The sequence below is a fragment of the Chelonus insularis genome, unplaced genomic scaffold (assembly GCF_013357705.1).
Source record: "Chelonus insularis isolate UGA/USDA-ARS -01 unplaced genomic scaffold, ASM1335770v1 contig_117_pilon, whole genome shotgun sequence".
Classification (NCBI taxonomy): Eukaryota; Metazoa; Arthropoda; class Insecta; order Hymenoptera; family Braconidae; genus Chelonus; species Chelonus insularis.
This window is the reverse complement of record NW_023276358.1, coordinates 312,538-600,895: the sequence shown is the minus strand read 5'-3', so window position 1 is coordinate 600,895 and position 288,358 is coordinate 312,538. Positions and strand designations below refer to the sequence as shown.

Below are 288,358 nucleotides of genomic sequence, written 5' to 3'. Positions count from 1 at the left end.
TTTCATGAATTATCGTGAGTTGATGAAAAAACTCATCAAAATTCAAAAAAGTGCTTCATCTCAAGTATTTTTGAAAGAAAAATAATTTTATTTCCAAATATATTTCTCTCAATTTTATTTATCAACAACATTACTCTAATAATTATCATTATAATCATCAAGGATATTTATTTTTCAAGTTTTTCCCCTTTTTATAATTTATTTATTCCAAAGAACCTAAAAGGTGTACCTTCATCACATAGTTATCCAATCAAATTCAATTATTTTTCCACTATCTAGTAATCTACATTGACAATATTTATTATGTGCTTACTATTTATGTGCATATATATACTTGGAGTATTTCAACTTTTATTTTGTTGTAAAGAAAAAGATTTATTTCGATTCATTTCAGTAACTCAAAAACGTTATTCCGAGAAATTGATCCTGTGCACCCTTCCAGAACACAAGGGACGAATAAAGGGAGCAAGAATATTCTTATGTGATCAGTGTATCGAAGTTGTAACGCTCGATCTCGTACCCTTCTCAACGCACGAAATAGCAATTGAAGTGGCTACCCTGTTCGACAAAAAAAAAATCGGAAAAGTCTGACAGATTTATTGTCACTCGCGGGCATGTACAAGTGCCACGTGAAAAGGTAAAAGAACTTTTAGGAAGGAAAAAATAGAGATTGTATACAATCACTTGTTTGACCGAGATAAGAAATGAAAAACTCTCGATACCATTTATTGATTAGTAATAAGAATAAATTTTCAGATCAATTGAAATTATTATTCTTAGAAATTTTATATTTATTATTCATTACATTCTCTCACTTTATACGACTTTTAATTAACCTAATTAAATTTTACTCATTTAAACCAGACTATTCGCTGAATTAATTAATTTATTTCAGACTAGGTTATATGTTTATAAATGATGTTATATTGTAATTTTTATACGAAAAATTGAAAAAATTTGGCTATTAAAAAATTAAAGTCCCCCTATTTATTTTAATTCAAAAATTAACTTGATAGACAAAATCGACATTTTCACAGATCATTATTATCCGTTAACTCATTTAAGGAGGAGTAAATTCAATATGAGAGCTTGGGTTTCGTCACGATTCGTTAGCTACATTAAAGATAAAGGAGGGAATTTAACATCAACGTATTTACATATTTACAAGATGGTTTAAACGTGTAGAATAATAAGTCAATATGTTTAAACTCAAAAAAATAAAAAAAATCCAAAATATTTTTCTCTAGAGGAAATTAAAAATTTTCCTTTCAATAAATGAATAATTAATGAGCATTTCTAGCATTTCTTTGGATTTTTGAAAAACTGTATAGAATTTTTAAAGTGCACTGATGATAAATAATGAGCTTTTCATGGTAAGATATCACTGATTCAGTAGTGCGCTGATGCAATTTCATGTAAGCTGAGCAAAAGAGTACTTGGAATCGCACGTAAATAAAAGAAGCCATTCAGCGAGGCAAAGTCTATGGAAAGCAGTTCAGCGATCCGTAGCGGGAGTGATATATTTGATTTTGGTTTTCAAAGGACTTCAGAGTCGATACCCCAGACAACATAAACGTAGCCACGTGCCCAGTTTAAACAGACACTGAAGCTCTTATAAGAGAGCACAAACGAACGAGTGAACGAGCACTGGATATATGAATGCTAGTCAAAGAAAAGGATAAGAGACGCTTAGATTCTCGAATCCTTGATTCAACTCTGATTTTAAGCTGAGTGCGTTGAACCATAAAGTATTGTCGAGGTAAATGCCACCCCTAAGTCGTGCCCTCTTGTGTTCATTCTTTCTCTGTCTTGCTCTTACACTGTCGTCACCCTCAAGGCTCAGATTATTCCTCGCAGTTTTCGAACAACCCATTAAAAGCCTGCTTGTTGGGGGGTGATAAATGCTGATTTCGTGCAGCACTGGCGAGCAGTTCTCGTTCCCTTCCTTTGCACATGGAAATAGACCCCCAGGGTTCTGGGGTTTGCACCCTCTCAGTTCGCTCTTCCTATCCAGATGAAATATTTTATCAAATACAATAAAACGTAAAGTGGAACTCGGATACTACAGAGTTCTCTCTTTTATCACCATTTATTTTCTTCTCACTCTTTCGATTGTATTTTTATTTCATTTTCTATTTTATCCTCTTTTATGCATTTAGCTTTTCCTCTTACTATTTCTAATAAATTTATGTTTTTATTTCCATGATTCTCCTTTCTCTTGTATTAACATCCAAATTTTTCCATCCCAGAATTAACTCGTTTTGAGGAAACAATTATTTCAAAAACGAGAATTCATGACTGGAGAAACAAATCACAAGCTTGTAACTTTCTAAACAATATTTTGAAATGAATTATTGTGTGATTGTTGTGTTGTTAATTGTTTGAATATGTAAATAATTAAATGTTAAATAATGACTTGTAGTCTATTGAAAAGACTCCAGTGTAGAGTGTATGTTGGTATATATATAATATAATTAAATTATAAATGGAACAGAATCGTAGTAAATTTGTATGAAATTTTGAAAATTGGATTTAGAGTAAAGCAATGTCAGACTAGGGAAATTTGTGCCATCCGAGCGCTTGATTCTGTATGGCTGTACAAATAATATATTATTCTAAAGGTAAGTTTATGCGTAATGAGTTTGCATTTACGGTTGCCGAGTCTGCAAACGCATCAAGGAAGCTCTGAGTACTAGAGAGATCTTTTGCCGACTTTGCGTTCTATGTTTCTTTTTCTTTTTTACTCCCACGATGAACGTAAATGTTTTCATGAGTGACATTATTCGACTTTTGTGGCTTTCCTCAGGGTGTACGAATTTCTCCGAAGAGAGTTCGAGAAGTCGCGAATGGGGATTCATAAATATCAGAGTGGCTCTCTCTAATGTAGTACCCGTTTCCGAAAGCCGTAATGTCCAATCCCTCGGTAGAAATATGAAAGGAAAAATGGGAGAAAGGATGAGCTTACTCTTTTGCTCTCGTAGATAAGCGTCGACTTGTCTCACTGAATATACGTATATATTATGTTACACTGTGGAATGGTCGCTGATATTTTATGACTTTCCAAAAAGAGGAAAAAGAAAAAGGAAAGAAAGAAGAGAAAAAAGACAAAAAATAGACTAAAATGGAATATAAGACGTCGCTCTCGGGTATCTACAGCACCAAGAATAAAGAGATGTTTGATGCATGAGAGCACAGAAAAATATTGAAAATTCATAAAACCCATCGCAAATTGCTCCTACTTTTAGTACTTCTGATAATTTTCATTTTATCAACGTAATATATTTTCATCATTATTTAAAAATCGTACTTTAAAATTCTAAAATTTAAATCAATAAAACAGAAGAATGATCTTAAAATGGTATGTCAGATACACCATTTAATTGACATCGTTTAAAAAAAATTCAAAAATACTGTCTTCTTAATCGTTTATTCTAAAGGAGTAGAATGTCTGATGAATTTCATGTAACTTTAAAACACTATTACAGAGTTTGGAATAGATATAGAGCGAAAAGTTTAATAAAAATGTCATTAGAAGAATAATTGTCACTTAAAATAATGATTGGAAAAAATTTCGTTCACATTTGAAAAATGTTCACATCAATTAAAAGGAGACTATTATAGACGCTTCAATATCAAAAGATATATGTAGTTTTCCTTGCACAATTCTGAAATACTTGCCTATAAGTATTTTAGAACTCTCCAAGCCATTATCCTTCCCCGGTGCTTCCATAAAATACTCCCATTACCAAAAGAGAATTGAGTGTGGATTCGTAGGAAATCGTAAACCACAATGGGTATTTTGCAGAATATATGTGTTTCCTCAAGGTATTATAAATTACATAAAAGTTTTTCAATTGTTCACTGCATATAAATTAAACGATTTTATGCGCTTATTGATTTTATAATATATATATTTCACTTTAATAATACCACTTCATTAATGCAAATTGAATTTAATTGTATTTGTTAATCAATGATTTTAGTAATGGATACTTGAATTTTTATATTTCTATAATACGCCTTATGACGTTATAATTACTTGGATTTCAAGTTAATATCTTGAAAATTGTCATTGTATGCAATTATTGATTTTATCATTTTATTTTAATGTACATTTAATGATTATGAATATTGAGAGAATGATAGCTTTTGAAAAACCTTTGATGAGACTGAGTAGATTTTTGAAATGCACGCAGAGAAATGTACAGTAAAAATTACCCTGAATTTTATAGTAATTTGGTGACACTGCAGGGTGAGGGTAAAAATTACCTACTGCAGATTTTTAGGTAAAATACTAGCTTTAGTAATTTTTAGAATGTGTAGAGTAATTTTTACCCTCACCTAAAAATATTCTTCGATTAATTACGAGTTTAGAATGTGATGAAAAATAATTAAAATTTATCAAGTATCGGAAAATTAGTGAATTTCGATGTAATGTATAAAAAGAACAATGACAGTTAATACCTCAAGACACTAGAGGGGAATGTCTTGAAGGCAAAGGAAACTGAGCAAAGTATTTTTGTACTTTTGGAGCGTATAGGCGTAACTCTCAAGTTTTCACTGGCCTCGGCCAAGGAGCTGTCTTATAGAACTCTCAAAACTTGCCAAACTTGCTTCTGGAACTCTGTAGAAAACAGTTTCTCGTGGTATAGTGACTCTCATACTTTTTCATTTTCTTTTTTCATTAGGGCGAAAAAAGATTTTACGTCTTTTTGTAATTAAGAAAAAGCTGACTTCTATTTTTACACATGTTTAATCTTTTGAGATAAGCTGTTTAAAGAAAAGTAATTCAAAAAACTGGTGATGTTGTGTTGACAAAATAATTATTGAATATATACAGAATTAATTAAGATAAGTGTGATGATAAATTTGAAATGAAAAAAAAACAAACTAGGGAAATAAATAACAATTATAAAAAAGAGAGGGGGGATTGATTGAGTGTTTCAATACAAAATTCGTTGATGTATTCAATCAATGACGAATACTTGAGCTTAATTTCAAAGTGAACCCCTGAGGCTTTGGCTTTACCTTCTATCTTTTTCACTCGACCATCCGTACCGATAGACTCTCATACCCTTGTCCCTCGGGGCGCCAACACGTGCTCGTTCGTCAAGGACCCGGGGATAAAACTGAGTACGATACACGTACAAGTATATCGTGTGCAAGAGTAACTTCCAGTAACAATGTTTTCTCACCCTTTTACTCATAAACTGATGGAGCGAAAGAGACAGCAAGAAGATGGGGTGAAAGAAAGCTGAAGAGGGATGGTCGGGTGAAGAAATGAAGGGAGAAGAGTGAAGAGCATAAGATAGAGTAGTTGGTGAAATGTAAAGAGTGAGAAAGATGGATTACTTGCCTCTGGGATGTGTCCTAAAGTCTATTCGCCTTTACTACCCTCCGCAATCAATTTCGTCAATACCGCTTGTTGCGGAGGGGGTTCTTTGGCCCGCGGCGGTGTCGACAGTAGCATTCGTGGTAAATGTGATGGTAGTGGTGGTGGTGGTGATGAAAGCGATGTCGGTGACCTCCAATGTCGTCTCCCTTTTGATCTGCTTCATCCAATATAACCCCCTGACATTCTACACCGAAAAATGCCAATCGACATTTGTGTTTAGATTCATTTATTTATTTTTATCATTATATTATATTATTTCTTTAATATTCAATCATTTCTATTGAAATTAAATAAACACATCATTAGCAAAGCTGATATAATTAACTCAACAATCAATTATTACTTTATTATAACAGTTGTGAGAGCTAGTACTTCAGCTTTGAAAAATAATTACGTAATACTTTTTCTCTCTATGCGATAGACTGCTTGTGAATTGCAATTTAAGATGCGGCGAAATAAATATCGATTATCCTGGTTATCCAGATAATCCTTACAAATCAGTATTACCATCTGGATTTCTGCGTAAAACTAAAAGAATAAAATTATTTCCAATATCAATAGAAACTACCCACGATAGCTTGCAAATAATTTTATGTGAGATAAATATTCTGACCGATCATTTTTTAATTTGTCTGATGCATCAATCTGATGATGGTATTTTAAATTAATTAATTTTCATTTTAGTTAATTAAGATCTTTATTTATAATATGATAATATGTTTAATAATAATAAAGCGAAGCATATTTAATAATAGATCATTTTCGATAACAAGCATATTGGAATAAGAATGATAATAAAATAGAAATAATAAAAGACTACATTAAATGGAGATTTAACGGGTTATATATTTTGTGCAATATTTTATCTAGTGATGTCAACGTATCATGGATGTATAGATAATAGATTATTGATAGAAACTGTGGTTATTGTCAAGCCGATGCACTTACAATGTGAGAATCCATGCGAGACAAATGAGTATATATGACATCCACAGATGGAAATATATCGTTTCTAGATGAACGACCTTTTCTACTTCATTGAGTCAAAGTTTTATCAGACGAGTTGCGGGAGAACCTGAGCACAGAATAAGTGCCAGCAAAAATCAGTTTATGAGATGGAAAAATTTGATAGAAACGTTAGAATATTTATTGTTTATTCTCTATTTTGATTCCATTGCTTTCCTTCTTATCAACAATTTCATCTTATTGCCTATAATTTATAGACAAAAAAACAATTCCTCCTACCACGAATAATCGTAGATTTATTCTCAACTTGTGGAGATTGCAAAAATTAGAGATAAAATTTTATTTAAAAAAACCTCTCTCTCTCTCTCTTCCATTAGTCCTGGTAGAAATGTCATCAATCCAGCAAGTAGTAATTAGTGAACAATTTGCAAATTTCTAAAGCGCTTTTCAATAGAGGAATTTCAATATAAGAGAAAAGGACTCGTACATTGATAAAGGCAAGCTAATCAAACGTCACTGTACTGTTTAAAGTGAAATGGGAGAAACGGATTTGGCGAAGGAAGACTGAGAAGCTCGTACTCTCCGACGGTGGCAAATGGTGCTTCTGGCAGGACGCTTCTCATTCAGCAAGTGCCACCGGTGCATTTGGCACAGAGTGCTTTTCATCTCTGTAAATGGACCGACGGTAAAGCAATTTTGGTACATTGCCTATATACTTACGTCTGTCTCAATGCGATACAGCTTTTGCATTCCTCGTTTGACAGCTTCAGTTACTAATCTTCTTTTTCCCAAGTCTATTCAAGATGATCATAAATATATTTATACACTTCAAGTAAATTTACTGATCTGCTCAGTAATAATTTATGGAAAATATTGATTCTATATTCATGTTTATTATTTAAGAAAAAAGTTACGAGAAATATGATGTAAATAATTGTATAACGATCCAAGTTCAAATATTCAATAAAGCCATATAACTTTAGTTGATATGTATTGGATCGTTTTTGGGTCTTCCAAGGATGCCATGTATATACAAAGAACTTTCTAACAAGACCGTAACTAACAAAAATCGTTGTCTAATAAGTCGGTCAGAAGTTTCAACATAAAAGCTTCTCGAGTTTTTGGTAGAAAATCAGAAAATATAAAAATTTTATCTGTTAGCTGCTTCCAATAATTTGTAATATTTTATGACCAGCCAAATCCAAGACAGCTATAGTTCAAGTGTCGAGAATTCTAGACTATTTTTTTGGATAAGAATTTTATTTACGATATTTTTCTATTACTAGAAAAGCTTTATGTATTCACATAAAATACTCCAAGGAGTACAATTCATTTTTGTCAAAATATTTAATAAAATGTAGATCTCCCAAATTATCATTTTATATGATTCAATGTATCCTCCGTACTTTAGAAAAGTATATAAATGATATAAAAATGTACATCAATCTGAGATATTGCATTTCAAACAAATCAATAAATACCAAGATGGTTTTTTATTCATTTATATTTGATATTTAGTTCGATAGAGTCGAATGAACTTTGAATGTGAGCCAAAAAAGTAGATGATGTCGTGATATATTTACATGAAGTGTATTTGATTTAATAACTAACGTAAATAAATACATACATCTCAAATATGAACTTATAAATACTTTGTATTCCAATATCGACGAAAATTCTAGCATCTCAAATACATAAACCAGTACATTTATTATTGAAAATCATTTTTGTTTAATGAGTTTGAAATAAAAATAATTAGCAAATGACATTGGAAGGAGAATTTGATGTATGAATATTCAGGATGCATTTCACTGGAAATGCATCACATGTTCCAGGCTTGATACTCTCTTGTAATAAGATGCAACTGAGTTCTTGGATGACTGCTTCACAACACTTTATAAGGAGTTTTATTGTTGAGGCTTTCATCTCTTGCTGAAACCACTTTCCATTAATATGAGTTAGTAGATACTTCCTAATAGTGACAATCTTACTTGATTGTAATTAGTCTTTCACAACCACATTCAACATCATTAGGAAATGGTTTACAGTAAAATGTGTCAAAGAAAATTGAAACTATGCCGTTGGAAATTTCGAAATTATATTAAATACATACTTTGTAAAACATGCAAAGGTAATATCTATTCAGCTGTTGTAATGTGGAATATTAGTGTTGTTAATATCAAAGCTGGAACTCTTAAGTAGAATTATAAAGAAAATAGCAGCATCTGAAACATCTGTTCTATTTGTGTCGTACTTATACTGTCATTAAACAATCATGTCGTTATTATGCTAGAGATTTTTGAGAACTTTATAACTATTCTCAAAACCAACCAACATTGTAACAACTGAAAATATGTTTTTCAGAGGTGATTAAATGCTTAATGATTGAAAAAACCAACGTGGTGAAGTTGGGTTTGCTGTACTTTATTGAAAGGTAGAGTATTAGTTGCAAAAATTCCTGTGGTTTTTGATGTTTATAAAGTAAATAATATTTTATTACTCCAAAGTTGATGAATTGTCTGAATATTTAGGAAGAGGAGGATATTTTTCTACATCATATTCATTTTAAATAGCTACAGTGTAACTGAAAACTGTATGAAAATATTATTTTTTGAACAGTTGATGTTCCACTTTATACTCATAGAAGGGTGATATAGCTTACGGGGATGAATTCAACAAAAAAAATATTGAATCAGTTATTTTTGAATCAAATCCTTTCCAATTAATAGCTTTCGAGCTCTCTAAAAAATTTTGGACTGTAAGGGATTTAAAAATACCCTTTTTCATTAATTATTAAAGTGCGTTGGTTAATTATAGAGGATTTTTAATATTGCAATAGCAAAAAAATTATTTTATGGAAATACTGTGGATATTGATTTATCTGAGCCATCATTTTATTATCCAAATAAAACTTTTTGATAAGCAAATAATATTATCAATTAATCATAATTGACAGTATTATCAGTTGACAATGAAATACACTTCTCTCTAGCTGAAATAGTTGTTGGAAAAAAAAATCTATTTCCTAGTTTGTTGTATCAAAATATCTGGTTAATTGATAAGAAATGGCTTACAAATTTTTGATCATTCAACTCTCCTCGAGGCAGTGGGATAATTAAACTAACAACGATTCGTATATTTCAGTAGTCAACTCAGTAACATGATAGGTATTTGTTTTTTTGTAGATATTGATTCCAGGTTTGAGGATGTCGATGTTGCATGTTTCAAAGTATTGGAAGTGACACGAAGGCATTCACACGAGAAGAAAGTACACTCACTTTTGGTGCAAGGTTTCCAAGTCAGACATCCTGTCGGCCCATTGGCTTTCTAAGAGTGTGATAAAGACACTTTTATATAAATAGAAGAATAAAGTCCAAAGTAACATGAGCGTTAGTATATCTTGCAATGTCCAAGTAGCTGTAAATGTGTGATTGTATAAGTCTATGTACAAGTGTACATGTGAATATCGAAGAAACCCCAGGGTTCTCTATTGGCGTTCTTTTACGTCCTTAAAGCTCCAAGAATCGGTATCACGTTTTCCGAAGGACGGGCGATGCGATATCTCAATTGCACGGTCTTTGCGCGTGGTAGTCGATCTTGGTACCATCGGCACGCGGTTTCTCACCTCGAAACTCACACGCGTAAAATACTTAGCAAGTACGGGAACTGCAACCTCCTCCTCTTCCTCCTCCTTTGCCTTCTTCTCTACCTCCTTCACCTCTTCCTTCCTTGATATTTATGGCCACGATATGCGTTGTGCTTGAACATGTATGTGATTTACCTTTACATGCTAACGCGTTTATCTCGATCGCGAAAAGAGTATAAAAAGAAGACATGCCTGATATAGGATTGATTTCTTTACATATTAATATTTTTTATACGAAATTTGATATTTTTCACCCGATAATTGTATTGACGTTTGAATGTAAAATTTTTTTGGTAATTGATATCACTGCATTTCCGTGAATAAAAACGAAAATTGATAGCCATCTATCTTAAAATAGTCATACATTAGAATAATTCTGAAATCAATCTCTTAAGTATATACCAAGATAGCTGTTTGATCAATTTGTAATGTCAACTGGTAGATTTTTTTTTTTTATTCCGAATAACAAAAATATTTAATAGTCTATCCTACGAGCGATCGAAGTCAAATGGACCCGTTTGAAATAGTATACATTCAGGAGACTTGAATACACGATTTAGCTTTAAGGCACATGCGACTATCTCGTCCAACTCGTTTTAACAGGCACGTGACCGGCCGTTTGCAACGAGCTTACTTATCGTTGAACTTACCCTTGCTCTAGCTTATATGCTCGCTTGTCTACCTAGTAAGCGTGCAGTGCGCTTTACACATGTGGAAAGATTGCAATGTCGGTGCTCGTGATCAACCAAGGAGGTACCGATGTAGGCCACAGATCTTGCCGACTATACGTTCAACAGTTCCGTGCAAGATTTTTGAACGTACCGACAACTTTGTTGTCCCGTTATCTCAGCATTTGCGAATAAGTCTAACGGCATAAGCTTCAATGAAAAGAATTAAGAAAACTCTTCATGATATATCAAGATGAATCATTATATCGGTATGATATAAATGAGTTTCTCTTTCTTTTTCTCATTCTCCTCCAGTTTCTTTATATCGCCACTTCTTCCTTTGCTTTATGAACAATATAATCTCGTATCATTGTGAATGATCATGCTTAAAGTACATTTATTATCTAACTGTTACACAGCTTCAGGCTGGAGAAAAATTTACGACTTGAACCATAATGATTGCGTTGTTCCATAGAGGAAGAAATTAAACGAACGAGTGTCGGAGGACAATGACAAACAAGGATACTAGCCATGATCTAACGTGGGACAAGATGCCTGACGGTAGGTTATGACCAAAGGCGAATACCAGATAGTGCAGTGGCTATACTAGACCTTATACTACAACCACTTGCGAAGATCGTCCGATCCGGTTACGACAGTGCCGGACGATCGACCGATAGTTATTTACTGTACCTTGCAATCACCGACCATAAAAAGGAACATAAACCGACACGTTCACTCAACCCATCTCCAGTACCTATTTCTCTTAATAGCACTGGAGACTCAAACTCTTGTACTTGCTCGATATAATTATCAAATGCCAATTCATGTTTGATTATGCACAAAAAATTATCGATTTTAATTGTAAAAAATTTTTAATACCCTTTTTATCATCATTTTAACTCGTGTGATTATAAAAATATCCTTAGCTTGTTTTTTTGTTCAACTTTTATGGATAATAATAATCAAGATTAGCATCTCCAGTGGCTGAGTTAATTACCTGATTAATATCTCAACCAAATAAAGCACTTTTATTTGATCTATGTGGCGTGATGACTAATTTTTTATTTCTTGTAATTAAAAAAATATATGTTGTATTTTATTTATAATTAGTTTTAAAAATATTACCCTTTGCAATCATTTACAATAATTTTCTTTCATTCTTTAAATTATTGTTATTTCATCATTTTTACTTACTTTATACATTGTAATACACTACTTTGTCGTATTATTTATCAGGAGCATTTTGTGTAAAAGATAAAAGTGAAAAAAAAAAATATACAAAGCGTCAAGTCTTTAATTTTGTGATAATTTTCAAAGTTGTATGATTACTTCAGATCACGAGACATTCGCATGACGGTATTATTGTGAATTTACACGATTTGGAAGCAGCACATTTGTACAGGTTTGGGTGAAAAAAAAAATACTTTATCATCTGTAAATCTTTACAGTTCAATATTGAATATATTTTTAAATATCTTTGATGCAAAAAATCTAGGATTTTGATGTGTCTATGAATTAATTTATAAAATGAAATAATTTATCTTGCACCTGTTCTAAAACCGTTATTCACTAGCATCTACATTCCAGACTTCATTCATCTCAAAAATGAAATAAGATTACAGCAAACAGGTTGTGCTTTTAGTAAATTTAATAAAAAAAAAAGGGGATTCTAATTATCCAACGAAGGTGTGAGCAGGCACGAACATTTAGAAGAAGGTATTGTCGGCTTTTACTTTGCCCTTCAGCTCTCGGTGTTGGCCTTGTCCCATTCTCCTGAGCAATGGCATCGTGACGGTGTCGGCCGGCATTTTGATATTCATGTTTCAAGATTATTTATGGTCTGCCGAATGAGAAGTCGCACGCGTATTGCTGACACACACGACGTGTTTTAGCAACACTGGCAGAAAACAGTAAATAGTACTAGGCTGTGATGCAAATAAAAAAGGAATCTTGGCAAAAGAAGTGTGCGAATAAGCAAAAGAAAAAAGGGAGAGAAATGGGAAGGGTAAAATGGAAAGAGAGAAATTACACTGGTTGGAACATGTGATAGGCAGGAAATAACGACTCTTGAAGTATTCGAGACAGTGGTAGTGTGAGCTTGAAATAAGTCTTGCAATAAATGAACATTAGACTCTCAACACTCACACACGCACTAGTGTTGAAGCAAAAGGGTTGGACCGCGAGCTGTTGTATATAAAGTCGCGACATAATGCTCGGATATACTCAGGCCACTTGAGGGGTGTGGTTCGAGCACGCGTTACGGACATAATTCATCCGGCATCATGTAACGTTTGTGGTGTGACATACACATGTATGAATGTTCATTTTATCGTGGCTGATAGCGATAAGAGTTGCGAATAAAAAATGAAACAAAATTAATAAAGAATCAAGTTTTCTTAACTTTTCTTTTTTCATGAAGTAGTAGGGTGTTGTGTTGGTTTTTACGTTACTGCGTAATGAAGCTAAATTAACTCATTAGGCTTGAAATTGGTGTAATTAAAATTTCTCGTTCAATTAAATAAAATCTTTATTTGAGATAATTTTTTTTTTTTTTCAATAATATTATTTTTTGGAATTAATTTAAATGAAGGTAAGCTCGTTATTGTAGAATGACTTTATTTGAATGTAACCGGATTCTAAGATATTCAAAAAGAAGTTTCTGAAATGGAATATAATATTAGGTAAGTTCATATCTTTTATTTAAGTGAATTGTGTACTTTTGAGAATTATCGTCCAGTCTTGTTGGATTAAACTATTACAAAATTAACATCTTCCCTTTTTCTTCAAGCAATTGCGTATTCAATGAGGTAAGTGCAATGAGATGCATGTTAAAGACAGGAAGTTTCTCAAAAGTTAGCGAGTTTTTGTTACAAACTATAAGACGATAATGTAATGGTGTCTTTGCAAGGGTACAGTTGCTATTCTATCTAACTTGAAGAGTTTAAAAGCATCCGTTCCAGTGTACAAGAGTAAATAAACGGTCGTAGAATTCATTTAGATAACTAAACGACTTTGTTAATGAGATTTTTAGTATGGAGTATAATAGAGAACATTGAACTATGTGACAAAGTTAAAAAAGAGTAAATTATTTTGTACAAGTTTTAGTAAAAGATATACTGGTATAAAAAAGAAAACCGTTCTCTTTTCTTCGAGTTTCATTTTTTTCTTTATTCCATTTTTTTTATTCACTCATTTGCATATTTGTACTCTGGGAATTTTTTTTCTGAGAATTCTGGCAAATTCACCCAGCACCCAGTATAATCGACGATGTATCCGGAGCTGAATGCTCTTTGTTTCGACCTCGGGATTCCAAAGCCGTGGAAATAACCGCGCACAGGTTGCAGTTAAGACCTCAAAGTATCGGGTTTCCCGATTTTATCATCCGACATTTTCGCTAGCTTCTCAAGCAGCAACATAATATATCTGCACACTCTCTTAGAATTTAATCTGAAAAATAACATTTCGAATAAAAATATTCCTAGTATATTTCACCTAAAATCCTTCTCAACATTTACAAGTATTTCTAAAGACTTTAATCTTCTCAAGTACCGAGGAGTACTTTGAGTAAAAATTACAAATAGCATTTTACTTTCTCTTTTCAGCTCATGGCAACTTTCAAAAAAAAATATGAAGATTATTAACTTATTTTACATTTAATAAGCGGTTCGATTCACAATCGAACCATCCCTTCAAAAATTATTAATATGGATATATTATTTATATTGAGTATTGCAATTGAGTAGCGTCGAAGATTTTAACTTATAGCATTTATTTCCATTTATACGTTTGAGATATTTTTTACGACTGCGCCATCTTTTATGAAGAAACTTAACTAATGTCCCTTCAAACGAGTTTGCAATATGCAACAATTAAAAATCACTTGATCGTAAAGCTCATAAAAACATTCATCTTATCACCATTACACATAATTAAACTAATTTTCTATTTAAATTTTTCATTAATTATTACTAATATTTATTATTTATTATTTTAAAAAATCATTTAAAAAATAAATTCCTATGTAATTAAAAGAGAATGAGTTATTTATTAACAATATAATTTCGTTATATTCTAATCCTCTATTAGGGTGTTTATTCAATTGTACGAATTGCGATTAGAAGAGATTATAACTATATGATATACTGGGGTGCATCTTGATGCATCAGTTATCCGGCAATTGCCTCAGTTAATCAACAGTTGGTTATTGCAGGTGCAAGCTAATAGAAAACTCAATATGTATATATATATACACGTATATATCAACATATATCGAGTCATGCCACCTCTCTGTAACCACTAAAGACTTAATGTGATAATACGTTCTCTTTTCTGACTTACTCGATGATGAATATTATCATCTTGATGATCTATTACTCACGGAAATGGGTCAATCGAACCTGCCAAAGCTGTCGACCTTTGCCCACTATATTTTCTCGCAAGCTCGCTCTTCCGCCTCTTCGAAATACCCCACTTGCAGATATTACACTTAGCTATTGGCCTCGTATAGCCAATATAACGACCACTGGCTCGGAAGCTTTTACGGTCTCCGCTAAAATTTCCACTCTGAACTCATGCATTCGTTTTCAATAAAATTACAATGATGTTAAGATGGACGTTTATTGAAAATCCCTATCGAAACGAAGGGTGATTTAACTTTATAAAAGGTTTTACATAAAATAAAAAATTATAAAATATTGTTAATTTGTTTTATAATTAATAATTTTCTAGTGTCTGCTATAAAATGTTCATTAATTATCCATGAAGTCTTGATAGTAGGTTTGTTTGATATTAAAAAAAATAAATAAATAATTATTCCTTTTGATAGTTTCATAAAGACTTCATTCGATTGGCAATCAGTATTTTAATCTGCAGTTTAGGTCAGACACTAATACATTGTATTTAGATTTATTTAAGTATCGTAAGAATGACTCAAAAACACAACTTTAACGCTTCTAAATAATCGAGTTAATATATGTATACCGGTGTTTAACCAAACGGGTATTATTATCTAGCGGAGCAATCACAAGAACGCAGCTATAAACACTAGAATATCGGAAAAATGATTACTGTTACGTGTTACTTAGCCATAGCCGAGGTATTCGTGTTCGACTCATTTTTTGTTACTCAACTGTGCATTTGAAATATTCTTTCAGATATTTTTAACGCTATATCCTGATACCATCAGGTATTATTACTATATTCAACTGCAATGACTGACACTGTAAATAAAAATATGCAAAGAAAGAGGAAAGAAAAAAAAAATCATCTATAATAACTCAGTAAAATTATTTTACTATTTATTCCCAGAGTATTTATTTTTTATAGAAAATAAACATTCATATTTGCAAGAAAGGAATAATAAACAGTTGCATTATTTTTTTTTTTCATGAATTAAATAAATATCATGATAAGAATGCAAACTAATTTTTAAAAAGTTCAATGATAACAAAGTTTTCTCAAACAATTTATGCTTTAGAATTATCTTACATATGAATGTAGTTATTTTAGCAAATGTGGAACATAATAAAGTTTATTTTTATTTATAAATTAAACAATGTAAAAAATAACGTATTTCCATTAACTCGAATATGTTATGTGTATAGTTTACATTGGAAATTTGGCGCTTGGTATCCATAATTTTAAGTTGGCGCGCTTGCAAATGTCTGGAGAATAGACCATAGGTAGGAGAGAATATTTCTCAGAAACTGCACCGACGACAGTTCGTACACGTGGCGTAACAAGGATAGAGACCAGTATACACTGAGTACGATAGGAACATACGAGTTGGCAGAACTAGAATTCAGAATCCCAGATCCTTGGGGTGCACATTTCCCTTGAGACAGGTATTCGTAGTAGTAGCTTACTCAGGGGGATGCATACAAAGCGCGACAAGAACACGCGCGAGTATAAATTTTCACTCACTACCTAGACTATTCAGAATACTTACCAATGTTGCCTCAAAGATCATTATATGCCTTTTTATACTTCTATAGAAAAAAATAATGGGGTAATTCTGAATAAGTTAGCAAGAGTTTTATTTCAGGGATTTTTTTTTTTTTTTAAACTCTATAATAAATGTAGTAGAATAAATGTAAAGTTTTTGAAATAAACATTTTCTAATTCAGAACATTTAGCATGAGGAGTTGAATAAATTTTATGAATTACAAAAGCTCAACTTTGAATCTGATAAAATTAAACACATTTTAGGTTTAAAAAATTTTTAATTAACATTATTAAATACTAAACTACTTTATTATGAATTAAATAATTAGTAATAATAAATGTTTTAATAAGAAAAGTTGAATAGACGGAAAATTGGAAAAAAAAAATTAATACAAAAATATCTGGATTTTGCTTCTATTGAAATTCTCAACAAATCATTAATTTGTGAGATTGCAATTTTCTTTGATTTTCTTTTTTTTTTTTTTAAGCATTGAAATATTCTCAATGGCGTTATTATTTCTGTCGGTGGGGACTAACAGTGCGTGGAAGACGCTAATCAAAGCTATATAGCCTTGAGATGGTAAAGAGACGAAGGTCTCCTCTTCCATTGGAGACAATCGTGGCTGAGCGGCTGTTGTTCCATTGTGCTCTTCTCTTCGTGCCATTATCGAACGAACGCGTCGTTCTACACCCTCGCAATTCTTTCCCTACATTCAGGATTTCTCTTAGGTATGAAAGGAGTCTGGCAGATATCCTCGTTGAGGAATTACAGAGACATTCAATAGTAAATATAACGACGGCATGCGTCATTCATCTTCAATTATCTTTTTGGATGTTCAGAAATAATATGTCTCTGTTTGGCAACGTTTCGGCAGACTAATTATAAGGAAGCTTTTATAACAAAAATAACAAACAAGAGGTAGAGAAATATAATATACAGTCGAAACTGAAATAGTTCCAATGGTTATGAAAGAACAGCTGAAATAAAAGTATCATTGCAAGACATTATTGGAAAGCTAAAACGTCTAATTGTTTACAAATATAAATGAAAGTGAAGCCAAACAGATGACTGGAGGTAAAATGACTTCTTTGTGGAAACAAACTTGAGGTAAAATGAAAGATCAAATAAAACAGTTTGGTTTGATAAGTATACTTTCAAAGGAGCTATATTATCTTAGTCTCTGTAATTATATGAATAAAAAAATAAAAGACCACGGTTAGTATTTCCTTGTATATTGATTATAGATGGAGTAGGTCGCACATACACCTAGAAAATTAATGTCTATGTGATGATGATTAAGAATGAAAGTATTCTTGATCCAGGGATATTATTTTCTCAGGGTAGGAATGATTGTATTGTGTGTAAGAGTATTTATTATAATATTACTATTCAAAAGAGAAACAAACAGATTAGAAAATGCTGACGATAGCAATTGATATTCGGCCAAGTGTAAGAAAACGATGAAAAGTAAAATGGGGAAAAAGCTGAGATTGAGACTGCGAGGGACAAGCTTGTAAAAGCGTGATCAGGCAACTGCTCTCGATATTAAAAAATGGTTTCGACGTGAAACTCTAATATCTTGCAGTGCAAGCTTGAAATTGCGTCAGATACAGAAGGGGAAAATTTAAAACTGTTCCAATAAAAATAGAGACAATCATTTTATATAATGACAATAATAAAGTCAACATTTAAATTAACTTTCTTCCTTCCTTTTTCATGATATATCTCTATTAATATTTTATTTTTATTTCATTCCAAATATTCTCTATATTAAAAATTTTTTAGACATTTTATTCACTAAGATATTAACAAAAAAAACAAAACTTAATTAAAAAAAATTTTTCCCCCATGCTTCGAATTCCGAGCTATTGATGAATATTGACTATATACAGTGATGACACGCTACCTTTTTGTTGGAATGCAGAAACAACGCTGTCGAGAATCTGCTAGTAAATGTTTTTGATGGTAATAACTGGTGCTGCTGCTAGAGATTAAATGATATCTTTGGCACCCAGGCACAACTGGGGGTGATGCGAATGGCATTCAATTTTTATTATCATAGAATGTCTATTCAGCTCTCTGGGCACATCATAATCGCATTTAACGCCTGGACGCAAAAAGAAATTAGCTCATTCATAGGATTTGAAATTTATTGTGAATTGGGCATTTCAGAATTTATAATGAGATTTATTACGATAGGATTTTATAACTCTACATTAACTTAAAAATGTAATTTTAGTCTGTCCTCATACTTTTCTGATGCAGAGAGGGGGAATAATGTATCAACGTTACTTCTGTTATGCAGTAGATATGTCGTAGTCATAGTGGATAGATAAATTCTTTTGAATGGTCGTTAACGACCATTAACAGGAACTGCAGACGAGATGGGTGGAGTCACGTGCGCTGCTTGGCAAACCCGACAGATAGAGAGGATCCCTGGCAAACACAACTGGCAAATATTGAACGCTTTGCCATCATTGACACGAGCTCAAAAATAACAACGCACTTTTTAAAAGCCTCTGACAACTCGCCGACTTTTTGATGAAATGATATCTTAACATTCACATAAGAAGACTAAAACAACTTTAAGTGTCGGCATAAAAAATTTTAAATAAATTTGCAAACTGTCATCTTTATTTTTTTTCCCCTCATTTCCATGGGAAGAAGATTAGCTCATTACCTATTCATGTTAAATTTTCAATATTTAATGATAAAATCTTGACTGAGGAAGTGTAACTTGTAATGAGTATGATAATGAGTAATAATCAACGTAATTAGAATCTAATAATTAATTAGAATTTATATAACTACTGAAATCATTTTTATAATGTCATTGTGAGGGTTTTTTTTTAATGTAAAAAATATTATTAATTGAAAAAAAATGAAATTAATTTATTTCTATTGTTTGCAAATATTTCTGATTATGATAAACAACATTTGCGAGCATGAAATTACGGATGGATGATATCCACATCAATTAAATATCAATGAATCATTAATGAGTAATTAGTCAATAATGAGCTTATTTTTGCATATATAATATAATATGAATAGGATCTAGTTGATTAATTTAACTATGCTTGTTAATAATTTTTCATCATTAATTTTTATTACAAATTCTCTCTTCAATTAAATGCTTATCTATCAATAAATTTATTTCTAGTTCCATTGTTTCTATTATCTTTCATAAATCCGTAAAATAAATATAATTAGCTTCATTTGATATTTTCATTACATTAATTAGTAAATAACAAAAGTTTGATATAATGATCCATCCATAACATATTTATGATATATATAAAAAAAAAATAAGCAATTTGAAGTTTTTTATTTTGAGCGATAAAAAAATTTTTGTAATCAAAACGAAAGTTATATTTGAAAATTTATTATTAGATAAGTTTCTTATAAAAATGATCTTCATATTTTTTAATATTATTCCCTCGGGTAATTTTTTACCGAATAAATTAAACCATTCCATTTACAAAATGATTATTATACTCCGCTATATATAAGAAGTTTAAAATAAATGGGACAAGTTATGACTTTGTGTTTGAAAATTGAAGAAAAATGTTGAATGCTCGATAATAACTTGGTATGATAATTGAGGCATAAAAGATCGAGTAATTTACTGGCTGGATTTGCTGGAGGATGAGCCGCATAAGAGAAAGAAGTATGAAGGATTGGCAAGTAGAGAAGGGCTGGCAGTACGGATGCATGAATCGACGCGCTTCATATCGTGTGTACGCGTGCGAGTCAATTTACCGCGGAAAATAGCCACCAAGAAATTGTTTCGTCCAAGGTAGTGGTTAATTTAGTAGCAGACGATTTCTTCTTTCAGTAGCATCGGTGTATAGGAGACTCGAAGGTCTCCCCAGTGAAGCTATCAGAGACTAGTCAACTTTTATGGCTTGGTATATAAACTTCATATATTCTTCAGCGCCGAATCGGAATGAGATTTTCCACGAATAAAAAGACTTCATGCAATGAGTTGTATATAACGAAAGGGAATCGAGTGTCGCGCGACTGATGCCAACCTCCAACCTTGGTAGTTTGTAGTCCGGGATCTGTCGAGCTTCGCCCAGTCATGTCCCGGAAATTGAATTTCGATGAAAAACTCTTCATTTTTCCTTCCATACATTCCAGCTCTATTACTTCTATATGAACTTTTTGTTGGTTCAACTGGTGGATGAGGAAATTTCAAATTAAAAAGGCAATTTTTTTACATTTCAGACTATACCAGGTTGAAGAGCTAGACAAATAGCAATGACAATAAGCTTCATGTATTAAGGGAAAAAATGTGTTTTAAAGACGACAGTATTCATAAAAGAACTTATGAAAATAATTTTTAATCAATTTCGTCAAAGTATTTCGCTTTTATTGATTCTCACTGACAACAGGTATTGGATGATACCTTTTTTCTCGAATAGCAAAGTAAATTATTATTATTAATAAACCGGCATTTACTTATTTTTTCAATATATTGAAGTTTCTTTTTGGATTTTTTATTGATCCATTCATTTCCTCAGAGGATATATATTTGAATTCGAGGAAGTCTTGTTGAAGTAATAGACGTCTTTATGTCAGAAATATTTTTCCTTTCAAGATATGTCGATGACCCAAGAAATGTCTGAATGTGAGAGAGTATTAAAGGACAACAATCGTTATCGCGCATTTCTTTTGCATCGCGTACTTGCAAGAGAACAAAAATTCTCAGTGCGCTCTTAGCGTTTGGTATTCCGAGATTTCGTGACAGTGTTTGCGACACGCACTGTACCCCCACGTTAACGCGGCGACCAGTCTCATGGCGTGCGATCTACAGAGCCGCTAATTTTTTCGTTGCTTTTTCATTCCTTCTCTCCCTCATCCTTCCATCTCCATCTTCATCTCTTTCTCTTCTCTTTCTTCTTCAAACTTGTATTGCATCCTCACTGTATAACGGTGCAGTGAACCGACTAGCATCCTTCTTCTTTCTCTCTTACTCTGCACCACCAACTCATGAGTTTATACTACTTTTCTTTCAACCTCGTTGCGTTGGTCATTCTTTTGTCGAGAGCCTGTTGCTTTTTGGAGCGGCGACAAAAGTACTCGCGCATGCGGTCCCTTCGAATGTCCAAATTACGGCAAGCGTAAACCTTGTGGCTAATGAAGTCGCAATTCAAGCATTCTACCAAGAAGAAGCCGCGCGTCTACCGATTCTCAGACTGCTTGTAAGCTATATAAAGTTATTTCAAATCACCTTTTTCTCCAAAATCAACACGTTTCCAATGCAAATTACTGAAACGATATTCTCATAAACATTCTTATATCTTTTTATCGATTTCTACTAATTTATATACCAAGTGACAGTTTTCATTTTTGTTTTTTTTTTTTTTCAATCCTCTTTTGACTTATATTCCAACCCAAAGATCCCATGAATTCCAACACTTTTTGAAGTTTAATTGAAATTCAGACTTTTTATGATGCTATTTGTAATATAAAACATACAATTATAATTTATTATACTATAAGTCTTTTACACACCAAGAATATTTATATGATTATGGCTATTAATTTGTTTTCGATTTTTTTATATTCAAATTTATTATTGATTAATTTGAAATAAGCTGATTAAAAAAATTATCATACAATCTTTAAGTGATATTATTTATAACCAAGCTTTTATTAATAATAATTTTTTTTTTTAATAATAAATTTTATAGTAATTTTATTATTAATTTATTTAAACATTAAAATTAATAAGTAAATTTTTATTCTTTTATTCCATTTAGTAATGAATATTGAATAATTTTAATAAATTAACGTGTTAAAAACCACTTAAACTTTAATTCTTTTCTCAAATAAATCACTTAATCTACTTTTACAGCAATGGTCGAGGTTCTATTTAACACTCTTTCTACAAGTTGCATAAAGTTTTGATGCATGAAAGCGTTAAAGAGTTAAAGAGTTCAAGTATATAAACTTTACAGGTAGATATATAAGAGTGTGATCTACTCCACAATTTCATTATAAAATTACAATTGAGTAAAAACTCCCAAACTCAGCATATTAATTTTTCAAAACCTCAAACATTTCATCTTTATATTCGTCCCACATTTCAAGAAATATAATGTCAAACAGTGGCTGATTTATTCAAGATAAATCAACTATTTATAACAAGTATTTTAGTCAATGAAAGAATTGAGGTTAATCAATTTTGATGATGAGATAAATAAAGGAAAGAAGTAATTTAAAAAAATATAAAAGATGATTTTATTCAATTCATTGTTGAAAAATTTTTGAATAAGATGAAGAATAATAAAATGATGATGGTTCGATTTCCAATATTTTATAGTTAAATCCTGGTTATTATCAATGCATATACATTCCATACATTAATGTCGGCTTTTCGATTTTACTCTATACATCATGGAAAGAAAGACAGTATAAAGCTTTAGTCAATTTTTTAATACCTCTTTTCCCTGGGGGATATACGTACATGTTCCATCAACGAACACTACAACGCTGTACATATGTAATGAGAGTGAGAAGCGTGCGTTTATAGTGCTTCTGGGCGTTGTTACCAAGTGCACAAGACAACGGTTTATTGCAATCAGGGGAGTTGTATAACCACCAGGACGTGCACGAATACCAAAGCTTTAGCAAAACCTCCTTTATGGCAGGAGCTATTCTGATTAATTATAGATTGCTTATGGAAATCTAACGAAAAGCCAAGCTTGTTCAATCATTATTTTCAACGCTTTCTCCTTGCTTCTCCAATCCACGTGTTCACTATCTTGTCAGCTTGTTTCACTAACGATGGCTCGTTATGATCTAAAGCTCACTGTGCTTCTCTTACATTTTTTTAATGTAGATGAAAATCAAAATGAGCCTTGTTGTTTCCTATAAAATATTCTGCTCGATCGAGAGTACATGCTCCGTTATCTGTTAACTCCTAAGAATTACTCGTCGTTCTCATGACAACAAAAACATCTAAATATAATATTATTCAACTGAACGGTAGTTGAAATAATGCTAAAAGACAGGATGTTGGAATTATCATGCTTCCAAGTAAGATTATTATTTTTAGATATAAATAACACTAAATGATTAATCACTCTTCATGAAGCGTTTAAGGAACGGATATACTGCTTTAGAATATAAATAGCTTGATGGACATTAGGAAATGTGTATTTTCTTTTCATTCACTTCTAAAATTCTTGTTTTGTTAAAGTTAAATTCATTTTCTAGGTCAGCAAAAAAATTAATCAATGATTCTCTTCAATAGATTATACTACTTTATAATCACAAGCTAAAGTTGACTGAAAAAATCAAATACTTCTGTGGGTGTTGGAATTTTTTTTATCATTTTTCACACTCTATCAATGTTCTCTCATCAGCAGGAAATGATTATCAATATTTGTTATCAACCACAACCATTGAAGCATTGACTAACTCCGCTAACTTGCCAAGTTATCACTAACTTGATCATTGATGATATATCTTGGTGAATAGCACGTGAAAATTGATCATATTGGCTGGAGAAGGAACCACTTAAATTCGATTTACTATTTCAGTGGGAGGGTAGTTCTATGAAGACATAAAACATCAAGCCAAATGTTGCAAATGCCTGAGGCATCAACGAATTATCATGCTTTTGATATGGAGGGGTGAAAAAAAAACATCCGCATTCAACAGAACATATATAGCCAATGCACCAACTTGGGCCACATTTGGTGGAACACCCGGTTTTATCTACGTAGTAATGACAATCGATATAATAAATCAAGGGTGCTGGAGAGTCAGTAAACTAACGAGTGAATGTGTGTATAGTTCTCTTAGTTTAGATGTCGAGGCAACACTGACAAATGTCTCTATTTCGTTGTGCTACTCTATAGAATAGATTGAATAGAGTTACATGTCTGTACCTTTACTAAAAGACCAGAGCCTGTCCCTTTTGGCATTCACTAAAAGCAATAACCCCTCTCGCTTCAATGATCGTAAAAAACCATGTTGAAATAGCTTGACTGTTGCACATGGTCTCCATAACTAATCAGCTATCACAATAATACATTATGATATCCATGAACATATTGAGGTTATTTCATGTCCTTTATTAATATCCATCAACTAATTTCACTTAGCTAATTGAAGACCTCATTCTTTTAATACAAATAATTTTACTCCATCAAAGATATCAACTGTAATGTTTGATCAATAAATATAGTTATTATATTCTGTGTTTTAAATGAAACTTGAACTATAAAAATTGTAGGAAATAAACTTATTTAGCTTATTACATTTATGGTATATTATTGGTTGATCTGATGGGAAAGTACTTAGTAGAATGGCAATGTTTAATAATAAATCGTATACTTTAAGTGAACTTGTCCTCAAAAGTTCTCCAATATGGTAAGAAAAATATTTAAAACAAGGAAAATTATTCAGCAATAAAATTATGATAAGTTAAATAAAGTTTTAAAATAGTGATTTTAATTGGAAATTTTTATTATTGAATTCAATGAACTCTAAAGTCAATAAAATAAATAAATAAAAGTTATTTTTGCTTGTTCAGTGTATGATTAACATTTTATTTAAATTAGTAAAATTATTGCATATTTAATTTACTATCAGAAATAAAAAATTTAGCTCTGCAACGATGTATACATCTGTGTATTAACATAATATTCATAATTTTTCAAAAGCATAAATTTAGTTGTAATGAAAAATTTTTCATAAAAGCTAAAACCGGATTCATCGAAAGTATAGTTCATTAAAATTAAGATAAAAAGTAATATTACACATACAATCAAATGATATGAAGAAAAATTTTGATGAGAAGAGTCACACGCTGATTAACTTTTGAGTTTTTACATTAAAATTAACATACACAAGTGTGGTATTTCTATTGCACATAAAGTTGCTTTTATGCGTTCCATTAATAGTGGAAAAGAAGTTAAATTTACTGATTTTACAGATTGCATGAGATTATTCCTTTATTAAAGTAATAGAGGACGTGAAGAAGTGATAGTGCTGATATACGTAATTTATCGCAATGATTTTAATAATGATGATTATTCTAGCTTTTCTATATTTATCTCTCTTTATTGATGAGATTCATGCAGAAGTCATAAGGTAATTCTTTAGCCATGTTCGTCTTAAGCTAATTTTACAATCGTAATATTAAGTCGCTGAGAGCAAACATGAGTTACTTAATTCCTTGAATTATGTATCCCATTCCTTAGTATATACCGCAAACTTCAACTTTATATTCATCGCAATCAATTTCTTCTAACCGCAACATCCTTTTAAATTTTCTCGGAAAGAAGATTCTTTTAAGAATATTTAATAAGGATCGAATTTTTTTCCTTTGTTTTATTTTGCTTTTGTGTATCGAATTCCTCATTAATATGGGATTTTATAAATATTCTAAGTATTTATAAAGGTTTCTAGTTTTTGAACAGCACAGCATCGATTGACCAACTCTTTTCCTTTTTTTTAGACCAAGAAATTAATTGCGATGTTTCAAACGATAATTATCGTAAATTTGGCAATAAATATTTGCATTTTATTATTATTATTATCATGATTACTTGTTTGTTGGTGAGTTAAATATCTTCATACATCCAGTGAAACGTATGTATATTATTTAGTTGGCTTGAAACAAAAGTCTTTGGACAATAAAAATAGTAGTTTACGAGTGGCACGTGAAATGGCACATGCTGATCGACTGATATCAGGGATTATAATCGTTTGAATGGTGTGTCAGGCGCATATTCAGCATTGCAGAGTGTCGAAAAATAAGAAAATTTTGGGGTATGGGTATTGCAAACAGGCAACACGAGATGCATATAGAAGTGGACACTGGAGGCTTTGCTTCACGAGGGTGGCACGCAGAGTGGAGCGCATACCCGCGATTGTGTCAGATCGTTGGGGAGATAGGGATCTGGGAATCTTGAGAGCCCGTGGCGTACCATGAACGCTACGAGTTTCATGAGAGTAAGGAAGCAAGAGCGAGAAGGAAAACGACGATGGTTGGTACGTAGTGGAACCAAATCGCACCGAGAGTCCGGCTGCCACCAGTGTGCGGTGCAACGCGGCGGTTGGTCCAATGTGGATAGCAAGAGAAACTCTCAAGGGCCGCACACCACAACCGTCTGTTAGCTCTCAGCTCTACGTCGTCAATCCAAAGATCGAATACTCTCGTCCTTTCAAGTGATCTCAGTGACTTGAACTACGTGAGCATTTCCCACAACTATTCCGCTTCCCATCCATATGATTTCGATCGTACGCTCTGCATTCTGACACATTTCTATCTATTCATTTGCTAAATTGCTATCAATTCAATTTGGCTCTGAATCATTCTCGATTATTTCGAGTAAAGTTGTCATTGATAGACACTGATGCACACATTGAATCATTCTCGATGCAATTCAACAAGATACACTCTCCTACTTTTTACTATTGAAATTGCAATTTCTCTACTGCTAAAAAAAAAACAACATTTTAAACTTTAACCTTGTAATAATGATAAATAATTCAGCAAAATACTTGTTACATGAATATCATAATGATCAATAAAATTATTTTATTGAATATTCTTTGCCGTTTAAAATGAAAAATTGGACCTTTATTTTAATGGACAGTTATTAATTGAGCAGTTTACTCGACGTGCTTGAAAATTCAAACTGAAATGTCTGGAAATTTAATTAAATCATTATAATTATTCTCATCGTCGATATCAACTATAACATTATTATAAATGATTTATAAGATAGAATTAAACATAAAAATGAGGGATAAATTCTCAAGCTTTGTTATTGAAATTTGCTATTATTATTTTTTTTTAACATTCTCAGGAGAGAAAAAAGTTGAGATGTAATGTCAGAATGACTGAATGTGACGATGTAAAATCTAAGGGGTATATGCGTGGCCGAGGTGTGAGGTCTGCACGATCAGCTGTCACGCGGTGGCCCCAGAGTTTCTGCTACTACGTAATTAAATTATGTTAATACGCGACGGCCAATTTCTGGAGGCTGGCATCATGTAATTTCCTATCATTACGTCACTCGTCGGGCGAGAAGACTCTGCGCCAGCACGGCCGTCTATCCTCCTCTCTTCCCATGATCAGTCTGTCCGCCTCCGGCCTCTTCTTCGTCCGCGTGTTGTATATAATGAACCAACAAACCCATCAGCCATCGTTCGTGCCTTCTACTCTGCTTCAATGCAACCATTTTGCAGACCCACCTGTGTATGTGTGTAGAATGTCTATATATATTCTTCTTTCAAGCTTTTATTTCGTATCGTACTTTCACTACTTATAACTTACAGCTTTATTAATATCTTGAAAAATTTTTAAATCTTTTTCTTTTATCATTCGGTATCACTGCTGTTGATGATTGAGTCTTCTAGGTTATGAAGATGAAAAAAATAATAACAAAGTGAAATTGAAATAACACACAATCAGTCAGAATGAAAAAATAATTAACAGTGTAAATTAATTATTTGAAGTACAAAATTGAAGCGTAACATTGGTTTTAAAAAAAAAATTTTAAAAGTTTAAATTGCATTTAAAAGCGACAAAGGGATTTAAAGAACTTATGTTAATTTTAGGTTTCAGTAAGAAATGGTTAGGCTAAGTGAAACGAAGTTTTTTCGGTAATTATGCCAATGCCTAAACACTATGCAAAAGAAATAAAAGGAAGTGGTGAGGTAAAGTAGGACGAGAAGAGAATGAAGTAAAATAAGATGATGGTGTAAAGAAGGAAAAAAACAAAAAATCAAGACGAAGAAATGAAAAAAAAAGTATTCATGTATATATAGATATATATATAAAAGAAGTTAGAAAATGCAGCGTGGAAGGAATAAGAGTTTAAGAATTCGTCGGTGAGCACACTGGAGATGAGCTGTTCAGAGAAAAGCTACGAACTCGATATAAGGTGCACCACTGAGAGATTTAATCCCATCAGTTACGCGGTGCAATAATCTCAATTTTCAAAGAATGACTCAACCGGCATTCAAAAGACTTATGGACCAATTTAAAAGAGTTTACAAACATAAAAGTATCAAGAAACTCAACATAAATAAATAAACAAATGAGTGAATAAATAAATAAATAATAAAAATAGTGTAATGGACAAATAAACAGCTTGATAAATGAAAGGAGTAAAAGTATTTTTTGATAAACTGAGAAAGTTTAGTAAGTTGAATAATGAAATAAGGATAAATGAGTATAAATAAGAACCTTCCGCCGACACTCTTTGAGTTAATTGTTAAAAGCCATTATGTATTATTTAACGAAGAAGGGATCTCCTGGCTGCTCATTATAACGGGCTACAGGTGCCAAGAGTGGCTCGTATGTGTGCTTCACTTTGGGTTGGGCTTTACACCTGTATCACACGCTACTGGCGAACGACGAGAGAGAATCAACAAAGTTCTGGCGTCTACCGGTGTTATAATTAACTCTCTTTGGTAGCGAAGGCGTTACCCTTGTATGCTGCATCATATAGCCATCGTCAGTGACATTCTCTAACCACTTTCGTCTTTGCTTTAACTTTGTAATAAACCTATAGCTATTGCCTCATTATATTATAATGCGTTACATGTTGTTATTATATTACATTATATCACTACTGTTTGAATAAGACATGCAGTCTCGTCGATGGTATTATCACAAAGCTAACATTTTACGATTAATTAGATGACAGTTGATTGTCTAAGTAAATAGTGAAGCTTCTAGAAGCTTATTTTACATTGAGTGATGATCAAAAAAAAATTAGAGAAGCTTGATTCATTAGAGTTTAACAATATCATTAATGTCAACATCAATAATGAAAAATGAAATATGAAATTTGGCAGTACATTTAGTATATAAACTGATAATAAAGTATATGTTGGCAATTTTATTTGAAATCAGTTAATTCCCTTCACGCCCGCAGGGTTCTTTACGATTTCATACTGATCCGCCTGCAAGGGCAACCCAACAATTAATCTACTTGCCGAGCGATGAGAGAATTCAAATGGAAATGCGAGGACCAACGTGGTTCACGACAACCACAAACCGCAGACTGCAGAGAAATAGCTTCAACATCAAAGTGAATATATTGCATTGATGAAGCAGACATAATGCAGAATATTTGCTGATAATATTAAAAAAAAAAAAAGAAAAAAGATAGATAAATAAGCATGGATATATTGAGCGCAGAAAGCTACGGTGCTCAGTATAATTTGATGAGATGAGTTCCAGTATGACGTTTAATGATTCGATAGACGAGACAATTAAATTTAGCAATTAATTGAATTGCGAACCACTCAATAGAACGTTGACCAGGAGAAGATTGACCAAACCCACAGCACAAATCCCTGCATAAAACACGTGCCAGTACACGGGTATTATATCAATAGCGTGAAAGAGCCCACGAGTTTGAGTAGTTTTTTTAAACTCTTTTTATTTTTAGCTTTGTACATATTCCGTCTTTCTTCCCTTTACATCGACCCCTGGCTGATGCTCATCCTCTGTTAGTGGCAATATGTATCGTATACGCTTGTCTACCAAATGTTTTTTACTCCTCTTTTGCCGCAAGATCGGAGCAACAACCAGTCCTTGGGATGCGTCCAGCTGAATTTACGACGTGGGCCTTCTCGGCCGTGCATCGTGCGAGCTTTATTTCAATGCGCTCCAAACTCCAGAGGTAGAGTGAGAGTACCGCATCCCGCTGGGCCAAAAATCTTAAATATTCATAATTAAATATGCTAATGGACTGGTGTCTTCAACAGCAAAATAATTATCAAAACGGACAATAGTTACGAGCCATTCAAATATGTCTAAACATGATATTGTCGTGCTGATATATGTTTGAGTTAAATAATTATCATTTTCGCCAAACAAAAATTGCTTTGTCATGCATAAATAATATTTTTTGCAAGAATTTTTAATAAAATTATAAGAGGATCAGAATAAAATCTCTCTGAAAATGATGTAACAGATACTTTTTAACAATTTATTTACAATAAACTTGGTATTATAAATGAAAACTCATTTTAAACATCTTTAATGAACATACAGATAAACTGAATAAAAAAGAAAATGATGAAGTATTTATCCAGCTTTTCTTCAAGTATGCATGTAATCCAAGTGTAATGGAAGACATTAGTTTCCACAAAACTGAACAAAAATTGAATTACATTTTCCCAACATGAAGTCTATTTTTCTTTTCTATTTTTTCCCCCATTTAATCATTTCATAAAAAGTATATTTAACCTCAGAAGACTCATTTTGTCTCTATTTTCTTAACTTCAGATTCCTGAATAAAATTGTTTCAATTCACAGATTGATTTCTACCCAAAAGATGACTAAACAAAATTAAAAATGAAAAAGTAAAAAAGAAAAAAAAACAAATGAATTGAATAAAACAATAATATCAAAAGAAAGTAAATCTAAAGAGCTACTGTGAACAAAACGAGCCTATGAGCAATATTAAGAATAAATCATACTAGTGTGGATAGAAAATTTATTAAATCATGCTGCTGAGCCAAGTCTTTCTCCGTGACGCTATGAATAATCGAAGAACACAAGAGAAAGAGGAGAATGTTAAAGCTCGAGATGAAAAGAGTTGAAAGAGAAAGCAGGATGGAATAGCAAGTACAGGTATAGAGAGAGAGAAGAAGACAACGAGAGAAAGAACATATATAGCAAGGCCACTGGGTTGGGTGTACATTGAGTCGCGTGAGATAGTCGCATCATTCCTCTCTAGACAATTAATTACTCGTGTTATGTTTTAGAATGGCTATATGTCGCTTTCAATCCTAGGATTTGTAACTTGATGTACATGGGAATCCCGCTGGTAAAAGGATGCGATAAATCACTTATTTCCACTCAATCAATTCAATTAGTTGGTTCTGTAAAAATTTTATAAATCTGATCTATTTATAAATCAGATTAATTTTATGGTAAAAATAAAATGTTTAAATAACAACACTGGTCAACATGATTTTTATCTGATAAAAACAACATGCAATTAGCATATCTCCAACAACTATTAGACCGATTAAGTTTATTTTCGGTACACCTACTTTGTATTATTTTTTAATTTCTTCTGGCTTATCTTTTTCCTAAACATCTGATGTGTTTAGAAAAAAATCGGCAACTTTCTATCTTGACTCCTTTAATTGTTATTAACAATCAAAGTTGGATGTTTAAAACACTTGCCCAAAAATCATCATTTTTTTCTCTTTTAACTCCTATAACTTGTGGAATAAATTGTTTAGCACTACGAAATTTGGATAAGATGTGTAGAATTGTATTCCCCACAAGTCAAAATTTTTTTTTTTACACTATCTTTTGGTTTGTCCTACCTACACCCTTTCAAAGTCAGAGGATTATACTTTTGAACTCGATAGTAGAGTCCATATTTAAACAGATTGTGGTGGATTTTTTATTTTTGTTTGATACGAAAAATTTAAGTAATTTTCTAAAGATATGTACAATGAAACTGAATGCATGAACTTAGTACTTATCGATTATTCCTCCCTCTCACAAAGCTTCTCTTTGTCTTTCATCGCATGCAGCCTCTTGAATAAGCACGTAGGTACATGCAACTACATTTAACATTGACGCCCGCCTTGCTAATGCTTCTGGAATAACGTACATTAACATCCCTCTTCGTTACACATTTTAAGGGAGTAGAAAGCAATACACAGGTGCTTACCACAGTGGCAAAGTAACCAGACTGAAATTTGTTAACCAATCGCATTTGACACGACGCATCGCGTCAACCTATCGCCAGACAAGCGAATACGAGAATATTCTATGTTCATTGTACACGCAATCAGTGATACTCACTGCTTGCTATACACCGACACCAAATTGTCACGACTAATTCTTTGCTAATTTACATTTAAGCTGAAGTTGTCTAGTTTCAAGACGAATGAGAACCTCTGGCGATCCGTCGACCACAGAGGGTGTATATAAATTAGGCAAGTAACGCCGCAGCATCGAACCAACTGATAAATTTTCGTTCCAACGCGACCACGTTGCAACTTCCTGCGTATACATGCAGAGATTCTGGGTGCAGAAGAGTAAGAAAAATAAAATAAAAAATATCAGAGGTGTCTGATGTACACTACGTTGCATTCACGTTATCGTGGATCGCGTTGAAAACACGTCGCTTTGTCCCTCATGTGGATTCAACGATAATTTCGACTATCGTTGCGAAAAAACGGGATTCTTATTGAATTTGCTTCTTTCTTCGTTGTACATTTTTATTTTACTCTTTTTTTATCTTATGTTATTTATTATTTTTTTTTTTTTTGTTGAGTTTTGAATAAGAAATAAAATAAAAATGAATAAGAAAATAAATTCTTTCAACTCGCGAGTCTGGTTGCATTGTCCCGTTCGCACCGGTAAGTTTCCGTCGGTGGCGTGCCAAAGAAGCATTAACGTGCCGACACAATCCACCGGCAAATGAGAGACCCGGCCTCGGTCTACGTGCCGAATGAGCGAGCTCAGAAAGTGCTCATACGTCTGATGGACTTTACACACGCCTTCAAAATTTCCGATTCCTCGAACTTTTCAACTGCACTGCAGAATGATCTATTGATGACTATTAAAAAAATTTGCAAATTCAAAACAAAACGACAGGGGAAAAAAAAATTACTTCAAAAATCACAACAAGTTAATAGCCCTTCAGTAGTCATAGCGAGAGTCATAAATGAATTTTCAGTGAATTTTTCGATTTGCGTTTTCATGGAGTTTCAATGTTAGTAAATTGTACGATTGATGGAAAAAAGGAAAATCAAATTTTTTTTTCATCAAAGACTTTTTTCAAATAGATGAATACATCATTGGAGATTACATTGCTTTAAAATATCCATTCCAATGGCTACCATCTATCATTGAGGAATTTTTAATTTTTTCTCTTACAAGAAGTAACTATTTTCAAGTTACCATTCTTGATTTCTAAGATATAATGATATAGAATTTTCAAACACTTTACATGTGTTTATTCAAATCTAACAAATGGAATGCTGTTAAAGATCTTGTAACAAATATGTAGGTAGCTACTGGAGAGCTGTAAAAAAATCTCAAGTGTGTAGTTAATATTTTAAAATACTAAATAGACAATTTTGCTGAAAAAAAAACTCTTAGTATTTATCCAATGAATGCAGTGACTTAATAATTTTAACTGAGAACTAGAAAACAGAGTAGCAATATTTCTCCACACCTCGAGTAATTACATCTGAATGGTCAATACATGTGGGCTCACATCAAAAAGATATTGACAGCTCAATCGAATCAATTTATCGATCGAATGTGTCTGTTGTAACCTGTGAAACCATGAAATTGAATTAACACGCACTTAACTCCCCTGTCTTTCCACATTACGAAGACGTACTATTCGATTCCAAGTCCAAGGAGGAGAGAATCCTTGCGAGCAACTTGGCTGCATCAGCCTTAAATCATTGTATTAACATGTGGCCCGACCGTGGCGAATACATGAAAATGTTAAACGCGCATGAAGACCGTCATGAGTCCGCATATAACATAAGAGCTTACGACTTATGCCGCACAGGCTTACAACAAAACGAAAGACGATAAAAATCGGATGATTTAACAGTCGCTTGGTGAACATTGTGACGCCATGGAACGAGATATATGTCTCACGATATTGCTTGTACGATAAATTTATTCCACTGTCTAGGTTCCCATCAATTTTTGTACTCATTATTAATTTTATTAATAAACAATTCTCTTTTTTCTTTCAACTCATTATTACTGATTATTATCTATCTTTCAAATTGTCTGATTGATTTTTTTTTATCACAATTGACGAACGAATGTCCTTAATACAGAACGATTTTATCCATTTTTACATTCATGTAATCCTGAATGGGAAGATTTGAATGGTGCGTTACGTACAAAGCCGATCTAGTGGTTGATCGGGTAAACGAGACTTTTGTATTCGTTATATAGTAGAGTTAGATCACATTCGACCATTGAACGGTACTCACATAAACCCCGAAGCTTTTTCCATTTAAGTGCAAAAGGCTTCAAAAAAATTGCAGTTCAACTGAAAATGACTGCAATGCATAGAATTGAGAATTAAAATGTTATCTTTTAAATGCTCTCCAGTTCTTATGATTGTTTTACTATTTTTTTCAGCTTCACTTTATTCGTGTAAACGATTCCCAGAATACGGTTTAAAAGATAATGATGAAAAAAAATCCTTTTTTTCATCAATATTCCTTTTTTTTTATTTTTAATAATCCGCGTATCGAATACAAACTACAGCAATATTTCGGAGCATGATATTTTATTGGAATATAATATTTTTCACTATAAAAGCTGGATTAAAATTTTTCTAAATAACCAGTCTTTCATTAGGCCTTAAATACTTTTAAAAGGGTGTTTAAGCAACAGGATGTTCATATAGCAAGAGAGAGAGAGAGAGTAAAAGGTGTATAAAAAACTTGAAAGAGTAGCTAATATAGGAGATATAATATACATTAAAAGCATCGTTAATATTAAAGCTTTGCATCAAATACTTGAGTAATTCGAATAGTAAGAGGAAAGTGTTCATCAAAATACTATTGCTGGCAATAACACAAACGTGTATACGGTTGTATCATGCTAATTTAATGTTATCTATAGAGCTCCGGCAGTCGTTACAATACGAAGAACAAGCACGCATTTGGTTCTTACAACGAATTAACTGAAGCTAAAACACTTGTCTCATTCGTTCATGCGGTCTTAATAGACCACATGTGTATATATATACAGTTATGTACATAAATGCACTCGGACGAAAATATTCTGATGGTATATCAGATCATTCTAGAAGTGACATCATTCAGTAAATAACCAAAAAAAATATTCGTTCAACATTTCATCAGTAAACCTGAATAATTATTATTACACCATTAGTGATTATCAAAATAATTAAAAATATATTTGTAGAGTTACTATTTTGCCTTGGTCTTTACCATATATGTTTATCAGGTTGATAGCTTTGCCACGCAGTCAACGGTTTTACAACGCGTTAAGGTGAGCGATATCTCTATTCGTCGAGACACGCGAACTTTACATGCCTCATCAGAGATAGGCCAATGAGAAACGTGTATTGAGTTCAATGAGAATTCAAGTTAAATTGCAATTTCAAATTGCCGATACAAATACCAACTTCATGTTCACATATATAGATATATTCCTTGATGGTATTTAAATCCTGAAAGATAGTTTAACGACAAAGATTCCAAATGAATGAGTAGGATTTTGATAGGGTTGATAAAAATATAAGACGGCGCGATAGATGTAATAAAGGATAATTGAGTTTTCAAATCATTCGTTTTGATTACATCTGCACACGAGTTGGTGGATGAAACATAGGCCAGGTAATTACGGACCGCCCAGTTCCAAAAGAGCAGGTGCCTGTCGGATCTTCGAAATCGAAGTGTGAGGTTCAAATACTTGGACCGCCCTAAATAGCCTCGGGGTTACAGGTCTCTTCTAAACTAGAAGGGACTCTTGCCGCGAGGTTTCACCAGCCAACTAAATAAAAAATAAACAAAATATCTCGGGACACACTGTAGGCTGCATATTCATTCCGTATTCCTACCACGTACTCTTAGGATTCATTTCAAAATCGCACATCCATACGTTATTGCAAAAAAGTAAATATAGGATTAATGTTCATCAAGGTCTTATTTTTTTTCTTCTTCCCCTGTAAAGCCATTTATTTGAATGATTTTTATTTTCTTTAGTTCACTCATTCATTAACTTTATTACTTTTCATGTAATATTTAATTTTTTTCCTTTACCAGCACAATACAAAGTAATAATTTACATTAAATAAAAATATTTATTTTCACATAATTATTTTAAAAACGAAATTTTATTGATATAGAGATAATCTTTAGAGGTAATTATTTGATAATTAAATGATTTTCTCATTATTGTTCGTAATAATAGTGCAAGTACCACAGATCCTACTTAATTGATACACCGGTGAATGTTGGCTGCTATTTCGCGACGAGAACTTGGTAATCCTGAGCTTATGTGGTTTATAGTAGGCCGTGTCAACCGGATGCTCAAACCCGACGACTTTGACTACAGGATATATATGTACACGTATGACCCAGCTCACAGAAACACGCATATAGGTTGCTGCTACTACTACACCTTAATACTACGGCTGAATGGACAACGACCATGGGATAGAGATTGCGTATATGAACCAACTGCTATGGAAATCGCCATTGCCAACTACGACCGACAGTACAAGTGCGCTCGTTGTACTTCATCGCTTTTGTCTACTACGTGACACACCCCCTTGTCGTAAACCGCTGGTCTCTTTGGTATACTATTAAAGTGCCAAAATTAACTCTTTGCATTTTAAAACACACACATAAATACTCCAATTCAACAATTCTCGCTTTTATATATTTTATTGCTACTTAAAATAAATGCTGAAATTATTTTCATTTATTTAAAGATGGAAAATAAAAAGGGAATGTTGATTGTAAATAAAAACTTATCAATGACTGCTATGCAGCTATCATACATCCGGCAATTAATTGAACTTTGTAATTAAGTAGTAATTTGAAAACCATTTACTCGTAATCTCAGTGATGTTAATGTGTTCAAGTTAACTGTGGCAAATTCTCTTGAGCCATCACCCTAATAAAAATAATGCACAGCAATAAAGTGAGATAATTATTTATTTTAAGACCCTTTCATATAATTTATAGTTACTTAATCTCAACAGAAATATATTTATTTTCGACGCTTAGGATATGAATAAATAGAACAAATGAAAATTAGTGACTCTGATAAAAGCAATGCAAATAATAAATATCCAGCAATAAAGTAAGACGATTATTTATTTTAAAAGCTTCTTTCGATAATTTATCATCATATCGCAAGGATTTTTATCATTAACGACATGAAGACTATACATAAAGACACGCCAAAGGCTAATAACTGGAAAGTAAAGTCTTGTCGAAAATGAAAACGATTTGTTATCGCAATATCTTCGTAGGAGGTCGACAATATAACCCTTTCATGGAGTACAAGTGAGGGCATAAAAAGCACTGTGAACTCATGTGTATTTCTATTATTTTTTGTTTTTTACTTATGCGCCTATAAGATGGCAAACTGCTCTTTCGTTGAAGGTAATCAATAATGACTTAATGTCCTCCAATAACGGACACCATGGGTGGCTTAACTCGTTCGCTAAGATTCTCGTGGCCTCTTCAAGACGCATCGACATTTATACTGACTGTATGGAACAAGTCCCGTTTATTTCCAGGGTCATTATTTTTCTTTTGACCAAACCCTATAGACTTTCTGAACGTATAATAACCCCCCCCCCTCCCCCATACACTTGATAATCCTTCTTTAGGTTAATAATTTTACACCAAACTCTATTTAGCCATGCTCATAATTGAACTTCGAGGCGTTAAGTTCAAAGTTTAGAAATAAATTCTTCCTAGTGTTTACATAATTGAACGGATAAAGTAAAATTAGAAGATAAATAATGTAGAGGATTTGAGAGGCTCTTATCGAGAGATAACCCCAAGTTTATTGATAGTTTCCACAACCATTAGTGTTGGTGGAGTTTTTCTAAGTAATCTAGATAATGAAAGGGATATAGGTGTAACACGTATGGTTGTAAGGCTTAATATCAATTCTCCACAAGAAACAGATGGATTCATTCCCATGGAGCTGAAATAAAATTTTACAAATACGAGAAAGCAAGGATATAATTCGAGATATTCTAGTAAAAAATTTATTCACACATGTTGAAATTTTATCTATAGCAAATATGTACAAAACAAATTCTATTTTATTCAGATAAAAAAAATTCAATGTCCAACTTTGCTTATGTAAAAAAAAAAAAACATTTCTTTCCAATATTTTATTGAATATATTCTTCCTCAGCTCAAGGAATACCTTCAAGGCAAAATTTAATCTAAGAAATAACAATTTCTTTTTGTTTTTACTCAATCAACATAATATCAACATTATCGTAATTTACTTGGTAGAAAATAATTAATATAACAGTAGCTAAATAAATGATTAAACAACAGGAAAAAAAAAGATAAGTGTAAAAAACTAATTGGGGTTTTTTAAAATCTTTTTTAAAGACGATATTACCGGAATAAAAATAATATATAGATTTTATTTTCATTGAACATGGAAGTAGATTCAATCGATTCTGTAATAATAATTATCTCGATGACTTACCGGTTTGGTTGCCGGCGTAATATTGTACTAGACGAGAGAGCTGCCCGAAGCCCCGATGCGATTATACATTACCAGCGATGCGTTAGTCAGGAAGGGTAGATTACCGTAATGAACCCAAGTGACCCCTCGGTGCGGTCCAACGACTCGAAATATGGATAACCATAACCACCACTGCTCGCCACGAATCGTCCACTACATTCGCGAACCTCTCTCCAACACTTTCCATCTCTTTTACTTTTTTTTTCTCTTCCTATTACTCTCTTTTTACCCCTACATATATAATACTATCTTACTTTTTTACTCGCTTTCAGTTCGCCTTCCCTGCAGTCTTCCAACCATCTGAATCAATCTCTCTACCGTTTATCTTCTGTGAGGGTGGAATTATATCTTGGAAATCGGTAAAACGTTTTTTCTTTAATGCTGTTTACTGGATCTGCAAAGAAAGTAAGAAAAAAAAAAATGAAAATGTATACTTCTAATAGACGGTGTTTTATTCTCATTTATTTCACTAGTTTTATTTATTTTTAAAAATATCAGTCAAAGTGATACACTATTTTATCAATAAATAAATAAGAAATTGTTTTTGAGTAAAATTTATTGTCAAGTTTGATAACAATTACAACTTGGAGAAAAAAATAGTAATAAAAGATAAATACATTGTTCACTTTTATTATGAGTAGATATATATATATATATTGTTGAATTGTGTTTTTCTTGTCATACTTGATGTTTTCTAACTTTAAAGGAAAGTTGAGAGACAAAAATATGTCGACTTGCTGAACAGCTGAGATCTTGTCTCGTATAAGTTGACTTTCTTTTATATTCAAAGACTCCTAAACCTACATTCTTTTTATTGAAGGTCTTGCTGAAGTTGCAAAGAGCTAAAACAGTAGCTATCTGGAACGTTTTCTCGAATAATATTTGAGTAGAATATCTATATAAAATGTACAATAATACTGTATAGTGGGTATAGTGGTTCATATGACCATTCTACCAATATTCGGGGTATTGTTAAAGCAACGAAAAGCCCATCGTAGTTTCGCACGCGACCCCTTGGTACAAACCCAAATTCATTCGAACTGCGACCCCTCAGTGACTAGATCAGCGTGCCAGGAATATTCATGATGCTTTAGTGAATATTGAGATTTAGGAGAAGGCGGTTTCTACCCCTAACAATCATCTTGAGTAAACGACCGATTGCAGCCTGCTCAGGCTTTGTCCAACTCATTGCTACACTAATGAATCTATTGATTATTATCTCTTTTGTATTATCTTATTCATGCTTTTATTTTCTAAAGCTTTTGATAATAAAAAAAAACTAGACAATTTAAATCGATTGTGTCACTGATATTACTCTATTATTCAAAGCTCCACTATCACTAGATGATCAATCTTTTTAACCTAATTCAAAGCCTAGTAAGTTTCTCACATATTTTTTCATTGAGTTGAAAGTTAGAATATATTACAACGTAAAAATACGCTGAAGAATACCACTTTTCTTGTGTCGTCTTCTTAAAGAACATTGTAGCAAAGTAACGATGTTTTAAATCTCTCCTAAGGCGCGACTGCAGAGGAAGCTATATACGACTATACTTATCGGATCTACCGTAGGGTGGTTCAGAAAAGGGATAAGAGTATATGCGATCAATCTGCTCTTTGTCGATTAAATCACTGAACCTATCGTGCTTAGTGAGCTTTTACGACACGGCATCTTTACGTAGATGTACGCAAGTAAAGACTGTATACGCACGTTGCATTTTCATCCTCAAGGCGAAGACATGAGGTAGTATAGTGCAAAATCAACAACAAAGGGCTTGTGCAAGTGTTATGTAGAGATATGTATAGATACGCGACAAGAAAATGCTCTTATGTACTCTTCACACAATCTCAAACTTTCATGTCTATGAATGCATAGACACGACACTAGTCTCTCAGAATGTTTCCACCAATTGGGCAGGTATTCGACGATGGTAAAATGCGATTATTGACGAGTGTGCAGTTAGCTTGAAACGAGTGTAACTAATTCGTTTGCCAGCTTTTGAAGTTGCTCTTATATAAACGCTGAATAAATTATTCTAAGCAATCTTCAAGCGGATTATTAAAAAAACCATCTACTTGATAACATTGATCTACTTTTATTCAACTTTTTTTCATCTCGACTTGCTTTTTATCACAAAAAATTAAAGCGCAGAAAAAGGAAAAATGCTTTGACTAGAAACTGTTAATAAACTTGTAAGAAAAAATACTTGACATAATTCCACTAGTATTATTCATAGCAGGGATCGACAGGAATAATGAATAGAGAAATTAAAAAATTTTCATGCTAAAACTTTAGCTTGAATGATGCAAACAGATAAATAATTTTTTCTACAACGTTTTCAACATCAAGCGATGTTTTGTAATATGGTTATTCTCGTTGTTCTGTTGCTCAACCCTTTGGTATCCCCCCACAGCATACAGGTAGATGTAGGTATGTACATATGTACACATCGACACAGCAACTATCTCAACTTCGAGACAGAGACGTGCCATTTGAATACGAAATTCGAATGCGTTGACGAACCGCGCATACATCAGTCTATGTCTGTTTGAACTGGTCCCTGTATGGTAATGCCCATGAGCACTAGGATACAACTCATGACTACACGCACGTCAAGCAGATAGCAAGGGGTGGAATCCAATGAGAGTATATAGTAGTGTACTACGTATACGCATATTACTCTCTAAAATGATATAGCCAATGCTTTTGACACGTGTGCTCAGATAAATTGACCGGATATTCGACATCCCTTTATTGCTATTTCGAGTTAAACTTATCTCATTTATCTCTCGCTGTAATCTTCGGAATCAAATTTTTATCCAATATTTATCAAAATAAACCTTATAAGTAAATTGAAAATTTTTCATCAGCATTCAATTCATTTTTCTTCCTTATTGAAATGAAATGAAAATCATAATAAATGTATACCATTTCAATAGAGCTTGAAATAAATTTTTAAAAATTAAAATAAACATGTCAAGTTTTTTATTCACTTATTCGTTGATAATTTTGAAACAAATGTCATCTTTATAACTACAATAATTCTTTATATTCATGAGAATAACTTGAAGAACAACTTGACGGATTAGAGCAAAAATTTAATCAGCCACAGTCCACTTGAGACAACTCATACTTTTTTTTTGTACTTGATGGTAAATATCTTTATTATTTAGTAGTTAAAATGCCACGAATTTTTTATTCATCTTTCACAAATTAATGGTGAATTTATTTAAATAAAAAATCTCTTCACCATTGAGTATAAGATGAGGTAAAGAAAAATCATGAATTAATTTATAAGCAGGAATGGTAGATAGCCAATAATGCTGGCAAAATTTGAAAAGACAGAAATTTTTATTGAACTTGGCATGATTCGTTATAAAATCTGAAATTGAGAGGTGGAAAAAATAGATTGAATATCAAGATAACTGTGTGTCGAGAAGCCAGAGGGCAAGTCGTGAATGGAAAAAAAAGTCGAGGAGGTTGAAGAAAATGAGGAAGGTGACACGGGTGCTAGCACAAAGTTTAAATGACTTTCACTGTTTTAAAAAGCTAAGTTAGCAAAGAGACTCCAACCCCTCTCTTTATCTCTCTCTCTCTCTCGTCGTCTAAACTCATCCTCCAATTGTACACCAACTTTCTCTCACTCAGTGGCAATTTTCCAGCACCGTTTTACCTTGTTCGTCTTTTGCATTACTTTCCTCTGGCCCTCCTTTTTCTTCACGCTTCGTAGGTGCGGTGTTTACAAACGTTAGGTGGGTCATAATAGGACTTTTTACGTATTGTCCTTGTGAAACTAACTTGTAAACTTTCCAGTTAGTTTTTCTGCTGATTCAGCCTCCCTCTTTTATTCAAGATACACCACACAAAATGAGACTCTTATAGGATTACAGCGAATAATGTGACTTATAAATAAAAAAAAAAAATATCTCAAAGTACTCTAAAGAAGCATTCTTGTTTGAAGTTTTTAAATGAATAAAAAAAAACCTGTTACTCTTATTATCGTGGTTATTGCAATGAAATTAATCAAATATTCTCCAACTGAAATTAATCGTTAAATGAATACTAGTGTATTCAATATTGAAGGAATGTAGTTTGATTTAAACACAATTGCATTTATTCCTATAAATACATTTTGGTCTCGTAAAATCTTTTTCAATGCTGTTACACGATCGAATGTATTTAAATAAGTAACAGGACAGAACTACAAAACTGTCGGCCCGCACTGTAGAAAAGAACCAAGAGAAAATGGAAAGTGGGAGTTGGGTAGACGCAGAGAAGCACTCGTAAAATTAGCGTATTCCGTCGACGGTAAGGTCGGGGGTTGTGCGGAAGCAATCGCTATTCCATGAATACGAAAAATGTTGGAGCCTCAGACACATTGGCGCACGTTTTTACCTCCGATCCGCTTCACTTCTTCAAGCTGCCATCCTTCTATTCTTCAGTTTATACTTTGGAACTAAGAATACTTTACTAAATATATTTTGTATTGACTGAACAAAATGTTATTTTTTTCTGTTCTCAATACTTTTATAAATTTTTCCAACAAGTTACTCCAATTTTTATCCTCCATCTACTTTGATTTGTTTTCTAAGTTCTCATCATCTTGATTACTTATAGAAAAAACAACCAACTATTTAGTTGAATCGATAGGCAAATGTGAATATAATTATTGAATTCTTCAATTCCATGAAGTAATTATCAGTTAAGTTTAGGAAAGGTTTCACTGTTTGCTAACTATTTTGTAATGCTTCACAAGGGATGGAAAGGTTTCTCAAGATTCACAATGGTTCAGTGGCACGTAGGAAACGAGGAAGCTCGAATGATCATGAGTTTCATGAAATTTGATGCTACATCCCTGTACTCAATTTACGCAATGGACGTTATGTACATCTCAGTTTTCATTTCCTCTCAATATACGACGGTCAATTTTGCATTAGCTTTCTTCCTACTGATGTAGTTATAGTCAGATGTACATATCCTAGTGTGTTTACGTATTAAATCATTTCCGTTTTTCAATCTTGAAATTCACTCATGGCAAATATACAGTAATAGTTGGAAAATATATGTTTATATGACATTAAACAATTCAGTAGCTTCATTTAACTCAATTTCAATTCTATTTTGATTGATTTATTTTTATAAATTTCATTTAATTTATATCAATAAATATATTTATGATTTTTATTCTATCACTTTAGTATTTTATGATCTTTAAAAAAGACTATTAAAACAGTTTTTATGTACTAAAAAAATTTGTTTTATTCCAACGAATAAATAAATCAATGTCATAATTACTGACAGATCATCAACAATGTTGAGCCAACATACACAGTAGTGAATTCGATAAAAAAAACAGGATGTGAATTTATTTTTTATGAGAATATTGTAATTTTTAGTTTTAGATTATTCACAATTCCCAAAATATTGCGGTCACATAACCAATGATTTTTTTTTATTGAATCGCTGATCGTTTCCGACAAAGACACACAGACGAGGGATTCCGAAGAACGTGGGCCGGAACCTGAACCGGTTGCTTGAATGCCGCTGCGATGCTGCAATCATCGAATACCCGTTCTTTCCTGAGCTAAAGTATGTGCTCTTCTCTTCCAGCACCATGTGACATAGATGTCGGATGAGGATAGTAGAGAATCATGGAAGGACCTTAATAAATTCTAGATGGTATCAGTTGTAATAGCCATGTAAACTAATTTTGGTTACTTCTTTAAATGGTAGAACTCAAATGACTCTTCAAAAACACATCAGTTAGATTGAATATAAACTCCACAGTCTCATGTAGATAGACATATCATGTGAGCAATATAAACATTTCTCGATACTAACAAACTAGGAAGTCACAGATTTCCATTCAACTGTTCGATGACATCGTTATGTGTCGTGTATAGCAAGGGTTCAGAATCTCTGCATTGCGACATCGTTTGGCCCTGCCGCGATCCTCACAATCGCCGTTCTCGTTTCTCTTGGATAGTAACAGACGGGCCAATTATCCGGTTCGGTGATACGCTTTCGATCTTCGCTTTTTTCTTTGTATCAAAAACGTCCCAAGTCACAGCGGTCAATCAGGAACGGACCTAAAGTGAAACATGCGAGCTCTCGCGCTTTGAAATTGAACGAGGGTTGATAAAAAATTGCTAAAAAAGAAAATAAAAAACACGATATCTAGTTGAATTAGATGGATATTAATGTATATTGAAGCAAAAGATTTTTTTTACAAACAAATAAAAAGACATGGAGAGAAAGATTGGATTTTTTAGTTTGTTACTTTAAATGAATTTAATAAAAATAAAAAAGGAAAATTTTCTCATGAAATTTCGTTAAAGCCTGGTTATCCACGAATGGTGTTTAATAATAATAATTTAAAACGCTTTTATTATGTATCGAAAACATGATAATCTGAAGCAAATAATTCTTTAAATGGCTTTTATTAAAGTGGATAAGACAAAAAATAATCATCACTTAAAATGTTTTAGGTCTACTGATAATAATAGAAATGGAGAGTTAAAAGTATAAAGAATAATTAAATAAATAACAAATAAATGGAATCAGGATTTATAAAAAGGAAAGTATCGCACGATAAACGTTAATGACATTGAGAATGACCGAATGTATTTTATCTGAACGAAAGGAGACACAGGTAAAAGCCCGCGTGAGCCTTGCCAAGATAGCGGCTGAAAGCTTGCCCCATTAAAGGTATCTAGATACCTCAGGACATTCTTCTCCAAGAATATCTGAATAATTATCCAACGCGTTACCGCGATTAACATTTTGTTGCACGGGCCAACATCCCAAGGGGACATTCACCTTTTCTGCCGCTAAGTTTTTACGACTGCTCACCCCGTTTCTCCATTTCTTGGGAATACCAGCGATAGGAATAATCTGTCGTCCACTTGTCCTAACTTGAAATTCAAACTTGTCCCTCGTATAATATCCTCTAAATAAAAACTCTAAAGGTATTAACTGCTTTATTTCTAGCAACCTTCTATGGTAGGAACACTAGTAGATTTTACGTTTCCGCTCATACTTATTCATTTATCTTATGTTTTTATGCTTAATTATTTGCTGCAAAAAAAAATAATATATCATTATGTATGTCTTTATCTAATATTAATTCGATTGCAATTTACACTCACGTTTCAATTGGTTGTTTTTTTATGCTTTACTTTTCTTCCTTTTTCAATTTAGAATATTACCAAGCCTGCAACTTAATTGAATAACATTCACGCGATTTATAGTAAATGTTCTTTAGATACAGAAGTAGTCATTCGAGAACCAGTTTGTCGATGGCCGTTATATCCAAGAGTCTGGAAGGAATTCATCGTCTTCTTATATACATATATATATATATTTACCTACATGAGTATTTGCAAAGACCTACACCAAAAATAAATGCGTTTTAAATAACACTCAAAACATGGGAAAAATTTCTTCAGATATACCAGTGAATTATTTGATGATTTATTTAGTTATTTTATTTATCAAATTGAATATTAATATTTTTAAAATTAGATAAAATAAAATTTAATTAGAATAATGAATTTTTAAACAAATGGTTTATTAATATGTATAGTAAAAATAAAAACTGTGTGAAAAGATGAAATAAAAAATGAGAGACTTTTAAAATGAAAATTTAATACTTCCTCTTTAGCACATAAAAATCATGTTTAAAAATAAAATTGCGATCAATTTTTTTTGATGATTTGAGTTTAGGTAAATAAAAAGTGTAGGAATGTGTTTCAGATAGTAAAACACAGCGTGACAGACAGTAAAACAAGGACCACTTAAATAAAAAGCATTTAAATAAAAAATAACCAGTCCTCTCATTTATAATATAGCTATTTCTTATATTCATGCATTAGTTCGTCCAAATTCCTTCAAAATGTTTCCAAGAAGTTGCAGCAATAATTTTATGTGTCTTGTTCGTGTCTTGTATCTTTCACCCGACGTGCAAATTCAACACTTTTCTTTCTCGTCTCTTACTGGCCACATGGGGACTTTTTGAATTTAAAAGTAATTTTACCAAATTGCATGCGTTGAATAATGCAAATGAATAACTTTAAATTTTCGAGATATCAAAAAGCTTTCGAACGTTATCATAAACGAAAGTGCGTCGTTTGTTTTTGTTGTATGGCCACTGCTGAAGGAAGGACAAACGAGAGAAGTTCAGTCATCTCGTTTTGATGAAATGGTCGGTCGAGTAATTGAAATCCCATGTTCTTCTCAGCAGTTGATACGACGTCGTTGCTGCCTCGTAATCGCGCGAGTCTCAAGATATCCTGGAACTCGTTCGCGTCACGTTCTCCAGAATATAGCGAGCCAGTCTTTTGCAGCATAACGCCCGCGCGTCTTTACCTGCACACCCAACTTCTCTTCTTATTCGCTTCTCTGACTCTTAAGCCGATTATTTTCTCAAATATTGAGACGTGCTCGTTCGACAAAACCACGGACCTGCCTGACACCTTTAGAACGCCATCAAATTCAACTTCAAATTTCTACTCTCCTTTAAATCACCGTCTTTTCCTTCTCTTTATTTTCCACAACTTATTATTATATTTTCCCAACGCCATTCAAACTCACTTCCACCTTAATAAATATCGAAATTATTTATTATATAAATTTAAAAAACCATTGACAGGTCAAATATTGACAGTCATTTTTTATTTTAAAAACTTTTAATAATTTCACATAATAAAAGCCAATTCACAGCCAAGCCAAAAAACAATGTTGTTCAATAAATTGACAGCAACTTTCATTAGCAGAAATTGAAGTGAACTTTGAATTTACTTTTTGTCAGTTGGTAAATTGCTAATTATACTAGCCAGTTTGATTTTTTTTCATAGTTCATTCGAACGTAATTATTTAATATTTCTTGTACAAAATTAAATAAGTATACCAAATAAAGTATTGGTACAGGCAGATTGCTGTCAAAGCAATATTGAATAACAATGAATGCTATCTACATCATCATAGAGTGACTCGTGACGTCACTGGTTTACAACCTTATCTCTGATCATAAAATTATAATATTAATGTCATCCAATAAAAATACTATTCATTATTATAAAAAATACTTGCTACCAAAATTGTATAATTTTATAAGACTTATTTTTAAACAATACTAAAAAGACAAGATTCAATTAACATTTTAGTCTATTTTAAACATGTTAAAGTGCATTGAGGAGCTATCGAAGATGGCAAATTAGCCAAAATGTCAAACACACTATTGCGATACATAATGAATTTATATTTAAATCACTGCAAACCCAAGTGTTTAGAAACGAACTACAGCAATTTTGTAGTCGACTTTTAAACGCTTTTTGCCGTAATTTGGCGTCTTAAAAGTGATTACAATGTTAAATAAGTGAGTAACGTAATTTTAAAATGCTTTAAGTGCATTGAAATGAAACACTTTGAAACTTGAAGTTCTTATTGGTACAGATATTTAATAAGAAAATTAATTTAAGGGATACAATACAGTTCCTACATCTGTAAATTTGTTTTTGTTGTATAAATAAATGAACTAGAAGTAATGATAAATATTTAAAGATTAAAACTATTTCCACACGAAATTCCGAGGTAACGGTGAAAAATGTGCGATATTTTCGCGAGCCAAGGTACAGTCGGAGAAATATAATATATCCAGTGCAATCCCCGAAGGCGATTTGACAAACTCAATTATTATAACACGAGATCAGGTTGGAAGCATCACTCTACGTATGAGAATACGCACGTCCAATGAAATTTCATGACAAGCTAAATTGACAATACGATAGTAGTGTGTAATTACGTGGAAAAGGCACACCGTATAAAACCACGATAGACATCCCTTGGGTCTGGAGTGCGGTTAATAAACTCGGTACATCGAACGTTGCCGCAACATACACGTAGTATGCAGCATTTTATTGTAAACTGCAAAAGCATGCAACTGTGGTAATATAATGAATACATGATCTTTGGTACGATGTAACAAATGTTACAAAATTCCTACCAAATTCCCCCACTAATCATTACGCTATTTCTAGCTTAATAAATCAACCCGGGCATAATTATACACTGACTAGGTATAGTTATCTGATTGTACATATCAACTAAATCGATGCAAACGAGTAATTTGAACACAATGTGCATTGATAAACAGATTCCTCTAATGGTATTATTGAAAATTTACATTTCACCATACACAATGAAAGAATTTGATTTGAATTTTCATACAATATTCTTTCCAAAGCAATTAATCAATATTTTCAAACTTCATTCACCAGCGAAAGCCACTCTTTTAGCGAGAAATTATTCAACATTATTTGCTATTCTACTTTTCTATTAATTACCAACAAGTTGTGTGTGTGTGTGTTTTTTTGTTTATTTGAGGATCCAAATGAATACAGCTGTAGAATAATGTTTAATTGTAATCAAGTGGAGTATAAATAGCAGCCAAAATTTTAATTGTCTCACAAGACAAAAAAAAAAGTGAAAAAGAAAAGAAAACGAAAGGAAGAAGTAAGAACGTGACTTGCAGAGTAGTTGGGTTGCAAAATGCCATGGTCAGTTCGATTCTGAAGCATCTAATGAGGGTGGACCGCCCTGTAAGTTAAACGTCAGAACAACGACGCGAGTGGCCTCCCGACGTAATCCAAAACGAATGGATGTATTCTCGTATGCAAGAATTCGTATCGTGTCCGGTGGTTGTAAATAGTTATCTGGAATGACAGTTGAATTTCTGTTACTTTGTTTATTGTTTCTTCTTATTTATTTTATTTTTCATAGGGATATTTTTTTTGTAAATTTTATTTTATTCAACCTGTCGTGATTCGCGAGGTTGATGGAGACCTGGCAAACATGCAAAAAAGGACAAAAATAGTCGGTGGTAATAATCGCTCAAGCGAGCAACTTCAGCCAAGAGAATGCTGGAAGAAAAGACATGAAATATATATAAATGTTCAGGTTTGCGAATTGTACGTTAACTGAAGACGGGCCAAGTTCATCGTTTGTCTTGTCTTGCCATTTCGATTGAAAATCCGACCCGAAGAGTCTTCTTCTTCTTGTTGCTTCTTTCCGGCGGGCATTGTGCTGCGGACAAAGCAAAACGCCAAGTATATCGCAAGCTACCAGTCTTATCCAAGCAAAAGATTTGACAATATCTCGATGAGTATTTGAGTGGTAGGAGAGATTATAGGAAAAGTCGTATGATCCTCAGAATTTGAGTTGAGAGGTAGAGGAAAAGGAGGGGTTGAGGATTTCAATTTTAATCTCAGGAATGTCCCTCTCCCTCCCTCCATTCGAAAGCTGGCTTTCTCTCTTCCGATATCTTTTTTAATAATAAAGCCCTGCTCATAAAACTCGTCCCGCGATATCTACTTGGCTGTTCAAATTCTCATAAATTACTTTGTACAAGTCGCATAAAAAAGCAGTGAAGCATTAAATATTGATATCAGGAATAATTTCGGTGAGGCAAAAAATTTGTCGCGGTTCTTCGAGTTACATAAAGGCTCTGAGAATATGGCGTGAGATTTATCCTATCATATCCGCATGTACACATGAGTGGATGTGCCTTTCTCGGTTGGTCGAATATTCTTGCAAAGTGTGCGCGAGTGTGGCCGACACACCCCGACCTAAGGCGTCCCGCATCGTCACGCGATATACGAGAAGCAGAAGAAGTAGACGAAGGAACAGCCAAAGAAGACGAAGAAGAAGGGCCTGCTTCTTGTGTTTGAAACACGCGATCAAGCAAGGGGCGCCGTATGCCCCTTACTGCAAATCCAAAAGGGAAGCTACCGAGGCTTCTATACAATCTTTCACGTTGAGGCGGCAAAGGAATGCCTTTTTTTTTCCTTTACTTCTTTCTTCTGTTCCTCTTCTCTTTCTTCCTCTCTCTCTCTTTTCGGCTCTCTCCGCTCTTTCTCACGTATATGGCGACTCATCGTGTGAGCATACACTCTTTTATCTCCTTCTTTTTCACGGGTTTATTTCGAACGCCACCGCGCATCAGCTTCTCGGCTTACCTGAACGAAGCCGGCGGCTCGTATCGATTCGACAATCATAATATACGCACGAGTGTTCAGCCTACTGGAAATCAAGTGTTGTCGACAACGCAGTAGGATGTTTCCAACACACACAATAATATATACAACCTATTGTATAATTTATTTTTACATTCGAAACATTTTCATTCAATTAATTTTTCTGACAAAGATATCCGATGATTCCTCAGCTTGATGCTGTGTTGGATGTTGTTGAATCGCGAGCACCAGTGCGAAAAGACTCGCGCCGATGGCTAGAGCGATGTCATAAATTCGAAGCACGCTCCGCGCGTGCTGCGGCTCGACGGCTACCGGAAACGATTTGCCGAACGCGTCCCGTTTTGCTATGTGTGAGCCACGTGGCATTGACTTGCACTACATCTACGCCGATATATAGTTACAAGAATACTCTGGAAACTCAACCAAGAGCATACCCTCCAAACTTTTCTACACCAACATTTGCCCATTCTCGCACATAAATTACGTCACTGAAAAGAGAGTAGACTGTTGAAGCGTTGGGGTGTGCATCCACAGTTATAGAGGGTCCTTATCTCCCTTCTGCTCTCTCTATTGTCATCTATTTTAGTATTCGTTTATCGTTTACGAATTATTGTATTACATCGATATATCAAAAAAATTGCTCAATTAAGGTACAGAGATTTGTAGTTGACTTGTCAAGAATATCAAATATTTTTCCCATCGAATAAAAAATACTCGCTGACAGTTTGGAATAACGAATATTTTAATGATATTTAACTCATTTAAATGCATTCGGTTGTCTGAAAATGATTTATCGGCACAAAAAAGGAAATGATCAAAAGAATAGTCATTAGTGCGAAATTTTTGTCAAATTAATTGCAATCTCTTAATCACTTGAGTTTCACCTCGGCAAATAGCAGTACACTCATTGTAATTTCCGGTTAAGTTCTCCCCTGCATTAGGACTTGATTTCGCAGTAAATTGAAAATGAAGGAGCTGCGCGGAAATACCACGGGCGTAACCAGACGCGAGAAAGGTAAGAGCACTGAATAAGAAACGGAGCGATCAATCTCGGATAACCTATGCCTCGACATTGAATCCACTTCGCTTGGCTCTTTATTCTTCTTCGACACAACCACCAACCCTATATACCTTACAGCTTAAGCTCTCCCTTCCTCATTCACTCACTCACTTACTCACTCACTTCCTTCCTTTCTTTTTTCTCCTTAAAGCTTCTCCTTGTACTTTAACCTACGATCTAAGAATTTACGCCAACGTATAAGCGCACTCACTTGAAATTCATGTGAGAGAATAAATTTTACAGAATAGTACCATCTAAAATACAGTATAAAGTGTCGAGAAAAATGTGATCAAAATGATACGACAAATTCATTATTTGTATATTATCCTTGCTCATACTTGTAATATACACTCCCGTATAATATATTCTTTATTTAAATTTTTTTCGCCAAAAAGAAATGGATAATTTGTTATGTCAGCATTAAAAAATAAAATAGTACCTTTGAATATATATATATATTAACTGTTAAAAATTTTTTAAATTCTTCGATTTAAGAAAAAATTCAGTCTCTTTCTTTGAGAAATATCTGCTACGGTAAAATATTCTGATACACATCAGACAGAAAAGTTTGAGAGTTTTATTTTTCATGTTCGATAACCAAAAATAAACGATATTCATGATGAATTAATTATCGTTAAATTGGCATTTTAAAATAAGTGCTAAAAATTAATAATTATTCCAATAATTTTAATTTAATCACCACTGTCTATATTCAATTTGTCCCGATTAAAAACCTGCTTTGGAGAACAAAAATAATTCAAGTAAAAATAATGAAAATGAATAATTCTAATAGAAATACCAGAAAGTGAGATTAAAAAATTGTATGAGAAAGAATGCAAGCAATCAGCACAAGTAAAGAGAGTGAATAAGAACTTAAAGTCGCGTGTAAGCAGTCAAAGATGTCTATAAGTATGTAGAGGTAGTCGTATAAAATTCTTGGTCGGAAGTTGAGTGCGATCATGATCTAGCTCGTCCAATGTTACACGCAATGCACCCGTGCTGGAGTCGCTTATTCGCTCGCGTACGCGATTTTCTCTTACTCCCTAATGCTTTCTTTCTCTCTTACAATCTATCTTTTTCTTCGTTGATCGCTTAGTGTAATCCAGTCGGTAAAACGTAAGTGGTTCACCTTGATAGCTCTCTCCCTACACCACCACACCATCACAACCACGAGTCAACCATTTGAACGCTTCTTGGACTCCTCACCTGCGCGTTCTTCTTCAACCCATCTTTCTCTTCACTTGCTCTTCTCCTCTTCCATTCTCAGCTTTTCATCCTTCTTCCTCTTTCGTTCTTCAAAACACACCAGAACCACTCTCTTGGTCTCCCTCATGACCCGAAGGCATCGCGTACCCGGCCCGCCCATTTGTAGCACCAATGTCTGTGACCAGCCGCCCGCGGAGCGCATTCAGAGGCGCTTCGTCGAACATCAACAACGACAGCAATACCATCGTGAATATAAGACTTTAGGCAAGGCTTTACAGTTCACCGTATAAACTTCAATATTTTTTTTATGCTCCATACCCTCATAAAACTTGAGGATTTCTTCAATCCCAGTAGCCAAGACCAACTGGGAATCCTTTGTAAAATCCAAAGATATTTCTTTGATACTCTCTCTAACTTGTTCATTTAGGGTTTTCATTGAAAATACTGATATTTTTCCCGGCTAAAAAATTGACTTTATCATTTTATCAGGGAAAAAAAAACAGCAAGACTCAAACCCTATTTTCTCTTCCCATAATTAGTCAGGGACTGATGAATTCTCACTTGAAAAATGATAATTATAAAATAATGTATATGATGACTTCTTACATTATTTTTAGTGGTGTACACCAAGGTGGGTGAGTTCTCAGCAGGAAAAGTGATACAGCTATGCAGTTAGAAAAAGACAACTCAAAATTCAAGTAACCCAAGCGAGGCTCCATGAGCACTGGCCCTATGGGCTAATTAATTCGAGAAAACAGTTATCTTGGATCCGATCACAGTGGATAGCAACGGTCAGAGTCGCGCTAATTATACGTTCGAGTTCGAAACGAATTTGAGTCTCGATCGATTTTTATCATCGTATGAGTTTCAAATGGAATAGTCTAATATACTATGTGCTCAGCATATGTTGCATATAAATGCAGATTCGAATACCTGTTATATTAGGAAACCTTTATAATAGAGAATTAATTACTTTTTAAATTCTCGTTAATTTGTATTATAATTGAAACTACATCAAATTAATTGTCAATTAATTATATTTGTTTAACATAAGTTAAATATTCAAAGAGGAAACGATATATTTTTTTTTCCTCCAAAAAGTTATCAAGCATATTGAAATAATCCGACTTATTTATTCACCATGAAAATTAATAAAAAGTTCCTTTATCAAAAAATGTAGTAGAGAGAATGAGGAGATTCAAAGAATAAAATATAAAATTTAGTTAATAAAAGAATCAAGATTGAAATCAAACCCAGCAACATGTCTATTATTTTTTGTTAATAAACTCGGAATAATGATATTGTTAATAAAAAGAATAAAATGATTTTCTATTTCAATATTTGAAATGATATTAAATTTGACTTCTTTATGAATTCGTCAAAATGATGTTGAATATCACAGACTGAAAAAATACAAAGAGAACGTCAGTGGATATCACAAGGGAGCCAGAGAGAAACAAGAGAAGATGAAGAGAAAATGGAGAAAGAGACGGTGAAATCAAAGAGTAATCTCAAGCTTCGTCTCTCGACTTTGCCGAGAATAACGATTGACTCGACCTTGCCAAACAGGAATACGAACGCTGGCGTTTTCTCCAGCTTATTCCGAGAGGGATTCTCGGTCGCTTCGTCGACGGGTCGTCCGATAGGTTGTCACCGCAGTAGCCGAAAGTAAATGCGTTCCTCTTATTATTCGGACAGAAGATTTAAGCGCGGTTCGCTGCGCGCATGAGTTATGCTCAAAAATTGAAGTTACCCAGCCACAACAGACCCTCTTGAGTCAGTGTAGTGATGCTCTGGCGTCTTGGCTGCCGCCACTGTATAGTCGTAGTAGTAGCGGGCCCATCTCTTGTCCAGCTTCAATATCTTCTGTCTCTTATCCAAGCCCATAAGAGATCGCCCAACCATGGATCCATTCCGATTGTCTTTGTCTCTTTCTTTCTACTTGTTGCCATTTTACTTTTATTTTGGCGATATATTTTCTCTGCGCGCATCGACCGATCGTCCCGTGGCTCCTTCGCGGAGAAAGGCAATACACGCGGCTCTGCCGAGGTCCTCTTGTTTCTCCCTCTGTCGCGACCCCCTACTTTGGATTCCTTTCGCCGGGAATTCGAGGACTATAATACATGCGTATGCAGTAGCAGACGAAACATCTCTTCCGACGAGTCTCTTCCCCCCCCCTCCCCCCATCCTCACCCTCTCCTGTTACACGGAAAAAATCATATATTTTAAATACTCAAGGAACATGAAAGAAATTTTTTTCCACTTCACAAAAAAATTCAGATCAATGACCCAATTACATTTCCACAGCTGTCTCATTGTCAGTCCAGATCAATGACACTTTTATTTCATCATTTTGCATTTTTATCCTTGACTTCAATATTATAAAAACATTAGAGAATTTTTTTATGTAAAACCCTTCGTGCAATCAAATGGCTCTTGAATAATAATAACAACAAATGTCTTGCAAATAATTGGGATTATTTAATGTATTGTATAATAGGAAAAAAATAATCAACACCAAAATACCCCTTCATTTCTGATTTTTTTCCCTTAATTTACAACAGTGATATTCCTCGAGTTTGTCTCATGTGTAAACCTCTTTTCTCCCCCGAGACAAAAATATATAAAACGCTACAACGCAACGGATATTTCATTTTAATTTTCCCGCAAAATAGAATCCTTTGCGCCGGATGGGAACGCCCATCCCTTGTTCCATGCAGTGATAAAGCAAATAAAGCCACGTCGTGCCACAATAAACTGCCAGTCGAAATCACGTGATTTAAATAAATTTACATCCGTTTGTACCCGCGGAATAAATTTCACTTTGCTCTTGGACCGGTGTCTCTATCTCTTTCTCTTTAACCAGCTCTTTCTCTCGTCACTCGCTCAGTATATACTCCACTCAAATAGTCCCTGTGAACCCTTCTTCATCCTCGACTCGCCTTAACTACATCGTTGAATAATCAAAAATGAGAATTCTTTTTCAATTCAATTGGCCTCGTGCAATTAACATTTCAAGCTGTTTCATTTCGACTTTAATCAAATACTAAAAATGTCTTTATATCATTAACTTCTTTCATTTCTCCAACTATACATAATTACATATTTACATTATCGTCAATATATCTATGCATATCATTTACAAAGTCAAAAGAAATTATCTTACTTCTAAATTAAAATAAAACTTTTATTGAAATTATTTAATCATTCTCTTACTAGTGACATTAAAAACCTCATGATTACTCCAAAATTTCCAACAGTAGTTCCTTTATATGAGCTATAACTCCTCGATGCTTTTTTGATGCTAAACTGATGTCCAAACAACACAATGGAGACTTCCTGGAGATGAGCTAATTTCTTTGTCAATTCGGAGGATCTGTAAGCCATGATATACCATACATAATACCATTATCATTCAGTTATATAGTTCGAGAGGAGTCAATACAACGTAAAGTCAATGTGGAGTCAATGAGGCCAAAATGATATACGAGGCGCAGACGCGAAATGGCATAGCTCTTTCTGTTAACCCTATCGTACGGTTGCATTGCGCATCCGGTAGTGTAATAAAGTCGATAATAACACCGAGCTTCGGATATTTAGTGTATGCCGTAAATCTTGAAGCAAATCGACGCCGCTGTTTCGTCGTACCTGTTGGAATACATTATACCACCTTGGTTGTAGTCCTTACATTACATATGTACTCTCATATCTACGATTGCATTACTCTTCACCTCGTACAGACTAGACATAAAAATTGTCAGTTATATAATGCTTGGCATACAGATAATAGCCACCACACCAATGCAGCCCATATTTTATTAACATTAAACAGAAAATGCATCTAAATAAAATAAGATATAGACTTGATGATATGACGCGTTATTTCAGCCAGTAAATTCTACAATCTGACATGTCAGCTCTATTTTCGTGGGTGGATGACAGATAAATTGATTTGTGGTCTAGTGATACGATAGATAAGAGACTTGACTCTCAGCTAGACCCTTACACTGTGATCCTCTTTTTTTTTTCCTCTTTTCGACAGAAAGATATATGAGTGCAAGTGAAATAATAGCAACATCGCAGTGTCATTCGTCATATCAAATACGTAGAAAGCTTGGCATTTTATTTCTCACTCACTGTCTATTCTTATTTACATTAATAATATAATTGGTTTATTTCACTTTAAGCAATATTACTGGGAATTTTCATCATTATATTAATATTTAAAAATATAAGATTGAAAAAAAAAAACAGAATTTATCTTTATGAATGATGAAAAAGAAGATAAATAAAAAAATTTCTATTCAAAAATGTTTGATTGAAGATGAGAGATCCTTTTCACAAGGAAGAAAGTCATTTATAAAATATAATTCTTGAATATTGAAAATTTGTAGATGATTAAAAATACAGAGGAAATAAATTAATATTTTATAAAATAGAATAAAATAAAAGCAAATGATGATTTTAAAATGATTCCTATTTTTTGAATGTTTCTTCTTTTTTTTTTTTTTTTTGACGGTTTATAAAGGAATTATATGTCCTTATTTATTACTGTTGTCAACTAACTGACTTTTTCAACGGTTCACTTTGATACATTGCGTTGATCGATTACGCGCAAAACCTGATTTATATTCCCAGGATGCTTTTCGCTCTTAAGAGTCCATGAAAGCGTCGTTCGAATTCTTGACATTGCAACAATCGTGAAACGTCGATCGGATCGGTTGTGAACTTGTATTCCATAGAAAACAGCAGATGATTTAATCACCAACGATACAATTTACTGAATCAAGAAATGATATATTTACTTACATTTAGCTATCAACTATTTATTTACCAATGAATCCACACATGTACAATGTAAGAATCGATTCAACTCCATGAAGTTGCCACCACCACCATGAATTCGCGTCTTTATTCTCGGCGGCTTCGGTCATGACTTTATATATAAAGTAAAGGGTTCACCAGCTGATCCGATCTATTCCAACTCTTTTCTGATGGTTATGGCTCCATTCTAACTACACATGCATGACTCGTTTTAGTCTTTACATTAACTTGAAATATTTATATGGTGGTTTTCTTCAGATCATAGTAACTCAAACTCAATTTGATTTATTTTTTTACGACACCAAAATGAAAACATTGTAAAAAAAGTAACGATCTTTAGGAGGTGCGTGTTTTATATATCACAAAAATCACGTTGTATTACACGTGAATCAATCTAAAGACGGGTTTATGGTTGGTTTATAAGGCAAGTGAATATTGGATAGTGGGCAGGGCTTAATGGCCGTACCGTTTGCGTGTTAAACACCAGTTATCTTACCGATCGGTAAGTTTTACGTTTGCCCTCGGTCCAACTGGTCGCGTGCTTCTCGTGTTTAGATCTTCATTGATTGAAGTTGGTCTCTGCCATTCAGGGAAAACCTCTCTCAGAAGGATCCTTTCATACTCTCCAAGTAGTTGAGAGAATTTCAATAAAATTATTCATTAGATCGATTTACATTTTTTCAATTTGTTAAGATTCATTCCACTTGCAAAGCCATTTTTAAATTCTCTACTTGCAATCTAACGTACTTTATTGTCCATGTTTCATGCTAACAATTATTTTATTGTCATAAATTTGAAATAATTAAAAACAAAAAAGACTTTTCTCGACAGAGTAAAAGTTGTATTAAATATTCTAAAGTATAAATATTCAACATACTTGAATTACTTTTAATTAAGTATAATAGACGCCTTTCTTATTTATATTTAATACTAAAGTAGTCTGTCTACAACGAAATATCGAATGATGTAATTAATTTAAAAATTCTTTTGACCTTTTCAGATTTTTATTGAGAAAAGTGAATACCTCTAGAATTTTATTAATCAACTAAAATACTTGTTAAGAAGTAAAATCAATCCGACAGTGCTATCGATAGTTCATTGAGGCGACAAGTTGTAACAAACAAAAAATCTATTTCCGTGAAACGGATGCACTCAGTTAATTACGAGACTTGGCTGGTCAAAAGCTACCTCAACTCTTGGGGTATAGAAGTGAACTCTGTTCAGTAACCTCTTTGACGAGCAATGGTAGAGGAATGAAGAGCCTTGGTAGGTACTTGAAACTAGAGAAAGCAAAGTGAAGGAGGGTGCAAATGGAATTGTTCGGCTTCATGCAATTGTATGTGTCGGTGTCTTAACAAAGGAAGTAATGAATTTTCTATGTAAGCTCAAGAACGAAAAGAACGAATTTAAAGTTTTTTTCTAAGTAATTTGAATTCTTAGCATTTAAATCGCATTTTTACCACTTATAAGTCTCTTATAATATACCTTTAAATTGTTATTATTAAGTACCAAGTCACTACATTATAAACTTGGAAAAAGTTGGTCTTACTCGGTTACTGATTTGCTAAACTTGATTTAATGTCATTTTATTTTTCAACTTCTCATGAAAAATCTTGTAATCGGATTTCGTAAAATTATTATACATTTTTCTTCTTCTTCACATAAAGCTACAGATAGTCAGAAAGAGATTCATTATTATTATTATTATTATTATCAATTATACAGATAATTTTAGAAATAAAATACTAGAGAGTCTATTTTGTCCAATGTCTTCGTAGTTTTATACGTAATAATAAAAGTACACTGCCTCTGGCTTCTATGTGCCTTTGTTCTCATTATAATGAATTCAGCAAGTTTTATCGAGGGTAGTAGTTTCCTGATGGCACCCTCAAAATTGGCGTCTAACGTGAAGGGTCGTCGCGGAACCACCGCCACCACCAGTGGTTGTTAGAAGAGCAAGTCCGACTATTGCAAGAGCTAATGGTACAGAGTAAGTAAGTGAACGCTTAAAAGTACAGAGGGGGAGGTTTTGTACAATTTATGGACTAACGCTTCCTTTATGACGAGGTGGCCTTCTCCTTTTCTCTCTCTTTCTCCCTTTCGCAACTGAGTTTTAACCCGTGAGTCACCCTGGAATATTACTATCCCAGAATGAAAATTAGCTTTAATATTATCCACATACACCCTCATTTATTATATCCCTTAACTAGAATTTCTTTTTCAATTATCACTTTTTAAAAAAACTTCTTTATTAACTTCCTAGCGAAGAAATTCATCTCTACAATTGTCCTGAAGGTTAGAGTTTTTTTTTGATAAGATTTACAGTTAAATTTTCCACTATTTAAATATTTTTTTATATTAATATTTATACTTAAGATTAAATGACTGAAGACAATTAAGAATTATCTCATCAATTTAAATGAATTAATTATTAAATAAATTATAATTCCGTTATTATATTGTGAATCTAACAGCATTGCATTACTTGTGAACTTGGAAACAAACTATTCTGAATGAAGTAAATGCTTTCAAGATGTACAGTTATAATTATTATAAAGGGACTGTATATAGATAGTGTTAACTTTCAAGTTTCCTTTCGATCGTTATTATATGATTAGTGTGAGAAATTTATATTTACTGGAACAGCAATACATGACTCAGCTTATCCTCTTTTTATTATTACTGTACTTATAAGTAAGGAATACATTATAAAAAAAAACTTTCTTAGAATTTACACAAGAATACCAACGTGTGTTAGGTCATTGGCTAAATTACTTGAGTTATTGGCACGAACAGCTCTTGGTTATTGATGAAAATGATTGCCGGTGATCTAACAATGCACATTATTGACGAGAGATGAGAGACACGTGATACAAGTGTATCTAGCCTTGTCCGTTATGTTTATCATATATTTGTCCGTAAGCTGACTCACTACTGACAGTAGTACATACGAGTCATAACTACATTAGAAATCTGTAGATAACATCATTCGATTTTTTATCAGTTGATTAGAAAGTTTACTCATTCATTATTATTTTATCTTTTATATTGGTAATTTCAGTATTATTTTTCTTTGAACGTAAAGATAAGCTACTTTAGAAAAATTGTGATAAAATAATCTTTATTTTCTTTCATTTATCATCGTTGAAATTTTAATTATCAGTCACGATGATGGAAGTTTCAACTTTGTGTAAAGTTTCAATTTTAATAACTTCTTACATAAAGAGTTAATTAAATATTATTTTTTCTTATCTCAAATGGAATGAAAAATATCAATAAAAAAAATGAAATAATATTCTAAAGTAATGTATCATTGTGTCAGATAATTTTAGTAATTAATGAATTAAACAACTGAGATAAAAAAAAGAGTTTTAACTTTGAAAATAATTAAATCAAAGATTGCAACAATTAACCGTTATACTAGACAATTTAATTTATCCTGATAAATAAGAATAATTGAAAATGATTTTGTTCTTCTTCTGAAAAGAAGTTGATTAGTTAATATCTTTGAATAAGCCAAACATTTAATTATGACAATAATATTTCCAAGTGATAATAGTATAAAAGATTTAACAGGTGAACGCTCTGGAACCCTAGGAAGGAAAGTGTGAATGGCCGGAGATGTTACAGTATAAAAAGAATGAGAAGAATAACTTGAAAATAAAGTGAAGAAAAGAAGACTATTCTTAAGAAGAAGAGAAGAAAAGTATAAATAAGTATAAAGTTCGATCAAGACTTATTGGTATCGGATCATAAGACGCGAGCTATCGAATGACAAAAGCGGAATGAATTAGTCTGTTGAAGCTTAAACGAGAGAAGCGAAAGGGCGTGAAAGGTCGAAAAGATATAAGCCGTTCGTTTCTTTCAATGCTCTTAAGATTATACATCCTTTTATGACAATACATTTTTCATTATCACGATATTATGATGTCAGTCACATCGATGCATTAATATATCACTTCAATTTGATAAAAGAAATAAATGTGTCACGGAAAAATGTTTTAGTCATCCATGAATCTATCATCATTAAAAGACGTTTAAATCATGACCAACTATTAACTTCATTTCATCTACTTACAGTAAATTTAAAAATATTATTAATTAATTTTAAAACCAATCCCTTCCTAAAAAAAAGTTACTGGAAATTTTTATTTCTAAAGGGTTCTTAGAGAGTTTTGAAGTCTTAATTAATTAGTTTTCAAGTAAAAAATATTGAAAATTATAAATGGAATCAATCCCTTTATTTGTACTTTAATGTAATAATAATGATAATAATTTATAATGGAAAATAGTGATAACTAATAACTGATTACGAAGAGAAACAAGATTAAAGAGAGAGTTCTCTAGTATGCGGTTATACAGCAATGGATTCGCCACCTACATCGATGCCAAGCTATACATGAGGTCAACCGCAGTCCGCAACAGTAGAGAACTATAGGAAAGTCCGACATCCCTCGCGTTATCTCTCCAACAAGCACACCCGCGAGCGTAAACAACTATTAACCTAATTGATTCGCGGCGCGATAAGTTGGCCAATAATTCGAAGCAACTCTCTGGTATTTGCTTGTGACACGTACTTCCATACCGAATTCAATTGGCATTTAACAAACAACTAAGTTGAATTAAACTTTTATCCAAATTTAACTGATACTAAATTACATCGAGAGATCGCTTATTCTTCTAAATTAATCATCCTATAATATTTATCCATTACCTAAATTTATTTTTATTTACATACTTGGATAAATATATTTTAACGATTCCCTTAACCATCAATCATCTTTTTTTTTAAAATATTTTTCGTGCGGTTTATTTGTTTCATTCACTTTACTGTAAATACTCGATATCGGTGTCACCTTTTATTTGACAAACTTTTAATTAATTTTAAACATTTATTACATCTATGAATAAAATCAAACCGATAAATTAGATATTACAAAAATATTTATTTATCAAAAATAAATAAGTTAAGATGAGATTTGATGAATTATTTGTTGAATCAATTTATAAAATGATTTTAATTGAAATAAATAATGAGATAGTTGGATGTTGAATATACTGAAGCGATAGCTAATAGAAAAATCAGTTAATAAAAGTGTTGGCATTGAAAAACCTCGTAAATTGACCACGTCTACATTAGCACGTAGGTAATATATAGGAAAAAATCTATAAAGGTCCATATTGAATTGGTGGGTCGCAAAAAGAGGGTGAGAATCGATGTCGTGGATTCGCGAACGGAAGTCGATGCAGAGAGGTTGACGGTAGCCGTAATTGCAACGATAATTCTCGCCTGTGAACATGTGGCGCCATGTCACTCGGCTCTTAATCCTCTCGTTACCCGACTCAACGACCTTCCTCGCTTCTCTAGCTCTCTGCCTGATTTGAACGAACGGACGCTGATACCAAAAGAGTTATCGCAGCTCACCGCGTTATACTCGCCATACCGATTTCTCTATAAAAGCTTCATATAGAACTTGGGCTTTAGCCTGTGAATTGACCAACCAATTAATTAATCCTTGACTTTCATTCTCTATGTCTATTGCTTTTATTAGTATTTACCTTTCAACTTTTCTTCGATGTTCAACATTAAACTTTTATCTGCGAAGGATTAAATAATAATTGCTTCATTCTTTCATTAATTAATTGTTCATTTTGTACGTTTAAAAATATTATTAATCGATAAAATAAAAGATAGATATATTTTTTAAATCTTCTTCATCTTCTAATAAAATGTATTAAAAAAAAAAAATATATTTTATTGATCGATTGTGTATAATAGCACTGCAGTTGAAAAGAGTTTGATGGATTTTATTCAAATATTTTATACTCTATATCTCGAAACAGAATCTCAATATTAATTCAAACTTTAGAGTCAATAAATATTACATAACAAAATAACAATAATTTATGATTGAAAAATTACAAATTTCATCAAGTTAAATTATTGAGTCAATTGTGACATCAAAAATGAAATGAAAAAAGTTTAAAAATATCAGACAGTTGAAGAGGAACTATTGAATATTCAAAATAAATACTATTCAAAGAGTAAACTAAATAACAACAGTGAAATATTTTAATTATTTATTTAGAGAAATTGAATGAAAAACAGATGAAATAATTAAATTCACTGGAAGGTTGATTAGTTTTGTAATATAAGAGTGATAATATTGAGAAAATTAATTGGTCTCCACAATGTCTTGAATATAAAATAAGTTTACATAATGAAATATCTCTAGAGATGCAGAAAGGCAGCATTGGAGCAACGCGTGTGGTGCATACTGTAAATTATACGCAAGTAGCATACATACACAATGATGGAAAAATTGATAGTAATGCATACAATGTAGTGACACTTGTCTTGAGGGGAAATAAAGCACGTCTAGGAGATAATTACTGCCATTACACATGTAATACAGCTACAGTGAATGAGTCATTTGGTATGGTAGTACGTCAATAAAGATCAAAGTGATCAAACCTTTGTCTTTGATATCATACTGAACAGAGTACTGGTGTGACGAAATGACATAAAATTGTCATTCATTTCAAGTGTCATATGAGTTGTCGTGTGGATTCTAAAGGCGTCTTTACACTCTGAGTCATGTAATTTCGTCAGATTGACAAGAGCTTTTGGACGCTTCTTGTACTTTATGAACGAAGGCTTGCTAGTGACGTCTTAAACTCAAGCATTCATAAAAGCTAAAAAGCCTGGCAGGTTGCTCGTTTGATCAGAACCTCCCACTAAGTCCCTAGAGCTCGTTTCGTGATGGCAATCGATTTTCTTCACTTCTCTCTTAGTATATACAGAATCTACTCTCGTCTCTTTTTATCTTTATTTCTCTTCCTACATTTTCACATTCACATTTCAAACGTTCTCGCCAATTCCATTCTGAAATGCAAACTCTTTTAGCAATTTAATAAAGAACACTTTTGACATATTCAAATACTAGACCACTTACAATACTTTGCATAAGCGGAATTAAATTTCCTCTTACGTTTTTACTAGTTTCAACACAACATAAGAGTATTTTTCATTAGTAACGAAAAAAAGAATATTTATTATTTTAGTCTATGTTGATCCTTGTATGGTAATGCTTATGGATCGAATATACTCAGTGTAAATTATTCCAAGTCACCTAAATTTGCAGTGTAGGCACGTTTACCCGAGTAGCAATTAAAATCAGGTCCTATTCTTGAGTCCTGAACATGACCTACTTCATTCTTGAGACGCCTCGTCTGAAACGACACTAAGAAAGGAGTAAATTCTGTTCTAAAAGAGACAATAAGACCAGGGTTATTGAGTAATTATTTAGATAATAGGTAATCTCGTGCTAGTAATGAGGTAGTAATAATATTTGTAAGAAAATTAATTCAGGGTTGTAATACTCGAGTAGTCCTCAAAAATTTTTCAAACCCCATAACTCGTGAAAAAATTATCAGACAATGATTTTTAAGAGGTGTTTAGAAACTTTAAAATCTAAGCTAAAGATTCATATCCATGAAAAACGTTTAAAAAATTTATTTCACCCTTAAAATTGCCAAAATACTTGGCAAACTGCCAAAAAAATGTGATTTTTTTTATATTTTAGCGATTTTGAGGGTGAAATAAATTCTTTAAACATTTTTTATGGATATGCATGTTTAGCTTAGATTCTGAAGTTTCTAAAACGTCCCTAAAAACGGTAATTGGACCGTCCGTTCATGAATTATAGGAGTTCAAAGTCAAGGGGATGATGATTTTTAATATGTATCCAGTTTTCCCCCTTTTTTAGGGTGTTAAAGTGAATTTTTCCAGGCGATGCCCCGATTATGTATTTCTACGCATCAAGACGAAGAGAATGAGTGGTCAAACTTGAAAATCGGAGTACTTTTATTTTTTGGCCTAAAAAAATGGAAAGGGGTACCACTTGCCATTTTTTGGGGTCGAAAAATCAAAGTTGTCCGATTTTCAAGTTTGACCACTCATTCTCTTCTTCTCAATGCCTAGAAATACGGAATCAGGTCAAACATATAAAAAATCAATTATTTCACTCCTAAAATGGGGTAAAACGGGAACTTGCTTCAATTTTAGCATAAATTATGCTCCAATTACGATTTTACCTAGTGCAATAAAAAGATCTGAGAGGAAAAATTTTTCAAAAAAAAAAACTTGTTCCTTAAGCGTTCCCCATAGTTCCACGAGGGGAACGTCGGGGAACTCACCCACTGGGGAATTTTTGGGGAACGAAATTTTTTTTTACGGTAGAGTAAAATGTGATGGAGTAAAAACAAAAAGTGATCCATAATCTTACTTTCACCTCTATCCATTCCAGAAACCTTTTCTCCACTTCTTAATAGAAAATACGAAGGTGTAGCAAAACAAGGGATGGCATGTCTCCAACAATAATTTTCCTAAATAGAATAGAATTTTACAACTCTTTATTATTTTTCACACGTGATATTTTGATACGCGAGCTTTTCCAGTATAACCACAATGAAACCGTGCATCAGTTATTCATATTTGAGTCAATTCAGCAAGCAAAAAAAAAGAAGAAATGATTGCGTATGCATGCGCGTGAACTGGTGAAGCGAAGCGATTGCTTTGTAATTTTGCGTACACCGTTATTTGCAAACCCGATCGTGACTATCCAGCTTGCATTGATCGTTCACCGAGCGTATAACGGCTTTGCCTGTGCATTTTCGTATATGCCTATACACTCTTCCAATGTATATATGAGAGTATATGTCGAAACGAAATGACGCGTAAAGTTGATTTCAGCACAAGGAGAAAACTTTTACAGACATTTGATTAACCGTAAGGTAATTTTGTGCTCGCGGTCAACAATGGAGGTGAACTTTACTCTGACAATGAATAGAAGAGTGAAACTGCGGTCGCATGGCTCTAAAAAGTTGACGTACCTTTTAACCCAGCCATATATACCAAGAAACAACACTCAATGCAACGAATTATGAGCCTTACTTCTAAAACGAACATCAAAAGATTGTTGGCAGGTTTTCGCTTGATGTCATTCGTTTTGCTCTATGGCGAGCTTTACGATCATTGTGTATTAAAAGCCTGGGAATACCAATTGCACGAAAGAGAAAGAAATCCTATGAATAATTTGCCAAGTTCTACCTGAGCTTACTTGTTATTTCCGATTAGAATTGAGTACATAAATACATTAGTAAGAAATAGAATCGTAAAGTTGCTTGTTGAAAGTCTAGCATTTAAAGTTAACAAAAATATATTCCACTTTATTATGCCTTTTTTTTTATCCATTTCTGTGAAGCTTTAGAATGCAAATGTTGCAAATAATCATCATAAATGACTCGAAAAGCCACTCTTAATGTGTGATAAATAAAAAAAATGATTAAAATATGGGGATAAGTTTTGTTAAAATAATGCTAATATGTTGAATACATTTTATATAGAAAAAAAAAAACAATTCTCGTTGATTTTCATGGACAAAAAATTTCAGAGGATTAAAAGTTAAAGCTACTCTCTAATGGGTGATTAAAATTTTAAGATAAAAATGTTTTCACAACAAAAATTCCATAAAAATAAAATTGATGCAAAGACTTTGGCCATACTTAATTTTCATAAAGCCCTCTTATTACTCTATTTAGTACTATTAAAAATTCCATTTTTTATACTCAAAGATAATTATTTTTAGAACACCCAAATTACGATAAATAATTAATAAAAAAAAAAAAAAAAACGTCTAAACTATTTTGTATAACATTAATAAATGACTGAACATCAATAATTAATCAAATGTGATGTTTTGAATGATTGAATACTTACTGAGCATAATAAAAAATTAAATTAATTGCATCATTAATGCATAAACGTATCTTTACAAAAAAAGAACATTATCGATCCATTCCATTAACTAATGTGGGTGTTCAGATGGTCACAATTTTCGAGTTAATTTTAAGACAGATTCCTACCAGCAACGATGTACAAGTTTAATTTATAAAAACCATTAAAAAAAACCGCAATAAAATTAAATATCCATTCAAGCTGGTAATATTAATAAGTTAAAAAACGCGCAGGAGGAACCGGTTTAACCTTGGCGGCAAACGAAAATTTCCCCAGCAATATATACGTACGCATGGATCCACCACACCTATATATAGAGGATGATGCACATTTGTGCATTTGTATATATGTGAATGAACTATGAGTATGCATTCAAGTGTATGCAAAAAAATGAACGAAAAAAAGAAATCATAAAACTGATGTCTAAGTATCTTAAAATACTTGTGAAACACTATACGCGTAATCTGTTTCACACCTCAGTGTACACTATTGTATTATAAGTTAGTAATAATGTGCAGTCATGGGAATGCAATGCGTGGAACTTTTCAAATTATTCCTCGAGGACCACAAAATCTCATAAACATTGACAGTGTTCAACCGCAGGTAGTTATTGGGAGTGAAATTTGTCGGGCGATTTCATCTCCAGACTCCTGAGGGCTGTTCGTGCTCTAACGTCTTCGGCTCATTTCCTTTTATTTCCCCATGGCGGTCTCATTCAATTTTTATAACTGCGGTAAAACTTATAACAAAAAATATACACTGTAAATTATTTTTTTATTCACATCGTGTATTTAGTAATAACCTGATGACAACCGTGACTATTATATCAACGTGATTGTTGATTAAAACAATCCAAAGGTAGTATTCACTAATCATAATTAAAAATGATGGCACCTTATTACTGATGATCCATTTTATTACGGAGGAAAAAAAAACAATTGGAACTAGAAGGTATGAAATAAATATGTATTTGGATAAAAAGTGAATTCTTTTAGCACAAAATCAACTTTAGTAAATCATAATTAAAGACCCCCATCGTGAAATACACTGAGACGTGTATTTCTCGACGAATAACCATAATGTATGCCCACTGTTTTGCCAGTGTTGCCCAGTCTACTTTACAACATACTCTCAGCCACCAAGTAAACCACCCGGTTGCCCCATGTGTCTTCTCCGTCCCCGTACTGTCCACATTTTTCGTTCATTTACTTATTTTTCTTTTTTTTCTTTTTCACGATAAATCACTTCCGCAACTTCCGCATTATTTATACATGGTCCAGGTTAAAAGATTCATGTTTGCCTGCTCGTTCCTTAGAGCAACAAATTTTCCAGAAAATAAAAATATTTAACAGACTTTGAAGCCAACAGTGAACACGAATATTTTGATAAATTAAAATTAAATACCTTGACATTATTATTTTCTATTCATTTAGAATTTAAATAATTGTTTAAATTTAAATTTTTAACGTAAGTCTACAAATATTTTATTTATTAAAAATTATATTTATACTTCTCAGTTGATTCAATAGCAATTTTATTGAGATTGAAGTTAAGTCAGGAAATATTGTAATTGGAATAAACATTAATAATATCGTTGGTTGATTATTATCAAGCATTGTTTTACAACTTGATAGATCTACATCAATCGATTATTTATGTAATTAATATAACATGTTTACTGATAATGTCATATAAATGAATTTATTTGAAAATGACTTCTCTTTATATGTCCATTCAATATATTATAGTAAATAAATCCGAGCTGCTTAATGAAGTAGAATAGAAATGTAACCACTTCAATAGACATTTCAAATACAATTCCGTAGTTGTATAATGTATTCGAAAATTTTTCCATATAAAAATAAAACTCTGTGAAAAATTTATTACTCTAAAAGAGTCGAGGAAACGTCGTTACGCTTCAGAACTTTGTAGACGGATGAAGTGAAATTGAGTTATTACTGGAAAGAAGATGGATATCTCTCAAAGTGACAAAGGTTGGGCGATGAACTGAAAATATAACATTCTTTCTCTCTTCAATTCAACTTGATGTACAAAAAGAAATGAAATAAAGTGATAGAATACAATTAATTTTTCAGATGAAAATTAAATAATTAATAATCAATACAATGTAGTTTTCAATTGAAGAATAGCAGGAAAACTCATTAAAATTAATAGAAAAAAAAGAGTTGAATAAAATTAAAAACTTGAATGTCTGGAAAAAAATATTAAATAGAAAATAATGTTCAACTTAATTCCGGGCATTTGAACTAAAGCATTACTTTGCACAACTTTTATTCATCTCTGTGTTCAATTTATATTCAATTTTGTTTACGTACTTTTATATACGTTTCTACATGTCGTCACATGAATAAGAGAAAAAAGATAAATTTACCGTAAGTAGAAATAAATAGTTTGAGAGTTTTCATATATAGTACCGATAACAAAGTGGGGCGTTTGATTTATCAAGAAGTCGCAGTCTAACGTGAAAACATTTCGAATGTGTATGTTTGTGAAAGTTTTTCCAAGGGGGAAATAGCTGAGATTCGCGGAATGTGTCGCAAGAGCTAGCACTCACTGGGAAAACTCTTCGACGCGAGCGAACTTGCGCGGAACGGAAAAATGGGATCTGTATAGTGTCGTCGTGATTCAAGGAACGGTGGACTCTACCATGAATTTCCAATGGCGGGGAAAACGTTGGAGCGTGGAGCATGATGCATGGCACTCTAAATCGAGTTTTCGTTCGTTTATAAACTTCGTTTTCTTTCCCTTGCTTGCAGGAAATCTTCAGGATTAAAAAGAGCTCCTGGATTTATCGAAAAAAATATCTAGTTTTTCTTTGTATTGTATGTGATTTATTCCTGAGTTCTCAGACATTTTTTTTTACTATTCAACAGTAAAAAAAATATTTTGCTACCTTCAATCATAGTTGTATACACACCATAACGATTCAAAAGTCTAGATTGATAAGAAGGAAACGTGTGATAATTGTAAATCATGATTATCCAAGTGATAGAGATGAAAAATATAACAACATTGATGTATAGCACCATTATCTAACTGAAAATTACTCCATATTGGTTCACGCATAATACATCGTATTCTGATGATGCCTATGGAACATCATATTGAGTGATAATTAATGCACCTTTGAAATTATCCAGAGCCGACTAGAACATGAAACTCCAATGAGAAATTATCTATGTTCAGGCGAATACATTCTGGTAAATTGACAATCGTCACGCGGCTTGAACAGCACCAATGAATGTAGCCAAAATGTTGAAGTTGGTGCTTCATAATAATTATATTACTATACACAGCGTGAGTTTTACATGGGCTTTTATGATTTAACCGCTTCAGCAATATTTTTCATTTGGATAAAGAGGCTTTAAAGAAGCAGCAAAAGAAGCTGAGGGCCAAGCGTCTATCAAAATGAGACTGCGGGGGCCATGACGAAGCAATGCTCGATCTGAGTGAAAATGGAAGGAAAAAAAGCTGAAAGGAAATTGTGAGAGAGAGGAAGGGATGTCGCTGTCGCGTGTTCGAAGCCGGTTGCTATATAGTGTCTACATAAATGATAAAAACCGACGGCAAAAAGACGACCGGTCTACCATCATGTAGCTAAACCTCAATATAAGCGTAAAGACTGCATGCAAATACCAACCAATTATGAAGCGTCGTTGGGCCCCCATGATATATTATCAATTTTCAAAGCGCAATTCTCCTCGACCAAATATTATCGAGACTTCAAGAGGCACGATAGTAAAAAAGACATTTTTTAATATAAAAAAAAAAAGGTAAAAATATGTTAATAAAAAATTCACGGTCGTTAATTACTGTCAACTACATATCTTGAAAACTTGCTCTTGAGGATACGTTACGAAGTAAAAATCGTTGATGCTTCTTCATGTTTGGTTGATTCACTTGAATATCAAATGGACATTTCTGTCAACCAGTGAGGCCTTTAGTCTACACATACCTTTCGAGCTTACTACAAGAGTTGAAGATTATGTTATCTACTTCTTTCGTTTGAAAAATAATCCTTCGTTTTATCATAAATCATACAATACTTGATAGAAAAAAATGACTCAATAATCTTTTAATTTTTTCATCAACTATCCTTGAAAAATGTATATTTTATAATCGGTATTTTTCATCAAAAAATTATTTCATTTTTTATTAATTCATTTCTGTCAATTTAATTTCAATGTTTAGATGAATATTGTGCTGGATAGATTATAAAGTCATTACGACGTGATTGCGAATAAATTTAAGCTAAAACATTCGTCATTTATAGCAGAATTCTAGTGCAGTCATTAATGAAATTGGCACAGACGATTTCTGTGATCCCCTCACAGGTCGTTTTAATAGTATGCTATCGTTTCAAAGTAATTACTAAGCTGATGGGATGCGGCTGTCGGATGGAATGAAAACTGCTGCGATTCGAGGCCAACAATTAGCACCAACGAAACGTGAGAGTGATCGTGAGAAATTAGGAAGTGTAAAACTCATCCAAAAAGACAGGGGTAAGGTTTTATATACATGATTGAGATTGTATCGTATATACATGTGTATACATATAGTTGTAGTGTAGCTTGCAAAGACTAAAATAAAGTTTTGTGAAAGAGAAATTGTATTGCACTGCTCAGTTCAGACGAAAGAAACTTCTAGACCGTAATCGTCGATAATCTTGGGTGTCCAAGTTACTATTCGGTTGGTGTAGAGCATATACAAGCCAACTCTACTCTTATTGTACCACTATGCTGTATAACTAAAACCACCTTCTGTTTTATCCTAACTACGTTTTTCCTCGTTTTCACTTTACCTCTAGCCTATATGTACTCTTTCTCCCCCAAAGTTACGCTTCGTAACGAGTTCAGCCCAAGAGCTTAAACGAAAAGTACTTTGTGCACAACGGAAAAGCTTGAATACAATTTATAGATATACCAATGTTACTGTGGCAGTACAAAATACTATGCTGTTAAAGAAGAGAATACTTATTTTCTTGTTTTGACCAAACATTTTAAAAAGCTACTGATTCTTCTTGCTTACACTGTCTTTATTTCACTCTGTAAAAAAAAACGTAAATTATCTCACACAATAGATGTTTAATTAGTTAAAAAATAATTTAACTACAAATTGTGGTTGGATTTTCTTTTTGTTTAAATAATTTAAATGCTATTGAATAATTAAATGAATTATTCAAAAGCTAACAAAACAATTTAATAAAATATATTTTATTTTATTCTAGAATATTTTTTGCTTGGAATTTTATAAATACAATAGATATTGAAAAAAAAAAAATACCCCTTTCCTACTTAAAATCTAGGTATTTTAATACAATTTTCCTTCTCACATTTATGTAGGTTTAAAATACCTGTGGTATGTTAACAATAACTTGAGAAACTCGAAATTTTCGTAGTAGGTATAATAATTTTCGAACAATACACATAACGAATCAGTACGTGAACATGCATACATGGCAAGGATGAGAAATGTGAACAGAATTTCATGTGACTGGAATTAAAGTGTAAAACTTACTACACCATCTATATTATATCTGTAATAATATTTATACATTCATATAACTGTAAATGAAATTTGCAATTATCCTGCAATACCTTTAAATCGAATTTCTAACTATGGCTTTATGATCATTAATTATCATTTACTAGGACCATTTAATAGAGTTGGAGCAGTGATCAGGTGAATTAAATACGCTAAAGAGATCTTTGTATGTACCACTAATTCTATGTATATTTCTCCAATTCAATATATCCATGTAGTGAGGATTAGTGAAAAGGGATTCCATTGCTGACTTTGATCAGACATTCCCAACAACTAGAAAATCATATTAACTTTCTAATGGCTTGACCTTAATCTTCACTTACATTAACCTTTTTTCCGACACATTATTATTATCAAGATGATAAGAATTTAATATTTAACAATTTCCCATGATTTAACAAAAAAAAAATTTCATTAGGAAAGATAAGTATTTATTGGAATAAGTAGAAAAGCATGTGGTAGAGTTGTAGAATTTTAAAATTCACCAGCAAGATAATTTTATTTCTGACTGTATTTTATTGAATAAAAAAAAGTTAGCAGAATAGTTTAGTGATATCGGATACCTCGAATCAAATTTCCAACAGTGACTTTCCGATTATTAATTACCCTTGCTTGGGTCATATAATGTAGCTTAGCAATGATCAGGTGAATTAACTGCGAGATTGAAACCTACATGTGCTTGGTGTATTCATCGTCCATATAACACATGTACATACAAATGTATGTGCGTATAATCTTGCATTGTACACCTACAAAGGTATACGCGCATTCGATTGGCGTCGAGTGGTGTCCGGAGAGGGGCGCGACGCCTGCAGCCAAGAACGAAGCTTCGCTTTATACTAAACCTGACTTGGTAGGACAGTTCAACGAGCGTGTCTTTCGAGACTGGACCGGTACATGCAATTGTAAGAGAGACCCATGAGCTTATCAAACTCATCACCGTCTAAAAGTACGACCGATTTATTTGTAACAATTGTCTGACAATATTTTTTAGGAACGTTTAATCAATTTTTAGATCTAAAAGTGATGCTGATCTGCTGGCGAATATTTCGCGAAATTCCTCTTTCCCCTGATCAGAAATTCAATCTGACGGTGTGGGGATAAAAAATATCATCAAATGGAGAAAAAGATAAAGGAAAGTAAGGGATAAATGTAGTCTTGAGTTTCAAGTGGATGAGCTGTAATGCTCTCAACCGATCAACTCGCGCAATGTGAATGATTGAGTGGAACGTATCGCATCGATGAATGACACCATGTGTTCTTGGCATGGTTGAAATGCGATCGAACGCCGATTAAATTGTGTGATAATATATATGTATATATTGATATACATATATCTACATAGTGTGATAAATAGTAGAGTGTGTAGTATAACCTCCCAAGTATCTGGTGGAATGTCACGTGGAAGCCTTGTCCGAGATGCTTCACTGAGATTTGTATTTATCAGTAATTCATTATTTCCATCCGCATTTTTACTTACTCTGGATTACTTACATATCTGCATTAATTAAAGAATTGTTATTTATTTGTTGTTTTGTTGGTATTGAAAAATTTCACGGTCACTTTAAAAAATAGTTCAAGTCCCCTTTTTTATATTATTGACACAAGTGTAGTGACAGTTTTATGATGTCGTGTAGCAAATATAGTGAATACTGTCCAGTGTGTTTTTTAAATCTGGAATTTTAATCATTTTGTGATCAGATTTAAATAATTCATATCGGATACGCAGTGTCACGTTTCTTTCAAGTTAAAGACTTGATCGATAACTCAACCTTAAAATCAATTGTCTGACTCACTTATTATCTGCTTCTTTTCTTCAAGGTAAGTCACGTGCTGATATTATTCGCAATATATGGGACAAAATTAACAATCAAATTAAAATATTTGTGAGTTAAAAAAAAAATATATATATATGCAACCTTCAGAATCATAACTTGAACATAAAGAATATTAAAACAAATTTTTATTTGTATTATTAATGGATTTATCGTACAGAAAGAATTTACTTAAAATCATTCAATTTATGTGCAATTTACTTTTAATTATATCCCCAATAAATAATTTACAAATATTTTAATTGATTTTATTTTCATAAAAATGTTCAATTTACAACATGACATATGTTGTTACAAAAGTAATTGCTTTCATTTCCTACAAAACTCTAATTGATTTCAATAATAATGAATATTACTATTCATTGATGCAAATGATAAAAAGAGACAAACCAATAAAATATTCATTTTATTTTAATGGCATGATATTTCTTCACTATCAGATGAATTAATATTAACTCGAACAAAAACAAACCATTTAAATTTTTAGGCTAAATAATAACATTCAGAAAGATTGATTGAACAATCGATTGATGTTTCTTTTTTTATCACGATGTAGGGAAAAACCTGAGTCGAAAAATTCCGATGGATTGTACATTAGTTACATTGCTTTTTAGAAATACAACCAATGTAAAGATAATTTAAATTAAATTTTATTTTCAATTTTTAAGATTACATTGCTTCAACATTGTATTCTTTGCATAATTCCCTTTTCTGTAGTAGCAATGTCAATTCAATGTTATCAAGGAAAAGAAAGAAGCATTGTAAAAATAATATAAGCAATGTAGTCATATTACATTGAGAAAAATAAAAATAAATTTAGAACTACATTATTGGTATTGACATTGGCTACATGCTTTTTTTTATTTTTTGTGTTCCCTTCCGGTCATCCATCCATCTATTTACCGGCCTAAATGTTGCTTGACTTGAGGATCGTGCGTACCGTTCGATTCCCACTGTGCTACATTGATTAATAATTTGTTTTTTTATTATTTATTAATGAACAGTTGAATTCTATGTGAAACAGTTAAAATATTGTTAATAATAAATTACCATTGTTACGAAATATTTAATAAAATAAAAATGAAAACAATGATCATCTGTTAACGATGTTCTTTTTTGATATTGGTTATATTACTAGAAACTATTATCAATGTAACCAATGTAAACTCAAGATCTACATATAAAACCTTAATAATCTTACTCTTACATTGCTAATATTGCCATATATTAATTTAACATTGCTTACACCATTTTCAATGTAAGAATGATTTTAGCGATGTAAAATAAAATTTTTTAGCAATGTATCCAATATAAAAGTAATGTTATAACAATGTAATCAATGTAAGACCCATCGAAATTTTTCGACTCGGGAATAGAATTTATGTCATAAGCTTGTAATGTTTGTTGTAAACTTGAGAATGTATTTGACACAGTAGAACAAAGCACATTAGAAACGTACAAAGCGAGCTAAGAAGCAAAGAAGAAAGAGGAGAAGAAGTTAAACAAGAAGCAATTTAAAAATGAGTGTATAATTGGTTGTGTTTTATCCAAGTTTCCTATTTAATGAGGAGGCGCAAATTGGAGTATATAGTAATAATGAGTAGCGACTGAAAAACATTAAGTGTGGTGGTTAGTAACATTTATAGAGTGGTTGTCCTCGACGCCTCAACTTATGATCAACGATGAGACAGAAAAACAAATGAAAATAAAAGGTGTGTGTGGTTGAACGGTTGGATGATTCTAAAAAATAACGCGTGTGTTCGCTCGGGTGGCAACAAACGAACAAACTGGTTCCTGGTTTGATGTCGTTTCAAAGCACATTGCTTGGTCTCAAGCTTGAACAAAGTTGATCAAACACGCCTCGCAGTGTCTGCTCTGTTTCATTTTGTTTTTTTTTTTGCTGTAGCTATAACTCACAGGTCCAACTATATCGCAGCGAAAAATCTGTGTCAAGCGACATGTTGACACGTGTAGAGAGTTTGTACGCGGATCTGCCGTGAAACTGGGCCTAGTATATGTATTATAGTGTCGGATTTCGTTGTGTCTAAGAGCTTCAGAAGAGCAGCAAAACGCGAGCAAACGACCTGAACATCTTGTCGGCATAATATTCGTGGGTGTGCGCCCGCGCGAAACGAATGACGCTGACACTGTGTACAACACTCTGGCTACAATGTCGTACGTGAATCAAAACTATTCAAGAAAAGCAACACATATGTTAGCCGATGCTGTTATACACAAACAACGTTTAGGCACCAAGCAGTAGCTATCGCGTTCCCTGATTCGAGATATGGAATTTAATTTTATTATGACGTGAGCCGTCCAACGTTATCCTTGAATCGCCCAAGCTCCCCGTGGCGTTTGGTTCGCGAAATGAGACTCAAGCTACAGTCATTTGGCCCGTAGGCAGACTCGACACTGTGCCAAATGAAACACCACACGAACATGTGTTATACGTGCGTGCCTTGAACATTGAAATTTTTACAGACCCATGCTTTATCAGTGTTTACTGTCAAATGTACAGTCACGATTTTTGCAATAAATACTCATGTCTTGTATTTTAGTACACCCAAAATCAATCTGTGTTTAATATTTAAAAATTTGCATTTATTAAATTAATAAAATTCCATCTATGCTTTTTTTTTTATTGGAGTAAATTAGCAATCTAATATTTAAAATACACACTATAAAATTCATGAAAACTGCTCGATTGATGATAATTTTTTGATATTTCTCGTCAGTTTTTTCCATAAAAAATCCATTAATGAATCATACGACCTCGATGTATATGCCTTTAGAATATTCCTATGATGATTTAAGATTGAAGAGGATAATTTTTTAAAAGTCGTCATTTGATAGAAAATATTTTATCGTAATAAGTAAAATATTTAATAGAGGTAATATACTTCACATATTTCAACATAATAATGTTGTTGAAGACCATTCAGTAAATAAATGTCACTTGATTATCTTTTATTTTTAGTATTACACGTATATAGTTGGTTATAAATGATGATTAAGTTGATTAAGGAAAATAGTATGTAGGTATATTTCTGATCATACGACAATAAAGTTGTATAAACAAGTGACAGCGTATGTAAATGAATGCTTACGAATCTATTATTTAACATGGATGAGTCGGCAGGGAAAGTAAAGGAGATTAGTCATCGTCGAAATTCACAAGTGAGTACTCGAAAATGCACCCTGGAGCCCATTAGCGACAGATGTTGTTCGTTCCAATGCGGCTACTTGAAATAACTTAGGTAAAGAGAGGGAATTTATGAAGAGAATGAAAAATTCTTAACAAGAGTATGTATGATGCCTTCAAGTCGCTCTAACTGCTAGGCAATCCGGCATGTTGCCAATGCAGACGCGCTTGTCATATAAGCTATAAATACTTATATACAGAAGACGTTTTATGAACTTTAATGTCCAGCTTTTTACGAGCCGTGAAGGAAATAATGTTTTCGTAGTTGCATATATGCTGCAAGAAGGAGAAGACGAAAAAGAAGTCACCGATGTTCCCATCGTTTCGAAGCCACATCAAGCGACTGTATAATCGTGTCTTCATCGGGAATCCAGTCGGGTCATGATCTCGATGGTATTAATACTACCGCAATAATTCCGATGTAGCGTAACTCAATTTAGAACATGGAGCGCGACTAATCATTCAATAACGGCGGTCGTGTATTGCGTACATTTATACATGAGGCTAAAGATGAAGCCTCTACTAGCCATCATCATATATCCCCCTATATATTGTACATAACGTTTCGCATCGATAAGTAAGTCAACTAATATTCAAACTGCGACTACATTTTCATATACCTCATTATCTTAACGCATCACTTCTTTTACTGTAGCCCATCTACGTCCATCATCATCATCATCATCATGTTCAAGTCTTGCTCCAAAAGACAAAGCTCTATTTTTATTCTTCTCAAAGAATCCCAATTGACATTATTTGGATGGATTTAGAAAATTGATATTCAAACCAGAAACAAAATAATTTTTAATGAGATCTATTAATGTTTTATTTGAAGGTAGCAGTAAGATAATGAAATTTAAATGAAATCAATTCCTTAATGATGGTTGAAATATTTCTACTGGAGGGCATAATAATAAATAATGTTAAAAGATGCAGACGTCGATTTCCATTTGTGTTCTTGCAAACGATTAAAAGTAGTCCAATCCTCGCCTACAATACCGGAAATGCATAATTGAGTTTGTAGAAGAACAAACAAGAGAGCTGGAAAGTATATATACACGAGTGGAACAATCATTCTATTATGTCTCTAAATCCTGTACCATCTTCTTCGTATGAATTCACTTGACAAAGCCACTGAACGTCGCCATGTAATAACAACGTCGTATATGTACACGCCTGGGCAAATCCAGTCTTCGTTAATAATGTATTCATTCTGCGATCGAATAAGTCTCAGGGAGGCCATTATCGTTACCTTTCTCCCCCAGTCGGTTTGCAACCGCACTAAATGAACATACGCCCACACTCTACCATCAATATCTCGTTATAAGTCCCCATACGCGTGTGAATTCTTTACCCTACTACAAAAATCGTCAGACAACGCTGCCTCATTCAACCTTATTATCGTTTTATCCTGCTGATTGTTCAGAATTGCCTAAAAAAGAATCACCGATAATAAAATCTAAGCTCTGCTATTTTCATTAAGAGCTTTATACGTAATCCAAATTAAGAAATTATGTCTTATAATTAATTCACGTGAATTTCATCTACTCGTGGTAGTTCATTAAAGAACAGTCATTTTATTCATATAGATTGATAGATAATAGTATTACCATAAATTTCATGTAATAATTATTATTAGAATTATCTGGAAATATAATTAATTATAATTTCCATAACCTTTTGGCATTATTAATATTTTTCATGCATTTAGTAATTATTAGAGTAATGATTAATTACTTAAATTCATCATTTTGCAGCAAACTGCTTTCTCGATAATTTTAATCGAAAAACGTATGATTTAATTGATTTATTGGTGCATAAGAAATGTATTTAGGAAAAAGTGCTTACGAGTAATAGAGTGAAGGAAAAAAATTGGCATTTTTAAATTTCAATTTCAATCAAGTTAAAATTTAATATACGTTTTATAAAAACATAATCTCATAACACCTGATCAGATTTTCCTATTACCTAAGCTCTCGATAGCCATGATAATAATTTATTACATGCATGATTAGTTTTCCAATCAAGTTACATCATCAGGACGTGACCAATATTTCAGCTTAATCAACTTATTAGATGATCCAAAGAAAAATTGTTGGTTGATATTGCGGTTTAAGAGATGTATGGATTGAAGATTATCCAAATTTATCGAGTGATTACGAGTTTTTCCTCTTCAAGATGATAATTTTAAAATGCAAAATAAATAGATATCGGTACGATATAACTATAATTATGATGATAGTTGACTGCAATACATCAACTACTTTCTCTGCTTTTAAACGTATACCTCCGAGCTGACATTTTGACACATTCTCTCACCTTACGAAAGTGGCATTTTACGCTACGTAACAAGGTCGCACGCGGTGTCACCTTTACCTTGCGCCTCTGCAAGTCTACAAAAGTAGCATTCCCGTAATGTTGCGACAAGGTGTCGTGAACAGCTCCCGCAGAGACTCTGCACCGGCGCCATAACCCGACAAGTATTACAACCACCGCCAATCTCTGTCGTGCTTCGTTGGCTTCTTCTTCTTCTTCTTCCTCTACTTTCTTCTTTCCATCGTCACTTTTTTCTCCACCTGATTACGTTTTTATTTCAATCACGTTAAATCATTCTTTTTTTGTTACACAATGAGAAATGAGAAGTTAAACTGATTGAGCGTAAAGATTTTAATTCACTAGATCATTAATCGGTAAACGCTCGATTGATTCATAAATAAGAACAATATGATTAAATTTGTTTTATTAAACGGTAAATTCAACGGTATATAAGTGCATAAATAATATGTAGAATAGTGAATCAACAGTTATGGATATTTTTTCATTTCTTGAATAATTTTTCGCCAACCCAAAGGGCTAGATTGTGTGCTAATAATTGCAGATTTCATTTATTCTATCAATAAACAATAGAGTAGCATTTTTGTTTTTTAGCTGCTACATCCATGTGTATATTTGATATCAAAAGGGAAAGAAAACTCTTTACTCTGCGTATATATAATATTCCCCAGCTACTGTAGTACCTTATTTAAATCCTATCTCCCAGGGGCCATTTTCGATCACAACATGGTATTGACAAAACCGCTTTTCTCATACAAAATGCATGAATATTTTTTTTTACTCCACGATGTAAAGCAGCGAACTGTAATCCCTACAAAGAAAACATCATCTTCGTGGTGTATAGTATTTAAAGAATACTCACTCCCTCTCTCTCTCTATTTAGCCATTACTTAATAACTTGTTTATTTATTTAGTCAATACAACTTTGATTTTCCGCATTTACGCTATGAGAATTTTATTATCAGCTCAAGCGCAAAATACAAAATTTATATTCTGAATTTATATTTTATAATCATTCTAAAATGGGAAGGAATTTTTAACTGATTTTTAATTTTATAAATAAAGATTTTTTATTATTTTCTTTATCGGTCTTGGCGACGTCTTTCCCACGCAGATAAATTGTACCACCTAATCTTGAACGAATAATGGTACTCGTAATTAAAAGTTGAATGGGGTTGAGGACGATGTCGAGAGAAAACTTTAAGGGAGAGAAAGGCCGAAGAAGAAGAAGCTCAGTCCTCTCGCCAAGAGACAATGCAGTCCCCGACGGAAGAGCTGTCATCCTATGTACCTATATTTCTACCCAAAAACTCTTACGTAAATGCAAAGTGTAAGTTCTTGAACATCAATCAACAATCTCTCGTCATTATCCTTAACTTTTCTCATAGAACTATTCTACCAGCAATGCCCTTATAATTTTATTATTAAATATCATTGTCTTAGAGATTAAAATAATTTATGATTCAATATTAAATATTAATGCTATTTATAAACCTTTTTTTTTTTCAATCATTACAACACATAATTATATATATATATATATATATATAAAATTTTTTCTCATAAAGATTATGACTATTAGGCGAGTTAATTGCTTCGCTTTTAATCATGTAATACTTTCATATTTCCTAAATCCGTTAATTCATTATTATTACTATTGTTATTATAAACATACAAAAAAAACCTGTCTGAGCCACTTTTTTTATAACATTTACACGTATAAATTTTATCAAAAAAATTATTTCGTTTCACTAAAAGTCTCTTAATGCCAGCTATAAGATTAATAAATTGCGAAAGATGCTTTTAATCATGAGATCCTGAAATATCGTGAGTCACCACTTAAATTCGCATATTGCAGACAAGTTGTACTGTTAATTGACACAATTCTTCTTTATTTTATTCATACATTTGATTCCTCAGTATGTAAGAACTGAGAGAAGTCTAATCATCACATCATCCGACAGCGTCAATCCATCTAAAGATCTTTACAAAGGCATTAAAAACGAAAAGTTTGTGAGAATGATTTTTAGAGGCTGTTAAAACCTACGCAATATGCTTTCACCTAGTGCCAAGCTTAAACGATGTTGTTGGATAAATGAGCCATTCATCGAGAGCCACTGTATATATCTGAAGTATTGAGCTAAAACGTAATGTTTATAGCTCTGAAGAATCTTTGATCACTCACTTCTCTTTCGATACAATCCTTTCATTTGCGACAGCTTATTGATTGTTTAAAATTTATCATCCAGACATATTCATTGATGCTTCTTTGGTATGCCTCCTATCTCACATAGTCTTTGATGATCGTTACTCATCGGTTGAATAATAAAACCACCATAATTTATTCGCATTTACCAATAGCATTTTATTGCATTCAATATATTTTTTTTTTGCCCATTCATTATATGTATTCATTTTATAAAATAATCTTGATTATACTTAAAAATCAATTATAAAAGAATCATTTGGCTGTGGTTAATTTATAAAGTTACTGGAAATAAATGATAAATTTATATTTACGTTTATAAGTTTCATGTGCTTTCAGTAAAATGATAGTTTGTATATATATATATGAACATATACTAGTTGACTCCTTAGAGTAAATCAAATTATATTGAAAAACCGAGTTTATATGTGTAAAATCCTACTCTGCAACTTTATCATCTCTCATTTTATGACAAGTCGTTAAAGACGTCGTATTTCTTTAAAAATTTTTCATCTTGTCGTTTTCTGAACTTTGTGTGACCTCACTACCATAGTCATGTTCGTTTCTCCTGTAGAATTGAAACGACCTACCATCAACTCTCTTTTCTACTGGCACTTCCATCCATCCACCTTCTTTTCCTTTTCCTCTACCATTTTTTTCTCTTTTCTATGCTCTTTTTTTTCACAACTCAAGATCTGTCGTGTTGCGTCCATTTCCGCCTATCTTTTCACACATTTTTTTTGCAAGAACAATTTTTTTCTTCGCACTTTTACGAATTTCGAGATAGTAGAGGAAAAGAAAAAAGAGCAGACACAGGTGTACTGAGTTTCATCTTTCCATTCTGCAAATTGCTTGCCTCGGAAGGAAAACATTTTTTTTATTTCTTTCTTTTTTTTTTTTTTGACTGCTCACTTTTCAAGTAGACGATGAAAAGCGATTTTTATCTACTCGGAAGTGTAATTTCTTATCGCAAGTAAGCACTAAGAGATGGAATGTCAATGCAACCGATTGATGACACAGGAATGGCAATGGAATAGTCACGATTAATCGCGATACAAATCGGGATAGAATATAATAGAAAAAGAGCAGCTGAGTCAGCTCGCGACGCGACCACCCAACCTTGGAGTCTCTTGGCTACTACAGATGAAGTAAACGGCTTTCTTCAGCTTCAAGTTCTTCGATTAATCGTCTATCGAACATTGAAGTTCTTTTTCTAGTGAGATATATGTCTCAGCAATATATTTACGTTCCATGTCCATACACTCACATACGTACACCGATCTTTGGATATATTTTTATCAAAGAAAAAAAATAAGTTATTGATAGCTAGAAAAACAAAACTTTACAACAGTAAAATAGATCACGTGAAAATAAATAAATAGAACGACAGTCGATGTCTTGTTTGTTTGCAATATTGAGACTTGAATATGAAACCACTCACTCTCATTTTCTACCATTTTAAACACAACTTTATAAACTACACCACGATCTTTTATTTCTTTTAATAAATGAACAATTTGGTGATGACTCTTTCAATTCATTGCAATTTTTTATTTTCTAGATGAAAGGTACTTGATTATAACCATTAATTTATAACACGATTATATAATTTTCTCAATTACTGTAATTATTTTTTTCGTTTCTACACATGCTGGATGTGGTGTCCAAAATCATGACGTTTGCTTTTTCGATGTTTTTCTTTGTTTGTCGTTCTCTCGAGGGACATTCACATACACTAGAGTCAAAGAATCTAAAAGAAAATCTGCAGATTCTCAATAAGCTGACGGCAAACTCTAGTGGGATGCTGAGCGCGTACACGCCAACGCCAAATTGCCTCCAGGGGTGAAATGACACAATAACATGGACAGCACAGATGAGCCCCAATTGCTAGGACAGGAAATACGTAATTCTGTTCAACAAATCGTATATAAACATAACTCTCTGTTATTTTTCATTTTAATGCTTTTTAATAAATTACTACACTTGTTTCTCTTTTTTTATCAACATTATTTAATATTTGTGTTATCACACGTTGGAGAATTTAATAATGAGACTTATCTGCATTTTATGATTGTCTTGCCGTGGGTGAAAATAAAATCTATTTAACTGATAAAATGTATACTGTTGGTACAGCCAAAAAATTACATTGAGTTTAGAAAACCACTGATTACACCAGGGATCTAAAGAATGCGGCTACCAACTATCGATCGATGTTTGTTACCCGAGAGTATAAAGATATTGTTTTTAAGCTGTGGTTTTGCACTACTCCCTCTTGGGAAATTGAACCCGCGAGTTCCGTTGCCAGTAAACTCACCGCTCATTTATTACCGCCGTTTTGGCTCTGGGTGGCCAAATTTACTGGGCCCACCCTGACCACAGCAGCTCGTTCTCTGACGCTTGACCGAGTCATTGCCACTTTTACGGTTTTACAAAAAATTTTAAACTCATCCTGTCGCACAATTTCATCCTTGTTACCACCAACGGTTCATACTCAATTGCTATATGAATCTTTGAAAGTGTCTAGTTTAGCAATATCAGCATACCATCCGCTCAGACTTTAAAACAGTTATCTTTCATATTTTTATTTTTCTTTGTCCACATGTACATCTGCTTCACTTGCATAAGCATTTTTTTATCCTCACACTGAGGTTGCATTTATATTTCTATTTGCACAATACTTGGAATTATGTTATTGTTATTATTATTATTAAATACTAGACAAAATAACTTTTTAAACAAGTCCTTTATTCAATATCATATTTCATGATAATAAAATTAAATTAAAAAATTATTATTAAGGCGTAATTTCTTATAAAACTTTCATTTTTTCAAGAAGATAAAAAAAAAAGAAAGAATGACATCAACGAAAATGGGTGATATAAGAAAATGAATGCAAAGTTGAAAAAAATAAATAATATTTTAAAGATGAAATGAAAGATGAAATAATAAAAGAAGTGATTAAAGTTAATTCCAAGTTTCATGAGTATATTTTACAAAAGTTTTCGCAATATGAGTACAACATTGTAAGTGGCCATTTCATTTTTACGAGCCGGTCCATCTTCTTGGATTTTACTTTGTGATGCCTTGCGGCGATGAGAGACGACTTTACATGTTAAATATCCTTGGAATGTGGTACCAGACGAACGGATTAACTCTTTAAAAAATGATGGTCATATCTAGCAATACCGGAGTGTCAATTAAGCCGAGTCTGAGCGTGCAATCGATTAATTTTACCTTGTATTCGCCCACCGAGTGCGAGAATAATTTGGTCATTTCAATGAACTGTTTTTTAAATATATTTAATTATCATACCATCAACGGTAGATGAAGATTATGATAAATGGGAATATCGTAAAAGATATTCCCAAGTAAATATTAAAATTTTTATTTTATAAATTTCCTAAGTCACACCCACATAGTTCATTGAAACCGGATAAAAATCACATCAGTGTCGTGTCATTACATCGCATAGGGTTAACAATCGCCTTCCGCATTTCAAAATGAACTCCACCTGGTACTCTTAAAGGCTCGTTCAAGATTCTAGCGTGACTCTATTTATGCACGTCGGTGTAATACGAAGCGATTCTCAGCTATATAGTCACGTTGAAATGATTAAGCACTTCTATTCGTACAATATATGCATATCTAATTGTCCGGCCACACGAAAGTCTTTTTATGCAGATAAAATCCCTTGACGTTCATATCATAGTTAAAGAATGTTCTGATGCAAGCTAAATTTGTTGATTATTTTTTCGATTAACTCTAATTAAAATGTTTAACAATTAAAATTCCGCTTAATGTCAGATATAAAATTTTTTTTTTTTAGATTAAATTTGTGACAATGGAAAAATATTCATGACAACAATTCTTTTTTTAAAACAAAACTTTATTTAATGCTTTTCAAAAGATTAATTAAAAAAAAGAAGGATGTAAATAATGTGTTTAGGAAAAATAATAATGAAACAAGCAAAAACAAATGAGAAGATGTATTGAGAAAATGAGTTGTATTCGTAATTCTCTTTGTTATACTTAATTTTGTGATGCACAGAGCAGTGTTTCATTTTGCACATATAGAGTATTGCAAAGTGACTGTTGGTAGCCGGTGGAGTAAGGGGATAAACTTAATTGTTCAAATACACGCATTTCACCGCAGTCCGCAATACGCGAGACGAGGTTCACCCTCGAGCAGCAAGCAACAATGCACGTGCGAACACGTGTATATTCTCGTACATTTGTAGCCACCGCGTACTAGCGATGTATGTATTGATACACGAAGAACCGCGCAAATACCAGTACCCCCACACATATCCGCACACTCGTTATTCCGTACACGGAATTTCGATCGAACGAGCCACCCGAAGCAGGATTATTTTAATGAAACCATTTGGTGATGCTCTTGCACCCTCGTCTGGCCATTCCTCTTTCCTCTCTCGACAAATACATGCTCTCTTGCCGACGGTCTTCATACCAACATCCACCACCTTCATACCACCTCCATCTAGTTGACGACGCATTCGTTCTGGTACACTGATGTAAGCCCAAAGAATTTCGAACCCGATGGAACGGATAATTGCGTTCTCGACCATGAGTATAATAGGATTGGTGGTAATCGCCCCCGTTTTTTTTAAACTGTAACGAGTCTATTTTCTTTCAATCTTTTCATTCACACGTCATTTACATATTAGAAAAATATTTATTTTTTGATTTTATTACCAATATTTGAATAATTTATTCTCTTCCAATCAATCCCACTGAAATAATTAAAATATTTTACTCTTTTTCTATTCATTTACATACAGATTATCCATTTTTTCATCTTTTCATCGTACCGTATGTCAACTTTTTAATTATTCATCAATTGTGAAATCAGTTAAATTTCAATTATAAAAATTAACTTGCATTTTTCTATTTTTCCCATCTAAAGTTCTCCATTTAATATTATTTTCCCTCCCTTTTCAATCATAATTCCAAGATGATTATTTTTTTTTCACTCATATTTAATCATTTAAAAGCTCACATGAAAATTTATATTCAAGTTGATAAACAAATAAAATACATTATGATGATTTTTGATACTTTAATCACACGTGTTAGCTCTAATTATTCATCAATTGTAGAACAAGTTTGATATATAAATGAGATAGATATTTAATTTATATATGTAGCAGTTTGTTGACGCGGATGATTGCACGCACTGACACTACACGTAAAAACAAATACCTACCTTGTATAGCCTATACATATGCACGAGATATATATATATACGCATATATATATAATGCACGATGTGATGTCGGCTTTGCTGAAAATCGAGTACCAGGATTATGTTGTGATGCACTACACACTAGCCAGTAAATCATTTCGGATGACCAAGCCAATGTGTCGAAACGAAGCTACTGAATTTTCAAAAAATAAAAAAAATAAAACATCACACACAATACAATACAAATTTTGTACAACAGACCAAGAGGATAACAAAAATCAATGAATCAATGAATTGAAAATTTATAGAGCTTATTTATATATGTGGGTATTTGATCAAAAATTATTTCATAAAAAATGTATAGGATGTATACACAATAAATGTGTTTTATTTGCTTCAAAAATACATTTATCATAGTGGCTTATCTTCTAAATTATTCTACGATTTATGAAAAGATATTTATAGATATTGTATATAGATTTGTTAAATATATATGTATAAAATAAAATTGGAAAAAAAATTTTTCTATCAACGAAGAAAGAAAATTTAATCAAAAAAAAAAAAGGGGGTTAAACTAATTTTTTTTTTCATATTTGTTATCAAAGAAGACATCAAAATAAATTAATTTTTTGTGGATTTTTTTTTTTAATTTTTATATTTATTTGTTAAATAAAAAAAAAGTATGATTTTGAGAAAGTAGTCTTTGAAAATCTGATTGAAAGAGTCATATCTATCGCTTATGAGATATGCCTAGAGCAATACATTTGAGTTGATCCTTCGGGAAATTTTCGATTGCGCGATATCTGCATTTCATATATATACCTACATATATTTTTGCGTCATTCAAGTCTAGTAGCAGTATAGATATCCAATTTTTTTCTTCCCTCGCGTATTCAACGAGTCACAATTTCACAGTACAAAGCCCAAGACTTCCCTTTGGGATTATGTTTTTGCATCTGAGAAATTTTCCAACTTGCAATTCTTATTGGAGTTCTATTTTTTTTTCTGTTTTATTTCTTCTATAAATGTACGATTTGCCGATGACATTTTCTCAGTTGCACCAACTGACATAGCACAATGTCGAAGGATCACGACAAGTATATGTAAAGGGAACGAGCAAAATTCTATACGACGTTCATGTAAGGCGTGAGAGGGTTCAGAAAAGCAAAAGCCACCAACACGGCTAAAAGACGATAGTATAGCAACGAGAGAGCCAAGCGAAACATGAATATGCATGCCTTGGTGGAAGCCGAGCGCTAAGATACGAGCACTACCACGGTTATTCATGCGCCTTTCATATTTAATACGACGGTTTACCCGCCCCTTCGCACGCGTATAATTTTTCTGATACGCGGTATAACCCGTTGCAACGGCCATCCTAAAATCTAGTGGTAAAACTCGAATAATTCATGCAACACCAAGTAAGATGGTAATACTGAGACTTTTCTTCATCTAACCGACTTCTCATCCTCGAAAATAAAATATTCTACAAAATACTAGACATATCGTACATAACTTTACTTCAAAAATTAAATGAAATTCTTTTATTTTGTAGAAAAAAAAGAAAAAAAAAACAACTTGAAGAACATTAATGGAGTAAAAAAAAACTCATATTCACATGCTCTCTCTAAAACTAAAAACTCATTAAATTTTACAAAAACTAAACGACAATGAAATGTGTTTATAATTACATACACCTTAAAGTCCCATTTTCTGCACGTTAACTATACTCAAGATCATAGATCTCATCTAGAGATCAAACATCTAGATAAAATTCTTTCAACACAAAAATTATTTTCTATACTTAATTTAATAGCTTAGACACTTAATTTCATATAAGTCTTTTTTTTTTAAGTGTTCGTTTCTTTTTTTTTTATCTTTGTTCAGGGAAGAATCTGTTTGTTATTTACTGGACTATTCAGAATTATTATTCATATTAGTTGAGTCCAGTCTACCATTAACCTACATATCTAGTGAATCTATTGTAGTTCGTTGAACTGGCAGAAAATTAAAATGAAATGTATGACTCTGCTGTTTTGGAATGTCACTGATGATAAGAATTACGTAGTGAAAGCATGCAAAGCAAAATTGTTTGAACAGCGTGTTTTTGAAGCGCGCCAAAAACGAACAAACTATGAGTTAGCTGTTCACAGGCACGTGTATTAAAGCAAGTTGTTGGTGGGGTGGTAAATTTACCCCTTCATCGTATAGAGACCAACGTTCAAATCTCGACTGTGAACTGTAGGTCGTATTTTTTCCACCTGGTATCGCTATCGCACACTTTTCAACGAGTTTTACATTCGCTTTATGACACTTTTCCAACCACACGAAACCAACTATGACATTTGACCCAACATTCACGTGTACCCCCATGTTTATTTCACTCACGTCAACCTTTTACTATAACGATATCAATTAAACTTACGAGAATAATGATGACGATTAATCTAGATATGTTCAAAGCATCGCTTTTCAAATCTCCAACAACTTCCATGAAATTTTTCTTACGTTTTTTATGCTATCTTGTGTTTCATTTACATTTTCAAGGATAACGTGTTAACAGATTACATACGTACTGAAAGAATTAAAAGAAATAATCATTTTTTATTTACATTAAATACTCTTTCAGCATATTTATCTTTCTCAGGATATTCATGTCTATATGTAAAGACCCCAACATAAACTTTACATTAATATGTACTTAACTTTACCCCCAAGCAGCTATACTTATGATGGACAGAATAATGTCTGGTGCAAAATGACAAATTTTCATGTATGGCAGATGTGGAACATGTATTACACCTACATGACGGTTTGTCTTACCATATAAAATTACTTGTCAAAGTAGGGGAAAAAATAAATAATAAAAAAGTTGGATGTTAGCGATTTTTGTTATGCATAAAATATTGCGTTATATACTGGCATTAGAAAATTATACGTCATGTTTATTATACGGACTTTACTTCCTTGTCTACAAAACTAGTAATTGGAAAACATTTGGCGAAAATTACGTTTGTGGATGATGAACTAGCGCTTGATCTATGGCAAAAAGCTCAGAGTCTAGCTCACTGGATACAACTGCTCGTTCTCCTTCATTACAGAGCATTTTCTTGACGGCCAGTACAAAATATAGACGCTTTATATTTCTTGAAAAAGTAATGTGAAAAAAATTGAAGCAATTTAGTCAATAAAGTTTCTTTCTTTTTGCTATTTATTTCTTAATAAAAATTAGCAGTAAAAAATTTTATCATCAAAGGAAACTTTTATCGTTCTTAATGATTCAGTTTGTCTTGAAAGTCTCCAGAATGCTGTCCATCAATCCCAGACAAATGTATCTAATCGGAATGATAAATATATAATGAATTTAGTGATTAAATTTCGGGCGTAATTTTTGAAATAAATTGAAATTTTATCCAAGATGATGGAAGGGATAAAAAAGAGAGAGAAAAAAGAGTAATGGTGGCCGACGGCTGTGGAAGATGATTAAAGTGGTTCTCGCGCGGACAAGAAGGCAAGAGAGGCTTCGGTTTACGGGGAAATAAGTGCGATAATGACTGGTACCAAGCAAACCGGCTGCGAAGCCCTCCGGACCTTTCTACTAGGGATGCTTCAAGTCTTTCTTATGACGCTAGAGCGTGCGGGAATTCAAATTACTCAGACCTATGCAACACCTGTGAATATATAAAGGAGTGCACGATAGTTCCTGTCTCAAATTGTACAAAATAATCAGCGAATTTCCGGTAACACGAGATCCAGGTGACGACATAATTACTTCTTTATTTTAAAAACATAATTAAAATGATTATTTTTGATAGTCATCACTGATGTGTATTTCAAAGCCACCGAATATGTTAATTCACTCCTCGTCTTTCATAAATAATTTTTTTATGGAAATAATTCTACAATTTTTTTCTCAATGTTTCTCATGTGTCAAGAGTATACAAAAATTTTCTGTCATCAAAAAAAAAATGGTTACGCGTATTATTAGGATTTTTTTTTTAAAGACGACAAATTGTCATGTTGTGTAATCGATTCTTTAACAGAGCCGTGAGTATGTGGTATCAAATTTCAACCAGAAAAATATTTGTTAACAAATCCGAGTAGCCAATTGAATAGAAAACTAAATGGAATAGTAGGGAGTTGTCGTGGTATACAAAGTGTCGGATGTTCACGCAGCGACAGGGAAAGCCATGCACCTGGTGTGTCTGGTAGGTATACACATATACAGTTGAAATGGTGTTGACGTTTTTTTTGTCGATCCTCAGCTCCCCAAAAGCCCAATAATTTCGCTACGAAATTATTATAATTTCACATGAATTTGACCTAGCTTTTGTGAAGCTGTGAAGAATATTATTTAGTTTGTTTGCTACGGTTTTTGGCGTGTCCAATGCAGTCCTCGAAAATAAAATCACTGGAACGTAATAAAAAAAATATTAATTTCAAACATAATGACATCATAATAATTTTTCATACAAAACTTTATCCTCAGCTTTGCTATAAAATAATTTAATTTCCAAATACCCTACACTTAAAACATTTAAAATATCTAATTAAATGTTTAACCGCGTAATTTCGATAAGCCATTTTGAGTATTTTATAATAATATTTGATTACATGAAAAACAGAATGTTTGATTTTTAAAATGATTATTATCCACATCCTATATAATTATTATGTAGCTGAATTCATTATTATCTGAATTTTTTTTTCGTAAGCAAAGACTACACACCTGCATGCATTTGAGTGCTCGATATACGTTTTAAAAGCTAACAGAGCTGCGTGAGTGTAAACCGGAAACCGAAATCTGAAGCGACTACCCAAGGTGAGACACCACGCCCTATTTTCTCGCTGCCCTCCTCCCTTCTGAAATTCTCCGATCCTTAAGTACACACACATTCACATTCTCATATCAATGAACACTTTCTTTATAATACATCTGAGTGGTATACTACACACAGAAGTGCCCCTATCATTTGAAATTGGTGATATAATAGCTTGAGTTTGTAATTCTTATTGTCCCTACAAATTTTTCAACCTCTTCAGTGAATTAAAGATTTGATATAACTTTGTATTAATGCACTTGAGATAAAATGGAGCAATACCACCTACGTGGACTCATATTTTACTCCGTAAAGACTGGATAACTGTCAACGTCTCTAATCAGTTGGATACTAAAAGATGAAATGAAGCAGAGAACTTTCTCCTCACATTTGTTTAGAAAAATATTTTTAAAAATCCTGAAGGAGGATTTTTTTTCCTCATTTCCTTATAATCTTAACGTTTTTGGAGCCGGCGGATATGTTTTATCTGAAAGCGTGAGTTTCTGGCTCGAAGATAATCGTTGACCAGAGACCCACGTCAATATTGACCTGAGAAGACGAATCGGCATGACTGACGCGTTGGGTATATTTGTGTCGTCTATCTACATACACAGAGTGGTTGGATCCGATAAAGTCTTATCATCTGACGTCTGATTCAGTACACTAGTATGGGAAACTTTCGACGCTTGACTTTGGATAAATTTTTATATCAATATTTTCAGAACATAATGATGACAATGGAGAATAAAAAGATTTATCAACAATGATAAATTAAAAGTTTAAAAATATTTTCTGTCATAAAACACATTTGAATAAAAATAGGTTGTAAATGTTTTGCATTGAGTAACAGATTCCATGTACCGGATAAATTACATGCAAGGTTCCGTACATAAACATTTAACTGTATTAAATAAATATGATATATAATATAAAGTATAGATACAGATATAAACATATATGGCGGTTATTTACATACATACAACATATTTTGGAGAGGATACTTCCTTCCATCTACTATCCGCAATAATATCTTGTGTACCTTCACTAAAATAGCTATTGCGTTTGCTAAACCAGATATTGGATTGTGAGATCGAGTGAAGTCGGTCATGCATCGTGGATGCTGATCGAAAACGTTTATACTCGGTTGAACGTAAAACGGATGAGCTAGTGAAAACAGGAAGTGCATTCATATACGCGAGAATATTATGATTCGTAGTGTCCTTTCTGCCTGAAGGGATGAATAACCATTTCTCTACGTGACATTTTCATCCCATGAAAACATGGCTGATCATTTATCGGTGTACAAGTGACATGCTATTGATGTCCTTTAATTAATCAAAGAATAATAATCAAATTGATTCGATCCAATTGATGGAGTAAAGATTTACTAAAAAAATTAAAAGTTTAAAAAATATCTAGACTGTTGTTTCAGTTGTCATCGTTACTACTCACTTCATTTTTTTGATAAAAAATTAGCTTGCAAGTATGTATAATATATAAAGTAAGCACGAGTGAATTTATAATGAAACCACACGATTAAATTTCCCTTTGAGATATTAAAAGTTTTAATTATGTAATCGATATGATTCTGCGTAAAATATTCACTGAATAACAGAGTCGCTTGTAATAAAGGATTGAACAAGGTAATCCACGTGATGTATACTTTCGTTAGTAAATCATTTGCGTACTCTGTGAGCGGTAGATAGCAAATAACAATACCTGGGGACGTAGGGCCTTAATTAAGGGTATATTAATCAAAGTTGGCTGGCTGTCGTCCGACGAACGAAGCTCTTGGCTTTAATACTTCCTCTTCATTATTATGTTGTCTACATATACCAATTTCATTTGATAATATACCACAATAGAATGTCTCTTGTCTTCATCACCAGGACATTAATTAACATTCATTAGAATCATTAAAAACTTTCTTCTTTTTTTTTAATTAAACATTCATAAAGTATCTTTCAATTTATAATCCTTCCCATCTAACAAATATAATACACTCTTCTATTGATTATGCAAGTTCTTATTCAATAAAAAAAAAAGTTAATTGCCTGTTGCATTGTCTATTTGATTGGCATTTGAATTTAACACTTATAATTCTAGTATGAACTTATGAAATTTTTGTTGAGTTTGAAAATGCACGTTCAAAAGGCTTAATATCACCAGAGAGCTGGTGGAGATATGCAAGTTGCGTAAATATTCTGCTTGCAGTATATTCTATGATTCTCAATGAAAATGAGAGGTTGCTTGAATATCGACATTTCGATTACAGGATCAATATGTGTTGAGCTCATGTCGAATTATTTATATACATATACTTTAATACATATTTATTCAGTATAAAATATCATTATCATCATCATCATCATCACTCAACAAACAATTTACTTGAAGTAATTCATTATATAGCTGCTAATTGAATCCATAAATGACTGTAAAAAAAGGAAACACTTCAAAACAATTATTCGAGGTAATTACGTTCATATTTGTATTGTTTTTTAGCCTTTGTCTTATATGATTACCATCATCATTATTATTATCATCACCATTATATATAGATAGTCTGTTGTTAATAATTTTGTATCGACGTATGTCAAAGTATGGCTTTAGTATTAAATTTATTGTTGGTGGCAAGGAAAGGCGTCGACTGGCAGCTGCTCCGAAGAGCAGTCGAGTAGAAACTATGTGGAAGAGAGGCCTTCACTGGCTTGTGTTCAGCTTTCAAACCACTGCCATCCAGCAGCTTTGGCCTTTCTCTCTTGCTCTTTCTCCTTTCCTTACTTCTCCTCATCTCTTTGAAAATTCTGTGCCTTTTAGGCGTGTTAGAGACTTGGTGCATGGGTAGGTGACCTATAGGTATTCGAACCCAATCGTGTATATTTATTCTTGAACTATCGTTATGGTATTAGATAAAATCGTACACCAATAAAATTATATCATTGTTAGCTTCTTAAATACTTATTGCATTTGGAGTCATTTGTACTAATGCTATACATTGAAAACACATTTCTTTAGATAGCAGAAATTATTTTATAAGTAGATAATTATGTCGGTAATGATTATTTTACTATTAGGAAAATCTAGATCAAGATGAAGCATTTGAGTGAAGTAGGATATGTAAAGATTCATTAAAAATTAACAGAATAAATGATGATGATGTAATTTTAATGAAAGAAAAAATATGTTAATGATCATTAGCACAAATTGAACACTTTAATTTTCACATACATGATGTCTTATTCGTACTCTTTGAAGTTTATTGGCAGAACGACAACGGGGAATCATTTTATGATCCCGAGAGACTATTTAGACTGTCTGGACCAAAACGAAAAGCTTCCCCTCAGGCATTCCCAAAGAAGAATCGAAGAACGAATGACCGTAGTGCCAAGTTAATGAGAGACAACCCAGTTTTAAACGTCTGTTTTGTTTTTCGATGTAACTCACACTGAAAAAATACTTGAAGTATATGTAGTCCAACTGCTGTATTAAAAGAAAACCAACGATGTATGAGAAGCAAATGAAAAATTACTGTATATACTAGTTTTTATTTTGTGCTTTTCTATTTTTTCATTGACTTGACTACATTTCAACTGTCGTTGATAGTTTGTCTCCGGCTCATTACGTTTAAGATTGCAGCGATTATCTCGTGTAATTACACGTAATTTAACGAGTCTATTTTTTTCTGTATGTCTGTATATTTTTTTTTTCATACACAATCAACGAGTCTATAGATAAAATGTTTCTCGTCATAATCGGTAATATATACACATGAGGATAAATTTGAATACTAAAGCATTTCCATTCATCTTCTAGACATTTCCTATTTTGGTAGAAAAATTTTCCAATTTTTTAAAAATAAATATTACTAGCTATACATCAAATACATTTCACAATTTTTTTTAGCAAAAAGTTCTAAGATATAATTACTTTATGGCTTGTTATTAAAAGTTACATGATAAGACTTGTTACAACTGTGTTATAATTCCCTGAGAAATTATCAACTTTCCACAACTGTTCAAAATCAATTTATAATTGAAAAAAAATTAAAAGAACAGTTGCTTTTTCTCTTCGTGGTTTTTTTAAGAATATTTATCACATTTGAATTTATATAAACGAAAACAACAGTATTTTTTGACGTATTTTAGTATAACTATAACAAATAGTATGAATATGAAATGTGAAGTAATTGATTCAAAACACGGTTTTGCATATGCCAACTTTCATTGTCGATTATTTTATACACTGATATTTGTGTTAAAAAAAGAGTCTCAATAATAGAATTATTGGTATTAGAAGGGATTATGGAAATCCCTCTAATGCAAATCTGCAACTAATGTGTGTGTGTATATATATATACGAGTGTATGTAATCTCTTTTTTGCGTGCTAGATACGTATCAAGATTATTAAAGCATCTATTTTTATTATTGCAGATAGTAGAACAACTACTCAGAAGATTCCACAACATTATTCGGATAAGGATCACGTAAGTAGATTTCAAGCATCAATAATTTTTTTATTGCTCATGTGAGGTTAAATTGATGAATTTAATGAACGATTTCATGAAATATCTAATTGCTATTACCAGAAAGAATTTCTTTTCTAAGTATTAATATTCTTTAAATTAATAAAATAAAAAAAAGGAGGAACCTAATTAAACAATTTTTTATTTGCAATTAAATTTTTAGGGAAAATTTTGTTTGGATTAATATTCATATTTCGAGTCAAGTGTAAAATTTGCGAGAACGAAATGAAGAAAAATCTTTAGCAACTCAAATTGAATGGTATGTGTATTCAGAGAGAAAAAGAGTAAGAGAGAAAGGTAACTTTTATAAATCTACCAAGCACTCGGTTACGATCGTACATTTTCACGAGTTATAAGATCGCGATCCAGCTTGTTTATGCGATTACCGAGATAGGAGGTGGCCTCTTTTGTCCGGGGGTGGTTTTCAACAGCGGTGTATAGCCTAGGTAGATACGAAGAAATAAATTTAGTTGCGCGATACCTTGGTATGGTGTACACAGAGACGTGTCTAGGTGAAGCGGGAACATTTTGCATCAGCAAGCGACGCAAATTCGTGCTACTTTATCGTGTCATATATTACATTGTGCGAATGCAAAAATTAACTCCATTTACATACGTTACGAACAAAAAAAAAAATAAAATAAAACATGGTTTTGAAAACCTTGGAAGAAAAATTTAGTTGTAATTTATCACTTATATTTCACATATATATACATAGGTACATATCTATACATTATTCCCTTACGAATTGTGAATTTCCCTGCGATAACTGACAGCGACAGGAAGACCTTGCGTTATCTCTAAAGAAGGAGAGCACCCTTAGTTGGTCGGCACTGAGTCCTAACGGTTGCCTCTTGGCTTGGAGAGGAACCAAGAGATACCGAACACGTTCACCGGTCGCCAAGGCTGAAAAAGAGATGACATTAGTGTACCTGAAGAGCAAGAGAAAGGTGGAATGAAAGGAGCAAGGCATGTAGGTAGGTAGGATGATGCGCAAGAGAGGGCGCAGGAGTTGGATCGGCATTGAGAGTGAGGGTGGGAGAAAGAAATAGTGGGAGAGTAGAGGAAAGCATTCACAATCGAGTTCTGTGAGCAGAAGAGACAGAGATCGAGTGAAGGGAGTTTGTGTACTGGCAACGTAGACAGAGTGAGACAACAGACGGACCGGGTCGAGCGGTAACGCCGGGTTACCTTTCAGCCATGGAGGGGAAGATTCTTGTCAGCATGGAGGGGGAGAGCGACGCTCTCTTGCTCCGCTAGCAGTTAGTTTCGCCGCTGACGTAGTCAAGAGCGGATCGAGCTCATCTCGTACTCGAGTTGATTTAAAATTACACTTGGCACATACGCGTTATAGTCCTCAATCTCGTGAGACCCTTCGTCTGTGGGACTCTCTTTATGAGGATACCCTTTCAATTTTTTATCACAAACTACAGTTCAGTGACTACTTTTATATTCATTTTGATATTTTTCAATTACTTCTCTTTCATTTATCGGATATTTGTGAGTGTGCAAGTGTCGAGATTCAGTGTCAAGTGTCGAACACTGTGATTTTTATTTTCTTTCTCGAAGGCCAAAGTGACCCTACATACATCAGAGGATATTACTCCAATTACATCAGTGAATAGTTTCCTTGTTACTTTCTGGCGTGTGATCACATCTGGTGCATGTTCAGAAGCTAAAACGTTGAGAAAAACAGAAGTGTGGGGACGCAGTTAGCGGCTAAGCACAAAGAAACTGCAGGATATCTTTTCCTCTAAACAGCGCCGCGTTCTTCATTGCATCCACGTTGCCCCTACACCAGAAATCTAAACAGCTACCAAAAACCAATCTCCCCCGGTGTATCTTCAATTGATCTGCTTTTGGATTATTTGTAGGCTGCTACTTTTGTTAAGCCCAAACGTGCGTGAATTCAATTAATTATATACGTGTGACAGTGATATTTGCTCTGTTGTACAGTATGTGCGCCAATTTTGTCATCGGATTCATTCAACCTGTGAGTAGACTATTTTGTTCAATCATCCCTCAGATCATCGTCTTAATTCATTATTCATTTTATTCAGTGCTATTAAGTTTTATTACGATTAAATTGTGTTGATGTGATAAATTATTCCTTTTTGTTCTCAAATAATCTTTCAAAATCAGAAATTTGTGCGTTTATTTACAGTGTATGTACATGTTAGATCAAATTGTTTCTTTCGTACTAGCATTTCAAATCGTATGGATAGGGTTTTTGACCTTGTACTTTCTTACATTGTTTCTCCTGGAATTCATCTACAGTGTGATAGTTTTAATGTCAGATGGTGATTTATAATGTCACTTTCTTGGAAATTTAGTCGTCTACTTTTCTTCGAATTCTTTTCCTTGAAATTATAAAACAATTGAAAAATACCAACACCTTGCTATCTCAATAATGTTTTGGAGTCTTTTAAGTTAAAATACTCCAAACAATATTATCAATAGTTGAAATAAGTGTCTTTTTTTTTTTTTTGAGTGATAAAGTAAAAATGTTGGGTGAAAGGTTAATAAATGTCATTCATTGGAGTTGCAACTTTGTTGAAGTTTAAAAAATATCTGTAGATCAAGTTAGTGTTTACTTGGTTACTTTTCTAAGGACTAGTAACGGCTATTGGTATGTAAATGACTATGCGGTGCCAATATAATAGACTTAAAATTTTATCCAATAGACATTTGGGTTGACGCCAAATTGACAATACGTTTGAGTTCAAGATAATCTAATAATCATAATAAAGACCGAATGAAATATGAAACTAAAAAATTTCTGATTAACATACTTCTGGTTTTCTGATAGCTTCAACTAATCTTCATCATTATATTTATTGTACGTCGATGTTTTATTTCCATTTTGTATATTTCTGATTTACTGATAAAAACTTTCAATAGATCCAATAGAGATCAAATCGCAATAACTTGTCCCATACTTTTCCAATGGTTCTTGAACTCTTCGATTCTTTTCAATTCAGCTCTTTTCTCTTGCTTTACCTTCGCACACCTTTCCCCTTTTAGATCTTTTACTCTTGAAAGAAAGAGAATCTACACCAGCTGTCTATCGTCATCATGTTTAAACTTGAAGTTCAAATCTTTTAGTTTTGTTCGTCAGCATTTTACCTTTGATCTTCTTTACGCAATATGAGTATTGAAGAAAATGTTTGACTACCAATTGTTATTCTTTAAACATTTATGACTACTTTGCTCACTAAATATTGGGCCATTGTAATAATAATTTTATTGTATCATCAAGAGAGTCAATCATGAAAATACTTCCTGTCCAATATAGTTAATTTCTACTCAATCTTTTTTTTGGTCAAGGGTCAGACAACTTTTTTACTTTCAAACATCACTCTTCTTCGTGACATTTATGGTTGTGCAAAACTCTGTATTATGAAACCAAGTTGCAGTTAAAATTAACTTGAAAATTGAACATTAAAATGTCTTCTAGAAAATAAATTCATGATTTTATGATTAAGTTTTTATCCTCATAATGAAAACATTCTTCTAATATTTCCAATACGTTACATCGTATTACTTGTTTTCAAAAACTTTACATTTTTCTCCAATTATTCATGTCAATCAATAATCCTCTTTTTTTTTTTTACAAATATTCTTTATCTATTTATTGAGAGAAATATTGGCGTATAAATTGAAATGTCAGTCAGTAAAAGTGATTGTAATAATCAGATAAAAATTTACAATTGAATTAATAAATATCGAATAATGTAGTTATTGAAATAGCAATTTTAAATTTAAGAAAAACATTATTTTCCATGATTAAAGCATCATTGAGAGTTGATGTAAAGACTATTTACATCAATTTTCCTCTTGCAATATTTGTACAAATGAATATGTATACACATTGAAAAAGGGAAAATGAAAATTTATCATCGAAACAATTGATATTCAACATAATATAATTGAATTTTAATATGACAAGGCAATGCTTTTTCGTTTTATCGGTTGTTTATCTGTGAAATTATATCCATCATGCCAATAATACATAGCGACGGTATAGAGGAACGATGAAGTGCAGCTAGTTTCTGCGTGGCAATGGCAATCGATCGAACAACAGACACTTGATACAAGAGCCATGTCTGTCGCACGAGTTAAGCCGTGCTCCTGAATTTCGATTATTTCTTTCGATCTACCCTGAGTACTAATAAGCACGTGTCAGAGATGTATGTCACATATATGACATCACATATCTCTCTAGCATCTACAATAGGTATCTTTATGTGTAAAAAAAAATCAATGGCTAATTACAGATTGTGTATAGTAGCTAAATTATAGTCATGATATTTCTGATGTGCCCCGTTATAATAACCTTTTCTTTCATATAATCATAACTTCATTGCGATGACATTGAAATTTATATATTATTCTCATTGAATCACTGCTAAAATTATCTCTAAGAGTGTATAACATTTGACTATAAATAACTCTTCTATTACAACACATAGAGTCCGTTTGAATCATAAGCAACAGGAAAATAATGGAAGTCATTCATACTTACATATTTCCTCGATTTTTTAGGTTAAGACGTTTACGACTAACGGAGAGAATTTGTGCACTAACTGTAAGTAAAAAGTGACAAGTCCATGTTTCGTAATAAAAATATTTCTGTTCAACCGTGAATTTTGGGTTGTTGTAAGTAATTTTAAAATTATCCTAAGTAATTATTTTACTAAGACACCTCTTAAGTATCAAATAAACTTACAAGAACTTGAAATTTACGATCGAATAGAAATATTTTTACTTCTAAACTTCGGAACGTGGACTTGTCACTTTTTGCACTTACATTTAGTGGAAAAATTCTCCCCGTGTTTAATTTATAAAAATTTATAGCACATTTGTTCTAGACAATTTAAGAAATGTGTAATTTAGCGAGGATAATAGCTAAAAGCTTATCTTGTGTAAGAATAAAACCGCACTATTATCAGTGACCAATACTCTCCATTATTGTTCTTAGTGTCACGTTAATGTAACAATTCGTAGTGATACATAACGCTTTAGAAGCACAAACGTGTCGAAACCGACACCCCGATAAACCATGCGTACGTAATGGTTGAAAAATTACTGCGATTAAGGCAGAAAGCATCCACCTCGTCCGCCATTTTCTCACAACACCTGCGAATTACCGCGTAATTGCCGCGCCTTCCATCTTCTGGCTATCCGTCCATGGGAACTCGAGCCATTTCATTGTCTAACGCCGTGTTCTCTCCTCTCTTTTCATGCAAGCATCAGACTCCTCAGACCAAGAGAGCAAGCAATAATAATACCCGCGTCGAATCAAAAATTTGAGCATACACTTCTCTCGTGTAATACACTTGTATCTTTCTTGTTATTTTTTCCGTAATTCTTTCGTTACACTGCAAAAGTAAAAGCATCCTACCTCATGTCAGCATCATCTTTTTCCTTTACACTTATATTTAACATTCTTTTTTTTATCTCCATTATTTTTTATCAAAATAATTTTATTTTTATTTATTAACACGAAAAAAACATAAATCAAAGAATGTAACTCAGAACATTGCACTTAAGGCCAGTCTCGTGAATAATTCAAGGCTACCGAGCACATTCATGATGCTAATCCATTGATTAAATCCGTGCGATTTGCGGAGACTAACCTTGTAATTATGATCGTGTGAAAAAATAAACCGTGGCAAATGGCAAAGCGAAAGCCTTAGTATAAATGCTTTAGTATAGTGTACACTACATCGTGTGTGCACGCATAAACCAGTCGTTGGATCCCTGCTGTCCACGAGCATACTCTTACCACACCAGACATATACCTGTAACTCGTAAGTATATGCCTACATACCATCATGATACTTATGCGTAGTCTTCGCACCAGCTATAAAGCAAATAACTACACGTGTCCAATTAGAATCGTAGGCTATGCCACCGGCGAAATAATGTGAATTGTGATCCCGATGGAACAACTATTTTACCAAAATGTCATCAAACCCCTACGGAAAAAATGGAGTATTCAAATGTCGATATAATTTAACCGAAATATCCTTGCTATGAAGGGAAAAAATAATTGGAAAAATAAAATATTAACGAAATGTTTTTTTTATTTCATTATTATTATGCTGATAAGTAGATATTTGAAAAAACGTTTCTCATTCATAAAAGTTTTAATGATAGTGAAAAAACAAACACAGCAAAACAAATAATAACATTCACTAGCTTTTTCCACAGCATTCAAATTAATAAAGAGTCAATAAAAATTCATAATCAAACCACTATTTTTCCTAAAAGCAGACACGTTACATGAATAATGAAATGCTTTTCACAAGAATTTGTTTCTTCATTAATTAAATTGCGATTGTGGAAATAAAATGGTGAAATAGAAAAAAAAATAGTAAACCAACTCGTTCATATTTTTCTATAAAAGTAATTGCATTATTTGCAAAAAATGGTTGAAATGATGTTCTTCTATCCACTTGAATGCGATATCATTTTTCCGGACATTGAAACATTTTAAATATCAAACTGTTATTATATTAACAAACAAAAAAAAAGTAAATATTTCATGTTTCTACAGTCGTGCTTGAGATTTTTCTGTGGAATAAAATGACAAGCCGGCTTGAATGAATGATCAAAGGAATAAGTATTAAGTGAGAAAACATAAAGAAGAAAAGTTGATAAAACCTCGTGATTATAGCATGACAGGGTTGAGAAACGGAAGCTCAAAAATGATTCTCATGGCGACGCCGTTACAGAAATTACCATGACAGAAATCAACGTGTTATAATGACTCTTATAGACGAATTTGACTCGCCTAGTGTAATTTTCTCGTAATTATCACGGCCAGTATAATATTTCTGAGCGTAATGAACCATTTATATGATTAATAGAGGCCGGCTTGATTCTTCGTGGACTTGAGAGTTGGTTGAGGTATATAGTAGTGCACAGTTTCACGCGGTGCGGTGGAATAGAGAGAAAAAGGAGAAAGGAGCCGGTCAGCTCGATACGGCGGCTCTCGTGCTCCAGGTATGCTATTATCATAATTGCTGCCAATAACGACCCATGATTGGTGCACTTGACGCTTTTTGGATCTTCTCTCCCTCGGAAGTCCCGTAAAATTTCTCTTCTTTGTAACAAAAAGTTCATTAACATCTCGCCAACACTTTTATTATCTAATGTTGAATTTTTGACATTTATTATTCTATTGATAATTCATTATGAAATATCATCTAATCACTCTTCAAATGTTATTCTCGCCATTATCGATAATTTAACTTTTTGTGTGATATTGATTTATAATTAATGAATTCTCTAAAAATATCTCTCTCTCAAAGAGAATTTTAGATTTGGTCTGTAGAAGAAATCCCGGAGATTCGATTCTTTTTTACGTGTTAGCTTTTAGTAGGTCGGTACTTTAATTATGTTGGTCATGATTGAAAAAAAAAGAGACAGTAACTGCAGAAGACAAGTAAGGAGCAAAAAAAGACTGAAGCAAAACCAAATGCTCGAGGGAGATGAAGCCAAAAGAACGGTCACTTGAGACTTGGCCTAGTGTTGGAGAAAGCATCTACAGGAAAACAGGACTTTTCGATGTTTCTCCTTTATTTATCTCACAGAGGACTGTGGGGCAAAGTAGACCGACGAGTCCTTTGCACAAGTTTCTCGTAGCCAAAAGCAGGAGGACAAGAGGGTGAAGTACAGTGAGAAAGACAAGTGGGTAAGCGAGGAAACAGGAAACAAGGGAGAACGAAACACAACCTACTGGCAAGACGTAGTGAATGCTCGAGAGAGAGAATGAGGGAAAATACGTCGACTTGAAAACTCTCTAGAGTTCTCTTAATTGTCTTGTTGTCGGTTTTTTTTTTTTTAACTCGGTAGCGAGCAAAATATATCGTTTTCGAACGTGCACTACTATTTATCTCTTCTTTTCTTTAGTAAAACCACGAATCGATCGAGCTGTCAAAGAACCATGTCACGTTCGCACGTGCGATGCTTATCTAAAAGTACTTAACTTAATATCACTTAAAATAACCTTTCCCCTAGATTCCAGATTACTTTATCATTAAATCAATCAACCAGAGAAAAAACGGAAATTTTTTCTAAATAGTTCCATTAAATTAACAGTCCTTGGCTGCTTACTCTTCAACAAAAACAATCGTGGAAAAATAAAGAACTCAATTATTTTTTTTTTTTTTTTTATTTATTGAATTCCCATACGAAAAAAATTTTCTAGCAATTTTTACTAGTCAATTTTGAGTAAATTTTACTAGATAAAGAAATTAACAATTTTTCAATAAATAAAGTATTGTACTCATCTTCGGATAAGAACATGGTCAAAGATTACATATTCTTCAAATGCAGTAAAATCAAAAAAGATTAAGTTATAAAATTAGGCAAACAGACGTGTTCCAGCATAGTAAAGTAAAAACATCTGAGAGTATAAAATAATCCTTTGATGTATGTATAATTATATTTAATTGATATATTGAATAGAAAGTAAATTTCTGAATTTTTTTCTAGAAATTATTACCGGCCAAACTAGTACTTTTTCCTAAGTTCTTTAGCTATCTTTACTAAAAAAATTGTTAATTTTTTTGGCTAGTAACATTCACTCTAAATTGACTAGTAAAAATTCTTAGAAAATTTTTTCCTTCCATGCACTTGATGGTTGATAGGAATTCATTATAAATATAAGTATGTTAAAACTCCAAAATATAATGTGGCTTATGTTGAAGCTGAAAATAAATTCGAGTATTAAATGAGAGACAACTGGAAATTATTAAATTTGAATCAATGTAGGACTTTTTTATATACCTTTTTTTTTTGACCTTTTTTACTCTAAGCTCTTATTGAACGAGAATTTCGTCGCAGATTACCTTGACGGACGGGCAAATAAGGGATAAAATTAGCAAGCGCTGTGGCATGCCTACGGGCATGAAGAAAAACGCAACCTGGCTGGTTCATTAAGTTCCCCTGCTGTCCTGACTTGGCGTTACAGCGACTGAGAGCAATGAAATGATTCGATTGCACCGTCCTCCACCTCCTTCTCCTTCTTCAACGACCGTGATCCTAGCTCCACGGTTAATTAACGCTACTGCCGCAAGCTTTAAAAATCCCATGCTCAATCTAAAGATATTCAAAGCACCAACGAAGGTCATTGCTTTCATTTTACTATTGGATCCTCCACTTTATAAAGTGTTATTTCCTAAATTATTTAAAATTTCAATAGCTGATGGCTATTTAATAAATTCTCTATAAAGTCTATTTCAATTGAAATCAAAAATGTTTACCTTATAAACAAGTGTTTATTTTTTTCATATCGATCCTGCTAGTTTTAGTTTCTCTATATCTCATGGATTCTTCCATAAATAACAATTAAGCAGTTTTGTTGGTAAAGCTTTTTTTAGCATGGAAACATTGTGTTAAGTATAGTCAGTAATATAAAGACATATGTATTTGATCGACGTTTCATAAATCATCAAATGCCATGTCTATTTCTATTGATTGTACCTGATTTATACAAACCATAAAATACTTAGTGTAGAACTAACGGCTTGATATAAACATTGACAAGTATACAGACACAGACTAAACATGCTCATAGTCCAATATTTATGGTAAGCATCAGAAGTACCAGTGGTAGTATGAACAGTCGAACTGGTACTACTAGTACTAAAGCATACAGAATCAATAAAAATATAGTAGGAAGTAGGAACAGAGGTTGAACCCTTTATAGGAAACCGGACTTCTGTATGCAAATGATTGGGAAAAACCACGTCAGCGTTCACGCGCACTATAGGCATAGTCTTGATGCAGTTTGAGAGTCCAGATGCTTGCTCCCATACTCATCCCTTTATTTCCTTTGCTTCTTATCTATCGAGCGGAAAATATTATGTCTTAACAATACTATACCATTATACATATATCGACTTAGCAGGCAATAATACATGTGGTGGTTGCTGATCATTTTGTCGATAGATTAGACAACATGTTAACACATATAGAGTAATGCGCGCGCAAATCACCGACCAGGTATATATGCATAGGTGTTTAAGGTTCAAAGGGGTAATATGTATAAGCGAGGCAAGGGGTGATACCACATTACAAGGGTGACACGCACGGCTAGAGCGATTATATCGATAATAGCTCCCTTGAGAATTGATCCTGTCTCCAATTTCTCGTCCCCTCATCATGAATCATTCCTTCTTTTCTTTCCTTAACAACCTACTCTTTTCTTCACTTCAATCTTACGATGAGAAATGACGATTTTCACGCTCTCTTGTTCCCATTGCAGTCAACATTTTTACAATCATAATCTTCGCTCCTATTTTATTCTACATACCTTCATTATCTATCTTTACTTCTTTATTTTTCCTCACGCTTACGATCATAATAGGTCATTTATTTTTTCTGGAATTCACCATGTATAAATAAATCAATTTTTCAAGCTTGATGGAATTTTTAAGTATTTAGTATAGAGGTCAATGAACAGTCGGCCATTTTATAAAATTTTTGTACCAGTTAAAAATAACTAAATTTTATTATTCCAATAACTTGTTTAGTACATGACGATCGTTAAAAGTTTGATAATTTTTAATTGAATTAGCTATCTATTGATTTTTTTTTATTCATAAGCATTCAGTTTGCTGGAGAAAATGATTAAAAAAACCTAGATATCATGGTGAAATGAATTTGATAGAGCATGGGAACAAGAGAATTATGAAGATCACGAGTGTATTAGAGTAACAATTGATAGTAAGTAGTATTCTGTTGACACGACGTCGATTTCTGTATTGCATTGATACTATTCTGCTCTGACAAAATTGATATTTCGGTACGTGTCATGAATAGTTTCGAGCAAAATGGAAAGTGAATACGATGGAGACTGAGACGAATGAAGCAAAGAAACTCGATTCACGCGTATCGACAAAACATACTTTCTTTCAAAGAATTGAATTCCCACCCAAGCGCTTGAGTATGATGGGTTGTAGCTATATACCTGAAAAAAAAACTTTACCTGAGGATTCTCCTATCTTCAGAGTCTCGATTCTAGAATATAAAATCCTTAGAAAATCCATATAGCTAGCCTGTTCAGCCAACCGTCAGGATAAGCGGATTTCAACTCTCAGCTTCTTTGGTAGAATAGGATCCAACAGCTCTGCCTACCTTTTACTACCACAAAAGTCGTCCTTAACTACCGCTTCATTTATTTCTAAAAATTACTGTTACATATTTTTTTTTCTTATATCCTTTAATTCTATTCTTACTAAAACTTTGTTTTCACGTATATTATTGTGGGTTGTGAGCACTTTATTTAGCATTATTGAAATTAGACACGCTTTTTAAATAACACAGAAAATCTCTGAAAATTTACTTCCCTCTTACACTTATTGAACTTCGAAAATCAGTGAAACGAACACATGGGAACTAAACGAGAAGGGAATGTGTAGTGGCATTCACTTTTTTCTGCATTGTATTCATCACTGATGTTGTAGTAACAACACACTTATGCTGCTCAGCAGTTTTTATTCTTATGCTTGCTAAGTTGACTATTGTTTCCAGTTTTTTCTTTGTGTTTGATTAATAATTATTATACAAGGGAAATAACAGTGTTTTATCGTCATAAATAATCTATTAATGTCACCTAACTCTTACATATTATTAATAAAGCATGCCTTTATTTTTCACGTGACTTAAAGAATCAATTTGAAAAATATTTTTCAATAATAATATGAAATGATTTTAGTCAAACACATTTTCTAACATTTTGTTCGTGTAATTCATGTTTGATAAGAAAATAATTACACATTACAAATGTTGGTGTATGTTGAGTGCAATGGGAAACATGAGTAGAACTTGGCGTGAAGAAAAAGCATTTGATGCAAGCACGTTATACTGACGAGTTATGATGATTACACTAGCTCAAGAATTCGTAGAATTAGTAAAATTTCCTGTTCTTTATTTATATTGTTTTATTTTTTGCTGAACAATAAATAACTACATATTCAACGAAACATACAATAAATACAAATTATATAGTTGAAAAAAAAAAATCAAGAAAGCTGTTGAAAAATCTCCTTGAAAAAATATTTAGCCTTTGAGTGAAGACATAATATTTTCACGCTAATAAATAAGCTTAACCCTACAAGTACCAACTAGTACAAAGCAGGTAGAAGGTAAAGGTATATAATCACTCCTAACTTCTAAACTTTTGTGTTGTTACATGCAATAAAAATTGTCTGTCAAAGTTTAGTTATTGTTAGATCATTCCTGAATTATTAACAATTGTAAATAGAACGATAAACCTATTATAAGGGTGTTGAACGTGATCATTTTGTCGTGAAGTTTATGAAGTAGTTTATATTTTATGCTTAATATTTGAAATTTTTTTTAGTTTAAGAAATAAATAAAAATTTATTGCAATAAATGTACACTTCAAAACTGTCATAAATAACTTCTCCAGTTATTGCATCAATAAGACTCTTCGAAGAAATAAGTAGAGCCATTGATACAATAAATACTAATGAAGAGTTTTATAATAAAACTGAAATATTTAAATATAAATTCAATTCCAGTAACTAAATATAAAATGGATATTTAAATAATTCATGAAAGGAGGGTACAAAAATAACGATAAAGTAATGAGGAATTTATATAAGATGTTCAACGTTATATTCATGATGGATTGAAAATATAAAAGCATGACAAACCTAATAAGGAATGTATTAAAATCACTCTCCTATGAGCGATAGGGGTTTAAAAGAAAGATTGGACATTTACTGTGTCATTTTAACATACTGTAATTTTCTATGTGGTTGATAGGATTATAATCCTGATGGACGTAGTTAGTTCGATATGACAGACTCTTGCATATCAGTATGCCTGAAGTAAATATACATATAGTATCGTCTGCCTAGCTTCAGGCATAAGACACAGTACCTACATAGCGTATATTATATAGTATACATTATGTAAAATTATTCATGTCCTAGCTTCGAGTAGTACCCATTTCTGGACCCATACATATTCCCTCTCAGCCATAGAGGAGTGCTAGTGTGCCAACTCGTCTCTTGGTATGTAAACTCCCTCAGTACATTTGATGTACTATAGTAATAAACAGTATTATCATTGCTTGCTCATTTTATGTTTCCAAATTTTGTCAATACTCTAAGTACATCAGTGGAGACATTGAGTTATTTCAAGCCAACTGAATATTTTTATTATTATTCTCCCAGCATCGTTGAATTAATTTAACTTTGAATATTAAGATAAAAATATTATTTTTCAGCACTTGAAAATTTTGCTGATTAGAACATTACTAGTATGTCGATAATTTAGCGAATTAAATTCATAGATATGCAGAATAAACATTTACATTTGTCGCATATCACTTGGACAGATGTGTTTAAGAGTTTGTTGTCAAAATGTTGCTCATTCCATACTGTATACTTTGTTGATATTGTAAACATTTACTAATCTTCTATATTGTATTAATAATATTAATATTTCCCTCGTTGTCATAATATTCATCACCTACATATACACATGGCGTATATGCAACTATGCCGTTGGTATGCCTCCCCAATATTCTCTATTGATTATCCCATCCTTCATATCAAGTGAATTTAATCAATAAAAGTCCCCCTCTAGGTTTAAAAGTCAATGCAAAAAATATTTAATCAAATAAAAATGGAAAACAAGGAACAATATAAACAATTTTTTTAATTCATTATCTATGCTGTTGAATGTCATCAAACAAAATTAGTTGATTTTAATTGAGTGTTTTAAATGCAAGGAAAATTTAAATTATTAATCAAATATGCCTCGTATCTCATTTATAAATATAATAAAGCATATTTTTCATTTAAATGAATTAATTATTATCATAATCTTGAGTATAAAGTCATTAGACACTATTATTCATTCCAATTAATTATTATCTATTAAAGATTGGTGGTTCAAAGTTTATTATATTGAATTAAATGTCCGCAAATGCTAAACTTGCATGACTGATTAGAGAAAAGTTTCAATTGGGGTTAGACTCAAAGGCGTAGATAGAAAATTGTTGACGACTTTTAACTGCCTCAAAGCTCCTTAACGTCTGTCGTTCCCAATGAATAACTCTCTCCCTTGGTCTTATTCATTCTTATTGCCAGTGGGACACATTTACACTTACAATCATAATATCATACTTATATGTATAAGCTGATAAACTTGTGTATGAGGGTTTACGTTCGATCCGATTGCATGCCGCAACGATATTAATCATCACTGCTCTGACGTGCCCTCGCCCCTTCGTTTCGCGTTATTTACCCCCTTCCTCTCCACCTTCTCTCTATACAGTAACTCAAACGACGACTCTCTCACTCTCTCTCTCTCTCTGCTCCTATCCTCAGTGCCTATCAAGTGACCCCCGTTGTGCTCTAGCGGGGGTTGTTCTGCCTATTTTTATACAGAAGCTGTGTGAAAATAAACCTCTGACATACTACTCCTATAATTAAAGTACCCATAACAATAACGATAACGTATTCTATTTATTGTTTAACAATTAAACCTAACCTTTTTTTTTTATTCTAAAAAATCCGTTGTTATTTGTCATGGACTTTTAGTAAAATTTATTTAGAGAGAGGAAAAAAAATAAAATCAAATATTTTTATGGATCTGAATCACATACATGTATTAATTCATCTCCAAAATATGATCTGGGCTTGTTTATTACCAGACAAGACATATGTTTTTGATAACCGATCTCAATAATTGCTTTTTAAAGATGAATATGCAGCTGCACTGGTGTAAAATACATTTTGTCAGATAATAAATTTTTCCATCTGAAGTTATTATTTGAAATAGAATGACTTTCATCATGATTGCAAGTAAAATTGTGAGAAGTTTATGATGAATGGTCAAGAATAAACATTTTATTATTTTATACTTTATGATCGAATAATATTATTCTCTCATAATCCCACATATTCAATCTTTAAACTCGATTAAGTAATCTATAATTAATTGATAACTAACATTCATTTCATATTCTATCAATTATTATTCCAAGTCTATTAATTAATCATAATTATGCTCATTAATCATTTTATTTATGCAAATTAAATATTCTATTCTATTTGAAAAATGTTAATGAATTCAGGGAAATGGGAAAAAAAAACAAACAAACAAAAGAAAATAATGATTTTTTAAAAACTCTTGAAAATATTTGATGAGAAAAATCGAGTATAGTACAAAAAATGCCAGACATTTATCTATTACTCCAGAAAACTCAATCGATCTCTCATTAAGATTTCTCTCTCTATCTCTCCTCCTTTTACTTCATCCTTTCCTTTCTCATCTTACCACGTACTTCTTAGTGTTCTTGTCTGATGGTCGAACCATTCAATTGGATTACGAATCTTCTCGGATGTACGAGGGTTCAGTAACGATGCTCGGGAAATTCAGCAGCGATTAACTTTCATCACTCAGAAACGATGAAATTTTTTTTCTTTGCTTCAATCTCTATCGATTTTAGATTTTTTTTTTCTATCTTAAGCTTGTCAGCTATTGCCATGGTAACATTTGTCAGTAAAAACGATGAAACCGAGGCAAAATAAACTATTGAAGCATAGACGAACTATTAGCAGGTAACTGTAAACTAAAAAAAAAGTATCTATATTTACTAAGCTCATCTTTATCCATGATACTGAAATATATAACTTGTTATAAATAAATCAATGACCTCAAAGCTTGACCGTATTTCTCGAACGAATACATTTTCTCCAATTTGTTCTATTAGAATTGGATAAATCCCAATCGGAGACAAATTTGTATGAACCTTTATAGATACAACACATTTGTGTATGTCTTGTTTCACTTGGTAAATAAGTTAAACTGCACAACGTATAGTAGTACGGTACATGTCCATGCATATATCCCTAAGAGGCTCGTAACCTTTTTTCATGAAAGGCAAACGAAACTAATTTGTCGAGAGAATTTCTCAAGCTGTAGTTCTCCAATTGCATTCTGCACGTCAACTGTAGGCATTCGCAACTGTTTTTAACGTAGTCGTAGCCTTACACTTTATAACGAGTTCGATTCCCACGAGTAAATATAAGTTTCTGACTGATGATGAATTCACGTGAATTATTATCAACTTTATCCCTAAGTGTTTCTTCTTCCAATTAATTCTTCAGTTAAAATAATTATTTTGAAGTTATTATCATCATCACTATTTTGGAATTAATACATTTTCTCTCAACATTTTGATTTTAATTATAAAAATATATATTCAAATCCAACATAAATGATATACTCAGTGCATATTTGATGATTTAATAATTTGAATATACTGTACAAATGTAATTGACATACTTGAATAATATAACGGTACATTCTGATCTACTTAATTTATCCAACAAATGTTTGCGACATGGATGATGTATAATATACAGTGGTGCAAATAAAGTTAGCACACATATGTGTGTATACAAAAACATATATTTACACATACATTGACGATGCGCGGATGTCGAAATGTACGAAACATTCGCGTGCTTATGCGTGAGTCTTTCAACCCTTCTCATGATCGCTTTAAGAAGCGCAAGAACGAGTAAGCGCGAAAGAGAACAAGTGAAGGGAGTGAGACACGGGTAGACAGCTACCGTGCTCGGCTTCTAGATGCAATGATTAAGAGTGATTCACGGTCCGTCCGGGACAGATGGCGGTTGCTTTCCTAATGAGTCGTAATTAATGGTTTAGGTATGCGTGTAAGCAATGCCCAGTCACACTTTCTCAGAAACCTTAACTCGTATAGGTATCGCCTTTCAAATAATTCAAGTTGGCTAATATATAGGATTAATGTCAGAAAAGACGGGCTACATTTTTTTACATTCATTATTATCACTGTATGCAATATTTGTTCGCAAAAAAAAATATCACCAAACTCGTCTATGGCATAATATTTCATGCAAAGTTCCTCTGCGTTCTCGATATTTTTTCCTTGTTTTTCTAACTCTGATACTCGAGGGTGCGCAAACAGATGCAAGAACGAAAATTATATTTACATAACGTCATTTATTTAAATATAAAAAACATTTTATGTCTACTATATATCAGAAAATATGATATCAATAAACTAGGAAGGAAAATATTTATGAGCGCAAGTTTGATGTGTGAATCTTGGATGTAACCTAATTTTTATTCAAGTGTCATCTACTGAGGTATTTTTTCCTTTTTTCTCAATTATCATCTTATAAGGTAAATCCAAGATAATTGGTATTCTGAGGACAGTCAAAGATACTCATTTTAATTAATTTTATACTAAAAATGTCGATGATAGTGAAAAAAAAGGGGTCAACGACTTTAAACTTCATCTGATGAATGAAAGATGACAAAATATTTGAGTGAAATTTATGAAAAATTATGGAATTTTGAAATGAATTTTTTTAAATTAATTTTTTTCCTTCTAATTAAAAACGTTTGTCTTCAGACTAATGAAAATGAGTTCACATGATTCTAAATTTATTCTTGCTCCAATTTTTTTGATTTATTCACCCTCTAGACTACATTTATCCACTGACTTGCTCTCATAAAAATTAAAAATGAATTTTTTCAAATATCTCACTGGTATTTAATTACTCTTCATTGATTTTCTTTTTTTTTTTTTTTCAACTCATCATAACAAAATATTTATATAAAACCTTCTGTTGCTGACTGCTCATTAAAAGTATGCTGAACACAATTGATTGTCATTTAGAGTCAACTAAAAGTTGTCTATAGTATAAAAAGTTGACTTATAAATAGATTGAATTGAATATTAGTTTTGTGATTTTTATTTAGAATTTCCAATTCCATTTCCTTAATGTAAAATGAAATAATAATAACTCATGTATATTTTTTTTTTTTTTTACCAAGAACTCATTCAGTAAGTCGTAAAGATTTTCAATTTTAACAAATGGGTTTGTCGATAATCCAAAACTAAATATCCGTAAGTTGTTAAAGTCTTCGATCGCGTGTGTAAGTGAAGGAGGATCGGTGCACCCTCGTCGTTGTTGACGAGGAATGAGGATATAAAGGGGATTCAAGGAGAAAGGGTTGAAGGAGGGCTTCGACGAGTTCTATCTAACTTGCTAGAGCAAATAACACCTGCCGTTCGTGTCGTGTAAACTTTAGCCCAACCTCCTCGAAAGTTAGCATCGATGCCGAGTTGGATGTATAGGAGATGTATGAGGGTGAGAAGTTGCTTTCATGAAGAAGAGTACTTTTCTTGGCTGAATGGAGATGGTGTGCTCTTGTTTCTCTAATTTTCATCATACATATTATCCTAAAGTTTTGTTAATTAATAATAGTCTAGTAATTAATAATCATAGTCTAAAAGTTTTCATAATAAAATAAATTTTTATAAAGTTTCATAGATTAGCATGTCGACCAAAACATCTTAAAGTCAATCGATAACAAGCTAAAGTTGAATGAGATAAAAAGTTTCTAGAACAACACAATAAAAGCACTTTTAACTTTTTAGATTTTTCAATAAACCATGAAAGACTAGAATGAGTATAAATAAAGTATATTTATCGAATTATTTATACTCCAATTTGTAAAATAAATTTTGTCTTGCTATCACTAAAATTATTCGATATATTTTTCAATGTCTAGTAATAATATGGTAATTGTGTAGAATCCCTCCCCCCATCCCATCTACACAGTTTTGTATAGGCACGTTTTTCGGAAAAAAGTAATGCAACCAGGACTCGAACCTGGATCCCCCAAGTTTCCGCGTTAGATGCTTTACCACTTGAGCTATCGCAATATTTTTAATTATTATTTTCCTAGACGTACCCATACTCATCGTAGTCCAACAAGAACTCCGCCGTCCCTCATACGGCCTTAAATTTAAGTAAATTTAATAAATCGCTAAATTCGCAAATAGGGCTGAGGGATATTTTCGAGACATGTACCTAAAGTATATTTATTGACTTATTTATACTCCAATTTGTAAAATAAATTTTGTCTTGCTATCACTAAAATTATTAGATATATTTTTAAATGCCTAGTAATAATTCATATAAATTACTATCGAAATTAAAATAATTTCATAAAATTATTCAAGTTTTTAGTTAGGAAGCAAGTGTGTGTAAAAAACTAGAATAAAAAGATGTCTAATTAAATATTTCTTTGAAAAGATGTGAGTGTCCTTGAATGATGTATTTTTTCATAACTAATTCAAGAGGTGTGATAGCACGATGTGATTTTGATGAATAGCCTTGAATTTATTCAGATTTGGACATGAATATCTGATGCACGACGTGAGACACTCGCGTGACCTCAAAGCAACTGAGTGTAGAAGCCGCGGAAGCCTGTGTCACATAACGGAATGCATACAGTGTACACCGCGTTTCCGATGTCACCAATTTCTGTCACGCAAAACTTTATTTTTATAAAAGCAACAATGTTAAAGAGGAGTCACCAGTAGACAGCCTAATGAAGTTGTTCATTTTTTAAAATTATATATGTTATAACGAGAACAGGATATGGGTTAAGAAGTCGTCTTTTATAAAAAAGTTCAAATGATAATTATACAGAAGCTTTTTTTTTTTTCATTTTAATCCATTCGTATGTATGTTGCAATTAAATTCAGTAAAATATGGGTAATATGTCGAGTTCAGCAGTTAAATCCGTTGACATATTTATCGTGAGATAATTTAAAGTTTAATGTTACGCAAACCTTCAGCTTTATTACTCTATCTACTATATAGAGAGTTGTATAAATAACACACTTGACGAGAAAAATTTATAATACAAAGAGAAATTTTTGCTTACTTTTAATCGCCACTACTCGTAATATAGTCGTTAGTGAAGAACTTTTAGAAAAACCAGTTTGTTGTTCATGTTTGGAGAAAAACTTTTCAATAAAACAAACAAAAAAAAAATTTTGATATGTAACATTTTCTGATGGCTTTTATAACAATAAAAACAAGCTTTTGAAATATTTTTTTTTTTATTTAATAAATGAATTAAAAATACTTGGAAACAATTTTTTTTTTAAAATAAATGTAGATTAGCGTGGTATAAAATTAGATAAATTTATCGTGAGATAATGTGGCATTCATATAATTTACGAATATCACTAATTGTGAAGAAGAATAAGAAGAAGAGTAGAGACAGTATGTAAATGATGTAGAACTATAGAAAACAAGAACACACACATCTCTAACATATAAGCGTTAATTCTCGTAGTCTTTTGTTCGACAAATGAAGTTCCGACGCAGCGTTATAATAGCACCATTACCCGTTTCAAATTGGTTCTATCCACGAGACTAGTTTCATCAAGAACACACACTCATACCATTTCTCCCTCTCTTATTTTTCCTTTTTTTTTTCTTTATAGCTTTATACCATGATAATTGGCTGCATTCTTGAGCTCTAATGTGTTCAACATAATCACTAATTGTAATTGAATTTGTCAATCATTATTATTCTCCCTAATTACATTGAAGAAAATTGAAGGCTGATGAGAATGACTTAAACCCCAAAAAAAGATACTGAAATTCCGAGATTATCAATAATCGTATCAAGCAATTAGATGAGTCTAAAAAAAGAAGGATAAAGTCTTGAGATTAGGATGATTAATACTCTCTGTGGTCATTGGTTATTTAATTTCTTCACTGATTTTATCTGTCTGATAACAAAAGCCATTATTAACTTGGCATGTTGGTATACAATAATTTACCTCAAAGTGAAAAGCGACAATGTTATAGCCACGAGATATATTTCTGAATATAATGACATGCCTATTTCATATACACAGAGAGATGCAGTGACTCATTACGAGCACGTATATCCATGCTTATTCTTCGTATATCTTATAATGGGTGCTATGCCTAGCAAGTAAAGAGTCGAGTTCTCGAGAATCTCAACAAGCAGCACATTGAGTCGGAACGTTTGTCTTTTTCACGTGTGTATGTGTCTAATACGAGTGTGTATATACATAGACTTGCGTGAGCATGATATGGATCGAGCGCGTATAAGTATACATATCGATGCGCCCTCGCGCAACTTGAGACCATGCAAGGCTTCACCATCACCTCATCCTCTTTCTTTCTAGCTCTTTCTCCTCAGAAGGAAGCGAAAGAAGCTTTGATGATAGAAGAATGTGCCTCGGGGCTGCATCCATTCGCACGATTTTTCATTTCTCATCCGTGCGAGCGTCGCTGAAAAGTGAGACAGCATCAGGAAAAGAAAGGAAAGAATGTATATAAACATGTCCATGTGTGAGTAAGAGAGTAAGGACTAAATAGTCAACGTATCCTATCGACGATCCTGCGGTTTCTGATACTATCGTTGGATTAATTATGCGTAATGCGTTGAGCTTTAGCGAGTGCAGCACATAGTTATACTACACAGAAACAGCTACCTCAGCTGTACGTACACGCCATTTCCTCACAATCTATTCCTACTACAACTTAACATTCAATTATCATTGTCTTTCTCGCTGGAATTGCTACCTGTTTCCGCGATAATTATAATTACATTAACTAAGTTTAACACTAGGATTAAATACATTTTTATTTCAATATCAATAATGAATTACTTTTTTTTTCTGATTTTTAGGCGTAGTCGAAGCTAGAGGCCTCACCATGGAGTGCGGCAAGGGTCGGCGGAGAGGCCTTCTTGGCGGATTTATCCTTGCCTGGCTCTTCATCAGCGATTGTATCCTCGCCGCGAGAGATGGAGGTATGTCAACTCGTTTTATTTTCCATCGCCCGAGAAAATCTTATGTCTTGGATTATTTCACAAAAAAACAGTTACATTACTTCCCATTTACATTTAAACAAAATCACACTTTTATCGATAAAAACTCCTTTCGATAAAATGTATCATTTTATTTTCTTTTTCTACTCAAAAATGATTTTTGAAGTAATATTTAAAATATGTCGGATTTTTTTCACGTCAATGACTTACGATACTAGAGAAAAATAAATTTCATCCTTTTTATAAATTCATCTTTAAAGGAATGCACTCGAAGACATAAATTTAAAAAAAAAAAAAAGAGTAAAAAATCAAGAACATTAACGAGCAAGCTGCTCAAGTGAATCCATGGGGATCGAATTGCGATCGAAGATGAAAATATACGAAGAGAGTGTAAAGTAGAATAAGATGGATAGTCATCCAAAGCAAATCAAAAGGTGTGGTGGTGTGTAGAGATAGAAAGTGGAAGAGAGAAAGGTATCGAAATAAAGGCTTTTATTTCTTCATTATATATATATACATATATATATATATATAGCTGTGTATATATTTATATTGTATATATATATATATATATATTTCCTCGCAATAATTATATACGTCGCTGCGTCAAATCTGTGACATGACTGGTGTTTGCTCTCGCTTTGAATCTTATTCCCTCTTCAACACCACCCTTCTAGATCTTTATGACATTTTCCTTGCTTTATCAGGTTCAAGTTCTCTGAGATTTGTGTTAGGTACAATATTAAGTCTCATTACAGCAATCAGATATTACTTCCTCTCATATTGTTTCTATTTATTTCAACGTAAATTTAACAGCGCTTTTAACAGCTAATTATCAAAAGATAACAAATTAAATTGATCAATAAATATTATTAGTGAATTATTTATCAGTTTAGAAGAAATAAGTTTAAAGGCAAGAAAAAAAACATTCTTTTGAGTCGGTATTTTATCAAAGAGAAATTAATCGACAGAGAGTACGTGTTCTGTTTGAATAATATTTTTTTCTGTTTTTTAAAATACATTTTTATCTTTACTTCTTTGTTTATAACAAGTAAAACGTTACTAATTTGATTCTCGCGTGTCAGTAGCCAACTTTTCTCTGAAGTTGTCGAGATCATCAGAATTTACGCCGTTGGGTGTATAGATACGCGTTGCAGAAACACTTTTATTTTTCTTTCTCATCATTTTTCTTTAATAAATGTATGTCAATACAATTTTCTATGTATACACAGTTTGAGTTTTAAATTATAAAATTAAATTACTTTGTAGAATAAACATACAAAGAAAACAAAGTAAATAATCACTAAAGATTCAACTTTGTACCGAATAATGTAATAATGATATTTAATTTAAAATAAATGTTGAGAATTATATTTTACATTTGCAAAGCATTTATCGACGATTCAGTGTTATTGAAGTGTGATCTGATCGTTAGCACATTTAAAGTGATTTACAAGATAAAAAAGAAAATAAGGGGAAAAAAATGAAAAAAAAAATCCTTCGCGATAAAAGAAAATCCAAAAGCTGGAGAATATCTCAAGCGATCTTGAGCATAAACGACAGACGAATCGATCTTTTTATCGCGCCAGCGGATTCTTCTTTCTGAAGTTCAGTTTTCTATCTTACTCACTCTTATAACCATCCACAAGCCACGTTATCTTGTGCCAGTTCGACAGTGGGCGTAATCGATTTCCGATTTTTGGAGTGGCAGCAATTTTTCAACGCCAAGTGAAAAATAACTCAGGAATAAGCTAGAATAAGAGTTGGTATCCTGACAAGTCCAACTCTTTCCTTTTATTTTTCCATCATTCTTAAAACTCTTTCTTCTAGATATATATTTTTGTTATCTTTTTATAACCCTTCTATACTTCCCTAAATCAACCTGCTCACAATAAAAAATATTGTTGTTGTCTTGATCTTTCTTTCTTTTAATTTTCAAGGAATCATCATTCTTTTCAAGATAAAATTTGTTACTTTTACGATTTAATGACAATTTTAATGATTCATCATTTAATACTTCGTAGAACTTATACGATAAGATAGTGCAAAGAAAATGAATTCTTTCAACATGATTTTCTGTAACATACTTTTTTTAACTTCTTCACGTACATGCACGTGCAGTATATATATATATATATATACTTCAAACACACGTATCTGACTTCAACTATTATTTATCCCCATTTTTCGGTCATTGAAATAGTCGTTTTATAGTTTCTTTTCAACGGTTATTCCTTCTTTAACACTCTTGGCTCATTCCTTTTGCACTCACTCACCCTTTCTCCCAAAGGAATACTGAAGACTGAGTAAGTTCGTGCTCAAGCGAATCCGCGGAAAAGATATATAGAGGTTTTCTTCTTGAGCGTTAGAAGCATGGCGTTATCTATTTAATAGATTACGTTCGACTTTACTTTTTGGAGCGTGTTAACTGCTTCTAACTGAACGCGAGAAAGGTCTTACCGATAAAAAGGTGTATAATGGCCGATTCAAGAAAAGCTTCAAGAAATAGTTGAGAGTTCGGGAATCGTTGTGGAGAGAAATCGCATTCAACCTTTTTATCAGGAATTTAAACTTATCGTTTTCAACTTTGCAATAATTGCTTTGAAAAAAAAAAATGATATTCTAATTTAATCAGAAAAAAATTTTTTTTTTTTTAAAAACCCTTTTCAATCAACACTATTTTTTTTTTTATCAACGAATTGTTATTGTTACGTTGAAAGATTCATCGATGGTATTTTCAGTTTTCTGATAAACAAACAGAAAAAAAAAAATCTAGAACGAACGTTAAAATTCCAAAAACAAAATTGTGTCACTTCAGATGAGAATTGTGTCAGTGCGAGAGACCAGTCGAGGACAAAAAAGAAAAAAACGAAAAACCATTGGAAAAAGTAGTACAGAAACTTGGTACTTTTTCAACTATTTTTTGTTCAATTTTATTTCTTGAATTTCTCGTGCATATATATATCTATATAACTCTATCAAGGATACTTGCTGATCCTCGAACCAAACTAGGCTTCCCTTAGCCACCCATTATCCCAGTGAACTTGATAGTTACACAGACGATTTATTCACGCTTGAGAGTCCTTAAGCACCTTGGATTTACGCCACTTACGATAATTGCCTCGTGTTCGTACAAGCTGGCTATTCGGCTTTAATCGAACTTGTTACTAAATTTATTTTACTTATATACGATAAATTTTCGCTTAAAAATATAATTTATCTCAATAAACTGTATATACCATTTATATTGATAGAATCTCTGGAAGAGAATACATTCAAACTCGAAACCATTGTCATCATTATCATCCACTTTTGCAGTTGGATCAGATCCTATACACAAAATGTGCATGTCAAAGCTCACGTAGTCAGCAAAAGTTCCGACCTTTTCGTGTTTTCAGATTAAGCTCAATTGTTTGGGAAAAAACATTCTTTCGTCATTGGTGTGTAGCAATTTACGTGAATCTTTCAGAATTACTGTTCGTGATTCAGTGAAATAGAAACAATACCGATAAACGAACAAAACAGCGTGAAAGATAAATAGCAAACAATGCAATTAACTGAATCTCAAAAGAGAATAAATCGTATCGCCAGTGGTGGAGTAATCAGTTTCTTTCTAAAGATGTCTTTCAATTAATGAAGGGTATCCATTTATAGCGAGTGACGTAGTCGATAGTCGCGTCGGACAAAGACGACACAGTCGGAGGAGAGTCCGGTTAGAGACAGAAATGGGAGGCGATAATCGCTCTGAGTGCTTGACAAGGGATGGGCTGACCGATTGTTCTGAGAGACGTAGACGAGAGGAAGAAAATGAGGTGCTTCTATCTGCTACCAATGTGTTATCTCCCATTGCGTTGATGGATATTAAGGTGGACATCATCACTGGACCATGTTTTGTTCGCTTGACTTCCGTCATCTACTTGTCTATAGCTTTCACTGACACCTATCAAACTGTTTGGAACATGATCCACACCATCCCTCTTCATTTATCCTTCTCTCTATTACCTTTTATCTCTTCTCTCCAGTTTTTCACCTCACTCTACCCCACCTCGCCCCTCTTGATGAACCTATTGTTATTTTTATTTTTCATCTAGACTAGATACATCATTTGTATCATAAGTAATTATTATTGGAATTTGACTTTATCTAGGCAGTAAAACAAAATTCACATTAATCATTTAAAGAGGTCATACAATATTGACAATAGTTTGATTACCTTAATTTTATTATCAAAATTGTATTTTTAGAAATATTATTATGAAAGCCTCTATTATTAAAACTTTTAGTGTAAAAGCCATTTATTTTATTTTCATTGAATGATATAACTGTAAAAATAGTCCATTTTGCTTTTTATATAATAAACTATTTATTAATAGTGAAGAAAATAATTTTGACAGACGAGTCATTATATTATTTCATTGGAATTTATATGATGTCTATATTTTTTTTTTTATTCCAACTGCTCTTTTCATCATAAATGAAATAGATTATCACTTTTATTTTTGCTCAGTGCCTTTTTTTTTTTCATACAAATATAAACACTTTAATAGTTTTTCGGTCATGTTTTTAGTCACGGAAATTTGCTTAACTTCAAAGACCCACGCGAAGTATAAGGTAATTGACAGCGATAAGCTGAAAGTCAATTTTGTTAGACAAGGATCTAAACTTTTGACGTTGCCATCGTTGAAAGTATATACATCACCCGGATGTACACTAGACCGGTCGACAGATTGGAACGAGCAGCACGGAAGTTTATTACCGGGTTACGGAAGCTAGAGGTTTGCTGAGTCAGGAAAAGGTGCAGATAGATTTGAGTTGGGACCACTTAGCAAGCGCACCATGTCTTCTTCCATGGTCTTTTTCAACTCAAGCACTTTTTTTCATTTTATTTCATTCCCATCCTCATAAATTCTTCTCTGTGATTCCTTCACTTTTCTTCCTCTTTTACTCTTTTAGTTTTTCATCTAAAAAAATTTATTCTCTAAGTATATTTGTACATATTTATACATAAATCGTTTCAAAAATTTAATTATAACATCAAACTTTTTGTATCTCTCTCTTTTTTACTCCGAAACAAAAATGTTTTATTTATCTTGTTTAATTTATTCCAAGGTAAATAGTATTTAAACGAAGAGTTTTCTTGTGATAAATAAAAAATTTATAAAGGAAAGAAAAAAGAAGATGCTTGAGATTTTTCTTATATTTTTTCTTTAGCACTGCTTGCGTCCATCTTATATCTACGTACGATCATTGTATATCCCTTCATAATGTAAGTTGACAGAAAGGGTGATCTTTCGATCCACTTTCCGTTCCCTAGGGATTTTAAGAACGCTTTTCCGCCTCGCCGATCGCAACCGCTGCCAAGGGTATGAATAAATATTAGAATTTTGTGGGATAAGCTCCGTTTTACGACGAGATACTTGTTTCCCGTCTGGCGAATCGATCGGCGCGTGTCAAGGCAGTCACCCTCATCGTAGAGTCCCTTGCAAAAGCCTCAGCCGAGCACTCTCATCGGGGTGGATCTCCCTCTTTCTGTACCTTCACCAACTCTCTATACCTCATTCCTCTTATAGGGAATACATGTATATAGCCACATGTGTGTTATCTTTATATACCTATTCTACATACACTTTTTTCAATCCAACCGAACCCTCTTTGTACATCTCGAGATAGAAAACTCCGACCCAACCCCTTCAGATCGCAAGTACCCTTCGTTCAAGATAAATCCTATATATGAAACTCACACTCTGCATATTCCACGAATTGATTTTTCAATAACTTAAATTCCGGAAACTTTAATTTCCCTTCACTTGCATGTGGCCAGAAAATATTTTCAACTACCAACAAAAGTAATTTTCATAAAAAAAATAATCTTAGAAAATGACAAATTATCATAAATATAATTACAATGATATACAACGTAAGTTATACTGTTTAGTGTAAAAAAAGCAAGAGTAGACAATGAATTTCGCAGCGGTAGTCGAATAAGGGTGACCGTTGTAAAAGCTTGCAACTCTCTGGGGAGACCACAGTGACTGCATCCCCAACACCCTGACAACCAAGTTCCAGATGTGAGCAACGAGAATACATAATTACAATGTCTCGACTCTCACTGGAGGTTCTTGGAGGTTGGTCGACTCTAGACAACTTCTGGTATAATCTAGACAATGCGACTCCTGGGACCCGAGACGAAAAGGGACAAGTAAAAGTGGGTGGTCGTGTAAAGGGACACCCCTCATGCAGGCGGAGATTGCGTCTAGCGATATGTATTTCGTCGTCCCTAGTACGTAATGTTATTGATATCCTTGTCCCTACAACTCTCTTGTTCGCTTACATTATTGTTCATGTATGTACTATAATCTAAGTAGCCGTCACTCATTTCTACCCCTTTAATTTAATCCTTCATTCATAACAGCACGTAAAGAAAGTAATATTCCAGGTTGTTACATTTTTGAATTTTTACAGTAAATAAATTCAATGGAGACATCAAAAATAAGTGAATAATATTATTATTATTTTATTGATGATCTCTGGGAAAAGAGTGAAAATCCAATTACTTGTATTGTATTTGCTGTAACAGTTGTTATTGTGTCAATTGTAGATAATTTTATCTGAAAATTCTGAAAATAATATTGAAAATAAATTGTGTTACTGGTTATGGTACTTGACAAGTTTCAACTTGAACAGCCCTAACATTCACTACGAGATATTGTATACAACGTGAAGCTCTTGAATTTCCTCCAAACACACTACTGTTCGACGACTGCTTTCCAGAGTTCAAGGAATGTTACTCAAGTGGATGCAACATCGTCAAATTCTCTTTTTATCTTTGTCACTACGCTTGAAATATTTTTTGTCTTTCTCTTCAAGACTTATATAACACTTAAAAAGCCACAGACAAAATGCTCAGGAAAAAGGCGACAACTTTTTCCCATCTTTTAGGGTGTGCACTACGACAAATCATCATTTATTATCTTTCGGCACGAACTTTTAGAGGTTAGTTTATAAAGAAAGACGAAAACAGAAGCTACAGATCTTCACCATGACGTGTCAGAGATCCTTGAGAAAAATTATTCTTCAAAAAAAAATAAAACAGACAAAAATGATAAGCATTAAACTCTGCAGACATCATTTTTTCTAATCAATTTCCCAGACTTGAATTTATTTTTATAAAAGTATATCCAAGTTTGTTAAAAAACGTGGGAAAATAAAATATTTTTTTATGGGAATAAATAATTTATAATAATAATTACAATAAGAAAGGTTGTAGCATAATCCAATATTATGCTAGAAAACTAACCCGGCATTTCTTTGAATAAATACTAATTCTCAAAGGGAAATTCTAAGCCTAACACATAGGTTCAAATGACTCTTGACTTGTTTCCCTTTGATGCACAAACAAATGGTCCACTTTCTACATAAATATCCTGTGTTCTTAAGTAGGTCTCTTCTATTCCTACAGTTCACATGTAGGAAAAAATCATTGTTATGCCTTCATTAAACTGAATAAAATACTAGTCACATTTTTTTTTTCTTCAAAATAGCAATACATTTTCTATATGAAACCATTAGTTCTTGAATTGGGCAAGAACTATCGATTTTTTACAATTGTCGTCAACACAAAAAAGTGGGAAATGGAGAGGGTATATCTGAAAGCTCTCATTTTTTTCTTTTTCTTTTCTTTGTATTGATAAAAGCTCTGCACACGATTCAAATGGTTAAAACTTCTATTCTTTTCAAAGTCCCAGGTAGATTTATTCAGCTGCAAATCACTTTTCTCGAAAGTCAAATGCACACTTGAGCTGTGCCAAGCAGATTTAAGATATGAAATCGAAGCTTTTGCATCAAACTTGAACAAACTTGTTTGTTATTTGAAATCCTGAGACAAACAATCTTGCTCGAGACTTTAGGTAGATATATATATTTTGAATAAATATGTGCCTGATATACATTAAAGTGTGTTCTCAAGAGCATCGCTAAATTGTGATGTGTTCTGACGCCAGATTGGTAAGAACTTAGTGAGCTCTTTGTGTAAGTGCATCTGGTGATACCATGGGGATCAATCGCAACCGTGATATATACAATTCACTCCACGTAAATACACCGAGATAGTTCCTTGCTAATTATACTGCTGAGTTAATCTTCTCTTCCGTACCAATTACAATTCAAACTCTCAACTCTTGATAATTTCCGTCAAGATACTCAGCAGAGATTTTTCCCTAAAAGTTACATCACCTTTTCCTCTCAAAAAATCAAACAAACATAACATTTGATTTATTTTACATAAAAATTTCATTTTAATTTTAACTTTGATAAAAAGTAGGTCTTTTTTTTTCATTTAAAAGAATGAGATTTTGAGAACAGTCTAAAAAAGGTGATGGCAAAGATTCGAAAAATTAACTGAAATAGTAATGAAAATAAATCTAGATTTTCAATTTTACGTTAAAGACCAACGCCAATTCATTCTTTATCCCCCGATCAAGTGTAGTCGGTGGAGTTGAAGAAAAAGTTGGTGAGGGTAGAAACTTGTCACAGAATGAAATCGGAATGAAATGAACCGAGGTAAAACCGTGATTGATTTATTTGCAATATATAACATTGATAGGAGCACTGCTTGCTTTTTGTTCTCATACTCATCTAGTGTTAGATTTCATCTATCTGTCGATTTAGTTTAATCAAAATTAGAGTATCCAACAATAAATCTTATCAATACATAACAGTACATATATATCTATTTATATACACATAAATACATTCACTTTAAAGCAATTTGGAGAAGTTCAGATGCGTTACTCTTGGGCTTCTTTCCATTGTCATGAATCACTATCATGAATTTCTCATGAATTGAAAATATCATATATCAGACTAAAAGCAATGCATTTATTGACTGTCAACTTTTATTTAGTTGCTGAATCAACTTTTGAAGAATTTTCAAATACAATTGATAAGACATTTTTTAAAAATATTTTAGTGATAATAAACTTTCTTTTAAATCAATAAAAATTCTTTAATTTTCAACGGAAATAGTCTATTTAGTAAATGGTGTATGATGCCAGTGTCAATTCCATTAATTTAACTTGTTGATGAACTTTCCAGACGTTCAATCGTATCACAAACTACGTGAGTCACTTTTCATGACTCTGTTAGAAACCAAAATGAAAAAGTGTAAAAGTGTAATTGTGTTCTTCCCAACCAGCTGTCTTCAGAGCTTCACAACTGAATTCACTTCTAGACTGACTTGTCTCTCTACACACGCTCTTCTTTTTCGATACATTTCACGTTTTCCCCTTAACTCAACTATGACTGCCTTACTAGCACTTTTCTTATTTCTTAGAACATATATTTTTATTGACGAAGAGGGTTGTTGGAGTCTCAGTTCCTATCTACCAACGGATCCTCAATATTTGAGACATTTCACCATTCTATTCTCATCTCTTGTCTCAAATGAGATGAAAAATAATGAGCTACACAGCTCTGGAATATGTCAACTGGAGTAACATAATAGAAATAAACTTGTTTTAGTTATATCTATTTTTACCCTTTTACTAAAACTGTTCAAATATTTTTGATTAAAACAGAAAATAAAAAATACACATCATATCATCAGAGAAAATAATTATGTGAAATATGCAAACAGAAACATTGTTAGTATATGCTAATTAAATATATACATGAAATTATTATCGCAAACATATTATAATATATGGCAATTTGATAGACAAAACTTTGATCGATTCATGTTATTTTATTCAACATCGATTTCTTTATACACGATATAACTAAAAAAAAAAAAACAGTTTGTAAGCACGAATATAAAAATAATAATAATTGAGATAACATGGAAAAAGATATTAATCGAATTTAGTGTTTGTCATTCCATCATTAAAAATGTAAAGTCATTTTATTAGAATTTATCAATATTATATAAACAATGATGTTACTATATTTCTATTTATTATTTTTCTACTCTATTTTTCATTAAACTATTACAGATAATAAAAAGAAACATGTAAAATGATTTTAATCAGAAAAAAGCTTACATTTTATTTATATCTCGTAACTGTTAAACATTATTTTATTTAGTTGTTTCATAAAATATTATTAGTCATTTTTATCCATCAGAGAGGAAAGAGTATATTTTTCTTTTGTGATAGAGGTCAAAGTAACTGAGGGCTAAAAGTGACTTTATTGGTCTCAATACTTGTACGTCTTTATAGATGATATCCTTTTATATATCTATTTTGTTTTAAAAGCTCTATCGAGCTTTTTTCCTTTGATACTTACTTCTCATTTTTGGATTTCTTTAATCTAACTCGTAAGATAATACGATATATTGGATAGAATCAATCCCCATTTATGCGATGCGGGAAATTTAATTTCGCGAAAAAACTTGAAAGTTCGTCGACTCGATCGAGTGGACACCCCTCAGCTTTGATTTTTGTGTCTGGATTTTTTTTTCATATTTATGCTCGACCCTCTCGTTGGCTGGACAGTCGTTTTTATGCCGCGTACGTCCCACACGATCGAAAACCAGACACAGGCATGGACGCAGGCACATCCTTAATCAAGCGCTGACATTTCGAATGTTTCGATGCCCGAATTATCGATCGTCGTGATAGTACACGCACATTTTCGCGAGTATGTGTCCGTGTACGTATATATTATAGGGCCAAAAACGGCAATGCTTGCGTTGGGTTCGGCTGGTTTTAACCCGTGAATCAATAAATCAAAGAACGGCGTAAGATTTCACAGGGCAAACTTATTTTAATAGTAGTATATTTGTATTTGTTCTATCCTTCATGTACATACATGTATTCTTTGGTTCTTTTTACTCTTCTAAAAATATATCAAAAAGAAAGCAGATCACACTGCAGTCATCGGTTAAAGGATATCGTTCTCTATTTATCATCACCAGCATTAATGGTCTAGAATGCCATGTATTCCATTAGTAACTGTCCAGTCTTACTTGGTATAAGCTTCTCCCTTTAACTTCACTTCTCAACACAACCCTCCCATATAACATCAAACCAAACTTTTCATAATCATTCCCGCCAATCTAAAATATATATGTTTACTTCTGTCTTCCTCATTTCGACCTGACAGAGCCACGTTTTGACAGCCATGTACTTGATTGAAATTCATATTTTCTATATCTACTTTCATCCCTTATTCTGTCTATATACGTGTACCTACGTTTCCCATTTCCGCAGGGAGAAGATTCTCATTGTCTTTTGATTTACATTCACTTCATTCTCTGTTTACATTCTTTTGATTCGTTTTAAACAAATACTCTTTCATCCTTTCGCAGTGATATTAGTCAAACACGAAATATTAAATATCCAAGTCACTACCTGAAGCGTATGTCAATGACCTGCGGTCTTCATCTGCTGAGTAAACATAAGTATCATATACTACTCGGCCGGTTTCATTGATATCATTCATGTATCCGCCTAAAAAAAAAAACTTGATCAGAAACTGTATTATAGATTTTCTTTTCATTCGCCTTTTGACAGTTAGTAAAGGGGAGATAGATTATTTGAATACGACGAAAATGAAAATAAATTGATCAATGAAAATTTAATTTAACTTTTTCAGAAATAAATAAATAAAATCATTGAATGAAATAAATAAATATATACAGTTATATTAGAGAGATGTGTTCGTGTGGTGTTCTTAAAAAGGTATAAAAGAAGTAAACAAGTATCTGTATAAATATCAGAGAAGAGTAAAGTATAGTACTGAAGACAGTGAATTGCAGCTGTTTTTCTTTAAGGATTTCATCAGAAAACGTTTTAGTACACTAGATTTTCAGTGAAGAACGATTTTTCTCTCAGTGAATTTTCTTTTCTTGCAACTTTTTTGTTTCCACCATCGTGAGATATTTCTCTTGAGTTCCAGCCGTGACGATGGTAATACACTATACCACTAACACTTAAAACTCTGCTTTTAGATTTTTAGCTAGTGGTCTAACAAAGCAGATGACCATTTTTCAAGTTTCCACCCTGATAAAATATAACTGATGTATACTGTGGTTTTTTTTTCTATTTTTGTCTAGTGTATTTACTCTCATTATTTCATTTGAAATTTTTAAATCATTAATGCATTAAAGTGGTAAATGAATGTCTTTCTCGTCATTCGTGACACAGAAAATTTTTGCAAGTAATTTCAGTGTTCTCAGCACGAACACTTGGTAGATCCTGCGCACACAGTAACTATTTAATTATGTAATCCTAAATTTACATAATTGGAGACGGGTGTAGGTATATTTAAGTGAAAGACGTCGAGTATACTCGACAAGAGATATAGGGCTACGTGCGCGAGAAAAATAATGGAAGAGACGCGCGCTGGTACTTTCATAATGCAGTTGGACAATTAATGAATTATAAAGTAGATCACTTGCCAAGTCTCTAGTGAATTCTTCCTATAAAGAAAACTTGGCACAAATCTTTTCTATTAATAACCTTTAGAGTTGTCAAAACAATCATTTTTCAAATTTCTCTTAAATTGATATTTCTTACATATCTTTTTCAATTCCTCCTTTGAAATTCAATTATTAAATAGTTTTTTAATTAAAAAAATTCATTTTATATTAAATTAGTTTAAATGTGAATTTTATCGACATTTTTAGATTTCTCGTAATTACATAAGCATGTAGTCCAAGTAGAAAAACCACTCTGGCGCCGTTGTCACAGAGAGAATTAATGTTGATCCTGGTGTGAAGCTCCGGAAGTATACCTCTGTTGTCTGTACTCTTCTATCACAGCTGTAGTCATTCTTTATCCACTATCCTTCAACTCTTGAATTAACGCGAATAACATTGAAGCTTGGACGACCAGCGTCCAACATTACTACACAATATGTACTCCGAATGCTCGAGTGAAAAGTGATACTTAAGCATACTGAGCAAGCTCGAGACAACGTCGTAACCAAGTGCATTCATCGACTTGTATATTCTACACCTTCACAGTCGCTCTTGTTGTTCAATAGAAATGGAAGACTAGTGTAACAAAAGTCAATAAAAGAAAATTAAATCCTTTCTGAACGATTTAATAAAAAATTAATTAAAAATAAGTCTTTTTGGAGTAAAAAATTGATTTCTAATGTTTCTTGATCACTGAAGACTCTTTTAAAAATTAGTTAATGTATTTCTATCTATGATAGTTCCACTTGAATCTTTAATAACTATGTTAATGCTCATAATCTTTTGGAAATCAGTTTGAGCGCGTTTACGTTGATGTCAGTATCATTAAATTGCAAATTTTTCTCGTTTTTTCTTTTATAAAATTTTTTAGGGATTTTGTTGAATAACAAACATGCCGTGTTGTCGGACACAATGATACTCTTTTGCACGAGTGACGTAGCATCAAATAAATACGGGTTGGATTATAAAAAAAGGAAAAAAAGAAAAACAGGTTAGTAAAAAAAGACTGGGCAATGATCCGCTTTTCTTGTGTTGTGCAGCACGTAACCGTGTCACGAGTCACACACTGAGCCGACAGCTTAAGCTGGAGACGAAAAGTTGTTCGGATTTTACAGTGATGGCACGATGGTGTCATGGAAAAGCGAGCGAAAGTGAGCTAGTGCATATAAAAAACTAGCGACAGAGCGAGAAGGGAAGATAAAACGAAAAAAGATGAAAAAAGAAAAGTGGAAAATGTAAAAGGGAGAAAAAAATCGTACAGAGTAAAAGTAAAACACAGAGAAAAAGAGTGTGTACCCCTCCGGAGGGTTTAACATGTACTAGGTAGACAGCAAACCAGACGTATCTATCTACCTGCAGTGTTCGGCCGGAAAAATGCATTTTCCAACGGTTAGAGAATTTATGAACGTTGGACAATAGAGGTACAGCCACGCCGCTTCACGGTTCAAACTTATTTCTATAGTCGTCTCTTCCACGCTACATCATCTCTTCCTATCCATCCTCATGATTTTCGTTCTTTTATATTTACCAAGTACGTCAGAGAAATACACTTCCGGACTTCAATATATTACCCACTGCATCTCAATTTTCACTACCACAGGATATTTTCATTAAAAACCATCAGTATTTACAATTTATACTAATTTAGTATTCTACGTGGAGAATCTATTGTACTTTCAACCTATTCAAATACACTAATATTCCATTTAATTGCACCATGGATGCAATTTTACGCTCGTGCGTTTAGTAAATAAACATATCGTTATATTTTTCTCTGTTTAATAAATGCAGCACGTGTTGGATCCTTCCAACTTTTTATGCTAATACTAAACACTTGTACATCTTAATTCTCTCAAGTAGCAACAGGAAGTTTTTCAAGAGAATTCTTGACTCCATTTCGATTAAAGCATTATTGCCACTCAGATCTACTTTCTAGTGAGTTTTACTGCCAAGATAATTGACCTAGACATCTAATGATTGCACATCCAAGTACAATTGTGGCTTTTATGAAGAATATTTAGAATAGAATTTATGATAATAACATAGATGTAGTGGAGTCGTAAAACTTGTTGATGGCGCCTGTGAATACGAATCACATATATAGGGCTTGGGTGTATATATATAAGAGAGGATTATGATGTGGAATTGTCGCAAGAACATTTGAGTTTTCGGAAGTGCAGGATTTGTGCAATTTATACTGTGCTTATTTCCGCTTGTTTTAGTATGCAACTATCCTATACCTATATTCTCTTCCATATAATTGTGTATTTTCTATGCCCTTTCAACCGAAATATTCATGTTACCGTCCTCCTGTAACAATACAAAAGATCTTCTCCTATTTATGCACTGACAAATAGCTGAAACATTTCCTCATACAAACGCTGTTCATTCAACAATACTTTAGTTTTTTTTAATTCACTTGGATAAATATGCCTTGGTGTAAAATCATTCTTTCTTTCATCATCTCAATAATTACTGTGATGATAAAATTCATTTAAACTTTATTTTCATACACACATATAAATACAGAGAATAATGTAAAAAATAGTTGAGGTATTTTGTGAATAATATATCTGTAGAAATGTTATCGAGTAGAGAGATGAAAAGAGTCTAGATCCTCATCTCCATTGAAAAAGAGTATTCAGTGCAACTAGACCACCAAAATGAATAGTCCAACGAAATTAGCTTGGAGGTATGGTCATCCGGGCGGGAACCAACATATCTCACGTTATTCAATTAGAAGCGTCGCGACAATGGTATAGAGTCTGTGAGAGAGGATTTCTACACTGCTATGTCCACCAGGACGGAAGGAAATTCAATGGCATAGCTGAAGAGCGTAAAGTGACAAGTGATGTTAACGTTGGTCGTTGGCAGTAGCAAATGCAAGTTCTTCCTCTCGGTCCTCTCTCTGTATACGTATATATATATCCTTGGTCTTTCTCTCTCTCTCACCAAGCCCTCATGATATTATCACACAGTTGAATCGCGTGTTTGCAAGCTCGCATTTAGTACTGACGCCGTGGTGACCTGAACCCGCGGCCATTCGTCATCGGCGTATCACGGAACCCTCTCTGACGTTCGCAAAGGCCGACATTAAGATTTGCATTACAAATTCCTAGCGGGTTATATACTCTCAACGCGACCTACTCAACGGAAATCCCATCAGTTCATCTCTGTCTCTCACGATATAGCCAATTATATCAAATCTGACAAGTATCTAGTCATGGTCCAAATACTGCCAGCTCTGATTGCCCTATTCACGTAACTCATCAACAAATGCTCGCTAAATATATTTCCATACTGATGATTTATCACCTGGAGTTGATAAACCAACATTGTTTACATTTTTGCTTGAATCAAATCTTTAGTAATATTTATCATGGACGGATAATCATCAGATGCTAATGAAAATAGTGAATTCGTTAGAGTTAAAAAGTACATGGATATAATTCGAGATAATGTTAATTATTATTTGCAAAGATCCTGGGATAAGTATTAATTCAAATGTGAGAGAATGAACGTAAATAGAATAATTATTTTTACTAATGAAGAATTGAAAAAATGGTTAAGCACGAGTAGGAGGTGGGTAGTATGTACTGAGTATAAATGAAAAAGAAAGAAAATTGTGTAGAATCTCGTAAGCGGCGGCGTATAGCAGCAGCACGCGCTGCAGACAGGTGGGTCGTTTGTAAGCGGCGAAACAATAACGCATTGCGCGGTACAGTCATCGTTAATTAGCGATCTTTCTGATGCTGGTGCACATGGGTGGTCGATGTCTAAGTGTATCCATGCGTCTGAGATCTGCAGCGGGCGGTCTACCGTGTATCTCGTGGTCCTTTAACGATAATCACCCCGAGCCAATAGTTTTTTTATTTGTAACGATGATTGCAGCACATTCCCACGTCGAGTTCGGTCTTTCCCTTTTGTTCTTACTTCTTCACTGGATTCCGACCCTTTGGTAATCATTACAAAGAGCCCAATGAATATAATAATACATTCAGAGAAATCAACTATATTGTTTTAGGCATGTTTTTCATCTATCCACCATGATCAAGCAATATTTATCCACTGTGTCGACTCTCTACTGTTACTTATCACAATGTGTCATTCTTTAATCAAACTTGTAATCAACAATAGTCGTGTAAGAGATACCGGATTATCTGTTTCGATATCACATAAATTCATAATTACCAACAAAGCCACTAAAATGTGTTATTTGTAACACGTTGACATTTTATTTGTCAAAGAATCAGTCTCTATACATATATGTATTCACGATAAGCAATAAAATTTGAGTTATTTACATTGAAGCAAGCTAGATATAGCTGAATAAGTGTAGAAGAGAGAATCTATCTGAACGACGAATTCACATTGCATTCTAACACACATCTGGGCAACTAGGGATTTCGGTGCTCAAGAGACGGATTTTCTTAGAAATCCTTCTTTCATTGTGATGATTTTGAAAAGAAATCGTGACCCGGCACTGTTGGGTATTCGAGGTGTGTGCTTTGGGGAGACTTTTAGAAGCAGCTACGAGTATTAAACGAGCACAAAGTAGAATAAGAAGAAATATACGTAAAGGAATAAAAAAGAATAAGGGAGTGAAGACGAATGAAAAAGCTGGCCGGGAAAAACGAAAGAAACCAACACACCGCGCGTTGACTGATGAAAGAATTCAAATTCCTTAAACGACGAATTTTCCAAAAGGAATATATCGTCTACTGGCATCTTGAGAATCATTGCTGGTGCTCTGGGCTCTGTGCCATATACCTACACGTCTTTTTCTCCTTTAAATAGAACCTATTCATAGCTTTCTTGACTAGCAAGACCAGAATGAATGGACATGAACGAATAACGTAAAACAGTAAAAATACAAAAACACTTTGCCAATTCTCTTAACTACAGTTATAAATAAGTTTGAGCCACCTGTCTCTTTAATCCTGATGCTTCCTCAAATGCTCTTTCACGTTTTACGCGTGCCGAGGATAAGACTATGCTAAGACTGTGCTAAGAACCGAGACTAATGACGTCGAGGTCTGTAGCCAGAAATGTCGACGAACCGCTAAGTAAAACGATCAAGTGTCGCGTTGACGTGAAGATCCCGTCGTATTTTCGGGGTAAATTTGCACCATCAGCTTCATATTCTGCAGTAGGCAAAATGCCAGTATTATTACTCTCAAGTGATGATTACAAAATCCTTTGAAATCATTATACCAGTAATTATTTTTGGACCACTATCGTGACTCTTGAATGAGCCAGAGTATTTTTCTCATTCATTCAGAATTTATTTCACAATAAAAGCTCGATGGAATTTTTAATGCTTTAATAATTATGAGAAAAATTCCTTAACATACTTTTATTTTTATTAAAAAAAAAAAAAAATTTAATGAATGAAGAGAAGAAGAAGAAGAAGAGAAGAAGTCGATATGTAGATGTCTTTGGTATATTCATCATGAAAAGTTTGACCTACAAGTTTTCTTCTTTCTTCTCTTCTCTCTTCAACTTACAAAACCTGCATATCAATCATAGTCTTGCCTTGACTGTTCGTTAAATTTTCATCTACAACCACAACGAACTTTACGAGACACATAGAAAATCTCGTGAATTTAATTCCCTGCTCGATCTCTCGGCTAAAATCTTGATTAGGGAGGAAACTTCACAAGAAGTCTGCTTTTCATTTTGTCATAAAGAGTGTCTAGTCGTCTTCTTAATAAGATGTTGCTCTATAAATATGCATACGTATTCATTCAGGATTTTATAGTCAACCAAATGTATCATTTATTACTACTAAAGTTAATAAATTTCTATTTCATCATAAATTTATGGATAAAATATTTCAAAAAAAGAGAAAGATTACTGAACAAAAGGAATTTTCTATGGTTTTATATCCTCTATTCTTCAACAATTTATGACATTTTCTATAGAATCTTTAGTTGTTGAAATAATTTTTCAGCTTCTCGTTAAAATTCGTGACAATTTCATTAGGAAAATGTTGTTGGAAAAATGGAATTAAAAGTAATTTAAAAAGCTAATTCACATTGGATGAAAAAGTATAAAAGTAGACAGAGATACATGACTTGAGAGACATGATAAAATACAGGAGCACTTAAGATCGAAAAGATTCAGGGGTAGACGTTGTCGTTGGTTGTATCACGCTTTTGAATTTTTTCCTCTGCTTTTTTCATCTCACTTGCATTCTCGCTTCATTCTTGTCGAGATTGAAATGAGACTCAAATTAAAAACTATAAATCAAGTACAGAAGCTACGCCAAGCACCAGTAACAGCACCAGTAGTAGTCGTTGGTGATGAAAGAGACCGAGAGAGCAGGCGAGAGAGACTCGATTTCAACGAGTACAAGTCTAAGAATGAAAATGAAAATATGACCATTTAGAGCCAGCTCTTTTAGGAAGCTTTTGTCTCGTAGATCTTCCTTTGATCGTTGTGGTTTTCATAAAGACTGTATAAAGATCTCGTTATCTTATGAAGCATGAAGTTTGAGAAGACAATAAACTCACCCTAAGTACAGCTGAAACCCAAAGTTATCGAACTTGTTCGAACAATGTGACAAACATCTGTTAAAATTCAATCAATTATTTGTGGTTTATTGATTAGCTTAATAAATAATCATTTCCAAATATTTTAAACATTGATTACCAATAGTTTGTGTACCTGTACACTTTGGTGGTACAGGAAATAATAAACAAGAGCAAAGTTGAGAGTAGAAATTCAAGTAAGTTATCAACAACAACCTTAGGATTTTAATTACAACATTTCAGTCATCTTGAGAATGTCTTTTTAAAAAATTAAAAAAAAATAATTGCATGCATTTTATTTTCAACTAATTATTTAGATAAAACTTTAGAATTAGAATTGAGTAAAAATTGTTCTTGATGCTTAACAATGTTACATAAAATTTGTTGTTCTACCTTTGAAAAATGTTTTTTTTTTACCGAGTTCAGAGGATGTTCCACAGACACTAAGTTTGTCACTAGATTTGCCTACAATTGTTACTTCTATTCATAAAACATGCATAACATAAAACAAAGTTTATCGCCTGGAGGAGGACGACTTTGCTAGCGGGCATACATTCACTTGCAGAAATATGCAGTTCAAGTGAGCTTAACTTTCTCCAACAAGAACAATACGGTTGAATCTTGACATTCCAATCCGACACTTCGAGCTTTCACGTTAATTGAGAAAATGGTCAGCTTGAAGGCGAATTGCGAAGTGAGAATTACTTCAACAATTAACTTGCTGAGCACGTCCAGCAGATAATACTTTGAACGATTCCAGCTTTCCAAAGGTTTCGTGACTTGAACCGAAGCTTCAACTCGAAAGTATAATGTCAAGATTTTAGTTATGAATGGTTAAAAACTTTAGAAATTGTAATACTTTTCCGTAAAGTATATAACTCTATAATATTCAAACGTAATAAACCAAGTTGGAAATTGAAAGGGGAAAGGTTTTATGTTTTTCCAACTGTTTTAATTGCTAACTTAATCAACTTTGTGGTTAAAATTTTTAATTAGATCACTTTAAAAATGATTATTAGATAAATTATTTGAACAACTATAACATTTTACTACTCCACATATTGTGTATAATTAATCCAAAAAAAAAAAATACTTCATCATTATTTTTTTATACCTAAAGTTACATTGAATGTAAATAACAAGCATGACTGGAAATATCCATACACAAATACATTTATAGATAAGAGTATTATAAGTGTGAATACATATATATATATATATATATATATATATATATATATTTGTTTGAAAATAATACAGTTAAATATTTACAAAAAATACTACTATAATCTTTCTGCTATATATTTTCTCATCTGATGCATAATACATTGATCCTGTCACAGAAATAATCCTCAATTTACGGATATAATAAGTCAGACACTTGGAAATATTTATATTCATCTTATAAAGCAGTGGACGCGACGTAGAAACCGATTATTAATAACAGGCGTCAGGGTGGGTAAGAACGATAAGGGTCTTACGTTCTCGACAGTTATGCAGGGGGGAAACAGAAGTTGGGGTTGAGGCTTGAGAAAGACGAGACCATGGTAGTAAAAGACTACGTGAAGCATCGAATCAACATTTATGACGATCAGACCGAAAAATGAAGGGGGCAACTACCGATTCGCGAATTAAATAAACAAGGGTGACTTGCTTATGGAATTCACTTATTGAACGTCAACTTAATGGTGGTTTGAGGGATACCCCATCGATTATATTCAAAGCATGCATTATTCCGAAAATTCTTTATGCTGATCCCATCATGTTTTATCAATGCAGGAGATTTGATCTTTGAGGATAACACTCTTTTGTGATGATAAATTCAAAATGATTATAAAATAAATAAATAGAATAATCGATCAATTAATAATAAATGATAACAGACAGAATAGTATAGACTATTATCTTGAAATTGCAGCCTTAGACTTCAATATTCTAATCACGCTTCGTCGTATTCCTAAACACAAATTCTCTCGTTCTGTCTTCACCATTTTCTCTCTACTCTCATCCTCTGCACAAGCTTGACCCTAGAGATCACAGTAGAATTTTACGTCAGGGAGTAATTTCCCCGTGCGCCGATATTTCAGGCGCGTGCTCGAATGAAGATTGGCTGAGTTCCATTACCTTTCCTCTACATCTTCCTAACACCTTTTTTTCCTTATCTATTTTGACATACTGGTCATTTTTTGACTTGTCTATTTTCATTATCACCATATTCTAAAAATTATATCAAATTTACTCAATTTATTTTCTACTGAAAAATTCATTTATTATCCATTTGATCTTTGATAGTTAGATTTAATTTTTTTTTTTTATAAATAATGCTAATTAAAACAGTGATGCATTTATTTAAAAGACAAGGCTTTTAGCTTTCCATTAATTATACTGTAAAAGTTCTCTAATGATTTATTTCATTATTATGACACTAAACAAATGCATATTGTTGGTTACTGCTAATATTGCATATGGATTAAATACGTATTTAAATTTATTTCTTCACTTCAAATACATATCCATATGTTAAAGCTTATAAATTATGAGTTAGAGACAAGCAAACTCTTCGCATATGTAGTTTATGATACAAATCTGGAAAAACATGAGGATGCACTCTGAATCGCCATGGGAATATTGAAATTAAGTCGGAAATTTTGTCTATTTTCCCATCCCTCTGAGAATTTCCCTACATTGTTGTACTCGGGGTTATTCACCTTAATAAGGTTGAAAAAATGCCAAAGGGAGCATATATTTATCCTCATGGTCAATTACTTATAAAACTTCTCGTATTCATAATAACTCATTAATCAACCATTCAATAGGAATTTTTTTATTCTGTTATAAATAAAAATATTCATTAGAAAGTTTTGTTTATTTTATAAAAAATATATTCCATGATTGCATCACAAATAAATAACTTTTCTAAAAGTTCTCGATGTATTTTTTATTATTATTATTATTATTTTATTTTATTGTTGTAAACTAATAAGTACTAACCTTTACAACTTCTTCAACTCGATTGAATATCTTAAACTTATAGAAAACTGCATGGGTATATAATGGTATACATGGTGCATATATGATCAATCGATAAGACTTACACAACAAAACTTTTTCGACATTGTATTACAGCTATTCATGCTAGTGTCTTCCTTGTTCACTACTTTTCCTTAATCTCAACTCCAATCGAATATGTTATTTTCTCAGCTATTTTAGCTAAATACCTAGCAAAAGACTATTTTAATTAATTCTTCGAAAAGAAAATACGATAAATTGAGTTTACATTAATTATTAAAAGTTATTCTAGAAAATGATGACTAAAATAATACTCCATTTTGAAAATTCATTTTATCTGAATAATTAGGTCTTTTTAAATACTTTTTCTTTGTTAAATTAAATTTTATACTGCATATATAATTTTATTATTCAAAGAAAGAGCATTTTTCAACGTTCATTTTCACTGAAAATAACAAATAATTAAATTATTCATGCAGAAATATAATTTAAAAATTAAACAAAAAAAAAAAAGAATTTTCAATTTACTTTCTGTATGTGAAAGTTAATTTCTGCAAATATATATAAATATGACAGTATTATATCCACGTAAGGATAAAACGAAAGTATGTAGTAATGACAGTCATGTCTTTTCCTCATATCTACTCATCATCTCTCGTGGTCATGCGGTGCTCAGAAGGCTATCGTACCCCCCTTGGTCTAGGAAGCCAAATGAAAAATTACTGCGTGTGTAGATGTAGTGGGCAAGTAAGTAGAATATACTAAAACTACTTTACAAAGCTTATCTAAACCCTCTTATAACATAAAACCGACGTGAACGAACTCTACAGGTCAATTTGAATGCTTCCGGTCGATTAAAAAAAAGTGGCCCTCGTATTCTTGTTTTCTATCTATTACTATTACAATCTCACCAATATTGCCATTCATCAGCTATAAAATTCAGCAGATTCGTACTCTATAAAATATTTTCTCCTCTCATCAGATGACTTCATAATACTTTTTTTAATTACATTATAAATTTGATTGATGACGATTCTACATTACACACAATGCACCTTAATTTTGTAACAAAGCTGAAGAGAGTAACAAGGGACTTGGAACTTCTCACCTATGTGATGTATGACTTCGCTCTACTTAGAGGCAGGAGTATAATTTCTGACACGTGGGAGTAACATACTTTCTATCTCTCTTATTTTTTTTTCTTCAAAACTTTTATTTTTTGCTGCGATTTTTCTTAATATTGAAAAAAAGCATTTATCAAATGTATAAATCATCCTGAACGTTCTTATGAAATGCCATTAATTTATATAATGAAAAATATAACTTAAATCTCCCAAGAATTTGGATCACAATGTCTTTTAGAAAATAAGTAGTCAACTCTAATTGAAAAAATAAAAATTCTTGTCTCATATTATAAATATAAAATGTATGTTCCTTTTAACGCGAAGGCCGATATTTTTACGAGTGTTAACAAAAGGTAACATACAAAAGGAGGTAAAACTATTGATGTCTTTTGATGCATCGAAACATTGTGGTTTATATCGCGACGAGATAAGTTAGTGTATCGTGGAAAGATCTGGAAGGACTCTTGTGTTGGTCGTCAGTGATGCTGTGAGCTGCTGCGAGCAACGGCAGAGATCAGCACAACAGCAGCAGCCAGCAAAAGAGGCGACCGACCGGGCGAGCAGCTCTTGGGAACACATACTATACAGAACCGGTTCCCCAAGTAAGCTCTGCCTCTCCTTCACCTCTCTTCAACTCCTCTTGCATCCAATACCTCCACTGTGGTTCCACGACACTCATCCTACTTTGTCTGGCGTCTTTGTTTCTCATTTACAGTCTCTCCTTCATTCTATTCTCTCTGTTCAACGTTGAGCCGTTGTGCAATCGAACCGAGTCAGCTCGAACGCCATCCGACCGTCGAGGTTACTGCGGGCCATCGCCTAAACCGCAGTAAACCCACTCTTTCCCTTTCTCTCGTACTCTCAGTCTTCCTCGATCTCTCACAACCACTCAAAGACACTTAGCTCGCGTCCTGCTCGTCGTTGTCCTACGTAGGATCTTGGAGATATCTCGTCGACTTCCCTCGACCTCGGAATCAAATAGTCGAGGCTTTTCTCTCATCGAACCAATACCAGTTATCTCTCTCTCTTTTCTCAACTTCTTTCGTCTCTATCTCCAACTTACGAGTGATACTTCAAATAAAATGTCAGAGTAAGCAGTCTCTTGGATGACCATGGATTCGAGTACAGATGACTTGAGAGGCTAGAGAAGAGAGAAGAATTCCAATAGAGTCATTTCTACCCCTTGTCCAAGATATATATTCCAAGATCTATTTTCCTCTGAACAACTTTCCTAAAGTACACATTCAAACTCCGGAAATGTCTTTAGATAAATATCTCACTGCTCACCAAATTATACATCTCCAAAAGGTCTAATCTTAAAAAAATACTTTTTTTCTTCTAAAAATACCTTCAATTATCAACAATAGTTGATCAATAATTTATTACCAAAACAAAACCCGTATTTTAATTTCAAGTAAGGAAAATAAAAACAAAGCCATTGGTAAGAGGAGCCATCAAGAGTGACCTGATTACTTGTCCAAAAGTCACAAAGGAGGGCTTAAATGAATGCTAATTTAGGTGTGTGAAGATGAGTACATATTACCAGGGGTAAAGGTATATATAAAAGACTGTCGGAGAGATCAGATTAAAAGCAGTGTCGGTGAGAGTATCCTCTCTGATTCCTTGGTTGGAAGGAATGTAACGGAGCCATCTTGGTTAAGTCCCCACTGATGGAAGCTGATGGGTGAAGACCTGAAGACTTCCATTCCATCTTTCTTATATATAGATATGCTGTAGCCTAACACAAGGGCTTATAACTCTCTTCATTGCGTTCACCTCGTCCATCCGCGTGCAACTTGGTGTACACGCGAGTCCTCATCTCGTAATGATTATTAAAGCATAAATCTCGCGGCCAAGGACTGTACCATAGAACGAGAGTGGTTTCCGTTCCCGTGACGAACAGCAGTATGGCATGACTTACGTGACTGCATCGTTCTCGCACTTAAACACGATCGGAAACTTGGCCATGATGTGTCTCAGGGCGGTAAAGTTATTTGTCGGTATGCTTTTATGTTTTTTCAACCTAGTGCCGGCGATAATTGCTCATGCCACTGTTTCAATGCATTTGATTTTCACAATTTATACATACACCATTGCAGACATACACAATAGTGGTGACCTATCTACTGTGCAATTAATGACACTGCGTGACTTTTACTTGGCAAAAAAATTTATTTTATAATCTCACCCTGCTACTTCAGCTGAGAAAATATTTATCGCCATTTTAACATACATTTTTTTTTTTTGCCAGTGAATACCGTTGAATATAACAACTTATTTTGACAATAATTCACTTAATAACTCGCTTCTTGTTTCATTTTTTGTCTTCTTTCAACTGAATGTCACTTTTTTACTGAATTTAACTGAAAATACTTCAATTAGCATCAACAAAAGTATTGATCATTCTATGAAGGCTGTTTATAATTAGGTTAATGGCAAATTTCACTCTCTGAAAGATAGACAAGTTTTTATAATACTCTATACAATACGTAAAAGTATATAAATGAAGATTGCATTTATTTTTTGCGTTCAAATTGATCGTTATCTTGAGTAAAAGTTTTGTGCTATGTTGTTGTTGTTTTTTTTTTTTTCAATCTTTTTATATACTTTTGTACACGAAAAAGGCAATGGTGGCAGCAACGTGGTTGGAAGAGAAATTGCTTCGTTTCCGAATCTACCGTGTCAGCTTGATTAGCTCGAACTACTGGACTCTCACTGTGATGCCGTTTTCAACGAGACAGAAAACAAAATCTCCACTTTTGTGAATCCTGCAGATTTTGTTCAAACACAAGACAACAATTCCGGAAATTTAATTGCAGTAAAAAAGAAATGTTCATTCAACAAAAAGGGGCATTTTCCACAATCGCACCAAAACAATTACAAAAAAACAATCCAACAGTTGAGATAAAAACGTCTGCAGCAATTCAAACTGCTGTTAAACGACGGAAGAGAGGTGCTACGAATGTTTTAATACTTTAGGGGAGGATGGATCTTTCAGGAAAGACGTTTTGCCGAGTACAGGATACCAGATGTTCGATCTGCGCCACTCCCTCTTACTCGTTGTGAGACGCATTACTGGTGTGGCTATCCAGTAGAACCCGCTTGATTTTACTCCGTGGGCGGATTACCGATATATCTCCTAGGTAGGTCTGAAGTGAACAACACTTTCTACCTTGAAAGCTATTCAAATTCACCATAGAATCATTCTATTGTATATCAAAACCGAAGGATTTCGATTATCCTGACTCAAGGAGCAATGCTACTGTCATTATTCTGAAACAAAAAAAAACCATCATTTGATTGACATTCCACATCGCAATATCATCATTTTTATTTTTTACTCAACTTCACAAAAGGAATTACACAGCATATCAAATATTTTTTTAATGTCTTTTGATCCTATGTTGATATACCTTTTTTAAAAAAAAAAATACACAGAAAAGTTAATTCCGAGATTATATTAAGTTTTCAAAAACATGATCCATTAATGCCAACATTTCCACCATTTTTCCTGAACAAATCTACAAAGATAATATAAGCTCTTAGATTATGAATAAATCCTTCAATAAAACTCAAAACCTTCAATTTTTAATGCTCACTAATCTCTTCAAGTTTCTCTTGGTTATCAAAGTACCAAGTTTTAAAATAAAACTAGAGAATGATTTCTTTTTATTAATTCGTAGCATAAAATTATTTACTGAATACTTTGAAATATTAATTGAATAATAATTTTTCCTTGTAACTGACAACCAGTGGCACTCCTTCTTGAACCAAGTGACTCAAGTAATCGTAGACTAATGCTACATTGTACAAACCCTCGTCACACCATTGCTGCGAAACTTATCTTAAAGCGAGTTATGGGTTCACGTCTTGACAAATAGCTTCAATTATTTCACCACTGAAGACAATTAATCGTTACGGCTTTTATTAATCTTGACTGCTTTTTAATTAAGCCCCTTTGACCTTTGTATACTCGTACGTTTAAGTCGGTTTATAAGGAAATCTTTTTCATCGTCATTACGAAATATATATATAATTCTTTAGTTGGTCTCAAGTATGTAGCAGATGTCTGGATACTTTTATATATACATATAAATGACATCAAAGCCATAAGCTTTCTAGTCTCATTGGATACTTGCAGTTAATCGAACGATATAAGTAAGTTAATATCGATTTTATTGGCTCGTTAAAAGCAGACTAAGCTATCAAAGTGACTTTTGTACCAAGTGACTCGAATTTCGCTTCTGCATTTATGTATGTGAACGAGCGAATTGACGATCAAAGGCATAGCAATTATCGTGATGGTTTTCATATCAAACAAGAATTCAATGTGGTCTTGTGTATGTATAGTTATTAGGATGATAGACATCTTTGAGTATCCAAAAGAGATGTTTCTGCTGTGGACAGCACAACAATCAATAGATCTCTCATGTGTATTAAAAACTGAATCTAAATACTCAAGCTATCAAAATCTGATTGACACCATGACGGTGAAAATTAGATCTAGATTAGATTTTTTTGTGTTTGAATTGGCTAATAATATTTTGTCATGTCATGATAATACGTCACCTATGTAATTGGTAAATTCAATAACAAAGCAACATTCAATTTTATATTTTATTTGACACATTTGAAAATATTTTTGTATGTCAGATCAAATAATATCATCATTTTTTATTTGACAATAAAAAGATTGACTTATTTTATATTTAAATTTTATAACTTGTCTTTCATTTTCTCCCTTAAAAAAACGTCAATTTAAAGTATAATGGAACTTCTTTTTTGAATAAATTAGTATTTATTTATTCGAAATTTATGCTTCCTCAAAAACCAATAAATGTTTTTCTTCATTGCAATTCATTAACTTTTGTTCACAAAAACATACATTTAATAATAAAAACTATTTTTCCCAAAATAGAGTCCATTATCAATACAAGTGTTTTCTTTTATTCAAATAAATTACTACAAGATTCTATCACATCTATTTTTATTAACATTCTATTTATTAGCTACTATAAATTCCGATACTATCTATATCAATTAGCACTTTTAACATTTAACTTTTCTCTGGCCATATTTTTGATATTTATCTAAATCAAAAATGATTATTCATAGAGTTGATGTGTGTGTGTGTGTGTGTGTGTAAAATAATTATGAGACATTCACTGGTGTGATGTGTAAATAATAAGGACCAGTGGAAAGTGTATTACTTTACATATTTGTCAGCAGTACTTCCACCAACTTTATACTCATAACATAACACTACTGATATCAATGGAGATGACATGTGACCAAATATTTAGTCTACCCTACTCACCTATAATACATGTTTATCCTTTGGTCCTTGACTTGATTAAAGTATATCCTTGTACTTTGTAGCATCATAAACTGAATGTATTTTCTTTATTTTTCAGGTAAGCATGAGATTCAAACAATATGAATGGCACTTGACTTAACGAAAGAGGCTTGGCTTAGTGAGTATCCATCTATATATATTCCATGCTAGCTATGGAGCTATGGATTTGAAAATGCGGATTATTCATGTATCTTAAAATGGGGAAATTATGTAAAATATGGAGGAAAATAATCTGATAAAAGAGGGTGGAAGTGTGGAGAGATGAGAGTGAGTGCATATATAATAGTACATTGAAGGGGATAAGGTATTGAAGTGGGGAAGCTCGTGGCAATGAACGCAATCGTGACATGAGGTGCGCGGGATAGAAAGGAAAATCGCAAGGAGGGCGAAACTCGCCGACGGCATTGAGTACAAGAGGAATGAGAGGAAGCGCACAAGAGAGCTGGCAAAGAAAAAGAAAAGGCTCGTGGGACTCGTACTGCGGAAGAACCATGGCCACTTGGGGAAGGGACCCTCGATCTTTTCGCGTAAAATTTACTGCGTTAAACGGCCGCCTACGCCTCAAGCAGATATATATATATAGACATACATATACGTGTCTGTTCACCTTCGCTAAAACTCCCTAGCTTAGGTACTTCATCTCAGAACACTGCTCCATCTTAACGACTTCCACTTAGTCTGCTTCCATTTGCGAAAAGAATTGTAAACCGGTAGCACGCTGGCATTAAATCTCATTCATTTCATCATCTTTCTTTCAATTCTTGGTCTTTTCACATTTTTACTTTTCATTTTTCTTTTATATTTATACATAACATTTTTTCGTTTACTGTTTAAATGCCAATGAAAAACAGTTGAACATTTTCTGCAATATTTATTTCTACGTTTTTTTCTCCTGGTCCATAAATAATATTTTTGATTAGTAAATGAAACTTATTAGTTATTACATCAATTTAATGTTTAGAATGATGATAAAATTTAAATGATATACATATTTACAAGAAAAAAATAATAAAATCAATAAGATAAAAGGGAAAAGTACTATCGCGATATACAGCTATATTTAATATGATTTTTTTTTTTTTAGCTCAACAGAAGCTTTTAACGTTGATGAAATATTGATAGTATATTTATCTCATTTTACTTTAAATTTTTATGACATTATGATTAATAATAAAAAGAAGCTTTGTTTATTTTTTTTTTTTTTTACAAAGACTCAATGAAATGTTGATTTCAACTGCATGTGGCATTGAATTAAAATTGGATATATTAAATAGGAGATGGATTTGGATGAATCTTGAAGATAAACGAGTTTATATCTCGGTGTCGAATCGTACTTTAGCTCTTAGGATCGTCTCGAGAGAGTACAAGTGTACACGAGTGCAGTGCAGGGACGTGAAAAATATGTGCTATTCAAGCACATGGAAGACATTCCGCGCAAAAGCTATCTCGACACTCTGCGTTCCTGGCAGTAGCCGCACAACCGCAGGGGAAATGACTCCATGTCACTTGGTCTATCGTATATATATGTATATAAATGTGTGTATGTATGTATTGTACACATTACATATATATATATATATATATATATCCTTCTCTGAAAATGCTCTGGAATTTTTGTGCAACCTGCTACGACGTAGATAAATTTTATTTGACTCTTGCTATTTTCATGATCCATTCATTTGTTAAAAAATTCAGTGTTAAAAAATCTACCTTTCTAGAAGTAGAAATTTTTATTTATATTTATAATTGGACTTTTGATGAAAATGGCTTTTGGACTAATTGGTTTTCTGATATGAGTTTTATGACTTTATGTACGAATATACTCTTTTTTATATGGTCTCTGTAATCTTGAATGACGAAATAATGAATTTTCTACATAGCGATAGAGAGTAGGACTCTAAAGAAAAAAAAAGCGATACAAACAAGAATTTGGATAAAGATAATAACTCGTTCGACGAGACAACTAGAATAAGGCGCCGACATATATCCAAGAATGCCATTCCTTGTCTAGTCCGTCTGGGTATAATGGCTCCATGCGATAAGCGTGATGTTACGAACGAAATTTTCAAGAGTCTCTTCTTCATCTAAAACTATGATTCCCTCTTGACCAAAGCCGCTTTGTTACGAGCACATAATTCCATGAATATGAAATTCCAAAGTGGTACAATCGATAACAAATGAAAATAAAAATAAGAGAAAAAAGAAACAAATAGAAACGTAAAGATTGAAAGGAATAAAATATCGAATGAGAAAGAATAAAAATAAATCCAAGTATCGATATTCCCGAAGGTGGAGAGCTACGATTGCGGTTGCAAATCATTTGGGAACCTTACCACGAGAGTATAACGGATGGATTCCGGCCGGAAGGTTCAGGTAATTCTGAACCGATTGCCGATCCTTGGTTGTACTCTCTGTGTTTTGGTCAGCAGTGTTCATCCCCGCTGAGGTCAATATTGCAGTTAATCTATGTTACGATTGTATCTGTTCATTGGGTTACGAAGTACCGCGGCACGAGCCCTTGGACATTAATTGCCGTTGTTACTGGCAGCAACGATCGAAGATACCAGATAGTTTCGCTGCATTCACAGTACCGTATGTGTTTGTAATTGCAATGCGAGAGTACTGTAGAGAGAATTCACAAAGCAATTCTGATCGATACGATGAAATAGTAGGACCGCAAGATAATAATTAAAAGAAATCAAATGTTAATGGAAATTTGAATGCGAACAAAAAATTATCTCTCTCCCTTTTAAACATGTTGGTTTGTTTTCCAACATTCTGTATTCTAAGTATTTGCAAGCCAATTAAAAGTGGATTATTTCAATGGAAATTTTTCATAATAAAACAAGTAAAGTCAAATGATTGATGATTAACAAAGTATGTCAATGAAAATTGAAATAAAGTTGTAGTGAATATAAAAATAATTAAAGATGATGGTGTATTTTAATGATGTACTCTAAAGAGTTTAATTTCTTAAATTATTACAAGGGGATCGTATTAATTACCTCACGCTCAACGGGTTGGAGAATAATCACAACGTCGAAACTGCATCGTCCTGGCAGAACTCCAAACTCAAGCCACGAAACTCGAAACTCGTAACTCCTGCTTGCGAATGAAACGTTACGCCTTCGAGCAATGGTAGTAATTATTCTGTTGCATCGATTATTATTCTCCAAGTATATAACGAAAATGTATAATATTACACTATTGCCAAAATCTCGGATAATTTCATTGAAGATGATCTGGCATCTACGGGTAAATCTTAGTTAGCCATCAAATTCATCTAAATGGAAAGGAAATGAACCTGTAGTTGATGAAAGTAGCTACAAATTCCCTAGCGGTATTTAATGGGCTGTTCAGTGTGTCGTGTTGTTGACCGCACTACCGGTCCCTGCACTTATTGTTAGCTTCTCGGCTTTCATCCGCACCCATGATGCTTTATCTTAGCCTGAGGTCTACATCCCCAACTAACTGCCTTGTTTTTACAAGCATAGCCTAAATGTGTTTCTGTGTTTCGATTAATGAGAGGACGATAAAGCCGCACATGGATTTTGCCTGAGTCAACTATACATTAAATAAACCATTCACTCTCATATCTACTCTCTCTTTTTCTCTCTTCTCAAAAAGATACTTGTCATTATGTCTTTATCTGTATGCGTGTATGTTTAAATGTGTACCTTTGAAACTTATATACCCATATCACTTCACTTTTAAAGAGATCTTATAATGTATATTGAGAAATGATGACACATAGAAACTCCTCAACGCTATCTTTAACATTCTTAAGTATTCAACTAATTCTTTTTACCAAACAATAAAGTAACTAATATATTTCTCCACGTGTACATAAATTTTTTTGTGTTTTGGAGTCGAGTATTTTTAATTATTTTTTTACTCCAAAAAAATATAGGAAGATATGATAAAACAACAAACTACTAATTATGTATGTGGTTCTTAGAATAATGGTTTGTATGGGAGAAAAAAAATTGTTACAGTTAGTTCTTGAACTAACCTACTCCAAAATAGGCCCAATAATAAGCCTTACTAATTCATTAAATATTAAGAAGGGCCGTCATGTCTTACAAGTCCGTTATGTCCTGAGTTCCCCTAAGTCAAATAATTAATTAATTGTCGAGCACATTAGTTCCAGTCTATTATTTTAAAATTATATATTAATAATAATAAGTTGCATAAAGTGGCTGAATAATTGTCTAACGGCCTAATTTTCTGTGGGTAGGGTTTCTTAATAAACCGTTAAAATGATTTTTCTAACATTTCATGCAGCATGTTTATATGATTGTTTTGTAATATTTGTCTACTTTCTGGTTAGAAATGATTATAATAATTATGAGTGTTTATCGTGGAAACAGAGAATTATGAGTAATGTAAGATAAAAAAAGTAAACATTGACTTATAAATTGACTTAACAAAGCGATCTCGAAGAAATGATACATGTGATTGCTCAAGACTTTCTTAACTTTAACTCGGAAGTTCGGAAAAAAAGGATATATTTGAAAAGGTCATGATTTGCCAGCGGGAAAAACGTCGACAAAAGGTGTATATATAATTGCAAGATTACTTTACGATACCTACAACTACGGAATTTCTATAATTTAATTGAAATTCTTGTGCACCTTCACAAGACTACAATAGCTGAACCCATGCAAGAGATAAGTTTAAAGTTGGAGAGTAGCACACAATGAGAATGTGAAGCTATAAGCTTGCAAGAATGCAATGATGAAATTTGTTGAAGGTATCACACCACTGTAACATATACATATGAGGATGAAGTTGGATTCATAAATTTAACAAGAGTAATTAGTACATGCAAAAAATGTTTATTAAAAAAAAAAAAATAAAAAGAATAACAAAAAAAAAAAAACTGGATCATTGTCCTTGCTCGTTAGATAAATCGTGTGCACCCGTCAAGAGAGAAGCAAAGTTGTTGCTCATCCGTAAAATTTCCAGACGGTTAACCATACTGACATCCACAGTGCCAAGAAAGTGTTTTACAAGCGACCTCGTTGAAATGTTATAAAATTGCTACAAACAAAATCTATTCTGGAATAATAGAATTATAAATTCTACCAATGGAAAAAAAATGTTTCATTAATGCATTTAAATTTTAGTGATAAAAAAAAAAAAAAAAATATGTAAATCTTTAGAAAGTTTCATCCTAGAAGCTTAAGAATAGATTTCAAAGAACTTTTGTTTTAAACATTTGGAATGTTCAAGTTACGAATAAATAACCATTTTGGAGTTTTTATTGAATAGATATTAAAAAAGAGTCGTGATCTAGATCTATTGTTTATCAATGTGAAATACTTTAGTTCATAGGGTAGAGATGATTTAGGAAAAAAATTGTACACTGATAAAATCATGTTGGTGAATTAAGAATAATTCGATTATTAATAATAATATTCTCAAATAAAATAATAACTCTTGTGCATAGAATAACAGAGTGGATAACACATTTATGTTGCACAGGTATTGTTTTATTTGAGAATATTATGATGAAGAATAAAATTATTCTTGATCCAAGAATATGATTTTAGTGTATGAGCTAGGATATCCAATATTTGAATAATGTGATTTTTATGCCAAAGACATATACTTAATAGCTTATCTCAAAGTGGCGCCATCGAAGATCTACTATTAGTCCATAAATCATAAAAGGGGTTGAAAAGCTCTAGAGTTAGCATAGACTATCAACGTTCATTACGTTTGTACTAATGTTTGGGTCGTGAAAAAATTAGTATCGGCGACTTGGCAAAGGAATTATGCGTGGGCTATTATGTGGCAGGGGTCTGTGATCGAGAAAAAAAAAGAGGTCCAACGTGAGGTGCGCCGAGAAACACGGAAGACGTTATGGCCCCGACACATGCACGCCGATTGGATCTGACGCCACGCCTCTGCACGAACTAATAATTAGACACCTTTATGCACGATTCATGCTCCGCCTCTTTCTCTCTCGCACCCTTAACACAACACCGCTCCCTCAACTCTTTTGCTATGCGGTTTACCCTTCTTTTTGAATTTCCAGCCGCGACCAGTGCAACGTGTGCATTTAATTCAAAATCGTTACGCATACTACCTGCTAGTCACTAGCATGGTGTACACACCTCAACTAGCACAAAATTCCATACGTATTTGCTTTGTTCTCTCGCGCCAGCACAAAGCCTTCAATTTCTTTTGTAATGTTCCTGTCAGCTTCAATAACCAATGTACATTGTATAATTATGCCTTCAATAATTCTAGTATATCAAACAACAAACTGGATTAACGGAAATGTGTACAGTTTGATATTGTTTGATGTAGTTAATTTACAAACAGGACAACTATATCTAAGTTTATTAGTTTGAATCGTTCTCTTTGTTACATTAATTTGCATTTTAATTATACACATTATTGCCATTACACTGATTAACTTGATTTAATTGGTACCTTTTATCAGTCTTTCTTTGTTTTTTTTTTTTTTTTATAACATTTGATACACAATAATTCATTGAAATAGTCTTTGGTGTAGAAAATAGTTGAATCTATAATTTCATTAATTACAACTAATGTCAATGGAATGGTTACAAAAAAGGGTGGTAATTATTATTGAAAAGAAAATCCATTTTCATAAGTCGAAGGAAAAAAAATGAGGGATTGAAAGATTGCCTATTAAATATGATGAGAAAGAAAATTTCCATTTAAAAAAAATAGGGTTGAAAGGAAGTTTAAATTGAATAAAAGATGCTCACTCTTATAACAATGTAAAAGTAAATAACGGTATAATCCAACAGAATTTCTTTTAATAATTATTATATATAATTATCAAAGGAAAGAATCTTATTAATAAAGACATTGTTCTTTTTAATGGTGAATACCATAGAAACAGCATTCTTATAATGCAGGCCTCTGACGATCAAAGGAGCGATCTTCTTCGGCCACTCGTCACGCGTCTTGGACGAGGAATTTCTCGGTCATTTCCTCGTCTTCCCGTGGACACCACATCATAGCTTTATGCCGCTTCCTAGCATGATTGCAATTCAAAGCTGTTCTGAAGATAGATCTCGTGATATGTCTTCACTCAAGCGTCATAATCTTGATTAAATGTTTAAAAAGTTTAAGTACAACAAACTTTTATTAATGAAAACAAAAAATTTGCACGCAGTTATCATAAATAATCAATAGTGCTATGAAAAAAACAAAAAAAAATAATTAATCATTCAATCTATTTACATTCTATTTCTATCTCCACTTTATCAAAAATAACTCATCAAGACCTCAACAATTAATTAGCAATTAAATATTTTTATCCAAACAGTCTATTTTACATCAAAACACTCTTTTTATCAGCATCAAAGCAATCGAAATAATTCAACGTGTGGTTGTATATGTACACATGTATTAAAGTATTATTGTAAGATCACTGGATGATTCAGTTGAGAGATCCAAAAAAAATTCAGATGAATCGCGTTTGATGCATAAACGTCTAGAGTGTATATGTGTGTGGTTGAAGAAGATTCAAAGCATCAAAGAGAGGGTCGAAGGGAAACACACACGGCTCATTGCCAATTAGGTGGCCATACGCCTGCAGCTATCGAGTATATAACCGAGAACCTACCGAGGAAATGAGAATCCAGGCGTCTCACGCGCGGCATTCCACAGACACAGAGAGACCAAGAGCACGTTATCGGCTCACCGCGTCTGAACGTCCGCCTCTTCAGCTCTCTACGGACTAATGCCACACTGGCCACCTAATCGGCGTATGCAAATCACAGGGCGGCATGCTTGACGCATTCGTATAATCAATGCGTCTCTGATGGATCGATGGAAAAACGAGAGTTAAGGGATTTCCTAAACCAAAACCCCATGAAATGTTTTATGTTGTTGTTTTTTTTTCTCCTCCTAGTTTTCACAAACAACTTTAGTGCATAGATGCATTCAGTTGAATTAATAATATTTCCAGCATTCAAATATTCAGTTGATTGCTCAGTTGATTTAATTATGAAAACCTGAAAAGAGTTATCTGTTGACAATTAAATTGTTATTTGCCATTTCATTAAATTGATATTTTAATTCTTACCACGTATAACAAGATCATTGATTTTCAATTTGTTTTACACTACTGTTCAATTATTACGTTTCAATTACAAACGTGAGACATATATTTTTCCTCAAGCTTGAATAATTTACCAATCAATGTTTTCCAATTCTATTAATAGACTTCTGCAGTCATGCAGTCTAAATAATCCTGCATGTCGTAAGCTTGTAATAGTTTAAAAATGAACAAATGGCACGAGATGAGAATGCATTCAAGTAATTCTTGGTATTTTAGCAAATTATACTATCGTGAATATGTTTTTTTTTCAAGTAAAAATTTCCAAAATAATTTAAGGATAAAAATAATTCAATTAATCAATACAATTAAGATAGTTATAAAGAAATAAAATAAAAATAAATTGCAAATAAACTTAGTAAAATTTTTTATCATTAGTTGAAAATCAGTAATTAAAACAGATTCACGTGATTGGCATGGCATCGAAGGAGAAATTAATTAAGTAACGTTGAGGTTCGTTGAAGGTTCGTGAGTGTTTGAAATGAGGTGCGCCAGTGCGGAAAGTGTGGAGAGAATGAGACAAAAAGTAACAAAAGAAGAACGAAAGAAGGTAGAAAAAATGAAAAAGAAAAAAAATGAAAGTAAAAAGAGACAATCTAAGACGTTCAGAAAGAGCCCCGGCTATCAGGGTCATTAGTTACGGATGTCCTGTCCAAACTGAGACCACTCTCGCCTTGATAAACTCAAAGAAAGATCCTGAATATATAAAGTGAAAGAGAATAAGAAACAAGTAATCGTTGAGTGTTGGTAAAAGCCACAAATAATATCTTAAAGTTGGTAATATAACGGTCAGGAATAAACGGTCAAGCAAACCTTTTAAAGAATATAACAATATTTTTTTCTGATATGCCAAACTTACATTCCAAAGTGTATCCTCATTTTTCCTCGCTAATGCATTGTCTTGGAACATATCAAAAAGTTATTTCAAGTAATATATAGGCTTATGATATTCAACTGTAATTTAACGTCGTAAATAAAAAATAATGGCATTCAATTATTCATGGCAAATCATAATGCTTCGAAAGATAATTCAATATTTTATTTCCTTTCTCATACGGATAATTATATTGGCATTAAATCAGATCCAATAGAAATATTATATCGCTGCACCTATTGTGCTTCAAGCTTATCAAATATCACGTTTAAATTAATCTCAGCAGCGATCGAAAAAAAAAATGTCATAATAATCTCTCGCTTCTATTCTTATTTTTTAGAAATATTTTATTCAATATAATAGACTCGTTACCTGTAACATAGTATCTGTTATGTAAATAAACAGGTACGCTTTAAGGAGCAATAAACATTGATTATAAATTACTTTATTTTTATTTGTATATTTTAATATTGAAATATTTATTACTCCAATCTATCCTGTATTATTATGAATTTATTTTTTAATTGATTCAAAGATGATTGAATGATAAAATTATCTCAGTTGAAATATTATTAAAAAGCTTTAAATCAGTTGGAAATATTCACAATTTGCTCTTGAGACTATCAACAATGCATTTAAGCTCTTTAAAGAAGAACATCAATGTTATTACTTGCCGAGTACACGAGATATTTCTTGCAGGTCAACATTAAATGTAGTACAGGCGCGTGCGATCACCCTCTATCCTGGAACCCTATATAATATTTTACACAGCCAGAGCTCTGTTGCAGGCAGATCTTCAACATCCTAACGTTCAAGAGGTGGATGCGAATGAGTACAAATAGACTAGAAATAATAAGCGGCGAAAAGCTGAGGCAAAAGCCCGCGGGAGTAGAAGTGCCAGAAGAGCTAAAAGTAGCTAACACTACTACACTAGTGTTATATAAGAAAAAGAGAGAAGAGAATGAGTGGTTGTAGCGTAGGGGTGGGCGTACTTGCTGTTATCTCGTTTGTTTCCTCGATGAAATATTGACTAGTAGTTTCAGATTTTCTCTCTTTTTCTTACTCAACTTTTCTCAAGAATTCTGACCACTACACACCTCTCTATATACACACTTTTATACTACATCCTCAACTCTTGTTATTCCTTCGTTCTTATTGTACCACTTGTATTATACCCATTTGAATTGGGCCATTTTTTATATTAACACTTTTGGAGTAAAAAAAAAGAAACAACTTTAGATGAAGATTTTTTTCATTGTTTCATTTTTGTTTATCAATTAGATTGTATTGACATAATTTATAACATCTTTCGTGTGGATTCACTTAGAGAAGAAATATTTGATATTTATGGATAATATTACGTGGGAATATTAAAGATAAAAGTACATGAAGGTAAAGAAAAAAAATAAAAAATAATGGAGAAGAGAGAGCCATAGTCTTGACATATATTCTTTGCTGAGGAATTTTTGCTTATTTTTTCACTAGCTCCAGCATAAACGTAATATCTCGACAGGTAGGATCATTGGTAAGCCGATAAACGATATCCGTATCTGACACAAATCCAAGGTAGAAATGTGCTGAATATATCCCTGCTTATATCCTTATCCTCACTTATAACTTTCCGCTTGGTTTTGACCATTAATATCATCCGTCACGTCTGTTTCTGACTGCAGTTTTTAGGGACTGATTATATTTATCAAAATAGAAATAACTTGCAGACAAATCACTGCTTGAATAGCTAGATGATTAATTAAACTAAATGAAAATAGCGTCAGACTAAAGTTGATACACAATATGTATCCACAAATATATATATATACACATATAGCTAGGGTATGAATGGTATTGTGGGTCAGTACCTTCTCGCACAGGAAGAGTGAAATATTGTTCTTGATCAACAATAGTCCCGCTGTGTGTCTTAACAGCAAAAGAACGTATGGTTTCGTGTCTCAACGAAACAACATCGAGCTGACGACATCCCGCAGCTAAAAGTATCCTTTCATGTTAGCCGCTGGGACAACGGGTGGTATACGCCTCGATGTATAACCCGATTTTATCCACTCCTCTACCCCTTCAAATATCTACTATTATTGCCACATTAGTAACAATTCGCCAAATGTCGATTTTCCCATAATTGTCTTTTATCACAATCACTAAATGTGATCATATTGACTTTAACTCTTGATATTTTTCATTCAAGATTAATCATTTGCCATACATTTATTGATAATGTTGATTATCAATCTGTCCTGTTCAAATCAATTCATGAAAATTATTGAAACTGAGCAAAAGATTATCTGAATAATCCACATACTTATTTTATTGTGATTTTATAATCATTATTATTATTATTATTATTAACTAATGATTATTTTATATCTTGTTTTAATTCAAGTGTTGGAATGTTTAATATACACTGTCAAGCTTCTTTTGTTGGAGTACCATTGATTGCAATGTTTCAAATAAATATACAAAATGTGAAAGAGATTTAATAAATGAATGTTATTTGCTTGCAGAACGTTATGAAACAGCTTATGAATGTGAAGGAAAAACTTTAAGGTTAGAATGCGGCGAGGGCGAATTAATACATCTGATAAGAGCAAATTATGGAAGGTTTTCTATTACAATATGTAATGAACATGGCAACACAGATTGGAGCGTCAATTGCATGTCTCAAAAGTCCTTCAGAGTTCTTCATAGCAGGTAAATAATCAACTTTTAAACTTTAAATTCACGATTATTCGTTTAGTTTTAATTCAATATGAATATTTTGCAATATCAAAACGTGAAAGAATAGAGGGAAATAAAAAAAAAAAGAAAGACTTGAACGATTTCACGTGGGAGAGCAAACTGGCCAATTGCTTTACCATTGAAATCTGCATTGGTTTTAGATCTTAATGAGATAGAAATAAATTACAACAGCACATTTCTATTCTCATTTTTAATCTAAAACTGAGAATTCAGTCACATTTCCCTCTTTTGTTTCACTAAATAATATCGTACAGAATCATCTCATCCTTTCCAATCAACAATCCTTTCATTTCCTTTACTGATTCCACTACGTGATAGAACCTAATGTTTTACTTTCCGTATAATAAACATCTGGAGATATTGAAAAAATAATTTTCTATTTTCACATTATTATTTTTATTGAATAGTATTTAATTAAAAAATACAAAATGTAAAATTATTTTTTCAATACCTTAAAAAAGTATAGCCTATTAACAAAAGTTTATGGGTTTGATAATGGGGCTTTTTTGTAATTGTCTATATTTCTTGACTACAATATCCTACTACCTACTAAATAAGTCTGGTATATTTGAGTGAAATAACGTTTACAATTGCTTTGCTTTCTGCCTTGAAAGAAAATAACAGTTTCCTTCAGAAATAATACTTAGGCTTGATATCGAAAATTTGACTAAGATAACCATGACCCAATTAGTATTCTTGGTAAATTGAAATGACTGTTGGGTTGATTTGAAATCAAATATATGACTGTGCTTATATTCTTCTACTTAATTTCATAATTTCTATTCTTTGCACTCTTTCATTTCCGGCATTGTGCAACTACCGTTTATGAAGAGTACTATAGAGAGTGATGGGTATAAAAGAGCCTTGAAAGTAGACTCTCTGAAACTATATAATTACGAATTTCCATTTATCGAGACGGCATCGGTTGGCCAGTCGACTGATACGTCGCGATATGTCGGGCACAAACAAACGAGAATGCAAAGTAATTGACCGTGAGATGGTAACCGCTAACCCATCCATGTACGAACGAACATGACCGCGACGTCCATATCCCATCCAACTTGTATAATATCATGTACGAGTATATTTGCATGTGTTAATTACGTGCGAAGTCTATTATTACTGTGTTGGAGTGATATATACCCCACGCAGTTTGATAAATTCATAATCATAAGTAATTTTAGTCGTGCTCGTTGTCATGGATTCTATTGTATGAAAATCTCAGCTACTGAATAGAACATTTTTTTTTTTTGACAATTTTCCAAAAGTAGCTAATATTTTTTTTTTTTTCTTATAGTTATAATTCATTGATATTATTTATTTGTGTGCATTTTGAACAAAGTTGTAGAAAAATATTTAAAAATTATCCAACTGCATATGTGAACATGATATTGAAAGAATAAAAAATAGTCACTTTGTAAAAGCTTTACATAGAATTTTCTATTTTTAATTTTTTATAAACACAAACAAGAGAAAAATTGTTTTAAAAAAATAGTATACCATAAAATAATTGAGAGTACACTATAGCTGAAGAAATATGATCTAATTTCAGAGTTAAATTTTTTTATAATTTATAAAAAAATACTCTTTGAACTCTGCAATTATTTTTTTATTGGTACTCTATTTTATTTTTATCATGCTTTATTAATCTCATCTTCTTCAAGATGATCGATTTTACCCTACAATTTTCTATGTATAAAGTTCTAGAGTAAACTATCAACTATTAAAATTATTTGTTACATAATAACCCACAATTTTGATCATAAAATTTTTGTTAAAATAATTTAACTTAGAATATAAAACTTTTTAATTAATTTGCTACCTGATGCTTTGATAGTAAAAAAAAAAAAATAAATTAAAATTCAGAAAACATTTCTCTGTTGAATTAATAACAATTACGTGACAATTATAAATATTTTGAATATTTCAAGATAGAGACGAGACAATCGATTTGTTGAGCATTGAAGTAACGTCAACACGTCAATGCACGCGATCTACAACACGTATTTGTATATAGATATACACACATTGAATGTTGATATATGAACAGGTATGTGCCAGATCGTATAAGTAAATGATATTTGTGTATCGGAAATAGTATGAGTAGAGGAGATACAGTGTGTGTGTGCTTTCCAACCAATATGGGACACATGACATGCCCGAGAGGCGTATTTAGTGGTTATAGGTTACTCAGACGCGACATTCCAGCGATGTGCTTTTCCAATAATATGCCAACGGGTAGGTGTTAATTGCATACGAACAAGCCTCACGCAGGCACGTCGGCTATGTGCTACGAAGGATAATAATTAGTCGATCAATACTCGTTTTCCCTAAAAATGTCTTGATCAATTTTAAATATATTTATGTGTTATCGGTCTAGGATAATTAATTATTCATTAAAAAAAATAAATGCACCAACTCTGTTATTTTTAGAAATGAATAATTAAATTTTTTTAATTAAATAATTCCAACTGAAAATAAAAATGGAGGAATTTATTCTAAAAGAAGAGTGAGAGTTGCAAGCCTCATCATAAATGTTGCCATTAAACCAATTGGTAGATGATTGTAAAAAGTTAAATACGCCGATAATTTTTCGACATATATCAATACCAAAGTAATTGTAATGGGGAATTAGGTTGAACAAAAAAAAAAAAGAGGATCTTTTTTATAGTTATCGTGCAATTAAAATAACGCTCTTGACCATGGTACACATTACGTGAAATTGCTAGGTAACCTTTCCTCGCGTAACATTAAAATTAAAATCCAATTTCCGGTCATGTCGGCTTGTCTGCGTGTACTTGGCCGCCTTTAATCCAATTTCCCGGGGCTAAATCCTGATTATCGTGGTATGCTAATTACAAACGAAATCCGCTAATGAGTCCACTGTTCTAATTAACAGAGTCATTATAATACTTATCTAGTGTATTTTACAAAATTTGCGATAACGCGTGCCAATAACATCACAAAAACAAAAGTGTAAACACTGTTTCAATATATTTAATTAATTATATTTGGTTTAATTGACATTTGTAAATCAATTGTGCTATCTATTGGTTTTGAATTCAATTATCTTATATCATCAAACTATCTCCAATAGGTTATTTTATTATTCAATGAAAAAATAAATTTATTATAAAGCACACTGTTGATAAAATTCTCTCACAATTATTAAATCATTTTAAGAGTGATAGAAAAAAAAACAATATTTATTTTGTAAAAGTGATGATTATTCTAGACACAGTTTCGTGTTTGAGTAGACTTACATTGTTAGATACTTTATTCGTAAGATTATAAAGTGGTTGTCGTGTGAATAATGCAACTTAAAGTTCTACTATCTATGGAGTCAAGATGATAATGCGGATTACGAGAGGATAACGCGAAGATATTAGAATTATGTGCCCGGAAGCATAAATCTATCAGTAAAAAATAAAGTAAAACATATAACATATCTTTTCAGTCTCTTTAGGGATTCATAAACTGTATGACAGATACAAGTAGACAATATGGGAAATTTTATACTGTTATATAGCATATATATATATATATGCTATATCTACGTAGCAGTAAAGTTTAATAATGCAATAAAATTAAGTATTCCCAAATGACAGTTTCTCGTGTTTCATCGGAGTTTCAACGTCCAAGCTGTCGCATATTTCTGCTACGATCTCATGTTCTCGTTAATGTGAGGCGATGAGATATATATCGCACGATGCATATAAGCTCCACATGCTCCAGGTATTCTGGTCATTTCAAAGTTTCGCTTCATCTCGAGTTATCAGTGAATGTTTGTCGGCTGCAGGCTTCTATCATACAGAAACTCTTCAAATCTAAACGCACAAACTCTTTCACCTGATATTTGTTCGCAATTCACTTTAGAAGAACGCGAAAATCAAGAGATCAGAGTGATTTTAACATTTCAAACTTTGTGAACTTTAGGTATTTGAACTCTCCATGAGATTATTTACTAACTAATAGCTCCATTCCTGTATTTTTCCAACTACTAACCATCATCATTAATTTGAACCAATATTAGACTCGTTTTATATATATATATATATATATATCCGTATGTTTTATCAGTAGATAAGTCTATAGTACATCTCACCCACTTATTACAGCACCATATTTAACTCTAATCTCTACGACTACCTTCAGTCCATTTTTATCACATTTCTGCTGCTGCTTCTTTTTTTATCTGTACTTCATTAAGCTGAGAAAAAACAATCATTTCTAAAAAGCACATCTTACCTAACATTAATGAGTACATATATATTATAAACCTTTGAATTTTTATCATTTTATCACTGGAAAATAAATTATTAACATAATTGTCATTTCCATCTTAGACTCAAAAAAATTCTTCTATGTGTATTTCAACATTTTATTCTCCTCATCAACAATCAAAATAATCTGTATTACATCATCATGGCTTATTAACTTAACATTTCAGTTTTGCTAACTTTAATATTCATTTGATTACATTACTTATAAAAATAAAAAACAGTCACCAATTGAGGCACGTCTTTATGTGTCGTCGTTGTTAAACCGCAATGTCTCTATTAACCCAGCACGAAAGTATATACACTTATATAAACACATAGAATATACACCTCGCATTCCTCGCGGTCACCTTACTCCATTCCTACATCAGATCGAGTTCGTTAAAATATTATAAAAATGCGCAGGAATGATTATTTTTATTTTCACGTAAATCTCGCAGGTGTAATGGGCATCGCTCATGCATGTTGGATGTGAGCAGCAAATTTTTTGAGGAGGATCCTTGTCCCGGAACCGGAAAATACATCGAAGCACAATTTCATTGTATAGGTTGGTTATTGTTTTTTTTTGTTCTGTTTTGAAGCGATTTTTCCCCTACACTTGGCAAATCGAGCTCGTTTCATTAGGAAATTTTTGACAATAAAAACGTTCCAATCAATTTCACAAGATATCCTCAATTTTGTATAGCACATATATTTAGTAGGTAGGTCAATGGGCTTCATGAAGGAGCTCTTAAACTCTTCACCTCTAATCTAAGGGAAGATAAGTACGTAAAATCCATGAATTCATTCAATGGATCTAAAGCAACAAAAGCATGATCGTCAGAAAAAGTATCGTTTAGAAATGGAGAGCAAGAACCAGAGACAAATAAAAATCAATCGACACGATAAAAGCCACGATTCCCATTTTCCCTCAGAGCTTCGAGAAACTACGATAATGCCCTGAGGTTTTACGAGAGGCTGAACGTCGATACGTGGCTTGCTTTTCAAACGAACTAGCAAGTACGGAAAAATGATGGCATATTATTCTACAAAAGCTTGTTTTTTTATTTCCTATCAGTGTTCTTGGATTATCGATAATAGAAAAAGTTGATACATTGATAAACAACTAAATAAAATATCGAAAATGATGAGATAAAAGTCTTTTTCTCTCGAACGCTTTTTTATTTGAAGCAACGAGAACGAAATAAGTCCAAAAATTATAAGCATAGTGAATTTTATAATGTACCAATATGTAAAAAATTTATATTTAGTTATCTTCTCAATAATATATTTTATCAAGTCAAATGAAAAAGTTTAATGTTTTTCAAATTTATTTTTCATTCAATTAAAAAAATATCAAATAGTCATATTAAATCCATATAAAATGATATCATTATTTTTTGATATTTTATATGTGAATGAATTTAAAAGTTCTGTACAAATAATAATGTAATTCTGTTTTATTATAATATTCATCATAAAAGAAAAAAAATTATCTAAAAAAAAAATTATGTATGTATTATTATTATATGTTAATACTTTATTGATGAAATATTTAAAAACATTTTCACGTAAACCTTTAAATAGAAGAATATTAATATGATCAAACTACGAAATGCACATGAATAAATATATAAAATGTTTTCATACATTTATAATCATAACAATAATAATTTAATAATAATAGAGATTATTGAAAGAAATATGCATACAATAAATCCATGGCAATACGTTCGAAAGTTTGTATTAATAATGAAAAATAAGCTAATAAATACATTGAATTTTCAATGGTTAATCGTTCAGGTGCCAACAAAAACAGAATTGCAGCATCATTGCATCACCATTACATTTTGGCGATCCTTGTCCAAGTACTCTCAAATATCTCGAAGCGCATTATAAATGTGTATCTGGTGAGTAGCTTTAATGATTATCAAACAATCTCTTCGAAGAGTTTATTTCTATGCATCGAATGAATTTTAATCCACCAAAGAGGTTGTTGTATTATTTTTATTTTATTGATTATTTTATTTAAATAAAATTTCAAAATTAGAGTTTATTAAATTAAATAATTACATATTAAAATATTTTATTGTGCACGTTTTTATTTAGAATTTAACTTAGAACATGACATAATAGTTGATTTTATTTCATGTTATAGTTAATTTAATAATTTGTAGGTTTTATAAGACACCATTAAATCTATACGAGCTCGTATAAGCTAAGTTAATGTACAAACTAGAAACAAAAGGTAAACTCGATGAAAAATTTTACAGCTGCAACAACAACAACGACTTCTAGACCAAGTCCACCATGGTTAATAACTTCTCAACCGAGTGTATGGACTACAGCAAGTCCTAGTGTAAGGCCACCATCTAGAGTATCAAGTTCTCCTGCTCAGCTGCCAGTGGTAACCACCCCCAGTCCGTCCGTAACAACCCCATTCGAGTCAGTATATATTCTACTTTCTACTCTAACATCATTCAATTTTCTACTTTTAGATGCACATGAAATTTATCTTAAATTTCAATTTACAGGCTATCGAGCACTTTTAGAACTGTCGTTGTGGATGAAACTGAGGATGAGGTTCGAAGTGGATTAAATCCCGCGTCGAAAGGAAATGTTAGTCCTTTAGCACCTGTTATTCCAGAAACTACTGAGTCAGCAACAGAAAGTAATTTCATTTCATGGAAAACAACTCGACGGCCGATAGGTAAATAGACTATATATTATTTTAGGGAGATAGTTTCTAAAGATTTTGTTAGATATTTGTAAATTAATAGTTTAGAGAAATAGACAGATTCATCTCTTTTAATAATTTAATTGTTTCCAATTATAGTATTACAAGTTGTTAAAATAACTTTACCAACTAAAACTCAATTTTGAAATATTGATTTTTCAAATAGTTTATTAAGTTTGAAAGTGATCGATAAATGTATTAATTAAAATAAAACTGCTCTTTATTTTACAATGAATATATATAGAATTGAATTTGATATTGGAAATTTGATTTCAGTATCGACAATTTCACCGTATTCTGAATATAATCCAAATAGTAAATGGAATGACTATAATCGTCAAATTTGTCCACCCACGGTAGCAAGACATCTCACCTGGAATGCAACTAGAGCAGGTGACATTGCAGTGCAAAGTTGTCCCGGTGGAGCAAATGGTTTAGCAAAGTGGAGATGTATAGCTAGTGAAGATTCAGCTGTTTGGTATCGTGATACTCCAGATTTAAGCGAGTGTCGATCCCTATGGCTTACAACCTTAGAGAATCGAGTGAGCGAGGGTGACACAATTTTAGGAATTAACAGTGAACTATCTCTTATTACTGACAATAGTCGAATTCTTTATGGCGGTGATATGATGATTACTACAAAAATTATTAAGAACATGGCAGAGAAAATGAGCCAAGACATAAAAAATTATCAGGATCCACGTCAGAGAGAAGTGAGTGTTACTGAGTTACTCCAAGGAGTCGTTAAAACAGGAAGTAATCTTCTTGACAAAGTTCAAATGGCGTCTTGGAAGGACCTGAGTCATCAGGAGCAAATGAATGTTGCTACATCATTACTCATTGGCCTCGAAGAAAATGCTTTTCTCCTTGCTGATACCCTTCATCATCAAAAAACTATTCTACAAGAAGGCAAAAATATATGTAAGTCTTTACTCATTTATCTCTAGAGTTTTATTGAATACTAAAAAAAAAAATATCACACTGAAAGTAGTTTATTTTTTATTTTCTATTCTTTAATAGCTACCTGAAATATAATATTCTCATCATAGCTTGTAATCATAGTTGTAAATAATGTAATAATCAAATATATTTTTATTAGTAATGGAAGTCCGAGTATTAGAAACAAGAAATCTCGTCAGCAACGTTGAAGTATTTCCATTGGAAGCCGCACAAGAACGATGGACAGCCTCAAACGACCATGTGGAAATTACAAAACAATCGTTGCTAGAAAACAGTGTTGATGGTATCATACGACTAGTTTTTATGGCTTTCGACCGACTGGAAGAAATATTACAACCTCAAATCAAAGAGACTTTTGTCGTTCTAAACGAAGAAATAAAATCATCGCGCAATATCAGCAATAGAATACTCAACAGCAAAGTTATCTCCGCATCTCTTGGAAAAGGTCGACACATTCAACTCTCTGAACCCGTTCGAATCTATTTCGAGCATCTTACTGTTGAAAATGTAACAAACCCGACTTGCGTATTCTGGGATTACATAATGAGGTGAGTTGACATTACTATGCTATCATTGTTATGATAAAATGCATTATGACTCTTGCAAAATAATATAATTTTGTCAAAAAATAATTTACATTTATTTAGTAAAATCATATCTACATATATTATTCATGGAACAAATTAAATGAAATGTTTCTACTTTGACAAATTAATTACTGAAAGATCGTAAATACAAAAACAAAAATTGTTTTAGTGCTTGGTCAGAAGAAGGCTGTCGTATGAGTAAAACGAATGACACTCATACGGTCTGTGAGTGCAATCACCTTACAAACTTTGCTGTGCTGATGGACGTACATGCTGTAAAACTGGACATAGCACATCAAGTCGCTCTGCAAATCATCACGTATATCGGCTGCATCATCTCGGTGGTCTGCCTCGTTTTAGCTATCATGACATTTCAACTGTTTCGTGGACTTAAGGTAAGAACCTGAACCGTGCAGAAATTGCTATTGTTGTTGATGAAATAACATAAATGGAGGTAAAGAGAAAGAGTCCATTTCACGTAATCCACTCAATGCACTATTACTGAAATGTTTCAAAAATATTTCATAACAACCTCTTGAATTTCAGTCTGACCGGACGACTATTCATAAGAATCTTTGTGTCTGTTTACTTATCGCTGAAGTTTTGTTTGTCTGTGGCATCGGACAAACTGACCAGAGAATAGTCTGTGGAGTAGTTGCTGGTCTTCTTCACTTCTTCTTTCTCTGTGCATTTGCCTGGATGTTTCTTGAAGGTATAAAATTATTTTTCATTCCTTGACTTTATACTAATTTACGACTTAATCATTAAATTTACTCATTGTATAAATTTCTATTCTCCAGGCTTTCAGTTGTACGTCATGTTAATAGAAGTATTTGAAGCTGAAAAGTCTCGACTACGCTGGTACTATCTAATTGCTTATGGAGGTCCTTTGTTAGTTGTTGCAATTTCGTGTATTATCGATCCACTAAGTTATGGCACTGATCGATATTGCTGGCTTCGAGCAGACAACTACTTCATCTTTAGCTTCGTGGGACCTGTTATACTCGTTATACTGGTAAATAAATAATAAAGCTATAGCAGTGAATACGTTGAAATTGAAAAATTAATGTTCAGAAAGAGTATGTAAATCTTGTAAAGATCAAAATTGAATTGAAGTATGTAACTTGATATTTTTTTTATAGGCTAATCTTGTATTTTTGTCGATGGCAATTTATATGATGTGTCGGCATGCAAATACCACAGTTTCGATGAAGAGCAAAGAACATTCACGACTTGCAAGCGCAAGGTAAGTTCTTTATTTCATGTAATATACAATAGTAATAGAATATTAGTATAAATACAAATATAATGCGTGTATTTATCCACAAAGTACAGCAATTAATGATGTCATTACAACAATAACAAAGTTTTATGTCGTTAATTTTGAAAAATAATTTTTAATTTAGGATAAGATATATACGTAAGCTTTAGTATTTAAAATGTTAATTAATTTCTCTTTAATTACTATTATATTTTATTTTTTCCTCAGTTTTTTTATCTTTATTTTATATTTACATTTTTTTTTCATTACAAATTATTGAATATTTTGATTTTTTCCCATTAATATTTTTATTTATTCAAAAATTTTATGTTGGAATGAACGCAAATTTTATATAACACAATACACGAATAATTAATAGTTAAATGCTGCCGCTTAATTTAATCATCCGCGAATCTATTATTATTATAAACCCACCATTTTCTAAGTTAATAATAATTTATGCAGTGTTTATTTTTTAAAGTTATTTAAAAAATAAAATATTTCATAAAAATAGAGCTCGTAAAAAAAAACATAAATAATTTTTTAAAAAAATATTAAACAATATTAATGATGTTTATTTTATAATTATTAATTTGATATTATCAAACATATTCAATATCGATATTTAGTTAATAATAAAACATACTTTGGTAATGGTAAATCAATGATATATCTCGTTTAGACTCGATTCGAATTACCAATAAAATAAATGGATGAATAATAAACTCAATTAATTACTTATTTTAATTGATAATTAATTAAAGATTCACTAATAATATTAAACTAATTTAATAGTAGGAATTTTCTCCATACATTTGTTATTGTTTATTAATGATTAAATGAATAAGTATATTAATAATTATGATAATCGAATAATAAATAATGATGTAATACGAATCGAGTATAGCAAATCGAGATTAATCTCATGAATTAATAAAATAGTAATCGAATGGTGCCGGGATAATTACTTAACTTAAGCTCTCTTGTTTCATTTTTTTATTAAATCTCTACCCACTTCTGTCTACACTCTTCTACATTCCTCTGCATGGCGTGGTTGGTTGGTAGTGGAAAGGAAGAAAATGCTCTTCCCAACAAATTGCAAGCGCACTTGTAAGATATTTACCATTTTTATTATTATTATCTCCTTTTCCGGTTTTTCTTTTTTTTTATTTCTTGTTATACTTTTATTTATTTTTTTTATCAAATCGTTTTATTTAATATTTTCGGGTTTTAATCGTCAAATACACATGTCACAACGATATTTTACTTCAAAACATTCAAGATAAGCATTTTCAATTGAGTTCTGCAATTGTAGCTGCTAATGCTATGCTAAATCAAAATATCAGCGATATAAATTTTTATTTTAGACAATTTATTTATAATAAATATTCCTCAACTATATACTAACATAAGCATGGATAAAAGTAATAATCAAAACATACAAACACAACAAAGAAGCACGCATTACTTTATTTATTAATGGTTATTTTATTTCCTGGTGTTATTTGATTAAATTTTTTTTTTAACTTCTATTTTATAATTTATTTATTTATAGAATTTTTTATCTAGATGTATACCAATAAAATATGTGTAGAAAACATAATCTTTCACTATTTTTAATCTTCTAACTTATTAATAAATAAGAAAAAAATTTTATTTAATAAAAAAAAATTTTTTTTCTTAATAATCTCTATTTTTATATTCTTCAAGCACGTTATTTTATAATTTGTATGTTATAGCAATATTAAATAATGAGATTTCAATTAAGAATAATTAATTAATACTCTATATAAATAAGAACTAATACAATTTATTGAATAAATGTTTAATTGAATCTCATAGAATTGATTACAATGTTGATAAATATAATATTTTTATTCATTTAGATACCTGGAAATAATAGTTCAACTTTATTTTATTGATTTTTCTTGAATTTAGGGCATGGCTAAGGGGAGCAATCGTTTTAGTATTCCTGTTAGGATTGACATGGACATTTGGACTACTTTATTTAAATCAAGAATCTGTCGTAATGGCATATATATTCACTGTCTTAAATAGTCTTCAAGGGCTATTCATATTTGTGTTCCATTGCGTTCAAAATGAGAAGGTAAGGGAATTTACGGGAGCTCCATCACCTACATTACTTTAAAAATATTTAAATGATTATTTAACATATCAATTATATCGTTATCCCAATAATAATAATCAATGATTTTCTTATTTTTCCATCATTACTTAATTTATAAATTATACGAAAAACATCATTAAATGATAGAAATTCCGTTTGGAATGATTTATAAAAGGTGGAAAATAAATTATAAACTAAATTGATTTATTATTACTTCTTATTTCCATGTATTTACCTTTGGAATATTCCTCTAGCATTTTTTTAATTTATTTACAGCACGCGTTCCCTTGATCACTTTTTCTTTCAATTGTAATTGTTTGATTAAAATTAAATAATCAATGAGAAAGATTATTTAAACTGTAAATGATAGTGCAATATAGAAAGACTTATTTTTTAGCAATTTATAGTCAGAAAAAAATAAAATAATGTCTGAGTAATTTTTTAAAAGTAAATATGACCCTTGATAATAATCATTTATGCTATTTATAATTATTTTATCATCATTCATTTCACTGCTGCTTTGTTTCGTGCACCCTAAAAATTTTTTGTCGTGCACTTTGGTGCATTTTCAGGTGAGAAAGGAGTATCGGAAATTCATTCGACGTCATTCGTGGTTACCAAAGTGTTTAAGATGTTCAAAGACAGTAACTGGAAGTTCAGGAGGTTCTTCTGGAACAAGTGGTGCTACTGCTGGTGTGAACGGAGGCAAAGATTTTCCATCACATAATACTTCTTCAAATCCGTCAGCACCAACGACCGACAGCTCTGGGCTCTCACCTCATGCTGCTACCAATGTGGGTACTTCGCCAAACAATCACAACAACCTGACAACAACCTCTAACAATACGAATCTTTCGATAAATGTGAACCTGAATAATTTGTCTGTGAGATCGCCGAACGGGCCACACCAGATGCACATGATGGCACCTAGCAACCACAATAGGCATCCTGGCCAGCAAGGTATCCAAAAGCCGCTTATACACCAAACCAGGAAACCCGTTCGAGGTCTCTCGCTTAACTATTGCTAGTAACCATTCATACTTGACATATTTCTGCTAGACTTTACTTAAGCTCTAGCTTTGGTCCCTTGTAATTATTCATTTTTAAATTGAAAAAAAATTTTTTAGCTAATTATTTCCATTAAATCAAGTCCATTTTAATTCATTTCAATAACGATTTTATGATCACCTAATTATTCTAGTCATTGATATTTTTATTCATATTTATTGAGTAGAAAAAATTTCAGAGAAAAAATTTGTTGATTTATTTCATTCAAATTTATATTTTTTTTTTTTTTATTGATTAATTTAATTATTTGTATATTTTTTAATTACTGTCTTTTCTTTATATATAAATTTCTTTTGTAGAGTGCATGTCACCCTCTATAAACTATCTTATTCTTTGCTTTGTACATATCAGCACAACTATTAATGAATATATTATTGTAAATTATTACATTAATCAAAAAAGTATTTAAACATTTACATTATTACACAATTTAACAAAATAATCTTATAATTTTTTTTTTTAAAAAATACATTTCTAGAAATTTTATTTATGAATATTTACATAAAGCATCAGATTCAAAGTTGTTAATAAAACATATATAATGACTACTTTATAGCATTAAAAGTTCAGATATTGTAAATAACTTTATTTTAATATCATTTCGTAGAAAGTTTTTGTATTTCAACATTTTTTTTGCTCATTACAAATTTTTTTTAAACATAATTATGGGTAAAAGGGACACAACAATCACACAGTTTAATAAGAATTTTTATTCATTTATTTTTGTATTCAAATATGATTTTTTTTTTTTAAATATTTTTTTAAGTTAGTAAAGACCTCTATACTAACATAATGGTGGTTTTTCCGTGATTACTCCCAGTAGGGGGTTTGGTGTACGCGGTTACGGTTACTTTGTCAATTCGTTCGGCAACCTCTACTATGTTTAAATTTATTTACTAAAGTAATTAATTAATCGGCATTTGCCGAATCTGTAATTAAATGCTTTTTTAAAAAAGGAAACCTCAATTAATTAATATATTTCGAAAGATTCGTAGAAATTTTTAATTAAAAACAATTTATTTACGTAGTAGGAAAACTGTGAAAATGTCATTAACTTGCAATTAACGTATCATTAGGATACAATTTTAATGAGATTTTAAATAATGCCAACAATTTAAATTGTTTAAATATTTTACGATAAAATTCTTTAGCTTTTCCTACTACCGTAGATAACAAAATAATATATAAAAATATATATATATATATAAAAATAAATATAGCACCTAACACTTGGCTTACACTGGCTAGCGCATGCAGTTCCTCTGAGATATTGTATGTATACATACATTGATCCAAATAACTTTGGGCCAACTCGCCTCATTTATACGACTAGACCTAGTTCTGTCGTAGGCAGGTCGACAATTTCAAGTGATGAATATAAATGACTACGCTCAGCAAACTAAATTAATTGCATAATGATATAGTTTACTAAAATAATCGTCAATATATGACAATGAAAATTTTATTTGGTCTGTGAAAGAAACAAATTTATTTTTAAAATTCAATTTTTTTAATAATTGATTTCAATTAGTTTTTTTTATAAAACAAAAAAATATTTTCCTTCCATTGATATAAACAATTTAGAGTAGTCAGTTATTTAGCATTTAAATTAAACAAATACATAAGTGGACAACGTGCAATAAAACAGAATATATGAGACAGTGATGAGAACGACAGACGAATTGATTTACAGTACTTGATGTCTGGACGAGGGTGGCCAAACAATGATAGACAACCTGCAGCCGTGGCTGCAGTACCTCGCGAGACTGCATCAACGGATGCTTCCGCAGTGGCAACTTTGCCACACACTCGTCACGCCTTCTTTCCATCAGCTCCTAATATCCCAAAATCTGCAACCGCCACTTGGGGACCTATTAACAAAAACCTCGGGTGGAAGGTAATTTTAATCACGGCTAACGCCTTGCTACTAATTTTTCTCTTGCTTTGTGCACTCACTGATGTTCCTCGAACATGCCCAAACTATTTTAATGTTGAAAATAATTTTTTCATTGGTTTGTAAATTCTTCTACATAGTCAATCAATGAATGAATTTATTTTTCAAAAAGTAGCTCAAAGAAATAGAGTTAAAATTAGACCAACAACTGATTAAATATTAAGTTAACAGTTTAATTAGTTGACTATTAATATAAAGATACAGATAAAATAAATTTTGAGCAAATATTTAATAAGAATTTTTTTCACAATCCACAGAACATTTCTTTTAAATCTTATTCACGTGATTCGGGTCATGGCGGTTCAGAGCAAGAGGAATCACCAAGGACTCACAACACGATGACATTAGGCCATTCTGCAAGAACGCGGGATCGACGACAGATAAACGATAGCTTAGAGATTGGGAGCAATCGACCGTCTGGACGAAGAGCTACTTCTCCATACAATCACACGTACACGGAGATTAGAGATGGAAGCAGAGTTGGATCTGCCTATCACCAGAATCATGGGACACACGTGCACTTATCACGAGGAATAGTCGGTGAGGATGATCCGGTTTACGAGGAAATCGAACGTGGAAATGGTGGCAATACTGGTGAGATTCAAGTATCTGACATGTCCGACGAAGATGGTAGAAGACAAAGTGACATGAGCAGACAATCTTCTCGAAGCTATGGTGATCATCGACCGCTCATCCCGTATTCTCCTGCTAATGATCGTAATTTAATCCATTACGGTCAATCTATTGATCGAAATGTTCTTCAATATGAACCTTCTCAATATTCTCCAGCTCAAGAAAGAACTCTTAACGCGTGCTGGGAAAAATTGAGAAGACAACAAGCTAAATATGAACTTGGAGAGATGAATCGTTTGCCGAATAATTATGGTATTTCACAACAAGACCACACGAGAACTGTTGCAGTCCTTGATGGACATACAGTTGTGTGTCATCTTCAACCACAGACTGACATGTATACTGGCCGAGGGATGCCACCGCCATCCTATAGCGAGTGTTAAAATTGTGAATCGTGATATAAAAGATATTTAATCATACTATTATCGATATTAAATATTAATTCATTAATAAAACATTAATTGAGGACGTCCTACCTCGGGCATCGACGTTTCTGTCCAGCTCAATATACTACAACAGCCACTTTGCAGTGAAAACATTTTTTTTTTAATTTTCGCAGGTCGAAATCTGCAGAAAACTGACTTCGAATATTCTTGGGATCAGCCCGAATTTTTAGTGACTGAATATTAGTGTTGATAATTGCATTAAAGGATGTAGATGTCTACATCTAGCTCTAGTTACAAGAGACGATTTAACTAATTAATTGTAATCTAATAAATTGTTGTATAAAAGTATGACGTGTATGGGCGATGTGGAAAAATACGTGAACGCTTTTTATTATCATTATCGTCATTATGATTATTATTACTATTATTAGAGTGTATTTTTCACATGAAATTTGTACATCATGGTTGAATGACTCTCGACAAAAAGTGTGAATTGTAAATTTTACTATGGTAAGTGTAAATATTGACCATTTCCATCCATTATTCTACAATTATTATGGAGAACAAAAAATATTTATAAAGAAAAAAAAATGAAAATATAATTTTAATTTATTTTATCAAATATTTTTTTTATATTTTCAATTGAAAAAAAAAATCAGTTATATTGTTTACACTGTTATATTTAAAGGCATTAATTTTTTACATAGAAATTTAACACGCTATGTAATAGGAAAAATTATTTTTCGATAAATAAAAATCGTCAAAGAATTAAGAAATAAATATTATCAATACATATCGATTCTACTCTTAAGATTGATCAAAAATACAATTAAAACTAAAATAATTAAATGACAAAAAAAATTACTCGATAAAAAAATTATTTATAAAAACTATTCAATTAAGAATCGGATAAAAATTGAGTTTTAAATGGGATAAAATGTAATGAAAACATTTGTAAAATTATAATGAACTATTGAAAATATAAAATAAATAATTAAATTAAATGATATAATTGATAAGAAAAAGAAATAAAAATTTCTTAATATTTATAATAGGAAAACAAGTCGAGAGTCAGAATATATCGCAACCATGAAATCTTAATCCATTGTTCTCAACCCACTGTAAATCTGACATAAACTACTTTTGAAATGTTGTGTTTTCGTCACAAAATGTTATTTTTATAAATACATGTAGAATTATATGTATATGTATGTATACAATTAACTATAATAATATAATTAACAAAAGATTTGTCCGCAGGGCGCGGAATTATATTCAAAATAATTAGATAGTGTGATTTTCAAGCGCCAAGATAGATAAAAAAAGGCGAAACTTAGTCACTGTTTTTTACTATATTTTTTAAATAGATAGACAATATTCTATTCGCGTCTTATATTCGATATTATAAAGGAAAAAATATGTGGTCTATTTATTTTTTCAATGATAATCGCAAATATTTTTTTTTATTGAATACACACATTGAGAGAATAATCATTATTAAAATTGAATAAAAAATATATAAGAAAGGTGATTGAGAACAATTTTTCTCAGTTAAATCAATTGTGTTTATTGTTTAAACTAAGAAGAAATGAATGATCTCGGGTGAAAATTATTTATTTTTTAAATTAATTATAATTTATAATAGAAAATATTTATTTATATAAACAAATCAAAATTTATTATTTTTTTTTTATTATCATTTGAAGATAATTATTCTCTCAGTGTTGAAATTTTGTAATCTCGTCAATTATTTTTTTTACGAAAATAAAAAAAATGATTTGTCGGGTATAATAATTATAACTGCGATATATCTCTAAAAAACAAAGCAAATACAATAATAATGCATATTTTTTAATTACATATTTAAATAAATAAATGAAATAATCAATTTATTATGTAATTGATTTAACTTATTCAAATATTAATTTTGAAAACAAAAAAATCATTATTAATAAACCGTTATAATAATTATAATATGAATCCAGTTACTGCCGTATTAAGTGTATTAATGTTTTTCCAATATCTCTGCAATATAATTATAATATTTCTTAATATTTTGACAAATAATTATATTTGGAAATAAATAAGATAAAATGAAAATCCTACACAAAAATAAGTAAATAATAAAAAGATGTAAAATATATAATCAAGTATTGAAATAATTCTAACAATTGATGAACAATTGAAAAAGTTCTATTGAATGGAACCATAACTAGTTTGTATAAAATTCACAATTTTTAATCATATGTGCACGCATAATGTAGTTAAAACTTTCTTAATATTGACAAAAGAAAAAAATAGCATTCCATGATTTCTTGCATTAGGGCTCACAAAATGAAATTAAATTTGTTTACTGTCTTAGTCGACTGTAAACTTAAAACTAGTGAGAATTTTTATGAATAACAGATAATATTCTGTTTCTAATGAGAGATAAAGAATGAGCGAGTGTAAAAAATATGTAAGAAAGTCGAAGAAAATTGTTAAATAAGCGAGAAGGGGAGAGAAACTGCGACGTAAGAAAAAAGAAAGCATAATGAAGGTGACTTTAATATGTTTATGTTAATTATTATGATTATTGTAGTTACTTACCCCGTTATCCTTGAAGAATTTATTTCTAAAATTGTAAATAATGTAAATAATGCTTTGTACATGTTGAATACTTTTAAATGTAAATCATGTCGGAGGATGCGTAATTAATTATAAATAATAAATAAATAAATAAATATAAAAATAAATGTGAGATACTTATATGTATAAGTGAAAAGAGACTAGTTTAATTAACTGGTAACAATGAACAGTTAATGTGAGGATACACAGTGTAGGATTAATTTAAGTCTTGACATAATAGGAATGTAAATAAATGATGCGATGAAATAAACAACTAAATGCCCAAATAATTCATCAATGACTCATTTTACTATTAGGTATTTTATAAATTCATAACAAGAAATAAGGTCATCAATATCAAATAAATAAATTTATTTTATTCAAAACCACCTATTTTTATAAGAATCAAGTTTTATATTGCTCCAAAAATTCTATCACAGAATGCATATTATTTTTTTGAGCTATATTTAGAGGTGTTGCTCCAAAATTATCTTTACAATCAATTTCTATTAATTTATTTTCTAAAATATATTCTATCACAGGTATATTTCCACATAAAGCTGCAATATGCAAAATTGTGTGTCCTATAAAATCAGTCTTTTTTACATCTGCTCTACATTTTATTAAATATTCAAAAACTTTATAATCTTTACTTTTGACTGCTTCATGAATTGGTAATAAGCCTGAATAATCTGGACTATGAAGGAGATTAGGCTCTGTTGATAGTAATAAATGGATAGCATCTAAATGTCCATGAAATGCTAGAATTACAAATTTAATACATTTTATAATGTCATCATTATTCACTTTTAACTAGGCTTATTAAAATACTAATAATAACAAATTACCTGCAATGTGCAAAGCAGTACGACCATTTTTACTAGAAACATTAATCAATTCAGGTTCTACTTCAAGCAATAATTTAATAATATTAGCATTGCCAACACGAGAAGCAATATGCAAAGGCATCCACCCATCTTTATTCCTCAGTGATAAATTGGCACCTGCTTTTATTAATTTTTTTATGCTTTCTATTGCATCTGGACCATCTTTTGTACAAGCCAGCATTAAAGGCGTCCAATCAGCTCTTTTTATTGCATCAACTTCAGCTCCTGGAATTATTAGTAGAATAAAAAATTTATGAATTTCAATATTTTTAAAATAAATTTAATAAATATGAACAAATAAAATAGAATAATGACTTACCATTGTCAATTAAATATTCAACGATATCACTCTTTGCAAACTGAGCTGCCTCGTGTAAAGGCCGTTTAGTGTCTTTGTTAACAACATTAACAACTTTAAACGAATGATTCTTCCAATTTTCACATAAAAATTTAACTATTTCTAAATATCCTTCACGAGCAGCAATATGTAGAGCTGTATCTCCAGTGATTTCATGTCTAATAAATGTCCAGTCTTTGATGTCATGCTGATTACATAAATCTTTCAATTTATCTAAATCAGCTCGCGAAGTTGCATGAAGAAATTCTTTTGACAAATTTTTAACATTTTTAGTCATTATAAAAAAATATTGAAGTGTATCAAAAATAATAAACTACTGTGAAGACATGGAGTACAATCAGCTGATTCTGATGGTTTGCCTGAGTCGGTATTACTTTCTTGCTCTGAAAAGTGATGCCATCTAGATTTTTATTTGAATTTCACATAGCATAATAAATAAAAAATAATTCATCATTTAACGACACGATCTATTAATAAACACCAGAATTTTTTTTTTATATCACTATGCTTGTAAAAGAAATTCTAGTGATGATGTTAAATAAAGGTAAACATTTATGCATTTGTACGCTTATAGAATAAACTTTAGCTTCCTCAAACCAACTTATAAACATACTCATTTGCATACTTAAAAATTACCATCACGAGAGTCTAATTTCTCGTACCTGGTACAAAGTTGCTGTTATGAATCAGTGTATTTGCATCCCCTCGATAAAAACAAGGTTTCCTAGGTGAATGGAATACAAAATATTTATTGATTATGTTTTGGATGTTCGCATATTTTATTGTCGAAAAATTCTACTCTACGTAGTGGTAGAATATAAAATTTATATAGAAAATACTATTCGTAATCAATGTGACATTCACATGCAATTTATATTGCTATCAATATTATTACCTGTGTCATCTCTGTTAGATATGATCAAAAAATTCACACGAAGGTTGCAACGTGTGCAGTAATACTATCTAATAGGAAATCCAATGGAAAATACTTGAAATAAAATTAAAAAATGCAATAAAATAATATTTTTTCACTGCTGACTCCGACAAGTTTTATCGATTATTTTACAAGAAATCTCAAATAAAATACTCATCAGACAATTATCATAATACTCCATTGTTAAAGTCATATTTGCTATTTATAAATTAAATTGTTTAATCAATTTTTCATTATAAATCAATCTTCTGCATTATTTAAATTTACAGTGACTTCAATTGATTTATTAAAGTCATTCATAATAAAATCTTTTATTCATGATTTATTAGCTATCTTTAAAATAGAAATATTGATACTGTACTCTGGTTTTTTTCAAAGAAAGACAACCAAACAATTATTTCTACTTTTTCTGCAATATTGCCATAAATAAACACTATTAGATGATGATAATCATCAAACAATTATTTTGTTCACAATTAAATTCATTTTGCGTTTTTCTAGCTATTGTTATATAATTTAATACTATTACTTTATGGCATATATTAATAAAGACTAGATCTTTGAATGTACATCCTGACATGTAAACATACAGCTGAAATTATTGACTTTTTTTTTTAACTTTCCATTTCTTGAGACCAATTCATGAATAAATATTAAAACCAAACATTAATTTTATTGTGGTTGTATTGTTTGGAGAACATTAATTAACAAGGTCGAATTTTTGTACAGGTCGTCGATGTGACAGTGGACCTATGGCCTTGTCATTTACACAACTATTATATCGTGCGACGCATAAATAAGTGACAAAATATTTCGTCAGTCTATATATATATATATATTATATATATTAATTTTTTATCAAACAATAAATGTAGATATTAGAAAAAAAGTGATAAACTTAGTTGATAATAACTTCAATTAAATAGTTACTTCGAGTGTTATATAAAAATTTCTTAGAATTATTTTATTTACAATACGTAAAAATGACAATAATTATATTTTATATGTTAAGATTAGTTTATAAACAATTATACATAAATGCAATTAATCATAGAAGGTATAAATTAAAAAAAATAATTATTATACCGTTTTTAATGATAAATGACATCATTTAATAATTAATTGTATCTTTGTTCTATTAAAAATAATTGCATTGGAGAAGATCTATGAAATCCTATTCGAATGACGAAAGGTATTCTTTATGATAATGTCACCATGTGAGTCACACAACTCGGAATGCACTCTGGAATGTCTCGTGTAATCTCGGGAAGTCCCGGAAGCTTTTAACTGAAGATTAAACGATTACGTACTTTTTTTTTGCCACTTAATTTTATTGTAATCATTTAATAAATGAATCATTGAAAAAAAAAAAAGTTTTTTAAAAAATTTTATTCCTGAATCAGGTCTGAGAATATTGCACGAGATGGTCAGACCTCTCTCCTGCGAATCTTCTCTACCTTCTTATTACGATCGGAATACCGATCGAATACCTCGAGCAAATTCCTCGAGCAGTTCGGTACTACATCGTTCGAGTAAAGAAGAACGCAGGGGGACGAGAAAAGGCGGTTTAAGTGTGCGGGGTCGGGGTCTCAACATCAGGCAATAGCTTCAGCCTCGGTCGACGCCGTCACGGTCGCTACGATGACTATTGGTGATGACAGACTTGCCAGTTGAACAAGAAGAGGCTCCAAAGAACCCCCACACAATTTTTCGCAGCTTTCAGCAAAATTCGATAAACACACCAATCATAAATACACATTCGATCATCACTAGCTGCTGCATTCCATATTGAAGTCCACTGCGTGCATCATATTCCGTAGCAAAAATTCATCTGCTCACTGTTGAACAAAAAAATTATAGTTAGAAATTATTGTATCACTATCAAGGTATCAATTTAATTATTAATTATTAAATGAATTAACGTATGAAATGGTGCATGCTACGTGACTATTTTCATAACAATAATTTGAATAATTAGTTTGATATTAAGTTGCTAATCATTCAGCACCATCAATACTAAGCATATTATTTGTTGACAGGATTAGTCTTGTGAAGTGATGATATTTGTTGAAATTGGAATAGATTCTATTGAGAATAAAGAGAAAAACGGAAAGAAAAAGAAGAACGTGTGACATCCCGCCTACAACTAAACGACAGTGAGTCAACGACAAGCTGATTCAAACAACAAAGCATACCTGAGAATTACAGCAGTGGAGTGATAGTTGAAGGTGAAATAAATATACGACCAAGTAAAGTGGTAAAGGAAGAAGAAGGAGACAAAAGAAAAAAACACAGGGAGACGAAGAAGAAGAAGAAGAAGTAGAAGAGGAAGTGGAAAACGGATACCTCGACGGCAAATATACTCACTACAGTCGATTACGAGCCAGAACACGTTCCGCACGATTTCGTTTGCCAGCGCAACCGCGACTGTTCGTTCATGACTGTGTTATCAATATCAATTGTTATTGGCCATTAATTTAACTATAAATGAAGTTTTACTTAAAATTGCCAATCGCTGAAAATTAAAATTTAATTATTGCAAAAAACATATTGCTTTCTACTATTTTAACAAGAAGACACTGAAAGTTATACTTTCAAATAGTTTTAAATTATTCAAAAAAGTTGTCAATAGACTTTCTAATTAATTATTGTGATTAATTTAACTTAAATAGTTCAATTATACAGCATAGATTTGAATTTGGAAATATTGTGATAAATTTGAATGTAGTATTTAAGACAACATTCAAAAGTATTTAATAGAATACCTCAAGAATTGATTGATTTATTTTGAAAGGTTCAGTGAATTGGAAATAAAATGTATATTTTTATATATTAATTGATGCTATAATGAATGCTTGCGAATAAAATTGCGAAAGTAAATTAATGGTGAATCGGTGTGGATGACCTTCTATAATAACCCGGCATCGATTGAAAGCGACTGCGATACACGTGGTCGCAATCCGCAAAGATATCAAATGGAAATGTTATCAAGAATTTTCCTCTGGATTATCTTCATCAATTTGAAAGTTGTTTTAGGTAAGGAAAAGTTTATTTATACTCTTTAATTACTTCTATTACTCAGACTAAAATTTAGTGACAATCAATATTTTATTTATTATTTTTTTTTTTTTTTAAATTTATTTCATTATTTATTTTCATTAAATTAACCAACTGATTAATTGATATCTATTTGTTTACTCAGTAGCAGTATTCAGACCATAATTCAACAGCTGTTGTTCCCAGAGAAATATTAAAATTCACAAAGAATACAAAAATATGCATGTTTCACTTATCAAAACATTTGCGCACTCTTAAAGATAATGATATTATATGTGTTTTTAATCATTATTACTAATGTTCATAGGAAAAAAATTATTTATCATAAGAATACCTATTTTAAAAGAATTATACTAGAACAACGAGATCTCTATAAATATTCATTAAATTAAAATACATAGGAAATTTTAGAGAATTTTATTTTGAAAGAATTTTTAATATTAATAATAAAAAATATTTGTTTAATTGCATTATTGAGTAAACAATGAAGATAAATTATTTTTTCAATAAAAGCTTCATCAAAACATAAATAAAATTTCTTTATTCACATTGTGAGTATTAAATCTTTTCTTTTTGTACAAAAAAGCTTGTTATTTCAAAACATAAAAAAATAAGTTATAAATAAGGTTCATTAAAAATTTTAATGATATTTTACAAAGTTGATGCTTGTTCAAGATTAAAATTAATTATTACTGAACTCCAGTTATAAAAAAGCATAGTTTTTAATTTTATTTGTCTTTCAAACAGTAGTTAAATGATTAAATAAAATAGCGAAGAACAAATAATATTTTATTGACTGAATATAAGTTTATGAAAAAAAATGAATAATTTTATCTCTTCATTTTTTTTCAATGTCAACCAACAATCAACATTATTTGCATCATTACTATGTTACTTCATCTAAAACTACTAATTTATTATTTACGTAATACAGGATATATGCTTGTGCATTCTTAAAGACTCACAGAATTCTAAAATCGATTCATAGGAGACAGGAAAAAATATTATGCAATCCAACACAAAAATGACATTGAACTTTTATTGCTAAAAATGAATTTAAGTTCATTTCTTTGTTTTGCTTTAAGAAATCAATGAAAATAAATAATGATGAAAATCGACAAAAAAATTTCACATAAATATGGATACTAAACGACTCTCTCAAGTTCACTTTCATTTAGAACATGTCGATAGAATATAAATGCAGTAAATGACATTGACATCGCTATTAATTACAAGTACATACTAAATAGTTAAAAGAAAGTACCGGAAGAACAAGGGACCGTGACCTAGAGATTAAAAATATAACGATAATATAATTAAACAAAATTACTCACTCAGTGCATTGTCCGCAACATGAGATATTTAACATTGGAATGTTGTAATACTTGTATGAAGAATTCTCGAATGATCCTTGATTCATGGCCCATATAAGACGTGCTCAGGGCGCAATCCTGAGTGACAGAACTGGTTCCAAGGATCATTAAGCCCACTGCAATGCAAGGAATTTGGCAAAATATCACACAACCATTCTTACATATACTTTGATAAACCATTTATTTTTATTCAAAATTTTAGATAACAAATTTTACTTGTCTACCAATTAATATAAATTCTGAATAATATCAATGATAATGAAAAAATTCAAGTTATTATATCATTAAAAAATTTGAATGAATTGTATCAATAGGTCATATAACTGGTAGAAAGCATCTAGTATCAAATGTAGGCACAGTAGCATCAACTCAATGCACGACACGATGGTCTACGTGATTGCTAGCCAATTTCCTGTCAATACCCGATGCATATATATTTTATTTAATTAATTAATTGATAAAAAAGAATAAAATATCATGACTGACAGTATTGAACGGTTGTATAATTTTTTAATTCATTACTGATTGATTTTTAATTTTTCTTTTATTTTCAGGAATTCCTACGACTGAAGGCCCTCTGAATGTGCCTACTAATTTATACTCAAATACCATAGAAAATACTGATTCAACATCACCATCATCAACAATCTCTAATATTGATGAGCATTTATCTAGAACTACGATTCCGAGTGATAATGCCACGAATTCAGTAATTTTTGTTAATACTCCTCAAAATACCGAGACAGTTTTAGGATCATCTGTTCTATTGGAATGCAGAACTGCGCATCCTGTAGTAGATTGTCAGTGGTCCTGGCAACCATTGCCGCCAGTTAATTTGCCCTTGCCGGACATTAACCCTCAGTTAAATTCCAATGAAACAACTGCAGAAATTGCTACTGTCTCGCCGGCAACTATGGCTCAAGCATTACCATTGAAACCTTTTCCAGCTTTTGGAAATAATAGCAATGACTGTTCTGTAAGATTCACACAGACTAATTATAAACAAATTGGATATTGGACTTGTGCAGCAAGAACTTCACATAATGATTCATTTACAAGTACTAGTCCTGCAATGTTAAATATTGCTAATGATAAACCAGGTTTGAACTCTTCATAAGATATAACTTTTTTAAAATTCTGATGAAATTTAATCATCATATTTTTTAAAAAAGAATTTGATAATTTTTTTCAATCATATTAAATTACTGAATATTATCTTTAGAACCAACGATAACTTTTCTGAAGACTGATGAAACCCAAGAAGCAGCACTAGAGTCATCAAGCGAAATAATTTGCAAAACAGAAACTCCAGTGAAAGAATGTCAATGGTCATGGCGATTGTTTAATCAGACTGAAGTATGGAATATAGAAAAGAGAAAATTTCCGGCATTCGGGGATAACAATACTGATTGTAGCATTAAATTTAAAAATGTTTTACGTCAACATGAAGGATTATGGACGTGTGGAGTACGAACGGATCTAAACAGCAGCTTCATCCAAGCAAAACCCGTATGGTTTTTCGTGTCAGAAGGTACGTCCCTCAAATAATTGGCGTTTCACAACATAGCTATTTATGGAATTCGCTCATAAATTCCAGTGGAATTCATACAGCTTTCGCAAGGTATCAAGACAGCCGCGGGGGAACCTGCCTTACTCAAATGCCTGGTAAACAAACCGGTCGTACAATGTGAGTGGACTTGGAAACCCCTTAACTCCAGTAAAGAGCCCATAATTGAGAAAAATTTTGTACCAAATGACAATAACAAGCATGATTGTTCGAGAAGGTTGGAAAATGTCGTATATGAAGAAGAAGGGATATGGACTTGCAGAGTAAGATTGACTCACTCTGGTCGAGTTCATGAAGCTGCTCCAGCAACTTTAACTCTTTTACCTTCAGGTGAATACCTCTCAAATTATTGGCATTCTTTTAACGTATTACGTTTACTGTTAATAAATTCTGCTTTTGTTTTGTGAATTATAATTAATTACACTAATTTAATCGTGATTTTTTTTTTTTTATGAAGCAAAAATTAGTTTCGTGGAAATACCAGAAAATAAATCTGTAGTGATAGCTTCTCCTGAGGCGTTAGCGTGTACAACAAACAATAGAATAGAAAAATGCTCTTGGCTGTGGCATTCATTAGATGACACAAAGGTTGTTGTGAAATATGAATTTCCTGGTACGGGAAATTTAGGAAGAAACTGTACTCTCTATTTTCCACAAATTCGCTTTGAAGATCAAGGATATTGGGCTTGCCAAGTGTCTATACCCTCAACTAACGTAATACATACTTCGGCATTTGCAAAAGTTATTGTTTATAATCAAGGTAAGTTTTGAAGTGACAAAATAAGTTGAATAAATATGTACTTGAAAAACAAACTTATCTATTCAAATTCAACATCACAGAAGCAAACTAATATATTCTTTTCTTTTTGGTTTAAGAAAAAATCGAGTTTTCGGAATTATTACAAAATATACAAATATATTCAGGTGAGAGCGTTTTCTTAAGGTGCATTACGTCATCAGCAGTCGAACAATGTCGATGGTCATTGACACCAGTCAACTCAAATATAACAGTAGTAATTAGCCAATTTACACCTGATGGTAGTGCAGGTCGCAATTGTAGTGCTCGATTAAGTCATGCCCTAGCCGAACAGGAAGGTCTATGGACGTGTAGTGTGAAAGCTTATGGTGCAGAAACCTACATAAATGCACCACCAACTAAACTTAGCCTACTAGAACCAGGTATACTTAATAGTTGAACGATGTTTCATTATTATGATGCAGAACCATTAAATTTACTCTAATTCAATCAGAAAATTATAAAGAGGTGGTGGAAACTATTTTTCCTTCTATCATTTGTTGTAGAAATAACAACAAATTCTTGCATTTACATGTTTCTAATTTATTTAAATACAAATGAGGTGTTGAAGCTAATTATTGCAAGATAAAATTACTTTTTGCTTTCTACTTCAAACTAAAATTTCTGTAAATGTTCTTAACTAATAAAATATTCATGACTTTGAACAATCAGTTCATGGGTTAAAAATAGACAAATAATTAATTTTAATATTTAAAACATATTAAATGTGATTAATTAAATGGCATTTATCAAAGCTGATTAGTTGTATTATTTAATTGCTCATTAGCCACTAATCGATAATACTCGATAATTCTTTTATAAATGTTATTATGCATGATAGCATTTTCATTTGGAGCATTTTTTCATTTAATCATTTGCACTCATTCTATTTCATGTCACAATATTTTTTTGATTAAAAATTAATTTAAATTAAATTAGTTGATGTTTCTATCGTGATTTTTATATATTATAATATACGACGGAGAGGCTAAGAATTAGATTTAAAAATGTACAAATCTGACAAGACAAGAATGTTTCGAATGTTGTTTTATAATAATTTTTAAATAGCACGTAATGATTAATTTTGAGTTTATTTACCGATTGTATATCTTGAATATTTATTTTTACTATTCATATTTAAGATGATTGGAATATTGTCATAGAAAATAAATATGATTTCAAACAAATCACAACTCTACAGTTTTTTTAATGTTTAATTTAAGTAATGTCATCTTATAAAATTTTATATCTTATTATAAATATTGAATAAAAATGAAGAAAATTGAAAAACCTGTGGAGATTTATCAAATATATCAACCATTATTTTGGTGTTGTTTAGCAAATAGAAATATTCACAAAAAGTAGTAATTTGTGCTCAAAAATTATTGTAGAGTGCACTGAAATTCACGCTTAACTTTTATTCAAAGCACTTGCACATGTGAGTCATTCATCATAAAGAATCAGAAGAATTACATAGAAGTTCAACGGTAAGAATTATTCAATAGTTTATAAAAAAAAAAATATTTTAGATAAGTAGTCAGATAAAAAAAAAAAACAGAACACTTTATAAATTTAATGATGTAATTTTAGAACCAGTAGTAGTTACAATATTTGGAAATCTCAATGAAAAAATTAGCATGGGTTGTCGAATAAATCCTTTACCATTGGACACTAAATGTCGATGGTTTCATAAAACCAATCAAAAAAGAACGATGAACGATACTATAAAATTAAGGTGATTTTTTACAATAAAAATTTTATGTTATACTTATGTAAAATAATTAGAAATTTAATGTTAGACCAAAAAGTATAATTATGAATGCACCTAAATAATTAAATAGACAAAATGTGCAATTGAATTATACGTCTGGAATTTGTACACTGCAGTTCAAACCAAATATGAATGATTTGGGTTTATGGATTTGCCAATTTGTTCTTGAAATAAATGGCAGCTCTTATCAACTAGGGAATGGTACTGTGAATCTTTTTATTCGTTCAAAAGGTACGTTGAAATTGTTCTATACTTAACATATCAGTTAAAGTTAATATTTCTTTTGTTATTAGACGATGAAAAACTGGGTTGGATTGTTGGAGCAGTAACAACTCTAATATTATTTCTCATGATATTAGTGGTAGTCTTGGTAGTGTGTAAAACTAAATTTTTTACAAGCAAATCATCGAGAATATTTGAAACAGCTCCTATAAAAACGACCGTATCAAATAACCGTAATAAAAATACTAATAATAGTTCACGAACGGTAGAATCGCGATTATCGGACGGATCTTCATTGCATTCAATATCAGGAATTTCGAGCAATGATGCATATAGAAATTCGGAATTTTATGGAAACATGGATCGAGGTCGTAATCAAACATCATCAGTTTATGAACGATTCAATGTATCATAATAATAAACCATTTGTATAAAATTATAATACTTTTACTTTACCTTTTTTTATTTGAGAGCATCCAACTGGTTTTGAATTTTTTCTAGATTTTCAAATAAATCAGATAAACTCGATTTATCCATCTCGACAGTTAATTTTTCTTTTTCTTTCCCCGTCATTGCTAATTGTAATAAAACATTCATTTTATTATCAAAAGATGCTGATGAAGACGCGGCTTGGATATTAAAACTCCAATTGATGTTTTCAACCTTAGAATAATATTATTCAAAGATTTTTTTAACAAGAATTTAATTATAAAAAATAAATAAAAACTTGAGATATACCTGATTTGGAAAAATGGATTTTTGACGTAGAGTATCAATAATTCGTTTTCCATGAGTAATCCAAGCATTGACAAATACTGAAATACTTTCTTCTGATAAGGGAAATAATTCTTTCATAGTATTTTCCATCACTGCAGGCTTTACAACGCTAAATGCTGCTTGCGAGTATATTAATATTATTATATCAATTAATAAATTTAACGTTTCTTTCTCTAAACTGAGGGAAGTTATTAGTTTTTCTTCCTCATCTTCGCTAAATATTTTTCCATCATTATTTACAAACAATTCTTGACAAATATGATTGACTAGTAAACGAAATTTACCGATATCAAGTTTAGAAATCACCTCTAATCCTTGATGAAATCTAAAATAAATTTTTTATTGTACTACCATAAAATTATGATAATTATACTATAACAACAAACCTTGGAGTTATTTTAATCCACGATGTCATAATTATTTATATTAAATGAATAATAATAAAATTTAAATTATTAGAAATGTAATGATAATAAGGTTAGACCAGCTGTGTTTTCATCGAATTAATTTTATTTCAAAATGTATCCTCCAGGTACCGCTCCATTTGCTGGTCTCTATTTTTAATGATACACATTCTCGGAAGAGATCACCACACACACGGTGACTCGCATATCGCATAAAAAAGAATTATAACCTTACTTTTCATTTACAATTCTTATAATTGTTTGACGGGAAGTTTTCGCAAACAAAGAATTAATTTAATATTGATTGCTTAAAACATTACTCTAAAAATGCCGGAAAGCACGAAAGCTGAAAGCAGTGCGCCTAAAGAGGTTAAAAATAATAAAGAGGAAGAGAAAAATGATCTTGTGAGTTACTTCTTTATTAATTTATTGTGTTCATTTTTTTTCGTCATCTTTTGACTTACTCATTTTTTAATTTAAAGATGACATTTGAAATATTCGAAAAATAAGTAGATTTATAAAGTCTTTTCAATTAAATTATTAACTTTTTTTTAGTCTGAAGAAGATAAGCAACTTCAAGAAGAATTAGAGCTTCTAGTTGAACGTCTTCAAGATTCTGATCGTCGTCTTCATTTTCCAGCACTCGAACAACTTCGAGCACATATTCGTGCTTCAACTACATCAATGACAAGCGTTCCTAAACCTCTAAAGTTCATGCGTCCACATTATGAAACAATGAAAGCTATTTATCAAAAACTTGATGATACTGAATCAAGAGAATTATGCTCTGATATTATTTCAGTCTTAGCAATGACCATGGGAGAAGGTAGAGAATGTCTTAAATTCCGATTAAGCGGTTCTTCTTTACCTCTTAGTGAATGGGGTCATGAATACGTGAGACATTTATCTGGAGAGTTAGCTGCAGAATGGGACGAAGTTAGTACTGGAGAAGATGCAGCATCAAATACTGAGAAATTAATAGAATTAGTTCATGAAATAATTCCTTATAATATGGCTCATAATGCTGAAACTGAAGCCTGTGATTTATTAATGGAAATCGAGAGACTTGATTTATTGCAACGGTTTGTTGATGAGAGTGCTTATCAAAGAGTCTGCTTATATCTCACATCTTGTGTCCCTTATGTTGCTGATCCAGAGAATAGTACACTTTTGAAAGCTGCTTGGAAATTGTATAGAAAGTTTCGACAATATCCTCAAGCTTTACGGCTTGCTATGCAACTTAATGATTTGAATCTTGTTGGATACATTTTCTTAAGCTGCACAGATTTGTAAGTAGTCATTGAATTATTTTTTTTTGTAAGTATGTTAGTAAATAAATAAATTGTCAACTTGCCATTCAATATTTTTCAGGTCAATTCAAAAACAATTAGCATATATGCTAGGTCGTCAACAAATTTTCTTAGAACTTCCCGAATCTATAATGGAGTATGATGATTTAATTGAAATTATGTCGAATTCCCATTTAAATAATCATTTCTTAAACTTGGCTCGAGAATTAGATATAATGGAGCCAAAAACTCCAGAAGACGTTTACAAACTGCATTTAGAAAATTCTCGACCTCCTTTTGGTGGTGGTCAAGTAGATTCAGCACGTCAAAATCTTGCTGCAAGTTTTGTAAATGGATTTGTTAATGCAGCATTTGGCCAGGATAAGCTTTTAATTGATGATGGAAATAAATGGTTATTTAAAAATAAAGAGCATGGCATGTTAAGTGCAACCGCATCTTTAGGTCTTGTGCTATTATGGGATGTTGATGGAGGATTAACTCCGATAGATAAGTATCTTTATTCCTCTGAAGATTACATCAAATCTGGAGCATTATTAGCTTGTGGAATTGTTAACTGTGGAGTAAGAAATGAATGTGATCCAGCATTAGCTCTTTTATCAGACTACGTACTTCACAGCAGTAACACATTGAGAATCGGAGCAATTGTTGGTTTAGGATTGGCATACGCAGGTTCTAATCGTGAAGCAGTACTCAGTCTTTTAACTCCAGTTCTTACAGACCCTAAATCCAATTGGGAAGTTGTTGGAACAGCTGGTTTAGCTTTGGGAATGGTTGCAGTTGGTTCTTGTAATATTTATGTAACAACAGCAATTATGCATTGTCTCATGGAAAAAACAGAAGCAGATTTAAAAGATACTTATGCAAGATTTTTACCTTTGGGTCTTGCTCTGTGCTTTTTGGGCAAACAAGAAGCAGCTGAAGCCATCATAGCAGCATTAGAAATTATTCCTGAACCTTTTAAATCAATGTCAACCACTTTAGTAGAAGTATGTGCTTATGCAGGAACTGGTAATGTCTTGAAGATTCAGCATTTACTTCATATTTGCTCTGAACATTATGAACCATCGAATGAAAAAGATGACAAGTCTGATCGAAATCACAAAGAGAAGGATAAAAAAGATAAAGAGGATAAAGAAAAGAAAGATGATAAAGAGAAAGACAAAGATTCAAAAGAAAAGGATAAGGAAAAGGACAAGACAAAAGAGAAAGATTTAAGTTCTAGACAAGCAATAGCTGTTTTGGGAATTGCTTTAATTGCAATGGGTGAAGAAATTGGGTCAGAAATGGCCTATAGAACTTTTGGGCATTTATTACGCTATTGTGAACCCGTTATTCGGAGATCAGTACCTTTGGCTTTGGGTCTCATATCCGTCTCCAATCCAAAACTCAATATCATTGATACTTTGTCCAAGTTCTCTCACGATAGTGACCCAGAAGTGGCTCATAATGCTATCTTTGCTATGGGTCTAGTCGGTGCAGGAACTAATAACGCTCGTCTAGCTGCTATGCTTCGGCAGCTTGCTCAGTATCATGCTAAAGATCCTAACAATCTCTTCATGGTTCGAATTGCACAGGGTCTTACTCATCTTGGAAAAGGAACTCTTACATTATGTCCTTATCACAGTGACAGACAATTGTTAAGTCCTGTAGCTTTGGCTGGACTTTTAGCAACTATTATCGGATTTCTTGATGTCAAAAACAGTAAGTATTAAATAGTCAAAAAGGAAATATTTTTTTAATCGATTGAAATAAATAAATACATTTTACTTTTAGTTATTCTTGGAAGATCCCACTATCTTTTATACACTTTGGCAGCAGCCATGCAACCTAGAATGCTCGTTACTTTTGATGAAGAATTGAACCCGCTTCCAGTACCAGTTAGAGTTGGAATTGCAGTGGATGTTGTTGGTCAAGCTGGAAAGCCTAAAACAATTACTGGCTTCCAAACACATACAACTCCAGTATTGTTAGCTTATGGAGAAAGAGCTGAACTTGCAACTGAAGAATATATTCCCTTAACTCCAATTATGGAAGGCTTTGTTATCTTAAGAAAAAATCCAGAATTTGTTCCTTAGTTACTTCAAACTAAGGATTAATAATATTAAAATAATAATGATAACTTAAGATATATTAAAAAAAAATTCATGGAAAAGTTTTTCTTATAATTTTATAATTTTCTTCATATTTGGCCCTTGTCATCGACATCTAACTATTTTCATTACGCAGTTAAAGTCAATACACATATTTTTACCATAATATGATGATTTATTAGAAAATAAAACCAAAATATTGATATAAAATGTTTCTTAATTCGTAAAATAGTATTTTTATAATTAATTGACATGAATAGAATAGTTTCTTTTAGTTAAAATAAAATAAAATGATAGAAATTACGGAAGCTACGCCAACATCTAGCTGAACAACGTAGTCATACGGACCTTTCAGCAGGTCAATGGGGTTGTTTATACGGACAGTTCGTTCATAACCGTCTTCGCTTCGTGATGTATTTTATGTATGTTACTGCACATGACCATGCTGACAGACGACTCATCATGTTGCTCTGCGTTCGTCTGCCCTTTTTCATTGATAAGAACATCAAATCAAAGACAAATTGTGAAAATTTGTTTAGAGAGTAACGAAACATGTGTTCCTTTAGAGACAGAAGATTCCTTTTAATCTTTCTTTAACATCTGCAAGCCACTCATAATTTTCTTCCAAGTGTACTTAGTTAAAAAAAGTTTGTCAATAATAATTTCTTGCTAGTTAGAACAGAGAAAAGTACACTTCAGATGTTTGTTATTAGGCTGGCTTACCTGCACAAGCGCACAATACAAATTGGTCTTGTAAAAAGAATAACGCACGGGATCCAATTGAGTCAACGTAAAAACTAAGTTTTTTAATTTTCAATATTTCATTAAAAAAGTCAATAAGGCATCGTCAAGCTTGAATAAAACATTATTTAGATGCTTATCTTTAATGTAATAATAGGTTAACTGCTCTAAGTTTATTTTCATATTTTACCCATACTACCTTAAAATAAAAACAAATTCATTTTTTTTTTTCATCTTTTTCTAACTTTTATTATTTTACAATAAAAAAAATAGCTTATAATAAAATAATACCGAGTCTTATGTATAAAATTTGTTTAGTTAATTACTAATTAACCCCTGATTCACCCGTCTAGTTTAAAAATCTATGTAAAAAAAAAATGTATAAAATGCGTTTTTAAGTAATTCATTGATCATTGTATAAAAATATGTGGCAATTTTTCAATCAGTCTGTACGTTTCAAACAGCTTAAGAGTATAAAATATCAATTCATTGGCACGATTTTACGTCACATGTCCATAATGCTATGGAGAAAAAGAATCGCATATACACTGGTAGTGTTAATAACAATTATTTTTTTATAAGAAAAAAATCAGTTCAAATAAAGCTGATGAAAAAAAAATTTCATAAATAATTTTGGCAATAAAACGGCAATAAAAATAAAATAATTAATTTAACAATAACTAGTTTCCATATTTCGATGGACGGTGACTGGCACCAAAACACGATGCGGTGACTCAAGATGAGTAATCGGAGATACTGGTCTAGTACAATTAAATTCTGAATCAAGAGCTGCACTAACAAGAAGAAGAGGTTCTGCGAAAGATTGCTGTTCTGTATCATCATGAGGTGTCATTGTACTGTATCCATGATCACTGTCACCTCCAGGAGGTCGTCTATACCCTGAAGAAACTCGATAAGGCGAAATCGGCGGTGTACTTTCATGTAGCAAAGAATCAAGATGATTTTTTGAACGTTCCAATTCAATAGGATCAGCGTCAGTAGCACTACCGCCAAGGCCAATGTCCATATGAGTCATTCGAAGGGTGTCTGGAGATCCGTGAAGATGTAAACATTGGTGTTCCAATCCAGATTGCACACTATGAAGTCTATAACAAAATAAAGCTACTCCAAAAATCAAAACTATTGCAAGAATCCCTCCAGCAACCGGTCCTACTGATGGCCATTCTTTACCAACACTATCTCCAGCCGCTTGAGAATTATAAAATCCATCACTATACGGTAAAGGTGTACCCAAGACACCTTTGAAACAAGTATAATCCTCAGAACAAAAAGGGTTGCCTAAGAATGATTCTCCATCGATATCCAGAGAGCACCATTGACATCCAACAATTCCTAGGCATTCAGACTCACTTGTATAAGCTTTACAATTTAGTGAAGGACACTGATTAAGTGTTAGATGTGCAGGTATAGAAACGCGATCCCATCGAGTTGTAGGAACAATACCTTGTTCGTATGGAGGTACACAAGGTTCAATATTATTAACTGAAGATGTATTTTTACATCCTGAAGAGTAGAGAGAACACTCACAAGGACATTCACATTCCATTTGTTCCATTCTTTTGCAGTTAAAACAAAATCGATCCATTGTAGAGCATGGGCAAAATGCTGAAGATGCACACGTTTCATTAACTACTCCGAAAAAAAGATTAGTGTTAGGAACAGCAGCTATTTGATATTTAACACAATTTTCTCCATGAATTATATTCGTTAAAACTTCTGATAAAGATGTATTAAATTGATAATATCTTTGAACTGTGCCATCTAGGTGATTAGCACAAACTTTCTTCTTCACGAAAAATTCATGGTTAAGGATATCGACGGCAACAAGATGTTCCTTGTGAGTAAGATGTTGAGCTTCAAGTTTTCCAGCAGGCTCCAAAAAGGATGGGTGAAAAATTAAATATCCTTTATCATCCATCAAGAAACACCTGATCATGGATTCATTACAAAAAGGTAACATATCTCTTAATAATCTTGCTACGTAGCCGATAGTGGTGTCCAATGAAGCTACAGCAACAACTGGATCTTCAGGACTATGACTTGTCAAGTTTAGACCTTTAAAAATCGTTTGGCTCAAACTAATAATATATCCGGCTCCTCCAGCATCTAGGTAAGGTCCACTTAAGACTATTTTACCTGGGTAATCTATAGCTTTACCATACCATGCTCTTTTTCTTGGATCCAAGCTTGAATCTAAAGCCATTCCTGGATAAACTTCAACAACTCCACTTTCTACTGCTGCAACGTATCTTCTTAGAAAAAACATTTTAGACGGACTTTTAGCATGACGCTCTTTAAATAGATCAACAATTTGTGCAAGCATCGCAGCATCTCTGCGAACGAATTGGCCTAATCCAGGATTAGCGAGGATTCTGGTAGCATCTTTGATATATGCCATGTAACTTTGAAAATTCATCAAAGAAGTAAGATCTTCTCGCCACGAATTTAAGCACCAAGGTGATAAGTACATAACGGCACTTAACGGACTAACAATACTTCGACGATCTAGACACAGTTCAGCGCTATCAGCTAAACTTTGGGATACTAAATCCAGTCGGTGATGTAAAATATTATCTGGAAGTGGTGGAGGAAATTTAGCCACCGATCTGGTGATATTTTTAGTTTCAGAAACAATACACACTATCAAATCTAAATATTTCAAATGTTTCCAGCTTAATTTGACTGTTTTGTGCAAGTTGTTTTGTGTTAGTTTTGATCCTTGTGTAATGGTTATCATTTCATCAACCAAATTTTGATCCAGATTTTCGATATCTCTTAAATAAACTTTAATTGGCTGTTCCACAAGAGTCTCAATCCGTGGAAAATTTTTATGCATCCATACTAATCCTTTTTTATCAAATAATATTGCTGAATTTACTGGACCGGCATTGAAGTATGTGATTTTCTCTACGAATTCTCGTAGTTTCACATCTAGAGAAATTAAAACTTTGTCAGTTGCACGTGCTATTGACACAGATAAAGCCTTTCCAAAAGGATCTAAAAATACATCCGAAAGATAAAAATGCTTCTTGTTGGCTTGTGGACAATCTAAATTAGCAAATAATCTTGCTATGTCATATCCAAGTGGATTATTTGTCGGCAATGTGGCAGTAGTTTCATTTATAAATGTTTCTTCAACATTAACACTTGGTTTGAGATCAGATAGAATCAACGCTGTACGAAAATAAACTGTTAGATTATTCGAAGATATACTTTTCACAATATTTTCAACATTTGATACGTCTTTAAGCATGTTTGTAATATGAACAACGACAACATTACCATTTAAATTCTTTGTAAGTATTTTAAAATCAATAGATTCATTTTCAACATCAATTCTCGGCGCAGAATCTATTTTTCTAATTAACTGATACTTATTAACATCCGTAGCTTTTAAAAGGTTATCTTTACAATAAATAGCTCCTTGGTCAGCTAAATTAACAAATGCAATCAAGTCAAGATCTGACAACATGTCGACCATTGTCTTGGCTGATGCTCGGGCTAATGCAATGTCTTCTTCTGACATAAATGATCCGTGCTCCATTAAAACAATAACATTTCTCGACTTGTTACATTGAGATAAAAATAGAGATCCAATATTGCGAACAGGTCCTGCTTGTCCACATATTTTTCCTGGTCTCTTTATTGGCAATATTCGCAACTGTTTCCATCGATCATATCTCAAATTATTCGCCAGTGCTAAAAAAATAAAAAAATATTACAATTAGTTACAATTGATTGTTTAACAATAAATTTTAATACTTTACCTTGCTCTACTTGTGTACAAAAATCTCGTGACTTTTCTTGTTGAGCTGGAAATTGTGATTGTTCCGAATACAAATATTGTTCGTATAAATTTTTTTCTAACATTGGCGAAACAATATCTAGACTTCTTTGAAGGATATCATAAAATTTTTCGAGTTGGAGATTAATATTGTCAACAAGAGATTCTAGAGCAGCAGCAGGATCATCAGGAACTTCATAGAAATCAAGTTGATCTAGCATTCTTTGAAATTCCTTTAATCCAAGTTCATCGTTGCCTATAGAGCGAAGAGTCTTAGATAGACGTGAAACAATATCCTTGAGACACATACCGCCGAGTGGCGTGGGTTTAACCTGTTTGCGAAGTGCACGACCAAATTGGCATTCCACTCCATCATTGTCATTTTCTAATTCAAAATGAGCGTGTATTAAATGTTCCTTCAAAATAACACCACTCATAAAAAGTAGACAAATAAATAAAGTGAGATAAATCGACATCTCGTTGGTTTTCGCGGGTAAACAAAGTCTTCATTGAGAATTTTTATTAAAATACCAGCAGTTTGTATATTTCTCATAGAATATTTATTTTTAATAATCACTTTTTAGATTACTAATGTTTCCTCTTTACATATTACTACCATTAGTTGAATTTAAATTCGATACAACACTTAAACAAATTATTATCCAATAATTGGTAAATTCTTTTGTTGCTTCCCCCGTAACTAACCTATTTTTGCGATCCAAAGCGCCGCCTGTTGGCGCAATATTTCTTTAAACAACTATGTACAATGCACGTCTGAACAATAGTACATGATGTAAACAACATGAGAAAGATTTCAATCCAAGTTGAAAAAAACATCACAAAAAACTAGAATAAATATTTGTTATTAATAATTTAAATTAAATATGAATTTACCATTATTGTCTACTACTAAAGAAAAATTTTTTTTTTATAATACTTTATCAATATTGTTAAAAGCCGTAGAAAATAAAAAAACCACAATTGATCTTCGAAATGAAGCTTATATATTTGGTACTGTTCATGAAGTTGATGGGTAAATAATTTAAATTTTTTGTATTTGTATAAAACATCACAAATGTTATTTTTATAAATTATTTCATAGGTATATGAATGTTGTCATGAGTAAATGTATTTTTACGGATCCAGTTGGTAATAAATTCAAATTTGATACCTTTTTTGTCCAAGCTCGAAACATCCGTTGTGTTCACATTCCTCCAAATGTAAGTATCTTTATTATTTATTTGATAAAGATTTTTTTTATATAATGTAATCATTCATTCAATCATTCATATATACTTTGATATTAGATTCGCATGGTACCAGCAATAAATGAACAGCTTGGACGAATGAAACATCAAATGAAAAATCCACTAAAAAATTCTACACAAGGGCGTACGCTCAAAATGAAAAAAATACAACAAAAATTAACCGATGACAAAGCAGAAGTACAAAATATTTTACAAAAAAAAGAGAAATAATTTTTTAAAAAATTATACCAGTAAGTAATAATAAAATTACTATTTTTGTATTCAACTTTTTAAATTGCCTTTTACTTTATAATAATCGCATAAATTGTATAAAATTGATGAAATACTGATTTTCGCATTACTCCATTATTAAAATTAATGATAATAGTTTTTCCATTCAAATATTTAGGATTATCAATACATTATTAACAATATTAAACATCTTTTAAAATAGTAAGACACTTGATCATTAGTAATTATGTGCTAAATATCTACCATAATGCACAAGCCATATTTCATAACATTACAAAAATAGTCTATAAGAAATTGTCATCAATTGCAGTATTTTCTTATTTAATATTGAATGCTTGGTTTTTATTCCTATTTTCTTTCAATGGCTATTGCAATGCCCATTCCTCCACCTATGCACAATGATGCTATCCCTTTTTTAGCATTGGTCCGTTCTAGTAAGTGCACAAGTGTGACTAAAACTCTGGTTCCTTGAAAAAAGAATAATCTCCATAAAAAACTTTATCACATAAAATTATATGTAAAACCATTTGATTGAAAATTTGTCTTCATATCCATGAATTAGAATTACCTGAAGCTCCAATAGGATGCCCGAGAGCAATAGCTCCGCCACAAACGTTAACTTTTTCCGGGTTTAATCCTAACTCATGTAAACAAGCGAGTGATTGAACAGCAAAAGCTTCATTTAGTTCATAAAAATCAACTTCTTCTTTTTTCCAATTAGCCTTTTTTAACTGTAACAATTATTTTGCTAGTAGTTTTATGTATGTTGAAATTTCTTAATCAGCATTAATCACAGGACATATTATTTTAATTATTACAATAAAAGTAAATAATAACTTACTACTAATTCTACGGCTGGTATTGGACCAATACCCATAATACTAGGTTCCACACCTGCTTGGGCGATTGCAACAATATTTGCTAATACTGGAATTCCTTTACTAGCAGCAGCTTTTGCTGACATCAGTACAACTGCAGCTGCTCCGTCATTTATTCCTGATGCGTTCCCAGGAGTTACAGTTCCATCTTGCTAAGAAAATATTTTTTCATATTTAATCAGGATAATCTTTTCATTTTATTTCAACTGATATTAAATTCTCGGTATTTATTTAATAGTATCTGAAATAATTGAAGGAGAAAATTACTTTTAAGAATGTTGGTTGAAGTTTTTTCAAACTTTCGACCGTTGTTCCTGATTTAGGATATTCATCAACCGATACTGTTGTCGTTTGTTTTTTATTAGGTACTTCAACTGCAACTATTTCTTTTTTAAAATGTCCTGCAGCGATTGCTGCTTCAGCTCTTTGTTGAGATTTGGCTGCATAATTATCTTGTTCTTCTCTGCTTATATTATATGTTTTGGCAATATTTTCAGCTAATTGAAAAAAGTGATGATTTAGTAAATAATAAAGAAATTTATTTTAAAATTCAAACTCATCATACCTGTTATGCCCATATGAACATTGGTGAATGCATCTGTAAGACCATCAAATAGCATTGTATCAATCATAGTTCCATTACCGAGCTTTACGCCATTCCTTAAATGAATAACATGGGGAGCTTGGCTCATGCTTTCCTGACCTCCAGCAACAACTACGTCGTATTCACCGGACTTAATAGAGAGATAAGCATTTGCGACTGCTCTAGAAAATAATGATAATTGTTAATACACGTACATATGGCATAGAAGATTGGAGAGCATATGAATGTTCTTTTTATCATATCTGTTATGTAAATTTTCTATTCTCCAATTGACGGAAATTCAATAATAGCATTTATGTTTAAAAGTCATCAAGATATGAATAGTACATACTTCAGACCAGAACCACAAAGCATATTCAATACATATGCTGGCACTGCTATTGGAATTCCTGCTTTCATAGCTGCTTGGCGAGCCGGATTCTGACCTTGTCCAGCTGTTAATGCCTGAAGTATTAGATATATTATCAATAGTTGTTATTATAACGAAAAAATTAAATTTTCAAGTTTGGATAAACCTTACTTGACCAATAACAACTTCATGAACGTCTGATGGTTTCAAATTTGCCCTTGATAGACATTCTTTTATTACAATGCTACCTAAGTCAGATGCTTTCAAGGATGATAGTGATCCACAAAATGATCCTATAATCAAAAAGTTTATTTTATAAACATAAATATGAAAAAAAAAATTTTAAGATGACTGGTAAAATAAACTTTCTAACATTAACGGGATTTTTAGAAGTAGGTTGTACAAGAAAAAGTAAGTCGAATATAATTAAATTTTACTTTAAATATAATAACTAAACCGGTTTCTAGAAGAGTTAACTGAAATAAATAGATGCCCTTGAGTTATTAATTTACATTGTCAAGTAACTTTTTGATAACATATGCAAAATAAGACATATTTTTTTATGTTGCATCATGAAAATATTTGTGCACTATAAAATGATGGGTATTTTAAAAGTCTTCCACATAATTTTAATGAAAAAATATGGTTTGTGATGAAATGAAAATAATTCGACTAATTTCATTTACCTATCGGTGTTCTAACAGCTGACACAATAACCACTTCAGTTGTCATTTTTGCAATTTTTCAACGTTATGTATTAAAAATACAATAACTTAAATACTCAACAAAGTCACGATCTACTGCCGCTCAAAGAAATAGCGGAAATAAGCCAACCAGTCGTGTTATATATGCTGATAGATATACTCCAATCCATGGAGTCTTCGAATACAGCAATTGTATAGATACGGATTGAGCTGAATATATAAAAATAAATTAATACTCACGATTACTTGTAACTTTCAATATTTAATGATTTCTTTATTATACATTCAAAATTATAAAATTTATTTAATTTTTATACTTATTTATTGAAAATGAACATATTTATTTCAATGATATTGTTGCCTTATTATTCTACATTCTTTTTTTAAAACTCTATTTGTTATTATAAATAAATGGAACAATTATTACAAGACAACAATGATAATATTTTATTAACTTCCATCACAATTAAAGAGTCAACGAAATTATTTGTTTTAGAAATGAAACTTAGAGTGAAAATTTGAAAGGAGCGGGATTTTCACATAGTTAATAGAACATCATAGAGGTGGCGCGGTAGTCGCGTAAAATTTCTCAGTCTGTTTTTACCCATCGTGCATTGTGATCAGTGACTGGTGCTAAGATGGCTGACAACAAGGTGGAGATTTTGGAGCTCGGCAATAAACGAGGTAATTATTGAATATTTAAATGTTTATTCACTGTGATTAATATGTAGAATAATTTATTCAACATTATTGAGCATTATAAAATATACAATAATCATTCATTCTTTAATATTGTCATGAAAAAATCGCCATCTGTACATTTCATGCTCGTTGACCCGGGGCATGGAACGTTGCTGATACACGACAAAAAAGTCATTTTTCATATTAATATTTACTAATATTATATAAAAATTCAAGTGTTCAGTAGTTAACAATTCATGTGAGTTATTTTTGTATCAGTGATATATCTGTCAGGTTATTAAACACACAACTTTTTGACAGTCTTAATTGAATGAGAGAGGGGACATTGTAGTCAGGTGAACACACACATTGTCTACCCTTTAAGTATTTGATCCAAAAAAAAAAGAATCTATTCAATAGACTAAAATATTTACAATTTTTTCAAGAATTTCATTTAAATTAACAGTTATTTATAAATTTTAAAAAAAGAAAAAAATTCTAATTGATAAAAGTGTAATATTTTTTATATTCTTTACTCTTTTTCTCTTTTTTGAATTCCTTAAAAACTCGTGCCAAGCAATCTCCGGCGCCACACATGTGTTTGAATGGCCGTCCTGATGTTCTTGGCCCTATCGTATTTTTATCCTCCCTCGAAAGGCAAAACTGAGAAGCTTGGGTTGTAAGAAAGAATGAGGTTATAGGGATAAAGAAAATTGAAAAAAATAAGAAGTATAAATGAAAAAGGAATATGTGTATAATCGATTGATTTTTATGTTTTTTACATTCAGACTACGGAAATTTTTTCTCTTCTATTTTAATCTAAATTAGAAAAATTCATATTCTTTAGCTTTTTTAATTAATTAATATTTCATTATACTAAAATATATTTCAGCATTAAATTTTATCAATAATTACATTAATTTCATCGTAATTTGATTTGCTTCATCAAGTTTAAAGTTTATTCTTTGATTAAAAATTTATTAGCTAATGAATTAATTGATATGCATCAGACTTTCATTATTAATATTATTGTTGCTTATCCTTTGTTTTATCTATCTTTTGTATTATTTCTATAGCAATTGTTTATTCTTATTATGAAATTTATTTAAATTAGTCAGATCTTTTACTAATATATCAAATAATAGCTAAAACAATACTAACATTTATTCAAGAGTCATGTCTACTCCAAGAGAATTTTCCAGAAGAGTATTTTGACTCATACTTGGATTGTATTCACATCTTTCCTCTAATGTTTTGAAATAAACTATGTTATAATGATGAAGAAAAATTTCTTATGCTACAAAAAAAAATACCTACACGGAAATAAAAAGAAAGTTCAATCACATATTGAACAAACTTTGAGATGAAAAAGATTGGAGTGTTTATTTTTTAAAAATTGCGATGCTTAGAAATAAATTCAATCTTATAATGAATATAGGTAAATTGTCAATAGTAGTCAATAGCACCTGTAAAACTTGTTTTAACGTTATATGTACATTCTTCCTCATATACTTACTTTAAGCTTCTATCCATAGAACACACCCCTTGGTTACAATTTACATCGTCGTGCCGCGCCCCTTTTTGATCCTGCTTTTCTTCAATCTTTAATCATTCATTTAACTTGATTGCATGCAGAAATAGATCAAAATAAAATAGGAACAAAAGTGTAAAATAAAAAGATTTTTATTCTCAATTATAGTAGGCGTGTTTTGATAGATCGACACATCATAAGGATAAAAATGAATTAATGTATTTAATTTTTCTAATATATTTTTTTTTTAATTAAACGGTTGTTTATATTAAAAAAAAAAATCATTCTTGGGTAAAAGGAAATATTTAAACAGGAATAGGAATTGTTTTAATATATAAAAATTCCGTAAAAAATCAATAAATTATACAGCATGTCTCACCAGTGTAATATAGATGCATTTGAATTGTCGGTTAGTTCATCGTTTATTGCTGTACTTTGTCGAACTTGCGGTTATCCTCCGTTACACGAAATAAATATACGTTGCGTGATATGTAAAGGCGTTATCAATCATAGAAATATTGTTAAGATGACAGCAAAAATTGGAATAAATGATCTGTACTGTTAAAACGATTGAATGTCTTGTCTGACTGGTTTATTTATGTTATTAAACATTCATAAAAAAAATTTTTTTTATTATCAATTAAAGCTTTAATTAATTTCTGTTTTTTTCTTTCTAGTTTTAGGTTTTCATCTTTTTAATGATTTAATTTAAATTTTATGCCTAAATTTGGAGAGCGAAAAAAACAGTAATTATTTATTTTGAACTTTCTCAAGATCAACCGGAAGTAAAGTAAATGTGCAGCAACCATAACCTTGTATTTCTACATGGTCATTGCCTAGTGCTTCCGCCCTTTCCTTCATCACATCATGAATTTGCCCTCAAACAATTTTAAAATCAATATCATTTTACTTACATAGTTGTTTTTTAAACATCAAATTAATTTAAATAATAATAATGTTGGTATTTACAATGATAAATTTCACAATTAAATTAACGGTAACATTGATTTTTAATAAATAGTTTGATATTGCTTATCACAAAACCCTACTTTCTCGCTAGCTTTCGTCGTCCCGGGTGTGAAGTAGGCCTTGTGATAGACTGACAGATAGTAGAACGGCGGCATGACACAGACAATTCCAACTGTGTTCAATCGGCTCAAATTGGCGCGTGCGTCATCGGTACATTTGTTAAACGTGACTAACTGCACTTTCCACTCTACTATTCTCTTGGCAATCTTACTTGATAGTGTGATGTTTAAAGAAGGAGATGAGAGTTTAGTCTAAAAATGACTAAACTGATCTACTCCAAGAATGAATAATGTATATTTTTGCAAGACACTAACTTATTATCGTCATTATCACCTTGTTCATTCTCAGCTCATTTTTTTTATCAGACGAAAAAAATTATGTAGCACATCTATTATGAAGATTATCTTTTATGATGAAGTACTAATTAGCGAAACGTCAATAAAATATTATTTAATATGAAGAATTTGTTTGGATGAGTATATATTTAAAAGTCTTGTGATCAATAATAGAGAAAAAAAAAATATGACATTTTTAATTTGTAATGATAATGGGTTTATAGATAGATAGGCAGGTATAATAAATGGATAGTTGTATATAGGGTAGACAGGTGGGGATGATATCAGAAGACCGTTAGATAGCGGTAGGGGTTGATTCATACTTTTCATACGCTCACTATGTTTTGAGCAATCATACGGTGTACATCTGTGTTACTTTATTTATTAAACTCATAACGAATGTATTAAATATTCAAAGTTGCTATTACATTACAGTGAATGACTAAATAGCTTATTTATATTCGTATGGTCGATAGTTAATTTATTTTATCATTAAGATTTTATAATAATTATTAATAGGAATAATTACAGTGATCATTAAAAACTAAAAAGTGTGTAAACTTTATTGGAAAAATGGTTATTGTAATGTTTACTGGTTATGATCAACAGCAAAATTTAGGTAGGCATTTATCGATTCTTTTTACAATTCATGAAAATATTATCATTTTAATCACTTTATCAGTGACGTGTCAGGTGTATATTTGATATTGGATCATGAGGTGTACAATTTTATTCAGCCAATTTGATTACTATTAACATCCTGTGACTAATTTTTTAGTAATGTATGAATGAAGGTTATTATATATAAATCCTTGTCAACTCATTAGATTATAATATAATAAATTATTACATCATATATCACATTTAAAAATCTAAGATTAAAGTTTTATTCATTTTATTTATGTATGATAATAGTTTTTATGATTAATCACAAAATAAATTTTTTTGTTTCAGGTGAGTGTCATCATTGTTTTCATTTTTTTTGGGTACTAGAGTTGTTTGTTTACTTTCTAAAATAAATTGGTGAGTAAACAAAACTCAAAATAATTTGTGATTACCGTGTGATCATTATACAAGTGCTGCACCTGGGTATTCCAATAAAATGGAGTGTATATATCAATAATGATCATAAAACTATGCAATTTATACGCATATCATTTATGGCAAGGAATCCATACATTAAAATTATTTAAAAGGAGCAAATTTGTGTAGGTGGAACGTCATAACTGTAATATTACTTCATATCACATGTTTGCATAAAATAATTCTTTCTTGTGCAAATGTGCAACGGATTCTCGGATCACATCCTAGGATAATTTTCTAAATTACTTTATTCAGATTCCTCACTTCTTGATATCATTATTTTTAATTACCACATTAAATAGGTATTAATTAATTACCATCGACTATCGCCACTGAATAAACAGTTTTAATTAACTAACCATCAATTTATTTCACTACTGATTCTATAAAAATATGTGTGATATTTAATTAAAAATTTTAATTATGTTCGCTTCATAAGTGTCTTCCTTCTTATCTCGTGAAAATGTTGGTCAATGTAATGGATTACCACGCCTACAGTCTATTATACTCTTTATTGTTACATAAGACTGTAAGACAGACTAGGCAATTCAGTAATGAGATCCATATACTATTCATAAGAGTTTGTTGTACCCAATCTAGATTTTTTTATTCATTTCAAAATTTATTAATTTTATAAATTCATAAATTTTACGAAAAGAAAAACCATGATATATTATTACCATTTTATACATCATTTAGCTTCATGTTCTTTTATTTAACAAACTCAATATTATATTCTTTCATTCATGCTTCACAAATATAACAGTACATCAATACATGTACTCTTGATCATGAAAAACTTGTTATGTAAATTTCATAGTTTATTTAATCATTTAATATACTTGAAAAAAAGTATTGAAATTTATATGTTAGTATATGTGAGTACTAAAAACAAATTCATTCAAAGAAATTGATCTATTGTCAATTATATAGGAATATAATTATATGATTTGCAAAATAAAAGCAGTTAGTTACGCAAGTGCGGAAATATTGCATTATATGTCAACCACAAAATCTCTCTTTTCTCTGGTTTACCTTTGCTAGGACGGTTGATGCTCTTCAAGGTCAAGGTGAAGGTCTCTCAGGTGAAACGAAGCAGAGAATTATTTTTTCTTCGGTTAAAATAAAATTTATTCCTATGAATTTTCATTTTTCTATTTACTGTTTTTTATTTATTTCATGGTTTTAATTATAAATTATCTCTTAAATTTAATTAAATTAATTAAATTATATATGAATTTAAAAATAATTTGAGACTTTTAAAATTAGAATTTTGTATTTTATGGTTGAAAGATTATTAGAATTTTCAATGAGAATATACAATTTATATATAGTTGACTATGATGTACGTAATATGTGTCTTACTACATTGCCAACCAGTTATTTTGGCTACAAGTTTTTGATATAGTCGTGGCATTCCTACGATGAAAGACTAAGCAAAAATTGCCAAAGGCATTTTAGCCTCTTCTCTGAAATTCTTCTCTAATTTTTATTGTTCGCCACTATTAAAGTCATTAGTAGGATAGTTGAATAAATATTTTATAAAAAAATATCATTTTATTTATTATAAAACTTTACATATTTATTTAATGAGTAAAAAATAAATACTATACATACTTTTGCAAGCCATTAAATAGATAAAAAATATCAAAAAGTATAAAAAAAGAATTTCATTTTACTGGGTCGATAATTTTAGCTGTTAGGAGAATATGGTTTCTGGTAGCAATAATAACAATAAATGGCTTATTGACGTGGAAAGATGTGGCGTCTGATGATACTGTATACCTCCGGCTGGTCATTTGTAGAGCTTGAATTTTAAAATTTTTTGGTTAGACATTGAATTCTTCAGATTTCAAAATAAAAGATAAAATTTTTTATATTTTCCATTCATAAAAATTTTTATCAGAAAATCCTCTTACCTGTTGCTGCTCCAGCTTTACTACCTTTCTCATTTACTTGAATAAATGCCTTCTGGATGACTTTTGTCACTTTCATTGGCTGCTCCGAAATATTAGTAAAATTAGCTTTGTCTGTAAACATTCGACTAATTCCCAGCTAAAGAAAAAATTCAAAAATTAAACTTAGATTATATTAATTAATTATTAATATTATATGCAATTAGATTACCTTTTTCAAATAACTTTGCAGATTGATTTTGTTTTCTATTTCAAAAGTTGGTAATAATAAATCAACAAGGGTCGATTCACAATAACGATAAAAATCAATTATATGTAATTGGTGTAAGTTCTTTTCAATATTATTCAAGTCGTAATTATTTGAAGGAAGAAGAACATGCATGTTTATTTCTTTCGATATTGTTGATGCCTTCAACGATTTTAAAAACTCAGTTAAAATATTAATGGCTTTAAAATTCTAAAAATAATTTATAATATAAATATTATTCTTACTTTGTATGGAAGATTGATGAAATTCGCACCAAGATAGGGAATAGTTCCATAGCAGAATACATTTTTTTGATGCATGATAGGAATTTCTTCAGTAATATTTGGATTGACGAAAAATGGTCGTAAAATAGTTTCATCAGGATGAAATGGTTTCTTCCATGATCCTTTGAAGTAAATAGCATTCACTAAAACTAGAGAAGTCATGTCGTCGAAATCAGCTGAAAAAAACCGTTTATTTATTTATTGTCAATATTTAATCATCATTTTATGACAGTTATATTTATTAAAATTTTATACAAGTTACCTGATTTCACTATTTCGTTGATTTTATTATTAGTTTTCATTGCACACCAATTATTAATTTTTTCTTCAACTTCTAGAGATTTTTCAAAATCTACACTTTCACATTTAGATTGAAAATATTTCTCTGTTATTTCTTCATATTGTGGTTTAATCAAATATTTATTCGATACATAAATTTTATTAGCAAAATATAATTCAATATCATTATAACTCTGCAAATTAATTTTTGTTAAATCAATGATAATTTTAATAATTACTGTTATTAATGTAATAAATCATTATATATAACTATTTAGCCTACATACGAGGATAAAACTTACATTAAGATTTCTCATGATTTTCCGACTTTCATGTAGTGACCGTTTTTTTGTATAATAAGATGGAATGTGCAGACTTGAGATTAATTCTTCCTGCGTTTCATTAGCCGCTCCATATGTAATCATAGCTAGTGGCATAATGATACTTATTGGAGAACATACAAAATTCTCTGAATTATCTTTTAGTGCAACCTAACAAAAAAATTTTAATCCAATATTAGGTAAATTAAAAAAATTTATTTCACTGATAACAATTAATTATTATTTTATTACTTTAGAAAATTCAGTTGAAAACTCAGCAAAAGTATCTTCTGGTCTGAAAATACTTAATAACTCTCCCTTCCAATCAGCAGAAACCATTATTGGTTCAATCACAAAATTAACAATAAATATAAAAATATTTAAATTCACTGTAATGTAAAATATTTTTAGAAAATTTTTAAAATAATTATTTAATTAAATATTTTAATATTATTCTTCAAGCAATACTTACATTGATTCATTTTAAATAATTTCTTTAGTTCAATTCACTGATATAATTATAAATTTTGATACTGATGCTACACTCGTGAGAATGCATAAAGTGATTTTTTTAAAAAAATTCGGGGTTTTATAGAAATATCCACGATTCTATTTATTTATCAAACTATTAGAGAAGGGATATGTAATCTATCTGACTAAAGAAAGACGTCTTTCTTAATCTGATTATGTTAATAAAAGAGAGGGAGTTAAACTGAAGTAATTGACATAAGAACGTAATAGTATTAAACTTTTTTTTTAAAGTTTATTTCATTTCATTGACTGATTATTAAATTAATTATTATGAATGGAGACTCTAATTCATCAGTCTTATTATTTAATCAATTAACTATTATCCCCACTGCAGTTTTAAGTAACGAGTTTATAATAATAGAAAAAATACATTGTGAAATAACGAGAATAATCAGAGAGACAAATGAAAGAAAAATCTAAACGAAGAGATGACAATTAATGTGTTGATAATATTTTTACACATCTGATTAAAATAATCTAATGTAATTAACCATTTTTTTTTTTGTAATTATTGGCCTTGGCATTATTTTTTTTTTTTTTTTTACTAATATGTAGAAAAAGTAGACTTCTTTGAAGTATTTAACAATCATCGTTTGATACAATTGTAACTGTTGCATGTTTACACAGTTTTAAGAACTGATTACCTTGAAATCATACACTCAGATAGAAAAGGTAATCGAAACCAGTATAAAGATAAGGCTGTGTTTGAAAATATTATTATTTGAATATTACAACAATCATGAAATAAAGAATTTACGGATTTATACTTTATTTAATCAACTAATCAGGTCAAGAACAAAAAAATAGTAGCACAATTGAATATCACTTCAAAGCTTTATTATTAAATTCTTACACATCTATACTTTTAACATGAACATGACGTAATTTTTAAATAAATTAAATTTGTTAATACTTGTTTTATTTTGTTGGGTCAACAACTCGACCAACAAATATTATAAACTCATCAACTGTAATGGCTACAATGAATGGACGATCAACAATAAATCTAACGTTACGAAGAGCTTTTCTTGGTGGAGATGATGTCACATCAATAATAGCTGAAATAAAATTCATTAATCAATCAATAGTGTGTTTCATTCATGACTAGAATGAACGATAGATTTCTTAGGAATTTCGATAAAAAGTTGATTGAATTACCTGTAGCACTTCCAGCTTCACTTCCATCTTCATCAATTTCAAGTTCAGTTTTTTGAACAATTTTGTCCACGTGTAATTTTGAAGATTTCGAAATCCCTGTAAAATCAGCTTCTTTGGTGAAGATTCTTTTAATGTCTAGCTTCTCTAAAGTCTTTTGCAAATTGGAACGATTTGAAATTTTGAACTTTGGTAAAGACAAATCAACTTTGCTTAATTGTTTGCTGGCATTTAATTCAAAGAAATTTATTTTGTCAAAATTCTCCTCGACATATGTCAAATCATATTTATCTGGTACGATAATGTACATATTCAAAGTCTGGTTTTTATTATAAGACTGGAAATTTAACCAATTAAAATAATTATGTCAAAACAATGTAACATTAATAAGTTCATGATTTATCAATAATTATTTTTTTCTTACCTTGTATGGAAGTTTAATATATTTAGCTCGAACTTCAGGAAGCTCCCCACAATTGAATGTATTACGTTGATGCATTGCTAGGACTTTTTTTTTCTCAAATTGATTAAGATAGAAAGTTTGAGGGTATGTTCGTGAATGTCGAAATTTATTGATCCAAGTGCCTTTGAAGTAAACGGTATTAGCAATAATTAACTCAGCATTTGCTACGTCTTCTACAAGTGAATAAAATAAAATGATAAATAAAATAGTTTGTTATCAAGCATCCTAAGTAGCAATGAAATATGGTCACATATGGACCTGATCATCCTTTAGAACTCCAGAATAGGACCAGATTTTAATTACTACCCAGGATTTTGCTAATAAAAATATATATTAATAATTTACTTTCTGACACTAAATTTTTTATCCTGCCATTAGTATATTTTTCACACTGTCCATTGATTTCACGACTAGCTTTCTTAGAATTGGTAAGATCTAAAGATGTAATCCCAGATCTATAAACTTTAACAGCACGTCGATATTCAGGAAGAATTTTAAATTTGTTATCAATGAAAAGTTGATTCATTACGTGAAAGTTATCTTGTCTTGATACCTGAAAATATAAATTATTAAATAAATAAATTTATAAATTATAGTTGAAAAATGGGAAAAAAAAATTTCTCACCTCAACAGGCATTATTACTTCATAGTCATTTATTGTGTTCATATCAGGTACATCGAGTAAAAGGGGACGTAATTCATCAAGAGTTTTACCACGTGTTCCAAGTGCTAACACTGCTAAAGCCATATGAACACTAAGTGGTGAAATTACAAAATTACCTGTTGTTGAATTTGATAAAACCTAAAAAATAAATTTATATCAAATAGATTAATTATAAATTTTTAATTAGATTTTAAATAATAAACACAGAATGATATTAAATTTTTTTCAATCACCTCATATAAACGAGAAGCAAAAAAATTTTCAGGGAATCTAATAATTTCATACACTCCATTAGGTCCTTCTAGAATAGAGTCTGACTGCACAGTTGTTAGAAGGACACTGATCAATACTATTCCTTTATTCAAAAAAATATAAAAATTAATCTTGTGACACAACAGGAGATTAATAATAATTTTAACTTACGAAAATTCATGCTGAAATGGAAGCTAACTAAAATTAAACTGAGCAAGTAATCAATGTGATCAGAGTAATATATATAGGAATGGGTTTATTGAAAATAAATAATCAATATTAAAGCCATGTAGGTTGAAAAAATATCCTACAGACCCAAAATTCATAAACTTTAATTAATTATTTAATTTTAAATATTAGCTTTCTATTATTTCAATTTAATTTTATCACAATGTCAATTTAAATATATGTATTAAAATACATATATTATAATTTAAGAAGAAATGTTAAGAATACTGTGAAATTTGTTGAAAAGTAGGTGACTGTTCTTAATTAGTTTCAACTAATTATTCATGTTACTTCAACGGGTAATAATTAAACAAAGTTGGTAGTATCACAGGTTATCTGATTAATGATATATATTTTCATTTATTTAAATATTATTTATATTTTTAAGTATCATCGTAAAAAGATATAATCATATAAAAATAGTTTTAAAAAAATATTAAAACATTAAGTTGTTGTTGGGTCAATGACACGTCCATTAAAAAGTTGCAGGCCAGTATTCATAGCAACGATTGCGCAAAGAAACGGTTTGTCCACGGTAACCGACATTGGTGGCAAAGGCAGGCAATACGTTGTCACTATTCCCGCTATAACAGAAAGTAAAGTGCAAATATTTTTAAAATAATTTGCTTGAATAGTGAAGGAAAAGGAAAGAAACGAGTTAAAGACTATCATGATGCATGAAAAAAAAACATAAATAATATAAATGAAAAATTTTATATTTTTATTTAAATATATTTATTTGAGAGAATAAATATAACATAAAAAAATCGTAATTATTTTAGATTGTTTTTTTTTTATTAAATTGTATAAAAAAAATATTAATATCAATGAACTCAGATATTAAAGTAAGACATGTATACAGAATGAATATTATGATAATTGGAAATTTAGGTCACAGACGGATCAGCAATACGTGCACTAAACAGTGGTATTCCACTATTTGTAGAAACAATAGCGCAATGAAAAGGTTTATCCACAACCACAGCCATTGGTGGACGTGGCATACTACATCTTAACATCATAACTGCTGCTTCAATTAAATATTTAAAAATATATAATTATAATAATGAATTAGATATACTGATAAATAATGAACAAGATACAAACCTGTTACTGCAGCAGCTTCACTGCCTTCTTCATTAACTTCAATAAACGCCTTTTGAATTACTTTACTCACTTTCAAAGGTGAATTGCTAATTTTTGAAAAATTAGCACGATTATCAAACATTTCATTTATTCCCATCTAAAGATAAAAAATAGATATTAAAATTTATCTTAGACCAAATAATAGTTGATAATTAAATACTTACTTTCATCAAAGAATCTTGAAGATCAAATTTACTTTCAATTTTAAATTTAGGCATTTGTAAATCAATTTCTGTAGAATATTTGTTATCATGAAGCTGTTTATAATTGACCTTATGGAAATCATTTTCAACATTTTTTAGTCCATCAATATCATTTGGTAGGATGATGAACATACTGATTGAATCCTCTTCACTTTTATTCTGTTATGGAAGATTCATTAAATTTATCTGACAAATTAGATTGAAGATCTGTGATCATGAGTGTTACCTCGTAGGGCAGTTCTATATAAACAGCATTGAGACCAGGTACTTCACCATAATTATAACGACCTTTTCTTTTCATCATTGGTACTTCCTTGGTCTCTCTTGTATTAATATGAAAAGGCATAGGCTTTGTAAGATTAGCATCAAATTTTTTAACCCAATTTCCTTTGAAATAAATAGCATTGACTAAAACGAGCATTGCTCCTTGAAGATCATCTGTAATATATTAAATTAATGAATCAATAATTTTTTCTCTGAATTTGAATCATCAATTGCTCACTTTTGTTTTATCAGTATCATGAAAGAATTATATCAGTTAAAATGTATATCTCTAACATCAGATAATATTGATAAATAGCTAACCTGGTTGAACAACATCTTTGATACGATTGTTGGTTTTATTTTCACACCATTGATTGATTGTATTGGAAGCTTCTTGAGCTTGATCAAAATTAAGAGTCTCTGATGCTGATCGAAATGAGGTTTCTAAGATAGCTTGAAATTCAGATTTTATTTCAAATCCTATGGCTGCAAATATTTTATTTGCCATTCGAAGGTCGACTGTTTTCACTGCCTGGATCCCATTAATTCAATCATTAATTAAATTGACAGTTGAAGTCATAATAAAATTTTTTCACTTACGTTTAGAATATCAATGAGAACTTGAAATCCATTACGAGTGACTTGACTGTCATTATCAAGATATAAAGCTTGATGTAATTCTTTTTTTGTGTTACCATCAGCACCAAAAGATATCATTGATAATACCATTGATACACTCGTTGATGAACATATGAAATTAGCAGTTTCCTTTTCTGACAAAGTCTATATGATGATAAAAAAATAATTATTACGTAATAAAAATGTAAATAATTATTGATGAATACTTTGAAATACCTTGTAAAAGTCTGTTGAAAATTTGCTCAAACTATTTGCAACTACTTGTAAACTCTGATTCTTCAAAGCAGCCATTATAATGATGGTTTGAGGGTAGAATAATATTTAGTTTAATAAAATATTGTCAACTTTGTTGAAAGTTATATATAGACTAATCAATGACAGCTACAATCGACGCTATTCTGATAGAATCTGCCGGCAAACTGGCGTCTCTTTGCAGTTTCACTCATATATCAATACAACTAACAACGCCTTTTGCTACTTCAACGCGCATGACGTCATCTTATTACGTCGTAGGATGTTTTTAGTACTCTTCCCATTCAATTTTTATTTCTTGATGCTCATTCAATGTTTTCGTTTTAGCTTTACAAAATTTACTACTTTATCGACAGGTATGTGGTCTTGATTGTCATTGTACCTACAAGTATCTGCTGATGCATTTTTTTAGTAAAATAATTGAATAATAAATATTTAAAAAATTCAGGATTGTAAATTAAATAAAAAATGATGCAAATTGATTAGAAATTGTTATTTATTCATAAATAATTTAATAACAATAATTTACATCTGCTTAGTTTATAAAATAATTAATTATCACATAAATTTTGTCATGAATTTCACAAATAATGAATTGCATACATTTATCATCTATTTAGGCTGGTGTTTTGTTTCATCAAAATTATATAATTAGTTTTGCTTCATTAGTTCATAGATGGTAAATGTACATGCCCTTGAAATAGTACAGTGTTAGAGCTAGTATGATGAATGGCGTACATAAAAGGTCGATTAATTTCCACAGTAATTGGTGGTGGATCATATACAAATGCTGACATTGCAACTGCAACCACAGCTGGAAAAAGAGAATCCTTAAATGCTTATCCTTAATTCACAAACTCATTTTAAATAATCGTCAAATTTATAACGATTCATCAATTTGGAATTAAATTGATTTAGATTTTTGGCACATTAATATGGCCCTGAAATAGCACAGAATTAGTGCTGGTGTGATGAATGGCATATATAAAAGGTCGATTAATTTCCACAGTTATTGGTGGTGGATTATATATTGGAGCTGAGAAAGGAACTGCAACGACAGCTGGAAAAAGAGAATCCTTAAATGTTTCTTTGATATTCATTAACTCATTTTAAATAATCGTGAAGTTCATGACTATTGATAATTTTGAAATAAAGTTAAGTTAGATTTTGGGCACATTAATATGGCCTTGAAATAGCACAGTATTAGTGCTAGCGTGATGAATGGCATACATAAAAGGTCGATTAATTTCCACGGTAATTGGTGGTGGATCATATATTATTATAGAAGTTGGAACTCCAATCACAGCTGGAAAAAGAGAATCCTTAAATGTTTTTTTGACATTCACCAACTCATTTTACATAATTATGAAATTCATGATTATTGATGATTTTAAAATTGATTAGAGTTAATTTTTTGGCACATAAATATGGCCCTGAAATAGGACAGTGTTTGTTGATGTATGAACTATAGCATAATTAAATGGTCTATCAATCTTGAGGACTATTGGTTCAGGACGTAAGAACAGACCGGTTCTTTCCATGCCAATCACCGCTGAAATGAAGGCATTTATTGCTAATTAAGCTTTCGACTTTTATGAGATTTCTGAATGTTGGATCATCAAAAATAAAGCTTCTTTTCAATTTCAGTGATAAAATTATTTTAACATTTATACTATTTTAAATGTTTCTAGGAAGAAGAAATCTGATAGGATATTGGTACCATGGATCCAAAGAAGAAATTTAAATATTACAATTGTTAAAATATTTTAGCACTGAAATTGATAGAAATGTTTTCTTTCACTATCTTCAAAGAGAAATAGAAAAATATTTACCTGTAACAGCAGCAGCTTCACTTCCTTCTTCATTAACTTCAATGAAAGCTTTTTGAATAACTTTGCTAATTTTTAATGGAGGTGCATCTGCAATACCACGGAAGTCAGCATTATCTGTGAACATATCACTCATTCCCATTGTCTCTAATACTGATTGGAGATTGAGTGTAGTTTCAATTTTGAATTTGGGCATGAATAATCGTAAGAGAGTATTTTGACGTTTATTATGAAGTTCTTGGAAGTTAACTTTATCCAAATTATTTGTAGATTTTTGCAAACCTCCTACTTGATTTGGAAGTATGATAAACATACTGATAGAATCATCTTCATTTTCATGCTATTTTATTAAAAAACATCAATTATTATCAGAAATTTGATCATAATAAATTTTTAAAAATATTTTTTTATTTCTTACTTCATAGGGGAGTTCGACATAGATAGCATCAAGTTCAGGCAAGGTTCCATAATTGAACGATCTCTCTTGATACATAGTATCTACATCCTTTGTAGTTTTTTCATCAACGTGGAATGGTTTTGGTGATGTACTATATGCTGGAAATTTTGACACCCAGTTACCTTTGAAGTAGACAGCATTTATCAAAACTATTAATGCTCCTTCTAAATCATCTGTAAATATTTCATTAAAACAAACATTAGAAAAGTTCAAACTTCCTAGATAAAATAAACTCTTGTCAATTATTCAATAACATACCAGGTGATACAACATCTTTGATACGGTTATTAGTTTTTTCTTCACACCATGCATTGATAGTTTGACTTGCTTCTTGTGGTTTTCCAAAGTCAACACTTTCTGAAGTTGATCGGAAGTAAGTTTCAGTTAATTCTTTAAATTCTGGTTTGACTTCGAAGTCGTTATCAGTATAAATTTTCTGGGCCAATTTAAGTTGGACTTTTTTAACATCCTGTTGATAAAAAAAATATCATAAATAAATTTTCAGTTAATGAATTTGAGGTTTAAGAAATGATTAAATTATTTACATTAAGAGTATCAATCAATGATTGGTATCCTTTTTTACTTGTGACACCATCAGGCATACGAAGGGTTTCACGCATTTGCTTCTCAGTATTTCCTTTTGCTCCAAAAGCTGTCATAGCTAATACGACACCTGCACTTAAAGGTGAACAGATAAGATTACCTTCCTCAGCTTTCGATGACGTCTAAATAAATTAAAACAATCACAAAAATATTATTTTTCCTCAATCATTTGTTATTTATAAAAATAATAACATTCAATTAGTTGTTAATTCTTATCAGATAATTATGACTCATGTAAGATCATTATCATATTGGTTCATTCATATTATTATTTTTTTACTTAATGAATAATATTTTCGTGACTCACATTATAAAAGTCTGATGAAAATTGGCTCAAGCCTGTAGAAACTGCACGTAAAGCTTCCTCATCTTGTGGAACAGATTTTGCCGTTATCATATTTAAATTAGCATTCATTAGAAGAATCCCTAACATTAGGGAAATTAATTCTGAAAAATAGGTTAAATTTTATTACCATATAATTACGAAAAATTAAACCAGAAATACTCGTTTTAATTTATGAATGATAATCGTGGGTCGAATTACGTAAAATATTTTATAAAAAAAAAAAATGAAGATTAAACTCAAATGTATTTATTACTTACTGCAGGTCATTTTTATTGAATGAATGATTTTTTCTTTTACAATGAAGAACTAATTACACACGATGAACGTTCGCTATCGTACAACACGATAATGCACACAGGAAAATTTGTTCTGGCTATTTAATCCTTGACTTGGATAAGTAATCCCCACTCTTCTAAAGACCCTCTTAGCAGTTATTATGTGTTGAATGTGACATCTGTCACAACATAATCTTTAAGGTCGCAGTCTGGTTAGGGTTATCAAAATTCGTACATGATTAATATACTTTTTTTTTTATATAAAATTCAATATCACTTATTTAAATGTTTTGTACATTGTGTTGGTATTTAATCATTGTAAAACAACTTAATATTCACACTCAAATTATCAAAATATCTTATACATAAGAGGAAAAACCACTTGTATTTATCCTGCCATCAACCGTGTTTTTTTTTTCTTGATGACTTCATAATTCAAGGTTAAAATATCTATAAATATATCACACGGTTATTTACAATAATTATAAAGAATATTGTAAAAAAAAATATATAAAGTATTTTTTGTTTATCAATAGTCTAATTCGTATTTCTTGATATTACATATCAATCCTTATCAATTTTTTTGTTTTTAAGAACATCTAATCTTTAGATATTCGATCATTGTATTTATAATTAGAATAAGAATATTAAAAACAAGGCTTGTTAACTTTTTTGAGTTATCTTATGGAATAGATTAAATAAAATAGCAATACAAGGATTGGATTGAACAAATGAATTTAAATGAAGATAAAAGAATTTATTGGTTGAAATAAAATAATTACAAACAATGGAATGATTTTATGAATATTATGTACTTATTTTAAAGCTGGTGATTTAACGTGTCCTTGGAATAAAACAGTGTTTGTTGCCTTATGGTAGATAACATACATAAATGGATGATCTACATGCATTTCTACAGGCTCTTGTTCGTGGTCTAGTGATGCTGACAATTTACTGAGTTCAACAACTACAAAAAAAAATTTTTATCTCATTTCTGTTGATTGGAAAAGTTTTTGATAGAATTTAGTCAATAATAAATACCTGTTGCCGCAGCAGCTTCACTTCCTTCCTCGTTAACTTCTAAGTAAGCTTTCTGGACGACTTTACTCACTGATAAATGTCTGCTTATTGTGATTCCAGTGAAGTTAGCTCTGTATCTGAACATATCACGCATTCCCATTTTTTCTAATACAGGTTGAAGGTTCAAAGTGCTTCGGACCTTGAATCTAGGGACGTATAATTTTACGGTAGTCAATTTAGGGTTATTGTGCAACTCTTCGAAGTTAATTTTTTCTGAAGCATTGATAAGTTTCTTCAAACCAGTCACTTCGTTTGGAAGAACAATGAACATACTCATTTCATCATCTTCATCCAAATGCTAATAAATAAAGGATAAAATATTTATAATTTAGAGGCTATGATGTTATTTAAAATTATTAATGATCATCTGATAGGATACCTCATAAGGGAGCTCAACGTATACAGATTTTAAGTGAGGTAAAACTCCATAGTTGAAAGTATTTTTCTGGTACATTGTTGGTACTTTTTTGTATTGTCTGTTATCAATGTTAAAGACCTTTTCTTGAGTATTTTCATGGTTGAATTTTGATTGCCAACTACCCTTGAAGTAGACAGCATTGAGCAAGATCATTTCAGAATCAAAAGCATCCTCTGTTATAAATTAAAAATTATTAAATTAACATAAAGATAAAAGTTGAAAATAGATTTCAATAATTTCCAGGTGAATAAAAATTTATACCTGGTTTCACAACATTCTTGACCTTTCCGTGGGTTCTTTCTTCAACCCAATAATTGATTACATCACTGGCCTCATCAGGGAAGTAAAATGGTACTTTTTCAACTGGAGATCTGAAGTATTCTGTGGTTACACTTTCGAATTCAGGGGTCATTTCTATTTCATCATTCATGAAAACTGCATTAGCAAGATGTACTTCAACTTTTTTGTCAGCCTAAAAGTTAGATAAAAAACAAAATGAATTATAATACATGGGAAATCATATTTGATCGATTAGAAAAAAATAGAACAAGTATATTCATACATAGATTGATCTGATAAGTGATTTATATCCAATCTTGCTGACCGAGCTGTCTTCTGGAAGATGCAAACCTTTGCGCATTTCTTTTTCAGTGACTCCTCGAGCTCCTTGAGCTGTCATAGCTAATAGAACACCCACGCTCAAAGGTGAGCAAATAAGATTACGAGTTCTGGTTGCTGCGGTTTTCTAAATATAAAGAAAAAAATCATTGAAACTATTATATTTCACATATTGTAATTGATAGTACCTAGCTTCCTGTCTTATATAACTCAACAATTTAATAATAATGACTAAAAAAAATTCTACCTTGTAAAATTCACTTGAAAAATGATATAATCCGCTGGAAACTGCTTTTAATTCCTGATCGTCATAATAGTCTTCAGGGAGATCATCGTCTCCTTCTTCTTCTTCGTCTTTTTTGTCTTCATCGTGAGCCGATAAATGTTCTTCATGTAAATCTTCTTCAGGTAACTCTGTATCTAGTGGGTTGTCTGCTGGGTGACTCTCTGAGTGAGAATCATCGGCAGGTGAACTCTCTGAAGGTTTATCCTCTGATTCTGATTCTTCAACGTGTGAACTTTCTGAGGGTTGATCATCTGAATGTGATTCCTCAGCTTGTGAACTCTCTTCTGATTGATCTTGATGTGATTCCTCAGCTTGTGAGCTCTCTTCTGATTGATCTTGATGTGATTCTTCAGCTTGTGAGCTCTCTGAAGGTAGACTTCCCGCAAGTTGATCTTCTAAATCATCATGTTCTAAAGGTAGGACTTCAGAATGAGAATATTCAACAGGTGAATCTTTTGAAGGTGAATCTTCTAATGACGGACTTTCTACATTAAATGAATGTTCTGAAAGTGCATCTCTAGAAACTGGAATTGAGAAGCTGTGAACTGCCACAACTACTCCAAATAAAACTACCAATAATTCTGAAAAAAAAAGAATTAATTATCAATATTACTTTTCAATCATCCAGTTGTGCTGTGAACTTATTTAGTTCAAAAACTAAAAATAAATGATGTAATTATTTGAATATTCTGGTGGTACTTACTATTCATTTTTGCTATGATAAGTGGTATTTCGTTAAGTCTCAATTACTCTGCTTATATAATTATAATTACAGATGAGAAGTAATTTACATCTGATGAGTGAACAGTTAGGCATCCTTTAAATAATCAAATTTTAATCTTCAAATCCACCTGTTTATATACAATTATTTGTTAATTATGCTCATTAATTGAAAAAGTGCAATTTGTGTAAATATTGAGTTATGATATCATCATTAAATTTAATGAGATTATGTATTAATTTATTTTACAACTTGTAGGAGAAATTTTAACAACCAATCTTATAGTATCTATATGCATATGCATCTTCAAAATTTACACTAATCTACATAGTCTAAAATCATTTAATAATCAATAATGCTTTATTACAATACTATTTATACAAAAAATTTAAATTTTCAATATTACATATAGAAATATCATTATTTTTTTCACTATGGATCCACGACTCGACCTTGAAATAGTACAATTGTTTTACTATTGTACTTTAATGAAATCATAAACAAGAATGGACGATCCACAGTAACTTTTTTGGGTTCTACGTACGATTTCAGAGCAATCATAACAGCTGAAAAGATGATTAATTACTTGAATTCTTGAATAGTTAACAAAATAAGAATAAGAGAAAACATACCAGTAGCTGCTGCAGCTTCAGTACCTTCTTCATCAACTTGAATAAATGCTTTTTGAACAATTTTAGATACTTTCAAAGGTTCATTGTCAACGATCCCTTGAAAATTTGCATTACTATTAAACATATCAGTCATTCCCATCTGTAAGTTTAAATAATATTGTTTATTCAATCAATTGATTACTTGTTTATCCAATTACTTGTCTATAGAGTTAATACCTTTTCGAATGTTGATTTAAAATCTATTAAACTTTCAACTGTAAACTTAGGTAAACTCAAATCAATTTTAGAAGCAAAATTTTCTTTATCAAGAAGTTCAATATGTGACATTTTGAATTTCTTTTCAAGATTTTCTAATCCATCAACATCATTTGGAACAATTACTATCATACTGACATAGTTCTGTGGAGACTCTGGATCTCTTTCATAAGGAAGTTCTATGATTTTAGCACCAAGTATTGAATCTTCTATATAACGAAACCTGGCAACTCTGTTCATCATTAATTTATCTTTTACAGTGTTTTTTTTAACATAAAAAGGTTTAGCTTTTGTTCTAGAAGGATCAAATTTATTTTCCCATTTACCCTTGAAATAAATAGCATTCAATAATATTAATTTTGCATCTCGTAAATCATCTAAAATCGATCAAAAAAATTTATCAATTAAATGAAGTTGATAATAAAATATTTCTTTTCTTTAACATAGAAAAGATTGGTTTACCTGGTTGGATGATGTCATTAATACGATTATTCGTTTTTTCTGCAGTCCAATCATTAATAGTTTTACTGGCTTCATCAGTTTTAGTAAAATCCAGGCTTTGCAGTTTACTATTAAATGTATCTTGCAGTAAATCAATGTAATTAGGTTTCACAGTAAATTCATTTGCTATAAAAATATTACTAGCTATTCGCAATTCAACCTTCTTCACACTCTGAAATATATAAGAAATATAGTAACTATAAAAGTATTAATTCATTCATTAAACTGTCATGACTGGCCATTTTACATTGAGAATGTGAACGAGAGATTGAAATTCACGTCTATCAAAAGTACCATCATCAGGAATTTTTAAAGCAGTAAACATTTGTTTCTGAGTATTTTTCTGTGCACCATATGCTGTCATTGATACCAGTATTCCAGCACTTAATGGTGAAGAAATTAAATTACTTCCTTGGTTGTTAATCAGGTTCTAGATATTTCCATTTAGATTAATAATTAATATTTCTGTAGTACAGACAATAAAAATATTTCTTACTTGATAAAAGTTCATTGAAAAGTCATTCATACAATTAGAAACAGTTTGGATTGAATTGGAATTCTCCAGTGTCTCATTCATTGATGAAGACAAAGTAATCTCCCATAGGGAGATTAATAATAATATAACTAAAGAAGAATAAGAGAAAAATGGAATAATATACACTTTTTTTTATTTTTAATTTAATTAATAAATAATTAAGTAATGAATTTTACTTACAATACTTCATCTTGAAAGCAACACGAAATGTAATAAACGTTTGTAGTTTATAACGACCTATGCTATAACTGATTTGATAAACTCTAATCTTGACGATTGGAATGATTCATTTCTAAGATACTTTTATTTTGACCAGCTTGCAGATAGTTATTACTAATTAAACCAATTTGTAAACTATAATTTTAATGTGGATTTATATTATTATTACTATTTGCAAATGTACAAAAGAAAAGATTATTAATGTTTTATTTAAAATTATTTCCTATTGAAAATAATTAAAAAGAAATATTTTTAATAATATTTGTAATAGACGATTTTTTAATGCCATTATTTTATGTTTATTAATAAAACATTAGATAAATTATTATCGTTAGTTTTATAAATCATCTAGTTATTAGAAAATATTAATTTTTATTGAATATTAAATATTGATTCAAAATATAAATATATTATATAATTTTATTCGTCTCTGTTTCAATTGAGTAATAATTATAATAATAATAAAAATAATATACAAAAGTTAATATTGAATATTTTATTTAACTAAGTAATATTTATTTAAATTTACGCATTAAATTCTGTTCTCAGTCAAGTTTATTTTTCGCATACTAAAAAGTTGAGTATTTTTATCCGCAGTAAAACAAATAAATGAAATACCAACAGACTGATTTAGTGGATAAGACAAAGCTGGGAATTTAAAGTCCAAAATTAAAATATATTAGAGAGATATTTTAATAACACTTTAAAATTACTCATACCTCTTAACATAATAATGTGAAAAATTAATTGTCAAATTTTTTCATCTTTTAAAAAAAAATTTGTTTAATCGTTCACGCCCGTAGATACTTCATACTATGCTGACTCAGCTAAAATTTACTTGGCCGGTAAACTTTAAATTATTGCTATAATACCAAGTAATCGTAAAATTGAGTGCAAAATACAAAAAAATACAGCAAGAAGTTACTTAATTTTTTTTTTTAGCATTATATTTCAATTTAATTTAAATTACGTTTAAAAAAAAAAAATTCAAACTCAACTTATCCTATTAAGTTGATAAAAATAATCTGATGAACCAACTACTAAATTGGGAAGAAATCAATACTGTTAGGTTTGCTTTAAAAATCACAAAAACAGTGAATTTATAAAAACAGCACAAAATAAATTGAACTACTTTGTGTTTTGCTTAATCCTGTATATCGATTTTATAAAAAAAAAAAATACCACTGATTAATGTTAGAAAAACATGTGTACATATATGTATGTATGTATATATATATATATATGTGTCGTCGAGACGTCAAGTTCAACAACTACGTCTCGTGTTTTTTTACAACCCTCTAGACTAGTCTGAATATCTACACTGATGTATCTCTTGACATTTTATTATTCCTTCTTATTTATATTAAAGAAATTTTTCTAGCTCAAATACTCAATCTTTTAGATTGATTTTTGTTTTCTATAATAAAATATCATATTTATAATCAATACTCCAATTAATCTACTTGGCATTTCGTGTGATATCATTTATAGTCCAAAGCACATGATCAAAAAAATTAGAAAATGTGCTTCATCTTGGTGATAATTCATGACCCTTGAAGTGTAAAGTCTTTTTACTACAGTTAAATGTTTCAATTTAACGCTTTAAATTTACTTTACAAAAATTTAACATGGTTAAATACACAATTTTTATTTAACATTTCAATGAGTATCAATCTTTTTTCCTTTTTTCTTTCTCTCTTATCAAGTAAGACGTATGAAATCATCATACGATATACAGACAGATTTGTTTTTGAGTAATAAGATTAATAAAATATCGTATCTGAACAGTTGTTAAAGAAATTATCATGTAGACATGGAAAATACGTGGCAGAAAACCTTATAAGTGCTATCATAAGTGAAACATTTAATCAAATTGGCTATTCAAATTATTTATTTGATTTAATATAATCATACCACTTGTAATTTAATTTAATTATTGTAATAGAAGAATAGAAGAAAACAACCTATTATCCTACCAATGATCTATCAACTAAATTTCATGATCAAATTATTACTCTTCAACATAAATTTCACTGTAAATATTCTCTAAATATTAAGACATTAAATAGTGAATTTTTATAAGTAAGATTTACCAAGCAATTCATCAGGTAAACTTCATATCATATAAAACATACTTCCTCAATCGAATGAATTTTAATTACTCTATTAAGAACTAGTCTTAGTAGCTAGTTTCTCTATAATTATCTTCTCTTCTTCTCTGACCAAAAAAAAAAAAAATTCTTAAATACTTTTTATTTTCTAAAATTTAAATTTAAATAACATCTTAAATTTATTTTATAAAGAAATCTTTTATAATGTCAATATTTTTTGGCATTATCTAAATGAGTAGTTAACTTTTACTTGTATCAAAGACCGTGACACTTTTTCTGTCAGATCAATATTCCACTCTACTTCTTGTTCTGTGCTCATTTTATTGTTACAATAAAAGTGAACTAGAATATATTAATGATTGCTACTAAGTTGTATGACAACAAAAATTAGTTGTTGATATCAGAACGTGTATAATCTTAATTTTTTATTTCATCATTTGAAGGGTATGATTACTGAAAAATTTTTTTTTCGATTCACGTAATCGAATAAATGATGTAGATAATGAGTTGTAAATTAATCCATTGAGACATCAATTATTGCAAAAAGAACTTTCTCAATTACAATATAATTACTACTAGTATTTTTCAATTCATTATAACCCTAGGCAATACCGATAATAGGTCAATTCGTAACTAATTTATTTAATTTGCATCACAGTTTCGCTATGTTGAAGATGATAAAGAAGAAAATGAAGTAATTAGATCCAAATCATCCATTTATCTTACACCTTGTTTTATTTACTGTTTAATTAAAGACCATTAACAACAATTTGATAATCAGACTGGTTTTCCATTGTCGATATAGATGTAATCTCATTTTTTATCAAATTTCCTGAAGAATTGCGTAATAAACAGTCGAGAGTTCAGTTGTGTATCAACAGAAAATCATGTGAGAGCTAACAGCTATCGGCAAAGCAGAAAGTTTCATCTTAATTTAAAAGATTTATACTTACATGTGGAAAAATTGCAATACACTGATGGGTGGAGATAAAAAAAGTAGATTCTTTTAATATCTAGCACAGAGAATCATCAAATAGTCTCAAGTACTTTATGAGATCTCTCGTATAATTTGTGTCATAAATTTTTTACATTATAATCATCAATAATTGATTGTAAAAACCATATAAAATTTGACTGGAATAAATACAGGTTAACGGTGTACTCAAAGGCATTTGTCCAAGAACTATCTTATTAACTGTTGCGGAGGTTCGATGAAACTCAGAGTAGGTCATTACTGTATTGCAGTTGCATAACTCGGTCCAATTGACATTGTTTAGCGTCGATTATACTAACACGAACAGTTTCTTCCGACTGTATCTCATGATTATAAGAGACGGGTGTTGTAATAAAAAAAAAAAAAACTTCAAACTTAGTGAACCGCTAAGAAAAAGCTGGCTCAATACATGAATACCGTTAAAATTGTCTTTTATTTCAGCTTGAAACTTTTTCTATTACTACACTTTTTGTCGACACTTAAAATCATAAACCATCAAAAGTTAGAATTAAAAGTGAAAATATTTCTTTGTGTGATTATGAATAAATTATCTTCTTTTTTTAACATTGTATTTTAAATGAATTATAATAATATACTTTCTTTTATTTTTTCACTTTTCATTGTATACAATAAGAAAAATGAATCAAATGACGTATTTTAATTTCTTTAACTAATAAAAATTTACAAGTATTATAATTATGAATAATAAAAGAAAGTATAAGTAATGACTTTATTTAATATATTCTTGTAGATTTTTCAAATTCTCGTCAATCTATTTTGTCGTAAAACATTTTTTACATCCAAGTTTCTTATGAACAATGGAAGTAATCAAATGGTGAATAGTTGAAACAAAAAGATAACCTTTGTTAGGAATTATTAAAATAAATCTTTTGAAAACATTCTTTTACCATTGAAAAATTAATTTAAAATTATGTAAATAAACATTGCAGTTGGAATTCACCACTTGAACTTATTTCAAATTTGAAAGTCGACTATCAATAATAGATGATTTTATTCAGCTGCTGCTGTTATTGCTACTTTTATGACTTTTCACTGCAATTCTAGTTTAAAACTAATATTGTAGAATATATAGCAGTTCATAAACAACAATCTGCGTTCTAAAGAATCGTCGAAGCATACAACAAATTGACCTATATCTTGTCTTTATTCTCTCGCCATTAAATAATCGCCTATTGAAGCCCATAGTATTGGTTATTACTGTGAAATGATCGTGAGAATATTTGATCAATGAATCTTATTCATTTTCATCAGATTAATATATAAAAATTTCTCTTTATCATTTGTGACTTGACGTTAGCGTGATGAAATATTTCACTTTCCAGTGACACAATACTTTTCAACACTTGACAGGAATAACATATTCGGTGTTGACTAAGGTCATGGCATACCATGCGTGACCATAGGGTTTGAAACCATCATTTGCACCCTATAATAAAAGACTTTTGTCGAGGGTGCAATTTAAATATAGCAAAGTGTTACAATGATGTCAATATGTTCATACTTTCAAATGTCATCAATTATTTAATTTTTGTTCTTGGGAATTTTTGATGAAAATTAAATGGAAATATTTTATGAAACAGTTGGAAAAATGATTGATTTTTTTATTTTACTTTGAAAGATATATTTTAGATAAAATAAATAGCCAAATCATTTGATAGTGATCCATAGATCTCTTCGGCTGTAGATCATTTATTAATTGAACACTCTCATCTCATCTAATCATGTATCTCAACAAATCGTTTCACCATGAAGGAAAGTCATATCTCTGGCAGTTGAGTATAATATAATTCTATACTTGCTGCTGAAAAAAATTAAATAGTATTAATAGAGTATATTTAAACCATCCAACAGTAACTTTATTTTACATTTTACACTCGTAGAAATATATATATTATATTATAACTATATTTACTCAATATATACAGGGCGTAAACCGCAATTTCACTTTAAAAGGGGTCGTTACAACTATTAAATCTAGAATTAAATCCTGAGATTTTATGACTTACCAATCATCTTGTCGTTCTGCTTCACTAAATCATCTATATATTACATCTCTGATACAAATAAAAAGAAATATTCTTTTTTCTTTTTATTCACTGAACATTCTTGTTTAAGTTTCACTTGATCAGAAATTCTTTGAAAAATTGGAGATAATCATTCATGTGGATAATAAAAACTTGGCACATATAATGTAAATTTTTTAGACTTCTAGAAACAGCCATTTTTCTTGCAAAAATGATAATCAGCTTATCGCTATTGCATCCATCAAGAAAATGGCTGAAGTTTAGGTTGCTACGGTGATACTGGCACCACACTGAGGGTCGATAACGACAACGACGACGCCCTAGTACTTGAGTTGCTAAAAATTTTTCTCTCTTCATGTCTATTAACTCTTGTCAATTATCATTAGAGATTTATCCGGATTATTATTAGTCTTCTAGTCAAATAATTTTATGTTATTATTATTTATCTTTTATTTGACTTTCTTCCTTAAATATGTTAGAGCTTTTTCGTTGATAACAACTATCATCGTTTTTATTACGATTTGATGTGTTTGGTTGCATGCTTTTGGAGTATTAACCATCAGTTTTGGTAAGAAAAATTAATTTAAAAAGTTATAAAAATTTAATTAACAAATTAGACTAGTGTTTAAGGTCATAAGGTATTTTCATTAGTATTAAAGTTGACATTTCAACAGTTATCTTTAATTTAAAATCACTTACTTTATTTTTAAATTCATTTAAAAACAAAGAATTTTTTTATCCCATTCTTTTTTTACAATAAATCAATTAAGAAAAATTTATTCTCAAAATGAACAATGACTAGATCTATTTTTGTTATTATGAAACTCGAATGACTCTGAACTTATTTATCTTAAAGAAAACTAATTGTAAATGACCAACCTTTATCCATCGCGACAAGAATTAACCTATTACATCGTCGTTACGGATCACGAATATTCACAGGTGCAGCACAGGAAATGTATCCAAGCTTCTGGATCTCTTTCTTCATAGTTTGATACACACTTAAATATGAGAAACATTGAAAGTGAAGAAAATTCATTATTCGATTTACATGTATATCATTTTGAATAATTTCTAGAAAGAGACCAGTCATTTTGAATGACACTTCTTAAACGAGCAAATATATTAAACCTTGATTTAATATGTTAACTTAAATTGACCACTTAATATTCTTATATCGTATCTACGATAAAATTCTTGCGTTATGTCCGGTGATATCCTTTATAATATCATAGTGTCAAAAAGGTATTGTGAGAGTAGTATGAAGGCATGTATCGGAGAGTAACACATTTACAAGTCGAAAACAAATAACGGGTTTAAGAACTTGACTAAATAACTCGCCATTTATTCATTGTAATCCTTTAATAATTATTGCCGTATTGACAGGTTAATCCTACTCTTGTTAATGTTTTCCTTTTTTTTCTTTCCAAGGAATTGAATTGAATTTTTTGCTAAAATTATTCTGTTTGTAATGAACTTGACTTTGATCATTTTCATGATATTCCAAGTTGAATGATTGATGATTGAGTTATCAGATTGTTTAAATGAATAATGAAGTAGGAATTTGTATAAAAATGATATCAACTTTCATTTGAGATGAAAGATCAATCATCAGTGTTATCCATGTACTATTTGAGATGTTCATTTAATTAATTAAGTGGATGGGAGTAATAAGAAAATGTTACGAAAAATGAAAAAAAAAAAAATTAATAAATGAAGAAATTAAATAATAAATTGTCTCATGTAATCGTTTTTAGTCATCTATTCAATTGAATTTATTGTATTCATTCAATCTTTATTAAACTCGGCCTTTCTCGTTGGCACTCGGGGCTTCTCGTTGCTCCAATAGGTTACGATCATTCAGTTTCAATGTTGGCGTCGGGTTGAGAGGATTGAATCTTCTTTGTCGTCGACGCGATTACCACGAGTTTACCAACATATTTATTAAAGATTTAATAAAATTCCCCAAATATATTATTGTTCATTATTTATTGTTAGAAAATATATTTTTGTAGAATAATATTAATATTATTTCATTCAATTACAAGAAAATCCGATTAAAATAATACAATTATTTCAACTAAAAAGATTTTTTTGCTTATATACTTTATTGTTAATAAAAGAAAATATTTAATTTATTTAATTTTTGAATTTCTACTTGGAGGGACATTGAAAAAAAAAAATTTTTTGAAAGTCTATTATATAAATAGCTGAGGTATAGTGAGTGTTATTAATCATTGGCAAATATTTAGTATGCTAGCTTTGAAAGTCAATCGTGTGTCTACTCAATGAAGCCTCTAAATTTGTATTGTATATTGTTATCAATTTTTTCCAATATATTTACGTATGACACATCATTATTTTTAAACTTAAACCTTAATCAAATTATCTAAATGTGATTAACAATTGAAGGGATTGGCCAAAAAGATAAAAATAATAGTGCTAAAATGTTGCTACAATTTATTTAGAACTAAAACATAAAAAAAAAAAAAGTCTCATCAATGTCATTTAAAAATATATCATGTTACTATAAGTGATAAATATTAATTATTCAGTGAATATATAAATTATAATTCTAAAGGAAAGTGTACATTCCAAAAAAAGTCATCAACGGTTACATATTAGAAATAAATATTAAGAATCCAAGGTGATGAGTTATAGTTAGTCATGTTCTTTGATAGTCGCGTGACAAGAAGATCGACGAGATCGATCTTACGAGAATGTTAACGGCTCGATCAGGCCCATTAAGGGTCAACAAAGTGCCTAGAACTGTGGGCCCGGTTGAGGGCAGTGATCATCTTTTTCTTCTTCCCGAGAGAGCTCTTATTATGGATAGTACTCAACTAAAACAGGATCTAGCTGGTCTAGACTTTAATCTTCATCTTAATCATCTTCATACTGCACCACGTGGGAATGTTTGGCTTTGTAAGTCATCTCAAATACTTTCAATTATTCCAATTGGTAATTTAATAGACAGATAATTCTATTCAGTACAACTAGTTTATTTATTTGCTGTATAAATAGCAAGTTCGTGGCTAAATTTAATTTCGTAACTCTATCATGATCATTCATCAATGCAACTTAATCAGTTAGAAATCGAGATGTATTTATATCGTTTATTTAATATTTTACTTTACTGTTAAATATATATATATGTATATTATTTGCAATTGACAGTCATTTATGTGGATAATTGAAGTGTACTTCAATTTAGACCAGCAGTTCTTTATTCATCTTTGTGAATAAAAAGTATTTTCAGTTATTCATGATGCACTCTTCAATGTGTCATGCCCACTAGTTCAGTTTCTATAAATGCTCCAAACAGCTGACGTCATTCTAATCAATTCTATCAAGTTTCATCTCACTATTCACGCTAATTTTCATTTTGAACTCATAACCTCTTGTTCTTTTATTAGGTAAAAATGATTAATGACTTATTGAATTATTTTTCGACCATACAATCAAGTGCTTCACCAGTTAACTATCTCTTCACTCTATTTTTACCTCTTTTCTTTTTGAACTTGAAGTGAATATTCCAATACCAAAATTCCACTTTATCTTATAGCTATTCTTTGACATTATTGTTACTATTATTGTAGTCTTATCATAAAATGAAAATATCTAGAAAGTTAAAATTGCAATGGCTCATATTATTTTATAATTTATAATAACAGTATAACTATAAAATTTAATGATTTCCGTAGACAAGTATATAAATGTTTATCTTGAAAATTAAATTTGACTTTCTACTCTCATAAAATCAACCATGATTGGGTTGCTCTTATTACTACAAATGTTTTGACAATTTAAATAATTTTGGAGAAATGTTAACAAATAATCATTATTACTTTATATAACTTATATAAAAAATTAATCATACTGTTTTCTACAAGATTATACAGTTGTAGAAGAAATAAATTTGAGTAGTGAAATGAAATAAATGTGACTATAATTTGAAATAATAAATACAAATTATTAACAGTTTCATTAATTCAGAAAAAACTAAATATGAGTAAATGAGGATAAATAATATAATGGTATTCGTTCATCTAAGTCGGTTTCTAACTTATTACATGTCTAGTTAAACAACGTTGATTAATTCATTTACTACATTATAAGTTTATTAAAACCAAGTCTGTTATTAAATGCTGGTACTTCATTTAATTTAATGATCTTTTAACATTTTTCGGTAATTAAAATAATTGAAAATTTTTAAAAACCATAATTAATACGAAATAATTATTATCAATTGAATGACTATCAAAATTATAATAAATGTGATTAAAATTAATGATGATATTTCCGTATGATTATCATTTAAAAAGCTATTTATTATTTCTGCATTAAATAATGTGATATACAACTGTAATGTAATGTGGTAGTATTCTTCTTAACCTCTTAAATGATTTTAATTAAAAAAAAAAACTTATTAAAAACGTCCTTAAGAGACCTTTAATTACAAATAATTTTATGCTTCTTAAGAGAAATCTACGGATAACATTATCTTGACAGCATCATATTACTTACTATTTGTAAAAGTTTTTCCACTACACTGTGTTATTGAGCTTTAATAATATGCTTGACATCTAAACTATATAACAAACTAACTGGGACATTTTGTATTGTTTTGTAAAAGTCAAGATAAAAATAAATCTTAAAGATGATGATTTGATAAACATCATGATAGGTTTGATGAATGTGATACTATTATTTTAAATATTTTCTGTCAAGTATTTTTGATTTATTAAAACAACGTTATATCTCAAGACAGGTTTGAAATTTTGATGTAATATTAAACTCTATGATAAATACTCTATTTAAAATATAATTTTAGACACGAAATTGAGGTTAAACTTGATTTAAGATTAGAGAGTAGTATTCTACATCTCCGAAGGCATGAAATTAAGCATCAAAAGTGGTGTAATGAGATGTAATTGTAAAACATGAAAAAAAAAAAACATTTAATCTTGAATATCAGGAAGCAAACAGATTTGCTGTAAATGCTTTTTTATATGCTATAATTCTTGCTAAAATCATGTTATTCATGGTTTGAGTTGTAAAGAAATAATATTAAGGGCTGTTAGGTTGGTATGAATTTTTTATTTTATTTCAAATACATTGACTTTCTATACAATACCACAAGTGCAAAGGCCACCTGCATGTAATCATACTCAGACTACCGTTTCATACATGAACAAAATGAAACTCATAGTATGTTTCTAGACGTGATTCACATCTTAAGAATCTTTTCTCTCAACTCGTTTTCTTCACCTTTTCTTTTCTTGACCTCACATTTTGTTTGTCATTAGGACACTTGTGTGGAATGTTGTAAAATAGCCATTGTATATAATTTTACCATATTTCTCTACAAAAACCATCATTTTATTCAAAATAATATAATTAGTAATATTAAAAAATTTTTTTAAAATAATTAGTTAAATTGTTAGCATGTCCAACTTTCATTTAATTCAAATATTTCACTAATTATCATTTACTTATAAGGATACAAAAACCAATTGAGTAGGAATGTATATTTATCTCTTTATTGCAAATTTATCTTGACATTTTACAAGTTGTTATTTTTTTTTTTAAGTTGAAACTATCTATGTAGGGTCAATGAAAGGATTATTAAACTCAACAACATGCGTTTGAGAAATAATCTTAAAATTATTATTATTATTGATTAAGTTTATTTAACCAGATGTAATTGACAACGCGCGTGTCCAGTTTAAAGAATCAATAAGACGACCGGTTATTGTCCTTAGAACTTTTACCACTTGTGTTAGAATTCATGTAAACTCACCTCTAGTAATGCAATGTATCATCGCGTGTATCACGAATACTTAGTCTATTTGTATTTATTCTATTATATTCCTAAAGACTTTTCATTTGCAAGTTATATTTTAAAATTATCTAGAAAGTTTAAATATATCTTTTATACAAATTAACAATATATTCAGTGAATTACGCATATTTATTTATCCAGTTGAATAACTTATTCATATTTAAAATTAATTATAACATACTCGTAATAGTATTAAATTTATTTCGCTTAAAATATTTTTTTACTTTGTAATTATGATAAATTTGTCGAGAAATTATTTAAATAAAAATTCGTAAATTATAATCTAAGGTTGATTATTACATAAAAATTAAATTAAATTACAATGTATTCATTCAATTGTTACTTGGCTAAATTATTATTTAGTCTCGAGAAAAACCTCTCATTTATTTTAATCATGATAATTTTTTTGAATTCGAAGAGATAGCTCAACGCATTATAATTGAAAAATTATTTTTAAGGAGTGCCATACACAATGTACACTCAAGTCTTACAATATTTTTTATACAATACGTAGGGAGGATGAGACACCGCCTATAAAGTTCATCTTCTTCAATTTATATTTAGAATTTTCTTTTTTTCTTATATTTAACATAAATCAACTTGTATTTATTATTCATACATTTTTAGCTCATCATTTATTGCTAAAATATATCCTTCACACTGCTCACTATTGTTAATAATTTTTCAATGTCATTTGATAAATTATCTAGGTAATAATCATTTTTAGTATCTATTGAAAAAATTGTAACAAAAAAAAAGAATTATATAATATTGTATTTTACCTTAATTTTAAAGGTGTAAATGTTGATACGACAGATTTCTTCTAAATGTTGGAGCAAAGTGTCCTCTCTGTGTTAAAGTAGAAAATTTTCAGGAACGTCGTCGATAATAACAGACTTCGGTAGTTGGTAACGATTCTCTACTGATAACTGAAGCGAAACAATTTCATGATCATTTATCACCCTTATCCAAATATCCAACATACATTTAAAAACAATTACTTTCTTTAATTTTATTAAAATTAAAAAACAATTTTTATTAAATAAAAAAAAACTTGCTTAATTTATTCTAGCAATAAATTTAATCATTTTTTAAAAGTCTTCTCATTAAATATTCTCTGATAAAAATAATTAAAACATTTAATTAAAGAAAATTTTTCTAAGGATTGATTTCTCTCTTATCGAAATTTCGCAGTCACAACATTAATCATAGAGTATGTTTAATTAATATACAATTAGTTGTACTGAAACGAAAAAGTGAAAAGACCATATCAAGTGTTACTCAAACATTAATTCAGTTTCTGGTAAATTTAAAAATATACTGTGTAATTAGATTGCCTATTACTTTATTCTTTATTAATGTAATGTTCACTAGAAGTCTACATCAACTTCACATATCATACATATTATCTTTTAGTTGCCATAATCAGTCTGGTGTTTACTCAACCGAAAATTTCACTAATTACAATAAACCGTTACCAATTAGCAACAATTATTTACTTGAATTTAATTATTTGAACTTTTTAATATACAGACGAATACATCTGTATCCATTTAATTAAAATACTTTAATGAATTTGTAATTTTAATTTTTCACAATAAAACATGCAATTAAAATTATTTTTACATATTTCAGAATTTATTGACATATTTATATGTACTATCTACCTACTTACATTTATTTAATACTTGTTTATATAATAATTCTTATTTCTTCGTCATCAAATTCATATGATACCCATATTTATCATAAGAATTTAAAGAATCATGATGATGTCGTCACTAATAAATATTCATTCTCTAATATTATACACATATTTTTAATACTACTATTTCCTTATTCGATCATCTTTAAATTTATAAATAATTTTATTATTAATGATTAACAATTTTTTAATATTTATTAAAGACAAATAATATTTCATCAAAGTCCAGGTTATTAGTGAGTGATAAATGAGCTTGAAATTATTAGGAAATCTTTTGACTAATCAATTAGAAGTATTCAAGTACCATAATAGTTTGAAACAAATTTAAGGTGTGTCTTTACATTTGTCGCTTCTTGATTACACCTTGCATACTTTGCTCTTAAATTCTCAACGACCTTGCGTCGTGTGCAGCAAAAGTTGTTTTATTTCTTTTCATTACTATATCACGTAGTCTTACTACTTTTGCTCTCTATCCCTGTCTTCCTTTCCCTTTTAATACCTCTCAATCTCTGAGACTTGACTCTTCAAGGCCCCACAATCTGTATGTCTACTCGTGAGAAAAACAAAAAGTCGTTGGTGCTCTCGTTGCCTCACACGCCTCCTTGTGTTAAAGAGGCTTCACTTGATATCCTTACGATAGATTAAGTTATCACATAAGGATTGGAATCACATTCTTATCATGTCTAATGTCGTTTTTCTATTTTTCTACATCATTACTATTTCTGTGAATGATTACTTGGATCAATTAAAACATTTCTTATATAATAAGAAGAAAATGCTAATAAAAGATCGAAAAAATAGTTGATCTGTATTATATTTCCTGATATCGAGAGACCTTCAAAAGCTTACATATCTGACTATTTGGTAGAATAAAATAAAGATAAAATTATAATAAGTGGTCAGGATGACGTCAGTATTCATAAAAATTCCAATTTCTCCAAATTTTTAAAAATATATTTTATAATAAAATATATTTTATTTTTGGAGAATCATCAACACGAGTAGACTATATACTTGGAATAGGACAATTAAAATAATCTACATTTCAAACAGAAAGTATCCAAGTAGTGCAAATTGTTAGAAAAATAATATCTAATTATAAAAAAAAAATTTATCAGTATGAGGAAATCAAAGTTTATTTATGCAAGTATCTCAATCTCTTCCTCTCCTTTTATTTTTCAACGGGTTTTTCAATGAAAGTGATCAGACAGGAAGTGGACTCAAGAAATATTTTTCCAAGCAATTTAAATTCTAAAGAGGATTTCAACGCAGCATAAAAAGATGTGTATTAGAAATTGAGTGTTGATTCGTTTTAAACTTTATTTCACTCACTACTACATAGTACTGTCGAATCTTCGAATGACTTTCCCTCCCTACTACCTTGAGGAAAAGATTCGATCAACGACAAATGAGATAGGAGTAGAGTGCGAAAGCACGTTGCCGTGTGGCCAAATAGAATAGAAGGTATACAGCCAAGAGTTGGATATCGCCAAGTGCCCATACCAGTTTATTCTGTACAAGGCAGCCGTACATTCAGACATGTCTGAAGTCGTGTCGCTTTTCTTTTTTCATTTTTCAAGTATTGTTTTTATCTTTAAACATTATTCGTTTATCGTTTGACAATAACACACGTCTATGATTTTTAAATAATTATCATAATAGTTAATTGGTGCTTTATCAATATTTTTTAATTTAACTCAAAGTGTGATAAAAATATCATCAAAGTTTCCAAGTTTATTAATAAATATTATTTAGTTATAAAAAGAATCTGTGCTTATATTTGTCAATTAATATTTTCTATCATTTAATTTATTCACTGGACAGTAATTTATTAATTTTATTATAGAGAGAATAAGAAAGTGAGCAACTTAATAAATGTTATTAACCCCAACAACTCAGAAATTAGATTATACCTTTTACTAATCATCTTTAATTTTTATTTTTTAATGTAATTTTTTTTTTATGTTATTTGTTCTGATGCATTTATAGTCAACGACGTAAAAGATCTTGAATCACTGCATGACGTAGACCATTGATGGTGGGAGACACTTCTCATTGTTGATCTCTTGCCAAAGAAATTTCAATGACAAGTAGATTCCTTCAATACCTAATTCATTGATTAAATCCCTGACTTAGATATTTTATGAAGTTGAAAAAATATTAACGGTAAAAATATGAATAACAGTACATGGAACATTTGATGAAGCTCATTTAGTTCTGTGCATGCCTTCCTCTTGAGGTGTTTTGTTGTCCATTAAGATGACAATTTGTTCAGTTACTCTAACATTCTATGCACTTATTGTTAACTCTTATTTGCACAATTTAGTTTTTTTCCACTTATATTAACATTTGAGTCATACATCAACTTAAATCCTTAAATATTAATCTTTGTCAACGATAAACAACGGTTAACACTTCCGGTTTTTAATTGGATAAGCAATAAGTCATACAAAAATGCTATCTCTTACATTGTACAATAAATTTAATATTTTTTTAGAAAATTATTTGCTCAGTCAATTAGTGAATTGTAAAAATGTTTATTTATGACATAATATGACCAAAATTGGATAAATGTATATAAAAAAAAAATTAAAGTATGTAACTATTGCTGAAATATAATAGTTGATGATGAAGACGAGTGATATGAAAGTTCAGTGTAGATGATAAAGTGAAGTGTAATTAAGAATGTTGTTAAGAAATATAAAATTATTATCGAATGACGTGTGAAAGTGAAAAAGGAAAAAGGAGAATATGGGAACTGGCAAAATGGATAGGGGAATTCCAAGTAGTACTCTAGCTACCTTGAGAGGAATTCTAGTGAGTTCCTTATCAAAGGAAAATCTTGGTCCATATGATCTACCTCAAGTGAATCACTCACTGAGATTACGAAGCCGAAAAGTACACTTTAGAGAAGGTCTCAATATCTTTTTACTGACATTTAAATAGTATTTATTTCAAAATAACAAGAAATATTAACATTCAAAGATAATGATAATAAATGATAATAAAGTTATGTGTCATTGTATATAGAATGACTATTTTAACTTGATATGATAAGTTATATTGAAAATCACGAGAATTTAGATACATATAAAGTATTTTTATTACTTTCATACTTAAATTAATTCATCGACTGATAAAGAGAGGATAAAATAATTAAAATGAAATATATATTTCAATAATAATTAATTTTTATTTCATTTAAACTTTATTTAATATTAAAAATATTTTTACTTTTATTTTAATTAATAAAAAAATTTTTTTCTGTTACAGGTGAGTATCTGTTGAATCCAACAACAATTAAAACAACCACAAATACAAAATTACGTATGTATAAAATAATATGAAATTATGTATTACTCAGTAAATAAATTGTGATAAATCAATGACTACACTTGTATATACTAATTCTACTTTAAAAACTCGTATGATTCACTGATCCGCTTTGCTTAATGCTACTTGTAATTTTTTCCAGCTGTAATGATTTATTTGACTTCAATATATTCTTAGATTAAAAATAGTCAAGTCCTCTCTGACATGTCCTAAAATAAAGCAATAAAAAATGGACAGTTTAACAAAATTTTTTACATTGTATATAATAATATACCTGTGTACATTTGATAAAAAAAATATTATTACTTGCACATACTATGTACTTATATACATGACAATATTACCACAAGCCTATATAGTTAATGGAGCTCGCTCTCACCAAAGAGATACACTTCTTTATAAGGAGCGACCACACTCCTGTCCATTTCTAATTAAATATGTTCGACCATACTTTTTGCTCTACCACTCCCTATAAATTTGCCATACTGATGAACGAAAATTGAAAAATTTCTTCTTATTGAGGTTACTTGTAAATTGTTTTTTAATCCTTGATCCCAAGAAAAGGATATATTCAAAAATATGTATTTATTTCATCTGTGAAATCGATTTCATTTAAATTACTCACTAATTCACGTTGAAAATATTCAAAACTTCTTTGATCCTTTTCATGAGAAATCGTGACAGAAAATGTTTATTCAGTAGTCTTAATCATTTTCCTAATATTCGTTGGGAAAGCTCGATGTTTCATTTTCTATACAAACGTCTACTGAATTCACAACTGTCCAATAAATGAAAAGCTTGGATTTCGCGTGTCACATTTAGTGGAGATAAATGCACTCCAGTGAATATTCGGATAACGTTGCTTGAGTATAGTTATCTAATCCTTCTATTGTGTAAAACACAAGTATTTGATAATTCAGCAGATAGTCTACTGAATTGGGAAGTTTTCGAATGTCTTGCTTCGAGGCACCATAATTTTTCTCCAGAACAGTCTAACTCAACCTTTCTTTTCTTTTGTTTTACTGCTCTAGTTTTTTTTTTTGCATTTTTTTTTTTTTATAATTACAAGTTTCTTTGGATAGAATTCTAAAAAAAAAAGAAACTTGGAAAATATCGACAATTAAGCTGCTAAATTGAAAAAAAAATTATGTATGATTTTATTAAAAATTGATAAAGCTTTACGATGAAACTGTGTCAATGTTAGAGCTTCAATGATTAAATATCAAATTTTTGATTTGAATGACATTTAAGATTAAAAGCATTAAAACCAATTAAATATTCATGAAAATATGTTATTTTTTAATTATCAGCTTATGATTAAATTGAAGTTTATAGTAATAAAAAGTTCAAGTGTTCTGTTTGAATGTATATTAAGCAAAAAAAAAAAAATTTTTACTTTGACCTACAATGAGTTAATTACTGAAAAAGTTTATTAAATAATTATTAACAAATATTGTCGTAGCTGAATATTTTTTAATTAATTATTAATAATATTTGTTTAAGAAAAATAAATAACTTGATTATCCAATGTATGAAAGTAGTTATAAAATAATAATTAATCGTCATTATTTTTATTATTAATCTATTTAATCACAAGATGAGATAATTTTTATTTGAGTTTCCAATGTCTGATATGAGATAAGAGTTGAATACAAATTTCGAAAAAAAGTGAAAGCACCGGAAAAGTTACTATCGATTTTCTACAACCACTAGAGTATTCATATAGCAACTTTAAATCCGTCTTTACTCGGCTCAAATATCAAAAAAAATTATTTCAGATGATAACTTTTCCTTTGAATCCTTCAGCTTTCTTCTTATCTTTACAGTTGAATGATCCTTTTGAAGGTTTTTTCTTTATGCTTGAATATCGTTAAATATTGTTAATATATTATTTTCATTACCCTTATAAATTATCTCTATAATCATAAGTAGTAATGTCAACCATGTGTCAACCATTTTCGCAGTTACTGTTCCATGATAGTTTCCAAATTGGGGTAATTGTTATCAATAATTAAACATATTTTATATCAAAAGATATTAAATAATTCCAATTTTTTATCCTTATCTGGAGATAAATAAAAAATTAATGGAATATTTGTCGAGATAAATTTAGGGAAAATTAAGGAAAATTCAAGAAAATTTAACGAAAACGAAACTGAGATGGCGACGCAGCTGATCGATGCAAGAGCGCCGTTGCGAACGCGTTGAGAGAAGAGGAGAGTGAGAGAGAATCGCGAAAATGGCGGGTCTTGATGTACTATCCATCATGCGTACGTTAGAGTAGATAAAATATATATATATAAAATAAAAAATTAATTATTTTTTTCCCGCTCTCTACTTTTGCTTTCTCTCTAGTTTTTCGTTTGAAAAAATTTTTCACATACTTGAACTTTCTTTGAAATTTTTTTTCAACATTACACTTGAGAATTATTTCATCATTTAATTAATTAAAATTTTTTTTTTTTTGTTGGTCTATAATTAAATTTAAAACAATTATTCATCATTAATAATAATAATCCAGTCTGGTATAAATTAAAATTCCAATGTTCATCCAAAGTAATAATCACTATCACTTTGATTATAATTAGCAAAATTTATCAATTACGTGCAAGGATCAGTAATTGCTATTTAAATCAGTGAAAGCATATTGTACGATATAATCTCGTTGAAATAACGTTATTTAAGGGAATGATCCGTGAAATTTCTTCCACTTGTACATTTTCTTCATGGATCTTACAATAGAAAGAAAAAAAAAGAAAAGGTCCAAATTAAAAAGAAATGATAAATTCTATAGGTGTAAAATATCACGTACTACCCCTCGTACGTGAGTCGATCCTCATAACGAAGGGGTAGCAAACACACATATATACCACTTTGATAAAGAAAGAAAGAGAGGGTAAATTCTCCCACCCCTATTACTCCTCTAACTGGTCGACATCCCTCTCTCGAGACATTCGCGCACGTCCTTTCTACCTTGCTCGCGGCGCGACAAAGATCTACCCTTTTAGTTCTCGCCCGAAGATCACCCGGCATTCTTCGTTGACGCTTATCCATATTCCCGGATAAACGCGCCCTCAAACCACGAGGATTTTACTCAATAGACATTTTACCTTACATCACCTCGTGTGTTAAATCAAATAATCCTTCATGATTTAGCCATGATACTAAAGTCATTACGGTGAATTTTCATTGATCATCAAGTGATACTCAAGCTTTGATTAAAATGTTTCTCATGCTTTTGTGTTATATTATACATTAAATATATTTTCTCAAGTCATTTCTTTATTATATGCAAACAAAAAAATCCATCCATTATCTCTGTCTACTCCAGAATAATTTCAACAGTGAATATAACCTGGAATATTTTTTAAATCTTTCTGTGAACTATTGATGATAACTGCCGCTCATAAATAATCGTTAATCATTACAAAAAGTCCACTTATCGGTTTTAGTTGTCCTAAAAAAAAAAAATTATTCGCTCAGCAAACAGTTTTTTCAGGATTATCAATAATTCATGTCACATCATTTTTCTAGCAGAAAAATCTTTTCAAAAAGGAAGAAAAAAAACAATGTGTTGTATTATTTACTCTAAAAATATTCCTGAAGTGTAACTTGATTTTTTTTTAATTCTTTCAAAAGAGCTGTAAAAAAATATATGTCAACACCGAGACTGTTGAAAGAAAAAACCATTACTGAGCTTTCTTAATTTTGTAGTTATACTTTAAAAGGATCTTATATGAACAATAGCTTAAAGAACATTCCGGTACAAATTCCATTTCAATTCAGCTCTTATCATTCTTTTGAGAGTACGTCCGGATCTCTTGGCCTGGGAATGAAACTTTCCGGACCTAACGATCACCGTCATTAAATTCCCATCGTATAACCCTATCGTTTACCATCTGACCTTAAGCAACTTTGCCACTGCAGTTACTTCCTTTTTTTCTTCTATTTTATCAGACTAATGAAAGACTAAACTAAAAGTCACGTGTACGCGTGAATAGAACGTTCGCGTGTTTCAGACATTTTATAATACACATTAAAGACGTCCATGTAAAATTCGCGTGTTTCTTCATAACTACACGATAGCTGCATTTAGTTACATTAATAGAGTTTTAATTATTTCATTCACGATTGAATGACAATGACATATTTCATTCCAAAAGCCTATCAAAACCTTATTTCGGTTCCATAAATAGCTTTTTCCATTATTATTATTATTTTTTTTTTGTTTATTGTTTGACAGTTTTACATCATTAAATGCTGCAACTTATCAATCACAATGAGGAACAAAAAATGTGATGAATTATTTTTACAAAAAAGTGGAAGCTTTCATTAAAGCTTGATTATTTAAATTCATAGATGAATAATTATTTTTGCTTTACAATTAGTGAAAATGACAATTTTGATAAAGCATTAACTGGATGATTACCACAAACACATACACACACTGAAATGTGTTTCTTTTAACTTAACAATAAAATGTATAACTTTTGTTTGATATTTATTGTGTACTGGCACAGTGCCAAAGCTTTTCTCTCGTGATAACCTTGATTCACCCTCTGATCCTTCAAGTATTTCGACCAACTCAATGTTTCAAATCAACGAGTCACACAACAAGATACTGTTTAAAGTAAGTTCAATCGAAAACATAATACTACTTTTCTGTCCAAGGTCGAGAGAGACTTTTTGGAATTTTGGTATATGCAAACGAAGCCGTCACGCTCTCGAAATTGGACAGTAGATGAATCGAACGTGCTGGAGATTAATTTAGTATCGTTCCAGTTGAGTAGCTAAATCGTTCAATGTAATATAAGTGACCGAGTTACAAAGTTAAGATGCGAAGCCTGCAATCTTCAAATAAATCAGATAAATTACAGTTAAATTTTCCAGTTGGAATAAAAAGTTCGTGACTCTTAATAGTGTGACGTGAAAAATGGAGTTTACAAGAATGCTATCAATCATCTGGATCCATATATTAATGAAGAAAAAATTAAGATTACGATTCACGTAAGGGTCCGTAAGGACCGGCCATGGGGGAGACAAAATGTTCTCTGAGTTGTGTAGGGAGACTCTCCGAAAGGCTGCAGTCTGCTACAGTGCTGGTCGTACAGGAAGTCCTTCCTCATCACCACCATCAACTTCACCATCAACATCACCACCACCTTCACCAGCCAAAGAAGCCAAAACTACAGTCAACATTGAATTGGTTGATGTCAACTGTGCCAATAATCACGTCGGAGAGTCACCTAGCAACACAGCTAGACTTATGCAACATGCACATCAAGGACCTACTATCATCACAAGTCAAGACTCTAAAGAAATCCCCTTCAAGAAACTTCATGTCGAGCACGTGGAGTACGTTTTACTAGAGTTTCTTTCAAAATAACTCTTATACTTTTTTTTTTTCATTACAATAAAGAACTGTGGGGTCAATTATTATCTACATGAACCTTTCAAAAATGCAATGAAAATTAAAAATAGACCTCTTTTTAAACTGTAATTGACTCTACCATCTTTTTTATTTTTTAAGTAGTTATTAATTATTTTTTGTTTTTATTTCATTTTAATAGCACAGTATTTTTGAAAGAAACTTAACAAATTCGATCTTTATTTAGAAAACGTACCACTCTACTGACAAATGTTAAAAAAAAATTGAAAATAAGAAGACGTGGGAATTGCTACTATTCGGTCCCTGATGACGTTCGTGAATATAAATCATTGTCGTGCAATCGAGTTCATATGTATAACGAACAAAACCAAAACATTTATTACGAATATCGTCGCGAGTATGGAAAACAGCGTAAAAACTCATCGGGTTCATCCACCGATCCAGACGATTCGTCCACGTCAGGAGATGAAGGTAAAAAAATAAAATAAAGAAATCCTTAAAAAGAAAAAAATATCGAAAACATTTTTTTTTTCATATCTTGAAATTTTTCTTTCTTTTTTTCATTATAAAAAGTTACAATCACCAACATTTTTTTATCTTTTATAAATATTAGTTTTTTTTTTCTCTTGTTTTTAGTCAACAATAAGAGAGACTTATTTCCACTTCAAAATTTGAACATTTTCCACTCATTTTTCATACATTAAAAAAAACTTGAAAATATTTTTAGACTTTATATTACTTAAACAAAAACTATTTTTAAATCTCAAATATTGAGAAATAAATTTTATACATCATTAAAAAAAAATTATTGATGTATCTCTGCTGACTTAACATTTCACTTCGATTCACTACTAACATTCTATTGAGAGCAGAAATGTCTGATTCGGCAGTACAAAGTAGTATCATTTGCCAACTCAATAAATATGTAAGCATTTATTTGATTACAAATTGTTCTCAAACTGAGCAAATTATTAAATCCATATTTTTTTTTAATACTCGATCCAAATATATATCAATAAACATCAAAAGAGCTTAAGCCATTTATTGAACACCAAAATGAGAATAATATTTAACGAATAATCGAGTGATTATTGAAGCGATAAATATTATCAGGTTTAGTTGTAAATTAATGATGGCAGTGCGACAAGTAAATTGATTGCCAATGGCAGTTTGAATTGGGAGCTATCAAGCTTTACGTCTAAAGGGATCCAAATAGAGTATGAGGGTAGCATTTACAAGGTTATGTATATACATAGGAATAGTATAGTATGTAATAGGAATATTGTGAAAATGTAACAGGCTGAAGCGAAAGCAAATCTAATTTTCTCTAGGTCGATGGAAGCTCTCAGAGAAGCCTTCTCTCATCATTCTATGTCTTGTATGTACCTTTGCCCTCAACTGTATCAAGTTTAGCCTAATGGTAGAATTTCATTTTAAAACAATGACACAGAGATAGGAACTCTTGGATAAATCAAGTATTTTATTTAAACCTGTGCAAATAGATAATATTTGTTTGATAAAAAAAAAAAATAACCTTTCATGTATATGAAGTGAATTTTATATTGCCAATATCTGATTCTTGGGTTTTTCTATTTTTATATAAATTTTATCAACAGTCAATCATCATCAACATTGTTGATAATAATTAAAAATCAGAATCAAGAAAAAACAAGCACATTTTTATTTTCTCTTGATTGCTTTTCAATTGTTGGATTCATTACAGTGATTACCTACTTACAATGTACTACAATTAGCAGCAGATGGATCATATAGGATTTTTATTAAGATACTTGAAAATAATATTCAAATATCACAACAGTTCAGACTGTCTCTTGATGCTGGTATATTTGTTTCTATGTAACATTGCTATACCAATCATTTTTAAGCATTCATATAAATTATCATGTACAATATTTCTCAAACATCAAATCCCTTGTTGTTCTAACAGTTAACAAACATTCTTGAATGTACAAAAAGGTGAATGTGAAAGTGCCGATGGATTATCATATACATAATTGCGTCACTGATTTACATTAACATTTCAACATGCTTATAATATTTTTCTCTTCCATTATTTCTTTAAATTCCCTCTGGTATTTTCAAGTGTTCTTCTTCTTCTTCTTCTTTTTCAAATGACTATTATACTTTACAAAGTACTCCCAATAAAAAGTAAGAAGATTTTTGTTTCTATAATGGAACATTGATTTTTATCGTTTTATTGTGGTGTAGACATGGAGAAAAAAGGACATGAATTCAGAGTTAAATTATTTTCGTGAGGTCTAGACCAGGAACTTGGCTCACTATTGTCTCTATGCAGATACTATGCCTAAGCCTCCCGAGGGGGTTGGTAAATTCTAGGATACCACAAGTGATGTCACGAATTTGTAGCGTCACATGAATTATGGTGCAATAGAATTTCATTATGTAATAGACTCTTACAATAAAATTTATACCATAAATCTAAAATGTAATCTTGTATTTAATGTATACACACAACATAGTACATGGATCTACTTCAAATCTTAAGGCCATTTTTGTCCATTCAACTCCAAAAATTCAAGCCTATTATATTTTAGAAATATTATCACATTAAAAAAACTGTAATCATCAATAATGTTAAAAAAAAAATGGTGTACTATATCAATTTGATAAAAAATGTAGCAAAAACACTGCAGATAGGATCTGTGCCAACATCGATATGTTCATAAAATTGGCAATAACTACCATATATAACAGTTATAGTTATACATTAAAGATAATTGCAAATACTTAATCATTTATGCAAAGATGATTAAATCGTTTGCTAGATTATTAATTGGATCAATATGATGATAAAGTGAATGCCTGAAAAAATCATATTTTTATTCCAACAATTGATACACAAAATGAATCGAAAATCCATTTGCTTGAACAAGACTGCCATATAATCGCATTATCACTAGTGCAAACGACGTTCCGCCTCTTGGTGCAACGTCTATTTACCAAGCAATTTCACGAACGTGACGTATTGTCGCGCCAGATTCCATCACCAATCATTCAAATACAGCTGAATTCGTATATTTTATTTATACGAATATTTGATAGAGTATTTCTTTGCAACTGAAATAAACATTCTGGCTTTTTTTTTTGTTTTTTAAATAAAATATTCGAAAATATTTCAACATACCATAAATGAAACAATGTACATACTAAATTGGTTATCTTGTTTTATTATTTATTTAAAATATTCTCTAATTTTTCATCAGTGGTATTTTTTCAATCATTTTATTTTATACTATCTCATATTAAAGATCTGAAAGTTTAATAATAAATCAATGTATCCATAATTATTTTAATGACTACTTGAAACATCTTATCAGTTATTGACTTATCGTTCATGATGTGATTAGCTTAGTTAGCCAAATTATTCATAATGTTTTACTACCTACTGGTGTACTCATGGTCACTTCGATAATGACCATTGATAATATAATTGAATATTCATTAGTTAACATGATACTCAATGTGTTAAAGAAATTTATTTAACAAAATATTATGAACAATTATTGAAATATTTATTGAATGTTAAGAAATTGATGGAATAAAGATATTTTATTTTTCATTACAGCCGGAACTGCTCCTGAAGAATCTAACCAAAGGTCTAGCTCAGCACATAATCGCCACTCTCTTACAAAGGGTAAGTATCCATTTAAGCTTGTGATCACGTTCGATTTTCCATTAACTCGATAATGATAAATTATTCAAATTTATTACTTGTAAATATTTGTTCACATATGTAAACAAGAAACACATTTAATATAGATATCTGTGTATTAATGCACTATTAAAATCATATAAATCATATCTTATTCATTTTACAAGATTAAAAGTCAAGGATGATAAGAAATATGGATTTTTTTGATAAAAAAAAAATATGTTCTCTTTTATAAAATCATTCAATTCACAATATTCAATATCAAAAAGAAGGTAATTCAACTGTCAGTAATACTGTCTGTAGGTAGATCACTTTTAATACGCAACATAGAATTGAATTTTATTCTCTTGCCAATCTATCAGGAACATTTATGTATAAGGATACAGGAAATAAAGCTTCCTCTCTTGATTCCTTTTCGTTATCCCCCTGTATTGCTTGTTGGGAAAATCAAATTATCATACACAACGTAAATACCTAGTAATCAATGTTTCTCTGATATTCTTGTGCTGATGAAGTAGCTTGTGTATGTCTATTCCATTAAATTAAATTTATATTTTATTAAAAAAAAACAAACTCCTCCTATCCCAGTAACTAGGAGTTTTCAATTCAATTATTTTCCAATTATTGGATTTCAAAATGTTATTTATTAATTGTAGAGTATAGACATTTTATACATTATTCAATTATATTGTTTCCTAAATTTTAATTCTAAATATGTCCATTTTTCATAGAGCAAACATTACACTGGTTTGCTAATATTGGGAATAATATCAACTTACATCAACATGGAGGTAATTTAAAATAAATGAATGAGAACAATAACTAGTTTTGGAGTAACATAAACAAATTCCAGAAAATTTATGACTACTAGAATTTGTTGAATTATTAATAATTCATGCATTCATTTGTAAGATGTTTATTTGTATGGTATATAATATACAATAACTAGAGTTAATTCAATTGTTACAATGTATTCGAGAGTCTGGATACAGCTGATAATTTTTTATTGAAAAAATATTCAAATATGAATATCAATATTTAAATTAAAGCTTAAAGCTTTTAACAGCTTAGAAAAATAAACCCAATTTCAAAATAGAAATTTACAAAAATTTTGGTTTTATTTGTTTTTACTAAAAAAAAAAAAAATAATAACATGTATGTAATGATTTCGTGTTTATACATATATTAACAAATATTACTTTAAATAATAATGAATCTATCAGACTTATTTCACATCTAAATGTGTTGAGAAATAAATAATATTACTTAGTACAAATATTAATAAAAATAATCATATTAAATTTAAAAATATTTATTATAAAAAATCAACAGATTCAAAGCGTCGCAGTTTCTACGATGAAGACTCTCTAGATGGTGATGACCTGCATGAAAAACAAGGTATCAATACATTGATTATGATTGAAATTGTGTCCTTATTCTTGAGTAGAAATATACATGTATATTCAATATTCATTTTGTCTTGATAGGCCATAGTATATCAATCATTTAAAATTCATCTCCATACATATTTTCCATTTTAAAGTTAATTTTATGTCGTTAAAATATTTTCACGTCACCCAAGTATTGAAATGTTTATAACGTTGAGATAAAAAATTTTGAAAATAAATAACGAAAAAAAAAAACAATGGTTTATTGTATGAAGGATGAAAATATGACTGAATATAATGTTCCAGGTCGAGAGTCTACGGGAAGTTTAAAGGACATAGACCGAGCGAAGCTTGTACGTGAGAGGCAAAACGAAGAACGACAGCGAAAATTAGAAGAACTTAAACAACAAGCACTTGCTGCTCAAAGATTTCGCGAGCAACGAGATGAGGAAAGAAGAAGACGTATTGAAGAATTAAGATTAAAAGATAATGATAGGTACTTTGATCATATAGCATACTCCATCTTTAAAACAGATAAATCTCAAACATTCAAACTTTCTTAGATTATTTATTTCTAATGTATTAAAGCTGTTTTTTTGTTCTAACTTTAGTTTAAGTAAATCAATAATATAATTACAAAAACATAACAATTTTTTCAGACGAAGTCAAGTAGAGGAAAGGAAACGTTTGATATGGGAAGCAGAAAGAGAACGACGAGAGGCTATTTTAAGAAAGAATCAAGAACGTGAAGCTCGAATTGAAGCAAAAAAGAAAAATGAACGTTCTCATATCGTTTTTGCATTTGGAAGCTCGACACCTCGAATGCTTGAACCTGCGGATACGGGTGGTTCATCTTTTTGGGGAACACGTAGAGCTACTTCAACAACCAATGTCATGATGTTCCCAAATGCTCAACCACTTACTAGAAGATCTTCTGAACGAGAGCTGGATGGTAGTAAAAAGCGTGCCACTTCAGCTGGAGGTCTTGATCGAAAACCTGGTGAAGGTATGAATATTTTTTTTGTTTTATCATTTGTAGTTTCTATGGTGTAGAGGATATTATCTCTAAACTCTGCTGCTGGGTCAAATTTAAATCTTGGCAACTTCAATACAGGTCGGAATTATTTATTCTTTATATTCTTCTGTAATTAAACTTCTGCAATTAGTTTCCTCTTTGAACGTTCTGACACCCTTGGTTTTAATTATTCATACTATTTTTTTTCTGATAATGTAGAAAGTTTCGTTTATTCCAATAAATATAGAAAACTAGCTTAGTTCGTTTCGACACAGTTGTTCAAATGAAATACCTGTATTTCTATTTAAATCACTATTTTGAAAACTTCCATCTATAAATTAGGCGAAAAATATGTATTTACTAATTTAAACAGGTATTTAACCTTAAAAGTTATTAGTTCTCCAAGAAAAGATCATACAAACCCGTAATAAAATTTGGGAACAAGAAGACAATTAAAGAATGTTAGAAATTGTAGTTTCAAAATATATTTTAAACAAATTTTCATAGTTCGCATTCATGAGTACATACCGTGGTGGCTAATAAATACTTAACAATGATAATCCGATTGGAAATTTGAGTTAGGTCTACATCCAGGATCTCCTCAGGTAGAGTCCTTTAAGCTTTAGTTAAGTTGACCTCAAGGAGCTAAACAATCAGGTAGCGAACTCAATATTGAGATTTCAATTGTCTCAATTGATAGTTTCTTCTAGGGTAGTGTCATATTATTACAATGAAGGTAGTGGTATGACGTAGTTGATGTCCTTGAAGATGCAGGTAGAGTTCTTCAAGGATTCTGGACACAGGGTAAGTCCCACAAGTCCCGTTGTATTTTAGTTACAGCCCCCTTGTTGCAAACTCCTCCCCCGGTTGCAGCAACACCTCTAATAGAAATAGTAGCCCACTACCCGTAAGTTTTCCAGACGCATTCGTTCGGGAGCTACAGACGCGCTCAGTTGACACTTCAGTCCTTAAAAATCTTTAAACTTTCTTTTTGGTGTATTTGCTTTTCAAGTTTCACGAGTTCTAAGTTAATTTGATTTCATCGATATTATCTATCATGATGACCCAGAACTGCAACATCATAACAGGTATGATTCTCTTAATTGTGGTTTTAACAAGTGAATAATTTTAGTCGTGATGAATTTTTGCTGTGTCCGGTACAATTTGACTCTAAATGTCTAATACTATCCAACTAGTAAGAAAAACTTTTACATTAAACATATTATTACTTTGCTAATTATTTAGTGTTTCGGGGAAATATTCTAATTTTTTTTTTTTTTTAATTCAAATCTATAGTTCATAATTAATGTTGTAAATTGATAACTTAAAAATAATTTCTAACTATTTTCAACCTTAATGAACTCATCGAGTAGATTGAAGTTTTCATCAACTTTTTAAATTTAAAATTTTTAAAAGGAATCAGTGTGAAAAAGTTTACTCTTCATGTGCACTTTTTTCTATATTGCTTTTTTTAGTTGCGCATCAAATCACACCAAACACATGTCACTACATTTTCATTTAATTTCCAGAAAGTGAACAATAAAATAGTTTATAAAAAATTGAAAATAATTAGTGAACAAAATATTCATTATTTTTATCGGACAAAGAAAAAAAAAAACCAATATAACTAGGGGGTGATTATAAATGAAAAAATATTTAATTTGGAAATTTGTTGGAAATAAATTACCTCAATACGGATAAAAATGAACCAGTGTTAAAAAGACTTTTCGTCGAATGATTTTTTTACAGATATGAGAATGTCCTCATCTATGTATGAAGTGTTTAATTGGAATTCTAGTCCCGATTCTTGTCTAACTTATGCAAAAAATAAGAGAGCCAGCCTCTCTCTGCCTCCCACAACTGACATCTTTGCCATTCATAAGTCGGATAATGACACGAAACGTACGACAATGCCGCGGGCGGCCAGTGGTGAGTCCCAAAGTGCGCCAAAAGAGCCTGATGCATCCGAGATACAATATTCGTTTTCACTTACTACTTTTTAATCACTTTTTTTTTATTCAACTTTGATTTATTAAACAAAATATATTTTCGCTTTTCTATGTTTTTGTCGTGATGAACAAACTTATGAATTTGTTCATTTCATTGGGTTATACTTGTCTTGATACATTCTTCTATCTATCATCTACATTTTTATCGAACATTATCATCATAAAATAGCATGTTTAAAATATTGAAATTTTTCTATTACACCGAAAATTGTTCGAGTCTAAACTCTGAAATGTTACATAAAAAATACTAACATTTTACAAATTTATAATCTCTATTCTATTTAACTAACACTCAGATATTGAAGCATCATACATAACTAATCATATCATTTTTATTACACTCACAACTTCATTTAATATCAAGAATAATATTGTTGTTGTCGATTGTTCTTGTTGATCATTTTGACTTTTTTGTGTTGTTGTTGCTTGCAGTGCATGCAGTTTAATTTGTTGTATTTTTGTTTGTTTTTTCATGCCTATGTATTTATTGAAAAAATATTTAGCATATTTCTAGTTTGAATAATTCTTGAGTTGTTGTAAGGCCCTTATTTTAGTATTTATTATATAATAATCCTTGAATGAACTAGTTCTTTAAATGGCCACAAAGATAACTATATTTAGTTAAAATCATTGAAATTCATTTTTTTTTAAACATTCAATTAATTTATTATGTTATCTATAACGCATAAATTAAAAAAAAAATTATATTCATGATAAAAAAATATCCTTATTGGCTTCATCATTTTTGTTTTTCTTCTGATCAAAATTTTAAGTAGATATAAATATAGAAAATTTATTTGGAGATTTAACTTTCATTTGAAAAAAATTATTAATAGTTGAATTTATTAGAAATTCAATAAAAAAAAAATATTCAAAGCTAAATAAAAGATGATTAAAAAATGGCCTAATAGAGAAAAAGTTGTATATTGGTATCGGTTTGATGTATCGCATTGATTGCTTGGTTGTAGCATTTTTAAGCAAAAAAAAATTACAGGTGAGGAGAGTGATGGAACGCCAGGAACACCGAATATAAATCTCCTGCGTGTAAATCGTCGACGAACAGATCTAATTCCAACGATACCATCACCCCGAGATGGACCACAGATGACGAGTCGTATTTTGAACTCCAAGGCCTTCACACGATCTCCAGGTAGGACTTACTCAATGTCCAGACTGGATCAGCTTTCACAACCGAGGAAGCCTCGCACGGGTGAGCTTCAAACTCTTGTTGAACAGCAGCATCCACACAGTCAACATTATCAAGACCGTCAGAGTGCTCAAACCCTGGGCGCTTCCAGCATGAGTCGAAGCATGTCGCATTTGGCTGCGCCTGGGGTTAAAAGTCTTAAGCGATCTGATAATTCGCGTAGCATGGGCACATTACCAGGTGCTGTCCTTCTTCCAAGGTCAACAAGAGCCGAGAAGTTACGCCGAAAAGCTCGCGAGTTGCAAGCTCAACAGCAACAACAAGGTATTGTGTATCTTGTGAACTCAACTCTTCTCATTTTTAAAAAAAATTTATGTAAATATTCATTTCATTATTATGGCCATTTATTACTATATGTAGGCTTGAAAAATACAGTAGTCCCTTTCGTAGGTCATTGAAACAAAAATAGTAGAAAACTATAGTTTAAATAATATATTTCTAATTTTAATATGGTGTAAATATTTCTGAAAAGTGTAGACATATGTTGAACATATTTACACAAAAAAATAATTCAAATCACAAATAAAAACTTCAATTTTTCATCCCGTGTTATGATTAAATGTTTAAATATAAAATGAGAGTAAATATTAATGATAACATAACATTTAAAACGTAAAAGCATTTGTAAATAACTGAACATTAACATTTAACTGAAATATAAAAGACATAGTATTTCAAATCATACTTTCTCTAATATCAATTTATATATTATTTTATATTTTTATAGATAAAGTAATTTTGTAAGATAAATTTATCATTAATCTTGCTAAAAATTTCACTGAGGAGTTGGGGCCACAAGTGCATGCATGTTGAGACTTTTAACTTCACAATACCAAAGTCAATCTCTTGTTAATCAATAGATATTATTAATTTTAATTTCAAGTAACATCAAATGACTAATAATAATTATCAATAACTAAAATAAATCATTCATTCATAATTATTTATTATATTTAAACTTATATTAACTAAATATAATTAATAATATTTTATTGATTAACAAAAATCCCGTGTCGATGGCAAACTTGAGCTTGGTGAATTATGCTTTTCTATAATATTATATCGGTGGTGGTATACAATAATAAACAAAACGACAAGTGGTTGGTAAGCTACACATTTTATTCTTTATAATTATATAAAACACTTAAAAAAATTATATGTACTTGTATTTAATGTGCAATTGAATATTTTATTAACACCTTTTTTTTTGTTAATTATCTTTTTTTATCTTCTTTTATCCAAATTATTGATTTGTTGCAATCTTATACAAGTATTATAATTTTGAGCTTTTTTTCTTTTTAATCATTTATTTATACTTTTTTTTCTCACCTTGGCTTTTCATAGCAACTGTAGTTGAAATCACTAGCAATAACAAAAAGATAATATAGTTTTTGAGCTTTGTTTTGAACTTTTAATATTTAAAAACTAGTCTTTTTATAAGGATAAATTAATGGTTGAACAAAGATAAGTATTGAAATTGTAAATGAATTCAATTCAAATAAAGTCAAATAAAAAAAAAAAATATAGATAAATAAATTTAAAAAGCACAAAAGAAAGAAACAGAAGTTGATTGGGGATGAAAAATGGGTTGTATAGGTATCCGGAGTGGTGAGGTGACACCAAGCAGCCCATCGCGACCCCACAGCTCCATGAGTCAACAGAGTAACAGCAGTGTGGCCAGTAGTAACGTCAATCTACGTTCTCGCACATCTACCCCGCGGCGTCCGCGACCTGCTTCTATTGCCGGAACTGGTGTAACTGCCACAGAGCGATACAGTGAGCATGGCTTTTAAAAATTTCCTTATTACATAAGCTGAAGCCATTTAAACTTTATCCATAAATTGCTATATAAATTTGGCTATTTCTCTAATAAATTTAATTTACAAATGATATTAACTAGTGATCACTGAAACAATATTTTATAGATTAATTTTAAATATTTGTCAAAAAAATCTTTATCATTTATGCTTCCATGTCATTCTAATTCAATGAGTTTCTAGTAAATTAAGTTGAATTATTTTACTTTAAAATTAATTTTAATTATCAATCATTTTTTTTTTACTCAGTTAAAATTATTGCACATGAAAATACAGTAAATTGAATGTTTAACTTTTTTTTCAAAAAAATTAACCCATTAATATTGTTTTTACATTTGATTTAGACATGTCAGCGGAGGCAAAGATAAAAGATTCGAAGCCACCACTGCCAAAGGTCCATACAACTCCAAAGAAACCGTCGTCAGCATCATCACGTTCAGGAAGTGCTGAGAAAGAAATGAAAAAGCCAAGTGACAAATTGATAAAGAGTGCAAGAGCATCACCTCGTATTACTCCAAAGGCAACTCCTCTACAGAGTCCTAGTGTTGAACAGCCGCCACTTATTCGCCAAGATACAACTGAGATAATCAAGAATAATAATAAAGAATCCCAAGAACCGACAGTTATTAAAACTGATGATAAACAAGATGAGAAAAAAGATTTAGGAAATGAAAAAAATACCATCGATATTGAAACAAATAATTCAAAATCCGAAGTCATTTCTCATTCAACGGATAACCGTTCAATTTCTCTTCAAAAAAGTGTTAAAGAGGAATCTTCAGTGATTACCAAAGAAGAAAAAAAAGATGAAAACGAGAAAAAACTATCAATATCTTCAGAAGTTAAAGGTGCTGATGAAGATACTGAAGAAGCTGTTGATATGTCAGCTTCAATGATTGCTAAGATTCGAATTACAACAGAAGAAGAAGCTAAAGCAGCTTTGGCAGAGCGTAGAAGACTTGCCCGAGAACAAGCAGAGCGAGAAGCTGAACTTGAACGCCAACGACTTGTAGAAGAGGCACGTCTTGAAGCAGAAAGACTCAAGGCTGAAGAAGAAGAGCAACGACGTCTTGAAGAAGAAACATTACGTTTAGCAAATGAAGCTAAAGAGGCTGAAGAACAAAGGTTACGCCTTGCTATTGAAGATGCTAAACGCCGAGAGGAAGAAGATAGAAAACGACGTGAAGAAGAAGTTCGGCAAAAATTAGAAAAAGAAGAGGCTGATCGAAAAGCACGAGAAGAAGCTGAGAGGTAATATTTTTTGAATAATTAATTTTTTTTAATCAATTCATTATGTATATTACTACATTGAAAATACATTTTTAATGTAAATATTATAAAAATATTTAATCTTTATTTTAGACAACGACTTGAGATGGCAGAACGACTGAAAAAAGAAGAAGAAGAAAGAATTGCTCGCCGTAAGCGGGTAGAAGCCATTATGAAGCGAACACGTGGAGGAAACAACCAATCTAATACACCTTCAAAGGTAATAAAAGCAAAAAAAATTTTCCAATAAGTGATTTACTTCATCACTATTATGTAATTTATTATTTAACTACTTTCCCATTTCTGTGAAACTTAATTTTTGGTGTAAATTTAGGGTGATGGTGATAAGTCAAAAGAGGAGAGTCCAAGTGAAGAAAATAAGCCAATGGCGAGTAACAAAGTGGATGATGTAATGACAACAAGTTTAATATCGGAAGCCACTCAACAATTTATTAATTCAGAGAAAGAAGATAATCATAATACTGCAAACAATAGTTCTACTACAGATATAATGCGTAATGGTACTCACAGTAATGGTATCAATCAAAATAGTAAAACGATTATTGAAAATAATTCAAGCCAAGATAATGGAGATGAGTTCAGCAGTCATCATGCAAATAATCAGAACAATCACAAAAATGGAATCACCAATCAAATTACATTGGACAATGCTACTGTGTAAGTATTTTAATTTAAAATAATTCAAATCACTTGAAAGAGCTATGAAAAATAAAAATAATTATTAACACAAAAAAAAAAAAAATGAAAAAAAAAAGATAATATGCTAATAATCATAACAACTATAATAGTAACATAGAAAAATTTGAAAATATAAAAACAATACAAACAAAAAAAAAAAAAAATTCTGTAATGTTAAACTATTTAAATTATGTAAATAATTTTTTTTAAGTTAAATTATTAATATGGAATTATACTGGCTAATAGTAGTTGTATATGATAGAAGAGATTTGTAAATGAGCCAATATTATACCACCGTCTTTTTTGTTAAATAAATTACTCATTTAAAAAAATTTTTGATTATTTTCTCGGCAATTATAAACATTTATTCTAAATTAAAATTGAGTTTGTAATCAGTAACAAAAAAATTCACCTTTTATTTAAAACATTAGTAGCATTATATCAATATATAACTTATTCATGAATACAAATTAAAAAAATTAATGAAGAATATTAAAGTTTACAAATGAATATTTGAAAAAATGACGCACAGATAAATCAATTCGACTTCAGATATAAATATTGTTACTCAATTTCTTTAATACAAAAAACAACACAGATTAAGATTTATTCAAATTTGAATATAAGTAATCGAAATAGATAATGATCAATTAAGGTGCTGACAACGGTCTTACATATAGATTAATTTTGACAAACATACTGCCTATATTTGAATTATTATACAAATAAAGATTTTTGTATAAGAACTCGTAATGGCTCATTGTAAAATTATTCAACTGCATCGCAAAAGTAGTCAGAGAATAGTGATTAGACAAGCATGAATGCGATTTCTGGTTCATGATAATGTCGACAGTGAGTGTTGATTAGCGATACTTATGCAAATTTCAAATCTACAGTCTATATCGATATTGTTGATATTGACAATGATTCTTGTTGTAAAGTCTATAATAATAATTAAGTAATTAAACAGTACGATTACTAATAAATCACTAGTGTCACAATGATATATATACATATATATATGTCCATATATATCCACATAAACGTATATATTTTATAATAAATATTTATTGGCGTTTCTGTCCAGCTATATATTAATGTTAAAAAATATAAAATAGGATTAATATAGAATATAAAAATATTGGAATAACAATAATAAATCAGTAAAGAGATGTTTAATGGAAGAAACGAAAAAAATATTTATAATAATAGCATTTATGGCTTTAAGTTTAAAATAAATCGTCATTAATATGCGCAGAGTTATTTAATGCACTAAAAATTGATTAATTTACGTTAATTGTTAAATATCATGACAAATAATAACAATGTAAATAATGTAAAGAAAGGTGAATAGCATAAACTTAATAATGAATTAACTATTATAAAAATTGTATATAATTTCAATAGTGTTTAGTAAAATGAATATACTTATTTTATTTAGAATTAAATAAAAAAACTAGAAAATGTCAAACAACAAATGAATGAACTTAAAATTTTACTAGACACTAATTCAATTTTTCCCACATGCTTTCATACCTTTATTAAATCACCTCTGCTTTAATCTTCTATTTATTACTAAACATTTTAATAGAGTGCATGTGTTTTAATTTATTTATTGCTGCCTCCTGATAGTCCAGTCGATATACTTCAAAAAACAGCCTAATTTTAAAGTTCGTTAAATATTAACCGATTTTGTTTATTAGGTTGTTTTTAGTGATGGCAGACATCAGTATGAATTTGTGACCACATTAGAAATGTGCTTTTTTGTTAACAATTAAATATCCCGTAGAGAGTTGAGATTTAATAAAACACAAGCTTATTTTTTATAAACAAAAAAGCACATTTCTAATGTGGTCACAAATTCATACTGATGTCTGCCGTCACTAAAAACAACCTAATGAACAAAATCGGTTAATGTTCAACGGACTTTCATTTCGAAAAACATATTGACTGGACTATGATACAATTTTTTATATTATTTTTAAATACTGTTTAATTATTTATTATTTTCGCTTTGTGCATACGTTAATTTTAAATGTACATTTGATTTTTGTCAACCTCTGTCTACTTTTGCCATGTATTTATTGATGTATACGAAATAGAAATACTTATAAAATATAATGATTATTATTACAATATTAAGTAAGAATAATTAATTAATTAACAAAATAGTTTTTTATTAGTTAATAAGCTTTTATTAACCAGTCTAGTTAATGTAAATAATAAAATATAAAAATTAATTTTAGTATATGGCTGTGTTATATTTAGCCGACTTTATGCTTTATTTGGCTGATTTTGTAGCAAACAAAACAACATGACCAACAACCTGTTAGATATCTCAGAGTGTGATACATTGAATAATAGCAGTCGAGGCCCTATCTATGATTTGTCGTCAAATTTTTCAAACGAAGATACCCTCAACTCCAATTTAAATCCAGCAGCAATGCCCTTCACTCCTATGGTCAACCCTTTCATGAATGTTACTGGAAACTCTAATTCTAATCCGTTCCATGATGCTTTCACCGCCAATAAAAATCAGGAAAATAATCCAGTACCAGGTACTTTTTTTACTGAATTATTATTCCATAGTTATAAATATCGCCTCACATAGTTGTAATTTTTTATTTTGTTTTAAAATATTTAATATCAGGATATTCTTTATTATCTAATGGCTTAATAAATACTTTCTTTTTGTTATAGATTTACTTTCATGAAGAAAGCATGAAATACTTTAATGATTGGGGAAGAAAGTCAAATAAAGAATTAATTAATTGCTCTTATAAGTGCAGGGTAAATGATAATTACCATCATCAGAATATAATAATAATATTCGCTTAAAAAAGCATGATAAAGAGTAAAAAATAATAAATCGAATAATAAATAACAATTACAAATAAATGAACGGAATAAGTACCGAAAGGACTATTGACAAGTGCTGATAATGAATGTAAATAAAAGATTGTTAGAATTTCTATAGGTAAATTAAGTCTAAATAGAGAATGAAAATAAAAAAAATTTATGAAGATAAAAAACAGTAGCCTTAGAAGGAACTGCCCTTCTTTGAAAATTCATTAACTTAATACTATAGTAACAATAATAATAAGTTACAGTAATAACATAATGATTACAAATGTGCAAGTACATTGAGAGATGAAAATAAACGTGGTGATAGAGAGTGAAATAATTTATAACATTGATTAGTAATTAATGATGATAATTCTATTAAAAACAATAATTAGATTATTCGTCTCATATACTTATTATTACTATTATTATTGTTATTATTATTTTTCTTTAGAAGAGAAAAAAAAATACTTTCATAAATTTTTCAAATTATATCTATAATGGTAATGATTCGAAATTGTACACATTATAATTTGTTTTAATATAATTAATGTAATAACCATAATAATAATAATGATATAATAATGGCTAAATTTATTCTTAATTTTAAAAAATTGGATTTCATTGTACAAAAAAATTATTATTCGAATTAGTTAATTGAATTTATTGTTATATTTTGAGATTTGTAGGTTGTCAAATGCAATTTTGTTTATTTATCGAATAATTTGTAATAATATCACTATTAATCCTATAACTATTGCACATGTAGTTCAATAGTTACATTCAGTAATCTATTAAAAGTTTTGATTAAAAAATTGTATAAAATTATGATGAAAAATTACTAAGTACATAACACTAAAAATTTATTCCGAATATGTCACTGTTTAAGCATACGAAATTATTATAATTGTGCTAATTTTACATAGTTTACGAAATAAAGAATTATAAAATAAAAAATTCTTCCGTATTATATGTACAGAGAACGTATGCTCACTAGTCAAATATTTTTACCCTTTTTTTTTTTATTATTCATTCGTAAACAGAAGTTGAATTGAGGTATATAAATTATTACTTATGATCACTCAATTATTTTTTAATACTATTTATCAAAGAAATAATTATTTATAAAGTAAATGAAAATATAAAAAAAAAAAAAAATGACGAATGATTTTAATAATAATCCTACATCATAGCTTTTTTAATTCTCTTTTAATCGACGTGAATAAATATTGATGAATCAATGGCCTAATTACTGACCTCATCTGATATGAACATTGGAATTCGAATGATACTGCAATCATAATAATTATCAAAATTAATAAAAATGATTTTATGAATAATAATAAATAAGTATTTATCATTGATCATTCATAAGTATGTAACAAATAAAATTTCATTGTAAAATATAATAATTATTATTATTATTACTATTATTATTAGTTATTAATATTATGATGTGAAAATGATATTTTTATTTTCATTGAGTTTATTTTGTTCAATAACAAAAATTTGTATAAAAATAAATTTGTCATGCAACTGTTTATTTTTTCATTGTACGGAAGAAATATAAGTCTACATATCTTTCATTGACTATTACAGCTGTATGGAACTTTAAAGTTTTAATGCTAATAAAGTTTATTATTATTCTTTCATTGACGATTGTATTAGGAATGATGAATTAATTAATTTTCATTATGTAAATTAATAAATTAATGTATTATTCTATACAAAGAATTAGTAAACAGACAAATTTTGTAAAAAAATCATTTTTGTTTTATTACGAAAATGTTTTGTTTATGTTTACTAGAATAATAATAGTTGCCTCCAACAAATAATGATTTATATAAATGTTATGCTTTGTAAATTACTCATAATATTCCTATAATAAACGAACTAAAACTTATTTTAATGCTTGTAATTTGAAAAATATAGCAACATACTGATAATGAACACGACATTAATTAAGTGTAATATGAATAGTCAAAAACGGTAATAAAGTATAATATTGACAAAATGATAAGCACGTAAAAGAAGTTAATTTATAAGGCTGAACCGAGAGTTTTAAAAAAAAACTTTAACCTATCCATTTGCATCATTTAAATAATATAGGTTATATATGAATAAATTAATGAATAAACTTATTTCAAGTCCACATTCTATAAAAATTTTATTTGATTCAAATTTTTGACTTTTTTTTAGGAATAACCTGTATTTAAATACATGCAAATTGCTATAGATCAACAATAAGCTGTAAAATACACATAGTTTTTTAAAAAAAATGCAAAAAGCATCCAGATCATTAAACATAGCCGGCGATAATGGTTAATATTTTTACTATTTTTTCATTTACTCTTTATCAATTAAAAATTAACTTTATTTTTACATTACTTATTTCTATAATTATCTTTTTCAGTGATTAAAAATTTATTTATCGCAATATTAAAATTTGACATATGGCTATTTGTGAATATTGAATATTATGTGTCAAGAGCATTTTATTTTTGTAAGCCTATTTTAGAAATTTTATTAACAATGAGTATTGGAGCTGGTTTGTTAATAATTTGTGGAGGTTTATTAATGACAAATAATGAAAGTTTTGATGATAATGATCATCATGGATCAACATACTCTCATGATGAGTATTTAGCCGTTCCCGATGATTCAGTATTTTATATGCCTTTACTTCAGAAAGAAATATTACGATTAAAAGAAAAATTGCATCATTTAGAATTGACTGTAAAGAGAATGGTAATACTAAAATATCATAACCACTTTATAACTATCATCTTATGTGTACATGAGTAATTACTGCTATTCTACAATATGTTTTATAATCTAGAATTCACAGTTACAAGCTTATTGCAATAATAAGAAATCGGTTGAGGTTTTACCCGATTTCGCATCAGAAACTGTTGGTGGATCCATAGTTGGAATTCCTGATACTGAATCGTTTCATGAACCAAACGTTCGAATATCCTTATTTGGGATTCCTATTCCTCTATGGAATCCTAATTATCGTTCTCCACGTACAATTCTTCAAGTACCATTTTTTTTTTATGTATAATAGGATTTATATATTTCATAATTAGCAATATCATATTATGTAATTTCAGCCATGGACAGAAGCCGGAGAATGTTGGCCTTTTCGTGGATCCCAGGGAAATGTTATCATTGAATTAGCACAATTAGCTCTAGTGGATCATGTAACTTTAGAACACATTCCAGCATCCGCTTCATTAACAGGATCAATCACTTCCGCGCCCAAAGAATTTCGAGTACTTGTAGGGCTATGCAAATAATAATAATAATCTACTCATTATTGGCAACTCATCGAATTTCGTTACTACTATTAATTAATAACTCTACGTTTTGATAAATTAATGAATAATTATTGTAAATTGCAGGGTGAACATCAGAATGAATATTTACTTTTGGGATCATTTATCTATCATTATAATGGGCCTATTTCTCAAACATTTGAAATAACTGTGCGTAATCACTAAGCATGATAATTCAATTTCCCATCAAAATAAATTATTAGTTTATTTACAAATATTATTCTTTAATTTGTAGAGCCTAGATATAAAAAAAATTCCAATAAAAATAGTGATGCTCCAAATCGTATCGAATTGGGGAAATCCTACCTACACTTGCATATATAGATTTAGAGTTCACGGAAGAGCGTATAACCAATTTGACGATCAATCTTCAGTAAATGAAAATTAGTTAGCTTAAATAATTAACCAATAACCATATTTAGAATAAAGAAGTAAAAATAATTGTAGTCTTTTATTAAAATTTGTATTCAATGTTTTATTTTGTACCACTTAAATACAATCACTGTAATAAGTGTAGTCTTGACAATAGTTCAATTCATTTTACGTCCACTTATCAGCAGCAGATCCTCCCCAGTTTTGTGTAGCAGGTGCTTGTTGGTTATTTGCTGACCATTCATCCTGGACTTGAGTAGCCCAATCACCTGATGCAGCAAATGCAACAGGAGCTCCTGCTACTGGTACATTGGGAGCTGTTGGAACATCATCTGCCCAGTTTTCTGGAGCAGAATTGACGTTGTCGACTTCATTGCCCCATCCACCATCAGCTGTAGCATCAGCAGCAACAAAGTCTTTAGGAGCTGGAGCGATTTCTTTCGCTGCTTGTTCTTCTTTTTCAGCCTGAAATAAATATATTCAATGGATTAATAATGAAAACACATAATGTAGAATATTAATACATCATATTATGATAAAACAAACCTCTTCAGGATCTCTCCAGAAGAATAAGTCAACAACAACATCCCATTTAACTTCACGTGGAATAGATCCACGAAGACGAAGGACCTCACGTGCTAACAGCCACCACATTAAACCAATGCTATGAATGCTCTTAATATTGCAAGGAATTGCAATATCAACAAACCGCAATGGTGAATCTGTATTACAGAAAGCGATAACAGGAATGTTGACATAACTGGCTTCAGTGATGGGTTGATGATCAGCTGCTGGGTCAGTAACTACCAATAAACGTGGTTCACGGAAAGCAGCCTGTAAATAAAACAAAATTTTTTTTAAATAAATTGAAAATAAGAAAAAATATACTTGTATATATAATAGCCTTTATCAGAAAAGATTAAGCCTTGATATTCAACATGATTATTTCTATCAAAAAATGTCATCATCATTCAAAATAATTAGTTTGCAAATAAATTAATAATAACAATAAAATCATACTTGAATTTGATTAGTAAATGCTCCAGGAGTAAATCTTCCAGCAATTGGAGTAGCGCCAGTATGAGCTGCGAATTTCAAAACAGCTCTTTGTCCATGGAATCGAGAACTGATAACGAAAACTTCACTAGGATGTTCAATTGCTACAATAGCTCGGGCAGCTAGGAGAAGTTTTTCCCAGGTACGACGTAAGTTAATAACAGTCACTCCGGCTCCTGTAAATTAGTTGAGCATAAATTACATTGAGCTATAAATAATGATAAAACATTGAAATTATAAGTTATGATAGCTACCATCAACTCGTCGTTTGTAGACATACTGTTCCATTTGGAAGTTAACATTTTCACTTCCCAAATGGGTACATGCAGCCAACATTTTGGTTACATCTTCCTCTTTAAGAGCTAATACATCTAATCCTCCCGACATCGTAACGTTGTGGTTGAACTACGAATCAACCTAAAATTGAAAAAAAAATAAATATATAACATATTATTAAAAAATAAATAAAATTTTGTAGGTTCATGAACCACGTGTTCTCATCCGGCAATCAATGAACTTAATTTTTTAATTTTACTGGAAAAAAATAATAAATTCAATATAAATTTATAAATATAAAGTAAATTTATATTTAAAAGATTCTTTGTATGATATAGAAAATAATTAAAAACTAATAAAATATCGAAAACTAGAAGATTACTTACGTTGTATAATGCCACTTGGAGGTATCCAGTGTAAAAAGAGAGAACGCCATTTTGTTCCTGCTTAGGAAGTACTTTGTGATCAATTTCATTTCTTTATTGAATTAAATAAAGCAATAATTATTCTCAATACATATGAAAAAATTAATTTTATAATTCATATATAAAATTAAGTTTATGTATTGATTCTAAATAATTATTATTTGTATGAAATTCCAAAATAATAGAAGGTACTGATTAACGTAGTAAAATCTCGTATCTCTAACCTCAAAAGCGAAATATAAAATGTTATTTGTGTAAAATGCACCGACTAAGAATTTTTAAATAATTTTAATTGATGAAAATTATTAATATTTTAATTAAAGTGCGATATATAGAATTCTAGTAATACGCTCTTTTTTTTATTATTCATAATAACAAACATAAATTTATTTATGAAAAACAATTATTAAATTAAATGTGTTTACAAAAATTGGATGTAATTTGATAAGAAAACAATTTTCATATATAAACTATAAAAAATGTTTCCGGCAAATCATAAAACAGTTTTTGTATTAGACCATACTCCCTATTTTGGAATATCAACAGAAAGTCCTCTTGAATTTGAATGTTTAAAAAGTCGTGGTCCTAATCACATACCTTTAGCACCAATATGTAAATCTCTATGGACTACAAGTGTTGAATCATCAATGGAATACTGTAGAATCGTTTGGGATCTTTTTCCTTCTGGAAAATTGGTACTTTTGTCTTTTATTAAATCGTATATTTATGTTACTCGAATCTAATGTAAAACTATTTATTTAGGTGAGATTTGTTGCCAGTGATCACGCAGCACATATTTTAAATACTTGGAATCCACTTCAACAAAATTTATCTCATGTAAAGTTACATAAATTTTTCAATCGATTAAAGAAAATATAGGCAAAAGTTAACTCCTAAAATAATTTATTCTTTACTAAATCATAGATTATGAATGGAATGTCTATTATTGGAGTTCCACCTAGAGCTCACCAACCTGGAGTTGACTTTTCAGTAATACATGGATTACGAGTTGCAATTGAAGCTTTAACTGAATGTACTGAAGTTCAACACACTCATCGAACTTCTTTGAATGAAACTACTAAAATACTCAATCGAGGCCGGGTCATTTGTATTACTAGTGCTAGAGATAATATTAATATGAAAAGTTTAGAGAATATATTTTTAAATCAACTTACACTACAAAATAAAATAGCCCTTGGATCAGATCAGTAAGTAAAAATATTATGTTTAAATCATTACAAGTATTTACTTGCAATATTAATTGATTATTGTTTTTTTTTTAGTTTGATGCCAATACATCATTGCCATTTAGTCATATTAAACATTTTTCCAGTCAATATTGAATCTCAAGTAACCAACCAAAACCCCCGTGAGGTTTGAAAGAATTATATAAAAAATATTTAAACTTAAAATAAAAATGATAATAGTTATTTTCAATCTAAAAATAAAATATTAATTAAATATATTTCTCTACCACAGATATCGCCGGTTCTCACGATGGAAGTACATTCAATGAAAGCCACAGCCTTACATTCCAAGTTATCACATCTAATATTATCTCACTATGATCTTGCGAGCACGACTGTTACTGGAATACCAATGAAAGAAGAACAAAATGCTAGTTCTTCTGCTAATTACGATGTAGAAATTTTTCATTCACTTAATGCTCATTCCTCTATTTTAAATGGTAACTAAAATGTTTGAACACATTATAATTCTCAATTGATCTAAAGTTTAATCAGCATAAAATAATTTTCATCATCTAGGGAATCCTCAAGACTCAGCATTATTGAAAACATTCAGGAGGTTTGAGGAAGGTTCAGAATATGAAACTGTCACTTTAAAATGGTGCACACCTAGAGGTTGCAGTGCATCTGAAATGCAAAATTGCACCGCAATGCACAGAATAACACCAGTAGATGTTAACAGCCGACCATCTTCATGCCTCATAAATTTTCTTCTTAATGGTAGGTCTGTTATGTTGGAGATGGTACGTAAAAGTGGAGGCAAAACAATATCTCATCTGCTAGCTTCTCATGGTGGAGAAATTTTTATTCACACTCTTTCTACTGCACGAAGTGTTCTTGAAGATCCACCGTCAATTAGCGAGGGCTGTGGTGGCCGACTTACTGACTATAGAATTACCGTAAGTGTTTAATTTTTTTTAATGTTATTACAAAAGATAAAAATTATCATTCCATAAATTCATTTCACTTGGATGATTCTCCTTTTTAGGATTTTGGTACACTTATGCAAGCTAATATTTTAGTACCTTTAAAGCGTTCTTCTAATGATGATAGTAATGAATCAATTAACAAAATGCGAGCGAGATTAGAAAGACACACAAGATATTGGCCAATTACTATTTCAAGTACTTTGATCTTCAATTTAAAGCAGGTAAATATTTTATGTTTGTGAATCTTTTAAATTCAAATATCTGTGTAATTTAAAATCATTCTGATATTTTTTTTTTAGATTATGAGTCCGTTACCCGAATTGATGATTAAAGAAGAGCTTACCAAAGATGAACATTTAAAATGTAAGCAGTTAATATTTAAGTTACTTCAACTAGAATCAAAACATGAACCTTTACCTCTACCAAATCTGGCTGGAGTACGAGGTGGAAAAGGTGGAGTTCGTCGAGAGCATTACCGGTTGTTGTGGGAAGAGCTGGAAGCGTTTCTGAAAGTTCATGCTAATAACTCTTCGATGCATGCTGAAATACTTAATTGTTTTCTCGAAGTTCGAAAAGAAGATGATAAAGACAAGATGGAGATCGATCAACCTTTACGAAAATCAGAAAAGTATGTATTTTACTTGATTATAAAATGATTTTCTATACTAAAAATCTCTTTTTACAGTGTCAATAAAGATGAAACTTTACGTGCAAGTGTAATCCGAGCAACAACTGACTCTCCAATGTCTCCTCCGCCTTCTTGTCCGTCAACACCCCTCACCAAGCAAGCGCAAAAAAATTCAACATCTAAGACGTTACTTGAAATTTGGCTTCAAAGAATGACACCCAAAGAACGTCGACCTGATTTTCATGGTCGTATTAATAGTGATGGACCCAAAGCAAAATTGTATCCAAATTTAAAAGAAACTGGAAGAGAACCTCGAGAACCTATTTTGGAAGGTTAATAAAAAATTTGCCGTACTGAAGAATTTCTTCAACTTTGTAATCTATTCAATTTAACGATTCATGACATGACAAAAAATTGAGAAAAAAATCCATTGACATATGACACTAAACAGAATGAGGATAGTCTAGCAAATGACGAGAAGTGAAGAAAAGCATGGGGTAGTAATTTTTATTCCTCAACTATCGCGTGTGTCTAGTCGCTGTCTGCACCTACAATACGTTGACCTCCATATCAAAACTATACGTAATGTAGTAGTTGATGACGTGATGTAGTAATCGATAGAAAGAGCAAGATACATAATATAATGCAAGCACATTGTGAAAAGTAGTAAAGGCGCAGGAAGACTTAGTAATAGAGAAAGAGGATGAAATGAGAAAGAGTGATAGAGCGAGAAAAGAGAGCCGACAATGACGAAGATATCAACGACGACGACAACGGCAACGACGGGAGGACGCGGGAGCATTGAGAGTGCAAGTGCGTGACGTAACGGTTCATTCATCCCGAGAGACAGACGATATCCCGGTCAATGGTAGGTATGTATTCACTTTATACACGCGTAGTCATACATTTATTTGTAGGTGTGTGTGTGTGTATCAACACTATGTAGTTACGTCGACTTTGGTGCAACCGTGCCGGCTATTCGGATTTATTTGCACTTTATGTAAAACAACAAAAAAATACTGTCAGGCTTATTTTTTTTTTTATACATAAACTTCAACAAATTGATGCATTCATATTTTAACAAAATCATAAATAGACATTTATAAGTTTCACGGTATTAACAAAAAATAAAGGGTGTTTATCATTCGAATTCTATCTTTATGTTTTCGAATTCAAATAAAAATGCGACTGAAAAAATTTTAAATCTCCAATAATTAATATCATTCAGAAACTATTTTTGAAAATCACGGAAAGAGGGAAGATAATTTATTAATGATAATTAATTAATATTAACATTGTAAATAAAGTGTAGAGATGGAGAAAAAATTTATTTTCTATTAATATAGCTCAATCTGTAAATATGTATCATAAGTGATAAATAATTAGATGAATAATTATTAAAGATTAAAAAAAAAAAAAAAGTTTTTTATAATATGCCCTTGAAGTAAAGGAATACGTTGCAGGTGTATTGGATGAGCAATAGCTCAAACGATGACTTTCAAGGCAGCTATTTTGAGCACCTGCCTTCCAAGCAGCTGCTTTGAACACACTGCCAGGAATATGACATTGTAAAGTGTTAGTGTGCTAGCATTTATCTAAAGATTTCTCAAAAATGTGAAAATAACAACATTTTGTTTATATCATACCCCAATACTGGAATAATATTTATAAAAAATATTTTAATAAAAGTATTTTTAATAAAAATTTTACTGAGTGTAGTTATTTTAAATCATTAATATCTTTTTCAATTACAAACTCAAATTTATCAGATCATTATTGTGATATTGAAATAGAAATATTATTATATGAAATACCAATAACACAGTAATTTAAGACATCAATAAACGTACATTACCTAACGATAACATTAAAATATCATAATATTGAATAACAATGATTAATATCGTAAATAAAGTCATATTGAACATTTTTAAATACTCTTTGATGCTATAAATTATCTTTACTAAGCCAGTGTAGAATATTTCAACATAAAAAACTAGAAAAATGAAGAATCATCATTTTCATTAATTTTTTTTCAATATTCTCGTTTGAAAGAGGAAGAAAAAAAGTATGATTAAAGCTTGGGGAATTAAAAAAGATTGATATAATGGCTTCATTACTTATAACAATCATACTTCTGGCTCTGAAATTCTACAAAGTCGTTAGTAAAGACAGAAAAGAAATTCTCGAAAAGCTCAAGCCAAGCGAGTCATGCACAGCAGTGTTACAGTCATCAACCAGCTGCCGTGGCAACACTGCCATGGGTACTGTTCAGAACTGGCAGGAAGTTCTTGGGGCTTACGGTATACTTACTAATACATTCTTATAAATGAGAAAACTAATATATCCACATTCAACCAACCTACACAAGGGGCTGTTCAAAAATGACAAAGGGAAATTTCAATCCTTCCAATCTTTCAAAGATATCCTTATGTTTCATATACCATCATGCTGGCATATAGGTTTTCCACTTACTCCTACTTATTACTTGGTCTCTACCTCTACTATAGAATGCACTAAGTAAGCACATAAATATGTGTATCTTTTTCAGCTATCTAAAATGAGTCTCATCCCTTCTTTTCTCATTTTCTCTTTTTCAATAGAATACATCAGACGCTTTATCAAGAATTTATCCTATCATACCGAGAAAATATTTTTTTAGGATTATACCATGGAGACTACTATGACGTTATAGCAAACGTGCATGAATGCAGTGAAATACTACGATGAACAGCAATAAATATAAAATACAAAAATGAGCAGAAAAAAACTAAAAAATCTCTTCTAGAAAGTAATGACAAGAAGACATGAAATGCAATCTATGAAGGTATTTTAATGAACAAAATAAAAGAATTGCAATAATTGGAGTGAAATGTATATGAACATGTAGATGAATACTTGAATAAACTAATGGGAAAATATTGGTGACAGTATTGATAGTAAATGATAAAAGGAAAATGAAAGCTCAAATCAAAAGGTATAAGAATGTGATCCCTTTAGCCATTCTCAAATGTCCTATTCACATTAAAGTCGCATGTGCTACGTCACTCAATGTTTACAGATACCCACGTACACACACGTAAAACCTTACTCGTGACCTTGTGTTTTGTATATATCATCCCGCCCGCACGTCGCAAGTCTTCTTCTCCTTCTAATACTCATTCTTTCTCTCTTACTATTCTGCAGTCCTCCGATTTCGTCCCGCGAACCTCGGGAAACCCCCATCGAATATCCCCCGACTTCCCCGGCCCCTTGACTGGCAACCAGTTGTTCCGTCTGTGACGTAATCCAAAGTATCACACGACCTGTCGGCATTTGCCCGATCACCATCTCTCTCTTTCTTCATCTCCGTTTTTCATCTTCCTTTGACTACAACAGTACTCAATATTTTTATCTTTTTTATTCTACTTTGATATCACATACATCGCTCGATCTCATACTTTGATTACTTCATCTTTCAGTCTTCAGACCTACTCTATAGTACATTGATCTTTCGTCTGATCATATTAGAATTGTTTACTAATATTATCCATTTAAGTGGGCATGCATACATGCACATGCACTTATGTCTGAATGATCTTTTTATATCATAAACTCCATCCATAAGTCTTGTATGCAATTTGATGTCTTCAAAACTGTTGCTCATAGATTTTGAAATGAGGAATCCGAAGTCGTTGGTTATTTTTTTTTAAAGTAATCAGTTTTTTTATTATAAACAATTGAATGATTAAATACAATTTACGACTTATCTATTAGTGATATCAAAAAAATAATGACAAGAAAATATTCCTCAACTCAAAATCTGTAAATTTTATGAGCAGAGAAAACAGCACGACAACTTAGTGCTAATTATTTTTACACGGCTTATGAATGGCCAATGGATCACATACTTTTTTCTTATTATACAGAAAACAATAGACAGCAAGAGCATATTGTTATTACGAAAAATGTATTTAGTTGTTAATAAATTAGTTTTTAATTGAGATGATTAACTAATGTTTGAATGAAGAATAAGTGAAATATTATGTGGAGATTCACTGTATATTTTTATTTATTTTTTAAATAATCATTCACTACAGTATTATTCACTCCGATAATTACAATCATTTGTGTTTAACTGAATTTTTCCATCAATCACCTTGTTATCTTTTATATTATTTAAATCGTAATCATAGGTATAGTGGTCGTTATAATAATAGTTCAATAGCATCGTTATTTATTAATTATTCACTATTTATTATTAAAATTTGTATGTATATATTTAATTATATACGAATGTGCCCACAATCACTATTACGACCCTACCACCAGATGCATTTGCACGAATAGAATGCATTTCATTATTCGTACATTTTTGTCTTGTATACTCATACTCAGCTTTTCAATTTCTCATCCCAGCTATTGTTCATTTCTTTTACACTTTTATTTATTACAAATTATGATTTATATTTATACTATACCGTACAATTGATTATAATCATACACATCAAATAAATTATCAATATTAGTTATAAGTATAAATCATAAAAAAAAATTGTAAATCGATTTCATTTTTACTGCATGTTAAGGCCATAAGTGAAATACCTAAATTTATATATTTTTGTATCCAGCACTAAGATTATAATTTTTATTTTATTATATATAAATTTTCCAGAATCCTATATGACGAGGTACAATATAAAAAGTCTTTTTTTTTTCATTATTTTATTATTCTTTTAATTTATTATGTTGATTAATTTTACATTTAAAGAAAACTTTATTTGTTGTATCTATTAAATTAATAAGAAATCAAAATTTTATAAATTTTCTTTTAAATATTTATTCAATTGTTTATTAATTAAACAGCCAGCTTTTATTGAAATAATAATATTATCTATTAAATAGTATTTAAAATACATCTGTTAGAAAAAACCATAAATATCTTTTTTAATTTAAATAATTATCTATAGATTCTTTAAGAGGATTCTATTTAAAAATTCATCAGAAATCTTCTTTTAATTTATCTTGGTCAGAATAGTATTTCTAATGTAAAGTAATATTGATAATCATTTTCAATAGATATTGATTGATTAACAAGCTTAGATAATATATTTTTCCATTATTTTCCTCTCAGCGTAGAACTACACATATTTATCATACTTCGTATGAGTATATAATATTAGTAGTGCTCTACATCTCTACTTATAAGTTTTTACTAACGAAAAAATTTAATCGGCGAATCGCTCCATGGCAGTGCTCCGCACATCTTCTTTATTTTTCTCCAGTGATAAACGTATGTGCAATTTTTTTTTTTAAATTTATTTCCTTTTAATTACCATTTATTTTATCTCAGCTAACTTTATATTATCATTATTAATATCATAAAAATTTTTTAATAAAATTTATTTCTTAATATTGTTACTTTTCAAAATACTATTTTTACGTTTAGATTTATATATTGATAATTATATAAAATTAACGTGTTGAACAATCATCACTGTATAGTACATCAGTATAATAAACATATTTATATCATCACTTAAATTATTTTATTATTCGTGACAGTGCAAGTTTATTTTTTGAATTGTGATCTTATTAAAGTGAATTTTGTATAATTTATATCACTTTTTGAAGATTTTTTATTCAGTGGAATATTAATAAAAAAATATCATTGCCTGATTAATATTAAGGTTACTTTAATTAACATAATTATTTCTACCAATATTATAGAAGAAGATGTTTTATCAATTAATTAAATTTTTCGTTTATTCTACAATAGAAAAAAAATATTAAAGCAATTAGTTAGATAAATACAAAAATAAAATATAAAATAATTCAATTAATCAATTCATGATTTATTAATCATTAATGACAGTGAACTTGAAAATATTTTTACTAATGATAATTTATAATCTACATTATAATGCGCCCCTATTTATGCACAATCATTTGAAACTATACAGTCAATCATAATTGTATTCATTAATGTATAATAATAATATAAAGAATAATAATGATAATAATAATAATAATAATCATTTTTATTTAATGATTTTATGTAGTATGACATGTAGATTATTGTTATTTCAAATAACTTGAAATAATATGGAATGTTTGCGCCTAGGACCCCCACGAAAATAAACACTTCTCAAGATTGAGATTAATGAAAAAAATAAATGATGATATGATTAAAAGTTTCAAGTAGACAATCATTTAAGTATCAGCATGAAACAACGAAAATGATAATTATTATCATTCGTCGTGATAATAAACTACTATTATACTTGGCATTCATTGAATTAATGAAAAGTGACTAAAAGAAAAAAATAAAATGCCAGCATATTAATTGAACACTTGATTATATTTAGTCAATATCGAGAATGATATTAAATAAGAAAAAGAAGAGAAATAGTAATAAGTGTTATAATTACATAGAAAATTGTTTGCTTCTAAATGTAAGATTAGATTTTTTATAATTTTTATTTTCATCATTCTAATTACATTCTATATAAGATGCAAAAACATATTTAAAATAACGAAATATTCGCACTATCATTAATTAATTACTTATCGATATCATAATTGATTAAAAAGTGTTAATGATTAATAATTACGAGCGAAGCTTATTTTAATATTTACTGAATTTTTTATCAGCATTAATTCACATAACTATTCACTAATCACAAATCATTCGTTCAGTTATTCAGATAAATTCAAAATACATACATCCAACACTTTCATATTACTATCATTCTTTTAACGTTCTCTTCATCTATTCTTGCTGAGTTTTTTTCACCAATATTCTATTTCTGTGTGTAATGTCTTTTATGATTTATTATTTTTCTTGTTTAATTCTGATGCAAAAATATTAGTAATATTCCTGTACAAAGAAATCTCGACGTAATTATTTCTTTTACAAGACCACAATCTTTTTTCTTGCATTTCTTTTCCATCGATAGATTTCAAGGGTTACATGATTAGTTGTTATTGTTTTATTAAGAGGATATTTGCAAATTTTTGGTTTGCTTTGTATGTCACTCATTAAACATGTAATTTTTTGTAATATATATCTATGTATATATATATATCTATATATATATAAATTATTATCATCTTCATTATCATTATTATTATTATTACCATTGTTATTAATACAAGTTATTATAATTATTTATCTTTATTGTTAACTAACAGCATCATTGTCATTATCATAACACTCTAGTGTAATGTCTTAATCATGAAAATCATTTTTTTTGTGTTTACTTTCTATATTCATATAGCTACATACGGATTTATATCTGTTTCGCGTACATTCTATTGCAATTTTTTAATTCATGTTGTAAGGTACATCACACTATATTATCAAATTTACACCAAAAGAAATTCATTAACCACCAATATAGGGAAAAGATGGAATTTACAATTAAAAATGATTATTAATGAGACATTGCTAATAAAGAATAATTCATAGCAAAAACCAATTGATTAGAATAACTTACTGAAAGTAAAAGTTTTTTTTTTTAATTCATCAAAAAATTTGTCAAGTTTTCTCACTGACACTTATCTTTACGACAACTCTTTATTGTAAATTTTTCCATTCTTTCTAAAATTGCATTGACTTTAAATATATATTGGGTAGTGAAGATAATAAAGGGCGCATTGATCTGTTGCTTTCTTAAGAAATAAAATGAAATAATAATGAAAACTATTATTAAGCTCGTCAGCTGGATCATTGAAACAAAAATTAACAATAAATATTATATTACGCATTATTATTTGTTCGTGCTTCGATTTACAACAAATCTCAACGTATCCTCCGATCACGCAAGAATCACATATTTCAAAGCCAAACTTTCATTAATATTTAAGAAGAAAGATTACTATCAACAAAAAGAGTAGACTTCAAAAGTATATCTTTTTTCTTTCATTATTTTTCTTTATTTATAAATATAAATACTACTAAATGAGATATTGGTTTTTTTTACAATTGTATTTCATGTATCTATGTATACCCAATATTTTCTGTTAATCTTGAATCAATTATGAGCTCAGAATAGGCACGGAGCACAAGCCACTGAAGTCGCTTTTTAAAGAGTTGGCCTTTACACAATATTATCCTACATTGTGTACATAATATACGATGAGAAAAACGAATTATCTTTCAGTATAAAGCTTAAAATAATTCATTCAAAATTATTTGCACAATTTTATCGTTTTAATTTACTTGTTTTCTTTTATTAAAACAATCAATATAAGTTTTAACAAAAGATTCATGATGAAAAATAATTTTTTTTTCTACTTAAAGTAGGATGAGAAAATGAAAGAGACTAAATGTGAAACAGAGATTGAACTGGTGTTCTTTTTCACGACTTTCCTGAGGTGTTGTAATGATGATCAGTTAGTTATTATATTTATTTTGTTATTTTTGCTAATTTAGTTGCATTGGTGGTAACTCCTGCGATTTAAAAACGTCTCGCTGTGATCGGAGTCATGTTGGTGGCCAACACAAGGCTGTGGACATGGTTTAAAGAAGTACAGCTTTGTGGTCACTTTTTCGTCTTTTTAGTTGGGGGTTCCTGAACATCTTGCGAATCTTCTGTATCCTCACTGTCAGTCGGTCGTGGTGTATTGCTACAGTCATCATTTTCATTAGTGGTTATTGAATCATTTGTGTCTTCACTTGGTACTACTGCAGTGATTGGCGTTGCTGGTTTATCCATTGAATCTTCAGTGAACGAGGTGGTAGTGCTATTCTCATCAATAGCTGCTGGGTCAATTGTTGAAGATTCTTTGCCGTTTACAACTGCTGCATCTTGATTGCTATCATCCGATGGTTCGGTGGCTTCACCATTGGTTGGTGCATGAGTCTTACCATTTTCTATGAGTCCCGGGATCCCATCCAACAATTCTGGCTTTAATTCTGATGCTACATAGTGAGTCCATAGGGCCAACTCTACTCTATGTGGACTCCATGATTTTCCATTTGTAGCTGTAATTTGACATTAATCGATGGTCACGGTCAGGCCGAATCAATAAACTGTCGCAATCAAGTAGTGACTAAGATGGACTCAGTTTTTTCTTTCATCTTATGTATATAATATAATTTTAAACTATATATTCATATATTAATATTTTATGCAATAATGTGTGAAAGTATAAAATAAAAATTGAAATAGAAATTCTTTTCAATTTACATATTTTTGCATAACTTGATCTATTTCGGCTTTAAAAATATTATCTAAATTAACAGTAATAAAATATTTTAAACTATTTATCTTTTTTTGTTCTAGAAGATCTAATATTGAAAAAAAGAATTTAAAAATACTCACTCTGTTTGTTAAGCCTTTCAACAGTGTTCTGAATATGTTGAACAAAATTTAGGTACTCCTTGGTAGTGTAATCTATGCCTTCAATTTCTGGTATTGCCATTAGACATTCATCAGCCATGAATGGAGCGTTTTCCGGTGATGCTGCGGCTAAGAGAGCTGATGCCATAGTTGTTCCAACACCTTTGAGATTCGAGAGAGCTGTGATAGCTTGTTCTAAGTTTGGCAGCTTTTTGAAAGCTTTCTTCGTTTCTGCCATTACGGCTCGTGGAGTGTTAACTTTCACCAAGTAAGAGAGTTGAGGGTAAAACTTGCCACGCTGAAAGTTTCCAAATTACCAACAAGCAAATTAATAGACTAAATAATTATCAAATACTAAGGTAAGATAAACTTTCTTCAACAGCTCTTTATCATCAAGTTTTCCAATGACACTTACCGTTTGTTTCCATTTCATTGTCTGCACCAATTCTTCATGATTGAGATGAGCATCTTTTCCACGAGATTTTATCCTTTTTGGCAGTTCATTTTGATACCTTAAAAACAAACAAAAAATAACAACGATTAATTATGTGTTTAATGAGTTTTTTACCCTAAATTATCCAATAATTAAGAAATCTTGCTTTCTATAGTTATAATTAAAAATAATTTTATTTCTAATATTGATAAATGAAACCCGTGTGGAATATTTTGTGTGATAAACGTTTGAAAAAGTACGTGAATATTAGAGAGTATAAAGAGAACAACATAAAATTTAAGGGAATAAAAAAATAGAAAAAAAAAGAGGCAAGCAAAAAAGTTTTAACAGTTGAAACCATTATTTTAAGTTAAACCATTATTTCGCTTCAACATGATCTTTGGTGGGGAAATTTCAGTACACGCTGACGCAGCGTGCTTGCGTCCATTTTGAGAGGCGCTCCCGGCACGCAACACACTCCAACAAAAACAGCCTTGACACAATCGCCGCGTAGTCCATGCTTTTATAAAATCTTGCCATAAAATTTTGTAAGTTATGAACAAAAAAGATATTTATAAAATATTTTATAAATAATTAAAATGTTATTTACTATTACTAATTATTTTTCCAACTTTTCAATAAATTATAAATATAAAAACAAATGTAAACTGACATAATTATAACTTATCACAATTTAATCTGCACAAAATAACAATCAATTAAAAACAGTAGTAATAAAAAAAAAATGAAACAATGACGGCACGAAATGAATGAAAATTTAGACATAAATAACACGATTTTTAGTATAAATATCTGAATAATTCGTTAAAATAGCATACATAATAGAAGTATGGGACTTTGTGCCATTACATTGGTTTTCAAAAAACACTTATGTAGTTAGTTGACAGAGTAGTGAAACAGCTTCGTGTAGTAGTAACTCAATGACTGACACTTACCACACAAACGATGTTTTACAAATGCCAAGTACTACAGTTTTAAAAAATAATTCTAAATATTTTTATAACTATTATTACAAAAAACAAATAATTAATTTCATAATTCAAAAAATAAACTAAAGGTATTTAGCTGGATAAATATCATGAAAACGCATTATGAACGATAATTAACAGAATTTTCATCCCACTTTATATTATTACGGTTTCTAAAAATAATTTTATATACAATAAAGAATAAATATATCAATTAAATCTATAAGTTATAATTATTAGCTTCAATGGAAAATAATATTTCTGGAATCATTCAAAATGTGAAATAGGATAGAAAATAGTTTCCAAGAGATGGATCAATATTGGAGCCTACATATATAAAAACAATTTATCAAAACTGTAGTAATAATGAATTAAGAATTATTTCATTAAAACAATAAAGAAATTTAAAATTTATAGAACGATATTGAACGGCAAAAGCTTTTGCGTTACCGACGGAAAACTATACGATTCAAAAGCTTCTGATCAATACATGTCTCTGCTTGTTATCGCCAGTGTTGCAGGAGAAACCTTGTGGGAATTATATACAATATAAAATAAGGGAAAAAATAAAAAACAAGTAACAAATGTATTAAATTAAGAAACAAAAAAATGTTCAAAGGAAATCCATAAATACTTGATAAGTGAATTGCACGAGAAATAAAAAAGTTCAATTATTGCATACAATATGTATTAATATCAACTACTTTTCCATATTGAAAACGATTAATTTTGAATAATTTAAACAATTTTTACTGTATTAATAATAATACGATTTTCTATTAATAAATAAAGTTACTACATACTATTAACAAACTAATTTACAAAATTTTCATTCAGTAAAATAATAAATAATTCACCATTTAACGTGTTAATTTGTTTAAATGTAATCTTAATGATAGCAGTCCATTTAAAAGTCATTAGTTATTTCTGGCATTTGATTTGCTCCATTAGAACCTAATTAAAGATTTTTGAGACTTCAAGATGTCTATAATTAAGAAATTTTCGCTCATATACTTTTCAGAAGGAATGAATATTTAAATAATACCGTAAAAAAATTTAATGAATCATATTATGAAAACTATTGTAATAAAGAATAATAGAATTACCAAGCCAAATTTATTTTTCATTAAGCAGCTAATATTCAAGTAGTGATAAATTTCTACTGAAAAAAAATTCTCAAGAATGAATTTAGATGTGAATTATTACTCAGTGAGCTGATTTTAAAATGGAATTTTTTCATTTAAATTGAGCGGAAAGATTTTGGAGCCATGAAATTTTTAAACTATCAACATACTTTATCGTCTTAATTTAAAATTAATAGTATAAACGTATAATAACAATTAAAAATCTAATTAAAAAAATAATCATCTTCATGAAGGCTTTAATAATAAGACATCCAATCGATTGAGAGAAAGGAAATAATCAAAAAATGAAGGAAATCCGATAATCGAACGAAACTGATGCAGTTAAAAGTTGCCACGTGACACATAACGTGATGAGTTGGTAGTATCAATAGAAATAAAACAAAGTAGTAAAAGTATGTTGCCAAATAGTTGATTGATGTAAGCAGTAAGTGCTAATAGAGGGCATTAAGAGAAAGACACATTTAGTACACGAGGGGAATCGAGAGATTGTAAGTTGTGCGTTCGAACACACGGGCAGTATGCTACGTGCTGGCAAGTAGTAAAAGCACGGGTTCATTGTCCCGTGTGTGCTGTGTAAGCCCCTTTTCGAATGGGCAAACAAACCAAAGTGTTGCTGAAACACCGCGACAGTCATCGAAGTCGTGAAAGACGATTTATCATCAACTTACCAGTTATCCAATTTAATAAGTTCTTCAGGTTTCTTGGTTTTTCGATCGGCTTTTAATCTGAGGGCCTGTGGATAAAGTTTGAGTACGTGTTCAAATTGAGAAGCAGTACCCTCGGCGAAGAAAGTCGCCGTGTCTTTCACGGAAGCCATTGTGAAGACTATAATCAGTAGTTTGGACACCAGATGGCGAACACGGCAATATTCCTTCTCTGTCACTCCGTATTAACCCTCCTCTTCTTCCTTCCAATAGTCTCCCTCTCTTCACCGTGCGCGCGTCTCGCGAGATATTCTATTTCACCCTCTGTCTCGTTTGAACTCCCTTGATTTTGCCGGTGACGGCACGAACAGCGTGTACATACGCGGCTAATCCACTGGATGATGATTATTATTAAAAATGTATGATAAATAATACAAAAATTGTTAGTTTACACTTTGTAATATTCCGTTGTTTGTTCTTGGAGCTCTCACGAGGCCGTCCTCGACTCGACTGGTTTCTCCTACGGCTCTTTAGGCCACTGTTATATTCCCCAATAACGGCGTTGTGAAAAACGCCTTATTGCTGTCTTCTTTTTCTTTCGATTCACTAAACAATGCTGAATTTTAACTGATCCTGAATTCAGTTACAAGCTCCACTGATCACACTACAGGCTCTATCAGGCTACAACTCATGGGGCGCGATACACTCCGTCAGAATGCTTGCGAAATTTCAGTTTCTGGTGGGGAAAAATCGTGCGATCAAGCCCCTCGCTTGGACCCCGTCCCGTCCTTTTCTCAAATAGTGGGGATAACTTAACCAATAGGGGGCAGCACTGCACGGCTAGATATACCGCCTCTTTCACTTTCTCAATCCTTCTCTCTCTCTTACTCGAGTGCTACTCTTTTTCGCTATTTTCCTCTCTCTTGCTCACTTGTTCTTCTCTCTTCTTGCTCACGCTCCTCGCTTTAACTTCCCCTCTCTTCTCTGTCCCGTTGTTAACGCACACACAGTAACGTCCTTATATATTCCCTATTGCCTGTAGGTATATGTATAAAATTTTCGACCGTGTCACTCGCCGCAACTACCACCAGCCTCGACCGAACGATTTAGTTGCACGTCCGGGAAAATTCAAAAATGATTGAATGCGGATACTGCAAAATTGCGGCACTTGGATCGTATTCGCTTAATGATGTGAATTTCGAATACACTTTGTTCTCACTCAATGGATACCTCCCTGAGTTACTTTATAAAACTAATTTTCATTAGATTTATAATAATATTGAAAAAATTGATTGATGAAATAAACACTTATTCTTCGCTCCAAAAAACTCCTAAGTAATCAGTCTTCATTACACTACAGCTACTTTTCTTTACTCGACGTTGTCCTTGTCTGTCGATGTCACTCGTTCCATTTACGCTCCACTTGAAGTAATGTCAGCACTCCCACGGGTAGCTTTATTGTTCAAGAAAAATATGAAAAATAAAATAAAATAAATAAAAAAATCACATAATATTACAATAATAATAAATAATGATAATAACAATAATTAATAATAAAACGCGTAAAATTTTCAATACAATTAATACTCTTTATTTCACGTTCCCATCGCCACTACACCATGCATCAAGTATATAAAGAAATGTGTATATGTACGAGTAATGACGAAGTGAACGATAGAGAGTGAGAGAAAGAACTCAACTCCCTTGCGATTGCTCACCAGTACAGTTTTCCTACTTGAAACCACGATGCACTTTGAGGCCTCTCCGCTCGTCTCTCAACCTCAGCCACAACCGACGGGTCGAACACACACTTTGTATTTTGTGCGCGCAGAGGATATACACCTCGCGAAACGGGAACACAGAGTGTGTATCTCTCGAATAGAGTCGATTTGTTCCTGCATTAATATTAGTGAATTAGTTAGCCGTCTGAGGGCAGCATTTTCGCTTTAACATTCCCCTACCACTAAACTTAGAACGGCTCACGTTGCTCGCGCAACCGACCTTCCACGCCAACTGTCCCTCGGTACTTCCCCCTGTTCCCTCTTGACGTTATACTCATCTTCTAAAACTACTTTGCACCCTTATGTCTAGGCATCAATTGAAAATTTCTAGCCTGCCTTCGGGCTCTTTATTGCTCAAATACCTAAAGATCTTTTTGAAAGTATAAACCGGACTCTCACAGTCAGTTTATATTCTTTTCGCTCGATTATATTGCTGGCCAGCCAGACTGGAAATCGATTCTAAGCCTGGGAGGCACGCCAGTGCCGTATACAACAACGGCTGGCACTTGGTTCGGTCCTCTCATGGTCGTTATGCTGTCAACTTTCTCTATTTGTGTGGGACGTGCGCGCGCACATTTTATATACGAATAGTACCAACACATACACGTATATATGTATTGACCAGAGCAGCAAACAGTCACACATTAATACGAAACCAAGATAACGTGTACGTATACATTGACAGTACACAAAAGCTTTCGCTTGTAACCTCATTCGCACACTAGGGATTCATCAGCGCCCATATACCCAGTTGGATTCACGACAGGAGGGTGAATATAGTACCTAAAATTCACAAACTCGACTCATGCTTGCTAACAATCACTTGCTTATGTATACCTGGCTGTTACATACACTAATCTCTTATATTTCAATCATTTATAGCATTACATACCTATGTTATATCCTTGATTTAATAAATTTATATAGCATCATTCTGCAACATCATTACAGTGTGTTGACAAGTCAAGAAGCGTCGCCATTCTTACAATTAATAGTGCCAAGTCTACCTACGAAAAGCAACATTTACTGATAATGTCATTGTGAAAGTATACATCTGTACATGCGCATACACTGTTAATTTTCTCTATATACAACATACATACCAATGCACAAAATACTTGTAGTTGTCCATGAACATTGATGTAGTGGTGATCCCACTTCGACTTTAGTACATTATGTCCCCACTCTGGCTTCCTGCAAACCTTCTCTCTTATTCCCACTCATACCAACCAACTCCTATGTCATATCTATCGTTCACTGTCTCTCTTGTTCTAACAGGCTGCATGGAAGACCAACATAGCATTTTACTTGCCTCACCGCTTAGCCTGTGAGCTAGACATAGTGTTGGAAAGTGCTGAGCGAATCATGCTTTACACTCAAGCAACTTTACGCTTTTAGAATAGATAAATCCGTGGGCTAGCAATATTCATTTTTATATCCAACAATATAGCAATTTTTTTTTAAATATTTTCGGAAAATTCCCTATGATAAATGGTGTATTTAAATATCTCCAAATGATGTTTGACTATTATTATGTTCTTTGAAAATTCAGGTATAAGAACCTTTCGAAGATTCCAAGGCTCGATATCAGAAAGGTTATACATAGATCAGAGGTCATCATTTATTATTTTAATCCCTAAGTTGACTTGAACCTTTAGCTTCTTAGAAGTATATCAGTAATGACCATAATTTCAAGTTATACTTGAAGGTTTAATAAAACCATCAACTGTATGTGATTTAATTTAGATTACATACTTCATATATTGAATTTTGTTAAATATTTTTTGGTGATGGAATATTCGTGCGATGGTAAAACGTGGCGGAACTTGAACCTAACCCGGCAAGGAAGGGGCCGTTGGTTTTCCACTCTGTTTGTCCGCCTACCAGGCGGCCATAAGTCCACAGCATGGCCGTCAATGCACCGTTATGTTCTATAGCATCAGCAACAGCAGTGAAGCCCTCATATCGTGTCCCCTCTATACAAAGAAATCCAAGCCCCTCATTCCTGCAAGTGTTTGAAATTCAACCCCGCCGTTCAGGCGCAGGGTTGCCAGGTATTCGTTCAAACATGTCGATTTTCCGTTGTTAAACGAATAAAATACTGTAATGTACTTCTTTCTTGATATTCATATCACTCCAGCTGTACCTGATAAAATAAAACAATGGTTCTCAACTTGTTTTTATTATATCAAGTCATTTAAATTTAATTTTACTCAAATGAAAAACTTTTGATGTTTTTTATCGATAAATAAAAAACATGAATAGTTTATTAGCTGAATAATTACTAAATGATATGATTTAAACTACTTTGAAATATGAATAAAAAAATGTCTATTTTATCAATGATAATCAAATTGGTCAGAAGAATAATATCTTTATACTTCCATGCGGCTGCACGCACATATGTTTTCAAAAGCTTATGTTTTAAATGAGATATTTAATTAGCTGTCATATTAGAGGAACACTATTTAGCAACAGGTCATCTATATTCTGACATTTCTACTCTTTCAAAAGTATTTTAAAAGAATTAAAGTATTCTCGTCTATTTAAAACATTTTTATTCAACTACATTTAATATTTATTCTCCTAATTATATTTCCATTATCAAGTAAATTTCATTTTTCAATCCCTTTAGACTTTTTAATAGCAATTGTGGTTTCCAGATTTACCACTTTCTTTTTATGTATTATTATTATTGGTAAATTTAAGCTGCATAGCTTTGATAAGATTAGGGATTGCAAAAATATATCCCCATTTAATTTCAAATAACATTTTTTTCTTCATGTTAAATTATTTTTAACTTTTCTTTCATAATTCATTTTAAATTGCTCGATCAATTTATTATTTATTATTGCATTTTACTTTCTCGATGTTATCAAACGATCGTGAAGCATAAAATTTTTTTTTCTATGTAATGAAAGAGACTTTTTAAGGTTTTTCATACGTGACATCTAACAACAAGTATAATGAGAAACTGGAGAAATATTAGATTCACACAGAAGGAATATCGAACATCAATTTAACGAGATTCTCTTGGGGAAGGGAACCTGCGTGTAGAGTAAGCGTCCGGGAAATGTTTTTATCGGATGATCCGCCCCTGTCACGTTGAGCTATACTCACGAAGGGGATTCTGATGAGATCGATATCTCGGCTTCAACGACACTAAAGCATTTACCATAGAAAAAATTTGAAAAATTATTTTTTTGCTCAGATGAAAGTATGAATCATATTTTTAGTTTTCTCTTTATTCAATACCATCTTTTGGTTTATTTTAATTTTTTATATTCTATCTAAATATAAAATTATATTAAAATGGAATAATCAATAAATAATAAATTTGAAGGTATAAATAAAAGACTGCCCTAATAATTGATTTTTAGACAATTTCAGGGTCAATTCAGTGGAGAAAGAGGGCAAATCGATGATAGAGAAAAGGAAAATCCGATTCCCAGACAATTTGTACGTCCTTCCATTCCCTTCGTCTCAATTGTCATTCATGCGTTGTGAATCGGTAACTTATTTTTAGAATGACTGAATGAAAGTGGAGTACTCAAATAGTATTTACTGTCATACTACTGACTAAAGATAAATAATGTCCTCTGTAATTTCTATTTATGCATTTAAATGAAGAAGATTCTTAGCATATAATTCAAATGTCTACATCAAGTGTCATTATACGAAAAATGTAATTAACAAATAGAGAACAATGATGTTCTCATTTGAAAAGATTATTCATTAACTTCACTATTATTTAAAATTATTACAATATTTGATTAAGTAAATGATGGTTTAAATGACAATAAGTTCATTAATCAAACATATGTGAGTGTTATTATTTTCGAACGTAATCTCATCGACAAATAAAGAGCGAATAGTTGGAAAGAATATGTTATCTAAATCGAAGATTACGAAAGCCATTGGGGCAACCTTGACCCAGGTCAGCAACACCACTTGACTCGGTGTAAACACAAGAGAGCACGTGACGTCTCAAATCATTCGAGCTCGCATGTACTCTCAATGCTATTATATAC

At 31.0% G+C, this 288,358-nt stretch overlaps 17 protein-coding genes across 41 annotated transcripts; 7 read left to right on the top strand and 10 right to left on the bottom strand.

Annotated features, from left to right (window-relative positions):
• Window positions 1-74,235: 74,235 nt before the first annotated feature.
• Window positions 74,236-175,740, top strand: LOC118065108 (latrophilin Cirl-like). 8 transcript variants are annotated; one of them, XM_035080197.1, is made up of 19 exons: window positions 74,236-74,316; window positions 74,362-75,188; window positions 97,405-97,457; window positions 119,079-119,201; window positions 159,157-159,343; window positions 165,454-165,560; window positions 165,924-166,095; window positions 166,185-166,360; window positions 166,664-167,308; window positions 167,487-167,895; window positions 168,104-168,329; window positions 168,481-168,646; window positions 168,735-168,949; window positions 169,077-169,180; window positions 170,261-170,305; window positions 171,134-171,302; window positions 171,896-172,117; window positions 174,085-174,288; window positions 174,603-175,740. In XM_035080197.1, exons 4-19 carry the CDS (start codon window positions 119,105-119,107, stop codon window positions 175,359-175,361), a joined length of 3,903 nt encoding a protein of 1,300 aa, XP_034936088.1. In that variant the 5' UTR covers window positions 74,236-74,316; window positions 74,362-75,188; window positions 97,405-97,457; window positions 119,079-119,104; the 3' UTR covers window positions 175,362-175,740. The 8 variants fall into 8 exon arrangements, with proteins under 8 accessions (XP_034936088.1, XP_034936077.1, XP_034936120.1 ...); XM_035080186.1 differs by having other exon boundaries at window positions 74,247-75,188; XM_035080205.1 differs by lacking the exons at window positions 74,236-74,316; window positions 74,362-75,188; window positions 97,405-97,457; window positions 165,454-165,560 and adding exons at window positions 98,647-99,489; window positions 164,112-164,218.
• A 2,627-nt stretch (window positions 175,741-178,367) lies between these two features.
• LOC118065151 (ankyrin repeat domain-containing protein 16-like) lies at window positions 178,368-179,807 on the bottom strand. Its single transcript, XM_035080251.1, has 3 exons — window positions 179,178-179,807; window positions 178,820-179,083; window positions 178,368-178,732 (listed from the first exon to the last, which is right to left on the bottom strand). The coding sequence occupies exons 1-3, from the start codon at window positions 179,491-179,493 to the stop codon at window positions 178,377-178,379; spliced, it is 936 nt and encodes a 311-aa protein (XP_034936142.1). The 5' UTR covers window positions 179,494-179,807; the 3' UTR covers window positions 178,368-178,376.
• A 1,292-nt stretch (window positions 179,808-181,099) lies between these two features.
• Window positions 181,100-190,211, bottom strand: Vlet (Valette). Of its 3 annotated transcripts, XR_004690102.1 has the most exons (5): window positions 190,100-190,211; window positions 189,675-190,038; window positions 189,393-189,599; window positions 184,542-184,696; window positions 181,852-181,988 (listed from the first exon to the last, which is right to left on the bottom strand). XR_004690102.1 is itself a non-coding variant. In XM_035079782.1 (4 exons), the coding sequence occupies exons 1-3, from the start codon at window positions 190,126-190,128 to the stop codon at window positions 189,399-189,401; spliced, it is 594 nt and encodes a 197-aa protein (XP_034935673.1). In that variant the 5' UTR covers window positions 190,129-190,211; the 3' UTR covers window positions 181,100-181,988; window positions 189,393-189,398. The 3 variants fall into 3 exon arrangements, 2 of the variants coding, with proteins under 2 accessions (XP_034935673.1, XP_034935679.1); XM_035079782.1 differs by lacking the exon at window positions 184,542-184,696 and having other exon boundaries at window positions 181,100-181,988; XM_035079788.1 differs by lacking the exons at window positions 181,852-181,988; window positions 184,542-184,696 and adding an exon at window positions 188,800-189,142.
• LOC118064883 (uncharacterized) lies at window positions 181,909-189,366 on the top strand. Its single transcript, XM_035079799.1, has 10 exons — window positions 181,909-182,036; window positions 182,190-183,186; window positions 185,135-185,680; window positions 185,803-186,111; window positions 186,178-186,477; window positions 186,605-186,907; window positions 187,024-187,326; window positions 188,534-188,678; window positions 188,785-188,945; window positions 189,008-189,366. The coding sequence occupies exons 2-10, from the start codon at window positions 183,051-183,053 to the stop codon at window positions 189,349-189,351; spliced, it is 2,547 nt and encodes an 848-aa protein (XP_034935690.1). The 5' UTR covers window positions 181,909-182,036; window positions 182,190-183,050; the 3' UTR covers window positions 189,352-189,366.
• An 81-nt stretch (window positions 190,212-190,292) lies between the features above and the next one.
• Window positions 190,293-193,579, top strand: Rpn1 (regulatory particle non-ATPase 1). The gene is made up of 4 exons (XM_035079765.1): window positions 190,293-190,522; window positions 190,673-191,406; window positions 191,489-193,128; window positions 193,201-193,579. Exons 1-4 carry the CDS (start codon window positions 190,445-190,447, stop codon window positions 193,500-193,502), a joined length of 2,754 nt encoding a protein of 917 aa, XP_034935656.1. The 5' UTR covers window positions 190,293-190,444; the 3' UTR covers window positions 193,503-193,579.
• Window positions 193,580-194,554: 975 nt separating this feature from the next.
• LOC118065063 (VWFA and cache domain-containing protein 1) lies at window positions 194,555-198,762 on the bottom strand. Its single transcript, XM_035080111.1, has 2 exons — window positions 198,047-198,762; window positions 194,555-197,978 (listed from the first exon to the last, which is right to left on the bottom strand). The coding sequence occupies exons 1-2, from the start codon at window positions 198,537-198,539 to the stop codon at window positions 194,929-194,931; spliced, it is 3,543 nt and encodes a 1,180-aa protein (XP_034936002.1). The 5' UTR covers window positions 198,540-198,762; the 3' UTR covers window positions 194,555-194,928.
• LOC118065088 (U7 snRNA-associated Sm-like protein LSm10) lies at window positions 198,751-202,717 on the top strand. Its single transcript, XM_035080145.1, has 4 exons — window positions 198,751-199,096; window positions 199,166-199,283; window positions 199,371-199,561; window positions 202,594-202,717. Exons 1-3 carry the CDS (start codon window positions 198,948-198,950, stop codon window positions 199,539-199,541), a joined length of 438 nt encoding a protein of 145 aa, XP_034936036.1. The 5' UTR covers window positions 198,751-198,947; the 3' UTR covers window positions 199,542-199,561; window positions 202,594-202,717.
• Window positions 199,648-202,248, bottom strand: Acat2 (Acetyl-CoA acetyltransferase 2). The gene is made up of 8 exons (XM_035080123.1): window positions 202,080-202,248; window positions 201,565-201,686; window positions 201,376-201,488; window positions 201,006-201,205; window positions 200,708-200,937; window positions 200,404-200,592; window positions 200,131-200,293; window positions 199,648-200,029 (listed from the first exon to the last, which is right to left on the bottom strand). The coding sequence occupies exons 1-8, from the start codon at window positions 202,123-202,125 to the stop codon at window positions 199,911-199,913; spliced, it is 1,182 nt and encodes a 393-aa protein (XP_034936014.1). The 5' UTR covers window positions 202,126-202,248; the 3' UTR covers window positions 199,648-199,910.
• Window positions 202,718-208,426: 5,709 nt separating the features above from the next.
• LOC118064609 (serpin B4-like) lies at window positions 208,427-213,048 on the bottom strand. The gene is made up of 13 exons (XM_035079320.1): window positions 213,039-213,048; window positions 212,849-212,970; window positions 212,577-212,753; window positions 212,297-212,504; window positions 211,913-212,124; window positions 211,492-211,825; window positions 211,282-211,391; window positions 209,859-209,973; window positions 209,466-209,588; window positions 209,165-209,379; window positions 208,884-209,081; window positions 208,676-208,811; window positions 208,427-208,563 (listed from the first exon to the last, which is right to left on the bottom strand). The coding sequence occupies exons 1-13, from the start codon at window positions 213,046-213,048 to the stop codon at window positions 208,427-208,429; spliced, it is 2,097 nt and encodes a 698-aa protein (XP_034935211.1).
• LOC118065079 (plasma serine protease inhibitor-like) lies at window positions 211,192-211,918 on the bottom strand. Its single transcript, XM_035080134.1, has 2 exons — window positions 211,492-211,918; window positions 211,192-211,391 (listed from the first exon to the last, which is right to left on the bottom strand). The coding sequence occupies exons 1-2, from the start codon at window positions 211,796-211,798 to the stop codon at window positions 211,252-211,254; spliced, it is 447 nt and encodes a 148-aa protein (XP_034936025.1). The 5' UTR covers window positions 211,799-211,918; the 3' UTR covers window positions 211,192-211,251.
• An 833-nt stretch (window positions 213,049-213,881) lies between the features above and the next one.
• Window positions 213,882-219,344, bottom strand: LOC118064601 (uncharacterized). The gene is made up of 14 exons (XM_035079307.1): window positions 219,092-219,344; window positions 218,796-218,935; window positions 218,431-218,610; window positions 218,144-218,354; window positions 217,847-218,058; window positions 217,432-217,768; window positions 216,268-216,413; window positions 215,564-215,641; window positions 215,309-215,491; window positions 215,030-215,240; window positions 214,671-214,882; window positions 214,406-214,603; window positions 214,203-214,338; window positions 213,882-214,125 (listed from the first exon to the last, which is right to left on the bottom strand). The coding sequence occupies exons 1-14, from the start codon at window positions 219,099-219,101 to the stop codon at window positions 213,983-213,985; spliced, it is 2,397 nt and encodes a 798-aa protein (XP_034935198.1). The 5' UTR covers window positions 219,102-219,344; the 3' UTR covers window positions 213,882-213,982.
• A 501-nt stretch (window positions 219,345-219,845) lies between these two features.
• Window positions 219,846-224,462, bottom strand: LOC118064593 (uncharacterized). Its single transcript, XM_035079294.1, has 14 exons — window positions 224,336-224,462; window positions 224,117-224,244; window positions 223,868-224,050; window positions 223,582-223,792; window positions 223,081-223,496; window positions 222,865-223,003; window positions 222,666-222,798; window positions 222,507-222,550; window positions 221,473-222,092; window positions 221,170-221,352; window positions 220,869-221,079; window positions 220,569-220,780; window positions 220,151-220,487; window positions 219,846-220,076 (listed from the first exon to the last, which is right to left on the bottom strand). The coding sequence occupies exons 1-14, from the start codon at window positions 224,343-224,345 to the stop codon at window positions 219,925-219,927; spliced, it is 2,979 nt and encodes a 992-aa protein (XP_034935185.1). The 5' UTR covers window positions 224,346-224,462; the 3' UTR covers window positions 219,846-219,924.
• Window positions 224,463-231,637: 7,175 nt separating this feature from the next.
• ens (ensconsin) lies at window positions 231,638-261,887 on the top strand. Of its 12 annotated transcripts, none has more exons than XM_035080048.1 (15): window positions 238,989-239,988; window positions 240,348-240,401; window positions 249,404-249,472; window positions 250,222-250,281; window positions 250,823-250,888; window positions 251,185-251,374; window positions 251,538-251,884; window positions 253,643-253,822; window positions 254,897-255,373; window positions 256,706-256,885; window positions 257,271-258,177; window positions 258,289-258,415; window positions 258,530-258,873; window positions 261,196-261,452; window positions 261,595-261,887. In XM_035080048.1, exons 1-15 carry the CDS (start codon window positions 239,826-239,828, stop codon window positions 261,606-261,608), a joined length of 3,435 nt encoding a protein of 1,144 aa, XP_034935939.1. In that variant the 5' UTR covers window positions 238,989-239,825; the 3' UTR covers window positions 261,609-261,887. The 12 variants fall into 12 exon arrangements, with proteins under 12 accessions (XP_034935946.1, XP_034935971.1, XP_034935939.1 ...); XM_035080004.1 differs by lacking the exons at window positions 238,989-239,988; window positions 240,348-240,401 and adding exons at window positions 245,115-245,762; window positions 246,023-246,267; XM_035080030.1 differs by lacking the exons at window positions 238,989-239,988; window positions 240,348-240,401 and adding exons at window positions 245,215-245,762; window positions 246,023-246,267 and having other exon boundaries at window positions 254,897-255,112.
• A 2,383-nt stretch (window positions 261,888-264,270) lies between these two features.
• LOC118064588 (SUN domain-containing protein 1-like) lies at window positions 264,271-265,464 on the top strand. Its single transcript, XM_035079281.1, has 5 exons — window positions 264,271-264,486; window positions 264,578-264,778; window positions 264,852-265,019; window positions 265,143-265,226; window positions 265,312-265,464. Exons 1-5 carry the CDS (start codon window positions 264,271-264,273, stop codon window positions 265,462-265,464), a joined length of 822 nt encoding a protein of 273 aa, XP_034935172.1.
• Window positions 265,465-265,525: 61 nt separating this feature from the next.
• On the bottom strand, window positions 265,526-267,227 carry sta (stubarista 40S ribosomal protein SA). The gene is made up of 5 exons (XM_035079661.1): window positions 267,167-267,227; window positions 266,759-266,921; window positions 266,469-266,680; window positions 265,995-266,282; window positions 265,526-265,913 (listed from the first exon to the last, which is right to left on the bottom strand). The coding sequence occupies exons 2-5, from the start codon at window positions 266,889-266,891 to the stop codon at window positions 265,617-265,619; spliced, it is 930 nt and encodes a 309-aa protein (XP_034935552.1). The 5' UTR covers window positions 266,892-266,921; window positions 267,167-267,227; the 3' UTR covers window positions 265,526-265,616.
• A 457-nt stretch (window positions 267,228-267,684) lies between these two features.
• Window positions 267,685-271,662, top strand: asun (integrator complex subunit 13 asun). 3 transcript variants are annotated; one of them, XR_004690123.1, is made up of 10 exons: window positions 267,685-267,900; window positions 267,968-268,042; window positions 268,130-268,413; window positions 268,489-268,579; window positions 268,685-268,892; window positions 268,972-269,351; window positions 269,441-269,602; window positions 269,681-270,009; window positions 270,067-270,877; window positions 271,473-271,662. XR_004690123.1 is itself a non-coding variant. In XM_035079915.1 (9 exons), the coding sequence occupies exons 1-9, from the start codon at window positions 267,685-267,687 to the stop codon at window positions 270,344-270,346; spliced, it is 2,025 nt and encodes a 674-aa protein (XP_034935806.1). In that variant the 3' UTR covers window positions 270,347-271,050. The 3 variants fall into 3 exon arrangements, 1 of the variants encoding a protein (XP_034935806.1); XR_004690122.1 differs by having other exon boundaries at window positions 270,067-270,881; XM_035079915.1 differs by lacking the exon at window positions 271,473-271,662 and having other exon boundaries at window positions 270,067-271,050.
• Window positions 271,663-275,869: 4,207 nt separating this feature from the next.
• Window positions 275,870-285,677, bottom strand: Amun (protein amun). Of its 3 annotated transcripts, XM_035079093.1 has the most exons (6): window positions 285,431-285,677; window positions 285,220-285,334; window positions 282,571-283,999; window positions 279,751-279,847; window positions 279,318-279,633; window positions 275,870-278,977 (listed from the first exon to the last, which is right to left on the bottom strand). In XM_035079093.1, exons 3-6 carry the CDS (start codon window positions 282,717-282,719, stop codon window positions 278,535-278,537), a joined length of 1,005 nt encoding a protein of 334 aa, XP_034934984.1. In that variant the 5' UTR covers window positions 282,720-283,999; window positions 285,220-285,334; window positions 285,431-285,677; the 3' UTR covers window positions 275,870-278,534. The 3 variants fall into 3 exon arrangements, with proteins under 3 accessions (XP_034934984.1, XP_034934976.1, XP_034934992.1); XM_035079085.1 differs by lacking the exons at window positions 285,220-285,334; window positions 285,431-285,677 and adding an exon at window positions 284,265-284,437; XM_035079101.1 differs by lacking the exons at window positions 285,220-285,334; window positions 285,431-285,677 and adding an exon at window positions 284,125-284,222.
• Window positions 285,678-288,358: the final 2,681 nt, after the last annotated feature.

Excerpts from the sequence above, each read along its gene's own strand:
- LOC118065108 (XM_035080197.1), top strand. The coding sequence starts at position 119,105 with ATGGAGTGCGGCAAGGGTCGGCGGAGAGGCCTTCTTGGCGGATTTATC. Across the intron at positions 167,896-168,103 it reads TTCTGGGATTACATAATGAG|TGCTTGGTCAGAAGAAGGCT; the intron begins GTGAGTTGACAT and ends AAATTGTTTTAG. Across the intron at positions 174,289-174,602 it reads ACAAAAACCTCGGGTGGAAG|AACATTTCTTTTAAATCTTA; the intron begins GTAATTTTAATC and ends CACAATCCACAG.
- LOC118065151 (XM_035080251.1), bottom strand. The coding sequence starts at position 179,493 with ATGACTAAAAATGTTAAAAATTTGTCAAAAGAATTTCTTCATGCAACT. Across the intron at positions 179,084-179,177 it reads TGAATATTTAATTGACAATG|GAGCTGAAGTTGATGCAATA; the intron begins GTAAGTCATTAT and ends TAATAATTCCAG. Across the intron at positions 178,733-178,819 it reads TACTGCTTTGCACATTGCAG|CATTTCATGGACATTTAGAT; the intron begins GTAATTTGTTAT and ends TTGTAATTCTAG.
- LOC118064883 (XM_035079799.1), top strand. The coding sequence starts at position 183,051 with ATGACCTTCTATAATAACCCGGCATCGATTGAAAGCGACTGCGATACA. Across the intron at positions 188,679-188,784 it reads AACGATACTATAAAATTAAG|ACAAAATGTGCAATTGAATT; the intron begins GTGATTTTTTAC and ends ATAATTAAATAG. Across the intron at positions 188,946-189,007 it reads TCTTTTTATTCGTTCAAAAG|ACGATGAAAAACTGGGTTGG; the intron begins GTACGTTGAAAT and ends TTTTGTTATTAG.
- Vlet (XM_035079782.1), bottom strand. The coding sequence starts at position 190,128 with ATGACATCGTGGATTAAAATAACTCCAAG. Across the intron at positions 190,039-190,099 it reads TGGATTAAAATAACTCCAAG|ATTTCATCAAGGATTAGAGG; the intron begins GTTTGTTGTTAT and ends AATTTATTTTAG. Across the intron at positions 189,600-189,674 it reads AATCCATTTTTCCAAATCAG|GTTGAAAACATCAATTGGAG; the intron begins GTATATCTCAAG and ends TATTATTCTAAG.
- Rpn1 (XM_035079765.1), top strand. The coding sequence starts at position 190,445 with ATGCCGGAAAGCACGAAAGCTGAAAGCAGTGCGCCTAAAGAGGTTAAA. Across the intron at positions 191,407-191,488 it reads TTCTTAAGCTGCACAGATTT|GTCAATTCAAAAACAATTAG; the intron begins GTAAGTAGTCAT and ends AATATTTTTCAG. Across the intron at positions 193,129-193,200 it reads ATTTCTTGATGTCAAAAACA|TTATTCTTGGAAGATCCCAC; the intron begins GTAAGTATTAAA and ends TTTTACTTTTAG.
- LOC118065063 (XM_035080111.1), bottom strand. The coding sequence starts at position 198,539 with ATGTCGATTTATCTCACTTTATTTATTTGTCTACTTTTTATGAGTGGT. Across the intron at positions 197,979-198,046 it reads TTGTACACAAGTAGAGCAAG|CACTGGCGAATAATTTGAGA; the intron begins GTAAAGTATTAA and ends TTATTTTTTTAG.
- LOC118065088 (XM_035080145.1), top strand. The coding sequence starts at position 198,948 with ATGAATTTACCATTATTGTCTACTACTAAAGAAAAATTTTTTTTTTAT. Across the intron at positions 199,097-199,165 it reads ACTGTTCATGAAGTTGATGG|GTATATGAATGTTGTCATGA; the intron begins GTAAATAATTTA and ends ATTATTTCATAG. Across the intron at positions 199,284-199,370 it reads GTGTTCACATTCCTCCAAAT|ATTCGCATGGTACCAGCAAT; the intron begins GTAAGTATCTTT and ends CTTTGATATTAG.
- Acat2 (XM_035080123.1), bottom strand. The coding sequence starts at position 202,125 with ATGACAACTGAAGTGGTTATTGTGTCAGCTGTTAGAACACCGATAG. Across the intron at positions 201,206-201,375 it reads CTTTGTGGTTCTGGTCTGAA|AGCAGTCGCAAATGCTTATC; the intron begins GTATGTACTATT and ends ATTATTTTCTAG. Across the intron at positions 200,030-200,130 it reads GCATCCTATTGGAGCTTCAG|GAACCAGAGTTTTAGTCACA; the intron begins GTAATTCTAATT and ends TCTTTTTTCAAG.
- LOC118065079 (XM_035080134.1), bottom strand. The coding sequence starts at position 211,798 with ATGTACATTATCGTACCAGATAAATATGATTTGACATATGTCGAGGAG. Across the intron at positions 211,392-211,491 it reads TGAAGCTGGAAGTGCTACAG|CTATTATTGATGTGACATCA; the intron begins GTAATTCAATCA and ends ATTTTATTTCAG.
- LOC118064609 (XM_035079320.1), bottom strand. Across the intron at positions 212,505-212,576 it reads AAGTAATAATGCCTGTTGAG|GTATCAAGACAAGATAACTT; the intron begins GTGAGAAATTTT and ends TTATATTTTCAG. Across the intron at positions 209,974-211,281 it reads TTGATGAGTTTATAATATTT|GTTGCACTAAAAGATAATTC; the intron begins GTTGGTCGAGTT and ends TTTTTTTGTTAG.
- LOC118064601 (XM_035079307.1), bottom strand. Across the intron at positions 216,414-217,431 it reads TGAAGCTGCTGCTGTTACAG|CTGTGGTTGCAGTTGCAATG; the intron begins GTAAATATTTTT and ends CTCTTTTTCCAG. Across the intron at positions 215,492-215,563 it reads TTTCAACAGACTTTTACAAG|ACTTTGTCAGAAAAGGAAAC; the intron begins GTATTTCAAAGT and ends ATCATCATATAG.
- LOC118064593 (XM_035079294.1), bottom strand. Across the intron at positions 224,051-224,116 it reads TTTCAATGAACTTTTATCAA|AACCTGATTAACAACCAAGG; the intron begins GTAAGAAATATT and ends GGAAATATCTAG. Across the intron at positions 222,551-222,665 it reads GGTCGAGTCGTGGATCCATA|TGTAAATTTTGAAGATGCAT; the intron begins GTGAAAAAAATA and ends TATGTAGATTAG.
- ens (XM_035080004.1), top strand. The coding sequence starts at position 245,452 with ATGTTCTCTGAGTTGTGTAGGGAGACTCTCCGAAAGGCTGCAGTCTGC. Across the intron at positions 251,885-253,642 it reads TGATCGAAAACCTGGTGAAG|ATATGAGAATGTCCTCATCT; the intron begins GTATGAATATTT and ends ATTTTTTTACAG. Across the intron at positions 256,886-257,270 it reads AACTGCCACAGAGCGATACA|ACATGTCAGCGGAGGCAAAG; the intron begins GTGAGCATGGCT and ends CATTTGATTTAG.
- LOC118064588 (XM_035079281.1), top strand. The coding sequence starts at position 264,271 with ATGAGTATTGGAGCTGGTTTGTTAATAATTTGTGGAGGTTTATTAATG. Across the intron at positions 265,020-265,142 it reads CCAAAGAATTTCGAGTACTT|GGTGAACATCAGAATGAATA; the intron begins GTAGGGCTATGC and ends TGTAAATTGCAG. Across the intron at positions 265,227-265,311 it reads CTCAAACATTTGAAATAACT|AGCCTAGATATAAAAAAAAT; the intron begins GTGCGTAATCAC and ends TTTAATTTGTAG.
- sta (XM_035079661.1), bottom strand. The coding sequence starts at position 266,891 with ATGTCGGGAGGATTAGATGTATTAGCTCTTAAAGAGGAAGATGTAACC. Across the intron at positions 266,681-266,758 it reads CTACAAACGACGAGTTGATG|GAGCCGGAGTGACTGTTATT; the intron begins GTAGCTATCATA and ends ACTAATTTACAG. Across the intron at positions 265,914-265,994 it reads TCTGGAGAGATCCTGAAGAG|GCTGAAAAAGAAGAACAAGC; the intron begins GTTTGTTTTATC and ends TATTTATTTCAG.
- asun (XM_035079915.1), top strand. The coding sequence starts at position 267,685 with ATGTTTCCGGCAAATCATAAAACAGTTTTTGTATTAGACCATACTCCC. Across the intron at positions 267,901-267,967 it reads TTTTTCCTTCTGGAAAATTG|GTGAGATTTGTTGCCAGTGA; the intron begins GTACTTTTGTCT and ends CTATTTATTTAG. Across the intron at positions 268,580-268,684 it reads CCAACCAAAACCCCCGTGAG|ATATCGCCGGTTCTCACGAT; the intron begins GTTTGAAAGAAT and ends TCTCTACCACAG.
- Amun (XM_035079093.1), bottom strand. The coding sequence starts at position 282,719 with ATGGCTTCCGTGAAAGACACGGCGACTTTCTTCGCCGAGGGTACTGCT. Across the intron at positions 279,634-279,750 it reads CAATGAAATGGAAACAAACG|CGTGGCAAGTTTTACCCTCA; the intron begins GTAAGTGTCATT and ends GGAAACTTTCAG. Across the intron at positions 278,978-279,317 it reads TGAAAGGCTTAACAAACAGA|CTACAAATGGAAAATCATGG; the intron begins GTGAGTATTTTT and ends GTCAAATTACAG.